At 46.3% G+C, this 232,790-nt stretch overlaps 1 protein-coding gene across 7 annotated transcripts; it reads left to right on the forward strand.

Annotated features, from left to right (window-relative positions):
* The first annotated feature begins 27,033 nt into the window (after positions 1-27,033).
* Positions 27,034-209,142, forward strand: rab27b (RAB27B, member RAS oncogene family). Of its 7 annotated transcripts, none has more exons than XM_078219808.1 (6): positions 27,034-27,338; positions 163,307-163,478; positions 173,186-173,265; positions 188,017-188,120; positions 201,918-202,041; positions 208,149-209,141. In XM_078219808.1, exons 1-6 carry the CDS (start codon positions 27,334-27,336, stop codon positions 208,336-208,338), a joined length of 675 nt encoding a protein of 224 aa, XP_078075934.1. In that variant the 5' UTR covers positions 27,034-27,333; the 3' UTR covers positions 208,339-209,141. The 7 variants fall into 7 exon arrangements, with proteins under 7 accessions (XP_078075934.1, XP_078075954.1, XP_078075925.1 ...); XM_078219828.1 differs by lacking the exon at positions 27,034-27,338 and adding an exon at positions 85,454-85,538 and having other exon boundaries at positions 208,149-209,142; XM_078219799.1 differs by lacking the exon at positions 27,034-27,338 and adding an exon at positions 89,101-89,118.
* Positions 209,143-232,790: the final 23,648 nt, after the last annotated feature.

The raw sequence follows: 232,790 nt of genomic DNA on the forward strand, positions 1-232,790 counted from the left end.
TTGAATGGCCACTTAGTTTATTGTGGAGAAAATCCGATTTTCTTCTGCGTTCCTGACCCTGACCCATTTTCCATTTGCCTTTTTTGTAGGTTGGGAATTGTCTAGTGTGCAAAACGCATACCCAGCCCCACTGAAGTAGGGATTTTAAAAATTCTTTAATGGGGATGTGGATATCCCTGGCAAAGTCAGGTTTGCCCATCACTAATTGCCCTTAATAAAATAGTGGTGAGTTTGAGCCGTTGCAGTCCTTGTGGTGCAGGCATACCCACAGCGCTACTAGGTTGGGAGTTCCAGGATGTTGACCAAGTGACAGTGAGGGTACAGCAATATAATTACAAGTCAGGATGGTGAATGGATTGGAAAGGGGCATACAGGCAGTGATGTCCCCATTAGTCTGCTGCCTTGTCCTAGGTCGCAAAGTTTACGGGTTTGGATGGTGATGTTGTAGGAACTTTGGTGAGCTGCTCTGGTGTATCTTGCAGAAGTTACACACCACAGCCTCTGTGCGCCAGCGATGGAGACTTGGAGCTTCTTGAGTATTGTTGGAGCTGCAGTTATCCAGGCAAATGGAGAATATTCCACCACACTCTTGACTTGTGCCTTGAAGATTATGGACAGGCTTTGGGGAGTCAGGAGGTGAGTTACTTATGCTCGGCCCTTCAACACGCAGAATCCTCTTCTACTCACTGAGGTGGTGTTTCTGGGTTGGTGATTGTGAACGAGACATGCAATGATGAGGCCGGTTAACAGGGTCTGGGTGATGTTGAAACAGGAACTTGTTTCCCGTTGTTGATCTTCTGGGCAGGGCCCAAGTGATGGGCAGAAAAGAGGGTAGAGCTCAGCTCTGCAGATAGAAAGATGGTCAAAGGAATACCCAGAGGAATTATTTAAGGATAACTCATTTGCTGTTCCCTCTGCTAACACTGAGAAATGACCTGATGTTTTAAAAAGGTGAGGGCGGCATGGTGGCATGGGGTGGCACAGTAGCACAGTGGTTAGCAATGCTGCTTCACAGCGCCAGGGATGTGGGTTCGATTCCTGGCTTGGGTCACTGTCTGTGTGGACTCATAAAGTCATAGAGGTTTACAGCATGGAAATAGGCCCTTCGGCCCAACTTGTCCATGCCACCCCTTTTTTTAACCCCGAAGCTAGTCCCAATTGCCCGCGTTTGGCCCATATCCCTCTATACCCATCTTACCCATGTAATTGTCTAAACGCTTTTTCAATGACAAAACTGAACCCGCCTCTACTACTACCTCTGGCAGTTTGTTCCAGACACTCACCACCCTCTGTGTGAAAAAATTGCCCCCTCTGGACCCTCTTGTATCTCTCCCCTCTCACCTTAAACCTATGCCCTCTAGTTTTAGACTTCCCTACCTTTGGGAAAAGATATTGACTATCTGGCTGATCTATGCCCCTCATTATTTTATAGACCTCTATAAGATCACCCCTAAGCCTCCTATGCTCCAGAGAAAAAAGTCCCAGTCTATCCAACCTCCTTATAACTCAAACCGTCAAGTGCCGGTAGCATCCTAGTAAATCTCTTCTGCACTCTTTCTAGTTTAATAATATCCTTTCTATAATAGGGTGACCAGAACTGTACACAATATTCCAAGTGTGGCCTTACCAATTTTTTGTATATCTTCAACAAGATGTCCCAACTCCTGTATTCAATGTTCTGACCAATGAAACCAAGCATGCTGAATGCCTTCTTCACCACTCTGTCCACTTGTGACTCCACTCCCAAGGAGCTAGGAACTATACCCTTAGATCTCTTTGTTCTATAACTCTCCTCAACGCCCTACCATTAAGATCCATTAAGTCCTGCCCTGGTTCAATCTACCAAAACGCATCACCTCGCATTTATCTAAATTAAACTCCATCTACCATTTGTCAGCCCAGTTGATCAAGATCTCATTGCAACCCTAGATAACCTTCTTCACTGTCCACTATGCCACTCTGCATTAGAAACAGAAGATGAGTCAGGTTATTCCATGTAATACCTGCTATGCTTGCAGGGAGCACAAGGCATTAATATGAAGTGAAGAGCAGTGTTCCCACATGAAGCAGCAGCTAAGATGCAATCATGGTCATTATAAATATTCAAGCAGTTCTATTCTCTGGCCACCAGGTAGCTCTGCAGCGGTGTTCATGCTCCCAATGAATATCTGAATGTACAATTGGAAAAGCAGAACAATTTCAAATGTAATGATGCGAAAGAACCTGTAAGTAGAACATTTTGAAACCAGAATGAATAGATTTTAAAACTGCTAGCAAAATCAATTCTGGAACACATCCTCACAACATTTCTCCTAAAGCACCTCACTCTCTGTGATTCAACATTCTTGATGTTTTAATTTGATTTGATATATTATTGTCACATATATTGGGAGGCAGTGAAAAGTATTGTTTCTTGTGCGCTGTACAGACAAAACATACCATTCATACTGTTAACATAGAAGGAAAGGAGAGGGTGCAGAATAAAATGTTGCAGTTATAGATAGGATGAAGAGAAAGATCAGCTTAATATAAGATAGGACCATTCAAAAGCCTGATGGCCACAGGGAAGAAGCTGTTCTTGTGTCAGTTGGTACATGTCCTCAGACTTTTGTATCTCCTTCCCGAAGGAAGAAGGTGGATGAAGGCATGTCCGGGGCGTGTGGGGTCCTCAATTATGTTGGCTGCTTTTCCGAGGCAGCGGGAAGTGTAGGTGGAGTCAATGAATGAGAGGCTGGCTTGCACAATGAACTAGGATATGTTCACATCGCTTTGTAATTTCTTGCAGTCTTGGTCAGAGCAGGAGCCATACCAAGCTGTGACACAGCCGGAAAGGATTCTTTCTATGGTGCATCTGTAAAGATTGGTGAGGGTTGTAGTTGGCATGCCGAATTTCCTTAGCTTTCTGAGAAAATAGAGACACTGGGTGAGCCTTCTTAACTATAGTGTTGGCATGGGGGGACCAGGATTGGTTGTTGGTGATCTAAACACCTAGAAACTTGAAACTCTCGACCATCTGCACTCCATTGCTATTGATGTGGACAGGGACATGCTCTCCACTGTGTTTCCTGAAGCCTTGACCATCCTACATTTCAACACCAAGATCTTTTCTGTACCCTGGACCTGGTTGGTTATCTTAAAAATCGGACCTGACTGGTCTCTTGAGCTGTTTTGTGTCTGATGGCCATGCCACAGGCCTCAAGTGGTTCCAAACCAATCTTTCCTGACCCAACAATAACCCTCGATAGTTCACTACCCTCCATTCCACACTCTTTGAAGCTTTAGCTTCCACCACCTCCCTCCAGGACAGTTACGTTCTTCTTCTCTTCAACATAAACATGTCAATCATAAACAAGGGTTGGTGAAACAATAATGTGGGTTATTTATTTACAGCTAAGGCTTTATACAGATAAATTTAACTGGGATATTATTGTATACATATCTTCCTCCTAGTCCTGCAGCTCATAAACATGCCTATAGTCATGGGACTAATACATTAAATCAGTCGAGGTGTGTAATTGAGAGTATTTTATGATATGATACCACAACAAGGTCCAGCTATTTTTTTATTTGTTCCTTGTTTTGTGTTGCATTGGGTAAGACCAGCACATACTCAGCTACAGACAATCGTTGTGGAACTAAATTTATTTACACATCCCTAACAGAGAGGGCAAGAGAGTGGGCAATACAACAAAGTGTTTAGATCTTGCAATATACTACACTCCCTCCCCATTTAAAAATCAACATATACATTAATATGTGAAATGGTACCTGTGCATTAATTCCCAGGATACAATATGATGAAACCAACATCAACGGTAACTGAAAATATACTCGGTTGGGTTGCATGTTGCTTTACCATAATTGCAACAACACGTACATGAGCAATACTGTCCGAGTAATTTACATGTAATTTTTTTTTCTTGAACAACATTATAAATTTAATGGAAATATCATGTGACAAACGACGAAACAAGCAATTTTTTCTTCTCCTTCCTATATACCTTCAAATAACATATCTGACTTCTTCCTCTTACTGTCTGGGTATCTCCTTCCAATTCCATTATCTTGACACTGCTTTCTCAACATTGTCAAATCTCAACTTTGACTTTTGCTACCAAGACCAAACATGTGCTGGTTAGGTTGACTGGCCATTGGTAAACTGCCTCTTAGTGTGTCCCAATATATATAGGTTAGGGTAAACACTTGGGGATACGTGGTAAGCCTGGGTAGGAGTCAGTGCATACTTGATGGGCCGAATGGCCTCCTTCTGCACTTTAGGGATTCTGTGAACTCTTTTTAATGGTTGAAGGTTGTGATGTGACAGTGATTGATTAGTCTTAATAGAAGACCCTGACTCACGTTGCTCTACTGGTGGCTTCTGTAATACCACCAAACTTGCAGTTTCTGTTTGACTTTCACTTTCTTTTTGGTTTCCACTCTGGGCTGCAAGAGAAATTGGGAAACAAATGATCACCATGACACTGATGAAGTCTCTTTCCAATCTTCATCAGATACTTGAATGCACCGAATGTGTTTACAACAATCCAATCGCATACTTCTGCTTTTCACCTCAGTGGTTTTCCCCATGATCCTCTGACCAGCAATAACCTTCTAGGTTTCATGTCTGGTATTGAATGACTCATCTTCACTTTGTCTTGCTTTTCTTTTACTTTGCTGTTGACATCAGACTTAAGTAAACTAAATCTCATCCTAGGCGTGTGTTTTAAACATTAATTCATAAGGTCAGCAACTTGTATTAGTCTGTGGGGCTATTCTGTAGGAGAACAGAAAATTGTCTAGCCTGTGTCAAAGAGAAACATGGAAAATACTGGCTGGCTTGTCATCTGGTGAATACCTGTGTAAAGAATCACAATCTACAGACCTCTTTCTGCAGCACCATTTGATATGGTTGTCGTCGACCTGGGTACAATCAACACTATGACACCAAGAGTACTCAAACTTCCAAGCTTTATTAGTTGTGCACAAGCATAACACATACAGTGGGATACACTGCTAGGTATTCTCCTGATTCATACAGATGATTTGCAGTTATAGTTCATTGCAGCAAATGAGAAACAATCAACATTCTAATCCTTGATTTACATACATAGTCCACCAATCATAGTATAGCTTATCATCCTTAGCATGGCCAATACATGTAATCAGCACGTCTTTTAGACTGTGAGAGGAAATCGGAGCACATGAGGGAAACCCACACAGACACAGGGAGAACGTGCAAACTCCACATAGACAGTGACCCAAGCCGGAAATTGAACTCGGGTCCCTGGTGTGTGAGGCAGCAGTGCTAACCACTGTGCCACCATGCCACCCTAATGGTTGGGCAGGGTTTAAACTAATAAGGCAGGGTGATGGTAACCTATGTAAAGATTCAGAGCAGAGGGAATTCCGAACATAAGAAAAAGACAACAAGGAGAATAAAAGTGATAGACAGAGATATCAAGGGACAGAATCAAATAAGGACACAATAAACAATAGTAGAATCAGAAAAAGGTCCATTTATGCCAACTCTTTGCTTCCTATCTGCTAATCAGCGTTCTATCCATCTTAAGATGTTGCCTGCAATCCCCATGTGAAAAAAATTACATAGTAGCCTGTTATGTGAAACCTTGTTGAACACCCTGAAAGTCTCAAGAAATCACATCCACTGGTTCTCCTTGGTCAACGCTACGTGTTACATCCTCAAAGAATTCCAATAGATTCATAAAGCATGGTTTCCCCTTTGTGAATCTCTGCTGACTGATAGAAAAATGGTTAGCAGACAAGAGCAATAATTTGGAATAAATGTGTCTTTTTCCAATTGGCAGGCAGTGACTCGTGGAGTACTGCAGAGATCTGTGCCAGGACCACAACTGTTCACATTATGTATTAATGATTTGGACAAGGGAACTAAATATGTTATCTCCACATTTGCAGATGATACAAAGTTGGGTGGGAGGGTGAGCTGTGAGGAGGATGCAGAGATGCTTCAATATGATTTAGACAGGCTGATTGGGCATATGCATGGCAGATGCAGTATAATGTGGATAAATGTGAGGTAATCCACTTTGGTAGCAATAATGGAAAGAACAAAGAACAAAAGAAAGGTAGATTATTATTTGAATGGGTGTAAATTGAGGGAAGTAGATATTCAACAAGGCCTTGGTTTCTTCGTGCATCACTCACTGAAAATAAATGTGCAGGTATAACAGGTAGTAAAGAAGGCAAATGGTATGTTGGCCTTCATAGTAGGAGGGTTTGAGTATAGGGATAGGGATGTTTTACTGCAATTGTACAGGGAATTGGTGAGGCCAAACCTGGAGTATTGTGTAGAGTTTACATGTTCTTATCTGAAGAAGGATGCTTTTGCTATAGAGGCAGTACAGCGAAGGTTTATCAGGTTGATTCCTGGGGTGGCAGATCTGTCATATGAGGAGAAACTAAGTCGGTTAGGATTATATTCACTGGAGTTTAGAAGAGTGAGAGGGGACCTCATAGAAACTTATAAAATTCTAACAGGATTAGATGGGGCAGATTCAGACAGAGTGTTCCCGATGGTGTGGGAGTCCAGAACTAGGGGTCATAGTTTGAGGATAAGGAGGTGACTGAGGTGAGGAGAAATTACTGCACCCAAAGGGTGGTGAATGTGTGGAATTCACTATCACAGAAAGTAGTTGAAGCTAAAAGGATTGTGTGATTTCAAGAAGGAATTAGATATAGCTCTAGGGGCCTGTAGGGATCAAGGGGATGGGAAGGGGGCATCAGGGTATTGAATTTGATGATCAGCCAAGATCATAATGAACGGCGGTGCAGGTTCAAAGGGCCGAATGGTCCACTCCTGCTTCTATTTTTTTATCTATGTTTCTATGTATGTCAATAGTGGTGTTATGGAGCCATTCTTGGTGATTGGAAATAGAGTACATTTTTGCCCTTGTTTCTTCTAAGTGGAGGAGTACTCATCAGCTGATGGACTTTAGTTGTGTGTGTGTGTGTGTGGGGGGGGGGGGGGGGGGAAGGAGGAGGAGGGGGGGGAAGATGGAGGGGGGGGTACTGGTGGGTGGGGTGGTGGCGGGAGGTAGTAGTCAGCAAGAGATTTCCTTCCTCCTGACTCTATGCCATTGTGGCTGCACATTGGTGGGTCTGTCCATCTGGTGGGTCAGAACATGTTCCAAGGATTGTTATGGGGCAGTCTGAATTGACTAAAAGGTATCATCTTATGAATGTGATTTATTTTCCAGAACTCCTGATTACTTGTGAATATGATGGAAGAATTTCTTTTAAAAATCTGGACCAGGAACCCAAGGAAAGAAGACCATTTTCTACTCGTGCCTGGCTTATTGAGTGTTGTTCCCAACTCCTTGCTAAGTCCCCAACTTCTGAATGCTTTTTTCTCCTGGATTATGTGGTGCGATCACAGCAGATATGGAGGAAGCCATGGATAGCTGCTTCTACTAATACATTTTGGAGTTACATAGAACATAGAAAGCCACAGCACAAACAGGCCCTTCGGCCCACAAGTTGCGCCGATCATATCCCTACCTCTAGGCCTATCTATAGCCCTCAATCCCATTAAATCCCATGTACTCATCCAGAAGTCTCTTAAAAGACCCCAACGAGTTTGCCTCCACCACCACCGACGTCAGCCGATTCCACTCACCCACCACCCTCTGAGTGAAAAACTTACCCCTGACATCTCCTCTGTACCTACCCCCCAGCACCTTAAACCTGTGTCCTCTCGTAGCAACCATTTCAGCCCTTGGAAATAGCCTCTGAGAGTCTACCCTATCCAGACCTCTCAACATCTTGTAAACCTCTATCAGGTCACCTCTCATCCTTCGTCTCTCCAGGGAGAAGAGACCAAGCTCCCTCAACCTATCCTCATAAGGCATGCCCCCCAATCCAGGCAACATCCTTGTAAATCTCCTCTGCACCCTTTCAATGGCTTCAACATCTTTCCTGTAATGAGGTGACCAGAACTGCGCGCAGTACTCCAAGTGGGGTCTAACCAGGGTCCTATAAAGCTGCAGCATTATCTCCCGACTCCTAAACTCAATCCCTCGATTAATGAAGACTAGTACGCCGTACGCCTTCTTGACCGCATCCTCCACCTGCGAGGCCGATTTAAGAGTCCTATGGACCCGGACCCCAAGGTCCTTCTGATCCTCTACACTGCTAAGAATGGTACCCTTCATATTATACTGCTGCTTCATCCCATTGGATCTGCCAAAATGGATCACTACACACTTATCCGGGTTGAAGTCCATCTGCCACTTCTCCGCCCAGTCTTGCATTCTATCTATGTCTCGCTGCAACTTCTGACATCCCTCCAAACTATCCACAACACCACCTACCTTGGCGTCGTCAGCAAACTTACCAACCCATCCCTCCACTTCCTCATCCAGGTCATTTATGAAAATGACAAACAGCAAGGGTCCCAGAACAGATCCCTGGGGCACTCCACTGGTCACTGACCTCCATGCAGAGAAAGACCCCTCCACAGCCACTCTCTGCCTTCTGCAGGCAAGCCAGTTCTGGATCCACAAGGCAACAGCCCCTTGGATCCCATGCCCTCTCACTTTCTCAAGAAGTCTTGCATGGGGGACTTTATTGAACGCCTTGCTGAAGTCCATATAGACCACATCCACCGCTCTTCCTTCGTCAATGTGTTTGGTCACATTTTCAAAGAACTCAACCAGGCTCGTAAGGCACGACCTGCCCTTGACAAAGCCGTGCTGACTACTTTTGATCATACTAAACTTCTCTAGATGATCATAAATCATCTAGAGAAGTTTAGAACCACAATCCCTGTGGTTGCAGGGATGGTGCAGGAGGGAGGGTTTCAGATACGTGGATAATTGGAACACATTCTGGGGAAGGTGGGACCTCTACAAACAGGACGGGGTGCACCTGAACCAGAGGGGCACCAATATCCTGGGAGGGAAATTTGCTACGGCTCTTCAGGGGGATTTAAACTAATTTGTCAGGGGAGTGGGAAAAGGAGTTGTAGTCCGGAAGTCAGTGTTGAGGGTGGTGAGGTATTGGGGAAGGTATCAAGGTCAAGGGTGGGTACCGGTAGACAGGAAGGTGGGTTGAAGTGTGTCTACTTCAATGCAAGGAGCATCCGGAACAAGGTGGATGAACTTGGGGCGTGGATTGCTACTTGGGACTACGATGTTGTGGCCATTACGGAGACGTGGGTAGAACAAGGACAGGAATGGTTGTTGGACGTTCCGGGGTATAGATGTTTCAGTAAGTGTAGGGAAGCTGGTAAAAGAGGTGGAGGAGTAGCATTGTTAATCAAGGATAGTTTAACGGCTGCGGAAAAGCACTTTGAGGGGGATATGCACACTGAGGTAATATGGGCTGCAGTTAGAAACAGGAAAGGAGCGGTCACGTTGCTAGGAGTTTACTATAGGCCCCCAAATAGTAATAGAGATGTGGAGGAAGAAATTGCTAAGCAGATTATGGATACGTGTGGGGGTCACAGGGTAGTTGTCATGGGGGACTTTAACTTTCCAAATATTGATTGGAACCTTTGTAGGTCAAATAGTTTGGATGGGGCAGTTTTTGTGCAGTGTGTGCAGGAGGGTTTCCTGACACAATATGTGGATAGGCCGACAAGGGGTGAGGCCACATTGGATTTGGTACTGGGAAATGAACCGGGCCAAGTGTTAGATTTGGTTGTGGGAGAGAACTTTGGAGATAGTGACCACAATTCGGTGTCTTTTGTTATTGCAATGGAGAGGGATAGGGCCGGACGGCAGGGCCAGGCTTACAATTGGGGGAGAGGTAATTATGATGCGATTAGGCAAGAATTAGGGGGCATAAGATGGGAACAGAAACTGTCAGGGAAAGGCACTGATGAAAAGTGGAACTTTTTCAAGGAACAAATACTGGGTGTCCTTGATAGGTATGTCCCTGTCAGGCAGGGAGGAAATGGCCGAGTGAGGGAACCGTGGTTCACAAAAGAGGTGGAATGTCTTGTGAAAAGGAAGAGGGAAGCTTATGTAGGGATGAGGAAACAAGGTTCAGATGGCTCGATTGAGGGTTACAAGTTAGCAAGGAACGAGCTGAAAAAGGGGCTGAGGAGAGCTAGGAGGGGACATGAGAAGTCCTTGGCGGGTCGGATCAAGGAAAACCCCAAGGCTTTTTACTCTTATGTGAGGAATAAAAGAATGACCAGGGTGAGGTTAGGGCCGGTCAAGGACAGTGGTGGGAACTTGTGTATGGAATCAGTAGAGATAGGCGAGGTGATGAATGAATACTTTTCTTCAATGTTCACCAAGGAGAGGGGCCATGTTTTTCAGGAAGAGAAGGTGTTACAGGCTAATAGGCTGGAGGAAATAGATGTTCGGAGGGAGGATGTATTGGCAGTTTTGAATAAACTGAAGGTCGATAAGTCCCCTGGGCCTGATGAAATGTATCCTAGGATTCTTTGGGAGGCGAGGGATGAGATTGCAGAGCCTTTGGCTTTGATCTTTGGGTCCTCGCTGTCCACGGGGATGGTGCCAGAGGACTGGAGAGTGGCAAATGTTGTTCCTCTGTTTAAGAAAGGGAATAGAAATGACCCTGGTAATTATAGACCGGTTAGTCTGACTTCGGTGGTTGGTAAATTGATGGAAAAGGTCCTTAGGGATGGGATTTACGACCATTTAGAAAGATGCGGATTAATCCGGGATAGTCAGCACGGATTTGTGAAGGGCAAATCGTGCCTCACAAATTTGATAGAATTTTTTGAGGAGGTAACTAGGTGTGTTGATGAAGGTAGGGCGGTTGATGTCATATACATGGATTTTAGTAAGGCGTTTGATAAGGTCCCCCATGGTCGGCTTATGATGAAAGTAAGGAGGTGTGGGATAGAGGGAAAGTTGGCCGATTGGATAGGTAACTGGCTGTCTGATCGAAGACAGAGGGTGGTGGTGGATGGAAAATTTTCGGACTGGAGGCAGGTTGCTAGCGGAGTGCCGCAGGGATCGGTGCTTGGTCCTCTGCTCTTTGTGATTTTTATTAATGACTTAGAGGAGGGGGCTGAAGGGTGGATCAGTAAATTTGCTGATGACACCAAGATTGGTGGAGTAGTGGATGAGGTGGAGGGCTGTTGTAGGCTGCAAAGAGACATAGATAGGATGCAAAGCTGGGCTGAAAAATGGCAAATGGAGTTTAACCCTGATAAATGTGAGGTGATTAATTTTGGTAGGACTAATTTAAATGTGGATTACAGGGTCAAAGGTAGGGTTCTGAAGACTGTGGAGGAACAGAGAGATCTTGGGGTCCATATCCACAGATCTCTAAAGGTTGCCACTCAAGTGGATAGAGCTGTGAAGAAGGCATATAGTGTGTTAGTTTTTATTAACAGGGGGTTGGAGTTTAAGAGCCGTGGGGTTATGCTGCAACTGTACAGGACCTTGGTGAGACCGCATTTGGAATATTGCGTGCAGTTCTGGTCACCTCACTATAAGAAGGATGTGGAAGCGCTGGAAAGAGTGCAGAGGAGATTTACCAGGATGCTGCCTGGTTTGGAGTGTCGGTCTTATGAGGAAAGTTTGAGGGAGTTGGGGCTGTTCTCTCTGGAGCGGAGGAGATTGAGGGGAGACTTAATAGAGGTTTATAAAATGATGAAGGGGATAGATCGAGTGAACGTTCAAAGACTATTTCCTCGGGTGGATGGAGCTATTACAAGGGGGCATAACTATAGGGTTCGTGGTGGGAGATATAGGAAGGATATCAGAGGTAGGTTCTTCACGCAGAGAGCGGTTGGGGTGTGGAATGGACTGCCTGCAGTGATAGTGGAGTCAGACACTTTAGGAACATTTAAGCGGTTATTGGATAGGCACATGGAGCACACCAGGATGGTAGGGAGTGGGATAGCTTGATCTTGGTTTCAGATGAAGGTCGGCACAACATCGTGGGCCGAAGGGCCTGTTCTGTGCTGTACTGTTCTATGTTCTATGTTCTAAATCCTGTCTCTCAGGATCCTCTCCATCAACTTACCAACCACTGAGGTTAGACTCACCGGTCGGTAATTTCCCGGGCTGTCCCTGTTCCCTTTCTTGAATATAGGGACCACATCTGCAATCCTCCAATCCTCCGGAACCTCTCCCGTCTCCATCGACGATGCAAAGATCATCGCCAAAGGCTCCGCAATCTCCTCCCTCGCCTCCCACAGTAACCTGGGGTACATCCCATCCGGTCCCGGCGACTTACCAACCTTGATGCCATTCAATAGTTCCAACACATCCTCTTTCTTTATGTCCACATGCTCGATCCTTTCTGTCCACCGCAAACCAGCAGTACAACCACCCAGATCCCTTTCCACCGTGAATACCGAGGTAAAGTATTCATTAAGCACCTCCGCCATTTCTAACGGTTCCGCACAAACTTTTCCCCCTTCACCTTTTAAGGGTCCTATGCCTTCACACCTCATCCTTTTACTCTTGACATATTTGTAGAAAGCCTTGGGATTCTCCTTAATCTTACCCGCCAAGGTCTTCTCATGACCCCTTCTCGCTCTCCTAATTTCCTTCTTAAGCTCCTTCCTACATCCCGTATACTCCTCTAAATCCTTAACACCTCCTAGCTCTCTGAACCTTCTGTACGCCTCTCTTTTCTTATTCACCAGGTTCATCACAACCTTCGTGCACCACGGTTCCCGTACCCTACCAACACCCCCCTGTCTCATCGGAACGTTGTCATGCAGAGCTCCAGACAAACATTCCTTGAAAATCCTCCACTTTCCTTCGGTACTTTTCCCCAAGAATGCCTCCTTCCAATTTACCCGTCTAATTTCCTCCCTGATGACACTGTATTTCCCTTTACTCCAGAGAAACACTTTCCTAGCCTGCCTGATCCTATCTCTTTCCAATGCTATCGTGAAGGAGATAGAATTATGATCGCTATCGCCAAGATGCTCACCCACCGAGAGATCCTCCACCTGTCCAGGTTCATTAGCCAGCACCAGATCAAGTACAGCCTCTCCTCTAGTAGGCTTATCCACATACTGTGTCAGGAAACTCTCCTGGACACACCTAACAAACTCCTCTCCATCCAAACCCCTAGCCTGAGGGATATTCCAATCTATGTTTGGGAAATTAAAATCTCCCATCACGACAACTCTGTTATTCCTACATCTCTCCAGGATCTGTTTCCCCATCTGCTCCTCAACATCTCTGTTACTATTGGGCGGCCTATAGAAAACACCCAGCAAAGTTACCGACCCCTTCCTGTTCCTAACCTCCACCCACAGAGACTCCGTAGTCAATCCCTCCACGGCGTCCACCTTCTCTACAGCCGTGACACTATCCCTGATCAACAGTGCCACTCCCCCCCCTCTCTTGCCTCCCTCCCTGTCCTTCCTGAAACATCTAAAACCCGGCACCTGAAGCACCCAGTCCTGTCCCTGAGACATCCAAGTCTCCGTAATGGCCACCACATCACAATTCGAAGCAGCAATCCACGCTCTAAGCTCATCCACTTTATTCACTACACTCCTGGCATTAAAATAGACACATCTCAGACCTTCAGCCTGAGCACTTCCCTTCTCCATCACTCGTCTAACCTCCCTCTTACCCTGTCTACATTCCTTATCTATTTGCGAGCTAACCTCCTCGCTCTCAGTCCCCTCATTTCGATTCCCTCCCCCCAACCTTTCTAGTTTAAAGTCTCTCCAGTAGCCTTAGCCAACCTTCCCGCCAGGATATTGGTCCCCCTGGGATTCAAGTGCCACCCGTCTTTTTTAAACAGTTTCCTCAAGATATGAAATATGGACGGAATGGGTAGTGTTAGCCTATCCCACAGTATCTTTGTGAGGACAGCCGTTCCTATAGCTATACATTTAGTGTCAGCTGTGGTTCAGTTGTGATGCGCTATTCAGACACGAGGCTTGAAGCTCAGTAAATGAAAGGCTTTTATTTACTGTTAACGAAGTTACCAGAACTTATATACACTATCCCAGACTGAAGGGGTCCCGGCCAGAGCAGGGACTCTTATACCTCTCCCAGGAGGCGGAGCCCGACTGGGATGTGCCACAACACTACAGTACAAAGGTGTAACAACCCCACCCTAACCCCAACAGCAACAATAGCACAACCCAACAGTAACATATGTACATTCTTGTAGTACTGGCCAGCCCCTGGCTCAGCACTATCCAGTGGGAACCAACGATGGCTCACCACAAGTTGGTAAACCCACACCTCAGAATTGGAAATTTGTGGGTTCAAGTTCCACTCCAAGGAGCATGCAAATCAGGGCTGATATGCTAGTGTGGTACTGAGAGACTGCTACACCATCAGAGATGCTGCATTTTGAATGAGACATTAAAGTTTATTTATTAGTGTCACAAGTAGGCTTACATTAACACTACAATGAAGTTACAGTGACATTCCCCTAGTCGCCACACTCCATCGCCTGTTCAAGTACACTGAGGGAGAATTTAGCATGGCCAATGCACCTAACCAGCACATCTTTCGCACGACTGTAGGAGGAAACCTGAGGACCTGAAGAAAGCCCATGCAGACACGGGGAGAATGTGCAGACTCCGCACAGACAGTGACCCAAACCAAGAATCGAACCCAGGTCTCTGGCACTGTGAGGCAGCAGTGCTAACCACCGTGCCACCATGCCATCCTTAACACAGGCCCGGTCTGTCCTCTCGGTGGATGTAAAAAACAATATTTTGACAAAGAGCAGGGAAGTTAACCCTGATAACCTGGTCAATATTTATCTCTCAACCAACATTGCTTAAAAAAACATACCGTAATACAGTTTGTGGGAGCTGGCATACATCCATAAATCCCTACGTTACAACAGTGACTACACTTCACAGGTACTTCATTGGTTGTAAAGCACCTTGAGAGTGCTGGCCATGAAAGACATCATATAATGCAAGTCTTATTTTTATTCTCTAAAAGAATCCAGGAATTTAACTTATCCCTTCGTGAGGCCCAAATGATGATCATTCATCTCTTCATGCAGTTTAAGGTGGCAATTCATACTCAGCTGCAAGCTGCAACCTGTTATCTCAATGCATTATGTATGAGTTTCAGCAACGAGTCCCAGCAAGCTATTCAACTTTGGAGACCATCGCAATCTCCAGCCTCACCCGGCCACATGCACTTCTAATATATGAATGAATGGGCCAGAAATAACTGTATTATAAGTGATGAAACAGTACTTTATGATAATAGAGGTATCATGTTGTATCATTAAATTGCCAAAGTCTATATATATGTCAGATGACATTATCACTGCCATTTATTTCACAAGTTTTATTCATAGGCTCAGTTTTCTGTTTTTGAAGAAGTTATTGCAACATTCTTTGGTCAAAATTTACTGATCTTACACAGTCTTCAGTGCACCAAGTATGATGTGCATAGTTGATTTAATTAGTGAATTAGCATTTCTAAATATCTGGGGAACCAATTATATCTACTTCCAGTGATGTTAAAATGCATCCCACTGCTTACTTGCTATGCCAGTGACTAGTAGGTTTGAACTGTGTCACCAAAGTATTGGTTGTTGTTCTGATTTGATAGGAACACCAGAGGATAGGAACAGGATGTGATTCTGTGATTCTGTGATTTTTCTGTGATTCTGTGATCTTTCTGTGATTCTGTGATTGGCAGAAGCTTGGAGGGAAGATGAGATGTTTATTCTCCCAAGGTGGGTTTCCTCCGGGTGCTCCGGTTTCCTCCCACAGTCCAAAGATGTGCGGGTTAGGTTGATTGGCCAGGTTAAAAATTGCCCCTTAGAGTGCTGAGATGCGTAGGTTAGAGGGATTAGCGGGTAACAATATGTGGGGGTAGGGCCTGGGTGGGATTGTGGTCGGCGCAGACTCGATGGGCCGAATGGCCTCCTTCTGCACTGTAGGGTTTCTGTTCTGTTTATGTGAGGAGTAGGCCATTCAGCCTATCAAGCCTGTTCCACCATTTAATGAGAGCATGGCTGATCTGTGACCTAAATCCATATACCTGCCTTTGGCCCATATCCCTTAATACAGGGGGAAGGTGGGATCTGTACAAGCGGGACGCCCTCCATCTGAACCAGTGCGGGACTAACATCTTTGCTGGTGGGTTTGCTAGTGCTGTTGGGAAGAGTTTAAATTAGTTTGGCGGGGAGGGGACCCAGACTGGTATCAGAATAGGGACACAGTATAACACAGAAAAGCAATCAGGTCAGATGGAATACAACGGTAGTAAGTTTCAAGGGAGTAAGACAAGTCTGGAGGGACTCTACTTTAATGCCAAGAGTATTAAAGGTAAAACAGATGAGTTAAGGGTGAGGATTGACACGTGTAATTATGATATAATAGCCATCACAGAGACGTGGTTGAGTGATGAGCAGGATTGGCAGCTCAACGTCCTGGGATATAGAATCTTCAGGCGAGACAGAGAAGGGGATAAAAGAGGAGGAGGCATTGCATTATTAGTTAAGGAGGCAGTTACTGCAGTGAGGAGAGATGATATCTTGGAGGGGGCATCAAATCTGTGGGTAGAGCTTAAGATTAAAAAAGGAACAGCCTCATTGCTAGGTGTTTATTATAGACCCTCAAATAGTTAGCGGGAAATTGAAAAGCAAATATGTGCGCAATTCGCAGAGGGTGTAAAAATAATAAGAGGGTAATTATGTTAGGTGATTTTAACTTTCCCATCATGTTAAGGGCTTAGACGGAGTAGAGTTCTTAAAATGTATACAGGAAAACTTCTTAGGTCAATATGTAAAGGATCCAACAAGGAAAGGAGCTGTGCTGGATCTAATTCTGGAGGATGAAGCTGGACAGGTGGGTGATGTGTTGGTGGGGGAGCATTTTGGTGATAGTGACCACAACATGGTTCAAATCAAGTTTGTTTTGGACAAAGAAATTGACAAGTTGCAGAAAAAAATTTTGGATTGGGGGAGAGTAGATTTTAACAAAATTAAGCAGGATCTGGCCAAGGTAGACTGGAACGAGTTACTTGAGGGGAAATCTACAGAACAGCAGTGTGAGGTGTTCAAGGATGAAATGGGGAGGGTACAGGCCCAACATGTTCCCTCTAGGGTAATAGGAAGGTGTAACATACCCAGAGAACCATGGATGACCAGAGACATTCAGGATACAATGAGAATGAAAAGAGAGGCTTTTAACAAGTATAAGGGGAGTAAGTCTGAAGAGGCATTAGTGGAGAACAGAAAGTGCAGGATGGAGCTTAAGAAATCAATTAGAAGAGCAAAGAGGGCTAGTAAAAGTAGGGAAAATCCTAAGATATTCTATAAGTATATCAATGGGTAGAAGATAACCAGGAAAAGAGCAAGGCCCATTAGGGACCAAGAGGGAAGTCTGTGGGTGGAGGCAGAGGACATTTGTAGGGTGTTAAATAAATATTTCACATCTGTCTTCACCCATGAGAATGAGGAGGTAGTTATGGAACTCGAAGAGAGAGACTGTGAGGCTCTAGAGAAAATTATCATAGGGAGTGACAAGGTATTGGAGGTATTGGCGTGTACTGTTCTATGTTCTATGTTCTAGGTCCGGATGAATTGTGTCCCAGGCTGTTGCAGGAGGCAAGGGAGGAAATTGCAGGGGCTCAGACCCAAATTTTTAATTCCTCCCTAGCCACCTGGGAGGTGCCAGAGGACTGGAGAACAGCTAATGTGGTCCCACTCTTTAAGAAAAGTTCCAGAGACAAGCTAGGGGACTACAGACCAGTGAGTCTCATGTCTATGGTTGGGAAACTACTGGAGAAGATTCTGAAGGAGAGAACCTTTTTCTTCTTATTCTTTAACTTTCTCAGTTTTGCCTTGTATTAAGATTCTTCACTTAGATAATAATTTGCCCTAATCAGCTTCATCACACCTCATTTGAAATCCACCCTAAAGTCTGAGAACAAAGCACCCAGTCTCCTTAATCTATTCTCTTAACTTAAATTCCTTTCATCAGAAAAAAAAAGATCCTGCTGCTCTAAAATATAAAAATCGTGTCACAATGTAATTTCCTAGACAAATTTCACATTTCCCTGCTGCTAGCTAATGTGGAGGCACAATGGGACAGATTACAGTGCCCTTCCTTCTCTGTTTATATTGCTGGCAAGATTTGTAAAGTCCCTAGTTGGAGCAGAACCATGTGTAGAAAGGTTCCATGCCATTCTGCCATTGCTTCTGAAGCAATCTGGCAGTGTTCACATGGGGACACTTATCCCTGTCTTGCTACAAGTTGAGATTCTGTACTTAGAGGAAAAGTCCTTATTCAATACGTCAATACTCAAAATGTCATTATGTCAAAAAAACCTTCAGGTTGTGCTCCAATGATCCCCATAGCTAATTCTGATTCTCCCTGCCTGACAAACTCACTTTCATCTTCCACTCCCTGCTACCCCAGCATTTAACAACAGGATGACTAATCTTACAATGTGGCATGAGCACATTATTGTGCAGAACTTATATTTCAAATGTAACTCCCTCAGCTGTTGCAAGCTTGGTTTCAAGTCAGATATTTATTTCTTTCAACAATTCTTAATTTTGTGTATAGGCCAAATTCATTCAAGGCCCTATCTAATACACCTGCTGTAACTGGCTGAATCATAGAATTCCTACAGTGCAAAAGGAGACCACTTGGCCCATTGAGTCTCACCAACTCACTGACAGAGTATCATACCCAGGCCTTCTTCCCTGCCCTAGCTCCGTAACCCCATATGCTTACCATTGCTAATCATAGAATCCTACAGTGCAGAAGGAGGCCATTTGGCCCATCGAGCCTGCACCGACCACAAACCCACCCAGATCCTATCCCCGTAACCCTATATATTTACCCTAGGTAGTCCCCCGATACTACAGGACAATTTAGCATGGCCAATCAACCTAACCCATACATCTTTGGATTGTGGCAGGAAACCAGAGCACCCGGAGGAAACCCACGCAGACATGGGGAGAACGTGCAAACTCCACACAGACAGCGACCCAAGCCGGGAATCGAATCCGGGTCCCTGGCGCTGTGAGGCAGCAGCGCTAACCACTGTGCTGCCCCCATCTATAATCCATCTAATGTGTACATCCTAGGACAATAAGGGGCAATTTTGCATGGCCAGTCCACCTAACTTGCACATCTTTGAACTGTGGGAAAAAACCGGGGCACCCTGAGGAAACTCACGCAGACACATGGGGAGAATGTGCAAACCCCATGCAAAAAGGTCACCCAAGGCCAAACACAGGATAGATATCTGACCCCACTTTCACGTCACATCTTTGTCCATTAAAACCTCTCCTTCTGTTATTTCTACTCTCAGTGAGCCCTCTCAGCTTGCCCTTGTCTTTTTTAAAATCTAAAGTGTGATTAGTGGATATTCCCTCTTCTCACACCCTCACTTTGATGAAATCAGATCACATCACACGGTGCTCAGCTCTCTGAGCGGTCATGAAAATTGTGCAACACTTCGCTCCAACCTGGCATCTTCCTGCTGCAGCAGCCTTCCACGCTTTGGGAATTGGCAAGATGTTCTTTTCAGACAGAGGTGGTTCATTAGGTGAGGCAAGTCAGGCACTGACACTCCGAGAACTGTCAGACGTGCTCTGACTGCAGAATGACACAAACATGTGAAATAAATTATTTCAGAATATTCCATGTGCAGATCCATAACTTGGAGTGGAAAACCCTTACGCACAAACTGCATTATTTTCAGGGTGCCAGCCCATTCCACCATGCCCCCCGCGCTCCCACCCCTCCAACCCCTTCTCAAGTCACTGGGTCTCAGTTCCTGCTTTGCAATGTGTGCATCCAAAGACGTTGCAAATGCTTGAAGGGCCTGGTCGCCATGGTGACAAGCTAGCTTGGTGATATAGCGTGTGCCTCACTTACCAAAAAGAACACCAGCCGCTACGGTTTTCTGAATTACTTTATCTCTTATTACTTTCAGTGCCCTGCAGCATGAGTCATGTCCCTTCCCTGCACAGCTTATAAGCTTGTTCGTTGGAGGCATTTTGTTGCATGACACGTCTGAAGAACGTCCTTTCTAACTGTACAGTTTGAAAGACCTGTCTGATTTATATTAAGGGGGTTAGCACTGAAGTAACGCTGAACAATAGGGGTGTGATTGAAATAATAACAGAATTATGTGTCGGAATCACATGCATCAGATGAGAGCAGTCTCTGACTGGAGGCTGATCAATTTGATACAATAAATGGATTCATCAGGGAAAGTGTTCAAACTTAAAAGAAGAGATTTAAAAGCTTAACAATAAAATTCTGCAATCCCTGGAAGTGGCCAAATTTCTTCCCAAGAATGCTATATGAGTGATGGCTTCCTTTCTTGACCTAATCCTTCTAAAGTTTAAGTTTTTAAGTTCATTTATTAATGTCACAAGTAGGCTTACATTCACACTGCAATGAAGTTACACGAAAATCCCCTAGTCGCCACATTCCAGCGCCTGTTTGGGTACACCAAGGGAGAATTTAGCATGGCCAATCCACCTAACCAGCACGTCTTTCGGATTCTGGGAGGAAACTGGAGCACAGGAGGAAGTCCACGCAAACCTGGGGAGAACACGCAGACTCTGCACAGTCACCCAAGCCGGGAATCGAACCCAGTCCCTGGCGCTGTGAAGCAGCCGTATTAATCACTGTGCCACCTTGTCACTGTAGCCACCGTGCCGCCCTAAAACTGTGCGACTCAAGAGTGTATGTAGGATGAATGTGAACAAGATCAAGAGATATCTTGGAAATAAACTGCAAAGAATCTGAAAACTGTCTCATGATGTTGAAAATTATTCCCTGGTGAGGCATCATGCATAGGATGCAAATAAATGTCATGCCCTTAACATTCTGCCAAGTCTTTTGTGAATCAATGAATCAAGAGTTGAGAACTTCAATAAACATTGGAAAAGAAAATCCTACCAGTGTTATTTCAATAAGACTATGGAAAGAAATCAAAACTGTGTATCATGACTTTGCTTTTTTTGCTATTTTTAAAATAGCGAAACCATAAAATGGCTATTAAAGGTCACATGACTCACAAGATTGGCTGTCTGTTCTGGAAGGTTCCAATAGATATTGCAAGAACAAAAGAGTTCCACTCTCATCCTTGTGGAATCTCACATCCCATTGTAAGGCCACATTCTACATCACGAAACTAGACAACTAACAGATGAACTGAAACCATCCCCCCACCACCTCCCCAAGCTGGGACAACAACAAAGACATTGAAACCTCAGCCACCATTTCTTTTAAGTTTATTTATTCGTGTCACAAGAAGGCTTACATTAACACTGCAACCTTGGTGAGACCACATTTGGAATATTGCGAGCAGTTCTGGTCACCTCACTATAAGAAGGACGTGGAAGCATTGGAGAGAGTGCAAAGGAGATTTACCAGGATGCTGCCTGGTTTGGAGGGTAGGTCTTATGAGGAAAGGTTGAGGGAACTAGGGCTTTTCTCTTTAGAGCAGAGGAGGATGAGAGGCGACTTAATAGAGGTTTATAAGATGATGAGGGGGGTAGATAGAGTGGACGTTCAGAGACTATTTCCTCGGGTGGATGTAGCTGTTACTAGGGGGCATAACTATAAGGTTCATGGTGGGAGATATAGGAGGGATGTCCGAGGTAGTTTCTTTGCTCAGAGAGTGGTTGGGGTGTGGAAAGGACTGCCTGCTGTGATAGTGGAGTCGGACACTTTAGGAACTTTCAAGTGGTTATTGGATAGGCACATGGAGCACACCAGAATGATAGGAAGTGGGATAGCTTGACCTTGGTTTTGGACAAAGCTCGGCTCAACATCTAGGGCCAAAGGGCCTGTACTGTGCTGTACTGTTCTATGTTCTATGTTCTAACACTGCAATGAAGTTACTGTGAAAATCCCCTAGTCACCACACTCCAGCACTTATTTGGGTCAATGCACCTTACTTATTTAGTAATAAATAAGTATTATATATTAGTCACAAGTAAGGCTTACATTAACACTGCAACGAATTCCCCTAGCTGTCACACTCCGGCGCCTGTTCCGGTAAATGCACCTAACCAGCACATCTTTCAAACTGTGGGAAGAAACCGGAGGAAACCCATGCAGACACGCGGAGAATGTGCAGACTCCACACAGCCAGTGACCCAAGCTGGGAATCGAACCCGGGTCCCTGGCGCTGTGAGGCAGCAGTGCTAACCAGTGTGCCACTGTGCCGCCCCCACACTCCCTCAGGTAAAGAATGGATTGTAGCCAGTAGTACAAAAACTGCTTGCAAGGCTGCAATTAACTTTTAAAGGGCCAAGTCACATGATTCCCTGCTTTTGGATCATTTTAATATTACGTTTCAACCCTCACAGCTCAGATTGCTGCTTTAACACCAGAAAGAACTCCAGCAGAACTCAGCTAACCAAGTAGCAGACTGCTATCTCTCCACTCCTCAAAACCTGTTTCATTTTTAAAGTCTCTGATCATGTACTGCCATGTGGTCTAAGACACTAAGAAGTCTCACAACACCAGGTTAAAGTCCAACAGGTTTATTTGATAGCACAAGCCACTAGCTTTCGGAGCACTGCCCCTTCATCAGGTGAGTGGGATTTCAGTTCACAAACAGGGCATATATAGATACAAACTCAATTTACAAAATAATGGGTGGAATGCGAGTCTTTACAGGTAATCAAGTCTTAAAAGTACAGACAATGTGAGTGGAGAGAGGGTTAAGCATAGGTTAAAGAGGTGTATATTGTCTCCAGCCAGGACAGTTAGTGAGATTTTGCAAGCCCAGGCAAGTCGTGGGGGTTACAGATAGTGTGACATGAACCCAAGATCCCGGTTGAGGCTATCCTCATGTGTGCGGAACTTGGCTATCAATCTCTGGTACGCCGCAGGTAAGGAAGTCCCGAGGCATGGTACATTGGGAAGACCACGACAACAGATGAATGAACACCGCTCGACAATCACCAGGCAAGAGTGTTCTTTTCCTGTTGGGGAACGCTTTAACGGTCACAGGTATTCAGCCTCTGATCTTCGGGTAAGCGTTCTCCAAGGCAGCCTTCACGACACACGACAATGCAGAGTCGCTGAGCAGAGACTGATAGCCAAGTTCCGCACACATGAGGACGGCCTCAACCGGGATCTTGGGTTCATGTCACACTATCTGTAACCCCCACGACTAGCCTGGGCTTGCAAAATCTCACTAACTGTCCTGGCTGGAGACAATACATATCTCTTTAACCTGTGCTTAACCCTCTCTCCACTCATGTTATCTGTCCCTTTAAGACTTGATTACCTGTAAAGACTCACATTCGAACCATTATTTTGTAAATTGAGTTTATGTCTTTATATGCCCTGTTTGTGAACTGAAATCCCACTCACCTGATGAAGGGGCAGCGCTCCGAAAGCTAGTGGCTTGTGCTACCAAATAAACCTGTTGGATTTTAACTTGGTGTTGTGAGACTTCTTACAGTGTTTACCCCAGTCCAACGCCGGCATCTCCACAACATGTGGCCTAAGCACAGAAAACCCATCGTGCTGCAGCGTCATGTGCTTCAAGGATATCAGTGCTGTTGTTTGCAATCCAGAAATTCCCTCAGACCAAATGCTGTCACAAATGAAACACCTTCTGAACTTTGACTTCTTCAACTCTGGAGATCACGCGAACTAATATTCATTTGTGTGGTTCTTTTACAGCTGTTGCCCATAGTTGTAAATCTTCCTCTGTTCTATCTCCTGCATAATGTATATGGCTGTGTGAGGTTGCAAACAGTTCTCCGCCCATGGGTTTGAATGTGAATAAACTAACCTTCTAGTTAAACATAATGTGAGTTTTCTACAAGTTATTATTAAATTGGAATCACACAAACAGAGAGTTTGGGAAAACGTGCTACAGCCTACTTTAAAAATAATTCAGAAGCACCTCTTAAGGACAGATGGAGAAAGCATAAAGAAGTTTAGTTTCCCCACCTCCTGTCTGTAACATTAGATATCTATGATTTTCACCCAATAAATGGAATACAGTTGTGCTGCAGTTTTCACTATATGAAGCAGACATTCAACTGAGACTTTGGAGACCATTTAAATGTGCCAGTCACCTCAGTTCAAAAATGGAATGGTCATGGGTCTGAAATAAGTTATTGTTGTCAGATGAATCAAACCAGAGCAATCAAACAACAGCAAAACTGAAATATAATTGCGACAAATCTAGCACCAACTGTTCGCTCTAATCTCTTCACTGGTATGTTTTGTGCACCATGATGAATCATCCTTGGTGATTTCTCTCAAACCCTTTCATTATTAAAGCGAAAAGTCCAGTGAGAGTTGTGAAAGAAGAATTGCATTTTTAGTTAAAACAAAGGCATTTGAAAAGAGACAAGAATTGCTGTGAGCTATTTTGATCAAGGTGACAAATAAAATTTAATGGTGTGTCTCTGCATAGATTACATTATAGTCTTGACTATTTTCAGGATTTGCAAGTACTTTCATTTTCATAGCCAATGAAACCATCTGCTTGCTTTTTTAATGTAACGCGAGATTCAAAGGCATAAAGATTATAAAAAAGGGATTCATTATTCCACTGGCATCAAATATTTACAGACTAATGGAAAAGCATAACTTAGAGGAACAAACTTTTTGCAATGGATGCTCATGGATCACACTCCAAATCCACCAGCAGTCAACCAAGAGTTCAACTCATTAACCTCAGCTAATGTTCTGGGGACCTGGGCTTGAATCCCGCCGCGGCAGATGGTGGAATTTGAATTCAATAAAAAATATCTGGAATTAAGAATCTACTGATGACCATGAAACCAATGTTGATTGTCGGAAAAACCCATCTGGTTCACTAATGTGGAAGGAAATCTGCTGTCCTTACCTGGTCTGGCCTACATCTGACACAGTAAGAAGTCTCACAACACCAGGTTAAAGTCCAACAGGTTTATTTGGTAACAAAAGCCACTGGCTTTCGGAGCACTGCTCCTTCGTCAGGTAATTTAATAATAAATAATAATAATAAATAATAATAATGGATAATAGACTTACCTGATGAAGGAGCAGCGCTCCGAAAGCTAGTGGCTTTTGCTACCAAATGAACCTGTTGGACTTTAACCTGGTGTTGTGAGATTTCTTATTGTGTTTACCCCAGTCCAACGCCGGCATCTCCACATCATGACTACATATGACTCCAGAGCCACAGCAATGTGGTTGACTCTCAACTGCCCTTGGGCAACTAGGGATGGGCAATAAATACTGGCCAGCCAGTGGCGCCAATGTCCCACAAATGGATAAGAAAAAAAGAATGAAACCAGGACTCTAGGGTTAAATTACGAGGAGAGTTTACCCAAACTAGGATTGCATTCCTTGGAATTGAAAAAACCTACGAGTGACTTGATCAAATTTTTCAAGCAATTACAATGAATAAATAGGGTAGAGAGGGAGAAACTATTTCCACTGGTCAGGAAGTCCTAAGACTACAACCAAAGTCTAAAAATAAAAGCCAGACTTTTCAGGATTGGAGTTGGGAAACACTCCTATATGGAAAGGGTGGTAGATGTTTGGAACTCGCTTCCATAAAAGGCAATTAATTCGAGATTAACTGTTAATATTAAAGCTGAGATTGATAGTTTTTAGTTATCCAGATATTAAGGAACATTTGGCTATGGTGGGCATTTGGAGTTAGGTAGTAAATCAGCCATGCTTCTATATGGTGGCCATGATGTGGAGATGCTGGCGTCGGACTGGGGTAAGCACAGCAAGAAGTATGGTGGACCAGGTTCATGGTATTAAAAGGCCTGTTCTTATGTTCCTATTCTAGAAAGCAGCTCGGAGTGAATGTGGTGTTGGTAGTTTGAGGACAGTGTGGCATTGGAATAGAATTGCAGAGTTGTATGCAAGAGTGAGTTATAGTGCATCACAGCACACAGGGAGGCCCTTCAGCCCATCATGTATGCATCAGCTACCAAAGCACCCATCTATTCTACTCACATTTTCCAGCAATTGATCCATAGACTTCTGGCGTTTCATGTGTTCATCTAAGTGCTTCTTAAATGTTGTGCGGGTTCCTGCCTCTACCACCCTTTCAGGTGCTGAGTTCCAGATCCCCACCACCCTCTGGATTTCAGGTGATGCAACAGTAAAACTGAAACCGTTTTGATTATGGTGTGAGAGCCATTTGATCACATTGGCTCTTGGTCAATTGATCATAGTATGAGGGCTACTGGCGAAGGGTGATAAGGGTAAATGGACGAGATTACACTGTTGACATAATCCAAAGGTCAAATTAGCACATGAATTAAACAGGGTTGCAAGCAAAGCAAAGACAATAGAATAAATAATTAGTGGTGAAATTGGTGAGCCTGGACACAGGGCAATCAAACAGAACAGCAGAAGCAGGGAGAAAGATAGAATCCATGATAGACAGTGAGAGGAACAACGCAGGGAAGGGGCCGAGGGGTTCTATCCAGAGAATTGGGCAATACCTTTTCCCTAATATCTCTGTGCCATTGCTAAGTGATTATAAAGATCTTATTTGCCTCATATCAATGAAACCATCAGTCAATAAAGAGTCTCCTTCCAATTGCTTACAAACTTAGTGCAAAAATTAGATTCTTCAAAGGAAATGTTATTTTCCTTTGGGATTGGCACGGTGGCACAGTGGTTAGCACTGCTGCCTCACAATACCAGGGACCCAGGTTCGATTCCTGGCTTGCGTCCCTGTCTGTGCAGAGTCTGCATGTTCTCCCCTTGTCTGCTTGGGGTTCCTCTGGTTTCTTCCCACAGTCTGAAAGACATGCAGGTTAGGTGCATTGGCTATGCTAAATTCTCCCTCAGTGTACGGGCACAGGTGTTGGAGTGTGGCCGCTCGAGGATTTTCACAGTAACTTCATTGCAGTGTTAGTGTAAGCCTACTTGTGACACCACTAAATAAACTTTAAAATCATTGCGTTTATTTCTTTTTTTGCTGATCTTCCATTTCCCAGTTTGAGGAGTTGCCACAGGGAGATATTTGGGAGGATGAGGTTTGTTCTGTTACAGCTGCTGCTGGAAGTGCAGCAGCGTTAGGACCTGAGGGTCCCGGAGTTTGCTCCATCTCCAGGATGGAGGAGCTCAGCGCCGCCGCTGCGATCAGTCCCCAGGACACTGGGAGGAGAAGGAGGGATTCTGGCAATTGCACAGCAGTCAGCTCTTCCTCTGCCTCTCCGGTTCCGTGTGGACATTTCCCGAGTGGACTGGACCCGGGCGAACAGATTGTGAAGCCTACCCCCCCACCCCCCCTCCCCTGTCTCTCTCCCTCTGTCGTAGCAAATCTTGCGAAAACTGGATGAAAATCTCAGTTGTGTGCGATCAGATCTGTGCTGAAGACCAGCAAAGGAATGGACTAGTTATTTGCATTTTTTGTTGTTGAAGAAGGCTAACCTACCAGCCGTATGAAGTAAGTACATATCTGTATACTGTATTTCGGTAGGTAATGCATTATTTTCCTGTATGGGCTTTGCTTTTGGGGCTTTTAAAAAAAAAATTCATTTTAGGTTTTTTTTCCCACTGAGACTTTTTTTTATTTCAGTGTACAGTAAATAGATTGCTGGACATGCCTTTGCCTCCCAGATTTATTGAGATTCTCCTTCATGTTTTATATCTGAACTCGTGTTTTTCTTGCACATTCTAGCCCGCTGTAAGAGAGGGAAGTGTTGTATTTGTCTGCCTAACTGCTGGGCTACAGTCCAATCCTGGGTGCACCCTCTATAAACTTGTGTTCCCTTGCCTTAGTCTTCGCAGTTCCAGGCTGCGGTGTGTCACTTTTTAATGAGCTGTCGCAGAGGGAATCAGTGTCATTATTGAGATGCCGAATGAAGTTAGTGAGGAAAAGTTCCACACACATGAGTAATGAACATCTATCTGTATGCTCACCCTAGTCCAGAAAGGTGAACGAGAAAGCTAACATTTATATAGCGCCTTTCTGGACCTCCTCTTGGCACTTTACAGATTTACGTTGAAGTATTTCTGAATTGTAGTCATTGTTGTAATGCAGGCAATAATGTTGACAACTGTTAATCATTAAGAATTTCGAGTGTATATATAAGGGTTGCTGAAATTCTTTTACTCCCAGGATGTCACTGGCTAAGTCATCATTCTTAATTACCCATCCCTAATTACCTCTGCCCTTCTTGAACCGCGGCAGTCCATATGGTGTAGGTGCACCCACTGTACTGTTAGGAAGGGAGTTCCAGAGGTTCGATTCAGTGACAGTGATGGAATGGTGATTTAGTTCCAAGTCACAATGATCGGTGGCCCAGCGGGCAGCTTGCAGGCATTGGTGTTCCCATGTTTCTGCTGTACTTGTCCTTCTAGACAGTAGAGTTTGGAGGTTCTGAAGATCCTGTTGAGGAAATCTTGGTGAGTTGCAGTGCACCTTGTCAAGGGTACACACTGCTGCCACTGTGTATTGATGGTAGAAGGTGTAAACGTTGAAGCAGGTGGTTGGCTGCCAATCAAGCGGGCTGCTTTGTCTTGGATGGTGTTGAGATTCTTGAGTGTTGTTGGAGCAGAACTCATCCAGACAATTGGAGACTATTCCATCACACTCCTGATTTGCGTCTTGTAGATGTTGTTCAGGCTTTGTGAATCAAGAGGTGAGTTACTCACCGCAGGATTCCTAGCCTTTGCCCTGCTCTGGCAGCCACAGTATTTATATAGCTTGCCCAGTTCAGTTTCTGGTCAATGGTAACCCCAGGGATTTTGATAGTGGGGGATTCAACAATGATAATGTCATTGTGTCAATGGGCGATGATGAGATTCACTCTTGTCGGAGATGGTCATTGCCTGGCACTTGTGTGGTGCAAATGTTACTTGCCACTTATCATCTCAAGCCTGTATATTGTCCAGATCTTGCTGCATATAAGCGTGGACTGCTTCAGCATCTGTGAGTTCTGAATAGCGCTGAACGTTGTGCAATCATCAGCGAACATCCCCACTTCTGACATTATGATGGAAGGAAGGTCATTGAGGAAGCAGCTGAAGATGGTCGCACCGAGGGCATTATTTTGAAATTCCTGTAGTGATGTCCTGGGATTGAGATGATTGATCCCCACCAACCACCACCACCTTCCTTGCACTTGGTATGACTCCAACCAGTGGAGAGCTTTATCCTCATTTAGATCGACTTCAATTTTTCTAGGGTTGCTTGATAAAAGAAAGGCCTCCAGTTATATAGTGTTTTTCATGATCACCGGATGTCTCAAACACATTTACTGCCAATGAACTACTTTATGCAGTGTAGTTACTGCTGTAAAGTAGGAAACATGGCTTTCAATCTGCATACCTCTACAAACAGCAATGTGGCAATGAACAGATAATCTGTTTTCTGATGTTGATTGATGGACAGGTATTGACCAGGACACCAGGGATAACTCCCCTACTTTTCTTCAAAATAGTGCCATTGGAATTTTTTATATCCACCCCAAGGGGGCAGTTGGAGCATCAGTTTAATATTTCACTTGGAACGTCGCATCTCCAGCAGTGCAGTGCTCCCTCAGTACTGCACTGGACTGGAATGTCAGCTTTGATTTTTACACTGAACCCCTGAGATTGAACTTGAAGTGGAGATGCCGGCGTTGGACTGGGGTAAGCACAGTAAGAAGTCTCACAACACCAGGTTAAAGTCCAACAGGTTTATTTGGTAGCAAATACCATAAGTTTTCGGAGCACAGCTCCTTTGTCAGATGGAGTGGATATCTGTTCTCCAACAGTGCACAGACACAGAAATCAAGTTACAGAATACTAATTAGAATGCAAATCTCTACAGCCAGCCAGGTCTTAAAGGTACAGACAATGTGGGTGGAGGGAGCATTCAACACAGGTTAAAGAGATGTGTATTGTCTCCAGACAGAAGATCAGGGGGAAAGCTGTGGGGGTTACTGATAATGTGACATAAATCCAACATCCCGGTTTAGGCCGTCCTCATGTGTGCGGAACTTGGCTATCAGTTTCTGCTCAGCGACTCTGCGCTGTCGTGTGTCGTGAAGGCCGCCTTGGAGAACGCTTACCTGAAGATCCAAGGCTGAATGCCCGTGACTGCTGAAGTGCTCCCCCACAGGAAGAGAACAGTCTTGCCTGGTGATTGTCGAGCGGTGTTCATTCATCCGTTGTCGTAGCGTCTGCATGGTTTCCCCAATGTACCATGCCTCGGGACATCCTTTCTTGCAGCGTATCAGGTAGACAACGTTGGTAGACAACTTGAATCCAGAGCCGTGCAAGTTAAAGGTGAGCCACAGCTGGTACTCACTACATCAGGTCAAACTCCGCCATGATACCCAGCCCAGTTACTCTCATCCCAACTCTGGAACTTCATTTCTATTCTATCAAACTCCCACACAGTTTTCTAGTCTCTGCACATAAGACCCTCATCCTTGGTATTTATGCTGCTAAATGGTTTTGCATTTCCTGCAAGGCTTTCAAATCATTCCTAAAGTATCATAAAGTTAAGAAAGCCCACTAACGCCACTACTTTCTCAGGAGGCTAAGGAAATTCAGCATGTCCGCTACAACTCTGTTGAATTTTTACATAGAAAGCATCCTTTCCGGATGTTTCACAGCTTGATATGGCTCCAGCTCCGACCAAGACTGCAAAAATCTACAAAGGGTTGTGAACGTAGCTCTGACCACCATGCAAACCAGCCTCCCATCCATTGGACGGAATTTTATGAGAATGATTCTAAGTGTCCAGCTCGTGTGAAAATGGGAATGTCCCTGATCCATTTTTTGGTCAAGTTTTCACACCCAATCTTACAGACTTAGACATTGAGAATATGGGTTAGACCATTTCTAGCAGCTGCAGGCAGTGGGCTGGGCTTAATTCACCAGCCAGACTGCAGAGAGAGCTATGGAGCATGTGCAGACCTCAGATTCTGCAGATCCCCCCTCTCCAAATCCAATCACAGGCAGAGCGCAGCGGCCCCACCTCTCCCTCCCCAGTTGGGCTGCCGCTTCAGGCCCTGCCCCCTATTGGCCCCGCCCCTGGCACTACCCATTGGGTATTGCCAAGGTGCCAAGCTGGCAGTTTGCTCAAGGGGCACCCCCTCCCCCTTGCCCTCGGTTCACCGGGGGGGGTCTCAATGGCCTCCGGCTCCACCAGCGAGGGCAACATGTCTGTTCCCCGTTCATGGGGAGCAGGTGTTTCCCTCGCTGAAGAGACCCAAACCCAGCGAGGCCGCAAAGGCAAGTGAGCCTGAACGATTGAGCGCCGGACTCAATAAACACAGGCAAATGAAGATTAGAATATATTTAAATAATTTATTCAGCCTCTCGCCCATTTCCGGTGAGAGACTGACCTTGCCGGAAATCCGGCTCTTGTAAGATCGCGAGAGCCGCGAAATCGGCCATGATCCTGATTTCTTGGCTCTCGCGCGATTTTACCGGCTTGCTCTGCTCATCGATGGGTGGGGCGAGCCGGTAAAATCCCAGCTATTGACTGTCTACACTTCCCGCTGCCTCAGAAAAGCAGTCAGCATAATCAAGGACCCCACGCACCCCGGACATTCTCTCTTCCACCTTCTTCCGTCAGGTAAAAGATACAAAAGTCTGAGGCGATGTACCAACTGACTCAAGAACAGCTTCTTCCCTGCAGCCCTCAGACTTCTGAATGGACCTACCTCGCATTGACTGTAACACTATATTCTGCGCCCTCTCCTTTCCTTCTCCCCTATGAACGGTATGCTTTGCCTGTATCGTGCTCAAGAAACAAAACTCTTCACTGTATCCCAGTAGGTGTGACAATAATAAATCAAATCAAATTGAACACATGATTCTAGCGAGGCCTAACCAACGATGTCTGGATATTAAGCTTAACTTTGCTTTTGTACTCTTCTGTTTATAAAGCCTGTGTCTTTTTGAACAGCCTTTTCAACTTGTTTTGTCACCTTGAAAGATGTCTCTGTAACCACTATAATCTCCTCCCCAGGGCCCCTCTTGTACCATTTAGTTTACAGTTTCATCATTTTTTTTTCCTTTCAGAATGTATCACTTCACATTTATGTGCATTACTTTTAGTCAGCCATGTATGTGCCCAGTTCACCAGTCTGTCTATGTGTCCATTTGTAGTCTGCTACTACCTTCCTCTATGTTGGGGTATGAGTTACTGCCCTTCTCCCAGCAAGGGTATCGTCAACACTGTATTCTCAAGGACTTACGACTGGGAAACCAGAGAGCCCACCTGAGTCAAGTGGTAGGCGCTGTTAAATAGGGCAAATAGGGACAATAGGGATGCTGTGACATATATAGGTGCCCATTTGCTGTTTTAGTATTTATGTAGATGGTTCTTACTGGTGACCAAGCCAGCAACAAGCCCAGAAAGTAAGATTTGATTTATTTGCCTGGGGCTTGGAAGCACTAGAGTTCTCATCAGTCAGTCTGCAGTTCAGCAGCTGACTGGTATCATGCGTGGAATCTTTTCCTCTAAACATATTTTGGTGTTAAGTCCATTTCTGGGTAAAGATCCCACACAGATCACAGGGATGAGGACATAGGCTATTATCCTGAAGTGGCCAATTGGGAATCTGTCTCTGCCTTCGCTGTCCAATTAAGGATGGTGGGTGAGTTTGTCGAGATGGGAGTGTGGATTATCACAGCCCACTCCAATGGAAAATTCCCACTATGGGAGTGCTGCCGGGCACCAGGCTGATGGAACAGCAGGGAGGCACCTCAACCACCATTTGGGTCTGTGGAGCAGCTGAAAAGTTACATACATTGGGTCATTGGACATCTTTTTTAATGTATGCACTAATCACCAAACCAGGCAATAGGTTCCGCAGTGGCTAAATAGAGCTCTCTGAGCCCTCTGCTGAATTGTGCCGAAGGGCATTCTTCAAGAATGTGAGTCACTGATTGGAGTGCAGCACAGCTGCAGTTCGGGTTTCCGGCAAGGCCCCATTTGCTCCGATTTGCTGCACAAAGGCCATGGCCAGTGCAGAAACAGTTGTGAAGTGCCCAATCTTGGCGTGGCAGGTTGAAGCCGGGTGGGTGGGCTGTGGCATCTGTGGTGAGGAAATGGTTTTTACTGGTGGCATGTTGGTTCCATTCCTGCTGCCACAGGGCCTTTGCTGTTAGGCTCACTGGTCTTAGCCGTTCAGGCTGGCATGAGGGGAGATGAGCAACGGGTGGATTAGTAAGGTCCTTGTGTAATGGCAGGCAGTAACCCTGGGAGAAATGAGAGAGTTTGCGGTAACCCTGGGAGAAGTGAGAGAGACAGGGAAAAGTTAAAAAGAAGACAGGGAGAAGTTAGAACAAAGTTCCCGGTAAGGAAAGAAGACAGAGAAAATAGGAGGTGTGCTTCAAAACCTTTTTATATAGAGGTGTGTCTAGGGATCTGAAGTCAGAACTGATTGCAACCTTCCCTCAAATTCAAGATGTTATTATTTATTTATTATATCACTTTGTAGTCTGCTTTTGAATGGCAAGGCTTTTCTGATCAACAAAGCATAAATGATGTGTGATCAACAGAGCATTCGCAGGTATGCACTGTCTTCCTGGTAGCTGCAGGGACTTTGTCTGGAGCTACAATTGAATGAAGACTTTCGTCATGATGAGGTAGATGTGCTGATGACATAGAGGGTGACAGAGAACAAAGAGATTCCATCATCTGCTTGTGGTCAAAGGTCTTCAGTCGGAGCTCATTGAAGAATGATTCTGTGAAACATTCTCTGCTCCCTTGAATTCATGACCATGTCTACCAGTTGTCCTAGTGCTTAGATCCTCCGTAAAATTCCATCCAGTCCAAGGCCAATATTAACATTCATGTTAGCTGACATTGCTATTACAGGAATAGCCTAAAATCTCAACACAGTTGATCATCTCATTGCATTACAAGAACTGTGCAAGAAAACTTATTGTGCCCTTTTGTCTACATTGGTGCTGCTGTGATGTACTTCCCCAATGGCTATAGCATTGGAGGTGGAAAGGATATGTGTCACAGTCCACTGCTGTCAGCTGAGAAGGTTGTCTTTCTGGCACCACGATGGCCATTGTTTGAAGGGGTGGAGAAGTGTCCAGATATTGTCATCCTGGGAGAGGGCACCATGGTCCACACCTTTGTCCACACAACTGCCTCAGCAAATTGTCAAAAGGACATAGATAAAGGGGAGGACAGACAAGGATAACACATACTGGCACTGGTAAACCTCGATAGATAGAAACATAGAACATAGAAACATAGAAAAACTACAGCACAAAACAGGCCCTTCGGCCCCACAAGTTGTGCCGAACATATCCCTCCCTACCTTTTAGGCCTACCTATAACCCTCCATCCTATTAAGTCCCATGTACTCATCCAGGAGTCTCTTAAAAGACCCTATAGAAACATAGAAAATTACATGAGTGGCAGTGCCATGCCGCATTGGTTATCTTGTGAGAGAAAGTTGAGTGGAAAGAGAAGCGAAAGGGAAAAGTGTATGGCTGTCGGCCTGGCTATTCATAATGCGTATGCTCTCTCTGCAATGGTGATTGGTGTCAGAGTTTGCATTGTACCAGGATTCTCCTGTCAGAACTATAAAATTGATAGAATCCCTACAATGCAGGAGGAGGCCATTTGGCTCATCATGTCTGCACCGACTCTCTGAAAAAGCATTCCACTCTTGCCCTCTCCTTCACCCTATCCCCGTAACTCCACGTATTTACCATGGCTAATCTACCTAACCTACACATCTTTGGACTGTGGGAGGAAACTAGTGCGCCCGAAAGAAAACCACGAAGGCACAGGAAAAATGCGCAGACTCTAAATAGGCAGTCACCCAAGGCTGGAATCGAACGCAGGTCTCTGTTGCTGGGCTAACCACTGTGCCACAGTGCTGTTCCTAAAGTCTTTCTTCAATGTTTGCCAGAAATCCCTGTAAAATGAGTTAAAGTGGATTAATGTGTGGCTGTTTGAAAGGCTTTGAAGACGTGTAAGACAGCTTAACGCAGTGTGCATGCTGAGAGGAAGAAGAAGAAGCACATGTAGGCAAGAGGAGGAGGTCATTTTGAGGGCAGGTATTGATATGTAGCAGAAGCTCTTTCCAGATCCTTCCAGGCTGCTGTAAATCAGTTCTTGCAAAATGAACTTGCCCCAAGGGATAAATTGTGTACCTATTTGCGTGTACCATAGCTCCAAGACTTGAGCACATAATCTAGACGGGTGAAGTGCAGCAGTGAGGGAATGCTGCTTTATCAGAGGTGTTTTCCTTCAATGTAATTTTAAACTGAGACCTTGACTGCTCCGGTGATTTACATAGACATTAAGAATCCGTCGGTAGGGAGTTCACTCAAGTATTCTGGCTAACTCTCAGACAACACCATGGAAAAATATCAAATAGTCATTCATCTCACCAGTGGTAGTAAGACTTTCAGAATGGCTGCTGTATTTATCATCGGGGGTACCTGCACTTCAGAGTGATTCATTATATGTAAATTGTGCTGCTGTATTTGGTAATCCCCAAAACCGGAGCTCAAATCTCTTGGAGATTTCAAAAAGTGAAATCAGTTTAATAACAGAAATCTGTAAAAATGACCATAAACTGCTGGATTGTCATAAAATACAACTGGTTGGCTAAGTTTCTTAAGCTGAGGAAACATGTTGGCTTTACCTCACCTGGCCTGTGTATTACTCCTGTCCTGCTTCAACATGATACATTTTTAACTAACTTCTGTAATGACATAGCATGCCACTCAGTGGTATCATGGTATCACTTAAATCCTAGAAGTCCCGAGACAACATTGTGAGTGGAACCTTATGAAGCCAGGCTTGGAGGTAGGGAGGGAAATTTGGAAATGCTACATTAATCTTTTGGGGCTAACGGGACCAAGGGATATGGGAGGAAGACGGGATCAGGATATTGAATTTGATGATCAGCCATGATCAAAATAAATGGTGGAAGAGGCTCAAAGGGCTGAATGGCCTGCTCCTGCTTCTATTTTCTATGTTTCGATATTAATACAGTAAGAAGTTTAACAACACCAGGTTAAAGTCCAACAGGTTTATTTGGTAGCAAAAGCCACACAAGCTTTTGGAGCCCCAAGCTCCTTCTTCAGGTGAGTGGGAATTCTGTTCACAAACAGGGCATATAAAGACACAAACTCAATTTACATGAATAATGGTTGGAATGCGAATACTTACAGCTAATCAAGTCTTTAAGATACAAACAATGTGAGTGGAGAGAGCATTAAGACAGGCTAAAGAGATGTGTATTGTCTCCAGACAGGACAGTCAGTGAAACTCTGCAGGTCCAGGCAGGCTGTGGGGATTACAAATAGTGTGACATGAACCCAATATCTTGGTTGAGGCCGTCCTCATGTGCGTGGAACTTGGCTATCAGTTTCTGCTCAGCGACTCTGCACCGTCGTGTGTCGTGAAGGCCGCCTTGGAGAACGTTTCCGCATTCCAACCTTGCCTTCCAGACTGTTGCATTCTCCCTCTCTACCTGTCCATTTCCCCTGGGGTTGTAGCTGGTAGTCCGACTCGAGGCTATGCCTTTAGAGAACAGGCACTGACGCAGCTCATCACTCATGAAGGAGGATCCCCGGTCGCTATGGAACCGAACAGGGTGAAGAGGCCGTGCAGGGCCCTGACGACCATGGCTGAAGTCATATCCGGACAGGGAATGGCGAAAGGGAATCGGAAGTACTCCTCTATAATGTTGAGGAAATAGATGCTGCGGTCAGAAGAAGGAAGGGGCCCTTTGAAATCAATGCTGAGGCGTTCAAAGGGGCAGGTGGCTTTGATGAGGTGTGCCCTGTCCGGCCGATAGAAGTGTGGCTTACACTCCGCGCAGACCGGGCAGTGTCTGGTTATAGACCGGATGTCCTCAACAGAATAGGGCAGGTTACGGGCCTTAATAAAATGGTAGAGTCTGGTGATTCCCGGGTGACAGAGGTCATTGTAGCTGGTTCACTTGCGCTGGCACATGTTCCGCGAGACAGAGCGTCCGGAGGCTCATTGAGCTTCCCGGGCCGGTATAAGATATCATAATTGTAGGTGGAGAGAAGTATTCGCATTCCAACCATTATTCATGTAAATTGAGTTTGTGTCTTTATATGCTCTGTTTGTGAACAGAATTCCCACTCACCTGAAGAAGAGGCTTGGGGCTCCGAATGATTGCGTGGCTTTTGCTACCAAATAAACCTGTTGGACTTTAACCTGGTGTTGTTAAACTTCTTACTGTGTTTATCCCAGTCCAACGCCGGCATCTCCACATCATCGATATTAATACACCACAGCACTAGGGAGAGGTGTTCCTGCATACATGCAGATACAGTCAGTGACATCATAGTGCCATCTGGCTGGTTGGTTCACAAAATCTTGAAAGAGTAAATGAAAATTAGAAGTGGCACCATTGAGAGAAACGCACTCCTGAGACAGACTGGAAGTCTTATAAACAGAAGTAAAAGCCGAAACACATGAAATCAGAGAAGACAAAAATGTGAGGAGGAAAAAAATGAAATAAGAGCAAGGAGCAGACCAAAAATTTCACTGCACATTTTATTCATTGGAAGGAAGCACATTGATAGATTTCAATCTTAAACATCATCAGCATTCATTGCAAGAAAATTCAAAATCAGGAAGATGGCAAACACCAGTCAGGCAAAGCACAGGTTCTCAAACTTTACATCTTTATCATGAAGGGAAGAAAGATGAGCACACGTTGATATTTGACAAATCAAGTTATTAATTAATCCTTTACAAAAATCCCACAGTTCAATCAAATGTGCAATTACACCAAAGAATGAATGTTAAAAGGAGAAGTTCCTGCACAGAAATCAAATACAAAAAGAAACCTAAACAGTAATTATACTAAATATTGCTATGGGCGGCACGGTGGCACAGTGGTTAGCACTGCTGCCTCACAGTGCCAGGGTCCCGGGTTCAATTCCAGCTTCGGCTGACTGTCTGTGTGGAGTTTGCACATTCTCCCCGTCTCTGTGTGGGTTTCCTCCGGTTTCCTCCCACAGTCCAAAGATGTACAGGTTAGGTTGATTGGCCATGGTAAATTGCCCCTTAGTGTCAGGGGGACTAACAGTGTAAATGTGTGGGATTATGGGGATAGTGGGATTGTGGTCGGTGCAGTCTTGATGAGCCGAATGGCCTCCTTCTGCACTGTAGGGCTTCTACCCCGACTCCATTTGTGTTGGATTAACAGTGATGACGAATTGGAAGAGTTTGAATGGTAATAGTGCTGATGTCTCTGCCCGTGTTGAACTGGAGTGAGTTTGGATTGAGTCTCTGCTGTCGGGATGGATTGCTTTGCTCACTCTGTGTAAGTGAGATAAAAAACACATCTAGACAAATTCTCTCACGTTGCTACTTCTGGTAAAATTATCAATGGATTTGAAAGAAGGTTTTGAACTTCTGACACCATTTTGATGATGTCATTGCCTTTGTTTGCACATCACATGCACAATTTTTTCTTTCAAGTAGTGGGTTACAGTGTTTTTTTTAGACAAATCTGTGTTGGGCAGGTCCCTAACATGTTGCCATCTTGTCAGAGGAGAGTGAGACAGGCATCAGCTACCCGCTCAGCGACCGGGTAATTGTGAACAATTGGGTGTCCACTTGGCTACAAAATGGTGATGCCATCAAGTCATGCCCAGTGGCAGACAGGCATCCCCATTGAGAGCAAATGCCTGGGAATGGCCTCCTGGCAGCAGGCGGGAGAGGGGAAAGCAGTGAAGCTTCCGTTGAATTGCTGCTCCACCTTTGGGGCCCCGGATGCCAGAGGGCCACAGCCGTGGATGCACGTCATTCAGGTCAATCTGCCCTGGCAGCTGTGATCATTTGAAGCTTTTTTGAAGTCCTCAGTAGGTGCCTCAATCTACTCACAGTCTCACAGTGGGCCTGCCCTGAACCTTGGGTGCTCCACTTGGCACTCCTATCTGCGCAGCGCACCAGCCATCGTTAATTAGACAGGGCTCCAATGGGCCGCTCCAGTCAAATCACCCAGGCGGGTGGACCTCATAAACCATCGGGACTGGGACGCAGAAATGAACTGTCTCTTGTTTCCAAACAAATTCCGCCCTCTGAGAGTACTTTCACCACAGTGTTTTCAGGCCCAGCACTGCTTGCTCAGGGCAACTCAAGATGAGCCTTGCCATTAACGCCTAGATCCTGAGAATGAATAAAGCAAACAAAAGTGAGTTTATCACTTGCTTCCATTATTTAATCATCACCTTAGTTCAATTTAGAAAATTAGCTAATAATTAGCCAATAATAACTAGCAAGAAAAATAACTACTACACATGATGTCAGACAGGAATCAGTGAAAACTTCTTGTAATTAAATTATAATATGAGGTTTACCAGATTGATACCTGGAATGAGCAGGTTGTCTTATGAGGAAAGGTTAGACCGACTGGGCTTGTTTCCGCTGGAGTTTAGAAGAGTGAGGAGTGACTTAATTGAAATATATAACACCCTGAATGGTCTTGGCAAAGTGGATGTTGAGAGGATGTTTCCTCTTGTGAGTGAGTCAAAACTAGGGGACACTGTTTTACAATTAATGTTTGCCCATTTAGGACAGTGATGAGGAGAAATATTTTTCCCTCAGAGAGTTGTGCGACTTTGGAACTCTCTGCCTCAGAAGGCAGTGGAGGCGGGGCCACTGAATATTTTTAAATTGGGGGTAGATAGATTCTTAGGCAAGGGAATAGAAGGTTATTGGGGGTAAATGGGAATGTAGAACTTGAAACACAAACAGATTAGCCGCAATCTTGTCAAATGGCGGAGCAGTACCGAGGGGCAGAATGGCCTCTTCTGCTCGTACATTGTATGTTCCTTTTTTGAGCTTGACCAATCACTGGATTTGACAGCAGAAGTTTTTCTTCAGTGGTTGTACCTTTACCTTTAGGGAGGAAAGTAAATCACACTCCAGAAATGTGATAACTTCAGTACAGTACTGAGGGAGTATTGCACTGTCTGGAGGTGACGGGGCTTTAATCCGAGGCTCTGCCTGCCCTCTCGGACAGTTGTAAATTATCCCTCGACACTAATAAATTAAGATGAGCAGGGAAGTCCTCTGGTGCCCTGACCTTAATTATTCTTTGATCGATAATGCTGGTACAGATTATGGGGCTTTGCTGTGTGTAAACTGGCAGCTGCTTATCCTGCATTAAAACATCAACTGCAGTTTCAAATTACTTATTTGGCTGTAAAGCTCTTTGAGACATCCTGAGGTAGTAAAAGATTATAAATGCAAGTTGTTTCCTGTCAGTTAGCTACATAACTTGGGATTGGCAGATGTCCGTACATCATGATGGATAGAGGTGGGAATCAATATTAAAATATTCTCGCAACGTGAAAATCTTTCTCGATTTTCCAAAGAAATAAAACAGCAGGCACTGGGATAAAGTACAGTGCTGCACATTTCTGTGAAAGCTTATGTAAATGTGGAAGACATGATCATTGTGACACAAAATGATGGCTATTTATATTAAACCTTCTAAGGACCGTTCACACCCCACTAGTGCTAAGTGAGGACCATCTCGAACAAGAAAGAGAGAGTCTGTTCACCATCCTTTGTCATTCAATAGTATTACAATCACTGAATCCTCCACATTCCTGGGGGTTGCCAGTGACCAGATACTGAACTGGACCAGTCATCATAGAAATCATAGAAATCCTACAGTGCAGAAGAAGGCCATTTGGTCCATCAAGTCTGCACTGACAACAATCCTACTCAGGCCCTACCCCAAAATCCCACATATTTACCCTGCTAATCCCTCTAATATACACACCCTGGGACACTAAAGGGTAATTTAGCACGGCCAATTAACCTAATCTGCACATCTTTGGACTGTGGGAGGAAACCGGAGCACCCGGACGAAACCCACACAGACACGTGGAGAACGTGCTTCACAGATTGCCTGAGCATGATTCCCTCTGAAAATCAGGATGTGGGGCCTATTCCCGCCCGGGAGGCTGGCAGCAGACTGCTGAGTGGGCCACTGCGCATGCATGATTTGTCAGAGTGGAGACCGGTGCATATGCAGTGGCCCCACCCAATGCCGGCCTCCCAATCGCTGACCTGCCCAATCGCGGGAACCCCCATCCTAACATATCACCCCACTCCCCAATAGGGCCCCCTCTGGCCCCACCTCCTTGGAACTGCCCGGTGCCTGCTGAGCAGTGCCAAGATGCCCCTTAAGCATTGCCAGTTTGTCCCTTGGGCAGTGCCAGGGGTCCAGGCTGGCGTTGGCCAAAGGGCACCCACCCAACCCCTGACCTCCTGGGGTGGGCCTCAATGGCCTCTCTTTACTCCAGCAGGGTCGGCCGCCGGCTCCCCATTAGTGGGGAGCAGTAGTAAACACCGTTGGAGTGAACCGCTCCTGGAGGTGGCGGGGGTGGGGAGATGCTAGCGGGCCTGGAGACTGCAGTCCCGGGCCCGCTAATGACATTGAAATCCAGATTTCCATTTGCTAATCAGCTCTGCGTTGATTTCCGGCATGGAGCTGATCACTCTGGAAATCCTCAGCTGGGAGACGTGTGGAGGTCCGGCCGCCCTGTGGGAAGCCTGCGAAACGGCCTCCGCTGATGTGTCCCGGCCCGTCGCATTGCTGGAGCTGCGCAGCAGGTTGGGAGAATCGTCCCCTTTGCATACTGCACTCCACATGCAATGGATTGGGTTTGTTCTTTCAATACAGTAGACCAGTTTTTATGGTGATCACTTTGTTAGTCCTTGAAAGTGGTGAACATGTTGCATGCAGCTCCTTATCATATTTTTGTTGAGTGAAGTTTCTTCCTCCACTTGTGTGAAAACAAGATAAGAACCAGAAATAGATACAAATCTGAAACACAAACAGCCACTCCCAAGGTCTAGCAATGTGACATGCTGAATAATAATGGATCTCTTGTGCTGCTACGTATGAACTAAAAATAAAAATCGCACTTATGTAACTGTGGGATAGATTTTCCAAACTGATGCTCCCGACATATAACTTGGAAGACAGAATCACAGATCAGAAGGCCAGATGCAGAGGTCACGTTCCTGCATAATTTTCCATCTAAGTGGATTAGAAATCTCCTGTTGTGTGGTCCTAATATTAAAGTAATGCACGTTGAGATGTATGTGCCCCGTGGCCATGCTCAATGTGCAGAGTACTGCTGGTGTGCTGCACTCATATGGCTTTGTTAAGTGGTGGAGAAGGATGGTGGATCTTAAGTGATTAATGCCCGTTATGATTTTATCTCCCTTGCTGTTTTGTTCCTTGTGAGGTAATTCCCCTCTAGATCTTGTGGCAATGTCTTACAGGCTCTGAATGTCCACAAGGCGTTTTCCATAATGTCCTGAGAAATCAGCGGAGCTCTCAGAGAAATAACACAAAAGGCTGAACCTTTGTACCATTTGTCTCAGTTATCCTCCCAGTGGTAGTAGATGTATCATGGGGGCGTGGGGGTGAAACATATTATAAATGCCCCTGCCACCCAGTGGTGTTCCCAGGGTGACATGAGAACTCCCCACAGAATTTCAAAACCCTAGGTTTGTATACCCTCTGTAACTACTTATATTTTTTACTGTGACAAAAAAAGAACTATGGTACTCAGGACCTTGGATGGGATTTTCCACAACCCCACGGAGGAGGAGGAGAACACAGATTCAATAATAAGATTCAAAAGGAAATTAGTCATAGAGGTTTACAGCATGGAAACAGGCCCTTTGGCCCAACTTGTCCATGCTGCCCTTTTTTTAAATCACTAAGCTAGCCCCAATTGCCCGCGTTTGGCCCATGTCCCTCTATACCCATCTTACCCAAATTAGATATACACTTAAGGAACAAAAGGTTTAGGGATGAGGGGAATGAGCAGGCGACTAATGAGATTACTCTTGGAGAGAACCAATGCAGATTTAATAGGTTGAATGGTGTTTTTCTGGGCGGTGCTTTGTATCTGTGACTCTAAGGGAAACAAAGTCCTCTGTAACTGTATGGCAGGGAAGTGGCAGTGACTTCAATAGTAGCTCAGGAACTTCAATAGGAGGTCCTCTACCTCCCAGAGTGACATGAGCTGTGTGCTAGAGATGCTGCTAAAGTAGTTTAATGAGCTGCCCTCACTGCGTAGGTCATAATTATAAACTAGTGAAAAGTACCTTGAGAAGGGGGTTGAAGAAATGGAGGTTCTAATGTCTCCAAATTAATTTTTAGAAAGCACCCGTGTAAACAAAAAATCCAAAGGACCTCACGATGGAGATATGGTTACAGATGCCAAGTCAGGGTGGGAGCATTCGGAGATGCAATCGAAAGCTTCATGGAAAAGTTGAATAAGTTGGATTTTCAGTAAGGTATTTAAGGTGGAGGGAGAAGATGACGACAAGAGGGATTTTGATAGTGAGTACTAAATAGGAGCTCTAAGACAGATAAAGGCTTCAGAAAATGTGCCAATACAAAGGGGGATGCACAAAGTTTAAGTTTATTTATTAGTGTCACAATAGGCTTGCATCAACACTGCAATGAAGTTACTGTGAAATTTCCCTAGTTGTCACACTGTGGCGCCTGTTCGATTACACTGAGGGAGAATTTAGCATGGCCAATCCACCTAACCAACACGTCTTTCGGCCTGATGGAGGAAACCGGAGCACCCGGAGGAAACCCACGCAGACACACGGAGAATGTGCAGACTCCGCACAGACAGTGATCCAAGCCAGGAATCGAACCCGGGTCCCTGGCGCAGTGAGGCAGCAGTGCTAACCACTGTGCCACCCTGGCACAGTATCAGAGAAACTAATAGTGCAGGATAAAATAAGTGAGCATGGCCTTTACATGTCCCTCCATCACAATGCTGGCAGGCAAGTATTAAGCCCTTCACCTAGACTTCACCCCATCTCTTCCAGCTAAAAGATATCATGGAGGGTCAGAATGCGTGTTTCTCCTATTCATACATGAATGTGTATGAAGACATAGATCTTTCTCCAGGGTGATGAAAGCCATGTGCAAGAAATCTCATGTGGACACTTTTCCACTTATCTCCATGACCCTCAAAATGCGAAAGAGAGACCATTGCCTTGACAGCATAGAAAAATTAACCATGTAAGTCCTTGTCAGCCATGACCATTCACCTAGGAAAATGGAGATTTGGAGTTGTGAATTGACTGCCCTGTTTGGACTGTGCCCATAGAGGGACCCGCCTCCTTCCCACCCTTCCTTCATGCCTGTCACTGAATGACAGAACGAAAGGCAGCTCCGCAGTTTGCTGGGATATTGATATTATGCTGGTCGGGAACAGACATGCTGCAATGTGGGCTTCACCATAAAGAGGACACAAGAATACAAGTAAGTATGTTTGACATCCAGTTGCCTCATAATTATTTGGGCGTCCCTTCAGTTAGGCTCTTGTGCTAATCTTCAACTCTACCCACCTAGAAAGATCCTCCTCACTGACTGATGAACTGTGTGGTCAAGGTCAACTTGGAAAAAAATGGTGCACATCATCTTTCAAACTTTCTTTGTCACCACCTACCCTCCCTCATCACCCACCAACTATCCCCCATCACCAGAAACTCACCCAATATCGCCATTCTTTTCCTATCTGTCGCCCTTGAACCAGCCCCCATTACCCTGGATCCTATCACGATACAACTCCACATTCCTCTCCCCGCACCCCTCAGAGCCTTTACCCATTACCATCACCATGCCCACCCTGACCCTGCCCTCTTCCGTTAACCAAGCCATCTGTCTGATTTTGTTTTTCTCAGCATGAAGCCAGAGTACTCGCTTGGAAAAATCCAGTCCCGATATGAGAAAAGTGTAGGCACATGCCCTTGTGCAAGTCTTTCACCCAGTCACCATGGCGTCCAGCCTGATATTCTTCAGGGCTCATTGAGGAATTCACTAAAGCTTTCAGCGTCATTTTGCCGTAGACTTTTCTTTCTTTTGCCTGTTTCACAGGATTGTTGCAGCTGTGTGAAAGGAGGAGAGGGTAATACCAAGCTGGAACAATCTCAATGGATCACCTGTCCATTCTCATATGTTCAAAGAGCCCAGTGCTACATGCCAAGCTCACTTGTCACCATCTGTTTAATTCAGATTCTTGTGCAGGTTTTGGCAAAGAGACAAAGCCTCTGTGAACCTGGCTTCTCTTCCAAGGCACTTCAGTGATACATGGCCGTGGAAGGAATGGACTTGATTCCTCTTAGAATCTCTGCAGTACAGAAGTTTAAGTTTCTTTGTTAGGGTCACAAATAGGCTTACATTAACACTGCAATGGAGCTACTGCGAAATTCCCCTAGTCGCCACACTCTGGCGTCTGTTCGAGTACACTGAGAGAGAATTTAGCATGGCCAATGCGCCTAACCAGCACATCTTTCCAACTATGGGAGGAAACTGGAGCACCCGGAGGAAACCCATGCAGATATAGGGAGGACGTGCAGACTCCGCACAGACAGTGACCCAAGCCGGGAATCGAACCCGGGTCCCTGGCGCTGTGAGGCAGCAGTGCTAACCACTGTGCCACTGTGCCGCCCACATTGTCAGGGGGATTAACAGGGTAAATACATGGGGTCATGGGGATAGGGCCTGGGTGGTGCAGGCTCTATGGGTCGATTGGCTTCCTTCAGGGCAGCACATTATCCCCGTGTCAGCATGGGTTTCCTCTGGTGCTCCGGTTTCCCCTCACAGTCTGAAAGACGTGCTGGTTAGGTGCATTGGCCATGCTAAATTTTCCCTCAGTGTACCCGAACAGGCGCTGGAGTGTGGCGACTCGGGGATTTTCAGGGTAACTTCATTGCAGTGTTAATGTAAGCCTACTTGTGATACTAATAAAGAAACTTAAACTTCTGTATTGTAGAGATTCTAAGAGGAGGAAGAGAGATTTAGGGTGGACACACAAGAGCCAGGGTAACCAACAGCACTCAGGAAGCTGCACACCAGGCAGGATGAAGCAGGCTGCTTGATTTGACATCCCATCCAGCACCCTCAATGTTCAGTCCACTGAGCCATAAGTGGCAGCTGTGTGTGTGCTATGGGCACAGGGGGATATAGGCCAAACGCGGGCAATTGGGACTAGCTTAGTGGTTTAAAAAAAAGGGCGGCATGAACAAGTTGGGCCGAAGGTCCTGTTTCCATATTGTAAACCACTACGACTCTATGACTCTATATGAAAGATACACTGCTACTAATCCCCAAGCCTATTTTTGCAGCCCTTTCCAGACCCGCAAGCTCCAGTAGCTAGAAGGCCAAAGGCAGCAGAGACCTGGGATCACCAGCATCTGCAAGTTACACTCTACTCCCACCCACTCACCCCCACTGCTCCCACAATGGCTGTGCCTTCAGTGTAGCTGGGTCAATAATCCTGCACTGTGGCAATGACAGTAAGAAGTCTCACAACACCAGGTTAAAGTCCAACAGCTTTATTTGGTAGCAAAAACCATAAGCTTTCAGAGCGTTGCCCCTTCGTCAGATGGAGTGGAAATCTGTTCTCCAACAGTGCACAGAGACACAGAAATCAAGTTACAGAATACTAATTAGAATGCAAATCTCTACAGCCAGCCAGGTCTTAAAGGTACAGACAATGTGGGTGGAGGGAACATTAAACACAGGTTAAAGAGATGTGTATTGTCTCCAGACAGAACAGCTAGTAAGATTCTGCAAGATCAGGGGGAAAGCTGTGGGGGTTACTGATAATGTGACATAAATCCAACATCCCGGTTTAGGCCGTCCTCATGTGTGCGGAACTTGGCTATCAGTTTCTGCTCAGCGACTCTGCGCTGTCGTGTGTCGTGAAGGCTGCCTTGGAGAACGCTTACCTGAAGATCCAAGGCTGAATGCCCGTGACTGCTGAAGTGCTCCCCAACAGGAAGAGAACAGTCTTGCCTGGTGATTGTCGAGCGGTGTTCATTCATCCAATGTGGCAATGAGGCAGCACCCCAGCACCTTCTCAAGGGCTTTTAAGGATGGGTGCCGCAGATGCTGGCCTTGCCATTGATGCCTCCGTACATCCCAGAACAAATTCAGAAAATGGTGACATGAGTTTAGCAAATAGAAGGTGCACTTACTCTGGTGACACTCACCCCTTTCCTGCACTGCGGGGCAAGTCCTTCTCTGCACCCCTGTGGCACTGACCACCCAGGCTACTGCTCTGTGTCCAATGAGCCTCCTGCTCCCATCCGTGAGAATGTGTGCTCAGGTCTCCGGCAAGGCATTGCTGAAGTGTGAGGCCAGTGCTGTTGTTTTCTCCAGGCAATCTGGGTGCCCTGGCGTGGTGAATCACTGGCTGACCCAATGCCTGGGCGTGACAGCATGGCACGCAGCTTCCTGGCTACTCTGCTGCGAGATGCATCATGAACCATGTACATGCATAATTAATGAGATGGGGAGCACGTGATTGCGTCTAACGGCCCACTCTGCTCATCACGGGAGTGGGGAAGGGGGGGGGGGGCAGCGCCTTTGTGGGGGGGGGGGGACACTTCGGGTTCCCACTCACCTCACGGAAATTACAGCGGGATTGGAATATCCCAGCCCATATCATTTTTCTCCTGGGCTTTGAAACCATATGGACCAAGGAATGACATGAGAACGATCTACTTCATCCTCTCTGATCTTCACATGGTATTCTGGTTCATGAAATTCTGCTTTGAACAGAGTATGTGGAAGTATAAATGCAGAACAAACTATCGTTTCTGCTGAACCATGGTTGCTGGGGTGCACATGAGGATGATGGAAATGTATTACAGTGTTGGTAATCCAGTTCCATTGCTTCAATTATTCCTGTGGTCTCAAATCCATTAGAGTCAAAGCTACACAGCTTCCAGCTCTGCCAGTCATTTCCAACTGCATCTATATTGTTACAGCATGCATTATAAAATACTTTGCCTTGCGTTTTCTAACAATACATTACATCTTTCACAGTCCCAGCTGTGAGAGGAAAATGGCCCACCTTCGTCACTATGTGGACAGCTGCATAAAATGGTCAATAATGCATCGGCCTGCCGTTCTACGCATCACCTGATTTTCATTCCCATTAAAGCTCGAGATATAGCTTTGAGATTGATGTGCATAATGCACCTGAAAAGAGACAGAATGGAAACAGACATGTACATAATCCAAAACTCCAATTCTCCCTGCCCAGTCCCCTTCTCTTGAGGGTGGCACAGTGGCACAGTGGTTAGCACTGCTGTCCGACAGTGTCAGGGACCTGGGTTTGATACCCGGCTTGGTCACTGTCTGTATGGAGTTTGCACATTCTCCCCGTGTCTGTGTGGGTTTCCTCCGGGTGCTCCGGTTTTCTCCCACAATCCAAAGATGTGCGAGTTAGGTGGATTGGCCAAGATCAGTTGTCCATTAGTGTCAGAGGATAAGTACATGGGGTTACAGGGATAGGGCCTGGGTGGGTTCGTTTTCAGTGCAGACTTGATGGGCCGAGTGGCCTCCTTCTGCGTTATAGGGATTCTATGAGCTAATCCCTCTTTTGATTGAAAAAGTTGGTGAAAACTTGGGCTCCCCCTTTGACTGCTGTCATACACTATCAATTCAAATAAGCCACCAAGCTCAGTAATATTTGACGGAGAGAGACATATTTCAGGTTAGCCCAGGATAACTGCACTAATTTAACATAAAATGGATCACCAAACATTCTAACGTTAATTGAAAAATTCTGAGAATTGGAATTCTCAAAAAGACATTTCAGTGGGTAATCGGTGAAAAATGTTGCTTTATTTCCTGTGCTGCAAACTCTTTATGCTGCACCACCAACAATTCCACACAGGCCCGATCCCTGTAACCCCACGTATTGACCCTGCTAGTCCCCCTGACTAAGGAGTAATTTACCATGGCCAATCAACCTAACCCGCACAACTTTGGAGTGTGGGAGGAAACGGGAGCACCCGGAGGAAACCCACTCAGACATGAGGAGAATGGGCAAACTCCACACAGTCACCCGAGGCCAGAATTGAACCCAGGTCCCTGGCGCTGTGAGGCAGCAATGCTAACCACTGTGTCATCCTGCCGCCCACACGGCCTGGATGAACGAACCAGAGGGACACATGTTCAAATCCCACAGCAGTTTAGGAATATTAATTAATTCAGTAATTCTCGAAAATTCTAACATCAGCTATGGGACCATGAAACTAGTGGGTTGTTGTAAAAATTCATCTGCTTAACTACTGGTCTTCAGGGAAGAGAATCAGTCGTCCTTATCCAGTCTGACCTACGGCAATGTGGTTAACTCTTAACTGTCCTCTGCAGCATCCTAACAAGATAGTTGTAGCATACTGCTATAAAGAAGTCTGATAAGATTAAAATTAAAATTGAACAACCCAGCTGCAACCTAAGCACTGGAAACGAGAAAAGCGCACCCAGCCCAACCAAATGTAAAATGCTCACTTACATCTGTGGGCTTGTGCCAAAACTGGAAGTGGTGTGCCACAGACTAGTCAAGCAAGAATGTGACATTGTCATTATTGAATGAATTATTCAAACAATGTCCCCCATCACTGTCCCTGCGTGTATTGTGACCCATTGGCAGGACAGACCAGAGGAGGCAGCACAGCAGTATATAGTCAGGAGGGATAAAAGCAAATTACTGCAGATACTTGAATCTGAAACAAAAACAGAAAATGCTGGAAAATCTCCGCTAGTCTAACAGCAAATATGGAGAGAGACCAGAGCTGATGTTTTGAATCTGGATGACTCTTTGTCAGTGAGTCAGGAGGGAGTTTGCTGGGAGTCATCAACTTTGACTCAAGTCTCAAGTCCCGTGCAAGGAAACTTCCTGTTGATTACAATCTTCCCCCCTTCCTCTGCTGATGAATAAAGACCACTCAGAAGAAGGAGAATGTACTTTAGGTGGAGGACTTCAGTGCCCATCACCATGGATGACTTGGCGGCACCATTACTGAGTGAACTGGCCGAGTCCCGAAGGACATACGTGCCAGACTGGGTGTGCAGCAGGTGTTGAGAGAGCCAACATGAGATGAAAAGCTACTTGTCTTCATCTTCACCAACCTGCCTGCCGCAGATGCGTTATTCATGATCGTCCTTTTGGAGAGACACAGACTAATGTCTTCCGTCAATTCGATTCACTCCACATGGTATGAAGAAATGGTTGAGTGCATTGAATGTAATGAAGGCTATGGGTCAAGAAACATCCAGACTATAGGACTGAACACCTATGCTCCAGAACTCGTCAGCCCCCTTGCCAAGCTGTTCCAGTACAGCTACAAGACTGGCATCTACTTGACAATGTGGAAAATTGTGCAGCTGCTTCCAGTTCTGCCCGCCGTGTGTGCCTGAAGTGGGTAAAATTCAGGCTAACATTTCAAATCCGTATGATTCCTCAGAAAAAGTCATACAGAATCAAAATGTTAATTCTGTTTCTTTCCACAGATGCCGCCAGACTGGTTGAGTTTATCCAGCATTTTCTGTATTTCCTTTCAGATTTCCAGCATCTACTGTATTTTGTTTTTACTCAGATTATGTAACTGTGTAACTCACTAATTTCGCCTCGGCACCTCCACCCCTGCCAGCTCCAAATAATTTGGAGTTAAGTTTGAACCTGAGAGCCAGGTACATTCAAAATGGTTGCATTTTTAGGTGTGACGAGATGTTTGCTAACTGTCTAAATGATCAAAGGGAAATCAAAGGCTGAACTCTGAAACTTTTAATCAGGAAAATTAATTATGTTGCTCTTGTTTGTGAATCCTATGGTGGCGAGGAGGCTATTCAGCCCATTGCACCTCTGCTGAATCCATAAAAGAGCAATCTAATTAGTTCCATTCCCCAAAACCCTGTAAACTTTCCCTTTGAGAAGGGACAGTATCTGTGATGTGTTGCAATGATTTGGAAAGCAACTAGAAGGCAGATGTGAGAGGAGATACTTTGGGAATTTGTTTGTACATCAGTGACAGTGAAGGAATGGCAATATATTTGCAAGTCAGGATGGTGAGTGACTCAGTGGGGAACCTCCATATGGTGGTGTTCCCATGTAGCTGCTGCCTTGTCCTTCTAAATGGTAATGGTAGCTGGTTCAGAAAGTGCTGCCTAAGGAACCTTGGTGAGTTCCTGTAATTCATCTTGTAGATTGTACAGACAGCTGCCACATTGTCGGTGTTGAAAGGATTGAATATTTGTGGAAGGAGTAGCAATCAAGTGGCTGTTTGGTCAAGGATGGGGTTGAGCTTCTTGAGTGTTGTTGGAGCTGCACTTATCCAGGCAAATGAAGAGTATTCCATCACACTCCTACAAGAGAGGGGGTGATACTTGACCTAACTTTAGGGAATGAAGCTGGGCAGGTGGTAGAGGTGTCAGTGGGGAAGCATTTTGGTGACAATGACTATAACTCGTTAAGATTTAAGGTAGTTATGGAAAAGGACAAAGATGAATCAGACACAAGGGCCAGAACCTTCCCATCCTGTCCGTCACGGGAATTATAGTGGGCAGGATATGGACTAAGCAAAGGTCCATTGACCTTGGATGGAATTTTCCGGCATTGGGGTGAGCGCGGCCGGAAAGTCCCGCCCAAGGTTTCTGAAATGAGGGCAAGCTGATTTTAATAAGATAGGTCAGGATTTGGTCAAAGTTGACTGGGAGCAGCTACCGTAGGTAGGTTGATGCACATCAGAGCAGTGGAAGTTGTTCAAAAAGGAAATCAAAAAATACAATGCCGACATGTTCCCGTTAAGGTAAAGTGTGGGAAAACAATTCCAGAAAACGCTTGTTAGACCACAACTGGAGTACTTTGTGTGCAGTTCTAGCTGCCACACTATCGGAAGGTTGTGACTGCACTAGAAAGGGTGCAGAGGAGATTTACCAGGATGTTGCCTGGGTTGGGGTGTGTCAGCTATGAAGAGAGGCTGGATAGGTTGGGGTTGTTCTCCTGAGAGTAAAGAATGCTGAGGGGGGACCTCATTGAGCTGCACAAAATTATGAGGGATATAGATAGTGTAGATAGGAAGAAACATTTGCCCTTAGTAGAGGGGTTAATAACCTGGGGGCAGAGATTGATGGTAAGGAGCAGGAGATTTAGAGGAAATTTGAGGAAAAGCATTTTCACCCAGAGAGTGGTAGGAATCTGGAACTCGCTGCCTCAAAGGGAGGTAGAGGCAGAACCCTCACAACATTTAAGAAGCATTTAGATGAGCACAGGTGGATGGTGCACGTGATGTCTGTGTTGACTGTTGGGTGCTGTCCTCGGAAATGTGGTCGGAGCCTTCCCCCAAGGGCGCCAACTCCTGTTCCACATGGGTAAGTTCAAGGGAAGGGCAAGTATTTGGGCAGATTGCAACTTACTTGAGAAAGGTCATATTAATGAAGGTTTTGTGGCTCCTCACTTCTGTGGCGACCTGGCTGTCGGTCACAGCCGTATCTTCAGCCTCCCCCAACATCTCCATGGCTCGCTCCTCAAACGCAGTGAGGATATGCGGCTCAGGGAGCCCACCTTTGCTCTTCGCCCTGTCTCGGTGATTATGGGCCATCTTCCCTTGCGGTGACAGAAGGGTGGGATTGAAAGCTTGATGGCTCAAAGGGCGTGGGGTGTCAGGAGTGAGGGCAATTGGGTGGCGTCTGTCAGGACTGTGCCTCGGCAGGCAAACGGTTGTGACATGGGGAGGGGTGCAGAGGGGTTGGAAGAAGGTGCTAGGTAGTCGGGTGTTGGAAGGCTGCAGGGTGTCAGGGAGTGGATCAACGTGGACATGCTTGACAAATCTGTTGGAATTCTTTGAAGATGTAACAAGTAGAGTTGACAAGGGGGGAACCAATCGATGTGGTATATTTGGACTTTCAGAAAGTGTTTGACAAAATCCCGCACAAGAGATTATTGTACAAGATTAAAGCGCATGGGATTGGGGGAAGTGTATTGAGATGGATAGAAAACTGGTTGGCAGAGAGGAAACAAAGAGTAGGAATTAATGGGTGCTTTTCAAATTGGCAGGCAGTAACTAGTGGGGTGCCACAGGGATCGGTGCTGGGACCCCAGCTATTCACAATATATATTAATGATTTGGATGAGGAAACAAAATGGAACATCTCAAAGTTTGCAGATGACACCAAATTGGGTGGGAGCGTGAACTGTGATGAGGATTTAGAGATCCTTCAGGATGATCTGGACAGGTTGGGTGAGTGGGCAAATCAATGGCAGATGTAGTATAATTTGGATAAATGTGAGGTTATTCACTTTGGAAGCAAAAACAAGAAGGCAGATTACTACCTGAATGACTGTAAATTGGGAGAGGAGAGTGTGCAGCGGGACCTGGGTGTCCTTGTGCACCAGTCGCTGAAGGTAAGCAGGCAGGTACAGCAGGCAGTAAAGAAGGCAAATGACATGTTGGCCTTCATTGCGAGAGATTTCGCGTACAGGAGCAGGGATGTGTTGTTGCAATTATACAGGGTCTTGGTGAGGCCACTCCTAGAGTATTGTGTGCAGTTTTGGTCTCCTTTTCTGAGGAAGGATGTTCTTGCTCTCAAGGGAGTGCAGCGAAGGTTTACCAGGCTGATTCCAGGGATGGCGGGACTGATGTATGAGGAGAGATTGACTAGGTTAGGATTGTTTTTGTTAGAGTTCAGACAAATGAGGGGGGATCTCATAAAGACTTATAAAATTCTAACAGGACTAGACAGGGTAGATGCAGTGAGGATATTCCAAATGGTGGCGGAGTTGAGAACCAGGGGTCACAGTCTGAGGATTCGGGATAGACCATTTAGGATGGAGGTGAGGAGACATTTCTTCACCCAAACAGTGGTGAGCCTGTGGAATTCATTACCACAGGAAGTAGATGATGCCAAACATTGAATGTATTCAAGAAGTGGCTGGATATAGCACTTGGGGCGAATGAGATCAAAGGTAATGGGGAAAAAGCAGGATTAGGCTATTAAGTTAGATGATCAGCCACGATCATAATGAATAGCAGTGCAGGCTCGAGGGGTCAGACGGCCTCCTCCTATCTTCTATGTTTCTGTTTCTATTCCAGGCATGGCAGACAGGACTTATGCCAGGACGGGAATGACACTCACCCTTGCTGCCCAAATGAGGTCATTCATTTTCTTTCAGCACTGGCCCCAAGTCCTCTGTGCCAGTGCATGGGCACACACTGCCGCTGCCACCACTTTCATTGCACATTGCACAAGTTTTGAAGGATTGCAATGTGGAATGCATCAAAAAGATTGGCTGAAAGTGTCAAGAATGGAAGCAAAAAAACCTTTTTTCTCATGAGACCCAGCTTTGCTTGTGGACTTCAAGATTGCCAACCTCTGTTGCAAACTCCATCCAGGCCACCTTTGTCAGACAGGAGGGCCCCGTGTTAGCATCAATGGGAAATAGGACCCCTCCCCATTTCTGGATGGCCTCTGGGAAACCTGTAGGGAGGTGTCACTAAACCATGGGGCCATTATTGTCAACTCTGAAACATCACTCTAAAATAGCGGATGATAGCAGCAATTGTAGATAGCTGGGGAAGAGGAAGATGTAGTTATCTTGGAAGACTCAGCAGACTCAACGTCCAACATATCCTCCCAGTGCAGATTAGCAATCAGCTAAATCAATATAATGATCATTCATTCAAGTCATGTGGCCTTCAGTGGCTAGGCCAGCAATTTTTGCCCATTCCTAATAATCAAATGCACAGCTACAAGAACAGAATGCAAGTCAAAGTGAGTTGTGAAGTGCCCTGAACAATTGGATTGAGTGGTCCTCCGCCATCACCAAATTGGTGCCCTGGTGCTGAAATTGAATTTCACCCCCCATGTAATTTTATCCATATTTAGCAACGAAGAGTATTATAAAATGTTTGAATTTTGTTTAAAGCCTAGTCCGCCATTTGTATGCAACAGGAAGCAGTGATACAGCTGTATTCTTTCCGGAGAGCTTCACACAAATTAATAACTGGATCTCTGTCAACCAAAAGCGATTCTGAATCAAGTCCAAGACTGCGATTGAATTATGCAAGCTATGCTTCTGGGAAAGCAAATCAATGGCGCTCTATTAAATTCTTAATCAACTGTTCATCAAATAGGGGAAGGCAAGGGCACTGTGTAAACATTATTACAACATGGATTCCTCAACAGTTGCTTCTATTTGTATCATGATAGGGAGTCATTGAGTGGACTCAGTCACTTCCCCACAGACAGCAAGAAACACTGGATCATGCTGATGTACGCTTGCCCATATCTTTGTTGCCACTCGTTCAGCACCAAATGGGCAAATGGACTAAGCTTTTTTTTGCTTCAAAACATTGAATTCTGCAATAATTTGTATTCGGTATGTTGTGGGCACAATGCAAATGGCTTTGCTATAGATTCACAGAAGACAGGCATTGGTTGGCATTCTCTGCTGTTACCAACTATGCATTTAAAAGTTTATTTATTTGTCACAAGTAAGGCTGACATTGACATTGCAATGAAGTTACTGTGAAATTCCCCTGGTCGCCACAGTCCGGCGCCTGTTTGGATCAGTGAATCTAACCAGCACATCTTTCAGACTATGGGAGGAAGCCCATACAGACACAGGGAGAATGTACAAACTCCACACAGACAGTGACCCAAGCAGGGTATCGAACCCAGGTCCCTGGCGCTGTGAAGCAACAGTGCTAACCACTGTGTCGCATTTAGTTTAGCTTCAGAGGAAATGATTGTCACAGTCACAGGATAACATCCAGGATCAGTGTTAAATCGCCTGTATCAGAATACTCAATTGAAAATGAGGAAACAGCGCTGCAAATAACTGGAAGAGTCATAGAGTCATGGAGTCATAGAGGTTTACAGCAGGGAAACAGGCCCTTCGGCCCAACTTGTCCATGCCGCCCCTTTTTTTAAAACCCCTAAGCTAATCCCAATTGCCTGAATTTGGCCCGTATCTCTCGATACCCATCGTACCCATGTAACTATCTAAATGCTTTTTAAAAGACAAAATTGTACCCACCTCTACTACTACCTCTGGCAGCTTGTTCTAGACACCACCCTCTGTGTGAAAAAATTGCTCCTCTGGACACTTTTGTATCTCTCCCCTCTCACCTTAAACCTATGCCCTCTAGTTTTAGACTCCCCTACCTTTGGGAAAAGATATTGACTGTCTAGCTGATCTGTGCCCCTCATTATTTTATAGACCTCTATAAGATCACCCCTCAGCCTCCTATGCTCCAGAGAAAAAAGTCCCAGTCTATCCAGCCTCTCCTTATAACTCAAGCCATCAAGTCCCGGTACATCCTAGTACATCTTTTCTGCACTCTTTCTAGTTTAATAATATCCTTCCTATAATAGGGTGACCAGAATTGCACACAGTATTCCAAGTGTGGCCTTACCAATATCTTGTATAACTTCAACAAGACGTTCCAACTCCTGTATTCAATGTTCTGACCGATGAAACCAAGCATGCCGAATGCTTTCTTCACCACCCTGTCCACCCGTGACTCCACTTTCAAGGAGCTATGAACATGTACCCCTAGATCTCTTTGTTCTGTAACTCCCCCCAATGCCCTACCATTAGCTGAGTAAGTCTTGCCCTGGTTCAATCTACCAAAATGCATCACCTCACATTTGTCTAAATTAAACTCCATCTGCCATTCGTCAGCCCACTGACGCAATTGATCAAGATCCCGTTGCAATCAGAGATAACTTTTTTCACTCTCCACTATGCCACCAATCTTGGTGTCATCTGCAAACTTACTAACCATGCCTCCTATATTCTCATCCAAATCATTAATATAAATGACAAATAACAGTGGGCCCAGCACTGATCCCTGAGGCACACCGCTGGTCACAGGCCTCCAGTTTGAAAAACAATTCTCTACAACCACCCTTTCCACAAAGAGGAAATCTTTGTGGTTTTATATCGGCTCCATGAGGCTTTGTTACACAATCTCTTTGCTCATTCTTCAAAGTCATTCGTTCATTGGAATTTTGCACATTTTACAGAACGCTCATAAAACGCTTCCAGGGAGGCACCCAAATAAACTGGGATGAGCCCTTCTGCATCTCAATGAAATGAAGTAACTGAGTCTGACCCCTACACCTATCCATGGAAGGGCTCAGTGGATAGTTCTCCTGTCCCTGAGCTGGAAGGCCCTGCATCCAAGCCTCACTCCAGGACACTCAACTCCGAGCTCAACAACTTCAGAGCATGAACTCTCCCCTCCACCTTCACCCCATTTCCATTCGTTTATTGCATTTCTTCTTTTTATCTAATTCATCCGTTTTTATCACTTATTTTTATTTTTCCACGTCTGAAATCTCACTCTCCATCTTGTCTCCAAACCTCACCAGGACCAATTGCCGCATTCCTCAGGCAGTTCCCGAGCAATCTGTACCTTTATTCTGCCATTCACACATTCTGATCACTTAATGGACGCTTTTAGCACTTTCCCAGCCTTTATCATCACCATTTACATTCCCTTTGTCCAATGACAGCATCCCCCACCCTCATAATATAAATCTTGTCTGATTTTCTTTGCTTTCAGCTTTGACGAAGGGTTATCCAGACTTGAAACATTGGCTCTATCCTCTCTCTTCAAATGCTGTCAGACTTGCTGAGTTTCTCCAGTATTTTCTGTTTTTGTTTCAGATTCCAACATCCGTAGGATGCGGATCCAAATTGGATCCAAAAGAACCCAGCCATTGGTGCTGGTCCACAGCCTACATATACAGGGAGGGTTAGCAACAGGAAGCACATCTGGCTGCAAAAGCACCTGCCAAACTGATACAAAGGTGATCAGCCAGCAATGTGGTGACTCTGTGTAACATGGGAAAACCTGAATGAGGAGCCAACTAACACATAACTTCAACTTCGCCTTTACTTCAAACTAATTAAATCACGGTCATTATTACCGTGTCATCTAATTGTCCTGCTTCATTACCTGGAAGTAAATCTAGCACAACATCATTCTTTGTTAAATGTGTGACATGTCACCATCTGTGGCTCAGGACGGTATCAAGTTGAAGCAAAAGACATACACGGTGGCACAGTATGGCAGCACGTTGGCACAGTGGTGAGAAATGCTGCCTCATAATGCCAAGAACCCGGGTTCGATTCCTGGCTTGGGTGACTGTGCGGAGTCTGCATGTTCTCCCCATGTCTGCGTGGGTTTCCTCCGAGTGCTCTGGTTTCCTCCCACAGTCTGATAGACGTGCTGGTTAGGTGCATTGGTCATGCTAAATTCTCCCTCAGTGTACCTAAACAGGCGCCGGAGTGTGGTGACACAGTAACTTCATTGCAGTGTTAATGTAAGCTTACTTGTGATACTGATGAATAAACTTTTAACTTACAATGCTGCAAAGTTTCGTTGCAGAACAGGAGGTTGCGAATATTTGTAGAAACAAAGGATTACTAAAAAAGGAGGGGGAAAGTGGAATATCAGAATACACTCGTAGGAAATATAAAAACAGACATTAGGAGCTTCTGAAGGATTATGAAAAGGTAGAGAGTAGTTAAAGTCAATGTTGGTCGCTGAGAGGATGCGACTGGGGAACTAATAATGGGAAATTAGGAAATGGCAGAGACTTTGAACAAATATTTTGCTTCTGTCTTCACAGTAACATCCCAAGAATCGTAGGAAATTATGGGATAAAAGAGAGAAAGTTAAAATAATCACTATCACAAGAGTAAAGGTCCTAGGAAAGCTATTAGCACTAAAAGCTAATAGGTCTCCTGCACCCGATGGCTGGCATTTGAGGGTCATAGAAGTAATTGCTCCAGAGATAGTGAATGCACTAGCTGTCATCTTCCAAAATTCCCTGAATTCTGGAAAGATCCCAGTGGAATGAAAAACCACAGATGCAGCTGGATTTGACAGGGCACAGTGGGCCCTGCCACTCCTTCTAAAAGGTTGGGGGTGAAATCTGCCCAACAGATGCCCATTAGTAGCTTAATGCCAGGAGCAGGGGTAAATTGCCTTAAGGTGAGCCTTCTGCCCCTCACTCAGGAGGGATTTCCGCCTCAGAGAGATGCCAGTCAATCAGATGGCTAGAAGCTCTGTATTTCCAATTGTGCCACAGGGGGGCAGTGGCCACAGCTGGGGCTACAAACCATCCCCATTGCTGAGGAATCCAGGTAGGTCCAGAGTTGTGGATCTTGACGAGGGGCATGAAGGGGTGGGGGTCTGGTTTGTATTGGCCGGGGGAGAGTTAAAGGGGATATGGCCTTTTAGAGGTGTGTTTCTGACAAGTCCAGAGAACACTCAAAGGAGGTCTGTTCGCCCTTACAAAGACAGATAGAAAAGCAAGTTGTGAGGAGGAATTCTTCCATTTCGCCCGACGTGGGAATCGTAGCAGGCGGGGGGCAGACAATGGAAAGGTCGGTTGACCTCGGGCACGATTTTCCGGTTTTGGGGCGAGTGCAGCCGTGAAATCCCACCCAAAGAGTCTGAGGGGGATATAGATAGGTGAAGTGAATAGGCAAAACATTGGCAGATGGAGTATAATATGGGGGAATGTGAGGCTGTCCACGTTGGTGGGAAGAATTGAAAACCAGAATATTTTTTATGTAAAGAAAATTTGCAGAATGCTGCAGTACAGAGGCAGCTGGGTGCCCTTGTACATGAATCACAAAAAGTTAGTATGCAGGCACAGCAAGTAATTACGAAGGCTAATGGAATGTTGGCCCTTATTGCAAGGAGGATGGGATGTACAAGTAGTGAAGTCTTGCTCCAATTGGATTGGGCTTTACTGTGTACAGTTTTGTTTATCTGTTTTAAGCAGGGCTATGCTGGCTTCGGAGGTAATTCATAGAAAGTTTATTAGGTTGACTGCTGGAGTGAAGGGTATGTTTGACAAGGAAAGGTTGAGCAGGCTGGACTATACACTCATTGGAATTTAGACAAATGAGAGGTGATCTGATTGGAACATAGATTCTGATGGGACTTGATAGGGTAGATGCTGAGAGGATGTTTCACCTTGTGTGGGAACCTAGAATTGGGAGTACAACTTCAAACTAAGGGGTCTCCCATGTGAGAAGGAGATGAGAAGGAATTTCATCTCACAGAGAGTAATTAATCTTTGGAATCCTCTATCCCAAAGAGCAGTGCAGCTGGGTCATTGCATGTATTTAAGGCTGTTAGACTTTTGTTCTACAAGGTAGTTTAAGGGGACAGACAGGAAAGTGGAGTTAATGCCACAATCAAGTTACCTATGATCTAATTCAATGACAGAGCAGGCTCAAGGACCTGCTCCAATTTCTTATGTTCTTAGTCAAGGAAGCAATCCTCAGCACAAATCACTTTGTGTCCTGACACAAACATTTGCAAATGAATTGTTTGCCTCAGGGTAGTGTTGTCCAGGGTATTTCTAATAGCCTGCGGACTCACCCAACCAAAGAACAAACAAAGAACAAAGAACAGTACAGCACAGGAAACAGGCCCTTCGGCCCTCCAAGCCTGTGCCGCTCCTTGGTCCAACTAGACCAATCGTTTGTATCCCTCCAGCACTATGTATTTTTATAATTCATCCGTGGGACATGGGCGTCGCTGGCTGGCCAGCATTTATTGGGCAGTTTTGAGAGTCAACCATATTGCTGTGGCTCTGGAGTCACATGTAGGCCAGACCAGGTAAGGACGGCAGATTTCCTTCCCTAAAGGACATTAGTGAACCAGATGGGTTTTTCCGACAATTGACAATGGTTTCATGATCATCAATAGACTCTTAATTCCAGCTATTTTTTGAATTCAAATTCCACCACTTGCTGTGATGGGATTCGAACCCAGGTCCCCAGAACATTAGCTGAGTTTCTGGATTAATAGTTTAGCGATAATGCCACTAGGCCACCACCTCCCCCGAATGGGATTTTACTCATACACCTCTGCATATATCAGGCAAAAGGACTATGCGCACAAACCAATAGTTAGTAACCAACTTGCAACTTCATTCCAAACAATTCTTTCTCTCTCTAGCTAAGTGATCATTTAGAAATTCATATATTACCCCGGATCTTCGTAATTCTGTCAGTACATTGATCTCTCAGGTCTGTCTCTCTCTCTCTCTCTGGTCTAGAGGCGATCTGTTGTTGTTGCTGCCGTGTCCTGACACGCTTCTGCGGGAAGCTGGAGAGGTGGGTTCTCTCGAACACTGCTAGCATAGGTTTCTTGAGATTTGCCCCATCAGTGCTTAGTTCTGATAAGTCTCACATCATTATTGATGGGTTTCAAAGGGTGTTATGAGTTTCAATGGTGGACCCTTTGTGTTTGTGTGCTAGGTATCTAGTTTCAGCTTCTAATATGTATCGAATCTTTTGTTTCACTGATGTATGTCTGTCCTATGTATTTAGTGGTGATTTGTTTCTCAGGAAATGTATAACTGTCCTTTTCCACATGCTGATGTGTCCTGGTGCACCTTTGGTTTTCAATTGTTTGAGCTTGAATCTTGCAAAGGGCCTATCCCCAGGCAAACTGTTTTGTATTTAGGTAATCCCAGCATATCTTGCTTTTAGGCCAATTTCTATGCAGTTTTGATGTCATTTTGCTGTGTTTGCATTTCTGGCCAGAAAGCAAAGAGTGGGGGTAAATAGGTGTTTTTCTGGTTGGCGATCAGTGACTAGTGGTGTGCCAGAGGGATCAGTGTTGGGACCGCAATTGCTTATAATTTACATGGATGATTTGGAGTTGGGGACCAAGTGTAGTGTGTCAAAATTCGCAGATGACACTAAGATGAGTGGCAGAGCAAAGTGTGCAGAGAACATTGAAAGTCTGCAAAGGGATATAGATAGTCTAAGTGAGTGGGTGAGGGTCTGGCAGATGGAGTATAATGTTGGTAAATACCAGATCATCCATTTTGATAGGAATGACAGCAAAATGGACTGTTATTTAAATGGTAAAATACTGCAGCATGCAGCTGTGCAGAGGGACCTGGGTGTCCATGTGCATGAATTGCAAAATGTTGGTTTGCAGGTGCAGCAGGTAATTAAGAAGGCAAATGGAATTTTGTCCTTCATTGGTAGAGAGATGGATTAAAAACAGGGAGGTTATGCTGCAGCTGTATAAGGTGCTGGTGAGGCCACACCTGGAGTACTGTGTACAGTTTTGGTCTCCTTACTTGAGAAAGGATATACTGACACTGGAGGGGGTGCAGAGGAGCTTCACTAGGTTAGCTAATGAGGAGGGACTAAGTAGACTGGGACTATACTTCTTTTTTGGGCAAAGTTTTGGAAAGGATTATAAGAGGTCGGATTTATAATCATCTAGAAAGGAATAATTTGATTAGGGATAGTCAGCACGGTTTTGTGAAGGGTAGGTCGTGCCTCACAAACCTTATTGAGTTCTTTGAGAAGGTGACCAAAGAGGTGGATGAGGGTAAAGCAGTTGATGTGGTGCATATGGATTTCAGTAAAGCGTTTGATAAGGTTCCCCACGGTAAGCTATTGCAGAAAATACGAACGCATCGGATTGAGGGTGATTTAGCGGTTTGGATCAGGAATTGGCTAGCTGTAAGAAGACAGAGGGTAGTGGTTGATGGGAAATGTTCATCCTGGAGTTCAGTTACTAGTGGTGTACTGCAAGGATCTGTTTTGGGGCCACTGCTGTTTGTCATTTTTATAAATGACCTGGATGAGGGCGTAGAAGGATGGGTTAGTAAATTTGCGGATGACACTAAAGTCGGTGGAGTTGTGGACAGTGTGGAAGGTTGTTGCAGGTTACAGAGGGATATAGATAAGCTGCAGAGCTGGGCTGAGAGGTGGCAAATGGAGTTTAATGCGGAAAAGTGTGAGGTGATTCATTTTGGGAGGAGTAACAGGATTACAGAGTACTGGGCTAATGGTAAGATACTTGGTAGTGTGGATGAGAAGAGAGGTCTCGGTGTCCATGTGCATAGATCCCTGAAAGTTGGCACCCAGGTTGATAGGGTTGTTAAGAAGGCGTACGGTGTGTTAGCTTTTATTGGTAGAGGGATTGAGTTTCGGAGCCAGGAGGTCATGCTGCAGCTGTACAAAACTCTGGTGCGGCTGCACTTGGAGTATTGCCTACAGTTCTGGTCACCGCATTATAGGAAGGATGTGGAAGCATTGGAAAGGGTGCAGAGGAGATTTACCAGGATGTTGCCTGGTATGGTGGGAAGGTCTTATGAGGAAAGGCTGAGGGACTTGAGGTTGTTTTCGTTAGAGAGAAGAAGGTTAAGAGGTGACTTAATAGCGGCATACAAGATGATCAGAGGATTAGATAGGGTGGATAGTGAGAGCCTTTTTCCTCGGATGGTGATAGCTAGCACGAGGGGACATAGCTTTAAATTGAGGGGTGATAGATATAGAACAGATGTCAGAGGTAGGTTCTTTACTCAGAAAGTAGTAAGGGCATGGAATGCCCCGCCTGCAGCAGTAGTGGACTCGTCAATATTAAGGGCATTTAAATGGTCATTGGATAAACATATGGATGATATTGGAATAGTGTAGGTTAGATGGGCTTTAGATTGGTTTCACTGGTCGGCGCAACATCGAGGGCCGAAGGGCCTGTACTGCACTGTAATGTTCTATGTTCTGTGTTCTATGTTCTATACTCATTGGAATCCAAAAGAATGAGGGGAGATCTTATAGAAACATATAAGATTATGAAGGGAATAGATAAAATAGAAGCAGGGAGGTTGTTTCCACTGACAGGTGAAACTAGAACTAGGGGGCATGGCCTCAAAATAAGGGAGAGCAGATTTGGGACTGAGTTGAGGAGGAAGTTCTTCACCCAAAGGGTTGTGAGTCTGTGGAACTTTGCTTGAAACCCGCCCCCTCCCCCTCCCACTTTCCCTCCCCTGCCTCACTCCTCTATAATTGTGGGCTAACCACCTTCTGAAAATTATGTTCCAGAAACCCTTGCAGTTTGCTTTAAATGGTAAAAAAATTGCAGCATACTGCTGTGCAGAGGGACCTGAGTGACCCTGTGCAGGAATCACAAAAAGTTGGTTTGCGGGTACAGCAGGTAGTTAAGAAGGCAAATGGAATTTTGCCACTGGAAACAACCTCCCTGCTTCTATCTTATCTATTCCCATCATAACTTCTTATGCTTCTATAAGATTCCCCCCTCATTCATCTAAATTCCAATGAATTTAATTTAAATAACTTTAATTTAATGTAACTTTACCAGATAACCAACGGAATATTTACAACTTAATTTGTCCTAATGGATGAGATTCACACAATCTTTTAAATTCAGGTAAGTGGTCTGTCAATTCCATTCCTTCCTATCGCAAATATGCCAATAAAAATCCAAGTTACCCATGTGAAAATAAATCAGGAGGTTAATAGCAAATGTGCTATGGCCATGGGGATTCTAGCACTACGGGATCTGCATTATGACTAGGAATCCTAAATGCTGTGCTGTTTCTCAGAAACAATGGGCTGAATTTTAAATGTTTTGACTGGCTCAGAGTGGGAGCGCATCAAAAAACCCTGAAGTCTGAGCAGTAGGGTTCTCAGGGTATTTAACGAAGCTACAACATTAACATGTTATCCAACATTAACATCCTCCTGGGCGCGGCATAGTGGCACAGTGCTGCCTCACAGCGCCAGGGACCGGGGTTAAATACCGGCCTCGGGTCACTGTCTGTGTGGAGCTTGCATGTTCTCCTGTGTCTGCGTGGGTTTCCTCCGGGTGCTCTGGTTTCCTCCCACACTCCAAATATGTGTGGGTTAGTTTGGTTGGCCGTGGAAAATTGCCCCTTAGCATCAGGAAGACTAGCAGGGTAGATATGTGGGGTTACGGGGATAAGGCCTGGGAGGGATTGTTGTTGGTGCAGAATTAATGGGCCAATTGGCCTCCTTCTGCACTGTAGGGATTCTATGATTCTATGCTTCCCAACCAAGTATATAAGCTGGAAATGATGACCCACACATAATTATTAAAGTTTAATATTTAAAAGGATCCTGTGAGGATATTCTTTTAATTCGTTCATGGAATGTAGGCCAGCATTTATTGCACAACCCTGAGGGCAGTTAAAAGTCAACCACATTCCTGTGAGTCTAGGATCACATGGAGACCAGACCAGGTAAGGACAACAGATTTTCTTCCCTGAAGGACATTAATGAACCAGATGGGTCAAAGTAGGAGCATTTTATTAATGTTAAGGGAGAGGCAGCTACTTGAAGATGGGGTGTCATTGAGGAAAGGCAGTCCCAAGCTTCTTAGCTGCATCCTGGGGGGCATCATTCTATGAGCTGTAAGGGCCCACAGAGAACATTCCAGTGGACAGGAGGATGAAGCCTGTTTTGAGAGCAAGCAAGCATGCATGCAAATGACAGAGGAGGGGAACAGCAGGCGTGTGGTGCGCCATTTTTAGATAAAGAATCTTATCAAGGCAAGAGCAACAGGATTAACCAATAATGTTACAGTGAAGGAGCCCCTCGACCAGTGGTTCCCAATCTTTTCCGTAACACAGCAAACTTGGATGAGACAAGCAATTCCACAGCACACCCACTTTCTTCAGCTGAATTGATTGCTCATAAATGTCACATTTACTTACATTTACTATGGTTACGCTCAGTAGCTGCACAAGGGTGGCAGAGGGTGGGCAAGCGAGGACTGGGAGGAGAGGGTCCGCCAGGCCTAGTCTGGGAGCCCAGTCACAGACACCCTGCGGGATTGACTGGCAAATGCATTGAATAAAAGCAGCAGAATAACCCAGACTCTCCCTCAACTTCCAAATTGATTCAAGTGTGTGCAAGTGACATAACTCAGGGCGGGATTTTCTGCCCCCCCCCCCCCCCCCCCCCCCCCCCCCCGGCCCCCCGGCTATGATTCGTGTGATGAGCAGGACGGGAAAATTCCCCCCTTAGAGTCAAACACACACCGAGACTGGAACATTACCACTATTCATGCCGACGGGATTTTCCCACCCCGCCGCAGTGAACGGAGATTTGGCTGGCCACCAAATTCCCTGACCTCGCTGCAGCAGGAGCATGGCACAAACGGCCGATAAGATTGTGCCTAGAGAAAAGTTTGTCTTTACTGGTTTACCGGGTGCTTCTTCACTGATGATTAGTGGCCAATGTCTCCCACCCTGGTGCTGCTAGAAACATAGCAACATAGAAGATAGGAGCAGGAGCAGGCCAATTTGGCCCTTCGAGCCTGCTCTGCCATTCATTACTATCATGGCTGATCATCCAACTCAATAGCTTAATTCTTTTCCCAATAACCTTTGATCCCATTCGCCCCAAGTGCTATATCCAGCCGCCTCTTGAATGCATTCAATGTTTTGGCATCAACTACTTCCTGTGGTACTGAATTCCACAGGCTCACCACTCTTTGGGTGAAGAAATGGCTCCTCACCTCCGTCCTAAATGGTCTACCCTGAATCCTCAAACTGTGACCCCTGGTCCTGGACTCCCTCACCATTGGGAACATACTCCTTGCATCTACCCTGTCTAGTCCTGTTAGAATTTTATAAGTCTCTGTGAGATTCCCCCCTCATTCGTCTGAACTCCAGCGAAAACAATCCTTACCGAGTCAATCTCTCCTCATACATCAGTCCCGCCATCCCCGGAATCAGCCTGGTAAACCCTCACTGCGTTCCCTCGGGAGCAAGAACATCCTTCCTCTGAAAAGGAGACCAAAACTGCACACAATACTCTAGGTGTGGCCTCACCAAGGCCCTGTTTAATTGCAACAACACATCCCTGCTCCTTACTCAAAACCTCTCGCAAGGACATCCACGTATGACTCTAAAGAAAAAAATTAAAATAAGTAACGATTCAAATATTGCACTGCCAAAGAAGCTTCAGCCCATGTCTCAGGCTGGCTCCGTTATTCTCACTTCCCAAGTTTGCTGGCCTAATGATTATCGTTCAGCCCCACACTGGCCTTTAGCAACAGGGGCCTGGTCATTTTCCCAGTTGGAGTTTTCTCAGGTTAACAGGATCTCCAAGGAGGGTCCCTTCCCACTCCTTCTATTTTAAACCAAACTCCCAGAAAGAAATCTATCATGCCAGAATCGGATTTTTAACATCTGGCCCTATTTTCCCTGCTCAGCACGTTGACCGACAGGCACGGCAAAGCAGCAGGATCACGCCCCTTAAAATAAATACAACTGGAATAACATTGAAAAGTAAAAGTTTATTTATTAGTCACAAGTAGGCTTACATTCACACTAATGAAGTTACTGTGAAAATCCCCTAGTCGCTACACTCCAGCGCCTATTTGGGTACACTGAGGGAGAATTTAACATGGCCAATGCACCTAACCAGCACGTCTTTGGACAGTGGGAGGAAACTGGAGCACCCAGAGGAAACCCACGCAGACATGGGGAGAATGTGCAAACTCCGCGCTGGGAATTGAACCCAGGTCCCTGGCACTGTGAGGCAGCAGTGCTAACCACTGTACCACCATGCCACCCAATTAAATCGTTGTAACTTAACAGTAAAATTGTGCAAAGTGCATCTCAAGCTAATTGCACCAAATTGCCCGCAAATTGTTTCGAAACAAATGGATCAAGCTCAGATCAAGTGTCCACATTTCCCCACAAGGAAGAAACACACGTGGGAATTGTAGATTTCAAGGTATCTGATACACTTCACCAGTTGCAATGTATCACTTGGTTGAAATCATGGCCAAGTCTGTAAATCATTTTGATGGTTCTTGTTGTTCTTGAAAAGGAAGTTAATACCCATGAAATAAAATGGGCCAGATTTTGCTGTCAAGATAACAGTGAGGCTAATGATTTTTGTGGTTATTTACGTGTAAACGGTATAACCATTTCAAATCAGGGTCGATGTGTGGTCAAATGCGAATTTCCAAAAGTTGCATTCCAAGTCGCGCCATTCTGCCATCAGCTTTGTGGAAATGGTATGTTGCAGCTGCCTCACTGTTGACACCCGTTGAGTATCATAAGGTTGCTACAGTTGTGCACAGATTTGAACCAAGGCTGAAATCTTGTTGCAGTGTCGAGTGTCCCGATGTTGGGACTGGACGGGACATCCATCCGTATCTAGGATGGTTATGCACACGCAATCACGCAGAAGCTGGCAACTTGGATGAAATGCCCAATAACGTGCAGAGAGCCGGCTACAAGCTGGCAGTCCCACTGTCACCTCACGGGGTCAAAGGTCCATTTGCCATATTTAAATTAATTCCCTGCAATCCAACAGCGTCAGTCCAGCTGTGTGAGCGGATACCTTGAGGCTACAGCTGCCGCTAGAACCCTCTGATCTTCCACCCCCACCCCCCAACCCACCCATGGACAACCTCAACTACCGCTACCATCTATTCATCGCCCCTCTTCTGCAGCTAACTACAACTGTGGCTATTGCCTCCTACTTTAAAGTGATGTCTCAGAGCCGACAACAATGGCTCCATGGTTTGGTGGCGCCTCCCTGCAGGTTTTCCATAGATCAACCAGGAATGGGGAGAGGTCCTGTTTCCCATTGATGGCAGCACGGGGCCCTCCTGCCTGACAGAGGCAACCTGGGCGGAGGTTGCAGCAGAGGTTAGCAGCCTTGGAATCCAAAAGAGATGCTGGGTCTAGTGGAAGAAAAGGATCAATGGCCTCTTGCAAGGGTAATTGGCCTGGTGTAGTTACTGCAAAGTGGCACGCAAAAGGGCATTGAAACAATGTAAATGTGCAACTGGCGAGGGATACCAGGCAGGAGGTTGGGTTCCTCGCACAGTCCCAGATGGAACATGTGGCTTAATGTTGTCAAATTTGTCTGTGTGTGGAACACTTACTGGAGAGGTGACTGTAGCTGCTATAGGCCTACATGCTCAGTAAGGAGAAAGGGGTCCATTGAACTAACACTCAATCCTTCTTTCTGCCTGGAGGATTAAGGAATGCATAACATCAGGAAGGGGTCAAAAATACGGGATATTGTCCAAGAAATTAGAATCCTGATCTCTGTAGAAGTGAAGACTGCGAGACTGGTAGGGAGGACAGTGGCTGATTCTATTCTAATGGAGAGGCCAGTGTTTCAGAGCATCAGAGTGAGAATATATCCAACCTGGTATTCAGAACTGGTCCTACAGGATATAGAGGGAATATATTGCTGGGAAAATGGAACATGCGTAACCATCAGCTAATTCGTTGAGCCTGAACCTCTGCGATAGTCCTTGGTTTCCTACCTCAAAAGTCAGACAATCCTTTCTCGCTTGATCTCGCTTGATCTTCCGACTCAGGCCAGACGAGGACGGTGCAAGGTAATGTGTTTCTGAGGCCTTTGGGGGGGGGGGTTGCACTGTCGGAGGTCAGGAGGCCATGCCCCCTTTCGACAGCACTTGGAGAGGGTTGGAACAGTGTCGGATGGTGGGGGTGGAGATCAGTCGGTACGTGTCGGGCTGTCAGTGTGCTAGTGGTCAGTCTGGGAGGAAGGGGTCGGTTGGAGGGTGGGCAGGCGGTAAGTAGGGAGTGTTAGACAGGGACAATTGTTCGGGGGTGGGCTGGGTGATCAGTGGGGGTGGGTGCGTCAAGTGGTGAGGGTGGCTGAATCGAGTGGTGGGGGTGGGGATCAGTCAGTGGGTGTCTGGTTGTCAGTGTGCTGGTGGTCAGTCTGGGAGGGAGGGGTTCGGTTGGGTAGTGGGCGACTGGTAAGTGGAAGGTGTCAGGGCAGGCTGGGTGGTCAGTGGGAGTGGATGTGCCGGATAGTGGTGGGGTCAGTTGGCAGGGTGTCTGTCGGGTGGCCAGTGGGGGTGTTGGTCAGGAGGGCTCTCATTGTCAGTGGGGATGGGGTTCAGATAATTGGAGGGGGGATTGGTCAGGAGTCTTGTCGTCGGGGTTATAGCCAGATGTTCTGCAGTCAGGAGAGGTGCAATTGTGGAAGTGTAGTCAGGAGGTCCCATGTGGGTTCATAGAATCCCTACAGTGCAGAAAAGGCCATTCAGCCCATCAAATCTGCACTGAGATCTAACCTAGATATCTTGGGGCACTAAAGGGCAATTTAGCCTGGCCAATCCACCTAACCTGCACATCTTTGGACTGTGGGAGGGAACCAGAGGAAACCCACGCAGACACGGGGAGAATATGCAGACTCCACACAGACAGTCACCCAAGGCCACAATTAAACCTGGGTCCCTGGAGCTGTGAGGCAGTAGTGCTAATCACTGTGCCACCGAGCTGCCCGTTTGTCACCCGGTGCCACCCGGTTGGTGGGGACTTGCGGGGTAGTGGGTTAGGGTAGGGGGTTGCCATTGCTTATGGGTGTCCCATATGGTATTGGTGGGTGTGGGAGGGGTCCTGTTGGTAGTCTGGCAGGGTGTGGAGGTCCTGTGGTGGCATAAGGAGAGTGGTGTCAGTACAATAGTTACCAGGTGTTGGAATCGGTTTTGATTCTTCTAACTTTTTCTGGGTAATTGTTGCTGTTGGAACCGTCTGAAGTTTGTGATTTGAATTGAATTTTTGAATGGTTCCCCGAGCAGGATAATTGCCCATTGGAAGTACATCTGGAATAATTGGCATGCAAACCTTACCTGGGAATTTACAGAGAGGGATTCCTGAGTGCATTTTTGGAGCACCTCCAGATACGCTGCCCAAGAGCTCAGAGGTGATGGGCCTTTGTTTTCTCTACTGCAGGTACTCACTGTCATCACAGACAATGAAAACAGTCCGCAGCAGCCCCAATGTCCACCTCTGAGGAAGATGAAAGGAACCAGTTAGAGGACGCACTGTTACATTATTCCCTGCACTCCCAACCAGCGGTTACGGGGTTGCAATGTGGCTCAGAATCTGGTGAGCAGACATATCCTCACAGCTGACAGAGGGTGTGAGAGTCAAGGTCTGATGCAGATGCAGAGGCAGACCAGGAAACAACAGGCAGAGATGCCAGAGACCATGCACAGACTTGAGTGAAAGGTGGAAGGGTCTGTCCAAGCTCCGAGTTGTGCCATAGCTCCAGCGTGTGGCATCTTAGAACATAGAACATAGAAAGCCACAGCACAAACAGGCCCTTCGGCCCACAAGTTGCGCCGATCACATCCCCACCTCTAGGCCTATCTATAGCCCTCAATCCCATTAAATCCCATGTACTCATCCAGAAGTCTCTTAAAAGACCCCAACGAGTTTGCCTCCACCACCACCGACGTCAGCCGATTCCACTCACCCACCACCCTCTGAGTGAAAAACTTACCCCTGACATCTCCTCTGTACCTACCCCCCAGCACCTTAAACCTGTGTCCTCTCGTAGCAACCATTTCAGCCCTTGGAAATAGCCTCTGAGAGTCTACCCTATCCAGACCTCTCAACATCTTGTAAACCTCTATCAGGTCACCTCTCATCCTTCGTCTCTCCAGGGAGAAGAGACCAAGCTCCCTCAACCTATCCTCATAAGGCATGCCCCCCAATCCAGGCAACATCCTTGTAAATCTCCTCTGCACCCTTTCAATGGCTTCAACATCTTTCCTGTAATGAGGTGACCAGAACTGCGCGCAGTACTCCAAGTGGGGTCTAACCAGGGTCCTATAAAGCTGCAGCATTATCTCCCGACTCCTAAACTCAATCCCTCGATTAATGAAGGCCAGTACGCCGTACGCCTTCTTGACCGCATCCTCCACCTGCGAGGCCGATTTAAGAGTCCTATGGACCCGGACCCCAAGGTCCTTCTGATCCTCTACACTGCTAAGAATGGTACCCTTCATATTATACTGCTGCTTCATCCCATTGGATCTGCCAAAATGGATCACCACACACTTATCTGGGTTGAAGTCCATCTGCCACTTCTCCGCCCAGTCTTGCATTCTATCTATGTCTCGCTGCAACTTCTGACATCCCTCCAAACTATCCACAACACCACCTACCTTGGTGTCGTCAGCAAACTTACCAACCCATCCCTCCACTTCCTCATCCAGGTCATTTATGAAAATGACAAACAGCAAGGGTCCCAGAACAGATCCCTGGGGCACTCCACTGGTCACTGACCTCCATGCAGAGAAAGACCCCTCCACAGCCGCTCTCTGCCTTCTGCAGGCAAGCCAGTTCTGGATCCACAAGGCAACAGCCCCTTGGATCCCATGCCCTCTCACTTTCTCAAGAAGTCTTGCATGGGGGACCTTATCGAACGCCTTGCTGAAGTCCATATAGACCACATCCACCGCTCTTCCTTCGTCAATGTGTTTGGTCACATTTTCAAAGAACTCAACCAGGCTCGTAAGGCACGACCTGCCCTTGACAAAGCCGTGCTGACTACTTTTGATCATACTAAACTTCTCTAGATGATCATAAATCCTGTCTCTCAGGATCCTCTCCATCAACTTACCAACCACTGAGGTTAGACTCACCGGTCGGTAATTTCCCGGGCTGTCCCTGTTCCCTTTCTTGAATATAGGGACCACATCTGCAATCCTCCAATCCTCCGGAACCTCTCCCGTCTCCATCGACGATGCAAAGATCATCGCCAAAGGCTCCGCAATCTCCTCCCTCGCCTCCCACAGTAACCTGGGGTACATCCCATCCGGTCCCGGCGACTTACCAACCTTGATGCCATTCAATAGTTCCAACACATCCTCTTTCTTTATGTCCACATGCTCGATCCTTTCTGTCCACCGCAAACCAGCAGTACAACCACCCAGATCCCTTACATGAAAAGGTTGGCTACCACCATGAGAGCCAGGCCCAACATAACACTCATTGGTTGACAGATAAAGTCTTGGATCTGCATTTCATCAAGCCATCCCGGAACATCATCTCAGAGGGGTCCAAGTGTGAAGTGCTGCTCCTCCTTCATTCTGCCGGTTAATCACTTCCAGCATCTGAGGCTGAAGAGGATGTAACTGAACCTGTGCGGAAGACCCTCAGCAAGCCTGTGTCCTCAAGCCTTGGACCTCCAGAGGACAGCTACTGAGGTCATCTCAAGCAGGCAACAGGCTGTCTCCACCTCAGCTACAGATGGTGCTCTTCCTCACTGTCAGCCAATAATGTCAGTGATGTGTCTGTCTAAGGCGGACTCATGGATTGTCCTGGGGTTGAGGCCATGTAGTCAGGGGTTGATAGAACAGATTATCCTGGGCCTGTATGGGCCATGTTAGAGGGATCTGCATGGCATGCATGTCTTAGTCTCCATCGTTGTTGTGGGATCGCCTCTCTGGGTAGTAACGGTTGTGTACAGAGTGATGTGTGGGGCACAGCATGTGATCCTGGGGGTTGGAGCCATGATGTTGTGGAGCAGAGAGCCCAGTTACATTGATGGGAGGCATCTGGATTCGGTAGGTTGGTAAATTCAGAGTCATGAGGGGGGGTATTGTATGGTCTCAGGGGGTGGTTCCCTGAACGTGAGGGTGCCAGTGACCTTGCGAAAGGGAGGGGTGAGATTAACAAATGCCATGGGGACATCAACATTGAAGGGAACAGCGGAGGAGAACAAGGGTGCCTTAATAGAATCCCTACTGTGCAGAAAGAGGCCATTCAGCCCATCGAGTCTGCACCGACAACAATCCCATCCAAGCCCTATCCCCGTAACCCCACATATTTACTCCGCTGATCCCTCTAACCTATGCATCCCAGGATACTGAGATGCATTTTAGCATGGCCAATGTACCTAACCCGCACATCTTTGGACTGGGAGGAAACCAGAGCACCTGGAGGAAACCCACATAGACATGGGCAGAATGTGCAAACTCCACACAGTTTGTGTTGACATACACAACAATGGACAAATCCCCGCCCACCCCGCCATAAGATTAGATTAGCTCCTCGCTGATGCATAATTGATAACCTGAAAAGCAGATCAGGTATGAAAACCCAGTGCCAGCCAGGGACCCTGTGGGAAATGCAAAATTGAAAATTCTAACCCACAAGTTGCTCACTTTTAACAAATATTCTGGAGGTACATGTTTTTCCTTTGCTGCAGAGTTAATTGCGAAGGTCTAGTTTAATGTGGTGAAATGGTGGTTTAATGAGAGTGCCTGACATGCGAATGCATTAAAACTAGGTTCCAGCTGCTTGCTGTCGGGAAGCTTGAACCATCTTCAATTGACCGCAACATTAATATTCTTCTTTTATCCTGCTGTCGGCGTGCTGACATTTCTTCTACAATTAAGTGCCCGTCTCATTTCCTGCTGCCAATGGCAGAACAGGATTCTGGCCTAAACTTCTGCCCATTATTTAGGGCGAGTAAGCACAAATGTACAAACTCTTTAAATGAGCAATTGCTTAATGACTGACAATCAAAGCCTTTGGCACTGAAAATGGACAATGTGAATTTGGAGTCTCGTTTCTTCAGTTGCAACTTGTATTCTGAGATTTTTATAATGTCAAATTTATTAAGAAATGTCTTACCTTTCCTTCCTGGTTTTTTTCTATTCAACCAATCTTTCATTATTTCTCTTTCTCTAACTTTTTATGGAATGTGGACATCACTGGAAAAGTTCAGCATTTATTGCTCATAACCCCCAAGGCTTATGGTAAGCCTTAAAGTGCTGTCACAGTACCATTATGGGGAGGCGGCACTGTGGCACAGTGGTCAGCACTGCTGCCTCACAATGCCAGAGACCTGGGTTCGATTCCCGGTTTATGTCACTGTCTATGCGGAGTCTGCACATTCTGCCCGTGTCCGCGTGGGTTTCCTCTGGTTGCTCTAGTTTCCTCCCACAGTCTGAAAGATGTGCTGGTTAGGTGCAATGCCCGTGCTGAATTTTCCCTCAGTGTACCTGAACAGGTGCCGGAATGTGGTGACTAGGGGATTTTCACAGTAACTTCATTGCAGTGTTAATGTAAGCCTACTGTGGCACTAATAATTAAGCTTATGTAGGAAATTTCAGAGTTTTGGCCCAGTGTTGAACCAAGAGCAACACATTTCCAATGCAGACTGGTGCATGACATGAGGGGAACTGGTCCCATGTGCCTTCCTATTTAGTGGAGGTCAAAGGCTTGGAAAATGTTGTTGAGAAGCTTTGGTGAGTTTCTGAAGTGCATTTTTGTCCGGCTGGAGGGAATACATTTTTAAGATGGCGGATGTGGTGTTGACCAAGCAGGCTGCTTTGTCCTAGATGGTTGTTAAGTTTCTTTGGAATTTTTGGAGCTGTGCTCATCCAGGAAAAGTTGAGATTATTCCATCACACTCCTGACTTGCGTCTTGTGGATGGTGGCAAAGGTGTGGGGAGTCAAGAGGTGAGTCACTCGCTGCTGGTAATCCAGCCTCTAATCTGCCTGATGAGCTACTGACTGTGAAATGCCAGACAGGTCTGCAGCTGACCCCGCAACAGCTGGATTCATACAAATTCAGCACTCCGGTGAACTTGATGGCTGCATGGAGTGAAAGATTACCGGGGATGGGCGGAATGTGGGGTTGAGGCCAAAATCAGACCAGCCTTGATCTTATTAAATGGTGGAGCAGGCTCAAGTGGAAAATGGCCAATTCCTGTTCTTAATTTGTATGTTCGACTGCCAGACGGATTGCAAGGCTTAAGGTCACTGTGCACCATAATGCAAATCTCCCAGACCATCTGCATGGATAGTTGCAGTCATCTCTGGCACTGGCAATGTGGCACCTTGGGTGCAACACCGAATGGTGTGGGTAACGCAGCCTATTGCAGCCCCTCTTGGTGCTCTTCCAGCCCCCTCCTAACCAGGAGGATGTCCCTGCTGAGACTTAATGAGCCTGGCTAGATGCTAAAGTGCTCTTTGGGAGAGTTGGTGCAGACACAGTAGGCTGAATGGCCTCCTTCTGCACTGTAGGGACTCTCTGGTTCTATTCCAATAATGTATATACCCATTCAAATCTTTCTAAAAACCCAAGCAACACCCGTTAATACCATCTCTTTGTTTCCATAGAACCAAAGAATCCCTACAGTGCAGAAAGAGGCCATTCAGCCCATTGAGTCTGCACCAACTCTCCGACAGAGCATCTTACCCAGGTCCTCCCCCCCACCCCCCAACTTACCTCCCCGTAATCCTGCGCATTTACCCAGCGAATCCACCTAATCTACACATCTTTGGACACATGGCCATTCCACCTAACTTGCACATTTTTGAATTGTGGGAGGAAACCAGAGCACCCAGAGGAAACCCATGCAGACATGGGGAGAATGTGCAAACGCCACACCGAGAGTCACCCGAGGTTGGAATCAAAAGCGGGCCCCTGGTGTTGTGAGGTAGCACCGTGCCGTTTCCTGTCTGTTAAAGGACTTTTCAACCTCACTACCATATTTCCCCATTACATAATCTGAAATTTTGGAACGACTTCTGTGAAGCACCTCATCAGACATCCTCTGAAAGTCCAAATCTCAAATCTGCTGTGTTCCCTTTATCTATCCAATTGAACACTTCTTCACCTATTCAAGCTGTCAGCTGTGACTTTGCTTTCGGAAATCTAACCCACGAATTTTTAAACATCAGTAAACATCTTCATGAATTACATATTCGAATGGTTAACTTGCAACTGATGTGAGATTACTGATCTCTAAATAACCAATTTATCAATTCCGACTTTCTTGAAAAATGTGATGTCAGTGTAGTGACCATGTCTTTGTTTACTATCCAATTACAGATGGGGGTTGGTTAGCTCAGTTGGCTGGATGGCTGGTTTGTGATGCTGAGCAATGCCAACAGCGCGGGTTCAATTCCCATATCAGCTGAGGTTATTCATGCCTTCTCAACCTTGCCCCTCGCCTGAGGTGTTAAATCACCCTCAGGTTAAATCGCCACCAGCCAGCTCTCCTTCTCAAAAGGGGGAGAGTAGCCTATGATCCTCTGGGACTTTGGCAACTTTCACATAATATGGAGCTAAAGTCCGAAGCATGGTGGCTAAATTTGCAAATGATGCAAATGATGACTGTAAAACTGAACAGGAGTGTTTGAATAGATTGGGGCAGCATGGTAGCACAGTGGTTAGCACCGCTGCTTCACAGCTCTAGGGACCTGGGTTCCAATCCCGGCTCGGGTCGCTGTCTGTGTGGAGTTTGCACATTCTCCGTGTCTGCGTGGGTTTCCTCCGGGTGCTCTGGTTTCCTCCCACAGTCCAAAGATGTGCGGGCTAGGTTGAGTGGCCATTCTAAATTGCCCCTTAGTGTCCCGGGATGCATAGGTTAGAGGGATTAGTGGGTGGATATGTAGGGATATGGAGATAGGGCATGGGTGGGGTTGTGGTTGGTGCAGACTAGATGGGCTGAATGGCCTCTTTCTGCACTGTAGGATTCTATGATTCTATGAATTCCCTAATACAATTTACATATCTATGGAGGATTGATTTTTTGACCAGAGCCTTTCCTATCCGATGCCTTCAGCAGCCTTGCGTGGATAGCTCCAAGACCAGAGTGACGACTCAGGGCGGCATGGTGGCACAGTGGTTAGCACTGCTGCCTCAGTACCAGGGACCTGGGTTCGATTCCTGGCTTGGGTCTTTGTGTGGAGTTTGCACGTTCTCCCTGTGTCTGCGTGGATTTCCTCCGGGTGTTCTGGTTTCCTCCCACAGTCCAAAGATGTGCTGGTTAGATGAATTGGCTATTCTAAATTCTCCCTCAGTGTATCTGAACAGGCGCCGGAGTGTGGTGACTAGGGGATTTTCACAGTAACTTCGTTCAGTGTGAATGTAAGCTTACTTATATCTAATAAATAAATAAGACTGCTCCATCTCAGGGTCTATTTTCTTTTTAAGAACAAATTCTTTTGGTGCAGTTATCTCTGAGGTTGCCACACACCCTCATTTCATACTCCTCTGTGCTAATCTCTTTCATCATTTGTTAAACCTGATACAAAATATTGAATAAATGTATTGATTCCTCACAACTGGAGTCCCTGCTTCATGCCTGAGCATTCTGCTGGGCAAACATCGTGCCATGCGATCTATTCAGATACTTTCTCTCTTTTTGTAATCTTTCCACTTTCTTCTTTCTTTAAGAGGTTATGTTTAGGTTGGAATATGATTCTGTAAACGCAGGTAATCAGATAGTACGTTGGCCCAAATGGCCAGTGTTCTTGTCTGATCAAGAATGATCTAAAATATATTCAAATGATTAGACTGCTGTTGTACCTTTAAAAAAAAGTGTCATATCCACCATTGGCATCTAGAAGAACTTGCAATAGAACTTCCATGATCTGTTCATTTGCATGGTGCTATGGCCATGGGAATTGGAGTGGCGAGGGGCAGACAATGGGAAGGTGCTTTGAGCTTGGGCAGGATTTTACAGTCTTGGGACAAGCAAGGACATAAAATCCCAATACATCACACTGCATACCTCTCGCTTTTATTTCTTGCCCATCCTGGTACCAGTGCATTCTCTTAAAGTAACACTTATTCAGTTAACCCTTCATTATGCTCCTTGGTTTACAGGGGCACTAACTTGGCATCAGCACTATGGATTCACAGCTCCCCACACAGCAATTACATGTATAATCCAAACACCTCTTCATCTCGTTTCAGAATCCATTACTCCATATCTTCTACTTGTCTCACATTATATGGCACACACTCCTGAACTGCTAGACTTACTGTCATTCACCGTGTTTTCATGTAAAACATAGTGGCGCGCGCACTGCCAGACACAGCCAGGTCCCAGGAAATATATTTAAATCCTTTATTGCGCTTTGAGGAGAAGACCACTTGTCTCATGAAAAGGCCCTCCGCTCTTGCTGTAGAATAAGGTGTGGTTGATGGTATTTTCCCTGCACAAAGTACTGACTCAGCAGCGACACTGTTGCACTGGCGTTCCAGAGAAGCACAATGGCCAGAACTCTACCACCTCGCCCGCCACAGAATCGGTGCGGGCGAGGGTCCAACAACAGAAATCTCCATTGACCTCGGACGGGGATTTTCGGTCTCGCCTGAGCGAGGCTGTAAAATCCCGCCCGAACTTCCACCTCCTCCCAAGGATTGATGTTCACCCGTTCTTACCTTCCACCCTCCCGTCCTGTAGGTCCAGCAAAGCGAGAGGCCGCAGGGAGATAGTGAAGAAGATGTCAAAAGAGTGGCAGTTCCTTGATAATGCCATCCCTCAGTACAGCAGCATATGACAGGCCTCCCCTGCACCAGTATAATGTGGAAGGCCAAGCAGCAAGCTGACATTAGAGGAGGGTCGCCTCAGCCTCCAGAGACTTTTGCAGAACATAAGAAGCCAATAACCTCCTGTGAGTCCGGTCCTCGAGTCGCAGCTATGTGACGATGCTGTACCTTTAAGAAATGTATTTTAATCATGCTTACATAGAACAGTACAGCACAGAACAGGCCCTTCGGTCCACGATGTTGTGCCGAGCTTTATCTGAAACCTGCTTCTGCAGGTTTTTCAAACAGGTCCTGGTATTTAAGGGTGGCGTAGTTGTACAGAGGCGACATGGTGGCACAGTGGTTAGCACCATTGCCTCACAGCACCAGGGACCCGGGTTCGATTCCCGGCTCGGGTCACTGTGTGGAGTTTGCATGTTCTCCCCGTGTCTGCGTGGGTTTTCTCTGGGTGCTCCGCTTTCCTCCCACAATCCAAAAGACGTGCTGGTTAGGTGCATTGACTGTGCCAGACCTTCCCTCAGTGTACCCGAACAGGCGCCAGAGTGTGGCGACTAGGGGATTTTCACAGTAACTTCATTGCAGTGTTAATATAAGCCTGCTTGACACTAATAAATAAACTTTATAAATTGTGGAAATGAGAAGAAATTACAGCTTTTGGAACAGATGAAGTAGAAAAGTTTGAAGTTTATTTATTAGTGTCACAAGTCTTTATCAGAAGCAATGGGGATTTTGTTTTGCAACCTTTACAGATGGACAACCACAGAGATGTAGTAGCAAGCAGCTGTTTTGTATGTCAGCAGCAAAGTGGCACCCCACATGGACAGGGGTGATTAAGAAGCACCACTCCAAAACAGTATGCCTTGTAAAGGTCAACTGCTGGAAGTTATGTCAATGCAGCCAAAATCTGGAATTCACTGTGGTCAGGTCAAAATGAAATGAAATTTTTATGCCAGTGTTAGGTTATCATTGCACACTCAGGCTAACTGGTTTCCTGTGACTACAGTTAGAATAATAATAGCAGGTTCACTGTCCTATAACCATGTTGTTGTTGTTTCCCTAGTGGAGCACAAGGCAGATTTTCATCAATTCCCACAGTGAACAAAGAGTTGTACTGGAACAGCCTGTCATCAGGGGGCTTATAGCTTAAGGGGCACCACTTCACATCAAGCATGGCTGCCCCGGAGTCTCACCCTGCTCCCACCAGCTGCCATTGGTGTGTGATTTAGCAGGTTGATATTCAACCTGGTTGGCTGTGTTATGAATGCACCTTCCTTGGTCATCAAATCCTGGGGTGGGTCGAACCCAGAACTTCTGGCTCAGAGGCAGGGACACTACCCACTGCACCACAAAACCTCCACTCTATAACCATGACTTTCATCATTGAATCATAAGATCCCTGCAGTGCAGAAGGAGACCATTCGACCCATCAAGTCTGTAATGACAACAATCCTCCTCAGGCCCTATCCCCGTAACCCCACATGCTTACCCCATCACTCCCTCTAACCTACGCATCCCAGGGCACTAAGGGGCAATTTAGCATGACCAATCCACCTCACCCACACATCTTTGTGTTTGACTTTCTATTTGCTATTTATTTGAAGGCTGCAAATTGAGGGAGACAAACTGCATGGGTTAAATAATTCAGGGAAGGTGATGGCCGAATGGTATTATTTCTGGACTATTGATCCAGAAACTCAACTAATGTTCTGGGGACCAAGGTTCGAATCCTGCCACGGCAGCTGATGGATTTTGAATTCAGTGAAAAAAAATATCTGGAATTAAGAATCTACTGATGACCATGAAACCATTGCCAATTGTTGGAAAAACCCATCTGGCTCACTAATGTCAAAGAACAAAGAAAAGTACAGCACAGGAACAGGCCCTTCGGCCCTCCTAGCCCGTGCCGATCATGGTGTCTTAACTAAACTAATAAAAACCTTCTGCCCTTACTCGGTCCGTATCCTTCTATTCCATTCCTATTCACAGTTAGAAGTCTCACAACACCAGGTTAAAGCCCAACAGGTTTATTTGGTAGCATGAGCTTTCGGAGCGCTGCCCCTTCATCAGGTGAGAAGTCTGATGAAGGGGCAGCACCTGATGAAGGAGCAGTGCTCCAAAAGCTCGTACTACCAAATAAACCTGTTGGACTTTAACCTGGTGTTGTAAGACTACTTCCTGTGCCTACCCAAGTCCAACACTAGCATCTCCACATCATGGCTTCCTACTCATATACCCATCCAGGTGCCTGTTTAATGTTGCTAATGTTCCTGCTTCCACCACCTCGTCTGACAGCGCGTTCCAGGCACCCACCACTGTCTGCGTGAAAACATTCCCTCGCATATCTCCCTTAAACTTTCCCCCTCTCACCTTGAACTTGTGCCTCCTTGTAATTGCCACACTTCCACCCTAGGAAAAAGCCTCTGACTATCCACCCTGTCTATGCCTCTCATAATTTTGTAGACCTCTACCAGATCTCCCCTCAGCCTCCATCTTTCCATTGAAAATGATCCTAGTTTATTCAACCTCTCCTCATAGCCAACACCATCAGGACCAGGCAACATCCTGGTAAATCTTCTTTGCACTCTCTCCGAAGCTTTGATCGATCTTGAAGGGATCTTGCAGTGACGTATTATGGGTGGAGCTCAGGAATAGGAAGGGTAAAATCACAACGTTGGGAGTGTACTATAGACCCCCCCAACAGCCTGCAGGAGACAGAGGGGCAGTTGTGTAGTCAGATACTGGAAAGGTGTGAAAAAAGCAGAGTAGTTGTGGTGGGCGACTTTAACTTCCCTCATATTGACTGGGAATCCCTTACAGGGATACCACTGGAATAATACCACTGGGCTTGGATGGAGAGAAATTTGTTAGATGTATCCAGGAGGGCTTTTTGATACAGTAAGTTGACAATTCAACCAGGGAGGCGGCCATACTGGACTTGTTATTGGGGAATGAACCGGGCCAGGTGATCGGTGTTTCACTGGGGGAGCATTTTGGGCTTCGTGACCATAATTCCATAAGATTTCAGGCAGTCATGGATAAGGACAAAAGTGACCCTTGGATGAGGATGCTTAATTGGACGTGGGCCAAATACATCCAAATTAGACAGGAACTAGGGAATGTGGATTGAGAGTGGCTATTTGAGGGCAAATCCAAGTCTGCATGTTTTTTTTATTCATTCACGGGACATGGACATCGCTGGCTGGCCAGCATTTGTTACCTATCCCTAGGTGCCCAAGGGCAGTTGAGAGTCAACCACATTGCTGTGGCTATAGAGTCACATGTAGGCCAGACCAAGTAAAGACGGCAGATTTCCTTCCCTAAAGGACATTAGTGACCAGATGGATTTTTCTGACAATCGACAATTGGTTTTATGGTCACCAGTAGATTCTAGATATTTTTTATTAAATTCAGATTCCACCATCTGTGGCGGGATTTGAACCTGGGTCCCCAGAAAATGAGCTGAGTTTCTGGATTAATAGTCTAGCAATAATACCACTAGGCCATCGCCTCCCCTGCTGAAGGCTTTGATATCCTTTAGGGAAGGAAATAATGTCCCACGAATGAATAAATAATATTTCAGAGTGACATGAATCCAACAAATGTGACAGAATACCCAAGTCAGATATTGACAGAACCTGGGAGATTCGAGAACTGATTCCTGCCTGGCCATAGCGCCATAAGGAAGAAGAGAGAGAGAGTAACCATAGCACTGATGTTCAAAAAGAATTTCACTTTAACTGACACTCCATTGACACTAGGGGTGGCACGGTGGCTTAGTGGTTAGCACTGCTGCCTCACGGCGCCAGGGACCCAGGTTCGATTCCCAGCTTAGGTTGTGTGTGGAGTTTGCACGTTCTCCCCGTGTCTGTGTGGGTTTTCTCCGGATGCTCCGGTTCCCCCCCACAGTCCAAAGATGTGCAGGTTAGGTGAATTGGCCATGATAAATTCTCCCTCAGTGTACCCAAACAGGGGCTGGAGTGTGGCGACTAGGGGATTGTCACAGTAACTTCATTGCAGTGTGAATGTAAGCCTATTTGTGACTAATAAATAAACTTCAACACTTCCAGTTAGGAGCTCAGATGCTAATGCTGCACATACCTTGGAGGATAGTAGGGAGTTGAAATCAGCATGTGCTGAGACACCTTGGCATGTGCAAGCTGCAGCCAGATCAAAGGTACGGGATTGTTTATTTGCCAGTTCACCAGAAGTTGAGGTTGTAGAGGTTTCAGATGAGGACCTCAATGGGGTGGAGTACAGGAGAGGGCACCCATGGGCATGCACTCTGATATACTGGCCTGCCAACCAACCTCCTGTTACTGTCAAAGCTACAAGTCAGTGGAGGACATCATTCTTGTACTGTTCACAGCCTCTGCTTCACCTCCCTGTCTTATTAACATCGACTAGCCAAATGCCTGCAGTTCGGGAAATGTTTTAAATCTGGTATATGATAATTATGTGCTGTGGCTGCAATGTGTCCTATCGGCAGCATGCACCCCTTCAAGACTTCTTTGACTGCACTTCCCAAATCCACAAATTCCACCACCTAAAAAGACATGGGCAGGAAGTGTATGGGAATACCACTTCCTTCAAGTTCTCATTCAAGTCAATGTCATCCAATTTGGAATAGGCCTTTCTGCATTCTCACTGTGTCAAAATCCTGGAACTCCTTCCCTAACAGCACTTTGTGTGCACCGACACCACATGGACTGCAGTGGAAGAAAAGGAAGGCAGGTCACCACCACATTCTCAAGGACAACTAAGATGGGCAATAAGAGATGGTCAGATCCCGCAGTTCACTAAAATTATCATTATGAAGGATATTATTTGATTCTAACTTACAGATTGGTAGAAGTGATACTTAAGATGGAAACAATTCTTGTTTGGGTGTTTTCACCTCAAATGAGAAACTGTTAGTTATTTGATGATATATATCTGCATCTTCAGTTGTGGCAAAACATTCCAATGTCTTGGAATCAGGACATCTCATTGAAGTTCAAATGTAAATGCAGTAAATTGCCTTATTTAGTGTTGTTCCGCTTTAACGTTGCAGGTATCATGGGGCCAGTATGCGTATTTATTGCCAGGACATCTGCTTTAGGGGCATCTCACACCAGGGCCTATGCAGCAGCAACTGAGCCAATTGGTGCTATTTTGGATTGAGTGCGAGGAGAGATGTTCGATTGCATTCAAAACAACAGTGTTATGTGAAGAATAGTTATGTCAACAGTATTCACAATGAGGCCCGCGCTTCTCTTTCCTATGGCCTGCTCGCTGACACTCTCCGGCCAAGAATTTCCCATCCCGCCCACCATGGGAGTTGTAGCGAGTGAAACAGAATATTCGGTACACCATTTAAAGGTCTGTTGATCTCGGGCGGGAAAATCCGGACTTTGGGTGCATGCGGCTGGAAAATCCTGCCAACCATCTCTCCACCTCTCCCTCTAGCTGCTTCGCCCTTAACCCTCCCGATCACAGTCTCTCTCATTTGTTGGTCCTTGCATTTGCGATCCCCCAACCATTGATCCTGCCAATTGTGAACCCCCAGCCATTGATCCTGCCACTTGGCAACCCTCCTATTTGTCAACCCCCACTCATCGACCCTCCCGCTCGTATGCCCGGCCACACATTGCTCCTGTCACTTGGTGACCTGGCCGCTCTTTGACTCTCCTACTCAACATCTCTCCCTCTTGCTGCCTCTCTTCTGCTCAGTGATCTTCCCGCTTCTGTCTCTCCCACTCACCACTCCCCTCCCTGAGCCTCCCGCTCCAGTTCCTCTTGCTCTCTTGGTCACTTCCTCTCTCTGGCCAGCCCATCCCGAACCCTCACTCACAACAAGTGATCGGGAGAGGGAAACAATGAGATAGAGGGAGGTTTGAGGAGGGAAGTGATAAGTGGGCAAGGCAGTGAGCGGGCGGGTCAGGGAGTTGGAGGGTTGGGAAAAGGGAGGGTTGGGGATTTGGAGGGTCCAGGAATTGGAGGGGCAGTGAATGGGAGGGTCAGTGAGTGGAGGATCAGTGAGCAGGAGGTTTGGAGAACGGGAGGGTCCAGCAGTGGGAGGATATGGGAGCGGGAGGGTCAGTGAGAATGAGGGTTGGGGAGCGGGAAGGTTGGGAAGAGGGAGGGTCGGGGAATGGGAGGCTGAGTGAGTAGGAGGGTACGGGAGCAGGAGGGTCAGTGGAAGGGAGGGTCGGGGAGTGGGAGGGGCGATGAGTAGGTAGATTGGTGAGGGGAGCGGGCGTCAGGGATTCACAGTATACAGTTATAAATAGCACTTTGTTTTAATGTCTTGTTTCCTGACGAGAACGGTCCTACAGAACCTAGTTACAGCTTTTACTTTGGTCACAATGGGAAAATCACATCCGCTTGATGTTGTTTCCTTTAAAGTTGATCTTCTCAGGAATGTAATGACAGTGTTTGGCAAGGAATAACTGCATTGACAACCAGAGCTTACCAGAGGAATTGGGGATGAGAGAAGGAGAGAAATCAGAAATGATGGAATGGCGGAAAAAAGGTCTATTCTCAGTTCTCTAATAGCGAACCTTATTTTGTCTACTTTAGCACCACTAAGCCCAAACAAATGATGCATTCTTGATAAAATGTTGCAGTTCGTAATTTCGTAAGATCTTGAGGCCCAGAAACAGAACCAAACAAAGTTTCTGATAAGATCTCTTGCTACAAACTGGAGTTTCCTGCATGAGTGCTGATCTGATGAAGTGGTTGCAATGTAGCGAGATGGAAATCTAAAACGATATGTGTGAGGGAAGGAAGTGTGGCATTTATTTCTTCCAGAATGATCAATATTGCATTCATTTCAGTCGAGTAATCAACATCACTCTTGTTTGAGTCAGTAAAGAGCAGTTGGTCGGTGACAGTCCATCGTGTATCTCAGACTGTAAGTAACATTAAGACTTGAAGTGTTTTTTTTTGTATGAGGGTTATTTGCAGATACCAAGTGATGAAACAACTTCTGTGCTGCAGTCACACATTTCTGCAACTGTTTTTTTCAGTTGCAGACAACTGCAAAAGTCTTTGGCTGTAAAATGTGGCTTTGTAATCATTCATTTTGTACATTACTTTTCAAGTGGGCATTGCTGGCTAGGCCAGCAATTGTTGTCCATTCCTAACTGGCCTTGAGAGAGGGAATCTTGAACCGCGGCAGTCCATGTGGTGTATGTATATTCACAGTGCTGTTAGGAAGGGAGTCCCTAGGATTTTGACACAACAACAGTGAAGGAACGGCGATAGAATTGCAAGTCAGGATGGTGAGTGACTTGGTGTGGAACTAGGTGGTGTTCCCTTTTATCTGCTGCACTTGTCCTTATAGGTGGAAGAGCTTGCAGGTTTGGATGGCGCTGTCAAAGGAAGCTTGACCAATTGCTGCAATGTATCTTATTGATGGTACACACTGCTGCTACAGTTATTTGGTGGTTGAGGGAGTGAATGTTTGTGAAAGGGTTGCCAATCAAGTTGGCTGCTTTGTCCTGGATGGCGCCGAGCTTCTTGAATGTTGTTGGAGCTGCACTCATCCAGGCAAGTGGAAAATATTCCTTCACACTCTTGACTTGTGCCTTGTAGATGGTGGGCAGGCTTTGCGGAGTCTTTGGTGTTAGCTTTGCTGATGCAGCTGCTGTTTTAATTGAAAATTCGTGTTGTGCCACTCCCAACTAATACTGTGCTGAATGTTGCTGGGAGTGTCAGCACAGGCATTACATGTGCACACAGAAAGAGTGCAAGTTGGCCCACTATGCCCATCTTACCATTTTTGACTACATTGTTCTCATTAATGCCCTCCTTTAACCAGGCACAAGGACATGCCCACTATCCTGGCAGCAGTCATGATTGGCTTATCCTGTGCCAGTGTCAAACGAGATGGCTGTTCGGTGACAGGGACAATGGCTTTGCATCTGAGTACACCAGTCACATTGAATTGTGGAGCAGACTCAATGGGCCGAATGGCCTATTCCTATGGTTTATGGTCTTATGGACTGATAACGCTGCTTCTCCATCTGACCATACTTGGCCAGTTCTTATGGAACAGAACATCAAAGTGCTGAAGCTATGGTCCTGCTGCCTTGGCCAGCAGCTTTGGACTCTAGCTCTGGGAATTAGAGGCGGTGTTTTGATTCATGGTGGTTCACCCCACAACCTGCCCATCAACATTTGCCACCAAGTGTTTAGCCACCAACTTGGGGTAGGAGGAAGTCAACACTAGGGACGGCACGGTGACACAGTGGTTAGCACTGTTGCCTTACAGCACCAGGGACACAGGTTCAATTCCGGCCTTGGGTGAGTGCCTGTGTGCAGTTTGCTCCGGGTGCTCCGGTTTCCTACCACAGTCCAAAGATGTCCATGTTAGGTGGATTGGCTGTGCTAAATTGCCCTTTAGGGGGAGAGGGCCTGGGTAAGATACTCTGTCAGGCAGTCGGTGCAGATCTGGGAGGCTGAATGGCCTCCTTCTGTGCTGTAGGGATTCTATGACTCTACATCCACTTTTCAGTATCAGCACAATACCAAACTCCAGTTAACCTGACTGAAATCCCAGAATCCTATTATTCAGCATTCCATTTCTTACCATTCCTCTGTGATGTGTTAGGGTATAGGATCCCATAGAATGTCTACAGTGCAGAAGGAGGTCATTCGGCACATCGAGTCTGCACTGACAACAATCCCACCCAGGCCCCACCCCCATACCCCTCATATTTACCCCGCCAATCCCTCCAACCTACGCATCCCGGGATACTAAGGGGCAATTTAGCATGGCTAATCAACCTAACCTGCACATCTGGGAGGAAACGGAGCACCTGGAGGAAAACCACGCAGACAAGGGGAGAACGTGCAAACTCTGCACGGACAGTAACCCAAGCCGGGAATCTAACCCAGGTCCCTGGGGCTGTGAGGCAGCAGTGCTAACCACTGTGCCACCATGGTACTAGGGTACTAGAGCCGAAATCCCAAAGTATAGGATGAAGCCCAAATAGACCACAACAGTTTGTCTATTTGGCATTAGTGTGAGGATAAGATGTTTCACTCCAGGTGTGATTCTATTGGCACACTAGGAAGCTTTTATCAAAACAAACTTTAGTTAACAATACAGTTTAACCATAACAAATGAATTAGCTTAACTTTTACCAATTAAAATTCTTAAACACGATAAGGTACGATGTCTTAACTGCTAATTCATCACTATTAGTTCCAATTCAAGCAATATTTCTCCTATAGACTTAAACTGATTTTGAAGAGGAGTTTACTACTTCTAAATAAACTCCTCTTCAAAATCAGTTAACAATACTCAAGCTTACATGCTGCCACGTAGGCTGCCAGTCCTTGAGCCCCAGAACACCTTTGGACAGTGTGAGACAGAGAGAGAGAGACCTATTTCTCTTAGCAAGTCCCAAATAGCAGCCTCCAGAGAAAGAGACAGAGAGAGAGAGAGAGATTTGTTTCTTTCAAAACAAGACAGAAACTGCTCTTGATTTTTCCCTGTTAGCTTAGCTCCACCCATTAAGACATGACTGTCTCTGTCAATTAGCCTAATCAAAACCCTACTCTGAAACTCAGGGGAAAAACCAAAAATAAACAAACTAAGTTAACTCAGATGAAAACAAACACCCCATTATTTAAAGCCAATTATTCTCCTGCATTCTCAGCATAGAGCTGCCTGGTTCAGATAAATCAGCACCGTGTAAACCAGAGCTGCATTTTAAACATCCCCTCACAAGAAACGTGATATAAATACATTTCTTAAAGGCACAGTATCATCACAGATGGATCATCATTGTGTCCACTTGGCCACAATCCTAAAACAAAAAACACCATGAAACGACCATTCCATTAAAACTTTATTTAGCATACAATACTCCAGGCAATCCATATTTTACGCAACTCATCACCCTTGTGCATTCGCTTGGTGCCTGTCTTATGGTGCCTTAGCCTCTCCTACTGCTCCTATGCTGTGCCACCCCAGAAACAGTGGAATGACCACTGCTACATTTCAAGAAGAAATTAGATACCGCTCTTGGGGCTAAAGGGATCAAGGGATATGGGGGGAAGGTGGGATCAGGATATTGAATTTGATGATCAGCCATGATCATAATGAATGGTGGAACAGGCTCAAAGGGCCGAATGGCCTACTCCTGCTTCTCGTTTCTAAGTTTCAATGTTTCTATGGCTAGTAGGAAGGTGCTGAATTTCAATGGAGAGACTGCAAGATGACCCCTTGCAGCTCCAACCTGAGCAAACCCGGCTGTGGACTGCACTATCCAGGCAAAAGTTTGGGTTGCCAGCTGATGGGCAACAGCTGGGAAATAAACAGTGACTGTGAAATAGTTTCAGGAAGTATGAATCTGGCTTTCAACCAATATACTTGAACCACAAACACAAGCTAGTCATTCTCGAATGGGTCCCTTTGTGAGGAAGTGAAGGCTAATTGAATGAGATCTCCTTTCAAACTGTGTCACCTTCATGAGAAACAGGTACAGACAGCAGTAACTGGTAAAGAGTTTTCAATGAAGTCTCACCCCGTGTTCCAAACTTATCTGATATAAGAAGCTTTGTTGTAACCTTCATTTTCTCTCCTAAAATAACTGAATTCCTGATCGGAATGCTTGCACATGAAGAATCGCTGAGATCACTGATCAGATTCTCAATAATGATGTGTTGTGTTCATTTGAGCATTTTCCCAATGCACTTATGGCACGTTGATTGGAAGATAATATTGAGGACAACATGACCTCGGAGCCAGGATGTAATGAGGCTGAAGTGTGCTCTTTAATACGAACCAAACCTCACATTTAAGACTCCATAGTGTAATTGCTGTATCGAGGTCACAAGGGCTGGACAGTTCTAAAAGGTTTACCCTGTCTCAGCTGGCCTGTGCAATCATGCTTTCCCAGCGGTTCCTGTAGATGATGCATCTGCTGAAGGAAGGGTCAACATCAGTGAATTCAATCATCATTGTCACTATACATGCTAATGGCCCACTGAGACATGGAAACTAGAAGCAGGAGTAGGCCATTCGACCTCTTGAACCTGCTCCACCATTCTTTTGATCATGGCTAATCATCGAATGCAATATCCTGATCCAGCCTTCCTCCCATATCCCTTGATCCCTTGAGCCCCAAGAGCTATATCTAATTTCTTTTTGAAATCACTCAACGTTTGGCCTCAACTACTTTCTGTGGTAGTGAATTCTACACATTCACCACCCTCTGGGTGAAGAAATTTCTCTTCACCTCAGTTCTAAAAGGTTTACCCTGATCCTCAAACTATGATCCCTAGTTCAGGACTCACCCACCATTGGGAATATTCTTTCTGAATCTACCATGTCTAACTCTGTTAGAATTTTATAAGTTTCTATGAGAGCTATGTCTCTAAGGAGAGTTGCTGCATGGTGGATACCTGTTTTGGAGCTGCAGTGGCTGGGACAGCTCACTTTCTAATGTGAGGAGCCCGTGAACTCTCTTGTACCCCAGATACACATCCCAGATCCCCGTCTGACCAGGACCGGAGGAATGAGTCAGCCACTGGCCCTCCAACTCGAGAGGACCACTTTCATTCTTTGTGAGGACCTGCTCATTTTTTGGATTCCCCAATGGTTTGGTGACACTCCCATTATTGTGACTTGTCTCCTCCTGACAGAGAACACTAGAAAGCCTCATTAGCATTCCATTTTGCTTAAAGTCTAATTCAGATGCCCCCCACCCCTACACATGCATTTAGTGGGATGTTTCACTGTGGTTCACCTCCCCCTCCAGTACACTGCAGCCTATTGTGCTGATAGTCCAGCCTTGGCAGTGCAGGCTTCAGTGCCAGTTAACGCACTCAGATCCCTGAACTCACAGGGAAATGGAGACCCAGCTACACTTCAACGCACAGGTCCATGCCATCTCTGCACCTACCCTTGCTGATCGCAAAAGATCGTTGAATCTTTTAAGGCACTGAAGCCAGGTGCAACGCACAATGTTGTGTCTACTGACCTGAGTGGCGACCTCTGACCTGGCCTGCTTTGTCAGGAGGGCAGCCTTCTCTTGCCATTGCTGGGCATGAGGATGTGCCACCTAGCACTGACCTCCTGCATCAGAACACCCAGGCACTCGCTGATGAAACAGGGGGGTATTTAGCCCACCTGATGTGCCCATCCACCTCCCATGACCTTCTGGTGCTGTGATGCCATTACTATTCACGGAAGTCTTGGCAATTGTTGAATTAAGCTCCCTCAGCCTCCTGCACAACTCCTGGCAGCCTTCAGGGAACTGCCTCCTTCAGTTTTAAACCTTCCCGCTGGGGCCTCAATGGCCCCAGCACCCGACGTATTCCCTCCCCCACTCAGTGTGAGCCCAACATGTTGCCAGGCCTTATTTGGCCCCCCAGGGTGCTACTACGTTAACTGTGTGATTTTGGGCAGGAGTGGGTGTCACATCTGCGTCCGCCCATGCTAATCTCGGGCCCACCCCAAAGGTACAATTCAGGCTCTGCTGAATTTTGTAACTCTCACAAGTTCACCAAGTCTTTTGGATGATAAATTGTGCTTAAAAAATGAGAGAGGTGCCTGTGTGTCTCAGCATACTCACGGTTTAGAATATAAAGCAAGCTCATCAACTAATGTGTTGGCTGACAATTGAAACCTGACACATTAAAGGGCCAATTTATTTCCCTGAAATATATTTCTGTTAAACATTCCAGAATGAGGAGGGAGATGCTATGATACTTCACAATGACTTGAGCCCAAGTAATGTTGCCTGACTTGTTAGTCGACAACATGAAACCAAACAATACTTTCTTTTAATAACAAAAGCTGTAGGTAACTTGAGCTTAATTCTCAACGGACTTGTTTAAACCTATTCAAACATTTAAATTAAAATGTGATATTAGTAAATTGCACTGCGCTTTTGAGGGGAAACGGTGGTGCAGTGGCAATGTCACTGGACTAGTAATCCAGGACTGATGCCCTGGGTACATGGGCAGCTGGTGAAACTAATGAAGTTGGAATATAAAGCCATTCTTAGTAACAGTGACCATGACAACTTTCATCAATTGTCATAAAAACCCATCTGATTCACTGATTTATGTTTAAATTTATTTGTTAGCGTCACAAGTAGGCTTACATTAACACTGCAATGAAGTTACTGTGAAAATCCCCTGGTGGCCACACTCCGGCGCCTGTTTGGGTACACTGAGGGAGAATTTAGCATGGCCAATATGTCTAACCAACACGTGGACTGTGGGAGGAAACCCATGCAGATACGGGGAGAACGTGAGACTCCACACAGACAGTTACCCAAGCTAGGAATTGAACTAGGATCCCTGGCGCTGTGAGGCAGCAGTGCTAACCACTGTGCCACTATACCGCTTAGGGAAGGAAATCTGCCATCCTTACACAGTCTGGCCTGCACGTGATTAGGGTGGCACAGTGGTTGGCACTGTTGCATCACAGCGCCAGGGACCCAGGTTTGATTCCTGGCTGGGGTTGCTGTCTGTGTGGCGTCTGCACCTTCTCCCCGTGTCTGCGTGGGTTTCCTCCGGTGAACAAAGAACAAAGAACAATACAGCACAGGAACAGGCCCTTCGGCCCTCCAAGCCCGCGCCGCTCCCCGGTCCAGGATTGAATCCTGAATCCAGGATCCCCACCCAATTTTCCAGCCTATCTACATACCAATATCCTATCCACCGAGCTGTCCCTCACAGCTACGATGCTTTGTTCATTACAACCTATTAACTCACCCCCACCCCCCCATTCCAGACCATGTGATCTCCAGGGAGAGGCGAAAACCCAGAGTGAAAAACCCCAGGGCCAATATGGGGAAAAAAAATCTGGGAAATTCCTCTCCGACCCCCTGAGGCGATCGAAACGAGTCCAGGAGATCACAATGGCCCCGATCGGAAAATGCTTCCCAACCCTAGTCATTTCCACTTCCACGAACACCATATGAATCCCCTGCCCCCGAGACAGGTTCCCAACTATCCGCAGTCTCACTCTGTACTGGCACCAGCAAGATGATCGTAGAATGAAGCCTTGAAACGAGAAACCAGGAACAATTAGCCCGCGCCGCTCCCTGGTCCAAACTAGATCACTCTTTTGTATCCCTCCATTCCCACTCCGTTCATATAGCTGTCTAGATAAGTCTTAAACGTTCCCAGTGTGTCCGCCTCCACCACCTTGCCCGGCAACACATTCCAGGCCCCCACGACCCTCTGTGTGAAATATGTCCTTCTGATATCTGTGTTAAACCTCCCCCCCTTCACCTTGAACCTATGACCCCTCGTGAACGTCACCACCGACCCGGGGAAAAGCTTCCCACCGTTCACCCTATCTATGCCTTTCATAATTTTATACACCTCTATTAAGTCTCCCCTCATCCTCCGTCTTTCCAAGGAGAACAACCCCAGTTTCCCCAATCTCTCCTCATAACCAAGCCCCTCCATACCAGGCAACATCCTGGTAAACCTCCTCTGTACTCTCTCCAAAGCCTCCACGTCCTTCTGGTAGTGTGGCGACCAGAACTGGACGCAGTATTCCAAATGCGGCCGAACCAACGTTCTATACATCTGCAACATCAGACCCCAACTTTTATACTCTATGCCCCGTCCTATAAAGGCAAGCATGCCATATGCCTTCTTCACCACCTTCTCCACCTGTGACGTCACCTTCAAAGATCTGTGGACTTGCACACCCAGGTCCCTCTGCGTCTCTACACCCTTTATGGTTCTTCCATTTATCGTGTAGCTCCTCCCTACATTATTCCCACCAAAATGCATCACTTCGCATTTATCAGGATTGAACTCCATCTGCCATTTCCTTGCCCAAATTTCCAGCCTATCTATATCCTTCTGTAGCCTCTGACAATGTTCCTCACTATCTGCAAGTCCTGCCAGTTTTGTGTCGTCCGCAAACTTACTGATCACCCCAGTTACTCCTTCTTCCAGATCATTTATATAAATCACAAACAGCAGAGGTCCCAATACAGAGCCCTGCGGTACACCACTAGTCACAGGCCTCCAGCCGGAAAAAGACCCTTCCACTACCACCCTCTGTCTTCTGTGACCAAGCCAGTTCTCCACCCATCTAGCCACCTCCCCCTTTATCCCATGGGATCCAACCTTTTTCACTAGCCTACCATGAGGGACTTTGTCAAACGCTTTACTAAAGTCCATATAGACAACATCCACGGCCCTTCCTTCGTCAACCATTTTGGTCACTTCTTCAAAAAACACCACCAGGTTCGTGAGGCATGACCTCCCTCTCACAAAACCATGTTGACTATCGTTAATGAGTTTATTCCTTTCTAAATGCGCATACATCCTATCTTTAAGAATCTTCTCCAACAACTTCCCCACCACGGACGTCAAGCTCACCGGCCTATAATTACCCGGGTTATCCTTCCTACCCTTCTTAAATAACGGGACCACATTGGCTATCCTCCAATCCTCTGGGACCTCACCTGTGTCCAGTGACGAGACAAAGATTTGCGTCAGAGGCCCAACTATTTCACCTCTCGTCTCCCTGAGCAGCCTTGGATAGATTCCATCAGGCCCTGGGGATTTGTCAGTCTTTATATTCTCTAACAAACCTAACACTTCCTCCTTTGTAATGGAGATTTTCTCCAACGGTTCAACACTCCCCTCCGAGACACTCCCAGTCAACACATCCCTCTCCTTAGTGAATACCGACGCAAAGTATTCATTTAGGATCTCCCCTACCTCTTTGGGCTCCAAGCATAAGTCCCCACTTTTGTCCCTGAGAGGTCCGATTTTTTCCCTTACAACCCTTTTGTTCCTAACGTATGAATAAAATGCCTTGGGATTCTCCTTAATCCTGTCTGCCAAGAACATTTCGTGACCCCTTTTTGCTCTTCTAATTCCCCGTTTGAGTATTTTCCTACTTTCATTATACTCTTCCAGAGCTCCCTCCGTTTTTAGCTGCTTGGACCTAACATACGCCTCTCTTTTCCTTTTGACCAGTCCCTCAATTTCCCTGGTTATCCACGGTTCTCTAATCCTACCCTTCCTATCCTTCTTTTTTACAGGCACATGCTTGTCCTGTAGCCCTAACAACCATTCCTTAAAAGACTGCCACATACCAGATGTGGATTTACCCTCAAACAGCCTCTCCCAATCAAGAGCTGCCAATTTCTGCCTGATCCCAATAAAGTTAGCCTTCCCCCAATCCAACACCTTACCCTTGGGACACCACTCATCCTTTTCCATCACTATCCAAAAGCTAACAGAATTGTGGTCACTATTTGCCACATGTTCCCCGACCAAAACTTTGAAGACCTGACCGGGTTCATTCCCCAGCACCAGGTCCAGTATAGCCCCCTCTCTAGTCGGGCTGTCCACATATTGTTCCAACGAACCCTCCTGTACACATTTTACAAATGCCTCACCATCCAGAGTCCCTGCCCTCAGCGATTTCCAGTCTATACCAGGGAAATTGAAGTCTCCCACTACAACAACCCTATATTTCCTGCACCTATCCAGTATCTCCTGACATATCCATTCTTCCACTTCCCTTGGGCTGTTGGGGGGCCTGTAGTACACCCCCAACATAGTGACTGCGCCTTTCCTGTTTCTAAGCTCCACCCAGAGTGACTCGCTACACGACTCCTCCGAATTGTGCTTTGGTTTCCTCCCACAGTCTGAAAGACGTGCTGCTAGGTGAATTGGCCATGCTGAATTCTCACTCAGTGTACCTGAACAGGCACCAGAGTGTGATGACTGGAGGATTTTCACAGTAACTTCATTGCCTACTTGAGAAACTAATAAATGAACTTAGACTCATAACAACATGCTTGACTCTTCAAATGCCCTTTGAGGAGGCCCAGCAAACCGTTCAGTTCAAGAGCAATCAGGGATGGGCAACGAATGCTGATGGCCAGTCATGTCCATGTTCCATGAGAGAATAAAAAAAAAGTGAGGACAAACATCAGCCCTGGTGTTCACCTCTGGAAAGCACCTGCTGAGGAAAACTGTGTCTCCAGTTTTCAGTTCCTTTTATTTTGTTGCTTTTAAACACTGTACTTCACGCAGGATAAAAAGTTTATTTTAATCCAGTATGTTTATATTTCGGGGGTGTGTTTTTGTTCTGAAATTACTTGCCTTATGAATCAGAATCATCCAGTGGTGCAGATTACAAAATGCTATTGTGTAAGTGTAGAATGATCTAAACTTGCACAAAAGCCATTTGACACTTGTCCTTACTTAAGGGAACTGTCAAGCTGTTGGCAATCATATCTTGAGATCAGAAGTTGCATATTCAGATTCTTTTTGAGATTTAAGTTTAAATCCAATATTGCCACTATTCTAAAACTATTTCTGTACCAGTTTGAACCTAAGGTGTGAACTTTCATTATGGGCACAATCTTGTGCCACCTCCTGTGGCAAGTTTGGTGCCAGAGTTGTTTATTAAGGTGAGGGGTGGAGACCCCACACCTTCCCACTCCCATTCCAATTAAGTCCATGGCTGGGTGAGACCCCACCCTATTATCCATTGAGGCCCGTAAGTGGGCAGTCAGTGTCCAATTAAGGGACTCACCCCATTGTCGCTGATATCAACCCAGTGGTGGGCATTTGGCTCACCATGTGGCTTGCCTGATAGGGAAACCCTGCCACTTCTGCTTACTGGCTCTTGGAGAAGGCACATACATGTTCAAAGACTTGCAGTGCCTGATTGAGGGACCCAGCATCAGGAAGGTGGTGTGTGCCACTGAGAGTCATGCCCTTGCCCTTGCTGCCAACTCCCCTACATGCACCTCTCCCAGGACCCCCATCCTATAAACCCCTCTCGCCATCACTTGCATGAGCCTGGATTCTGGGCCTTGGGAGGGTGTCGCTCTGGCAGCAACCACCATCTTCCAGGTGGCGCTGCTACTCAAAATAGCTGCTGGCCTCTGATTGGCCAGCACCTCTCAGTGGGCAGGGATTCCCACCCTTGCATCCCTGATCATGGGAGAAAGGCCTACTGATGACCAGTCAAGTGTCTGATTGGCAGGTAATGTCGGCAGGCCTTCACAGAAAGAGACGAGACTCCAGCTGCAAGCACGAGGCTCCGGTTCATGTTAGGATGTCTGAAACCACTCACAATGTGTGCACTTTCATTGACCCAAGTCAGGAATCGAACCCGGGTCCCTGGCGCTGTGAGGCAGCAACGTTAACCACTGTGCCACCGTGCCGCCCCTAGAAGAGCTAACTTTGAAGAGAGACTTGAGGGATTGTCATCAACAGCATATTTACTGGGAAACAGCTGGTTGCTATTCAGAGATGATAATAGTTAAAGTGCTAGCCATCACCATGCAGCCTCTTTCATGAGTTATAATTGACATCTTAAGTCGAAATCAACTGTTAACTACCCTTTTGTTGGCCATTTCGAGCCCTGGCTTCAACCCCTTTAGCAAGCTGATGTTTTGTGACAACCCCTAATTTGACCGACTCTTCATCTCCTTAGCGCGGAAAGTATTGAGTGAAAATTACATCACCCCAGCAGCCTTTTTCAGCTAAATCTGAAATGGTTAAAGTGGCATCTGATTGACAACTTCATGTTTTTCAAGATATATGATACCATTAATCATACAAATTGCAATAGATGATTTCTGCTATTCAGCAAGACAGCAATAAATAAATAGCCACACTGTTATAATAACCACAGTTGGCGGGGTTAGGTGAAATGTCTTTACACAAGTGAATCGAATATGGAATTCGGATTTTCCGGCCGTGCTCGCCCCAAGACTGGAAAATCCCACCCGAGGTTAACGGATTTTTGCACGGTCCTGTCCCGCCCGCTATGATTCCTGTGGCAAGCGTGACGGGAAAATACCGCCCACTCTCACAGAGTTTTGTTGATGCAAATTCCATAAATACTGTTACAATAGAATTAAATTGTTCATTTTTAAAAAAAAGGTGGAATAAGGAGTCAATGGAATAAGCCGAAGATGGGATGGAGAATAATTGGTTCATACAGAGAGAAAACAGAACAGATTAGGCTAGGCAGTCTATTTCTGTGCTGGAACATTCCATGATTCCAATCTGAAGACCGAAAATCCTGCCAGTTTGGAAAAAGAACACATTATCCATCTAAATATGTTTGTTATTTCCCCTCATATCTCTTGCTCTCCCAAGTGAGAGAGAGGCAATGGCCTAGTGGTATTATCGCCAGACTATTGATCCAGAAACTCAGCTAATGTTCTGGGGACCTGGGTTCGAATCCCACCAGGGCAGCTGGTGGAATTTGAATTCAATAAAAAATATCTGGAATTAAGAATCTACTGCTGACCATGAAACCATTGTTGATTGTCAGGAAAAACCCATCTGGTTCACTAATGTCCTTTAGGGAAGGAAATCTGCCATCCTTATCTGGCTGGCTTACATGTGACTCCTGATCCACAGCAATGTGGTTGACTCTCAACTGCCCTCCAAGAGCAACTAGGGTTGGGCAATAAATGCTAGACAGCCAGCGACGCCCATGTCCCACAAATGAATTTTAAAAAGCAGAAGCTCCAGTTGCAAGCTGATTATACCGTGCAGATAAAATATCTCCAGATGCAGAAAATGATGCTATTCGTGAGCAGGGGATATGCAAAGATCGTCACTCAAGGCTGGCTTTTGTGACTTGGCTGGAATTGCGGATAGCGAAGAGCATTGTCGGGCAATACAGCAGGATATAGATAGGCTGGAAAATTGGGCGGAGAGGTGGCAGATGGAATTTAATCCGGAGAAATGCGAAGTGATGCATTTTGGAAGAAATAATGTAGGGAGGAGTTATGCAATAAATGGCAGAGTCATCAGGAGTATAGAAACACAGAGGGACCTAGGTGTGCAAGTCCACAAATCCTTGAAGGTGGCAACACAGGTGGAGAAGGTGGTGAAGAAGGCATATGGTATGCTTGCCTTTATAGGACGGGGTATAGAGTATAAAAGCTGGAGTCTGATGATGCAGCTGTATAGAACGCTGGTTAGGCCGCATTTGGAGTACTGCGTCCAGTTCTGGTCGCCGCACTACCAGAAGGACATGGAGGCATTGGAGAGAGTGCAGAGAAGGTTTACCAGGATGTTGCCTGGTATGGAGGGTCTTAGCTATGAGGAGAGATTGGGTAGACTGGGGTTGTTCTCCTTGGAAAGACGGAGAATGAGGGGAGATCTGATAGAGGTATACAAGATTATGAAGGGGATAGATAGGGTGAACAGTGGGAAGCTTTTTCCCAGGTCGGAGGTGACGATCACGAGGGGTCACGGGCTCAAGGTGAGAGGGGCGAAGTATAACTCAGACATCAGAGGGACGTTTTTTACACAGAGGGTGGTGGGGGCCTGGAATGCGCTGCCAAGTAGGGTGGTGGAGGCAGGCACGCTGACATCGTTTAAGACTTACCTGGATAGTCACATGAGCAGCCTGGGAATGGAGGGATACAAACGATTGGTCTAGTTGGACCAAGGAGCGGCACAGGCTTGGAGGGCCGAAGGGCCTGTTTCCTGTGCTGTACTGTTCTTTGTTCTTTGTTCTTTGTTCCATTGAGGCAGTGTTTCCATTTTCTGAACTCTGAAGCTGATACATTTTATGCAAATTCAGTGTCGCTTGACAGGAGCAATTTTTTCAAAGACAACATTCCATCAATCAATCTGACAACGTGGAACCTCATACAGTCAAACAGTGTAGAAGGAGGCCATTCGGCCCAGCGAGTCTGCACTGACCACAATCCCACCCAGGCCCTATCCCCATAACCCCATGCATTTACCCCGCTAATCACCCTGACGGTAAGGATCAATTTAGCATGACCAATGCACCTAACCCGCACATCTTTGGACTGCGGGAGGAAACCGGAGCACCCGGAGGAAACCCACGCAGACACGGGGAGAATGTGCAAACTCCACACACACAGTGACCCAAGCCGGGAATCGAACCCATGTCCCTGGCACTGTGAGGCAGCAGTGCTAACCGCTGTGCCACCATGCTGTCCTATCGAAGAAACTTACAAAACATGCATTGGTAAAATTTACATGGGTGCAGAGAAAAGGTGAAATAACGATTATTTGTAACATCTGAGAAGTTGAGAATTTCACCTCAAATTCAATTGTTTTATTGCTGAATACCTAAACTTGAAATCAGCACAGTGATTTAAAACATGCAGTCACTCCCTAGTTAGTCAGACTAGCTCGAGTGCAGGCCAAAGAGGGATTGCTTCATTGAAATAGTTCTCACTGCTGAGAATCAGGAAAAGTGAACATGAGGATTGGCAAAAATTGCAGACTTCATATGGTGCAGGGTGGCATTAACACATGCTTGGGTGAACCTTGTGTCAACTCTGCCCTGAACCAGAGGGAAAGAGAATTCAACATGTAGCTGGTGTGTGAGACAGTGATCTTGCAGATCAGTGCTCTGTATCCTGGCAGAAGCCACATTTCCTTTATTCTGCGGCTGTCTGTGTGGACTTTTAGGGATGGGCAATAAATACTGGTCTAGCCAGTGACGCCCAAATCCTATGAATGCATGAATAAAGAAAAGTCAAACGTGATCTAAGGCAAGTTGATAGAATAGTTGAATTTTTAAAAAAAGCAAAACACTGCAGACGCTGGAAATCTGAAATAAAAACAAGGGACTGGATTCTCCGGCCTCGCCCGCAGCTGGGATTCTCCAGTTCCTCTGCAGTGAATGGAGATTTCGCTGGGTGGCAAATTCCCCTTTCTCGCTGGCAGTGGTGGTGGGGGCATGAGCGGCCGGAGAATTCTGACCAGAAAATGCTGGGTAAACTCAGCAGTCTGGCAGCGTCTGTGGAGAGAAACGGAGTTAATGGCCTGAATTCTCCAATCTCATACACCATGCCACCATTGCCAGTGAGAACGGAGAATTTGGCACTCAGCCAAATCTCCATTCACCGCAGCGGGACTGGAGAATCCCCGCCGCAGGTGAGGTCAGAGGATTCCGGCCAATGGCGACACAGTGGTTAGCACTGCTGCCTCACAGTGCCACTGACCCGGGTTCGATTCCCGATTTGGGTCGCTGTCTGTGTGGAGTTTGCACATCCTCCCTGTGTCTGCGTGGGTTTCCTCCGGGTGCTCCGGTTTCCTCCCACAGTCCAAAGATGTGCGGGTTAGGTGAATTGGCCGTGCCAAATTCTCCCTCAGTCCCGAATAGGCACCGGAGCGTGGCGACTAGGGGATTTTCACAGTAACTTCATTGCTGTGTTAATGTAAGACTAATTGTGACTAATAAATAAATACATTAATTAACTTTAAGGGTCATCCAGCATTTTCTGTTAGATGGGTTGAAGTGAGCAATGTTACAGAGGTTCACTGGGTGGAATTTTACGATATTTTTTCTGAGTGTCCAGCTAGCATGAAAACGGGAGAGTTCCTGATCCATTTGTCGGGTGAGTTTTCATGCCCAATCATATGCACTCAGTATTTGAACATATGGGCTCGACTGTTTCTAGTTGCCAGAGGCAGATGGGGCCTAATTCGTCAGCAGCTCAGATCGGAGCCACAAACTGTGCATGCGCAGGAAAAGCCCGCAAAAAAGCAGTTCTGCTGACAGAACACCCCCGGGCCGGATACAGCCTTCCCCTTCCCCCGCCATGGACATCGGAGACCTCCTCCAACATTACTGACCCCCTTACACGCCTGCTCCCCCGAGCCTCCCTCATCACCTGCCCCCCCAGCCCTGAGGGTTGACTGACATGGCCGCCTCTCTCCTCTGCCCCCTGATCATTACAGAGACACAAATCCCCCCCCGCCCCCCCTCCTAGAGCACACCTGCAAGTGCTGACTTGGTTTCATCTCCGTGGTAACAAGGCAAACTACATTAAACTCACTGGAATGCTCGGGCACGTCACTCGCCCAAACTGCCTGCAACTGATCTGCCCTAAGAAGGGAAAGCTCCATAAAAACCCCAAGGATGGACAGACAGGCAGGCAATGCAGGAAGAAATGGCCTTCAGGAAGACAGCTCCCAGTTTGATTCCTGGTTTGGGTCACTGTCTGTGTGGAGTTTGCACGTTCTCCCCGTGTCTGCGTGGGTTTCCTCCGGGTGCTCCGCTTTCCTCCCACAGTCCGAAAGGATGTGCTAGTTAGGTGCATTGACCATGCTAAATTCTCCCTCAGTGTACCCGAACAGGCACCAGAGTGTGGCGACTGGGGGATTTTTCACAGTAACTTCATTGCAGTGTGAATGTAAGTCTACTTGTGACAATAATAAATAAACAAAATAAATAAATTAGATGAGGAGGTGTGGGAGGAAGTTCATATTGAGCATAAATGTTGACATAGATGAATTGAGTTGAATGGCCAGTTTCAATGCTGTAAGTCACTCTGTAACATTCCACTCAGTCAGCATGGTAAGAGTTTGAATTGTATGGAAGTTTTTTTTCCCTTTCGAAACTTTTGAGAAATGCCTTAAGCTTGCTTTCTTGTTTGAATCAAATTGTTATAAATAATCTCCCTGCAAACAAAAAAATATTCTAAATAACCTTTTTGCATTCCTTTGACACTGAGTCATGAGAACCATCCTTTACATGGTCATGCCTTGCTTGCTGATTTTGTGCCAGATTTACTCTTTATTTAAATCCACTGCTGGGAGAAGAAGTTATTTTCTGTCAGTCTTTCCAATTTTTAATCGTTCTCATGCTTTTAGCTTATACGTTGCAATTATATAAAGATTGGTCTATATATCAGATTATAGATAGATAGGTCATACATTGCAATTGTGTAAGGATTATATAAAGATCACAGTAAAACTCCATTTCGATAGAGCATCAGATTCAGTTCTGGTAAATGCCTCTCACATAAACCCAGCCATGGGATTCGGAGTGGGCTGGGTAGATGGAAACAGAACTGGCTTGGTTATAGAAGAGAGAGACTAGCGTTGGAAGGGTGTTTTTCAGAATGGAGATCTGTAGCTAGTGCTGTTCCGCAGGGATCAGTGCTGGGACCTCTGTTGTTTGTAATGTATATAAGTGACCTGGAGGAAAATGTGGGTGGTCTGATTAGTAAGTTTGTGGATGACAGGAAGATTGGCGGAGTTGCTGATAGTGCCGGGGACTATCAGAAGCTACAACAGGATATAGAGAGATTGGAGACTTGGGCACAGAGATGGCAGATGGTGTTTAATCCAGACAAATGTGAGGTGATGCATTTTGGAGGATCAAATTTAGGTATGAATTATACTGTAAATGGCAGAACCCTGAGGAACATTTACATACAGAGGGATCTGGTGTGCAGGTCCACAGTTCCCTAAAAGTGGCAACACAGGTGGTCAGGGTGACTAAGAAGGCATATGGTATGCTTGCCTTCATCAGCTGGGACATTGAGTACAAGTCATGTTGCAGCTATATAAAACCTTGGTTAAGCCGCATTTGGAGTATTGCGTGCAGCTCTGGTCATCACATTCTCAGAGGGACGTGGAAGCTTTGCAGAAAGAAGGTTCACCAAGATGTCACCTGGTCTCGAGGATGATGGCTATGAGGAAAGGTTGAATAAACTAGGATTGTTTTCACTGGAAAGACAGAGGCTGAGAGGAGACCTGATAGAGGTTTACAAAATTATGAGAGGCATAGACAGGGTGGATAGACAGAGGCTTTTTCCAATGGTGGAAGTGTCAATTACAAGGGGGCACAGGTCAAGGTGAGAAGGGGAAGTTTAAGGGAGATGTGCAGGGGAAGCTTTTCACACAGAGAGTGATGGGTGCCTGGAATGCGCTGCCAGAGGAGGTGGTGGAAGCAGGCACATTAGCAACATTTAAGAGGCATCTGGACGGGTGCATGAATAGGGAGGGGATAGAGGGATACGGACAGAGTAAGGGCAGAAGGTTTTTTTTAGTTAGGGCGTCATGATCGGCACAGGCTTGGAGGGCCGAAGGGCCTGTTCCTGTGCAGTACCTTTCTTTGTTCTTTGTTCTCTGTACTGTGTGTGAGAAAGGATCATCCTCAACAAAAGGGGTGCTGGTGATGGTCACCTTTGCTCTTCTCCTTTACATGCTGCTGCTTAGCAGTGTCATTCATAGGGAGGAGGTCGGTTTTATTGGTAACACGCTGGTTCTACTTCACTACCTTCACCATGGTTAGCACTGCTGCCTTACAGCGCCAGGGACTCGGGTTCAATTCCCAGCTTGGGTCACTGTCTGTGCGGAGTCTGCACATTATTCCCATGTCTGCGTGGGTTTCCTCTGGGTGCTCAGTGTACCCGAACAGGCGCCGGAGTGTGGCAACTAGGGGATTTTCACAGTAACTTCATTGCGGTGTTAATGTAAGCCTACTTGTGACACTAATAAATAAATTTTAAATCTTTTAAACTTTAGAATCCATGATCACTACTGTCCTTTTCAACTTTGTACTTATCTAACATCAAGTCATGGATGAGAGTGATTAACACTGGCAAGATTGATTTCTCGTCTGCCTCCTGTCAAAAACCCCTGCACAGAATTCTATCGCCTTGCCTGGAGGCCTACTTGGAAATAAGCTTCTGCTTATTCAATGTTCTTTTTGATCCTGAGTTGAGCTTGAAACCCGAGAACTGATCTACTGCCAAGGAGGCCTCTTTCTCTGTGTAACCTGACCTGCTTTCACCACTATCTTACCTGACTGTTGCAGCAACCTTCATCTACACACTTGCCATCTTCAACCGTGTCTACTCCAACATGCCTCACCAGCCTGATAACTCCATCTTGCAGAAACTGCAACTCATTGAAAAAAAACAGATGGCATTATACTGAAGCTTCAGCTTTGGTTGTGCCAACATCATAGGCCAACATCCATATTCTGCCAACATTTATTAACCTGGCCAGCGCCAACTGAGCTGGGCAAGACCTGCTGATATAGCATTCATGGTCGTGAAAAACTCATAAATGCAGATAATTTATTGTTTCGATCTTCCACAAACTCAATTAGAACGCCATCAAGGTACAAAAGTGTGAGGTCATGTACCAACCAACTCAAGAACAGCTTCTTCCCTGCTGCCGTCAGACTTTTGAATGGATTTACCTTGCATTAAGTTGGTCTTTCTCTACACCCTAGCTATGACTGTAACTCTACATTCTGCACTCTCTCGTTTCCTTCTCTATGAACGCTATGCTCTGTCTGTATAGCGTGCAAGAAACAATACTTTTCACTGTATGCTAATACGTAACAATAATAAATGAAATCAAATCAAATCAAAAAATTCCAAGAGTTGCAGTTTTCTCAGCAAATAAACCTATAGAGTCATAATCCTTGTTGACGTCTGTATGTCTCTCCAAGACTGTTTTCCTCTTACCTCCTCCAGCTCTATGTGCTTGCATGAGTTATTTGTTATTCTAAATCTGTTCTCCTTCCTCTGTTCCACCTTCAATCTTGAAGTCTTCAACCATCTTAACCCCTCTCTGAAATTCCCACTTGCTTCATTCCTTCTTTTGTTGCACATCTATTGAAATGTATCTGCTTTGAGCACCCCTTCGGTCCCTTTTCCTAAACATTCCCTCTTCACCCCTCGATGACTCGTATTGCTTCCGGGAAATGTTTGGCAAAGTTCAAATGCATCAGAGTACTATGGGCAACATTTAATTGCATTAGTCATACAATGGCGGTGCTATAGTTGCGGTCTTCATGAACTGACAAAGGCTACTCATTAATCTCAAAAACTGTTCAGATATCCGCAGCTGCCTTATCTTGTTTGACAAGATTGACATGGAGTCAGTAATGAAGAGAAAGGTCAGCATGATTAGTCACTGCTCATCTCGCAACATGATAAGCTGCCAAACGAAGACAAAAAACATTCCCAGCAAGAGAATTACTTCTGACATACTTAACCTGAGTCATCGCTGGTATCCAGAGTTCAGACCTCATGTTATCCTGTGTTTAAAATGATTCATAAAACTAGAGGGAAAAAAAGAGTTGCAGTTTTCTCAGCAAATAAAGCTGTAGAGACTTGAATCACATTAGTCTAATGGACGATTGTCCACTTAACGGGCAGTGATGGGCTCAGCACCCGATCACAGGGATGTCATAGCGTTGAGGGGTTAACAGGGTCACAAAATTGAAGGTCCCCTGCTCTCTCAATCTTTCTTTATTTGTTATGGCAGACTCTAGAAAGTTAAAAACATGAGTTAGAATACGGACACACATTTCCACTTAAAAGTTTTTAAAGTTAAGGTTTATTTGTTAGTCACAAGTAAGTCTTGCATTAACACTGCAATGAGGTTACGGTGAAATTCCTCTAGTCGCCACACTCTGGCACCTGTTCAGGTCAATGCACCTAACCAGCACATCCTTCATACTGTGGGAGGAAACTGGAGCACCCGGAGGAAATCCACGCAGACACGGGGAGAACATGCAAACTTCACACAGACAGTGACCCAAGCTGCGAATCGAACCCGGGTCCCTGGAGCTGTGAGGCAGCAGTGCTAACCACTGTGCCGCCATGCCGCACCATGCCGCACTTTTCAGCAACAGAATCTGAGTAGTTGCGACTTCTGAGACACTGAAGTAGTTTGTGCTTGTATCCAACAAGACCTCGCCAATGTTCAGCTTTGGGCTGATAAGTAACATAGAAACATAGAAAAACATAGAAACATAGAAACCCTACAGTGCAGAAGGAGGCCATTCGGCCCATCAAGTCTGCACCGACCACAATCCCACCCAGGCCCTACCCCCACATATTTTACCCGCTAATCCCTCCAACCTACGCATCTCAGGACTCTAAGGGACAATTTTTAACCTGGCCAATCAACCTAACCCGCACATCTTTGGACTGTGGGAGGAAACCGGAGCACCCGGAGGAAACCCACGCAGACACGAGGAGAATGTGCAAACTCCACACAGACAGTGACCCGAGCCTGGAATCGAACCCGGGACCCTGGAGCTGTGAAGCAGCAGTGCTAACCACTGTGCTACCGTGCGCGCAAGTAGCATTTGCGCCAGGAATGAGCATCTCCAACAGTGTCTCCTTTGATTGCATCTTCCAAACCCCCAATAATAAATTAAATCAAATCAAATCAAAAAATTCCAAGAGTTGCAGTTTTCTCAGCAAATAAACCTATAGAGTTATAATCCTTGTTGACATCTGTATGTCTCTCCAAGACTGTTTTCCTCTTACCTCCTCCAGCTCTATGTGCTTGCATGAGTTATTTGCTATTCTAAATCTGTTCTCCTTCCTCTGTTCCACCTTCAATCTTGAAGTCTTCAACCATCTTAACCCCTATAATTTCTACCACCTAGACTGGCAAATACATGGGAACATCGCCACCCGGAAGATCTCCTCCACGTGGTATGTTTTCTTGACTTGAATTATACTGCCACTCCTTTGCTGCTGCTGGGTTCAAATTCTGGAACTCCCTACACACAAGGACTACAGAGGCTAAAGAAAGTGGCTCACCACCACCTTCTCAATGGCAATTAGGGATGGACAATACTGGCCTAACTCGCAATGCCCACATCTCAAGGGTGAAGAATTTTTAAAAACTCCTAACTTTTACCAGTTCTGCTGAAAGATCATTGAGTTGAAAAATTTGTCCCGATATTTATTCGACTGGAATTTCTGGAAGCGGTGTATAGTGGTGGAGTTTCAGTTGTGTCCGGGTTTCCCTGAATGCTGTGGAAGGTTGACCATTGATTATGCAGCAGGCAAGCTGTCCAAACATGGGTGCTCTGTCTGATCACAGGGTGGAAAGGTGCCGATCAAGGGGAGGAAAGCAGGGCAGCTCACAGTTCAGGGGGAAGCACTCCTACTTCACTTTGCCAATGTTTCCGATCGATGACCTTTCATCAGAATTTAACTCATTAAAAAGAGCAATTTTACATTTATTCCCTCAGTGAAAAATTTAGGGATGGAGCATTCCATTAATCAGACCTATTGATCAACATGAATGCTGAAAGAAGCAGGGGTCTTTGGATCGATATCTGTATTAAAATTAAAGGTCAACACAGCTAAATGACATGAGATCAGCGATACACATGTTAGATGAAGTTTGGGAATCCAATTCATTTAACAGGAAACCTTTCAGTCAGCTAGTGTGTCTGAAAGTCAATGAATTTTGCATGAATTAAGTAAAGCAGCAAAATTCAGTAACAAAACATTTGGTGTTATACAAGTATGCAAACCAGCTATTTTGCGAAGTTGCTATTTTGATTCATGCTATTTTTAATAAGACATGATAAAACATTGTTTAACTGCAGTTCTTTTTCGTGTTTAGCAAAAATAGATCACTAACTGTGAAATTCCCCAAGTCGCCACACTCCGGCACCTGTTCGGGTCAATGCCCCTAACCAGCACGTGGGGGGAAACCGGAGCACCCGGAGGAAACCCACGCAGACATGGGGAGAACGTGCAAACTCCACACAGACAGTGACCCAAGCCGGGAATCGAACCTGGGTCCCTGGTGCTGTGAGGCAGCAGTACTAACCACTGTGTCACTGAGCTGCCCCTAATTTAATCAATGCGGAAGTGTTTTGCCATGGTTATCGCTATTGCTTTTACAGTGTCTGTTGTACATAGCTGGAAAGCCATCAAGTCTAGAATACAAGAGCAAGGGTGTACTTCTGAGGCTGTATAAGGCTCTGGTCAGACCCCATTTGGAGTATTGTGAGCAGTTTTGGGCCCCATATCTAAGGAAGGATGTGCTGGCCTTGGAAAGGGTCCAGAGGAGGTTCACAAGAATGATCCCTAGAATGACGAGCTTGCCGTATGAGGAACGGTTGAGGACTCTGGGTCTGTACTTGTTGGAGTTTAGAAGGATGAGGGAGGATTTTATTGAAACTTACAGGATACTGCGAGGCCTGGATAGAGTGGACGTGGAGAGGATGTTTCCACGAGTAGGAAAAACTAGAACCAGAGGGCACAACCTCAGGCTGAAGGGACGATCCTTTAAAACAGAGATGAGGAGGAATTTCTTCAGCCAGAGAGTGGTGAATCTGTGGAACTTCTTGCCGCAGAAGGCTGTGGAGGCCGGGTCATTGAGACAGAGATAGATAGGTTCTTGATTAATAAGGGGATCAGGGATGATGAGGAAAAGGCAGGAGAATAGTGATGAGAAAAATATCAGCCATGATTGAATGGCGGAGTAGTCTTAATGGGCCAAGTGGCTGAATTCTGCTCCTAGGTCTTGTGGTCTTATGGTCTGTTATTAAAATACCATTGGTTCAACAATATCATGATCATAAATATAAACATAAATATTGGAAGTACTCAGCAAGTCGGGCAGCATCTGGGGAGAGAGAAAGTGAGTCGGCATTTCAAGTCTGTGAAATTTCATCAGAACAGGGGAAAACGGGAAAAATAGAAAAGGAATGGGTTTTGAGCAAGTGAAGGTGGGGTGGGGGGTAAGAGTGGTGGGAAGAAGAACAAAAGGGAGGTTAATTGATAGGGTGGAGAGCAGGAGAGAATAAATGACAAGGGCAAGCCTAGAGGGACAAGAACATATTCAAATGTTACAATTAGTAAAGGTATGAATGCGGGATAGCACCAATGCAAAGAGAAGAAATTTTAAAAAATCTTTCGCAGCATGTGAACATTGCTAGCTAGGCCAGCATTTTTACTGCCCTCCCTAATAGCGCTAGAGAAGGTGGCAGAGTTTGTTTAATTCATTTGTATGAGACACGGGTGTTGCTGGCTGGACAGCATTTATTGCCCATCCCTAGTTGCCCTTGAGAAAGTGCTGGTGAGTTGCATTTCTGAACCACTGTAGTCCTGAGGTTTACTCACAGTGCTGTTAGAGGGGGGGGAATTCCAGGATTTTGACCCAGAAACAGTGAAGGAACAGTGATGTATTTCCATATCAGGATGGTGAGTGACTTGGAAGGGAACCTGCAGGTGGTGGTGTTCCCAGATATCTGCTGCTCTTGTCCTAGATTGTGGATTTGGAAAGTGCTGCCGAAGGAACCTTGGTGACTTCTTGCACTGCATCTTGTAGATAGTACACACTGCTGCCGTTGCCTCGTGGAGGAATTGAATGTTTGTGGAAGGGATTGCAATCAAGTGGGCTGCTTTGTGGATTGTATCAAGCTTCTTGAGTGTTGTTGGAGCTGCACTCATCCAAGTAAGTAGAGAGTATTTCATTACACACCTTACTTGTGCCTTGTAAATGGTGGACAGGCTTTGGGAAGTCAGGAGGTGGGTTACTCACTGCAGGGTTCCTAGCCCTTGACCTGCTCTGGTAGCCACAGTGTTTATATTGCGAGTCTAGTTCGGTTTCTGGTCAGTGATAACCCTCAGGATGTTAATAGTGGGGGATTCAGAAATGGAATGCCATAGAATGTCAGAAGGGTGATGGTTAGATTCTCTCTTGTTGAACATAAGAAGTAGGCAATTCAGTCCTTTGAGCCTGCTCTGCCATTCAATATGATGGCGGCACGGTAGCACAGTGGTTAGCACTGCTGCTTCACAGCTCCAGGGACCTGGGTTCGATTCCCGGCTTGGGTCACTGTCTGTGTGGAGTTTGCACATTCTCCTCGTGTCTGCGTGGGTTTCCTCCGGGTGCTCCGGTTTCCTCCCACAATCCAAAGATGTGCGGATTAGGTTGATTGGCCATGCTAAAATTGCCCCTTTGTGTCCTGAGATAGGTAGGAAATTAGGGATTAGCGGGTAAATGTGTAGGGATATGGGGGTAGGGCCTGGGTGGGATTGTGGTCGGTGCAGACTCGATGGGCCAAATGGCCTCTTTCTGCACTGTAGGGTTTCTATGATTCTATGATTCTATGATCATGGCTGATCTCATCTCAGCCGCAATTCCACTTTCCTGTTCATTCTCCATAACCCTTAACCCATTACTAATTAAAAATCTGCCTATCTCCTCCTTAAATTTACTCAATATCCCGGCATCCACCAGAAAGAACAAAGAAGAAAGAAAATTACATAACAGGAACAGGCCCTTTGGCCCTCCAAGCCTGCACCAACCATGCTACCCGACATAACTAAAACCCCCTACCCTTCCGGGGACCATATCCTTTTATTCCCATCCTATTCATGTATTTGTCAAGACGCCCCTAAAAGTCACTACTGTATCCGCTTCCACTACCTCCCCCAGCAACGAGTTCCAGGCACCCACTACTCTCTGTGTAAAAGATCTGCCTCGTATATCTCCTTTAAAACTTGCCCCCCGCACCTTAAACCTGTGCCCCCTAGTAATTGACTCTTCCACCCTGGGAAAAAGCTTCTGACTATCCACTCTGTCCATGCCTCTCATAATTCTGTAGACTTCTATCAGGTCGCCCCTCAACCTCGGTCGTTCCAGTGAGAACAAACCAAGTTTCTCCACCCTCTCCTCATAGCTAATGCCCTCCATACCAGGCAACATCCTAGTAAATTTTTTCTGTACCTTCTCCAAAGCCTCCACATCCTTCTGGTAGTGTGGCGACCAGAATTGAACACTATATTCCAAGTGCAGCCTAACTAAGTTTCTATAAAGCTGCAGGATGACTTGCCAAATTTTAAACTCAATGCCCCAGCCAATGAAAGCAAGCATGCCGTATGCCTTCTTGACTACCTTCTCCACCTGCATTGCCACTTTCAGTGACCTGTATACCTGTACACCCAGATCCCTTTGCCGATCAATACTCTTAAGGGTTCTGCCATTTACTGTATATTTCCCATCCGTATTAGACCTTCCAAAACGCATTACCTCACATTTGTCCGGATTAAACTCCATCTGCCATCTCTCTGTTCAAGTCTCCAACCGATCTATATCCTGCTGTATCCTCTGATGGTCCTCATCGCTATCCGCAAATCCACCAACCTTTGTGTCGTCCACAAACTTACTAATCAAACCAGTTACATTTTCCTCCAAATCATTTATATCTATTTCAAATAGCAAAGGTCCCAGCACTGATCCCTGAGGAACACCACTTGTTACAGCCCTCCATTCAGAAACACACCCTTCCACTGCTACCCTCTGTCTTCTTTGACCGAGCCAGTTTTGTATCCACCTTGCCAGCTCACCTCTGATTCCATGCAACTTCACCTTCTGCACCAGTCTGCCATGAGGAACCTTGTCAAAGGCCTTACTGAAATCCATGTAGACAACATCCACTGCCCTACCCTCATCAATCATCTTCGTCACTTCCTCGAAAAACTCAATCAAGTTCGTGAGACACGACCTCTCCTTCACAAAACCATGTTGCCTAAAACGTCCACTTATTTTCAAGTGGGAATAAATCCTGTCTTGAAGAATCCTCTCCAATAATTTCCCTACCACTGATGTAAGGCTCACCGGCCTGTAATTACCTGGATTATTCTTGCTACCCTTCTTAAACAAAGGAGCAACATTGGCTATTCTCCAATCCTTTGGGACCTCCCTGTAGCCAGTGAGGATACAAAGATTTCTCTCAAGGCCCCAGCAATTTCCTCTCTTGCCTCTCATGACCACTCTGGGGTCATGAATTCCACAGACTTACGACCCTTTGAGAGAAGTAATTTCCCCTCATCTCTGTTTTAAATCTGCCACCCCTTATCCTAAAACTATGACCTCTTGTTCTAGATTGCCCCACAAGAGAAAACATCCTCTCTACATCTACTTTTTCAATCCCCCTTATATCTGCTATACCTTAATTAGATACCTTCAAGTATTAAAATTAATACCTTTAAATCTCAGGAGTATAGGCCTAAACTGCCCAATCTCTCTTCATAAGACAAACTCCTCATCTCTGAAATCAATTTAGTGAACCTCCTCTGAACCACCTCCAATGCAACTACATCCCTCCTCAAGTAAGGAGACCAAAACTATTAGAGATGCTCATTGGTTGGATTTTATGGTTCTCTCATTGGGCATGTTCTCGCTCGGCAGAGCATGGGAAATACATTGGATGGCTAGCCTCTTGCCTTCCCTCCCATCGCTAAACAAGTCGCCATAATACAGGGCTGGGTAATATGGCCTAGCCAACACAACCTTATGCTTATTGAGGACATTACGTATTTCACACTTAAGGCACTGAAACCATCTCCAATGCTGTAATACATGTAGGAGTGACAGGCAAGAGAAGGCTGGTTTTTTAAACAACTTTTGTGGAAAGGAGGGAAAGAAGTGGGGTATGTCATTTGGGGGCTGCCCTATGCTCATTGGGGGCACTCCCCCCAGCTGTTCCCATTAGTTGAAGGGTCAGTCACAAATGGACACAAGTTCAAGAGGCAGAAGGTTTAGGGAACATGTGAGGAAGAATTTTTTTACTCAGAGGGTGCTGACCTTATAGTTAAGAGAGCCCACCAATGCCTATATTTTCTCAGAAGACGAAGGAAATTTGGCATGTCAGCTACGATTCAGCTTAGACTCTCACCAACTTTTACAGATGTACCATAGAAAACATTCTTTCTGGTTGTATCACGGCTTGGTGTGGCTCCTGCTCTGCCCAAGACCGTAAGCAACTACAAAGGATCACGAATGAAGCCCAGACCTGTCCATCACGTAAACCAACTTCCCATCCATTGACTCTGTCTGCACTTCCGGCTGCCTTGGAAAAGCAGCCAGCATAATTAAGGACCCCATGCACCCCAGACATACTCTCTTCCACCTTCTTCCGTTGCGAAAGAGATACAAAAGTCTGATGTCATGTACCCAACCGACTCACGAACAGCTTCTTCCCTGCTGCCATCAGACTTTTGAATGGACCTACTTCGCACTAAGTTGACCTTTCTCTACACCCTAGCTATGACTGTAACACTGCATTCTGCACTCTCTCGGTTCCTTCTCCATGAACAGTATGCTCTGTTTAGCGCGCAGGAAACAATACTTTTCACTGTATGCTAATACACGTGACAATAATAAATCAAATCAAATCAAAAAGACAGTCTGGAATGTGCTACCTGGGAGGATGGTAGAGGTGAGTTGCCTCACATCCTTTGAAAAGTATCTGGATGAGCACTTGGCACGTCATAACATTCAAGGCTGTGGGCCAAGTGCTGATAAATGGGATTAAGTGGGAGGTTAGGTGTTTCTCAAGTGTCGGTGCAGATTTGATGGGCTGAAGGGCCTCTTCTGCTCTGTATGATTCCCCTCACTGAGTGACAGAAGTCTGACCCTCAGCTCGTTCGGCCCACCTGGAACGTGTAGTCGTGTGAGGCAGCCTTTTTTAAAAGTCAGTCGGTTTGGAATTGACTTTCCTTCTGGGAGGGAGGAGGTGGGCACTCTGCCCCCATGACCCCCAGCCCCATCCCTTAGTGTATAGCCCACGGACAGGGGAAGGATGGGGGAAAAGCAGATACGAAGGAAGCTAAAAAACTGACAAAATGGAGCTTGTACCAGCACCTCAGGTGTCTGCGTTAAAGAAAATGAGATTTTTGTTTCTTGACTGCAATGGTTTTGCCATCATTCGCTGGGCTGTGCGGAAATTTCAACTGCTAAGTGTTGCCAATCTGTTATTAAGCATTCAATACCGTGCCAGGGCATGGGAGATCATGACCGGGGAGGTGATGGCCGAGTGGTATTATCGCTCGACTATTATTCCAGAAACTCAGCTAATGTTCTGGGGACCTGGGTTCGAATCCCGCCACGGCAGATGATGGAATTTGAGTTCAATAAAAAGTATCTGGAATGAAGAATCTACTGATGACCATGAAACCATTGTCGATTGTCAGAACAACCCATCTGGTTCACTAATATCCTTGAGGGAAGGAAATCTGCCGCCCTGACCTGGTCTGGCCTACATGTGACTCTAGAGCCACAGCAATGTGGTTGACTCTCAGCTACCCTCCAGGGGTAACTAGGGATGGGCAATAAATTCTGGCCAGTCAGCGACGCCCATGTCCCATGAACAAAAATGAAAAAGGTAATCTTTGAATTCTATCTCTCCGCCCGCCACAGAAACGGAACGGGCGAGGGGCGGACAGTGGAAATGTTGTCGGGCGGGAATGTCTGGACTAGCTCAAGTGAGTCCCTATATTCCTGCCCAATCTCACTTGTTCATCCCCTTAAAGCTCCAATCCATGAAATCTGCACCGACAACAGTCCCACCCAAACCCTATCCCTGTAACCCCACATATTTACCCCGTAAATCCCTCTAACCTACACAGGAGACTAAGGGGCAATTCGGCATGGCCAATGCACCTAAACCACACATCTTTGAACTGCGGGAAGAAACCAGAGCACCCAGAGGAAACCCATGTCGACACGGGAAGAACATGTAAACTCCATACAGACAGTGACCCAAGCTGGGAATCAAACCCGGGTCCTTGGAGCTGTGAGGCACCACCGATTATCATCAGATGAAGCATTCTTTCCCATGCAGATCTTGTGAAAACATTCTTGAGCAGATTAGGAAAATAGCCCATCCTTGAAAACATTTTTTTTAAGTGCAGTGAGTGATTAACGAACAGGATGGTCTAGGATGTTCAATGAAAGAATAAACTGTATCTGACGGGTAAATAGATTCAAAAATATTTCCAATCATTTTGTGACTGATTGCAGAACTTAAGTCCTGGAAGTAATTTCAGTTTTGCTATTTTATCTTGGTAATTCTTTTAGTTGGTAGCTACAAGCTGAAATTTCTTTTTTGAGGATATGAGTAGACTTTCTCCTGGCAAGCCTCGAGCTGCTACTTAAATGCTGATTTTAAATAACAGACAGGAAAATGAGTTAAGCATCTGCTCACTTACAAAATTATTTTTAGGCTACAGTCTCAGAAGAAGGATGATACAAATTTAAGGCTGCAATTTTGTTCTGGAGCTTGTCGACTTAGCTTACCACTAGCCTCATGAAAGAATTGCGTTAGGTCTTGCTTTCCATAATTTCATGAATTCTTTTCATTATCTTGCATTTCAGAAATTGTCTTTATGTCAGTTTCACTTCAGAAAGTTACTAAACCACAGAGAAATTGGAGGCTGGGATTTAAATAGAAAACAACGACCAGATTTGTTAGCTGAGGTTTCTAACATCTATTGCAGATGTTGTACATGACTGATCACTACTGTTTTAGTTTGAATTTTAGGGACCTTTTATCTCTGGCTCCTTATTTGGAACTTGTCTGTTGTCTCTCTTTCCTGCATTAAATATTTTGCCCCCAATTTAATGCAGTGATAAAATATGCAACCATTTTAATCAAAGGCACCTGTACTGCTGTATGGCAGACATGACTCAGATAGCAGCAATCTTGCCTCTGAGCTGTCAGGATTCAGGGACAGCACAGTGGCACAGTGGTTAGCACTGCTGCCTCACAGTGCCAGGGACCTCGCTTCAATTCCCGGCTTGAGTTACTGTCTGTGCGGAGTCTTCACGTTCTCCCCGTGTCTGCGTGGGTTTCCTCCGGGTGCTCCGGTTTCCTCCCACAGTCCAAACGATGTGCTGGTTAGGTGCATTGGCCATGCTAAATTCTCCGTCAGTGTACCCGAACAGGCACCGGAGTGTAGCGACAAGGGGTTTTTCACAGTAACTTCATTGCAGTGTGAATGTAAGCTTACTTGTGACACTAATAAATAAAAATTTCTACTGCAATGCTTGACTGTGAAAATCCACACTTGCCTCTCTGGTGCCATAGTGTTGGAGGTGTCGACTTTTGGGTGAGACATTAAACTCAGGGTCCCAACTGCCTGCTTATGTCAATGTGAAAGATTCTGTGGAGAAGTGTGGGAGAGCTATCCTTGGTGCCCTGGCTAATATTTATCCCTTAGTTAACATCGTCAACCTGTGAGGATCACTTCCTACTCAGGTACCTCCTTAAGTAGTTCTCCAATGCTGTGGTGATTGGAGTTATTGTTCTTTGTGGGAATTTGCTATGCACAATTTACCTCCCATGTTTCATACATTGCGACAACATTCAAAAAATACTGAATTGGCTGTAAAGTGGTTTGAGACATCTGGTATTTATGAAAAGGTCTATATAAATGCAAGTCTTTCTTGTATGAAAAAACCTTTTGGTTACTAAATGGAATAATAGAAAATGCAGTGGATGACATTTGATTTGATTTGATTTGATTTATTGTTGTCACATGTATTGGGATACAGTGAAAAGTATTGTTTCTTGCGTGATTTACAGACAAAGCATACCGTACATAGAGAAGGAAATGAGAGAGTGCAGAATGTAGTGTTATAGTCATAGCTAGAGTGTAGAGAAAGATCAACTTAGTGCAAGATAGACCCATTCAAAAGTCTGACAGCAGCCGGGAAGAAGCTATTCTTGAGTCGGTTGGTACGTGACCTCAGACTTTTGTATATTTTTCGCAACAGAAGAGGGTGGAAGAGAGAATGTCCGGTGTGTGTGGGGGCCTTAATTATGCTGGTTGCTTTTCCAAAGCAGCGGGATGTGTAGACAGAGTCAAAGAACAAAGAACAATACAGCACAGGAACAGGCCCTTCGGCCCTCCAAGCCTGTGCCGCTCATGTGCCCACTAGACCATTCTTTTGTATCTCTCTATTCCCAGTCAGTTCATGTGGCTATCTAGATAAGTCTTAAACGATCCCAGCATGTCCGCCTCAATCACCTTGCTTGGCAGTGCATTCCAGGCCCCCACCACCTTCTGTGTAAAATACGTCCCCCTGACATCTGTGTTGAACCTTGCCCCCCTCACCTTGAACCCGTGACCCCTTGTGTTCGTCACCTCCGACCTGGGAAAAAGCTTCCCACTGTTCACCCTATCTATGCCCTTCATAATTTTATACACGTCTATTAGGTCGCCCCTCATCCTCCGTCTTTCCAGGGAGAATAACCCCAGTTTATCCAATTTCTCCTCATAGCTAAGATCCTCTATACCAAGCAACATCCTGGTAAACCTTCTCTGTACTCTCTCCAAAGCCTCCACGTCCTTCTGGTAGTGTGGCGACCAGAACTGGACGCAGTATTCCAAATGTGGCCTAACCATCGTTCTATACAGCTGCAACCTCATATGCCAACTTTTATATTCTATGCCCCGTCCAATAAAGGCAAGCATGCCATATGCCTTCTTCACCACCCTCTCTACCTGTGCTGCCACCTTTAAGGATCTGTGGACTTGTACACCCAGGTCCCTCTGTGTGTCTATACTCCTGATGGTTCTGCCATTTATTGTATAGCTCCCCCTTACATTAGATCTACCGAGTCAGTGGATGGAAGGCTGGTTTGAGTGATGGACAGGGCTTCGTTCATGGCCCTTTGTAGTTTTTGCAGTCTTGGACAGGTAGAAGCCATACCAAGCTTTGATACAACCAGAAAGAAGGTCTTCTATGGTCCATCTGTAAAAGCTGGTGAGAATCGTAGCAGACATACCAAATTTCCGAATGAGAGTAAATTACAAAAATCTTTGAAAATGAATCCTTTTATAGTTCACAACTGTTTTCTTACAATTAGAAAGCATTTCACTTCAAAGGTGTTGCAACGCAGGGCATTGTTGTGTATTTATAATGATATAAAAGCACCAATCACTCATTTGGGATTGGCACTGCCACTGCCAATGGCCTTTCCTGTCACTTGCCTTGCAGGATTGATGGAAAGCTGGGCATTTCCTTGGTGTAAGTTTATTTATTAGTGTCACATATAGGCTTACATTAACACTGCAATGAAGTTACTGTGAAAATCCCCTAGCCGCTACACTCTGGCACTTATTCGGGTAGACTGAGGGAGAATTTAGCATGACCAATTCACCTAGCCAGCACTTCTTTCGGATTGTGGGAGGAAACTGAGCATCCGGATGAAACCCATGCAGATACAGGGAGAATGTGCAGACCCCACACAGACAGCGACCTAAACCGGGAATCGAACCTGGTTCCCTGCGCTGTGTGGCAGCAGTGCTAACCACTGTCTTACTGTGCTGCCCATGGTGGACGCAGAAGGTCAGATCTTTCACATGTCTTGTTGGGTTTGGCTGTTCCAGCGAGTGTATCAACAATTGGGGTTGTGCTTGGGGTTGACAGTCAGTGGCTAGTGAGGTTCTGGAGGGATCTGTGCTGGGACCCCAACCGTTCACATTATATATGAATGATTTGGAAGAGGGAACTGAATGTATTATCTCCAAATTTGCAAGCGATCCAAAGTTGGGTGGGAGGGTGAGCTGTGAGGAGGATGCAGAGATACTACAGCGTGATTTGGACAGGCTGAGTGTGTGGTGATTTGCATGGCAGATGCAGTATAATGTGGATAAATGTGAGGTTATCCACTTTTGTAGCAATAATAAGAAGATAGATTATTACTTGAATGAGTGTAAATTATGAGAGGTGGATACTCAATAAGACCTTGGAGTCCTTGTGCATCAGTCGCTGAAAGCAAGCGCGCAGATACAGCAGGCAGTAAAGAAGGCAAATGTTATGTTGGTTTTCATAGGGATAGGGGTATTTTGCTGCGATTGTACAGGGCGTTGGTGAGACCACATCTGGAATATTGTGTGCAGTTTTGGTGTGCTTATCTGAGGAAGGATGTCCTTGCTATAGAGAGAGTACAACGAAGGTTTACCAGGCTAATTCCTGGGATGGCAGGTCTGTTATATGAGGTCAGTTAGGATTACATTCACTGGAATTTAGAAGAGTGAGAGGGGATCTCATAGAAAACGGTAAAATTCTAACAGGGTTAGCCAACATTCAGAAAGAATGTTCCCAATGGTGGGGGAGTCCAGAAATAGGGGTCATAGTTTGAGGATAAGGGGTAAACCTTTTAGAACTGAGGTGAGGAAAAGTTTCTTTACCCAGAGGGTGGTGAAGGTGTGGAATTTACTACCACAGAATGTAGTTGAGGCCAAAACATTGTCTGATTTCAAGAAGGGGCTAAAGAGATCAAGGGGTATGGTAGGAATCAAGGGAAGGGAGGATCAAGGGAAGGGGGAATCAGGATATTGAATTCGATGATCAACCATGATCAAAATGGTATCACTCACCTGATGAAGGGGCAGCGCTCTGAAAGCTGGTGCTACCAAATAAACTTGCTGGACTTTAACCTGGTGTTGTGAGACTTCTTACTGTGCCCACCCCAGTCCAACGCTGGCATCTCACATCATGATCAAAATGAATGGCCTGGCAGGCTCAAAGGGCCAAATGACCTACTCCTGCTTCTAGTTTCTATGTTACTATGTTACTTAGGACCTGTAAGCTTCATCAACCTGCAAGGATCACTTCCTACTTACATGTCACCTTAAATAGTTCTTCGATGCTATCGTGATTATCACTTTAAAGGCCAGCCTCACTGATTAAGAGTCACATAGTCTGAACAACAATATACACCTCATGCGGGGAATCTCTCTAAGGGCAGGTTGTTTCTGAGTTAGAAAGGATGTATAATAGGCTAACTCGAAGGAGCTGATGAAGCAACCTTGTCAACAAAGCTTGTTTGTTCAACTTAAGATGCCTCTAGGAGTAAACCTTCACAGATGGTAAAGGTTTTGGGTTTGTCCAGCAGATCTTGCTGGGATGCTTCCAGTAGAGTGGATGCAATCACCAACTCAACAATTCTGTCCATAGCTCTGCAACTCTGCAGGTGCTGATGAAGTGATCTTTAGACTGTTGTTAAAACGACATGATCTCTAATCAATAGATGCAGAAGCTAAGCTGATTCTGAATCATTCATCCAACCAAGTCCATATCCTTTGGGGATGCTTTAGTTCTTCTGCTGTTAATCCTGATGTGGTCAGCCTGTGTAGAGCTTCATTCCCAATTGCTAGGTGAATTTTTATGGCTTGCTTGCCTGGTTCAGACACACCTGAATCAAGAAACTATGGCTCTGTACGACCTTGTCGTGCCCGACGTTCTGCGAAGTGAGGGAGTAAGATTGGAAAAGTCCAGTTCGCGCCTGGTTTATCACCTCCACCGACCATACCGGCACTGTGCTGATTTAAATATTAATGACATGCTTTGCATCCTAGTTCAAACTTTGAAATTTGTGGCCATTCTGATAATATTCCTTTGACTTTCCTTCTCCTGTCATGCCTGTGATGAGTGTCACTGCAGCCATTTTTGTGTGCTTTTCTGAAGACTCACCCATTATAATCACAACCATCCGGGACCTGATTTTTAAAATCTTCTCTGCACTGTTTTTGCTTGCCTCTCCCTCACTCGCTATTAGTCTGTCCCATGCCCTGGATACTCAGTGTTTCCGACTGAGCTAACCCAGTTCTGGAACTCTCAACATACTGCCCCACTCACTGGATTAACTGGTCTTTCGATCCCAGTTGATGTTATAACTGGATGGGAAGATCCCAGAATGGAACCCTGGCTTAAAACACCGTAACTTTTTAATAAATCAAACCCGGAGGAAGAGTCAGAGTACCACTAATTCATTTCAACAATGAGAAACAAAATAAAAACTTTATTAAACATGAAAAAATAGATTATAATACAATACCACTTTATTTCCTCCTTAGATTAACAAATACACAGAGGTACATTTGAAGTTACAATGATTGAATTAACACTGAAAGTCGCTTTGACACGCACACAGTGACTGTGGTTAAATATACACCCCTCTTTGAACACAAGTTAGCACGTCTGGATTTTTCCTCAGAATCCTCCCAGATGAATGTCACATGGGAATTTCCAAATTCCAATCCCAAAACATGCTTTAAACCGTTCCCTTATAGGAATATGTTCCCTTGAACTTTAGTGGTTTGCATTCCAAAACTGACTCCATGTTTTCCAAACAACACTTTTGAACTGAGCTTCTGCTCCACTTCTATCTGTTAATCCACTCCTGGTTTTACACCAACACCTTTTAGGATTTCTTTGTTTTGTCTGTTTTTACACACAGAAATTCCAATATCCAGGCACTGATTGCTCCACGATTATTTCAATGAATATCTCCCAAACTGTAAGAAGATATCACGAGCCTTAGAACCACTTCAGATATCTTTCTGACTTGGAAACATAGAAACTAGAAGCAGGAGTAGGCAGTTCGACCTTTCGAGCCTGCACCGCCATTCATTATGATCGTGGCTGATTGTCAAATTCAATATCCTGATCCTGTCTTATCCCCCTAGCCCTTGATACCTTTAGCGAAAAGAGCTATATCTAATTTCTTCTTGAAATCACACAATATTTTGGCCTCAAATACTTTCCGTGGTATTGAATTCCACACATTCACCACTCTGGGTGAAGAAATTTCTCCTCACCTCAGTCCTAAAAGGTTTATCTCTTACCCTCAAACTATGACCCCTCGTTCTGGACTCCCCCTCCATAGGGAACATTCTTTCTGAATCTACCCTGTCTAATCTTGTTAGAATCTTCTAAGTTTCCATGAGTTTCTCACACTTCTAAACTCCAGTGAATATAATTCTAACTGACTTAATCTCTCCTCATATGACAGACAAAGCAGGAATCAGCCGGGTAAACCTTCGCTGTACTCCCTCTATAGCAAGGACATCCTTCCTCAGAAAAGGACACCAAAACTGCACACAATACTTCAGGTGTGGCCTAGTGGTATTATCATTCAGCTAGTAAACCAGAAACCCAGATAATGTTCTGGGGACCTGGGTTCAAATCCCGCCATGGCAGCTGGTGGAATTTGAATTCAATAAAAAATATCTGGAATTAGGAGTCTTACTGATGACCATGAAACCATTGTCGATTGTTGGAAAAACTCATCTGGTTCACTAATGTCCTTTAGGAAAGCAAACCTGCCGTCCATACTTGGTCTGGCCTACATGTGATTCCAGAGCCAGAGCAATGTGGTTGACTTTCCACTGCCCTCTGAAATAGCCTAGCAAGCCACTCAGTTATAACAATCGCAACAAAGAAATGAAACTGGACGGACCACCTGGCATCGACCTAGGCACCGGAAAAGACAATGGTGAAACAAACAGCCCTGTCAACCCTGCAAAGTCCTCCTTACTAACATCGGGGGGCTAGTGCCAAAATTGGAAGAGCTGTCTCATCGACTAGTCAAGCGACAGCCTGACATAGTAATTCTCAGGGAATCAAATCCTACAGAGAACATCCCAGACACCACCATTACCATCCCTGGATATGTCCTGTCCCACTGGCAGGACAGACACGGCAGAGGTGGTGACACAGTGGTATACAATTGGGAGAGAGTTGCCCTGTGAGTCCTTAACATCAACTCCGGACCCTATGAAGTCTCATGGCTTCAGGTTAAACATGGGCAAGGAAACCTCTGGATAAAAGCAAATTACTGTGGATGCTGGAATCTGAAACCAAAAGAGAAAATGCTGGAAAATCTCAGCAGGTCTGGCAGCATCTGTAAGGAGAGTAAAGAGCTGATGTTTCGAGTCCAGATTTTTGTCAAAGCTAAAAGGCATAGCAAGTGGGGGATATTTATACTGCAGGGTGAGGGAATGAAAGATGAGTCATAGCCACAGAAACCAGGGGAAAAGACTGCTAATGGCAGTCAATAGAGAGAATAAAGGATGTGAATGGACAAACGGCAGAGAAGCTGAAATCAGAGGGTAAACTGTGACAGATGAAGATGTGAAGGGGGTGGGGGGGGGGTGGTGGAAGGGGTAGAAGAGAGGTAAAATTTAGATAAAGGGGGAGAGGGGAAGCAATGGGGGAGAAAAAGTAAGGAAAGGGGGATAAAGTAGGGGGAAGAGTGAGGGGGGGGGAAGAAAAATGAAGAACGACAATAAAGAAATAAAAGGTAGAGAACAGTAAAAAAAAATTAAATAAAATGAAAACAACGGGGTCGAGGTGGGGTAGAGCTAATCATCTAAAGTTGTTGAATTCTATGTTGAGACCGGAAGGTTGTAAAGTGCCTAGCTGGAAGATGAGATACTGTTCCTCCAGTTTACGTTGAGCTTCACTGGAACATTGCAGCAACCAAGGACAGATATGTGTTAAAATGGCAAGCAACTGGAAGGTCAGGGTCCTGATTGCGCACAGACTGAAGGTGCTTAGCAAAGCAATCACCCAGTCTACGCTTGGTTTCTCCGATATAGAGGAGACCACATTGGGAGCAGCGAATGCAATAGACCAAATTGAAAGAGGTACAAGTGAAACACTGCTTAACCTGGAATGAGTGTTTTGGACCTTGGATGAAAAGCATGGAAGAGGTAAAGGTGTTACACCTTCTGTGATTGCATGGGGAGGTGCCATGAGTGACGGGAGAGGTGTTGGGTACACAGTGGAGGAGTGGACTAGGTTATCCCGGAGGGAACGGTCTCTGTGGAAAGCTGACAGAGGGAGTGAAGGGGAAATGTGTTTGGTGGTGGCATCGCACTGGAGTTGGCGAAAATGACGGAGGATTATGCTTTGCATGCGGAGGCTGGAGGGGTGAAATGTGAGAACAAGGGGGACTCCATCCTTGTTCTGGGAGTGAGATGGACCGCATGCTGTTGAGGGCCCTGTTGACAATGTAGGTGGGAATCCATGGTTAAGGAAAAAGGAGCACATATTAGAAGCACCACTTTGGAAAGTGGCATCATCAGAACAAATGCGACGGAGGCGAAGGAGCTGAGAGAAAGGGATGGAGTCCTTACAGGATGTGGGGTGTGAAGAGCTGTAGTCCAGATAGCTGTGGGAGTCAGTGGGCTTGTAATGGATATTGGTAGATAGTCTATTGCCAGAAATGAACTATTGCCGGAAATGAAACCTCTTACTGGTTACTACATACCATCCCCCTTCGGCTGATGAATCAGTATTCCTCCATGTTGAACACACTTGGAGGAAGCATTGAGGGTGGCAAGGGCGCAAAATGTACTCTGGATGGGGGATTTCAATGTCCACCACCAAGAATGGCTCGGTAGCAGCACCACTGATCGAGTTGGTCGGGTCCTAAAGGATATAACTGCTAGACTGAGTCTGCAGTCTGGTGAAGGAACCAACAAGAGGAAATAGCACACTTGACCTCATCCTTACCAATCTGCCGGCTGCAGATGCATCTATCCATGACAGTATCGGTAAGAGTGACCACCGCACAGTCCTTATGGGGACGAAGTCCTACCTTCACATTGAGAATAACCTCCATCTGGTTGTGTGGCACTATCTCCGTGCTAAATGGGACAGACTTCGAGCTGATCTAGCAACTCAAGACTGGGCATCCATGAGGTGCTGTGGGCCATCAACAGCAGCGGAATTGTACTCCAGCGCAATCTGCAACCTCATGGCCCGGCATATCCCCCACTCAACCATTACCATCAAGCCAGGGGATCAACCCTAGTTCGATGGAGAGTGTAGGAGGGCATGCCAGGAGCAGCACCAGGTGTACCTAAAAATGAGGTGTCAACCTGGTGAAGCTACCAAACAGGACTACTTGCATGCCAAATGGCAAAAACAGCGAAGTGATAGACAGAGCTAAGCGATCCCACAACCAACAGATAGATCTTAGCCCTGCAGTCCTTCCACATCCAATCGTGAATGGTGGTGGACAATTAAACAACTCTCTGGAGGAGGAGGCTCCACAAATATCCCCATCCTCGATGATGGAGGAGCCCAGCACATCAATGCAAAAGGTAAGGCTGAAGTATTCACAGCAATCTTCAGCCAGAAGTGCTGAATGGATGATCCATCTCGGCCTCCCCCAGTGTCCCCAGCATCTCACATGCCAGTCTCCAGCCAATTCGAGTCACTCCATGTGATATAACGAAACAGTTGGAGGCATTGCATACTGCAAAGGCAATGGGCCCTGATATCATTCCGGCAATAGTACTGAAAACTTGGGCTCCAGAACTTGCCGCTCCCCGAGCCAGGCTCTTCCAGTACAGATACAACACTGGCATCTACCCATAAGACCATAAGACATAGGAGCGGAAGTAAGGCCATTCGGCCCATCGAGTCCACTCCACCATTCAATCATGGTTGATTTCAACTCCATTTACCCGCTCTCTCCCCATAGCCCTTAATTCCTCGAGAAATCAAGAATTTATCAATTTCTGTCTTGAAGACGCTCAACGTCTCGGCCTCCACAGCCCTCTGTGGCAATGAATTCCACAGACCCACCACTCTCTGGCTGAAGAAATTTCTCCTCATCTCTGTTCTAAAGTGACTCCCTTTTATTCTAAGGCTGTGCCCCCGCGTCCTAGTCTCCCCTGTTAATGGAAACAACTTCCCTACGTCCATCCTATCTAAGCCGTTCATTATCTTGTAAGTTTCTATCAGATCTCCCCTCAACCTCCTAAACTCCAACGAATACAATCCCACGATCCTCAGACGTTCATCGTATGTCAGGCCTACCATTCCTGGGATCATCTGTGTGAATCTCCACTGGACCCGCTCCAGTGCCAGTATGTCCTTCCTGAGGTGTGGGGCCCAAAATTGCTCACAGTACTCCAAATGGGGCCTAACCAGTGCTTTATAAAGCCTCAGAAGTACATCCCTGCTTTTGTACTCCAAGCCTCTTGAGATAAATGACAACATTACATTTGCCTTCTTAATTACGGACTCAACCTGCAAGTTTACCTTTAGAGAATCCTGGACTAGGACTCCCAAGTCCCTTTGCACTTTAGCATTATGAATTTTGTCACCGTTTAGAAAATAGTCCATGCCTCTATTCTTTTTTCCAAAGTGTACGACCTCGCACTTGCCCACGTTGAATTTCATCAGCCACTTCTTGGACCACTCTCCTAAACTGTCTAAATCTTTCTGCAGCCTCCCCACCTCCTCAATACTCCCTGCCCCTCCACCTATCCTTGTATCATCGGCAAACTTGGCCAGAATGCTCCCAGTCCCGTCATCTAGATCGTTAATATATAAAGAGAACAGCTGTGGCCCCAACACTGAACCCTGCGGGACACCACTTGTCACCGGTTGCCATTCTGAGAAAGAACCTTTTATCCCAACTCTCTGCCTTCTGTCTGACAGCCAATCGTCAATCCATGTTAGTACCTTGCCTCGAATACCATGGGCCCTTATTTTACTCAGCAGTCTCCCGTGAGGCACCTTGTCAAAGGCCTTTTGGAAGTCAAGATAGATAACATCCATTGACTCTCCTTGGTCTAACCTATTTGTTATCTCTTCAAAGAACAACAATGTGGAAAATTGCCCAGGTATGTCCTGTACACAAAAAGCAGGACAACTCCAACCCGGCCAATTACTACCCAATCAGTCTACTCTTGATCATTAGTAAAGTGATGGAAGGGGTTATCGACAGTGCTATCAAGCAGCACCTACTCAGCAATAACCTGTTCAGTGACGCCCAGTTTGGGTTTTGCCAGGGTCACTCAACTCCTGACCTCATTACAGCCTTGGTTCAAACATGATTGTAAGAGCTGAATTCCAGAGGTCAGGTGAGAGTGACAGCCCCTTACATCAAGGCCACACCTGACCGAGCGTGGCATCAAGGAGCCCGAGCAAAACTGGAATCAATGGGTATCGGGGGCAAACTCTCCGCTGGTTGGAGTCATACCTGGCACAGAGGAAGATGGTTGTGGTTGTGGAGAGTCAGTCACCTCAGCTCCAGGACATCTCTGCAGGAGGCCCAACAATCTTCAGCTGCTTCATCAATGACCTTCCCTCCATCATGAAGTTGGAAGTGGAGATGTTTGCTGATGATTGCACAATCGTCAGCACCATTCGCGACTCCTCAGACACTGAAGCGGTCCTTGTTCAAATGCAACAAGATCTGGACAATATCCAAGCTTGGGCTGACAAATGGCAAGTAACATTTACGCCACACAAATGCCAGGCAATAAGGGACACTCTAACCACCATTGTTTGGCATTCAATGGTGTAACCATCACTGAATCCCCCACTGTCAACATCCTTGGGGTTACCATTGACCAGAAACTCAACTGGATTCATCACATTAACACAGTGGCTACAAGAACAGGTCAGAGGCTAGGAATACTGCGGCAAGTAACTCACCGCCTGACTCTTCGAAGCCTATCCACCATTTACAAGGCACAAGTCAGGAGTGTATGGAATACTCCCCAATTGCCTGGATGGGTACAGCTCCAACAACACTTGAGAAGCTTGACACCATCCAGGACAAAGCAGCCAGCTTGATTGGCACCACGTCCACAGACATCCACTCCCTCCATCACCAACGCTCAGTAGCAGCAGTGTGTACTATCTACAAGATGCATTGCAGCAATTCACCATGGATCCTTAGACAGCACCTTCCAAACCCACGACTACTTCCATCTTGAAGGACAAGGGCAGCAGATAACTGGGAACACCACCACCTGCAAGTTCCCCTCCAAGCCACTCACCATCCTGACTTGGAAATGTATCACCGTTCATTCACAGTCGCTGGGTCAAAATCCTGGAATTCCCTCCCTAATAGCATTGTGGGTCATCCCACAGAACATGGACTGCAGCGATTCGAGAAGGCAGCTCACCACCACCTTCTCAAGGGCAACTAGGAATGGGTAATAAATGCTGGCCAGTCAGTGACACCCATGAATGAACTTAAAAAAAACCAACACCCTGTACAATTGTGGCAAAACATCGCTATTCCTATATTCAAATCCTCTTGCTGTGAAGGCCAACATATCATTTGCCTTCTTTACTGCCTGCTGTACCTATGTACTTTCAGCAACTGATGCATGAGGACACCAAGGTCTTGCTATGTATCAAACTTTCTCAATTTAAACCAATTAAATAATAATCTGCCTTCCTATTATTGCAACTGAAATGGATAACCTCACAATTATCCACATTATACTGCATCTGCTATGCATATCCTCACTCATTCAGCCTGTCCAAATCATGCTGAAGCATCTCTTGCATCCTCCTCACAGTTTACACTCCCAACCAACTTTGTACCATCTGCCTGCCAATTGGTAAAAGTCCCATTCATGCCAACTCTTTGCATCCTATTTGCTAACCAACTCTCAGTCCAACTCAAGACACTATCCACAATTCCATGTGCTTTAACTTTACAAAAGTCTACTGTGTGAGAGCTTGTCAAAATCCCTCTGAAAGTCTAAATTAATCACATCCACCAGTTCTCCTTAGTTAACTCTACTGGTTGCATCATCAAAGAATTCCAATTGATTTGTCAAGCATGATTTTCCCATTGTAAATCCATGCTGACTTTGTCTGATTATACCACTGCCTTCCAAATGCTGTGCTATGAAATTCTTGATAATAGACTCTAGCAACTCCCCCTGTACTGACGTTAGGCTCACTGGTCTATAGTTCCTTTTTCTCTCTCCCTTTTTGAATAGCGGGTTTACATTAGCCATCCTCCAATCTGTAAGAACCATTCCAGAGTCCAAAGAATTTTGGAAAATGACCACCAATGGATCTATTATTTCCAGGGGCACTCCATTAAGAATTCTGGGATGCAGATTATCAGGCCCTGGAGATTTATCCACCTTCAATCCCATCAATTTGCGCAAAACCATTTCTCTACTAATACTGATTTCCTTCAGCTCCTCACTAAAACTCGTTTGCACCAGAATTTCTGGTGCATTATTTATGTCTTCCTTTGTGAAGACAGAAGCAAAGTACAAATTTAGCTCCTCAGCCATTTCTTTGTTCTCCGTTATGAATTCTCCTGTTTCTGATAATAAAGGGCCGACATACGTTTTTGTCAATCTTTTTCTCTTTATATACCTATAGAAACTTTTAGTCAGTTTTTATGCTCCCTGCTACCTTAATGTCATACTGTATTTTCCCCTTCTTAATCAATCCCTTGGTCTTTCTTTGCTGAATTTTAAAGTGCTTCCAATCCTCAAATCTATTTCTTTTTCTTGCCAATTTGTATGCTTCTTTGAATCTAATACTATCTCTGATTTCCCTTGTAAACTGCGGTTTGGCCACAGTTCCCTTTCCACTCTTGCTCCAAACAAAAATAAACAACTTCTGGAGTTCAACTATTCGTTCCTTAAATGCCTGCCATTGCCTGTCCACTGTCTTTCCTTTCAGTAATGTTTCCCAGTCCATCATAAGCAACCCATGTCTCATACCATCATAGTTACCTTTATTGAGATTCAGAACTCTGGTCTCAGAATCAACTATGTCGCTATTCACCTTGACAAAGGATTCTACCCTATTATGTTCACTCACCTCCAAGGGTTGTCTCACAACTAGATTGCCAACTAATCCTTTCTCATTGCATAACACCCAGTCCAAGCTTCTCACCAGCCAACTCATTTTCAATTCTGTGACTTGAAATAAACAGCACCCTGTTTTCTTTCCAGTTCCTCTTTGTTCCTTTAACTTCAGGCTCCCTCTTCATTTTTCGAGGTTCCTTAAGTAGCTGACCTTAAGATTCCTGGCTTTCTTAACAATTACACCATTGTATGTTTTTCCTTCCAGTAAAGCTGAGATGCTCCCTCACTAGCTACCCTGTCGCCAACTGCTCTAGCTTTCAGCTAAAACTAAAGAACAATTTTAAGTTTGCTGACAACACCACCGTAGTGGGTCGGATCTCAAACAATGACGAGGCAGAGTACAGGAACGAGATTGAGAATCTGGTGAACTGGTGCAGCAACAATAATCTCTCCCTCAATGTCAACAAAACGAAGGAGATTGTCACCGACTTCAGGAAGCGTAAAGGAGAACATGCCCCTCTCTACATCAATGGGGATGAAGTAGAAAGGGTCGAGAGCTTCAAGTTTTTAGGTGTCCAGATCACCAACAACCTGTCCTGGTCCCCCCATGCTGACAGTTAAGAAAGCCCACCAACGCCTCTACTTTCTCAGAAGACTAAGGAAATTTGGCATGTCAGCTACGATTCTCACTAACTTTTACAGATGTACCATAGAAAGCATTCTTTCTGGTTGTATCACAGCTTGGTACGGCTCCTGCTCTGCCCAAGACCGCAAGGAATTACAAAAGGTCGTGAATGTAGCCCAACCCATCATGCAAACCAGCCTCCCATCCATTGACTCTGTTTACACTTCCCACTGCCTCGGCAAATCAGCCAGCATAATTAAGGACCTCACGCACCCCGGTCATTCTCTCTTCCACCTTCTTCCTTCGGGAAAAAGATACAAAAGTCTGAGGTCACTCAATCGACTCAAGAACAGTTTCTTCCCTGCTGCTGTCAGACTTTTGAATGGATTTACCTTGCATTAAGTTGTTCTTTCTCTACATCCTAGCTTTGACTGTAACACTACATTCTGCACTGTCTCGTTTCCTTCTCTATGAACAGTATGTTTTGTATAGCATGCAAGAAACAATACTTTTCACTGTATGTTAATACATGTGACAATAATAAATCAAATCAAATCAAAGAACAGAGGAATTTTTTTTTCCCTTGTAAGGGCCCTAGTTGCTAAGTAACTACATTTATTCTTCATACCATCACTCCCTCTATCACAGTTGGAACTTAACACATACAAACATTGTTGGTTGAGCATGAATTTAACTATAGGTTTTCCCTTTCCAGGCAGAGGAACATTAAATTAAACCCACTGAAAACAATATCTTGTTTCCAATGTTTACCAATACAAATATAAATTCCTTAAAACTACCTTTAGTTTCCTCACACAGGTTATGTGCTGTAAGCTCACCAAGAGGAACCCCCCTGCTTATCAGCTCTTTATTTGATCACTGTCGTGGCATTGTGTCTTCAAAGTTGTTCTACTCAGTCAGCAGATCGTGGTTTAGCTCTCTCTGGCGCTGCGGCTTTGTTGTGTTTTTACCAAAACGTCAAGGATATCACATGCCATGTAGCAACATCTAAGACTGTTCACTATGTCTGTTTGCAGAAGAATAGGATCCCAAGAGTGCAGAATGAGGCTAATCAGCCCATCCAGTCTGCACCAACAATAATCCCATCCAGGCCCTGTCCCCATAACCCCACATATTAACCCCGCTAAGGCTGACACTAAGGGGCAATTTAGCAGGGTCAATCAACCTAACCTGCAGATCTTTGTGGGAGAAAACCGGACCAGCCGGAGGAAACCCACGCAGACATGGGGAGAACGTGCAAACTCCACACAATCACCCAAGGCCGCAATTGAACCCAGGTCCCTGGCACTGTGAGACAGCAGTGCTAACCACTGTGCCACCGTGCCACTCATCATACCTGTACTTAATCTTGTTGCCAGACTGAGCAGCAGCACGTCATTTAGAAGGAAGCACTGCCTCACACCATGTTGTGTTTTTATAAAGATACAAATCACCAATCACTCATACAGGATTGGGTAAACACATTGCAGGTTCATTTATAAAAGTAAAGTAAAGTTTATTTATTAGTCACAGGGAAGGCTTACATTAACACTGCAATGAAGTTACTGTGAAATTCCCCTAGTCGCCACAGTCCGGCGCCTGTTCGGCTCAATGCACCTAACCAGCATGCCTTTCAGAGTGTGGGAGGAAACTGGAGCACCCGGAGGAAACCCACACAGACACGGGGAGAACATGCAAACTCCACATAGACAGTGACCCAAGCCAAGAATCGAACCTGGGTCCCTGGCACTGTGAGGCAGCATGCTAACCACTGTGCCATCGTGCCAGTGGCATATTAAACTAATTTTTCTGGGAGAAATATACATGGTGATGCACCATCAATCGAGCAAAGACTAGTTTGTATGCAAGAACAAATAGGCTTTTATTAGCAAAAGACTTGGAGCACACCCATGCCGATGAACTGGTCCAGACTGAGGCAGGGGGGTGGGGAGCAGTCGCCTTTATACCTGGACCGGGGGGGTGGGGGGGGGGTCTCGTGTAGGGCCGGCAGGGATGTGTCCAGGCAAGTCACACACACAGGCAATAAGCTAACAGTGGTTTACCACATTCACCCCTGTTTAAAAAAGAGTCCAGCGGGGGTGAGGTGGGTGGAACGATATTTACAGAATTACAAATTTAGTCTCTCTGGGGGCTTGATCTGCCGCTGCGACCGCCATAGTGTCGGTTGTGGTGTTGGTTCAGGTGGCCGCGTTGTCGGTTTAGGCGCCAGGTCGTAGTCGCTCGAGTCGTCTGTAGTCCCTTCAGATTGTCGGGTGTTTGGTGGCGGCTCCTGGGGCTCAGGTGTGCTGTAAATGGGGGGTAGGGGAGCGTGCTGTGGCCCTGGTGCTGTATGGACAACGTTGGGGGTGTGGGGTTGTGGGTCGTAGTGGTCCCTGGGGCACCTGCGGGTGCCAGGTCTCGAATAGAGACCGTGTCCTCCCGCCCGTCGAGTACGCCACATAGGCGTATTGGGGGTTGGCGTGGAGGAGTTGAACCCTTTCGACCAGGGGGTCCGACTTATGGGTCCTCACGTGCTTCCGGAGCAGGACAGGGCCTGGGGACATCAGTCATGATGGTAGTGAGGTCCCCGAGGAGGACTTTCTAGGAAAACAAACATCCTTTTGTGAGGGGTAGCATTGGTAGCTGTGCAGAGGAGTGATCTAATCGAGTGTAGTGCATCAGGGAGGACCTCTTGCCAGTGGGTGACTGGAAGACCTTTAGATCTCAGAGCTAGTAAAACGGCCTTCCAGACTGTCACGTTCTCCCCCTCTACCTGTCCGTTCCCCCTGGGGTTGTAGCTGGTGGTCCTACTCGAGGCTATGCCTTTGGAGAGCAGGTACTGTCGCAGCTCATCACCCATAAAGGAGGATCCCCGGTCACTATGGATATAGCTAGGGAAACCGAACATGGTGAAGAGGCTGTGCAGGGCCCTGACGACCATGGCCGAGGTCATATCTGGGCAGGGAATAGCGAAGGGGAAACGTGAATATTCATCAATGACGTTGAGGAAGTATATGTTGCGGTCAGAAGAGGGGAGGGGGCCCTTGAAGTCGACGCCTAGGCGTTCGAAAGGGCGGGTGGCTTTTATGAGGTGTGCTCTGTCTGGCCGAAAGAAGTGCGGCTTGCACTCTGCGCAGACCTGGCAGTGTTTAGTTATGGACCTGACTTCTTCAATGGAGTAGGGCAGGTTATGGGCTTTAATGAAGTGAAAAAACCTGGTGATCCCCGGGTGGCAGAGGTCGTTGTGGAGAGTCTGCAATTGGTCTATTTGTGCGCTGGCACGTATTCCCCGGGACAGGGCGTCTGGGGGCTCATTGAGCTTCCCGGGTCGGTATAAGATTTCGTAATTGTAGGTGGAGAGCTCGATTCTCCACCTCAATATTTTATCGTTTTTGATCTTGCCCCGCTGCGTGTTATTAAACATGAATGCAACTGACTGTTGGTCCGTGAGTAAGGTGAATCGTTTACCAGCTAAGTAGTGGCGCCAGTGCTGTACAGCTTCCACTATGGCTTGGGCCTCCTTTTTGACAGAGGAGTGTCGAATTTCAGGGCCTTGGAGGGTTCGTGAGAAGGCCACAGGTCTGCCAGCCTGGTTAAGGGTGGCGGCTAAGGCGAAGTCAGACGCATCGCTCTCCACCTGGAACGGGATGGATTCGTCTACAAAGTGCATCATGGCCTTCGCGATGTCTGCTTTGATGCGGTCGAAGGCCAGACGGGCCTCTGCCGTCAGGGGAAAAGAGGTGGATTTGATGAGCGGATGGGCTTTATCCGCATAATTGGGGACCCACTAGGCGTAATACGTGAAGAGGCCCAGGCATCTCCTCAGTGCTTTGAGGCTGGTGAGGAGGGGGAGTTCCAGGGGCGGACGCATGCGGTCGGGATCGGGACCGGTGACCCCGTTTTCCACAACACAACCAAGGATGGCGAGGCGGTGTGTGCGGAATACGCACTTCTCATTATAGTTCAGATTTAGGAGTGTGGCGGTGAGGAGGAATTTGTGGAGGTTGGTGTCGTGGTCCTGCTGATCATGGCCGCAGATGGTGACGTTATCCAGGTACGGGAAGGTGGCCCGCAGCCCATTCTGGTCTACCATTCAAACAAAGAACAAAGAACAGTACAGCACAGGAAACAGGCCCTTCGGCCCTCCAAGCCTGTGCCGCTCCTTGGTCCAACTAGACCAATCGTTTGTATCCCTCCATTCCCAGGCTGCTCATGTGACTATCCAGGTAAGTCTTAAACGATGTCAGCGTGCCTGCCTCCACCACCCTACTTGGCAGCGCATTCCAGGCCCCCACCACCCTCTGTGTAAAAAACGTCCCTCTGATGTCTGAGTTATACTTCGCCCCTCTCACCTTGAGCCCGTGACCCCTCGTGATCGTCACCTCCGACCTGGGAAAAAGCTTCCCACTGTTCACCCTATCTATACCCTTCATAATCTTGTATACCTCTATTAGATCTCCCCTCATTCTCCGTCTTTCCAAGGAGAACAACCCCAGTCTACCCAATCCCTCCTCATAGCTAAGACCCTCCATACCAGGCAACATCCTGGTAAACCTTCTCTGCACTCTCTCCAATGCCTCCACGTCCTTCTGGTAGTGCGGCGACCAGAACTGGGCGCAGTACTCCAAATGCGGCCTAACCAGCGTTCTATACAGCTGCATCATCAGACTCCAGCTTTTATACTCTATACCCCGTCCTATAAAGGCAAGCATATCATATGCCTTCTTCACCACCTTCTCCACCTGTGTTGCCACCTTCAAGGATTTGTGGACTTGCACACCTAGGTCCCTCTGTGTTTCTATACTCCTGATGACTCTGCCATTTATTGCATAACTCCTCCCTACATTATTTCTTCCAAAATGCATCACTTCGCATTTATCCGGATTAAATTCCATCTGCCACCTCTCCGCCCAATTTTCCAGCCTATCTATATCCTGCTGTATTGCCCGACAATGCTCTTCGCTATCCGCAATTCCAGCCATCTTTGTGTCATCCGCAAACTTGCTGATTACACCAGTTACACCTTCGGTCCATCTCACGCTGGAAAACCGAGACCCCGTTGGTGATGCCGAAGGGGACCCTAAGAAAGTGATAGAGGCGGCCATCCGCCTCGAAGGCAGTATATTGGCGGTCCTCCGGGCGGATAGGGAGCTGGTGGTATGCAGATTTTAAGTCGATGGTGGAGAACACCCGATATTGCGCAATCTGATTAACCATGTCAGATATGCTGGGAAGGGGGTACGCGTCCAGCTGCGTGTATCGGTTAATGGTCTGACTGTAGTCAATGACCATGCGATGTTTCTCCCCAGTTTTAACAACTACTACTTGGGCTCTCCAGGGGCTGGTACTGGCCTCAATGATCCCCTCCCCTAGGAGCCGTTGTACTTCTGACCTGATAAAAGCCCTGTCTCCAGCACTGTACCGTCTGCTCTTGGTGGCGATGGGCTTGCAGTCGGGGGTGAGATTTTCAAACAGTGAGGGAGGGGCGACTTTAAGGGTCGAGAGGCTGCAGGTGGTGCGCGGTGGGCGATCTAAGAACTGCTGATTGCAAACGGAGAGCGGGGGAAAAGGTCCATTATACTCCATGGTGACGCTCTTAAGGTGACTCAGGAAATCTAGCCCCAGGAGTACGGCAGCGCAGAGTTGTGGCAGCATGAGGAGCCTGAAATTTTTGTACACTGTGCCCCGTACAGTCAGGGTCGCCACGCAGTACCCGAGGACATCCACCGAGTGGGACTTTGAAGCCTTGGAGATCGTTTGCTTCACTGGCAGTAAAGAAAGGACGTAGCAACGCAATGTGTTAGGGTGAATAAAGCTCTCCGTACTCCCACAGTCAAACAAACAGTTTGTAATGTGACCGTTTACCTCAATGTCCATCATGGACCTGGCGAGTTGGTGAGGCCTGGATTGGTCCAGCGTAATCGAAGCCACCGTTGGATTTTGCGAGTAGTCGCACGCGGCTGACGACGTCCAAGATGGCGGCCCGCATGGCCCACACGCGGCTGATGGTGTCCAAGATGGCGGCCCGCACGGCCCACACGCGGCTGATGACGTCCAAGATGGCGGCCCCCACGGCTCACACGCTGCTACCGGTGCCCAAGATGGCGGCCCCCGCGGGTCGCATGCGGTGCTACTGGGCTTGGAGGTGGATTTCGCTCTGTATGCCTTCACGTAATGGCCCTCCTTTCCACACCCGGAGCAGATCGCATCCTTCGCCGGGCAGCGTTGTCGGGGGTGCTTCCCCAGGCCGCAGAAGTAGCACTTCGGGCCTCCGGAGACTGCCGCAGTGGTCGGGTCATTGGTGGGACGTGGCGTAGGCCTGCGGCCCTCCTGAGTACGGAGGTGGCGGCAGCCGTGGTGTCCACGATGCGCCCCCGTGGTCGGGGGTGTAGGCCTCGAGATTACGGAAGGCCACCTCTAACGAGTCGGCAAGCGCCACAGTCTTTTGTAGGTCCAGCCCACCCTGTTCCAGTAGTCGTTGTCGGATATAGTTTCACCTGATACCCGTGACATTGGCATCTCTGATTAAGTCCTCAGTGTTTTGGGCGGTTGTTACGGTCTTGCAGTTGCAGGCCCTGCCAAGTGCTCGCAACGCACGCAGGAATTGATCACCCGATTCTCCTGGCTGTTGTCTGCGAGTAGCCAGAAGATGTCTGGTATAGATTTCATTGGACTGTTTGTTGTACTGGCCTTTTAAAAGTTCGATTGCATCCACGCAAGTTTCAGCGTCTCTAATCATCGAGAATACTTGATCGCTTACCCGGGCGTGGAGCACGTGTAGCTTGTCGGTTTCGGTCCGGACGACGGAGGAGGAGGTGAGGAAAGTTTCGAAACAGCGCAGCCAGTGATCGAAGCTGTTTGAGGCACCTACAGCTTGAGGGTCCAGTTCGAGTTTGTCAGGTTTTGGTATCTGCTCCATCCCAAAACTTTTGCTAATAAAATTGATGCACCATCAATCGAGCAAAGACTAGTTTGTATGCAAGAACAAATAGGCTTTTATTAGCAAAAGACTTGGAGCACACCCATGCTGATGAACTGGTCCAGACTGAGGCAGGGGGGTGGGGAGCAGTCGCCTTTATACCTGGACGGGGGGGGGGGGGGGCGGGGGGGGGGGCGGGGGGGGGGGGTGGAGGAGTCTCGGGTAGGGCCAGCAGGGATGTGTCCAGGCATGTCACATATACAGGTAATAAGCTAACAGTGGTTTACCACACATGGATAGAAAGCTTGAAAACGTCAGAACTGTCTGTGTGTGCTCTATTTCATAGCAAAAGTGAAACTAAAACAGATTGCAAGACACACTTCCTTTCCAGTGATGTCTTGCCGCTATCCCTTCATGGCATATTGGAGCAGCAGTTGTACAGGTCCCTTATGCCTTGCATTAATCCTCACCTTAACTGCACATGCGATTCGCTGTGATTATACGATTGAAGCAACAGCCTCAAAATGGTGGAGGCCTCGACCCAGGAGCTTCGGCTGGGTGGCACATGCTCTTCTCTCATTGTTATAACGCTCATAGTCCTGTAAAACTTGGAAAAGAGATGAGAGTAATAAATAAAAGGTATTTGCCTCTCCCAAGCAATGCCATGTGAAATCCCCAGGTTTGTATCAAAAGTTCCAATTTGTTTCTTAAAGGTACAGTAAGAAGTCTCACAACACCAGGTTAAAGTCCAACAGGTTTATTTGGCAGCACTAGCTTTCGGAGCCCCAAGCCCCTTCTTCAGGTGAGTGAGGACTCGTGTTCACAAACAGGGCATATAAAGACACAAACTCAATTTACAAGATAATGGGTGGAATGCGAGACTTTACAGGTAATCAAGTCTTAAAGGTACAGACAATGTGAGTGGAGAGAGGGTTAAGCACAGTAAGAAGTCTCACAACACCAGGTTAAAGTCCAACAGGTTTATTTGGTAGCAAATACCATAAGCTTACGGAGCGCTGCCCCTTCGTCAGATGGAGTGAAAATCTCCACATCGAGGGGGTTAAGCACAGGTTAAAGAGATGTGTATTGTCTCCAGCCAGGACAGTCAGTGAGATTTTGCAAGCTCAGGCAAGTCGTGGGGGTTACAGATAGTGTGACATGAATGAATTAAAGAATTGTCAGAATTTAAAGTCCTTTGACTGGCATTCAGATTTTACCCAACCTTTTAAAAATAATCTCAATTGATTTCTCTTACTCCAGGAAGAACATCACTTTCTGCTTTCTTTTGGGTGCAAAATGGTTCGTGAAATTTCTTAAAGGTCCTGTTGATAAAACTTGTCAGCACATTTTCCAAGCACCTAGTCGGGCTCTCAGTTTATTTTTCGGGGGCTGAAGGGGCAGGATTGGCCACGTTACTTAAATACCTTAGAAATGTTAATTTGGGACCTGACTTCCTCCATGCAGGTAAACCTGTCATGTGTGTCCATGTACACATTATAGAAACAATTGGCCTGAGGTGTGTTTCTCAAATTGCTGCTGAAAGCCACACCTCCCTGCTCTGTGCAAAGGCGGATATTGTTCACTGCACAGTCAGAGGTGGAGCCTTCACTGACACCTCTCTTACCTGCAGAGCCTACAGGAGAAAAGCTAGAGTGTTCCTGGGCACAGTAAGTCTTTTGTCTTAAATATCCTTAAAAACGTTGATACCTCTGGTCGGCTGCCTGGTATCGTTTCGCACTGGTTCCCGGTTGGACAGTTAAAGTGAACTTGTCTCATTAACTAATGTTTCTAATAACCTAACATTTACACATTAGTGGTTTAGTGAGCATTAGGTCTACATCTGCTAATTCAGGAATGCATGCATTCCTCTTTTTATATGACTGACTGTCGTGTAATTAGTTTGGTGCCTTCACTGACCATTTTGCACCCAAAAGAAAGCAGATGTTTTTCCTGGAGTAAGAGAAATCAATTGAGATTATTTTTAAAAGGTTGGGTAAAATCTGAATGCCAGTCAAAGGACTTTAAATTCTGACAAGCCCTAACTTGTATTTAGCTTGCTCAATGAAAAAAGTACAGGATTCGTTCAGGAGTAGGCTATCCTGTGCTGGAGCAGTCACACATGTACAGACTGTTCCTGGAGCTTTCTACAGTGTAGTCATTTTTCCCCTTCCCAATTCTGTTTATTTTTATCTGTCTGTTATCTGATTTTCCAGTAGACGCTGTGCTGTGTAAGTGCTTCCTGATCCGGAATACTTGGTTGAAATTTGGGGAGCCCGCCCTCTACAGGAAGGTGGATCCTGTAGGATCCCAGGAAGAGTGCTGATACTCTAACATGCAAATTGTCCTATTTTCATCTGAATTTTATATTTGCATGTAAAATGAAAAGGAAAAGAACCGTATGTGCCAGAAATCTGAAATAAAAGCTGAAAATCATGAAATACATAGGAGACCAGTCAGCATAACAGGTTATTGGCATGTTAGCTGCATATTTTAATTCATTGATGAGATGTGAGCATTTTTTATTGCCCATTCCCAGTTGCGCTGTGCAGGTGATTGTGAGTCTCGTCCTTCAACCGCTGATATCCAGTGTTATTGCTTGATGTAGCTAAGTGACCTAACTAGACCATTTCAGAGACAGGAGTCAACTACATTGACTGGGGCTGGAGTTACATATTGGCTGAATCAGGTGAGGACAGTAGGTTTCCTTTCCTAGAGAACATTAGTGAATCAGTTAATGTCAATCTTGACAGGCTCATGGTCACTTTTGCTAATCCCAGCCTTGTTTTCGAAATGCAATTCAAATGCAGTAAAATTATAACTCATTTCGCAGGTTCTCCCAAATACTTTCCCCAGTAACCACCACAACCAGGGAAAGTGGCTGAGGCAGGTACAATAGCAGCATTTAAAAAGCATTTGGATAAGTACATGGATGGGAAAGAACTGGAGCGATATGGGTCAAGCACGGGCAATTGGGGTTAGCTGGGAAGGCACCATGATTGGCTGGACTGTTTGGGCCGAAGGGCCTGTTTCCATGCTGTATTGCTCCATGATTCTATGGGCAGGATTTTGCGGCCGTAATGCCCCAAAACCGGAAAATCCCGCCCGGGGTCAGCGGACCTTTGCATGCTTCCCCCCGCCTGTTACAATTCCTGTGGGGGGCAGGATGGGAAGATTCCTCCCTATGACTCTATAACACCACTGTGACCCATAGAAAATAAATATGCAATAACATTTGCTGACCTGTGTATTTTCATATTTTAGAAATCGATACTTTTATGAACATAACCACAATTTATAAAGTTGTAGTGGCTACATTTTAAAATTAAATTAAATTTGAAATTAGCTTTCCCCTAAGCCTAAATCTCTATCTCAGATTTTGGGTCTTACAGAACTGATTGATTTGTGCAATGAAGCGCGGCTCTAGAGAAGCTGCCTAGTACTTACCAGCGAAGTGTTAACCCTAGTTACTGATGAATCTAGCTGGTTCGGATGACTGCCAGGGTCATGCAGGTTATTTGAGCAGTTGATCTGGGAACATGCCGTATTACGATCTGCTGCCATGTCGGCGCAGCGTCACAATGGCTGAATTTGAAGTGTGGGAAATGTGCGTATTGTTGGTACAGGCCATATGGGAGAGTGAGGTGTGAAATGCAGAGGTTATTTTTGTATGCTAAGTAATGTGGGGAACGCTTGTGTTGAAAAAGATGGTACATGCTTTGCGTTTCGTGGCACCAAGCCAGATCTCACACACTTTGTTACTCCCTTTATTCTATAGATCAACAATGCACTGTTAACCTTATTTTCAGAAGAGTTCCCACTACAGCACAGTGGCACAGTGGTTAGCATTGCTGCCAGTGCCAGAGACCTGGGTTCAATTCTGGTCTTGGGTGACTGTCTACGTGGAGTTTGCACATCCTTCCTGTGTCTGTGTGGGTTTCCTCCGAGCGCTCCAGTTTCCTCCCACAGTTCAAAGATGCATGGGTTAGGTGCATTGGCCATGTTCATTTGCTCCTTAATGTCAAGGGGATTAACAGGGTAAATACGTGAGTTTACGGTGATAGGGCCTGGGTGGGATTGTTGTTGGTGCTGGCATGATGGGCCAAATGACCTTTATCACTTTATCCGGCAACCCATTCCACACTCCCACCACTCTCTGCGTGAAGAAGCCCCCCCTAATATTCCCTTTAAACTTTTAAAAGTGATATTTCAGCAAGGCCTTTGACAAGGTCCCTCATGGGAGGTGAGTTAGGAAGGTTCAGTCGCTAGGTATACATGGGGAGGTAGTAAATTGGATAAGACACTGACTCAATGGAAGAAGCCAGAGAGTGGTTGTGGAGGATTGCTTCTCTGAGTGGAGGCCTGTGACTAGTGGTGTGCCGCAGGGATCGGTGTTGGGGCCATTGTTGTTTGTCATCTATATCAATGATCTGGATGATAATGTGGTCAATTGGATCAGCAAGTTTGCTGATGATACAAAGATTGGAGGTGTAGTGGACAGTGAGGAAGGTTTTCAAAGCTTGCAGAGGGATTTGGACCAACTAGAAAAATGGGCTGAAAAATGGCAAATGGAATTTAACGCAGACAAGTGTGAGATATTGCACTTTGGAAGGACAAACCAAAGTAGAACGTACAGGGTAAATGGTAGGACTCTGAAGAGTGCAGTTGAACAGAGGGATCTGGGAATACAGGTACAGAATTCCCTAAAAGTGACGTCACAGGTGGATAGAGTCATAAAGAGTGCCTTTGGTACATTGGCCTTTATAAATCGGAGTATCGAGTATAAAAGTTGGAGTGTTATGGTAAGGTTATTTAAGGCATTGGTGAGGCCGAATTTGGAGTATTGTGTACAGTTTTGGTCACCTAGTTACAGGAAGGATGTAAATAAGATTGAAAGAGTGCAGAGAAGGTTCACAAGGATGTTGCCGGGACTTGAGAAGCTGAGTTACAGGGAGAGATTGAATAGGTTGGGACTTTATTGCCTGGAGCGTAGAAGATTGAGGGGAGATTTGATAGAGGTGTATAAGATTTTGATGGGTATAGATAGAGTGAATGCAAGCAGGCTTTTTCCGCTGAGGCTAGGGGAGAAAAAGACCAGAGGGCATGGGTTAAGGGTGAAAGGAGAAAAGTTTAAAGGGAATATTAGGGGGGGCTTCTTCACACAGAGAGTGGTGGGAGTGTGGAATGGGCTGCCGGATAAAGTGATAAATGCGGGGTCACTTTTAACATTTAAGAAAAACTTGGACGGGTTCATGGATGAGAGGGGTGTGGAGGGATATGGTCCAAGTGCAGGTCAGTGGGACTAGGCATAAAATGGTTCGGCACAGACAAGAAGGGCCAAAAGGCCTGTTTCTGAGCTGTAATTTTCTATGGTTCTATTTTCTATGACCTCCTTCTTCAGTGTAGGGATTCTTTGACACTACAACTTTAATGTGCTGTAGGCTTTTCTTTCCTCTTTAACAAATGGTAAGAAAATATTAGGTAATACAATTTATGTTATGACAAGCCCATTGACAACTATTTGAGCTGCATATACTTTTTTTTCCTGATCTTTTATCTTTGTGAAGTCCCATGGTCCACTGAATGAGGGTGGCACGGTGGCACGTGGGTGGCATGGTGGCACAGTGGTAAGCACTACTGCCTCACAGCACCAGGAACCTAGGTTCGATTTACGGGCTTGGGCATTGTCTGTGTGGAGTTAGCACGTTCTCCCCATGTCTGCATGGGTTTCCTCCGGGTGCTCCGGTTTCCTCCCACAGGCTGAAAGACGTGCTGGTTAGGTGCATTGACCCCAACAGGCGCCGGAGTGTGGCGACTTGGGTAATTTCACAGTAACTTCATTGCAGTGTTAATGTAAGGCTTACTTGTGACTAATAAATAAATAAACTTTAAAAAAATGTTCAGCATGCCTCCTCGTTTTCATGTAAGGCTTATGTTACACTGCTTTTGAAGTCCACATTTTTGAAGCCCAAAAAAAACCCATCTGCTTCATTCCTCAGCCTTTTCTGTATAAAATAGGAACACATATTGGAACTGAGCCAGACCTACAAAAATGATCAGCCATGGTCATAATGAAGGGCGGAGCAGGCTCCATAGAATCCCTACAGTGCAGAAGGAGGCCGTTCAGCCCATCGAGTCTGCACCGACCACAATCCCACCCAGGCCCTATTCCCGTAACTCCATGTATTTACCCTAGCTGTTCCCCCTGACACTAAGGGGCAATTTAGCATGGCCAATCAACCTAACCCGCACATCTTTGGACTGTGGGAGGAAACCGGAGCACCCAGAGGAAACCCACGCAGACACAGGGAGAACGTGCAAACTCCACACAGACAGTGACCCAAGCCAGGAATCGAACCCGGGTCCCTGGCGCTGTGAGGCAGCAGTGCTAACCATTGTGCTGCCGGGCTTGACGGGCTGAATGGCCTACTCCTGCTCCTATTTTCTATGTTTCTATGACAATACGCTGGGAGAGGATCCAGCCTTATTTTAAAATATTGGATAGATGGTTCCGGGGGGAAACCATACCAATACTTCTTGGGTAACACAAGGGAGAACCAAATCCCAGAATTGAACAGGAGTGTGTGCATCAGGAGTGTGTGCATGGTCCAATATTTTAAAACATCCTGGGAAAATGCTTGATTCTCAAACAGAAGAGTTTAATAGTTCAGATAGTTAGGGCAGAACATTTCTACATGGGGTGATCTGATAATGGAATTGCTCATTAGTCATGTTGCAGTATTACATTGTTAAATATCCATAACATCATTATAATAATTCAAGCCCGATATTAAAGATCAACAGCCATGATTTTGTCAGTTACACTACATCAAGAAAAGTGGTTATGGTCAGCCTGAAGATGCTTTTGTTTGTAAACAATAAAACTCTAATGCAATTTGTGTCAGTAATGTTATCTTCTGGTAATGATCCATGAAATATAATTCACTCACAAGAAAGCCAGCAGCCTTCAGCATATTTCTTACACTTTAACTCATCAAAAGTCATGGATCAGCAGAGACAGCAGGCAGTAAGGCAGGCAAACGGTATGTTGGCCTTCATAGTGGGAGAATTTGAGTGTAGAAATAGAGATGTTTTGATGCAATTGTATAGGGTGTTGGTGAAGCCACAGCTGGAGTATTGTGTGCAGTTTTGGTGTCCTTATCTGAGGAAGGATGTCCTTGCTATAGAGGAAGTGCAGCAGAACTCAGGCTGATTCCTGGGATGGCAGGACTCTCTGGAGTTTAGAATCTAGAGTGAGAAGGGATGTCATAGAAACTTATAAATTTCTAACACGATTACGCAGGGTAGGTTCAGAAAGAATGTTCCTGATGGTGGTTGGGTCCAGAACTAGGGGTCATAGTTTGAGGGGAAGGAGTCAACCTTTTAGGACTGAGGTGAGGAGAAATTCCTTCAGCTAGAGAGTGGAATCCACTACCACAGAAAGTAGTTGAGGCCAAAACGTGGTGTGATTTCAAGAAGAAATTAGATATATTTCTTGGGGCTAAAGGAATCAAGGGATTTGGAGGGAAGACGGGATCAGGATATTGAATTTGATAATCAGCCATGATCATCAAGGATGGCGGAGCAGGATTGAAGGGCCAAATAGCCTACTCCTGTTTCTATTTGCTATGTATGTTTCTATGTATGAATCATCGTGTGCCCTTTTGCAACATTAAGCCTTCTGGCCCATGCGCCACTCTAGCAAAGCAACTGCTGCCTAGTTATTTAAGTAGTCTTTGCAGTTTTGAATTTATGCAAGATTTTTGACTTGCTTTTTTCACTTTGCTTTTGGAATGCGGGCCTCGCTGGCAAGGCCAGCATTTCATGCCCATCCTTAATTGCCCTTGAGATGTTGGTGGTGAGCTGCGTCCTTGAACCGTTGCAGCCTATGCAGTGTAGGTACACCCAAAGTGCTGTTAGGAAGGAAGTTTCAGGATTTTAATCAGGTGGCAGTGAAGAAACAGTGAAAAACTTCTAAGCCAGGAAAGTGTATGACTTGGAGGAAAACTTGCAGGAAGCCAAAAATAACACTTTTCTTAATCTCAATTATCACCATTTTGGATAGATATTGAGTATAAAAAGGTTGTGTATGAGAGCAAATTGTTAGCCTTTATGATTCTGAGAATTAAAGTAAAAATGTATTTATTAGTCACAAGTAAGGCTTACATTAACCCTGCAATGAAGTTACTGTGAAATTCTCCTAGTCGCCACACTCCGGCGCCTGTTCGGGTAATGCAACTAACCAGCACGTCTTTCAGACTGTGGGAGGAAACCGGAGCAGCCGGAGGAAACCCACACAGACATGGGGAGAACGTGCAAACTCCACATAGACAGTGACCCAAGGACGGAATTGAACCCGGGTCCCTGGAGCTGCGAGGCAGCAGTGCTAACTATTATGCCACTGTGTCACCCTTAGACCAAGGGTCTAAACCCTTAGAATGGAACTAGACCCTTAGAATTAGACCAAGTTGTAGACACACAGCCTGGGGAAATAAAATGTTTTGCATGAGGTGTGAAAGGAGGATTTTGGAGAATTAGCTGGGAGAGACAATGCCCAAAATTTTACCGCCTCATCTGCTCTGGAATCAGGGTGGGCGAGGCTCGCTGAACAGAATTCTCCATTGGCCTCGAGTGGGATTTTATGAGCGTCGCCTGAGCAAGGTTATAAAATAGTGGTAAATGTGACTAATACTGAAATAATGGATGGAATTTTCAACTTTTGCACAGAGTGCTGCCTGAAGCAAGGAAACTGACGTGCAGCTCTCCAGCTACACAGCTGAGTTTTCTCTCCAAGTATTCCAGCACTATAAATCTGAAGGCGTGGTTTTCACCGTCACGGTAGTGGGGTGGGGCTTGCTGAAACTGGCAACACCAGCTCCACAGAGATCGTGGCACCATTTTTAAAGAGCTCTCTGACCTGTGCAAAACAAACTTACCATGCCCTCCCCTCCCCCCAGGATATGGGGAACCCCCACTCCCCCACACCATGGATAAGCGGACCACCCTCCCCCCGGCCACAAGCAATGGGGCAACCTCTCCCCATACATAAAGGGAACACCCCTGAATGGAGCTCCTCCCTGGCCTGGCAGTGCCAGTGTGGCAGAGCCAGTGTGGCATAGCCAGTGCACTGCCCAGGTATGTCCCTCTTTTGTCCCTGTGGTCTATACTTACCCATGTACCCGACGGGTTCCACTCGAACAGCTTCACGTTTTTAATAAGCAGCGAGGGGGGTGGGGGGGAATCTAAATGTGGGAGAGCATTTGGCAGGGAAGCTCACTATATTAAAATTTATTAAAGTAAAGTTAAAGTAAAGCTTATTTATTAGTCACAAGTAAGGCTTACATTAACACTGCAATGAAATTATTGTGAAATTCCCGTAGTTGTCACACTCTGGCACCTGTTCGGGTCAATGCACCTAAACAGCACGTCTTTCAGACTGTGGGAGGAAACCGGAGCACCTGGAGGAAACCCACACAGACACAGGGAATTAAAATGTATTAGGGGAAAATCAGAATCTTGTTTTCTGATTCTCGTGAGATTTTGAGCCCACATAACTGCGCTCATGGTTAACAAAGGCGCAGAATGGTCCCCAGTGTGTACAATAATAAAGGTGTTCAGTGACAAGATTGTGATGGCCATTACATCTGTTATACAGCTGAAGAGAATAACAGCTTGCATCTATATGGCATATTTAACATAGTTAAATATCCCAAGGCATTTCACAGGAACAAAGTCAGACTAAACAGTTTGCCATTTCATGAAACAACTGAATGAGTCTCAGCGGAAAACGAGAACTTGGAGGGTTGAAACCTCTGTGAGGAAATTCTTGAATGAAGTAGTGAAAGCAGGGAGCTAGATGCAGAGGCTGGTATGAAGGCAATGGAGCAGACTTGTGGTGGTTTTCATGACAAGTCTGGTTACAATGCTTGACAACCACATATTCATAGCATTCAAGCAGAGAAAGTCAATTCCCTTATATACAGCTCTATATACAAGTGTTTCAGTTCACATTACAGGCAATAAAAAGGGCCTTTACCAGCTATCCCACACATCAACCAGAAATTTTAAAAATGTTTATTATTGCAAGCTGAATGTTTGATATTCTAGCTCATCCATAATCTCTCTGCACCCAAATAGCTACTTCAAATGAATACTTAGTAAAATGGATAATTTATAACATAAGCCTCAATATTAACCCACCTCACATCAGGTAAGAGGAGGTTAGGGTATAGGTTAAAGACGAAAACATGCAAAGCTCAATTTAATGTATATGTGAGTGTCAAAATACTTACAGTGGCAGGTAGCACAGTCTTCGACTGCCCTACCTTGGTGAACATAGTAAGAAGTCTCACAACACCAGGTGAGGCTTCTTACTGAGTTTACCCCAGTCCAACGCCGGCATCTCCACATCATGACTATCTTGGTGAGACAAGAGCACAGTGAAATATTTAAGTTAGGTTTCCATGCTGCAATTAGAAATATGTTTTAAATTTAATGGTTGGAATTTTCCAACTGTTCTCGCCAGTAGGATCATCTGGTTGTGCTGAAGGCGAACTCCAGCCACAGCTTTCCCAACGGCAGGGAGTGCATTGACCGGGAAACCCCATTGACAATAGCGGGATCAGAAGGCTGCCACTGCAGAACACACTGTGGGGGGTGTGGAAATCTTGCCCAATAGTTGCCACTCTTGTTTCCCAGGTTCGGGAAGTTGGGCAGTGAAAGGAAGCCAAGAGCCAACTGCTCCAAAAGACCTAATGCAGCACTCCTTGTGGGTCAGGAGGAGCAAGAATACTTTGCCCGGTCACTCAAGGACACCTTCGAGGTCGATACTTTTCAAATCTTCTAGCCCCTGTCAAAATCACGGACCAATTCCCCACCCCCGCAAAATTAGCTCTGACCTGCAACCTGACCCCTTCCCCTGACCAAAACCGATGTCTATCTTCCCCCAGCAAGTCCCAATCCGTTGTCCACCCACCTCCCAATTGCTGGAGATCTCCTTGTCTTATGCAGGAATGTGAAATTCATAAACGCTATTGAAAGGGATCTTCATTTCCATTTATGGATGTAGCTAGAGGAAAATCAAGCAACAAGAACTTATATTTATATAGTTCCTTTAACATAATCAAACATCCCAAAGCACTTCACAGGAGCATTATATATCAAAACATGACACCGGCCAGAATTTTCTAGCCGTTCACGCCGGCAGGGTTCTCTGGTCCTGCTGCAGTGATGATGTGGAGATGCCGGCGTTGGACTGGGGTAAACACAGTAAGAAGCCTAACAACCTGCTGCATTGAACAGAGATTTGGCTGAGTGCCAAATTCTCCGTCCTTGCTTACAGCAGCGGCAGCAGGGTGTGAATCCGAGTCACATCAGAGGTTTCAGTCAGCTGACCAAAAGTGTGATCAATTATGTAGAATTTAACGCGTGCCTTAAAGGAGCAAAGGAAGATAGTGAGATGGAAAGGTGGAGGAAGGGTATTCCCAAGACTGGGGCTTTGGCAGCAGAAGGCATGGCCACCAATGGTAGAGCAATTAAAATCTGGATGCTAAAGAGACCTGAAATATATAAGCACAGATACCACAGAGAATTGCAGGACAGGAGATAGAGGGACAACAGATAGAGAGAATAAAGCCAATGAGAGCTTGGAAAACAAGATTGACAATCTTAAAATCAAGATATTGTGAGAGCAAATGTAAGCCACAGGGTGATAGATGAACAGAACTCGGTGCAGGTTAGATAAGCAGCGTTTTGGATTACCTCAGGTTTACATAGAGTAGAATATGAGAGACCAAAGTTTAAAGTTTATTTATTAGTGTTACAATTAGGCTTACGTTAACACTGCAATGAAGTCACTGTGAAAATCCACACTCCGGCGCTTGTTCGGGTCAATCCACCTAACCAGCACGTCTTTCAGACTGAGGGAGGAAACTGGAGCTCCCGGAGGAAACCCAGGTTGACACTGACACCCGGAGGAAACCCAGACAGACACGGGGAGAACGTGCGGACACCGCACAAACAATGACCCAAGGCAGGAATGGAACCCAGGTCCCTGGTGCTGTGAGGCAGCACCGCTACCTACTGTGCCACCATGCTGCCCCACTGTGCCACCAGCAGGAGGGCATTGAAATAATCATGTTTGGAGATAACAACGGCATAAATGAGAGTTTCCGCAGCAGATGAGTAATAGGTGGAGCAAAGTCACAGGTGGAAATAGATGGCCTTGGTGCAATCCCTTGCCTTAAACTTTATATCTGTTCAGTTGCCTGAACCACGAGGCTTAACTAATATAAGTTACAACTCGTGTTATATGTTATTCAGGAGAGTATTCGATAAGTTATATGATCTGTAACTTAATGTTATTAAAGTAACACGATTAAGACCTTGGTTCTATGTTCTGTCTGTTTTGTTGATAGTGATCATAATGATTGCAGAAGAGTTTTGAGTTCCTGGTTTCAATTTCAAAAGACCAGATTGTATTTTTGATCAAAAAGCAGACCATTTGCTTGATTTAATTAACAGCATAGTTGCTTTGACCACTTAGAACTGGTTTGTCCTGTTGTGAAGATGTATTTGTTGCAGATAGGACAATATTTCTTGGCAATCTGGTCAGTCACAAGTTTTTTAATGTGAAATATCTGCTGTCCTAGAGTCATACAGTACAGAAGAGGCCCTTCAGCCCATCGAGTCTGCACTGACAAAACAACACTAAATCTACACTCATCCCACTTTCCAGCATTTGGCCCATGACTTTGAATATGATGGCATTTCAAGTACTCATGCACGTACTTTTGTAAAGGGTGTAAAGTTTCCCGCCTCTACTGTCCTCCCAGGCAATGCATTCCAGACTCCCATCATCTTTAATGGATGCCCCAACAAATCCGCACTAAAAATAAACTTTGCCCCAACCCCCATGCAAACAATGGACCTCCCCACAAGCATCGATGCATTCTCCCCCCACCAAGCAAGTACTGGGGCATTCCCCTCACAGGCATCACCTTCCCCTTGCTCCCAAGCATTGCCCCCCTGCCTCACAGGCATAGGGGCATGCCCCTCTGCTCAATGCATTAGGGGAATCCTCCCCCTGTCCATTGGGGCTGCCAGGGGCCTGCCCTTGTCAGTGTCAACCTGGCAATGCTGTCACATTGGCATTGCTGCCAGGGTGGCACTGCCCGGCCATGTCCCTCACCACCTGGCGGCTATACGTACCCAGCATGTTTGTCATAACTCATTTTCTTATTTGAAAGCCAGTAGTGATTTGCGTCTGTGTGACATCACACCAACTGGGTGCGATGATACGATGAGGCCGTAAGTGGTTAAGCTTTGTAAGTTAATTTAAATTTATTCCAGAATATGCTAATCAGACTCACACCCTTCCTGGGCATGAACCTTATTGCATTATTGGAGGGGGCGGGGAAGATATTGCATTATTGGAGGGGGCGGGGAAGATTCCAAACCAAAATCCCACTGCCGCAAATCCCATTTTTGGCCTCTCGCAAGGTTTAGTGGCCATTATGGATTTATGTGCACAGCTAGCGTGGCCACTAGATTGGTTGAGAAGTCAGCTCTGATTGATCAAGATGTTGCCATGTAAAATGCACTATTTTTTCGCCCAGCTTTTCTTTCATTCAAAAAGATGCAATGCCTTGTCATGAACCTTTTAGCTGCACAGGTGAAGGCCATGCATCTGAATAAATGTAGCTTCTCGCAAGTATAAGTGAGCCACACTGCAAGTCCGGCTAATAATATTAAATGTGTTGATAATGTCATTCTTAGCACACTCAGGATTATTTAGCAAGTGCAGTTCAATCATGGAATCTCATCAAATGTTAGTCATTATATTCTGAGTTTTGTAACTATACTGTAATAACTGCAGTTCCAGTGACTGCTAAAGGCTTATCTAAACTAATATTCTAATATACCCTTACTTCTTAATAGGCTGGAATTTGTTAAGAAAAACTAAATAAATCCAGACTCTTATTGTATTTCAGTAGTTGCAATATTGTAGTAGTAACAAAATGTAATAGTCGGATTGTTTACAACCACAATCTGTAACCTCATGACCCAGTGAATCCCTCATTCTACCATTGTCATCAAGGCAGGAGATCAACTCTGCTTCAATAAAGAGTGCAGGGGAGTATGCCAGGAGCAGCATAAGGCATAAATGAGACGCCAACCTGGTGAAGCTACAAAACAGGACTACTTGCATGTCAACAGCAAAAGTAGCTAATAACAGACAGAGCTAAGCAATCCTACAACCAGAAAATCTGACTTAAACTCTGCAGTCCAGCAGCATCCAGCAGTAAATGGTGGTTGACAATTAAACAACTCACTGGAGTAAGAGGCCCAACCACTATCCCCATCCTTAATGATGGAGGAACCCAGCACATTGGTGTAAAAGATAAGGCTGAAGCATTTGCAATCATCTTCAGCTCAGAATGTTGAGTCGATGATCCATTTCAGTCTCTCCTGCAAATCACCAGCATCACAGATGTCTTCAACCAATTCAATTCACTTCACATAATATCAAGAAATGGCTGAAGGCACTGGATACTGCAAAGTCTATGGGCCCTGACAGTATTCTAGACTTGTGCCCCACAACTAACTGAAACTTAACCAAGCTCTTCCAGTACAGCTACAACACTGGCATCTACCCGGCAATGTGGAAAATTGCCCAGGTATGTCCTGTAGACAAAAAGCAGGACAAACCCAACCCAGTCAATTACCGCCCCATGAGTCTACTCTCGACCATCAGTAAAGTGATGGAAGGGGTCATCAAACAGCATTTACTCAGCAATAAACTGCTCACAAATGCTCAATTTGGGTTTTGCCAGAGTCACTCAGCTCCCGGCCTCATTACAGCCTTGGATCAAACATGGATAAAAGGGCTGAATTCCAAAAGTGGGGTGAGAGTGACTGCTCTTAACATCAAGGCCACAGTTGACCGAGTGTGGCATCAAGAAGTCCTAGTAAAACTTGAAACAATGGGAAAAAGGAGGAAAACCAAAGGAAAATGCTTGTGATGGTTGGAGGTCAATCATCTCAGTCACAGGACATTGCTGCAAGAATTCCTCAGGGTAGTGTCCTAGGCCCAACCATCTTCAGTTGCTTCATCAATGACCTTCGCCCCATCTTAAGGTCAGAAGTGGAGATGTTCACTGCTGATTGCACAATGTTTAGCACCATTCACAATTATCAGATATTGAAGCAGTCTGTGCCCATATGCAGAAAGACCTGTACAACATTCAGGCTTCGGCTGCCAAGTGGCAAGTAACATTAACTCTACACAAGTGCCAGGCAATGACCATCACAACAAGATGGCCAAGAGAGAATTCAACCATCTTCCTTGGATATTCAATGGCATTATCATTGTTGACTCCTCCATCCTAGGGATTACCATTGACCAGAAACAAAACTGAACCAGCCTTATAAATACTGTGTTTACAAGAACAGGCTGGGGATTCTGAGATGAATAACTTACCTCCTGACTGCCCAAAGCATGCCCGCCACCCACAAGGCACATGTCAGGAGTGTGATGGACCAATCTCCACTTACCTCGATGAGCGTAGCTCCAAAAACACTCGAGTAGCTTGACACCATCAGGTCTAAGCAGTCCTCTTGTTTGGCACCCCATCCACCATCTGCAACATTCATTCCCTCAACCACAAACAGGCAGTGGCAGCATTGCAGCAACTCAGCAAGGCTCTCTCAACAACATTTCTCAAACTTGTAGCCTCTGCCTCTGAGAAGGAAAAAGGCAGGAGATGCATGGGCACGTCACCAGCTGCAAATTGCTCTCCAAGATACACGGTTTTTAAAGGGCCCTATTTTACCATTTTGATTCTAAGTGCTGGGCGGACTTGAAACTGGGATTGTTTCAGATCCGACTTTTAGACCCGTTCTCAGGCGCCCCCATACGCACTCTGCCTGAAAAAATATCAGCGATTCTGAATCGCACTGCACAAGCCTGTGGGCGGGGCTTAACGCGCCTGAAACCCTGCAGCTCCAATCGGTGCCTCCAACTGCACATGCGCAGAAAAATAAATGGTAGAATGGTCTCCTGCCACATCCTTCCTGGGCCGGCTAATGCCTCCCCCTGGCCCCCACAGACATTGCCCCACCCCCTTATCCCCCTCACTCCCCAGACCAATTGCGGGCCTCTCTCCCCTTACCCACTAACGATCTTAGGCAGAGTGGCAGCGGACCCCCTCCCCCCTTCCCCTCCACTGATCTCAGGCAAAGTGCAAGCGGACCCCCACCCACCCCCACCGATCTCAAGCAGAGAGACATCGGACGCTAGGCATCTACCTCCTCACTAACTGGAGCGCCTGAATCGGACCTCTGTGGAGCATGTCTGTTCCGCGCCGATTCTGGATGGACAAACACCATGGTAAAGGGGGAAGTGCCGGTAAAGGGTGGGGATCCACTTGCACGTTGCTTGAGATCAGTGGAGGGGAAGGGGGGGGGGGGGGGGGTTCCGCTGCCACTCTGCCTAAGATCGTTGGGGGGTAAGGGGAGAGGGGCCCGCAATTGGTCTGAGAGGTGGGGGGATTAGGGGGTCAGTAAAGGGCATGCAGCCCATTAAGTCAATTTAAATGCATGCAAATGGTAAAGGGGGAACTGGCGCGGAGGTGGGCGTGGATCGCGCTACTCGCCTCACGCCTGACATTACCAAGTTTCGCGCCTGAAAATGGGCGCAATGCGATGATAAAATTGGGCCCAAAGTTTAAAGTTTATTTATTAGTGTCACAAGTTGGCTTACATTAACACTGCAATGAAGTTACTGTGAAAATCCCCGAGTCGCCACACTCCGGCACCTGTTCGGGTACACTGAGGGAGAATTTAGCATGGCCAATTCACTTAACTTGCATATCTTTGGTATGTGGGAGGAAACCGGAGCACCCGGAGGAAACCCACGCAGACATATGGAGAATTTGCAAACTCCACACAGACAATGACCAGGCTGGGCATCACAGCATCCTGCCTTTTAGATATATTGTCATTCCTTCACTGTCGGTGGGTCAAAATCCTGGAACTCCCTTTTTAACAGCACAGTGGGTGTACCTATAGCACGTGGACTGCAGTGGTTCAAGAAGGCAGCTCATCACCACCTTCTCAAGGGCAATTAAGGATGGGCTATAAATGCTAGCTGAGCTGGCGAAGCCCATATCTTGTGAGTGAATAATAATTTAAAAAGTTGCACTAATTTGTTGTTCAAACTATGAAGGGCTTTGATAGGCAAGATAGAGAGAAAATAGTTCCACCTGTGACGGAATCCATAGGATATGGGCCATAAAATATAAAAAGTACTGAAAATGCTGTTAAAGAATTGAGGAGAATCTTCTTTGCTCAGATTATAGTTTGAATGTGAAAGTTGCTGCCACAGGGAGTGGTTAATGCAAATAGCATAGATATAATTAAAGTGAACATGAGAGAGACAGGAATAGATGGATATGTCAATACGGTGCAAAAACCAAATCGAGGCTTGTGCAGAGCATAAACGTGATGTGGAGATGCCGGCGTTGGACTGGGGTAAACACAGTAAGAAGTTTAACAACACCAGGTTAAAGTCCAACAGGTTTATTTGGTAGCAAAAGCCACACAAGCTTTCGAGGCTCTGAGCCCCTTCTTCAGGTGAGTGGGAATTCTGTTCACAAACAGAACTTATAAGACACAGACTCAATTTACATGAATAATGGTTGGAATGCGAATACTTACAACTAATCCAGTCTTTAAGAAACAAAACAATGGGAGTGGAGAGAGCATCAAGACAGGCTAAAAAGATGTGTATTGTCTCCAGACAAGACAGCCAGTGAAACTCTGCAGGTCCACGCAACTGTGGGAGTTACAAATAGTGTGACATAAATTCTGATTCTAGGATCGCATGATAAAGACTCAGGAGGAAAAAAGCAGAAATATTTATGTGAAATAGTGTGACATAAACCCAATATCCCGGTTGAGGCCGTCCTTGTGTGTGCGGAACCTGGCTATCAGTTTCTGCTCCGCGACTCTGCGCTGTCGTGTGTCGCGAAGGCCGCCTTGGAGAACGCTTACCCGAATATCAGAGGCCGAATGCCCGTGACCGCTGAAGTGCTCCCCAACAGGAAGAGAACAGTCTTGCCTGGTGATTGTCGAGCGGTGTTCATTCATCCGTTGTCGCAGCGTCTGCATAGTTTCCCCAATGTACCATGCCTCGGGACATCCTTTCTTGCAGCGTATCAGGTAGACAACGTTGGCCGAGTTGCAAGAGTATGTACCGTGTACCTGGTGGATGGTGTTCTCACGTGAGATGATGGCATCTGTGTCGATGATCCGGCACGTCTTGCAGAGGTTGCTGTGGCAGGGTTGTGTGGTGTCTTGGTCACTGTTCTCCTGAAGGCTGGGTAGTTTGCTGCGGACAATGGTCTGTTTGAGGTTGTGCGGTTGTTTGAAGGCAAGAAGTGGGGGTGTGGGGATGGCCTTGGCGAGATGTTCGTCTTCATCAATGACATGTTGAAGGCTCCGGAGGAGATGCCGTAGCTTCTCCGCTCCGGGGAAGTACTGGACAACGAAGGGTACTCTGTCCACTGTGTCCCGTGTTTGTCTTCTGAGGAGGTCAGTGCGGTTTTTCGCTGTGGCGCGTTGGAACTGTTGATCAATGAGTCTAGCGCCATATCCTGTTCTTATGAGGGCATCTTTCAGCGTCTGGAGGTGTCTGTTGCGATCCTCCTCATCCGAGCAGATCCTGTGTATACGGAGGGCTTGTCCGTAGGGGATGGCTTCTTTAACGTGTTTAGGGTGGAAGCTGGAGAAGTGGAGCATCGTGAGGTTATCCGTGGGCTTGCGGTACAGTGAGGTGCTGAGGTGACCGTCCTTAATGGAGATGCGCGTGTCCAAGAATGCAACCGATTCCGGAGAGTAGTCTATGGTGAGCCTGATGGTGGGATGGAACTTGTTGATGTCATCATAGAGTTGTTTCAGTGATTGTTCACCATGAGTCCAAAGGAAGAAAATGTCATCGATGTATCTAGTGTATAGCACCGGTTGAAGGTCCCGTGCGGTGAAGAAGTCTTGTTCGAACCTGTGCATGAAGATGTTGGCATATTGAGGTGCAAATTTGGTCCCCATGGCTGTTCCGTGTGTCTGGATGAAGAACTGGTTGTTGAAGGTGAAGATATTGTGGTCCAGGATGAAGCGGATGAGATGTAAAATTGCATCTGGAAACTGGCAGTTGTTGGCGCTGAGCACTGAGGCCGTTGCAGCAATGCCATCGTCATGGGGGATGCTGGTGTAGAGTGCTGAGACATCCATTGTGACGAGGAGCGCTCCTGGTTCAACTGCTCCATGTGTGCCGAGTTTCTGTAGGAAGTCCGTCGTGTCGCGACAAAAGCTGGGGGTTCTTTGTACAATGGGTTTCAGGATGCCCTCGACATAGCCGGAGAGGTTCTCGCACAGGGTCCCATTGCCCGATACGATGGGACGGCCGGGTGTGTTTGCCTTGTGTATCTTCGGGAGGCAGTAGAGATCTCCAACGCGGGGAGTACGTGGGATGAGAGCACGGAGGGTGTTCTGAAGGTCCGGATCAAAGGTCTTGATCAGAGTGTTGAGTTGACGGGTGTGTTCTTTGGTCGGATCTGCAGGTAACTGTCTGTAGTGTTCCTCGTTGTTGAGTTGTCGGTACACTTCTTTGCAGTAATCCGTTCTGTTCAGTATGACGATGGCCCCTCCTTTGTCTGCTGGTTTGATGACAATGTATAAACACCAGTACAGACTGCATAGGCTGAATGGCCTCTTCCTGTTTAATAAATCTCCTAACCTTTAATATGTTAATGTATGTGTATATTGATATAGGTATGTATGTGTCATTGCACTGAGAGAAGTAAGATCATCTTTGTATTGAAAAGGTTGGTTTCTTACACCTTTTGATATTGGGACCTCCCTTGGTTAAAGTGCACTCGCTCTCTAATAACAGATCCTTACTTACATGTTCAGCACACCACGTCTTCAAGGATTATCTTTCGACACAAGCAACAATAATAAATGCCTATGTGTGACCACATTTGCTTTCCATGGGTTTCTAGTGACAGGAATTTCATCTCCAAATTTGCATTGACCACTCCCTGCGGTGGCAACCTTCACATTCAAACCATTATCGCAGCAAAGACATTTCTCCTAAATTCCTTAGTAGCATTTTCAGTGACTTGTTATATTTTACGGTGCCTAATTTTTGGACTCCTCCACAGCTGGAACTATTTTCTCTATGTCTTGTCTATCAAAGCCTTCATAGTTTGAACGACAAATTAGTGCAATTTTTTTGTATTGACAGCTCTGTTGTGCTGCTGCCATTGGAACAGGAGTGCTTACTCATGGTCCAGCAAGATTTTCTAGTAAACTCTTCCCCCATGTAATCCTCTGCAATATAATAAGTAACCTGCATCAGACCCCCTTGACCATCAGCCCCCATCCTTCATGATCACCAGCCCCCTCCAACCCCCAAGAGAAGGATCTGTTTAGCTGTGGCCTTGTGTGACAGGCTTTCTGCATGAAAAGGCAGCCAGACCCTGATGGGACATCTACCAACAAAAATTCAAGGCGTCTTCCTGGGAAACCCATAAATTCGGGTTTTCCATTCCTAATGTCACAACCCAAACCCCTCCAACACTTCAACATGCAACACACTCAAAGAAGTAAGATCATCTTTGAATGAAGTTTATTTATTTATTTATTGTCACAAGTAGGCTTACATTAACACTGCAATGAAGTTACTGTGAAAATCTCCTAATTGCCACACTCTGGCGCCTGCTCGGGTACACTGAGGGAGGATTTAGCATGGCCGATGCACCTAACCAGCACATCTTTCAGACTGTGGGAGGAAACCAGAGTACCCAGAGGAACCCATGCAGACATGAGGAGAACAAGCAGACTGTGCACAGACAGTGACCCAAGCCTGGAGTCGAACCCAGGTTCCTGGCACTGTGAGGCAGCAGTGCTAACCACTGTGCCACCGTGCAAGGATTAGGTTGATAGGCCTTTTGATATTAAGATTTCCCTTGGTTAAAATGCATTTTCTGATGACAGATTCCTTACTTAACATATTCAGCATGCCACTTTTTCAAGGATTAATTTTCCACACACCTTAGCAACAATGATAAATGTCGGTTTGCCACCACATTCCTTTTCATGGATTTCCAGTGACAGAAATTATTCACCAGTTGCCTGTGTTTAATTTTTAAACCACATTACTGTCTTACAATATTAATGATCTGCTCCAGATCAAGGGATCTAGCACTCTAGCGTGTTTCCCAACTGGAAACCATGGATGAACAGGGATATCCGCTGCTTGTTGAAGTCTCGATCTGAGGCATTCAAGTCAGGCGACCCTGATCTGCACAAGAAAGCCAGATATGACCTACTGAGATCCATCAAAGATGTCAAAAGACAGTACCGGACCAAGCTAGAGTCCCAGGCTAGCCACACCGACCACTGCCAACTATGGCAAGGTCTGCAAGACATAACAGGCTACAAGATGAAGGCACGTAAAATCGCCGGCTCCAACGCACCCCTCCCTGGTGAGCTCAATGCATTTTATGCCCGTTTTGAGCAAGAAGTCAGCAAGAGCATGTCCTCCACTCTGGAAGCCCTGGATGAACCTGTATTTGAGCTCACCATGGCAGATGTCAGAGCAGCTTTCTCAAAGGTCAACCCATGGAAAGCAACTCTGTGGGTCTGGAGCCACATGTAGGCCAGACTAGGTAAGGATGGCAGATTTCCTTTCCTTAAGGACATTAGTGAACCAGATGGGTTTTTATGACAATCAGTGATAGTTTATTGGTAACCATTACTGAGACTTGCTTTGTATTCCAGATTTTAGTAATTAAATTTAAATTCCACCAGCTGCCATGGTGCGATTTGAATCCTGGCCATTAGCCTGGGTTCATGGGTTACCAGTCTAGCGACATTACCACTATACCAACATCTCCCACTATATGGATGGTCATGCTATCTTCCTCCATTTCCCTTCCTTTGTTCAGCTCCATTGCCACATCGTTTCACTCCCATCTGTCTGAAAGTCGTAAGCATTTCTATTGCAGTGGTTTCTTTTCACATCCCCTGCACCATTCCCTCAACCACGGGACAGCTTCTGTACGTATGTTACTGACATCCAACCAAGTCTGCACCACTGCGTTCAAGCCTCCGAATGCCTTTTCTTTAAATTGATCTTCAGATGTGGGCAATGCTGACAAGGACACACTTATTGCCCAGCAGTAATTGCCCCTGTAAAGGTTGTAGTGGGTCTGATGTCAGTAGTGCTCCTGTGGTTGGGTTTGGTGGGAAATTCCAGGATATTGTCCCATTGATGTGGAAGGTAAGATAATGGGGGGGATTCTCCGGCTGCGCTCGCCTGAAAACTGGACATTCCCACCCGATTTCAATGGACATGGTCCATCCCCCGCCCACTAGAAAACCAGTGGCAGACGGGATGGGAGAATTCCGACCAATATATATCCAAGTAGGCAGGGTGTGTGACTTGGAGAGACGCTTGGAAGTGCTGTTGTTTCCACAACATTGTTGTTCTTGTCTTTTTAAGTGGTAGAGGTTGCAGGGGAGGAAGATGTTTTGAAGTAACCTTGGCAACATAGTGCAATGCATGCTCTGAATTATACATACTGCAATCACAGTGATGTGGCGATGGAAATAGGGGATGCAGAGTCCAATTCTAATCAGGCAAGCTGCTCTGCCTTGGATGTTGTTGTGTTTTTTTAGTGTTGCCATGGCTGCATCTATTCAGGGAAGTGGATAGTATTCCATCACATTCCTGACCTGATCCTTGTCGACGGAGGAGAGGCTTTGCGATGTCACAGAGTGAGATACCTGCCACATAATATGCAGTCCCCTATTTGCTTCTAAAGCTGCAGTGTTGATATAACTGGTACCAATTCAGTTGTGGCCTAGCATTGACCCTGAGGACATTCATAAGGAAGGGGTTAATGATGGGCAGGCTGCTAAAGGTCAGGCACAGGTGGTTGGATCATCTCTTGTTCAAGATTGTGACCACCTGGCACTTAAGTGAAGGAAATGTTAAATGTTACTGATGAATCCTTGAATAGAACATTGGAAACACAGAAACCACCACTAATGCTATTACTGTGTAAGAAGGATATGGAGGCATTGGAGATGATGAAGATTAGCCGGAATGATACCAGAACTGAGGGGTTATACCAATCAGGAAAGATTAAACAGGCTGTTTGCTCAAGAAAAGAGATGACAAAGGGCTATCGGTGGAGAGAGAATAAAACCAAAGTTTCGAGTTTGACCCTTTGTCAAAGGGACTCGAAATGTTAGCTCTATTCTCTCTCTCCACAGACAGCTGAGGTTTTTCAGCATTTTCTGTTTTTGTTTCAGATTCCAGCATCTGCAGTATTTTGCCTTTATGACAAAGGGGTGACTGACAGAGGGTCTTCAAGATAAATATTTTTTATAGAGTAAACAGATTTCCACATGCAAGCAAGAACAGAGCTAGGGGCATGAATACACCAGAAATGAATCCATTAGAACATTCAGGAGAAATATCATTATGCAGAGAGAAGTTGGACTATGAGGCTTGTTAAAGCAAGGGAGAAAGGGCTGGTAAAATATGTTGCTGGGGCTAAATGAAGTGGCGTTAGAGAAGGCTTATGTGGAGTATTAGCACAGCTTGAACCTGTTTGGCCAAACTACCCGCTTCTGTGGTGATTCCAGCTTTTTCATTCATACTTTGCGTATAATTACAAAGGGTGCCACTGCCGTTGTACCTTTCTACCATTGGGATAAGATTGCACACCCTCTTCTTTCAAAGGAACTCACCATCCCATGTATGGTATCATCTAATCACCTTCACTGCTGCATGTGTGATCTTTATTGTTTTAAGAGTAAGTTAAGGTCTGTGCATTTTATTGGAATTTATGAAATGAAATGCCCCTTTTCACTGTTTGTTGCACAATCTGTCGGCAAAGGAACACAGCTTTTTTAGTTCAACAGCAGTACCTCTTTGGACAATGGAACATCAATTAATGTTTAGAATCATAGAAGGCATAATGGACAGTTAAGAAGGTTATCTAGGATTGCAACGAGATCTTGATCAATTGGGCCAGTGGGTTGATGAATGGCGGTTGAAGTTTAATTTAGTTAAATTCAAGGTGATGCATTTTGGTAGATCAAACCAGAGCAGGACTTACTCAGTTAATGGTAGGGCGTTGGGGGAGTTACAGAACAAAGAGATCTAGGGGTACATGTTCATAGCTCCTTGAATGTGGAGTTACAGGTGTATAGGGTGGTGAAGAAGGCATTCGGCATGTTTGGTTTCATTGTTCAGAACACTGAATACAGGAGTTGGAACATCTTTTGAGGTTGTACAAGACATTGGTAAGGCCACACTTGGAATACTATGTACTGTTCTGGTCACCCTATTATAGAAAGGATATTATTAAACTAGAAGAGTGCAGAAAAGATTTACTAGGATGCTACCGGGACTTCATGGTTTGAATTAGTTTAATTTATTTATTAGTGTCACAAGTAGGCTTGCATTAACACTGCAATGAAGTCACTGTGAAAATCCCCTAACCGCCACACTCCGGCACCTGTTCAGGTACACTGAGGGAGAATTTAGTGTGACCAGTGCACCTAACCAACATGACTTTTGGACTGTGGGAGGAAACTGGAGCACTCAAAGGAAATCCACGCAGACATGGAGAGAACGTGCAGACCACACAGACAGTGACAGGGAATCGAACCAGGTTCCTGGCACTGTGAGGCAGCAGGGCTAACCATGTGCCACTGTACCGTTATAAGGAGAGGCTGGATAGACTGGGACTGTTTTCTCTGGAGTGTAGGAGGCTTAGGGGTGATCTTATAGAGGTCTAGAAAATAGTGAGGAGCATTGATATGGTAGGTAGTCAACATCTTTTCCCAACGGTAGGAGAGCCTAAAACTAGAGGGCATAAGTTTAAGGTGAGAGGAGAGAGACAACAAAAGGGTCTAGAGGGGCAATTTGTTCACACAGAGGGTGGTGTGTGTCTAGAATGAGCTGCCAGGGGTAGTAGTAGAGGCAGGTACAATTTTGTCTTTTTAAAAGCAATTAGGCAGTTACATGGGTCGGATTGGTATAGAGGGATATGGGCCAAATGTGGGCAATTGGGACTAATTTAGTCATTAAAAAAAGGGCAGCATGGACAAGTTGAGCCGAAGGGCCTGTTTCCATGCTGTAAACCTCTATGACTCGATGACTCCATAATTCTTTGAATGTGAAGATAAGAATTTATCGTGGAAAGTTGAAGTTTATTTATTAGTCACAAATAGGCTTACATTCACACTTGGGCGGCACGGTAGCACAGTGGTTAGCACTGCTGCTTCACAGCTCCAGGGACCCGGGTTCGATTCCCGGCTTAGGTCACTGTCTGTGTGGAGTTTGCACATTCTCCCTGTGTCTGTGTGGGTTTTCTCCGGGTGCTCCGGTTTCCTCCCACATTCCAAAGATGTGTGGGTTAGGTTGATTGGCCATGCTTAAATTGCCCCTTAGTGTCCTGAGATGTGTAGGTTAGAGGGATTAGTGGGTAAAATATGTAGGGATATGGGGGTAGGGCCAGGGTGGGATCGTGGTCGGTGCAGACTCGATGGGCTGTAATGTTCTATGTTCTATGTTCTATGAATGGCCTCGATGCGCTGTAATGTTCTATGTTCTATGTTCTATGAATGGCCTCTTTCTGTACTGTAGGGTTTCTATGATTCCTATGATTTCTATGTAATGGAGTTACTGTGAAAATCCCCCAGTCGCCGCCCTCCGGTGTCTGTTCGGGTACACTGAGGGAGAATTTAGCATGGCCAGTGTGCCTAACTAGCACATCTTTGGACTGTGGGAGGAAACCAGAGCACCCGGAGGAAAGCCACGGAGACTCAAGGAGAATGTTCAAACTCCACACAGACAGTGACCCAAGCCAGGAATTGAACCTGGGTCCTTGGCGCTGTGAGGCAGCAGTGCTAACCACTGTGCACCATGCTGCCCCGGAAAAGGTAAAGAGGAAGTATTTCAGCCTTAATATTTGAAATATGTTACACAGTAGTTAAAAGTACAGCCTTGTGCTTAAATTGCACTCCTAATTTAAAATGAGTGCAGGAGAATGGCACTAATTTAAAAGCATTAAGAATGCTAAGGGATCACAAGGCACTTTTGATTGATACCTACTGTGCAATATGCATGTATGCAAATATATTTTTTGATTAAAACTCTTTCACTACTCAGGTGAGGAGCATTTTGTGATCCTGCAGCTTTGGGGCCATTTGAAACTTGAGTGTTTTTTTTATCAACAGCTATACAGATAGGACATAAAGAGTGAAGGTGGTCCCTTTCACTGTGGGACTTTGGTTCTCATGGATTGTTCTTTCTGACTTTTTTACAGCACCAGTGTGGATAGCACTATGACTGATGGGGACTATGATTATCTGATCAAGCTCCTGGCTCTTGGAGACTCAGGGGTTGGAAAGACCACGTTTCTGTACAGATATACAGAGAATAAATTCAACCCCAAGTTTGTCACCACAGTGGGAATTGACTTTCGAGAAAAGAGACTGGTGAGTGCCAATTGTTTGAACCATTCTAGCTGTAGTCTAACACCATTAATGATTTCCAAACAGGGATTATAGAAAGAAAATACTACAAAATAATTTAAACCAGCCTTAAAAATGTTATTTAATTTTTACTTGCAAGAATCACTGTTTGTCAATTATTTGAATGTGGTGTGGGGAAAAGTCTGGGTATTCAAGCAGTGGATATTCATCTTCAGATACCATTGGTTTCTTCTGCCTGCAATGTCCATTCTGGGTTAGTGGGTTCTCTGTAGTGAGGTGAATCATAAATCATGGAATCATAGATCCTACAGTGCAAAGGAGGCCATTCGGTCCATCGAGTCTGCACTGACTCTCCGACAGAACATCTTACACAGGCTCTATCCTCGTAACTCAGCACTGCTGCCTCACAGAGCCAGGGACCCAGGCTCAATTACGACCTCGGGTCACTTGGTGGAGCTTGCACGTTCTAACTGTGTCTGTGTGGCTTTCCTCTGGGTGCTCCGGTTTCCTCCCACATTCCAAAGTATTTGTTCAATCTCATTCAACCAATACATAGACTGCGAAAGACAGTATATAGTTAAAGAACAAAAAGGAATTTATTTGCTAATGCATGCACCAGGAGAGAGACTCAGTCAATGAGGGTTGACTGTCCTTTCTCAGCTAATATTGCAAGGTAAAATTATTATATTATTCTGAACATTTCAATACCCCACCCAGTCTTATCAATCAGACTGGAGGGCCCAATCACAACATTCATTATTACCTCAGCCAATAACATTCCACCTGAGATTATTAGCATATTGCCCATGTAGGTTCCTTCCCCTTTACTTAGGAAACCTAACCCACGTCATTACCAGTAACCAAGGTCATAGTTAACATCTGTGATTTTTAATTGGTGAAAGGAGTCACTCTTTCGCTGGAACCAGGGCCTCCTTTATCAGCTTGAGAGACTGCTCCAGCCTTGCTACCCATGAACGAGTTTACTCCCTTAAATAGCAGGCCTATTAAACTTGCCTTTCGCATCTCCAAAAACAGGTAACAGAAACTGCCTTTCTATGCTCTATTATATTATAAGAATTCGGCCCGTCTACCACTGTTTCCCATCATGCTGCACTCAGAACAAAGTTGGCCAAGGCGCACAATACACATATATTGAAAATATAGTTTAAGCTTATAATACTTGGTTAATTTGTGGTTATACAGTTTTTAATACCTTTGCAGTTTATAATACCGTATATATTTTGTTCCAAGGCGCATTGTGAATTCTCACTATATATATAAGGCATTTTATAATTACCTTAACCTAGTCTATTTATTATAGTAAAACTAAAATGAAGGGCCTCATACTAAGAATTCTATACCACCCCCATCACCAGGGTTGAGGGCAAACACATTCCTTTTAGAGTGATGGGCCAGGCCAGTAGAAGTAGGGAACCCTGGATGACTCAGGATATTGAGTCCCTGGTCAAGTGGATGGAGGAGGCAAATGACATGCATAGGCATCTGGAATCAAGTGAATCTTAATGGTACCTAGCTTAATGGTAAAAACTGGGTGGCATGGACAAGTTGGGCCAAAAGGCCTGTTTCCATGCTGTAAACCTCTGACTCTATAACTTAGAAGCATGGTGAACTGTGAGGAGGATAATGTAGAACTCCAAAGGACATAGACAAGTTGGTGAAATGGGCAGACAAGTGACAAAATGAAGTTCAATGGGGAAATTATGAGTGACATGGACAAAGTAGATAAGGAGCAGCTGTTCCCCTTCATTGAAGGGTCAGTCACTAGGGGACATATGTTCAAGGTGAGGGGCAAAAGGTTTAGGGGGCATGTGAGGATATACTTTTTTACCCAGAGGGTGGTGACAGTCTGGAATGCACTGCTTGGGAGTGTTTTAGAAGTGGGTTATCTCGAACCTTTAAAATGTATCTGGATGATCACTTGGCACGCCATGGCATTCAGGCTATGGGCCAAGTGGCAGAGGGGATTAGGTGGGAGTTCAGGGGTATGATTCTCGCTGAGGAAGTCGCATTAGAATTTGGGAGGTCCCTCATTCAAATCCCTGACAAGCCCAGGACATTTTTGGGGCGGCACAGTGACACAGTGGTTAGCACTGTTGCCTCACAGCGGCAGGGACCCGGGTTCGATTCCCAGATTGGGTTACCGTCTGTGTGGAGTTTGCATGTTCTCCCCGTTTCGGCGTGGGTTTCCTCCGGGTGCTCCGGTTTTCTCCCACAGTCTGAAAAATGTGCCGGTTAGGTGCAATGATCCGAACAGGCGCCGGAATGTGGCGACTAGGGGAGTTTCACAATGACTTCATTGCAGTGTTAATATAAGCCTTACTTGTGACTAATAAGTAATAAATAAACTTTTTTTTAAAAGGTGTTTCTAATGTGTCGGTGCGAACTCAATGGGACGAAGGGCCTCTTCTGTGCTGTATGATTCTGTGATTCTATGAAGTGAGAAGTGATTCACTTTGGTAGGAAGAACATGGAGAGACAGCATAAAAATAACTCTAAATTGGGCGTAGGAGCAGAGGCACCTGGGTGTTTTTGTGCATAAATCAGTGAAGGAGACAGGATAAGTTGAGAGCGCAGTTAATAAAGTACACAATATCCCATGCTTTATTAACAATGGCATTGAGTACAAAAGCAAGGAGGTTATGTTGAGCTTTTATAAGTCACTAGTTTGGCCTCATTTGAGATATTGCATCCAGTTGTGGGCGTCACACTTTAGAAATGATGTGAAGGAATTAGAGAGGGCGCAGAAAAGATTCAGGAGAATAATTCCAGAGATGGAGGATTTTAGCTATGACGATAGGTTGGAGGAGAAAACTAAGAGGAGGTCTGACAGAAGTTTTCAAAATCAAGAGGAACTGGAAGAGAGTACATAGGGAGAAATTGTTCCCATTCATAAAAGGAGTAAGAATGAGAGGGCACAGATTTAAAATAATCGATAAAAGAAGCAAAAGCGAGATGAGGAAATTTTTTTTCACACAGCGAGGGTTGAGGTCCAGAATGCACTCTCTGATAGTGAAGTGGACACAGGTTCGATGAAGGCATTCAAAGGGGAATTAGACTATTATCTAAAAAGGAAGAATGTGCACAGGTACTGGGTGAAAGGGGAATAATGGTTCTAAGTGAATTTCTTGTTGAGTGAGCTCGTGCAGACACGATGGGCTGAATGGCTTCCTTCTGCACTGTAACAATTCAGTGATTTATTTAGAGGAGACCGTGAGCTACTGAACTGAAATCTCGCACTACTTAAGCACCTAGAATCGTAGATTCATACAGCACAGAAAGAGACCACGAAGCCCATTGTGTCTGTGCTGACTGTTTGACCAGGCTGTCTCATCAGTATCACAACTCTGCTCTTTTCCCAAGGACTAACTTCATTTCCTTTTCAAGCATTTACCCAATTCCCTTTAGAAAGTGTCGAATTAATCTGATTTTCCATCCTACCAGATCACAAAACGTTGCTGCCTAAAAATAATTCTCCTCACCTCCCCTCTGCTTCCTTTGTCAATAATTTTAAATCGGTTTACTCTGGTTATTGGTCCTCCTTCAAAGGAAACACTTTGTCCTGATCTATTTTGTTAACATATTGACGAAGATTATTATGTCTTTGAGGAGACTGACAACCTGAGTTGCTCTTGCAGAGAACAAGTATGGACACAATGGACTGATTGGCCACCTTCTGTGCTGAACCATTCTATGATTCTATTGACAGAGTAGCCGAGAATTTTCATTCCTGTTATTTTAAAATATTGGCCTGCTTCCAACATGGACACAAGAGTTGAACTCAAGAGGGGAGGTGAGAGTGGTTGTCTTTGACATCGATGTAGCATTCGGCCAATTAAAATTAAATAATTGGAATCAGAGGGAAATCTATCCACTTGTTGGAATCATCCTGAGCCCAAGGGCCTTGCCTGCGACGCCCACATCCCATGAAAGGTTTTTAAAAATTGATGCAAAGTGGGAAACTTTTCAATCTCAGAACCCCGTAAAGAGGGATAACATGATGGCGGGGATTTTCCGGCCTTTCACACTCCGCCGCTGCCAGTGAGGATGGAGAATTTGGCACTCAGCCAAATCGCCGTTCACTGCAGTGGGACCAGCTGGAAGATTCCACCTGATGTATTTAATTCTATCCTAAAGTTCATTTATTAGTCACAAGTAGGCTTACATGAGCACTGCAATGAAGTTACTGTGAAAATCCCTTAGTCGCCACACTCTGGCGCCTGTTCGGGTACACTGAGGGAGAATTTAGCATGGCCAATGCACCTAACCAGCACTTCGTTTGGACTGTGGGAGGAAACCAGAACACCCGGAGGAAACTCATGCAGACACGGGGGGGGGGAACGTGCAGACTCTGCACAGACAGTGACCCAAGCTGGGAACCGAACCCAGGTCCCTGGCAGCAGTGCTAACCATGGTGCCACCGTGCTGCTGTGGGCGATGAGTAACCTCTTGATACTGCCCATGACAAACCTCCCAATGGTGCAGATGGTGCCTTAGTACGCCAGCACTGAACTTGATTAAAGCATTTATTTTTCACAAAGGAAATTAAGGAAGGGTGTCTTGCCCAGAAGGAAAATGCGGTTCGGACCAGCATTCTTATTTCCCCAATTTATTGGTATTCCATCATAAAGTGTATAAGACCAATTCACAGTCGTATTCTTACTTCCCTGCTTCACTGTTTTGTTTCCTTCTGGTTGGGCAGTATTTCCAGGAGCAAGTGCCTCTTCTCTCTGTCCAAGCAATATAAAATTCAGAGTTTAAACACAAACATCCAACACCTGGTTGGAGATGGTTTCATTTTGGACATTTTTGAAGATTTTCCAGCCTTGAGTTTCTTTTGTACTGGAGAGTTGATAAACTGAGGTGATTTCTGGGATTGCAAAGGAGCAACTCCCTGGGGAATCCCGTGCAGCAGCAGCAACTGGAACTGGGTCTCGTGAATATTAGAATTTCTAAACTGGCAGACCTCCAACTGCCATTGACTTTCTGTGTGATTCCTCATCAGCATTCCTGTCAGTGCAGACTGTCATTGTATAATATTTTGCATGTGACAGTTCACCAATTCACCAGTGGATGGACAACAATAACAGGTCTCCATGATATCATAAAGAAACCTGAGAATATCCCTGATAAAATATTACATTTTAAACATTTAACACCAAATAAAAGCGGCGGGGCGGGGGGGAGGGGGGGGGGGTGGGGGGGAGGGTTGGTGGGCGGGGGAGAGAGAAGAATATTTTGTAATGAAAGTACTTTCTTCTCTTGTCTCACAATATTGGAGATAGAACATAGAAAGCCACAGCACAAACAGGCCCTTCGGCCCACAAGTTGCGCCGATCACATCCCCACCTCTAGGCCTATCTATAGCCCTCAATCCCATTAAATCCTATGTACTCATCCAGAAGTCTCTTAAAAGACCCCAACGAGTTTGCCTCCACCACCACCGACGTCAGCCGATTCCACTCACCCACCACCCTCTGAGTGAAAAACTTACCCCTGACATCTCCTCTGTACCTACCCCCCAGCACCTTAAACCTGTGTCCTCTCGTAGCAACCATTTCAGCCCTTGGAAATAGCCTCTGAGAGTCTACCCTATCCAGACCTCTCAACATCTTGTAAACCTCTATCAGGTCACCTCTCATCCTTCGTCTCTCCAGGGAGAAGAGACCAAGCTCCCTCAACCTATCCTCATAAGGCATGCCCCCCAATCCAGGCAACATCCTTGTAATGGGGCAGAATTTTAATACTTTTTGACTCAGCATCCTTTCAGGTGGGTAAAGGTGTGTGCAGCCCTTCAGCTCCACTGCTGGCTTTTCCAGCCATATTTTTGACACTTAGTCAAAAAATGTCAGAGCTCGACCCGCCACCAACCTCAGCTTTGAAGAGATCGGCCCTGATGAGGCTGATGCCCCTGATTTATTAAAAATTTAAATTTAAAAAAGATCCCTCGGCAATCCCCTCCCCACAGACACGAGATTCCCCACCCCCACACGTGGACATAGGATTCCATCCAGCCTAAGGACCTCCCCGAAGGATACCACACCCCTGCCCCCACCCCAGGGAATACCCTCCATGGACACGGGTCTCCCCCCCTGCCTATGGACCTCCCAACAGACACAAACCCCCGCCCCAAGGTACTCCTTCCCCGCCCCCCTCCCTCCCCACGCATACAGTCATAGGAAACCCTCCTGCATGGGCATGGGAACCCCCACTCCCCATAAGGCTCCTCAGCGGAAGCTCCCCCCGCCCTCCCAACAGTGACCCCTGGCAGTGACCCCTGGCTGTGCCAAGGCATTGTCCCGAGCATTGCCCACTGCCAGGGAATTCCCAGGCTTGAGTCTCTCCCCCCCTCAGGACTTTACCTACCTGAGCATCTCTAGTGGGGACCATTCAGCAGGTTCCTGTTGATCAAATGCCATTGTAAACCGTCGGGGGGAGAATCCTAATGTGGGGAGACAATGCAGCAGGGAAGTCCACAAATGATATATAAATGTATGGTAATGGGGCTCCCGAATTTTCATGGCCGGAACCCTGTTACGTCATTGGCGGGGTGTGGGGCAATGGGAATGGGAAATCCCCATTGGATTGTCCGCCCCCACCGGCTTCCCAGCCTGCCGAAAATAGGCAGGGAGAATTCTAGCCTTAGTTCAAGGTTGCCATGATTTTCCCATCGATAAATCTGCTTTCTTGAAATTCTTTGTCTTATTAATTCATGGGCTGTTGGTGTTGCTGGCTAGGCCATAATGTATTGCCCATCTCTAATTGCTCTTGAGAAGATGATGCTGAGTTGCCTTCTTGAATCGCTGCAGTCCATGTGGTGTTTGGTAGGGGTTCTATGATTTTAACCCAGTGCCAGTGAAGGAACGGCATATTGTTCCAAGTCACCATTGTAGCTGGGAGAGAACTTGCAGGTGGTGGTGTTCCCCATGCTGCTGCTGCCATTGTCCTTCGAGGTCGGGGAGGTTGAGGGTTTGGAAGGTGCTGTTGAAGGGGCTTAAGTGAGTTGCTGTCGTATACCTTGTAGATGGTACACACTGTGGGCCCGATTTTACCAAAATTTCCCGCCTGTTTTCGAGCGCGAAATCGTGGTAAAGTTGGGCGTCGGGCCTAAAACGCGGTCCAGACCCGACCCAGGGCCAATCGCACCTTTACCAACAGCCGATCCGGGTGACGATCCGACGCGCGCCGGAATTGGCCAGCGGGCTGAATTAAATGTATTTGCATGCATTTAAATTGGCATAATGAAGCCCACACCCAACTTACCCAAGGATTCCTACTTTATGAGGCTCCGATGCGATCGGCGCCCGCGCATTTACCGTGTTGCTGAATTCAAGTCCAATAGGGCTTCAACTCAGCAACTGAACCGCTGAATCGCCCCCGGCCACCCTTCGCGGACCACCCCCGTGAACCACCCCGGCAGCCCCCACTGCCCCCCCCCCCCCCCCCCCCCACCTCCCCCCAACCATCCGATCAGACCACCCTGGGACGCAGGCCCCGCCAGCAGCATCTGCGCCCCCCCCCCCGGGCCCCCGACCTACCTTGATCGCTGGTGTCCGTCGAAAGCATCTTGCGATCCTGGATCCTGGCCTTGCTCCGGGGGTCCTGATGGGTAAGATGACGTCTCTTCACTGCGGGGTGTAGGGGGGATGTGACATCTCTTCTCTGAGGGAGGGGGGGGGTGGGGGGGAAATGTGGCATCTCTACATCTCTTCCTTGGGGTGGGGGGGGGGGGGAGGGGGGGTGTGACGTCTCTTCCCTGAGGAGGGGGGGGGGGGGGAGAGAGGGGGGATGTGACGTCTCTTCCCTGAGGAGGGGGAGGGGGGGGAGAGGGGGGATGTGACGTCTCTTCCCTGAGGAGGGGGGGGGGGGAGAGAGGGGGGATGTGACGTCTCTTCCCTGAGGAGGGGGGGGGGGGAGAGAGGGGGGATGTGACGTCTCTTCCCTGAGGAGGGGGAGGGGGGGGAGAGGGGGGATGTGACGTCTCTTCCCTGAGGAGGGCAGGGGGTAGGGGGGGGATGTGATGTCTCTTCCCTGAGGGGGGGAGAGGGGGGATGTGACGTCTCTTCCCTGAGGGGGGGGGGGGGGTGGGGGGAGAGGGGGGATGTGACGTCTCTTCCCCGAGGGGGGGGGGGGGGGGGAGAGGGGGGATGTGACGTCTCTTCCCCGAAGGGGGGGGAGAGGGGGGATGTGACGTCTCTTCCCCGAGGGGGGGGGGAGAGGGGGGATGTGACGTCTCTTCTCTGAGGGGGGGGGGCGGTAGGGGGGGATGTGACATCTCTTCCCGGGGGGGGGACGGAGACGTCACATCACCCCGCCCCCCCCTCAGGGAAGAGATGTCAGATTCCCCCCTTCAGGGAAAAGATGTCAGATCCCCCTCTACCACCCTCCCCCCCTCAGGGAAGAGACGTTACATCCCCCCCTACCCCCCTCAGGGACGAGACGTCAGATCCCCCCCCCCCCGACCCAACCAGAGAAAGTCAAAGGCAGCGCAGACATCAGTGCTGTCAGCGCTGCCTTTGACTTTCGCGCTCGGGCGCGCTGTCTTCGAACTGCACATGCGCAGTTTGGTGCTCCGCCAGATGCAAATGCGCTAGGCTCCACCCACTGATCTGCGCCAAAAAAAGGCGTATGGGGGTGCTGGAGCGCGGTTACCAGGCGTGGGTCTGATTTACGACCGCACCCGGCACATAGAGCCGATTTGGTAAAATCGGCCCCTGTGTGTTGAATGAATGTTTAAGTTGGTGGATGGGGTGCCAATCAAACAGTCTGCTTTCTCCTGGATGGTGTTGAGCCATTAAAAACCATATAGAAATTTATAATTTTCTGATTTAATTCCTGATTTGCAGCCTGTCAGATTTTATATGAATCATAGAATAGAATTTTGAAATCATAGAATCCCGACAGTGCAGAAGCAGGCCATCGAGCCAGCACCGACAATAGTCCCACCCAGGCCCTGTAACCCCTATAGTGACCCTGCTCATCCCCCTGACACTAAGGAGCAATTTAGCATGGCCTATCCACCTAACCTGCACATCTTTGGAGTGTGGGAGAAAACCGGGGCATCCAAAGGAAACCCACACAGACATGGGGAGAACGTGCAAACTCTAATATGATTGCAAGGTCTAAATCTGGAACAATACATAATTTATAATATCTGGAAGAGAGGTAGAGGTCCTCCAAATCTCTAAATAAAATGTCTCATGGATTAGAAACTAATGGGCTGATTCTGATTTGTTGCTGTAATCTGATGGAGTGCGTTATGACCCTGTCATGAATCCCATCACTGCAGCCACATTTTATTAGGCTGTACGCCGCATGTGCCAATGGGCCACCCCGAACAACTTGCTGTTCGGGTAGGGTAGAAAATGAGCCAAGTTGGCCAGTCTGGTGTAGGGGTAGGGTCATTCTCAAAGGTGTGGGCTGTGTTGGTGCGTTACAGAGCCTGCAGTGGCACAAAATATTTCTCTGGATCCATGGTGTTGATGACTCTGTTTATCCTGTTGGAGCAAGCAGCCAGAAGACACCTGCCCATGGTGTCACTGCCTTGTTACGGCAAAATCCGAGATCTACTGTGTGTAATTAATGCATTTAATTAAGTTATTAATAAAGCCCAAAGGCTTTAATATTTACTGTCCAGCAGCGAGCTGTCTTTGACAGGCAAGTTTGCTAATGTGATTTTATTCATGTTTTAGATGCATCATGCTGCAGGCGCAAATGGTAAAAACCCTTTTAAAATTCATCTCCAACTATGGGATACAGCTGGCCAGGAAAGGTAATGTTATTTGTGTACTATTAATGAGCATATTCTTAGATATGAACTGTTAATGAGCATAATGTTAAATATGTACTATTAATGAGCATAACGTTATATATGAACTGTTAATGAATATAATGTTATATATGTACTGTTAATGAACAGTTAATGTGAGTTAATGCAGTTTTCTTTGTATACTACAGAATAGTTTACTTAATTTTCTCCTGCTGGCCTCATTATATTCTACTTCAAGAGGCACTGGCTTTTTGAAAGTGATTTTTTTATTCAAAGAGAGGAGAAATTATGAGGAGAATTTTGACTGCCAGCAGGCTTCCGACGGAATTCTTGATTTTAATTCTCTGCCTATCTGCCCAGGGCAATGTATGGCCACAGTGAATTAAACTCCCACATTTAGTATCAGAACAAAGATCAAAGAAAAATACAGCACAGGAACAGGCCCTTCGGCCCTCCAAGCCTGCGCCAATCATGATGCTCGAACTAAACTAAAAAGAACTTTCTTCCCTTAGTCAGTCCATATCCTTCTATTTCCTCCCTATTCATGTACCCATCTAGATGCCTCTTAAAAGTTGCTAATGTGCCTGCTCCCACCGCCTTCTCTGGCACCGCATTCCAGGCACCCACCACTCCCTGCGTGAACAACTTCCCCTGCACATCTGCCTTAAAGTTTCCCCCTCTCACCTTGAACCTGTGCCCCCTTGTAATTGACACTTCCACCCTGGGAAAAAGCCTCTGACTATCCACCCTGTCCATGTCTCTCATAATTTTCTAGACCTCTATCAGGTCTCCCCTCAGTCTCTGTCTTTCCAGTGAAAACAATCCCAGTTTATTCAACCTCTCCTCAGCCAACACCCTCGAGACCAGGCAACATCCTGGTGAACCTTCTTTGCTCTCTCTCCAAAGCTTCCATGTCCTTCTGGTAGTGTGATTGTTGGCAGATTTTATATGAATCATAGAATAGAATTATGAAATCATAGAATCCCGACAGTGCAGAAGCAGGCCATCGAGCCTGCACCGACAATAGTCCCACCCAGGCCCTGTAACCCCTATAGTGACCCTGCTCATCCCCCTGACACTAAAGAGCAATTTAACATGGCCTATCCACCTAACCTGCACATCTTTGGAGTGTGGGAGAAAACCGGGGCATCCAAAGGAAACCCACATGGACATGGGGAGAATGTGCAAACTCTAATATGATTGCAAGGTCTAGATCTGGAACAATACATAATTTATAAAGACACTTTGTTAGTCTGGAAATACTGAGCAGGTCTAATGAAAGCTCATTGACCTGAAATGTTGGGCAGCGTTTTCTGGCCACATTGCTCCACGCAGATCGTGTTGGTTCCGCATTGGATCGGGGAACCGCAGGAGAAGGGACTAGCAAGGTTAACAATGGCAAGAACCCACTTTGGGATTCTCCCAGCTCCCGGGCCCAGTGGCAGGGGACAGTGCCCAGGAGATAGGACCTGACTGAGGTGGAACCTGAGGGAGGGATGGGTGCATGAAGGGGCAGAGCATGAAGGCGGGACATGAAGGGGATGCATGAAAGGGGGACATGAAAGGGGACCAATTGGGAGAGACACAATTCAGGCGATCTATGTTCGGGATGGTGGAAGATCAGGTTGGCGATTCATGTTGGGGCGAAGGGGGAAGCATGCCTACAATCGGGGGGTGGGGGGGGGGTCCAGTTGTCTGTGGAGGGGGGTAGGGAAGGGGTCTTCAATTTCACTTAGAGATCCGGGCACTGTTTAAAAATGGTGTCCGATCTCTGTGAAGCTGGGCTTGCCCACATGTTTAGACTCCACCCCTATCAGAACTGGTGCAAAACTCGCTCCTTTCCCAAAAAATGACGAAGGGCGGAAAGATCACGATCAGATTCATGTCGGACGTGCCGGCACAAACTGCACCAGGTTCCTTGCCTGAAATGGCACTCAGGCTGACATTCTCCAACCTCGTCCACGGCTGGGATTCGCCGGTCCAGCTGCTGTGAATGAGTCATAGAGTCATAGAGGTTTACAGCATGGAAACAGGCCCTTCAGCCCAACTTGTTCATGCTGCTCCTTTTTTTAACTCCTACGCTAGTCCCAATTGCCCACATTTGGCCCATATCCCTCTATACCCATCTTACCCATGTAACTGTCTAAACGCTTTTTAAAAGACAAAATTGTACCCGCCTCTACTACTACCTCTGGCAGTTTGTTCCAGACACTCACCACCCTCTGTGTGAAACAATTGCTCTTCTGGACTCTTTTGTATCTCTCGTCTCTCACTGTACATCTATGCCCTCTAGTTTTAGACTCCCCTACCTTTGGGAAGAGATATTGACAATCTAGCTGATCTATGTGCCTCATTATTTTATAGACCTTTAGAAGATCACCCCTCAGCCACCTACGCTCCAGAGAAAAAAGTCCCAGTCTATCCAGCCTCTCCTTATAACTCAAACCATCAATTCCCGGTAGCATCCTAGTAAATCTTTTCTGCACTCTTTCTAGTTTAATAACATCCTTTCTATAATGGGGTAACCAGAACTGCACACAATACTCCAAGTGTGGCCTTACCAATGTCTTGTACAACTTCAACAAGATGTCCTAACTCCTGTATTCAATGTTCTGATCAATGAAACCAAGCATGCCGAATGCCTTCTTCACCACTCTGTCCACCTGTGACTCCACTTTCAAGGAGCTATGAACCTGTACACCTCTCTTTGTTCTATAACTCTCCCCATTGCCCTACCATGAACAAAGTCCTGCCCTGGTTCGATCGACCAAAATGCATCACCTCGCATTTATCTAAATTAAACTCCATTTGCCATTCGTCAGCCCACTGGCCCAATTGATCAAGATCCTGTTGCAATCCAAGATAACCTTCTTCACTGTCCACTATGCCACCAATCTTGGTGTCATCTGCAAACTTACTAACCGTGCCTCCTAAATTCTCATCTAAATCATTAATATAAACGACAAATAACATTGGACCCAGCACCGATCCCTGAGACACACCGTTGGTCACAGGCCTCCAATTTGAAAAACAACTCTCGACAACCACTCTCTGGCTTCTGTCATCAAGCCAATTTTGTATCCATTTGGCTACCTCACCCTGGATCCCATGAGATTTAACCGTATGCAACAACCTATCATGCGGTACCTTGTTAAAGGCCTTGCTAAAGTCCATGTAGACAACATCAACTGCACTGCCCGCATCTACCTTCTTGGTTACCCCTTCAAAAAATCAATCAAATTTGTGAGATATGATTTTCCACTCACAAAGCCATGCTGACTGTCCCTAATCAGTCTCTAAATGCATGTAGATCCTGTCGCTCAAAATACCTTCTGACAACTTACCCAATACAGATGTGAGGCTCACTGGCCTGTAGTTCCCAGGCTTTTCCCGTGCAGCCTTTCTTAAACAAAGGCACAACATTTGCCGCCCTCCAATCTTCAGGCACCTCATCTGTGACTATCAATGATTCAAATATCTCAGCTAGGGGACCTGCAATTTCCTCCCTAGCCTCCCACAATGTCCTGGGATACACTTCATCAGGTCCCGGGGATTTATCTACCTTGATGCGCTTTAAGACTTGCAGCACCTCCTTGTCTGTAATATGTACACTCCTCAAGTCATCACTATTTATTACTCCCAAGTTCCCTAACATCCATGCTTTTCTCAGCGGTGAATACTGATGAGAAATATTCATTCAGAATCTCACCCATCTCTTGTGGATGCCCACATAGATGACCTTGTTGATCCTTAAGAGGCCCTACTCTCTCCCTTGTTACTCTTTTGCCCTTTATGTATTGTAGAAGCTCTTTGGATTCTCCTTTGCCTTATCTGCCAAAACAATTTTGTGTCCTCTTTTTGTCCTCCTGGTTTCTGTCTTAACTCAACTCCTACACCCTCTATACTCTTCAAGGGATCCACTTGATCCCAGCTGCCTATGCCTGTCGTGTTCCTCCTTCTTCTTCTTGACCAGGACGTCAATATCTCGAGTCATCCAGGGTTCTCTATTTCTACCAACCTTGCCCTTCACTCTAATAGGAACCCTGAACCCTGGTTAACACACTTTTGAAAGCCTCCCACTTACCAGACATCCTTTTGCCTTCCCACAGACTCCCCCAATTAACTGTTGGAACTTCCTGCCTGATACCGTCAAAAATGGCCTTGCCCCAATTTAGAATTTTAACTTTTGGGCCAGACCTATCATTCTCCATAGTATCTTAAAACTAATGGAATTATGGTCACTGGTCCCAAAGTGATCCCTCACTAACACTTCTGTCACCTGCCCTTCCTTATTTCCCAAGAGGAGGTCATGTTTTGCCCCCTCTCTAGTCGGGCCATCCACATACTGAATGAGAAATTCCTCCTGAATACACTCAACAAATTTCTCTCCATCCAACCCTCTAATACTATGGCTGTCCCAGTCAATGTTGGAAAAGTTAAAATCCCCTACTATCACCATCCTATTTTTCTTGGAGCTATCTGTAATCTCCTTACATATTACATATTTGGGGGCCTATAGTACAACCCTATCAAAGTAATTTCCCCCTTCTTATTTCTCAGTTCTACCCATACAGACTCAGTGGGTGAACCCTCAGATAGATCCCCTCTTAGTACTGCGATGGTGTTTTCCTTCATCAAAAATACAACTCCCCCTCCTCTCTTACCTCCTGTTCTATCTTTCCTATAGCATCTGATTATGATGCGATTAGGCAAGAATTGGGGGGCATAAGATGGGAACAGAAACAGTCAGGGAAAGGCACTAATGAAAAGTGGAACTTTTTCAAGGAACAAATACTGTGTGTCCTTGATAGGTATGTCCCTGTCAGGCAGGGAGGAAATGGCCGAGTGAGGGAACCATGGTTCACAAAAGAGGTGGAATGTCTTGTAAAAAGGAAGAGGGAAGCTTAAGTAGGGATGAGGAAACAAGGTTCAGATGGCTCGATTGAGGGTTACAAGTTAGCAAGGAATGAGCTGCAAAAGGGGCTTAGGAGAGCTCGGAGGGGGCATGAGAAGTCCTTGGCGGGTCGGATCAAGGAAAACCTCAAGGCTTTTTACTCTTATGTGAGGAATAAAAGAATGACCAGGGTGAGGTTACGGCTGGTCAAGGACAATAGTGGGAACTTGTGTATGGAGTCAGTAGAGATAGGAGAGGTGATGAATGAATACTTTTCTTCAGTGTTCACCAAGGAGAGAGGCCATGTTTTTGAGGAAGAGAAGTTGTTACAGGCTAATAGGCTGGAGGAAGTAGATGTTCGGAGGGAGGATGTACTAGCAGTTTTGAATAAACTGAAGGTTGATAAGTCCCCTGGGCTTGATGAAATATATCCTAGGATTCTTTGGGAGGCAAGGGATGCGATTGCAGAGCCTTTGGCTTTGATCTTTGGGTCCTCACTGTCCACGGGGATGGTGCCAGAGGACTGGAGAGTGGCGAATGTTGTTCCTCTGTTTAAGAAAGGGAATAGAAATGACCCTGGTAATTATAGGCCGGTTAGTCTTACTTCGGTGGTTGGTAAGTTGATGGAAAAGGTCCTTAGGGATGGGATTTACGACCATTTAGAAAGATGCGGATTAATCCGGGATAGTCAGCACAGATTCATGAAGGGCAAGTCGTGCCTCACAAATTTGATAGAATTTTTTGAGGAGGTAACTAAGTGTGTTGATGAAGGTAGGGCAGTTGATGTCATATACATGGATTTTAGTAAGGCGTTTGATAAGGTCCCCCATGGTCAGCTTATGATGAAAGTAAGGAGGTGTGGGATAGAGGGAAAGTTGGCCGATTGTATAGGTAACTGGCTATCTGATCGAAGACAGAGGGTGGTGGTGGATGGAAAATTCTCGGACTGGAGGCAGGTTGCTAGCGGAGTGCCACAGGGATCAGTGCTTGGTCCTCTGCTATTTGTGATTTTTATTAATGACTTAGAGGAGGGGCTGAAGGGTGGATCAGTAAATTTGCTGATGACACCAAGATTGGTGGAGTAGTGGATGAGGTGGAGGGCTGTTGTAGACTGCAAAGAGACATAGATAGGATGCAAAGCTGGGCTGAAAAATGCCAGATGGAGTTTAACCCTGATAAATGTGAGGTGATTCATTTTGGTAGGACAAATTTAAATGTGGATTACAGGGTCAAAGGTAGGGTTCTGAAGACTGTGGAGGAACAGAGAGATCTTGGGGTCCATATCCACAGATCTCTGAAGGTTGCCACTCAAGTGGATAGAGCTGTGAAGAAGGCCTATAGTGTGTTAGCTTTTATTAACAGGGGGTTGGAGTTTAAGAGCCGTGGGGTTATGCTGCAACTGTACAGGACCTTGATGAGACCACATTTGGAATATTGTGTGCAGTTCTGGTCACCTCACTATAAGAAGGATGTGGAAGCGCTGGACAGAGTGCAGAGGAGATTTACCAGGATGCTGCCTGATTTGGAGGGTAGGTCTTATGATGAAAGGTTGAGGGAGCAAGGGCTGTTCTCTCTGGAGCGGAGGAGGTTGAGATGAGACTTAATAGAGGTTTATAAAATGATGAAGGGGATAGATAGAGTGAACGTTGAAAGATTATTTCCTCGGGTGGATGGAGCTATTACAAGGGGGCATAACTATAGGGTTCGTGGTGGGAGATACAGGAAGGATGTCCGAGGTAGGTTCTTTACTCAGAGAGTGATTGGGGTGTGGAATGGACTGCCTGCAGTGTTAGTGGAGTCAGACACTTTAGGAACATTTAAGCGGTTATTGGATAGGCACATGGAGCACACCAGGATGATAGGGAGTGGGATAGCTTGATCTTGGCCTCAGATAAAGCTCGGCACAACATCATGGGCCGAAGGGCCTGTTCTGTGCTGTACTGTTCTAAGCCTAAGCATCTGTACCCTGGAACATTGAGCTGCCAGTCCTGTCCTTTCCTTAGCCATGTTTCAGTAATTGCTACAATATCCAAGTCCCACGTACCTATGCATGCCCTGAGTTCATCTTCCTTGCCCGTCAGGCCTCTTGCATTGAAATAAATGCAGTTTAATCTGGACATCCCTTGCTCTCTGCCTTGCTTTTGCCTGATCTGTCTAGTACTAGGATTACTGACACTGCCTTTACTATTTAATGTGTTCTCTTTAACGTCTGTGTTGTCCTCAACCTTCTCTTCTGTCTCCCGACTGTTTTGGGTCCCATCCCCCTGCCAAACTAGTTTAAACCCTCCCGAATGGAGATTTGGCTGGGCAGCAAATTCTTCACCTTTTCTGGCAGTGGTGGTAGGGTGAACGAGATCGGAAAATTCGGCCTCAGTCATTTTTTTGGGAAAATTCTGCCTTTTACCCGTTTCTCTCCATAGACACTGTCTCTATTTCTAGCATTTAGTGTTTCCATTTCAGATTTTTAGCATCCACTGTATTTTGCTTTTGTACATGTTTAATGTGTTCATTAAGTGAGCATGGATAGTTTTCAAATGTGTTTCATTGGTTTGTAATTATGTATTAACATTCAGCATCACATTCCCATCCCCTCTTCTACCGAGTGTTTTGAAATTATCTGTGTGGAAATGTGCTATACAGGTCAACAGTAATGCTTGAGCCAATTCTTTCAGTGCTGCCAAAGAGATCATGTGAAGCCTTTGCCCTCAGCACAAGAACATTTTCAAAATATTCATCAGTCTTAAATTATTCATTTATTTGAAGCAAGATTTAAACATATATTTAGGTAGTTTCTTTTTGATTGGCAAGATAAATTTATTTTGGTGATATTCATCACCATTTACATTCCCTTTGTCTTTTTGCCTATGCCATTCCGGTTACTTACAACCCCTCCAACCCCCTCCCCAACCCGCCCTCAGTATAAATCTTGTCCAGTTTTCCTTGTCTTCAGCTCTGACGAAGAGTCATCCTGACTCGAAAGGTTAGCTCTGTTCTTTCTCCACAGATGCTGTTAGACCTGCTGAGTTTTTCCAGCACTTTCTGTTTTTGTTTCAGATGTCAGCATCCGCAATATTTTGTTTTTAAGGTAAATTAATGTTGTATAGCCGTTTCATCATTCAAAATTTCACTTTAATGTGCAAAATTCTGTTCTTTCTCTTTCATGTCTTTTTATTTGTGTCTGAGACAAGGGGCGGGATTTTCTGCTATGCTCACTCCAAGACCGGAAAATCCTACCTCAAGGTCAACGGACCTTTACATGGTCCGTGTCCTGCCTGCTACGATTCCCGTGGCGGGTGGGACGGGAAAATTGCACCCAAGGTCTCTGCCCAAATATTGACATCGTCCTCCTACTGGAAGGCGGTCAGCACCCGAAGGAAAATGGGGCTTTAAGTGCAAAGACATTGGCCTGAATTTTCAACGCAGATGGAGAGGCTCTCCGTCTGGCCCGAAGAGGTCCCGATCTGGAAGTCCTGCCCCTAAACCTAGACTCCACCATCTACATTATGGGCAGGGAGTGAGGGGGGTGACGGTGAGGAATGGGGGCAGATTCTAAATTGCACATCCGTGGTTTCCAGAGGCAGCTGCCCATGTTGAATCACTCCTGTGTGATTTTGGTGAATGTGCAGATTAGGCAAGTAAGAGCAGGGCTGAAGCTTGTGGGTTTGTTTGGATATCTGGGGTTCACTTTTGGGAGGGAAGATGCACCCTTTGTGAGAGTAAAGCAACGAGCCACCCCTGAGGAGAGGTAGGTACCTTTCGGTTCAGGTCAAGTGCTCTTTGGGATTGTTAATTGTAGACATAATCATACATTAACCTTGCATAAGCTCATTGGAATTGTTCAAGATGTCACAGAATCATAGAATTGTTACAGCACCAAAGGAGGCCATTCAGCCCGTCATGTCTGTACTATGAAAGAACTTTCAAGCTGTCAAGGAATGATCAAAGCTGTGAAATAATTATCGTGCTGCGCAAAAACTGTCAGGCTGTCAAAGAACTGTCTAAACTATCAAAGAATTGTTGTAGCTGTCAAAGAACTGTCAAAACTCATTAGCATTTCCAAAGCTCTTTGGAGCTGTCAAAGCCACCAAAGAATGGTCAAGACACATTGGAACTGGTAAAGCTGTCAAGGGATTTAAGTCTGCTGGCTTTTAAATTTGAAAAAAATGTGTGCAGTTAAAAGAAAATCAGTGCTTGATATTTATTTCTGTTAACAAAGCCTATGGGATATCATGATGGGATTTGTGCTACATGCCTGATTTAAAACCTAACATTATCACAGTGGGATGCCTATTAAGTGAATGGTTTGCCAGCACCAGGTAGTGATGGAATAAAAATTCTTATTTTCTCCCTGTTTTCCTGCTGGGGACAACTCTTAAGGGGAGATGCACCAACCTCGTCAGGCGATCAGCAGGAAACCTAATGCCCCACTGAATGGGACGTTGGCCAAAAATCAGGATTCCCGCTGGGCATGATGGCTATTGGTATTCACCTGCCCCACTCCACTGGCCCCACTGAGTTCCTGCTCAAGAGGTACTTAGAATCATAGAATTCTACAGTGCAGAAGGAGGCCATTTGGCCCATCGAATCTGCACCAACCACAATCTCACCCAGGCCCTATCCCCATAGCCTTGAATGCAGGATATGCAAAAGAGGAAGTGAAACCACTTGTTCCCTTGAACGGGATGGCGGAACCTAGCTGAACCAGCTGGGGTGGCACGGTGGCACAGTGGTTAGCACTGCTGCCTCATAGCGCCAGGGACCCGGGTTTGATTCCCACTTGGGTCACTGTCTGTGTGGAGTTTGCACCTTCTCCCTGTGTCTGGTTTTCCTCCGGATGCTCCAGTTTTCTCCCACAGTCTGAAAGATGTGCTGGTTAGGTGCCTTGACCCGAACAGGCGCCGGAGTGTGGTGACTCGGGGAATTTCACAGTAACTTCATTGCAATGTTAATGTAAGCCTTACTTGTGACTAATAATAAATAAACTTTAAGCTGCACTGAGATAGGGGTACCCCAATCAGAACAGCAGTACACCTCCCTCCCCAGCCTACATGGAGGTTTTAGGGGCTCCCGTCCCCACATTCCCTCCCCATCGGAGCAACTCTGACCCCGCCAATCATCGGCCCCTATGTCCCTCCCCCTGTGATCATTAGCCCGATCCCAGCCCTCCACAATCATCAGCCCCTTCCCACTCCCAAGCAACCAATGGCCCTTTCCCCCAATCCCAATTATCAGCCCCTTCCCCCAGCCCCCGCCCACAGTTGAAGCCGGCACCCACCTCCACTCTCCCCTTCCCCCTGCAGCCGCAAACAGCCATTGCCAAGATCCCCATCTCCCCTGTATGCTCCAGCATATAAATAAATTTCACCCCCCAACCCCTCTTGCCTATGAGATTCCTACTCGGGTCCACATCTTGGCACAGATTGGCAGTCCCATGGATAGCAGGTGTGGGATGAAGATCACCCCAAAGTTTTGGCCTGAACTTCATTCTGTAGTAATGAATTCCACAGGCTCACCACTCTCCAGTGAAGAAATTTCTCCTCAGCTCTGTCCCAAAAGGTCTACCCTGTATCCTCAGACTGTGGCCCCTGGTTCTAGGCACTCCCACCATCGGGAACATCCTCTTGTTTAATCCTGTTAGAATTTTATAGGTTTCTGTGAGATCCCTTCTCATTCTTATAAACTCCAGTGAATACAATCCTAACCGACTCAATCTCTCCTCATATGTCAATCCTTCCATCCTAGGAATCAGTCTGGTTAATCTTCACTGCACTCCCTCTATAGCCAGAACATCCTTCCTCAGATAAGGAGACCAAAACTGCACACAATAGTCCAGGTGTTGCCTCATCAAGGCCCTATATAATTTCAGCAAGACATCTCTGTTCGTGTATTCGAATCCTGTCGCTATGAAGGCCAACATACCATTTGCCTTTTTTACCGCCTGCTGCACCTGCATGCTTACCTTCAGTGACTGGTGTACGAGGACACCCAGGTCTTGTTGCACATTCCCTTCTCTTAATTTATCGCCATTCAGATAATAACCTCTCTTCTTAGTTTTTGCTACCAAAGTAGATAACTTCACATTCATCCACATTATACTGCATCTCCCACGCACTTGCCCACTCACTCATCTTCTCCAAATCTCACTGAAGTATCTCTGCATCCTCCTCACAGTTTGCCCTCCCACCCAGCTTTCTGTCAGCTGCAAATTTGGAGATATTATATCTAGTTCCCTCATCTAAATCATTAATATATATTGTGAATAGCAGGGATCCTTTCACCAATCCCTGTGGTACCCCACCATTCACTGCCTGCCATTCAGAAAATAATTTGTTTATTCTTTGTTTCCTCTCTGCCACCCAGTTTTCTATCCGTATCAATACACAACCCCCATCCTATCCATTTTAATTTTAAGCGCTAATTTCCATGTGAGACTTTGTCAAAAGCCTTCTGAAAGTCCAAATAAATCACATTGAAGCCAAATAATATTCATAGAATCCCTACAGTGCAGAAGGAGGCCATTGGGCCCATTGAGTCTGCACTGACCACAATCCCAACCAGACCCTATCCCTGTAATCCCACATATTTACTCTACTAACCCCTGACACTAGGGTCAATTTAGCGTGGCCAATCAACCTAACCCGCACATCTTTGGATTGTGGGAGGAAACCAGAGCACCTGGAGGAAAGCCATGCAGACACAGGGAGGACATGCAAACTCCACACAGCCAGTGACCCAAGGTCGGAATTGAACTCAGGATCTTGGCATTGTGAGGCAACAGTGCTAACTACTGTGCCACTGGGCCACCCCATATTGAAAGAGATCAAAGTTTTTTAATGGAATAGAGAGGATTTCAAAAATTTCAGCTGTCTAGGAAGGCTCAGAGACTTCAAATAAAAGCTGTGTGAAATCATTGGGTCTGAACAGCCATGGAGAAGGGAACCCCGTCCCGATGAAATTGATATTTCTTCTGTCAGAGGATTTCAAAGAGGTCTGCACGCACCTGCAGCTTCTGAAAGAGAGAAAGGGAAATCACAGCTGCAGAATGGAGTGCTGCAATGATTTAAAATCCTGCCAGGTGACTAGGGGGCATAGAAATTAAAGTTACCTGGCCACTTCAAATTTTCACGACTGACAAGCAGGAACAACAATGCTAATCATAGAGCTGCCTGAAATCACCATGCCAAGGGTGATTTTCAGGTCTCCCAGGGCTAGAAGGGGCAGTCCAGCCATGAGCCCCCCCTTCTGGGGTAGAGTGATGAGGTCGACCCCTTGCCCCCAGCCTGAGCCCACCTAACCTCCCGGATCCATAGGGGACCCTTCCTCTGAAGCCTGACAGTGGCAGAGGGCACATGGCACTGGACTTACCTCCATGGACCCCTCGGGGCCTGAGGCGCAAGTTCAGGGTGTCAGTGCCAGGGGGGCAGTCCACCATTGGCACTACCTAGGCACGTGGCCTGAAGTTGGGCTTATGGGGGTCTAAGGGGTAGAGTGGGGTTCTGTGGGGGGGAGGGGTGCATCCGTGATACACTTGTGCTAGTTTTTGTAAAAGAATGACCCACTTAGTCCTATTCCCTAGCCGTTTCCATGGACCCTTCCAAGTTCTTAGCTTGTGTGGCCAGGCACTTGCCCACAATGAAAAAGGAGTAATCCAGTCACATGCACTCATGCTCCTTCTGAGCACCTCGATCCGAATAGGCTTGGAAACGTGCTGCTAGTCCCTTTCACCCACAGACGGTGGGGGGAATCTTCCATTTTTTTCCTAAGAGCTGAACCAAATGAGAAAGCTGGTTTGCAGCTTGCCAGTTGCACAGCTGGCTTTTCGTTCCATGTTTTCCAGCGCTTACTAAAGGCAAAAGCTGGAGGCGTGTCTCACTCTGTCCCGCTGGTGGGGCATGGCCTAATAGAGCCAGCAGCGTCAGAACAAGAACAAAGAACAATACAGCACAGGAACAGGCCCTTCGGCCCTCCAAGCCCGCGCCGCTCCCTGGTCCAAACTAGACCATTCTTTTGTATCCCTTCATTCCCACTCCGTTCATATGGCTCTCTAGATAAGTCTTAAACGTTCCCAGTGTGTCCGCCTCCACCACCTTGCCTGGCAGCGCATTCCAGGCCCCCACCACCCTCTGTGTAAAATATGTCCTTCTGATATCTGTGTTAAACCTCCCCCCCTTCACCTTGAACCTATGACCCCTCGTGAATGTCACCACTGACCTGGGGAAAAGCTTCCCACCGTTCACCCTATCTATGCCTTTCATAATTTTATACACCTCTATTAAGTCTCCCCTCATCCTCCGTCTTTCCAGGGAGAACAACCCCAGTTTACCCAATCTCTCCTCATAACTAAGCCCCTCCATACCAGGTAACATCCTGGTAAACCTCCTCTGTACTCTCTCCAAAGCCTCCACGTCCTTCTGGTAGTGTGGCGACCAGAACTGGACGCAGTATTCCAGATGCGGCCGAACCAACGTTCTATACATCTGCAACATCAGACCCCAACTTTTATACTCTATGCCCCGTCCTATAAAGGCAAGCATGCCATATGCCTTCTTCACCACCTTCTCCACCTGTGACGTCACTTTCAAGGATCTGTGGACTTGCACACCCAGGTCCCTCTGCGTATCTACACCCTTTATGGTTCTGCCATTTATCATATAGCTCCTCCCTACATTATTTCTACCAAAATGCATCACTTCGCATTTATCAGGATTGAACTCCATCTGCCATTTCTTTGCCCAAATTTCCAGCCTATCTATATCCTTCTGTAGCTTCTGACAATGCTCCTCACTATCTGCAAGTCCTGCCAATTTTGTGTCGTCCGCAAACTTACTGATCACCCCAGTTACACCTTCTTCCAGATCATTTATATAAATCACAAACAGCAGAGGTCCCAATACAGAACCCTGCGGAACACCACTAGTCACAGGCCTCCAGCCGGAAAAAGACCCTTCCACTATCACCCTCTGTCTTCTGTGACCAAGCCAGTTCTCCACCCATCTAGCCACCTCCCCCTTTATCCCATGAGATCCAACCTTTTTCACCAGCCTACCATGAGGGACTTTGTCAAACGCTCCAGAGATCTCGCAGGGCGCCCTGATCATAATTAAATAAAAAATAGATACCCCGGAGGGACAGAGACCGACCCAACATACAAACCCCCTCCCTCCACCCCCACCTAGGAACGCCTCCCCCCCCCCCCCCCCCCGTCCCTCCCCCCCCCACCACCCCCATCCCTCCTGCACCTCCAGGGACCATCCCATCACATGGCCCCCTAGGACACAAGGATCCTCCCCTCCATCACCGCCACATGGAGAACCCCACATCCAGACCTCCCCAGCTGAAGACCCCCTTCCCAGGACTGGCCCCCTGGCACTTACCTGGGCAGGGACCTCATTGTGTCACTGGCGGGGGGGAGGGGGGGGAGGTGGAGAACAATCAGAAAATGGGATCTTGCCGGCAAGATTCCCACTTTCCAGATCTCGTGGAATTTTGTGCCCGCATTGCCATTTGCGCCCACCATGAATGAGGGCAAAATTCCTTCCCGGTGTTTTGAACTAGGGAGCCTCCAGAAAATATAAAGGAAATAAAAAGCTTTGAGTGTCACCCTTAAAAGGAAGAGACAATTTACCTCACAAGCAGCAAAAAAAATCTTCATTGTTGAAGAAAGTTATTTCATGCACTGAATGTCAAGGTGATACCCAAAATATTGTATTATGCAAAATTAAATTATTGACTTGCAAAACAGAAATTCCTCTTGAGACATTCCACTGTGGCAGGATATAATGATAATTGGTAGGAGACTGACTACTTGATTTATGCTTTTTAAATTGGATCATAGCATCGCTTTCATTTTATCCCTGTAGGTTTCGGAGCCTCACCACAGCCTTTTTCAGAGATGCTATGGGATTTTTATTGATCTTTGATCTAACAAGTCAACAGAGTTTCCTGAATGTGAGAAACTGGATAAGTAAGTTATAATAATAATTCAGCTCTAATTGAAGCATTCTTCTGAGAGGTGGAGCTTTGACTGAGAACTTAACATGAACAAACCTGTTTTCCTGCATTGGAGAGTTCCTAAAAAATTGTATGCGGACTCAGCAACGTTGCGTTTACAGAAGGCCTTCAGGTAATCAGAAATTTGTGACACTTTATTGGTTGGAAAGCCTATAAGTTCACTTGTCCGAACTTGGCATCAATCAATCTATGTTCACAGTCTGAAGTGCTGTTGGAAAGTAGACATGATTTTAAAGTTTGAAGTTTATTTATGAGTGTCACAAGTAGGCTTATGTTAACAGTACAATGAAGTTACTGTGAAAATCCCCTTGTCATCACACTCCGGGCACACTGAGGAAGAATTTAGCATGGCTAATGCACCTAACCAGCATGTCTTTCGGACTGTGGGAGGAAACTGGAGCACCCGGAGGAAACCCACACTCACGGGGAGAACGTGCAGACCCCCCCACAGTTAATGACTCAAGTCGAGAATCGAACCTGGGTCCCTGACACTGTGAGGCAGTCGTGCTAACCACTGTGCCACCGTGCTGCCCCTAATACTAATACTGTTCTAATACTTGTACTACCTTGGTTCACTGATTCGTAATGTTTGGCCCCTGAACAATGATTTTCTTTTGTAGGAAAATGGACATGTCTCTTATCAGTCATAGAATTATAGAATCATGCCGTGCAGAAGAGGCCCTTCGACCTATCGAGTCTGCATGGACACATTAGAAACACCTGAACTCCCACCTAATCCCACCTGCCAGCACTTCACCCATAGTCCTGAATGTTATGCTGTGCCAAGTGTTCATCCAGATACTTTTTAAATGATGTGAGGCAACCGCCTCTACCACCCTCCCAGGCAGCACATTCCAGACCGTCACCCAAAAAAAAGTAAAGTTAAAGTTTATTTATTAGTCACAAGTAAGGCTTACATTAACACTGCAATGAAGTTACTGTGAAATTCCCCGAGTCGCCACAGTCCGGCGCCTGTTTGGGTCAATGCACCTAACCAGCATGTCTTTCAGAATGTGGGAGGAAACTGGAGCACCCGGAGGAAACCCACGGAGACACGGGGAGAACGTGCAAACTCCACACAGACAGTGACCCAAACCGGAAATCGAATCCGGGTCCCTAGCGCTGTGAAGCAGCAGTGCTGACCACTGTACTACCGTGTCACCCTCTGGGTAAAAAGTTTTCCTCACATCTTCCCTAAACCTCCTGCCGCTAACCTGAACTTTTGGCCCCTGATGACTAATCCTTCAACTAAGGGCAAAAGCTGCTCCTTATCCATTCTCATCTGAATAAGGCTGCCAATGTTTTCAAATTAACAAAATGACATGCACGGACAAGTTGGCTAGTCACAAGGTTAGGTTCTGCCCTTGGATTGAAACTCATGCCATATTTGTCACATATTGCCAGCATTTCTTACTTTCAACCAAAGACTTCCACTGTTGCTGTGAATGGTGTGGCAGTCTTTCATCCAGAGAAAGACAGAAACAATTAAAATGGCTGTTTCTGTTTAGAATGTAGTAACACTGAAAAAAGGCAATAGTTATTGCCCATCCCTAGTCTCCCTGAGGGTGCGAGTCAAACAACATTAAACAGGAGTCATATCTAAGCCAGACCAGGTAACTGGGACAGCTCCCTCCCCTGAAGGAGATTAAAAACCTGTTGTGCTTGTCCAAACTTTTAAAATAAATTCCTTCCTGGTTATGGATGCCACCAGCAAGGCTTTTTCGTTATTTATTGGTATTTATTGGCCATTCCTAGTCAATTTTGTGAAAGAGGTGGTTGGTTTTCTTTGAACATCACAGCCATGTGGTGAAGGACAGTGCTGTTCAACAGGGAGTTCCAGGATTTTGGCCGAGTGATGATTTCGGAATGGCCATATATGTTTGTGCCTTAATGGTCCATGATTTGGTGGGGATGACAAAGCACAGGAATGAAATAGAGAATCTGGTGAACTGGTGCGGCAACAATAATCTCTCCCTCAATGTCAACAAAATGAAGGAGATTATAGGAAGGACGTGGAAGCATTGGAAAGGGTGCAGAGGAGATTTACCAGGATGTTGCCTGGTATGGTGGGACGGTCTTATGAGGAAAGGCTGAGGGACTTGAGGTTGTTTTCGTTAGAGAGAAGGTTAAGAGGTGACTTAATAGAGGCATACAAGATGATCAGAGGATTAGATAGGGTGGATAGTGAGAGCCTTTTTCCTCGGATGGTGATGGCTAGCACGAGGGGACATAGCTTTAAATTGAGGGGTGATAGATATAGGACAGATGTCAGAGGTAGGTTCTTCACTCAGAGAGTAGTAAGGGCGTGGAATGCCCTGCCTGCAGCAGTAGTGGACTCGCCAACATTAAGGGCATTTAAATGGTCATTGGATAAACATATGGATGATATTGGAATAGTGTAGGTTAGATGGGCTTTAGATTGGTTTCACTGGTCGGCGCAACATCGAGGGCCGAAGGGCCTGTACTGCGCTGTAATGTTCTGTGTTCTATGTTCTATTGTCATCGACTTCAGGAAGTGTAGAGGAGAACATCAATGGGGATGAAGTAGAAAGGGTCGAGAGCTTCAGGTTTTTAGGTGTCCAGATCACCAACAATCTGTCCTGGTCCCCCCAAGCCGACACTATAGTTAAGAAAGCCCACCAATGCCTCTACTTTTTCAGAAGACTAAGGAAACTTGGCATGTCAGCTACGACTCTCACCAACCTTTACAGATGCACGATAGAAAGCATTCTTTCTGGTTGTATCACAGCTTGGTATGGCTCCTGCTCTGCAAGGAACTACAAAAGGTCGTGAATGTAGCCCAATCCATCATGCAAACCAGCCTTCCATCCATTGACTCTGTCTGCACTTCCCGCTGCCTCGGCAAAGCCATCAGCATAATTAAGGACTCAATGCACCCCGGACATTCTCTCTTCCACCTTCTTCCGTCCGGAAAAAGATACAAAAATCTGAGGTCACGTACCAACCGACTCAAGAACAGCTTCTCCCCTGCTGCTGTCAGACTTTTGAATGGACCTACCTTGCATTAAGTTGATTTTTCTCTTCACCCTAGCTATGACTGTGACACTACATTCTGCACTCTCTCGTTTCCTTCTCTATGAACGGTGTACTCTGTTTGTATAGCGCACAAGAAGCAATACCTTTCATTGTATGCTAATACATGCGACAATAATAAATCAAATCAAACCAAATGATGCTCTTGTCCTTCTGGATGGTGGAAGTTGCAGGTTTTGAGGGTGCTGTCGAAGAGGCCTGAGTGAGTTGCTGCAGTGCATCCTGTACATAGTACGCGCATTGCTGCCACTGAGCTAGTGATGTAAAGAGATCAATCTCTGAAATGATGGCTAGGATACTAATCAAGTGAACAGGTTGCCCTGGATTTTACCAAACCTGTTGAGTATTTTCTTTGTTAATTCATTTTGGGATGTGGGTGTTGCTGGCTGGGCCAGCATTTATTATACATCCTCAATTGCCCTTGAGAAGCTGGTGGTGAGCTGCCTTTTTGAACTGCTGCAGTCCCTGTGGTGTGGGTATTATAATGGCTGCACCCAGGCCAGCAAGTGGAGATGTACTCTATCACACTCCAGTTGAAGTTAAAATCAAAGGTGACTCGAGGATGTTGATGGTGGGAGATTCAGTGATGGCAATACCATTGAACATCAAGGAAAAGTGCTGAGGCTTCCTCTTTGATTTGATTTATTATTGTCACATGTATTGGGATACAGTGAAAAGTGTTGTTTCTTGCGTGCTATCCAGACAAAGCATATCATTCGTAGAGTACATAGGGGAGAAGGAAAGGAGAGGGTGCAGAATGTAGGGGTGATTCTCCCAAAAAGGTTCCAAGTGCTGAATTCGCAGGAAAAATGGTGTACATCGCGATCACTTTTTCAGTGGGAGTTCAGACTCGAATCTCCTACACTCTGTGCAATGCAGAGGTCACAATTGTGAATATCATTGAAAGCTCGGGGGGGGCGGGGCCTATTTAAACCAGACCCTGACAATTCCGGAACCCTGCGCATGCGCAGTGGCCCCGAGCTGTCAGCCTGCATATTTCAGGCCAGCTCGATCGCTGGCCAGTCCTGGACCCCTGCAATGCTGCCCCCTCAACCCCCACCACTCAGGCCTGATCGCAGCCCCCAAGACCATTCCCAGGCCAGCCCCAGCTCTCCCCTGCCACAGAAGCCCCGATCTCCAGCCCCTTCAGCAGTGACGATACCCCCACCCCCAACAGGAGGAAGACCCCCCCATCCCGGCAGAATCCCCCCCCATCCTGGCAGACCCCCCTCACGGGAGGCAGACCCCCCCAGCATTCCACCCACTCCACCAGTCCACATCGATCCCTTGTCTCCCTCCTGCCCCAGTGGGACCTCCAACCCCCCCACCGATTGCCCCTTAGGTCCCACCCCCAGCTGGCCAGGCCCCCTTGGCCCCACCCCTAGGCCACACACACGTGGCCCCGCCACCTTGGCCCCACCCCCTTGCCCTTAAGCCCCGTCCCCTTGGTCCACCCCACCACTGCCCGATGCCCAGTGGGCCATGCCAAGGTGCCCCCTGGGCATGGGCACTTTTCCCTTGGGCAGTGCCAAGGGGCACAGGCTGGCACTGCCAGGGTGTCAATGCCCATGGGGCACCATCTCCAGGCTGCCCGACCCCTTGGGGGGCCCTGATTGACCCCCCTTCACTCCAGCAGGGTTTCCCGCTCATTTCTCGAAAGTGGGGAGCTAGTCTGAACCCCACCGGAGTCAATTTGTACTGCTGGGGTGGGAGGTGCTATCAGGCCCAGAGAATTCAGTCCTGGGCCAGATAATCACATTTAAATCACATTAAAAATAGATTAAAATTACTTACCTGGTGTTCCCGCCGGTTTCTTGCATGGTCCCGACCGCGCTGAATATCAGGCAGTGGGAGACGCGCGTGCGTCGGAACACATGCATGAATCCTGCAAATCAGCACATGCACGCATCTTCTGACCCAGCCACCAAAAAATTAGCGGGTCGGAATGGGAATATCACCCCCGTCGTGTTTCAGTCACAGATAAGGTGAAGAGAATGATCAGCTGAATATATGGGAGGCCCATTCAAAAAACTGACAGCAGCAGGGGAGAAGCTGTTCTTGAATTGGTTGGTATGTGACCTCAGACTTTTGTATCTTTTTCCCAATGGAAGAAGGTGGAAGAGAGTAGATTGTCATTGCCTGACATTTGTTTTTAACACGAATGTTTGTTGCCACTTAACCACCAAGCCAAGATGTTGTCCAAGTCTTGTTGCATGCAACATTAACTGCTTTATTATCTGAGGAATTGACATTGGAGGTGAACACTGCAATCATCAGCGAACGTCTCCACATTTGACCTTTGATGGAGGAAAATTCATTGGTGAAGCAATTGACAAAAGTTGAGCCTGGGTTACTATCCTAAAGAACGTCTGCAGTGATACCATTGGGCTGGAATGATTGCTTTGAACTAGGTACGACTCGAACCAGTGGAAATTTTCTCAATGATGCCCACTGACTTCACTTCCAGTGGAAGTCTTTGTTGCCTTGGTGGCAAGGGCGCTGGTCAGAGAGGCCCACTGGAATTTTCCAGTCAATCTGCAGACACCCTGTGGCATTGGGAGCTCAGCAGATGCTTGGAGGTGACCACCAAGCAGCAGGCCTGTGGGGCTCCACCGTCCAGGTTCATTTTGAGATCCCACTGCAGCCTCCATGCTTAGCCCGCCACAGCTATAGCTGCAGGGTGACCTGTGGTGAGGGAACCCCTCCAGAATGGTGATCTGACAGCAGTGACATAGAACCATCGCATCTCTATGGTGCAGAAGGAGGCCATTTGGCCCATCAGGTGTGCACCGACTCTGAGAGAGCATCTCACCCAGGCGCTATCCCCTTAACCCCATGTATTGTTCCCACTAATCCCCCAACCTAAATATCTTGGGACACTAAGGGGCAATTGAGCATGGCCAATCCACCTAACCTGCACATCTTTGGAATGGGGGGGAAAGCGGAGCACCCGGAGGAAACCCACAGAGACACGGGGAGAATGTGTAAACTCCACTCAGTCACCGAAGGCCGGAATCGAACCTGGGTCCCTGGCGGTATGAGGCAGCAGTGCTAACCACTGTGCCACCATGGCCAGGATTTTTCCATCCCGCGACCCCACCTTTTACTGGTCCGTCAAATTCTCCGTCCCGCCCACCACAATTCCCACGGAATCAGAAAACCCTGGCCCGTGTACTTGTAAACGGTGCTGAGTGGGTGCCTCCCTTCTCCATCTGACCTTCAGGCTGCAGCTCCTTCAAGGCTTTAGGACCTCCTATTCATCCTCCAGCTTCGAGAGACCAACACTGTGCCTTAATTAGCTCTGGCTATTATTTAGCCAATCCTTACAAAGTCGTGTCAGGGCTGGATTTTTGTCCTGAGGTGGGAGTTCTAATCCCCAATGTAAATTTCTGTCCTTTGCGCAGAGTATTTTCTTAATTGGTTCTTTGAATCACAGCTCTGTGATATGAACAAGGTGTGGAGATGCCGGCGTTGGACTGGGGTAAGCACAGTAAGAAGTCTCACAACACCAGGTTAAAGTCCAACAGGTTTATTTGGTAGCAAATACCATAAGCTTTTGGAGCAATGCTCCTTCGTCAGATGGAGTGGTCTCTGTTCTCCTGAATGAACAAGGTACAGCACTGTCGGACCCAACACCTAGTGATGTGAGATCGGTATAATTATATCTTTGGAAAACTTACAGCTCAACCTATCTTCAAATAGCTGAGTGAGGAGGAACTTGTACTTTGCACCCAGGCTGCATTCCTGTTGTCTGGTATGAATTGTTCTCCGATTGACTGGTTCTTCAACTGTTGACATATCTGTGAGCTTATACCTGACCGTGTACTGAATAGCGATGCGTTTGTTCTGCCAGCAATTTATTTCTGTCTGTGTGGGTTTATATTTGTGTGAGTCAATCTGTGTGGGGGCTTTTTATTTTAATCAAAATCATTGACAGGAAATAGATCAGATTGGATTGACTGTCAGTTTTATATGCAACTGATTTTACTTTCTAATGAAATTAGAGGAAAGAAAATCAGCTGAAACGTAAACCAAGCGGTTAATCCCATCACACCAGTTTCCAGCCACATGGGTTACATTAAAACTGCCCCCATCTCTCACCCGCCCCGTCTTTATTTGCACCCTATTTGCCTTTGACTCAGAAGGTTGTAAGTTCAAGTCTAATTTTAGAAATCCAGTACAGAACATTAAACTGTTATCTACTGCTGGTGGAATATGCATAGCTACAGGTGCCAAGCTTCTAATAGCCGGTCAAACCACAGCCCCTAGCAATTCTGGTGACTGTTAATGATCCCATTGAACTAGTCAAAGGAGAGTAGAATGTCCCTTGATGGCCCCGCTAACATCTATCCCTCAATCAACACCATGGTATCCCCATTGTCTCATCATTCTCATCTCGGCACAGTGGCGCAGTGGTTAGCACTGCTGCCTCACAGCACCAGGGACCTGGGTTGAATACTGGCCTTGGGTCGCTGTCTATGTGGAGTTTTCACATTCCCCCGTGTCTGTGTGGTTTTCTCTGGATGCCCCGGTTTCCTCCCACATCCCAAAGGTGTGCAAGTTAGGTAGATTGACAATACTAAATTGCTCCTTCGTGTCACAAGATATATAGTTAGGGGGGTTAGTGGGGTAAATACATGGGATAATGGGGTAAGCCTGGGTAAGAGTCAGTGCAGACACGATGGGCGAATGGCCTCCTTCTGCAGAGTAGGGATTCTATGATGCTCTAGAATCATACAGTCCACGGCACAGAGACAGGCCCTTTGGCCCATGCCGACCAAAATGGCCATCTAAGCTAACCCCATTTGCCTACATTTGACCCATATCCCTCCAAACCGTTCCTATCCATGTATCTGTCCAAATGCCTTTTAAATGTTGTCAATTTCCTGCCTCAACCACTTCCTCTGGCATATCATTCCACATATGTACCACCCTCTGTGTAAAACTGTTGCTCCTCAGATTCTCATTAATTTTTTTCCCCTCTTAACTTAAACCTATGCCCTCTAGTTCTCAATTCCTCAACCCTGGGAAAAAGCTAAGCACATTCACCCAATCCATGCCTCTCATGATCTCATACACCTCTCTAAGATCACCCCTCACTCTCCTACGCTTCAAAGAGAAAAGTCCTAGCCTATCCAACCTCTCCCTGTAACTCAGTCCCTTGAGCCCTGGCAACATCCTTGTAAATCTCTTCTGTATTCTCTCCAGTTTAATAACATCTTTCCGATGGCAAGGCGACCAAAACTGAACACAATATCCCAGGTGCAGCCTCACCAACGTCCTGTATAACTGCAACATAACTTCCCAACTTCTATACTCAATGCCCTGACTGATGAAGGCTAGCATGCCAAAAGCCACCTTCACTGCCCCATCTAGCTGTGATCCACCTTAAGAGAACCATGCACCTGAAGTCCAAGGTCCCTCTGTTTCACGATACTCCCTAAGGTCCTACCATTCACCGCGAAAGTCCTACCTTGATTTGAGTTTCCAAAATGCAACACCTCACACTTATCTGTATTGAACTCCATTTGCCACTTCTCAGCCCACTTATGTTAACATTTGTGAGATCTTTTTGTGTTCTAACGTACAGTTACATTTATCCAAGAAACAACACAACTGAAAATGATAATTTATTGCATGTGAGGACATTCCTGAGAGATATATTAAGGCAGCATTGAAATGCAGAAACATCTCTTAGTTGACTATCCAACTCATATTAAATATTCTAAGGAACACCACTGGAGTGGCCATTTGGAAACAGCTTCATCTATTGATTATTTGATCTGGCATTTGTTCTGATCTAGCATCTGCTTCCACCTTGACCTATCTCCCCTCGGTCCCAAGGACTTCTGAAGACTCAGAACTCTTGTTATAGGAACTCCATGTCCTCTTTCTCTTTGCCAATGGTCCTGATTGGAACAAGCAATGGCTTAACTCCCAGCTCCCAATCCAGAATCTCTGACATAAGATTGGCAACCAATCTACCTCCTAAAGTTACAATGGGACTGAATTGGAAGGATCATGGGATCCCAACTAGAATGCTCTTTCCTTTGTGCTGATTTTTTATCTTGATTTGATTCATTATTGTCACATGTACTGGGATGCAGTGAAAAGAATTGTTTCTTGGGTGCTATGCAGACAAAACATACCATTCATAGAGTACATGGGGTGAAGGAAAGGAGACAGTGCAGAACATAGTTGCAGATAGGATGAAGAGAAAGATCAGTTTAATATATGGTAGGTCCTTTCAAAAGCCTGATGGCTGCAGGGAAGAAGCTGTCCTTGAGTCGGTTGTAATATGTTCTCAGACCTTTGCATAGGGTCCTTGATTATGCTGGCTGCTTTGCCGAGGCAGCAGGAAGTGTAGACGGACTCAATGGGTGGGAAGCTGGTTTACGTGCTGGATTGGGCTTTGTTCATGACCTTTTGTAGTTTCTAGTGGTCTTGATCAGAGCAGGAGCCAAACCAAGCTGTGATAGATCCGGAAAGGATGCTTTCTATGGTGCATCAAAAATTGATGTGAAGTTGGTGTGGAACTTTAGTGGAATGAGGGAATCTCATGTCAGGAAATATCAGCTAATTATTGGCTTAGGGACTGCTTTTCCACATGGTTTTGAATGAGTATGCCTAATGTACATGAATGTTTACCTTGGAGGTATTTGATAGAAACATCTGCTGGAACGTTCCTTACTGAAAAGATCTTGCATGCTGGGACCATTGCCAAGCCGTGTTAAAGGTGTGACAAGCAATGGCCATGTCACTGATGCAGCATCCGGTGTGACTATATGGAAGCAGCCAGTTAGCAGGCTATCTCCACATTTACTGTCCAATAGGGAGAGCAGGTGGATATTACATGCAAGAGAGCCAATCAGAGCAATCAAAGAAAAGGTGAAATAGCAACCCCAGTAAGAATGGCAAAGCTGAAGTGAATGGAGATGCCATAAGGTGGAGGCATGCGGCTAACCCTGGAACCGGCAGACATATCCTCACAGCCAAATCTATCAGGTGGATCCACCTGCAAGGAAACACTCCCACTTGAAAGCTGTTGACTGCAGATGTGCTGAATGAAACCTAAATGCTGACTTAAAGAGAACGCTGCATATTCATCTCATGCCGTTCTGACCTCCTGCTGTGCTCTTGTCTCATAGAAACATAGCAACTAGAAGCAGGAGTAGGCCATTTGGTCCTTTAGCCTGCACCGCCATTCATTTTGATCATGGCCGATCATCGAATTCAATATCCTACTTCCCCCCCTTCCTCCCATATCCCTTGATCTCTTTAGCCCCAAAAGCTATATCTAATTTCTTCTTGAAATCTGACAATGTTTTGGCCTCAACTACATTCTGTGGTAGTGAATTCCACACATTCACCACCCTCTGGGTGAAGAAATTTCTCCTCACCTCACCTCGGCTTCTAGCCACTGAGTGCATTGCTATTCGGGCATGCAGCACTGCCGTGGGAAAAGTGTTTGAATGTGGGGAGACATCGGGAAGCCAGCCTGATGTATTCTTCCTCCCCCCTCCCCCACAGCTTCGCATTCTCCAAATCCATGTCCAAGGGAAAATTTCCCTCACTAATTTCAAGGCCTATGCCGCGTGACTGGTAGAGAATTGTTAGGAAAAGTGACAGTGGGAACACCTATTCAATAGCCACATCTGGATCCATAATTAAAAACGAGGATACTTGAGGCTGGAAAGCACAGCCAGCTGTGACTTGTGATCTTTCACTGAGCATTCTTATTGTGTCGTTTCCCTGTAATGGACAATTTGGTTCTTAAAAAAGTCCTTTGGAGATGTATTTTGGAGGAAGCAATTGTATCATTTCACCAAAATAACTTCAATCAGTAAATAAGGTAATGGTGCACTTCAACAATGATGTAACTGTCTAAATATGAGAGGATTTTCAGCAATTGCTTTTCTTCCACCCTTTAGGGGTTGGGAATTTTCTCTTACCACTCTGCCGAAATACCATTCACTGCAGTGGGAGCGGGGAATCCCAGCTGCAGATGAGGCCAGAGAATTCCGGCCCATATTTTCTAAATTGAATCCGAGGACACGTTAGCACAGCAAAGTTGCCAATTTGGAAACTATAAGTTGCTCTACGTAGCGAGGCTAAATTTGAACAATTATGTTTTAACAGTTGCACATAAACATAGCAAATGCAAAACAAGTGTTCATACGATTGCCACAGATTGAAGCAAATTCAGAGACCATGGGGGCGATCTTATAAAAAGAATTCTAAGTCCAAAAGAAACGTGAAAACAGGAGAATTTTGGATCCGTTTTCTCGGCGAATCCAAATCTCGAATTTTATGCACTTACTGCATAAAAGATCCAAAAATCTGTTTCCCGCCTGTCGGGGAAGTGGGCGGGGCTTAAATTGCAAGAAAGCTGACTGATAACAGCAGCGGGTGCAATTGTGCATGTGCATGTCTCTGCTGTGAGAGCAGCAGAACCTGTCTCAGAGCCTCTGCGACTTTCAGCTGGCCTCCGCTGCCCAGCACACCCACTGTCCCCGTACTACCACGGGGCCCCACAGCTGATCACGAGCCTCTCAGGCCAGGCCAATAGACCCCCCCCCCCGCACACCCTACCCCAGCCAGACTGTTCAATCTCCCATCCCCACCCCAACAGACGCTATGCAGAGTGGCAGCAGTGCCCCCCCCCACCCCACCCCCCCCACCCCCCAACACAGGTAGCAACTGCAGAGTGCGCAGTGGTTCCCCCCTCCCCACTGTCGATTGGCCTGCCCCAAGCCTGGCCCCACTTCGCCCTCTTGGTACTGCCCAGTGCATTACAATAAATCAGCACTACAATGAATATAAATAATTTGTTCAGCCTTCCGCCAGAAATGGGCACGAAGCTGATCGCGCCGAATATCCAGTGCCGGTAACATTGTGAGAGGCAGGAAATCGGGCATGAGTTCTTGGCTCTCTTGCGATCTTACCCGCTTGCCCCGCCCATCAGCCAGCGAGGCACAATGGTAAGATCGCCCCCTCCATGGGCAGGATTCTCCAATCTTGTTCCCACTGCTGCTGCCAGTGAGAACCGAAAATTTGCGCCTCAGCCAAAACTCTATTCACTGCTGGAGACTGGGGAATCCAGCTGTGGACGAGGTTGGAGAATTCCAGCCCATTTATACACAACAATACAGGAGCATTCTTCAGGAAGGTCAGATTTTTGTACTCACTATCTATATGACCTACTAGTCCGGGTTAACTCAACTCTGCAATAATTGTAACAGATCTTTCACTACAATGTGCTGGAGGAGTAGCTTGATCTTGATGCCTTGTAGATGCCCTGCTTTTACTCCATATAGAAAATACTGACTGATTGTTTTTCATTCTTGGGATGAGGGTCGCCTATCCATAATTGCCTTTGGAAAGATAGTGGTGAGCTGCCTTCTTGAAGCGCTGCATTCCACGTGGTGTAGGTACATCCACAGTGCTGCTGGGAAGGGAATTCCAGGATTTTGACCCTGCAACAGTAAAGGGATGGCGATATAGTTCCAATTGAGGATGGCGCGTGGCATGGAAGGGAATGTGTAGTTAGTGATATTCCCTTGCATCTGCTGCACTTATGCTTGTAGGTGGTAGAGGTCACTGGTTTGGAAGGAGCTATCGAAGGGGCTGTGGTGAGTTGCTGCAGTGCATCTTGTGGATGCTACCACTGTGCATCGGTGCTGAAGAATGTGAATGTTTAAGTTGATGGATGGGGCACCAATCAAGGGAGCTGCGTTGTCCTAGATGGTGTCAAGCTTTTTCAGTGTTGTTGGAGCTTCACTCATCCACATAAGTGGAAAAGGCTCTATCACATTCCTGATTTGAGTCAATGGTGGAGAGGATTGTGAGTGGGTGGGTGGCGGGGGCGGGGAGGTGGGGGGGGGGATGCAGGGGAGCTCGTTGTTCAGGAGATGAGTTACTCGCTGCAGAATTCCCAGTCTCTGACCTGCTCTTGTAGCCACGTTATTTATATAAGTGGTCCAGTTCAGTTTCTGGTAAATGATTTTGAAATTCTTTTAGAAATCAGTTTTAAGGCAGCAGTCACGGTTTTTGATAACTCAATTCTCACCAAGTCTTAAATCTTACATGTGTTCTACATCATGTGCCCTTCAATCCATGTTGTAGCAACAGCAACTGCAGCAGTGCTATACTACTATGTTATGGTTAATAATAACAATAATAGAAATGTTCTGGCTATTTCTCTCTAATCCATTAATTATTATTTAGACGTTTAGCAAACACCATTATTCCAACCAGCTTTCCACGATGTAATGCTGTACCTCATTTATTCATGAGACATATTCCAACAGGAGAGGTTAAAAATTGGGCTATTTGTGGATGAACTGGGACGAAGAATCTTCTGGGAACATTGTTATCCTGGGGACACAGTACCAACCCTGGGGACTGACTCCAAAAGGATGTGCGGTCAATGTATAATTTGGTATATTTATAAGTGGAGGTACAAATAATGTGGAAGAATGCTTGATGCTTCACATTCTGGTCCAGTGATTATTCATTCTCTGAATTTAGCTCAACCCCCACATACAAGGCTCCACTTGCTGACCCTTGGCTTCTCTGTGTCCAGGTTTGATTTGTAGATTTGATTTCCTTGTTCGCTTGAATTTTCTGAACTGTTTGCTACCGCCTCCAGTCTGTTTGGCTTTCTATACATTTTTCAACTATTTGTTTCCTTCAGGCCAGCTTCAAGCAAACGCATATTGTGAAAATCCTGACGTGGTTTTAATTGGAAACAAAGCGGATTTGACTGACCAGAGAGAGGTACAGGAGTATCAAGCCAAAGAACTGGCAGACAAATATGGGTAAATGTTTACTCACATATCTTATACCACTTCTATCAATAAAATGTTTACTCACAAAAGAGTTTTAAATATCTATCTTCTATAACTGCCCAGCCAGAGTGGTTTTTTGTGAATCGGTAATTTAAGACTTTAACTCTGGGTGGGTTTTTAGGCTAACAAAGTGAGTTAAAAACACTACAACTGTTGCAGAAAGAAGTCTTGAGCTATTTTCACTCCCGGGCCATATTTAAATCCTGTTGGAGGACTTCCCGCTTTTAAAGTTTATTTATTAGTCACAAGTAAGGCTTAACACTGCAATGAAGGTAATGCGAAATTCCCCGAGTCGCCACAGTCCAGCACCTGTTTGGGTCAATGCACCTAACCAGCACGTCTTTCAGAATGTGGGAGGAAACTGGAGCACACAGAGGAAACCCATGCAGACACGGGGAGAACATGCAAACTCCACTTGGACAGTGACCCAAGCCGGGAATCGAACTTGGATCCCTGGCACTGTGAAGCAGCAGTGCTAACCAGTGCGCTACTGTGCTGCCCCACTTATTCCAGGGGTGATGGAAAGCAGCCGAAAATTGCATGCAGTGTAACTGTCGACACAATATGCTAGGTGGCTGGATTGGCTCCCGGAACTTGTGTTCTGGGTCTTGTGTTCTGGAAAGTGGCGGTGGAAGATGGAATCAGTGTGGAGAAGACCTAAACTTTCATTGTGGAGCACTTCTGTTCCTCTTGGCCCTGTAAGGAGGGCATGAAAAATATAGCTGTTTTGATTCTCTTTTGGCTCTGACCCTCTGAACCCCTGTCTTAAGCCAGCAGGTTTCTCCAGCAGATTCCAATGGGGAAGTATTCTGTGACTGGTTTTTGGAGGCTTAAAAGCAGAACACCTGGCTTCAAAATTAGAAAAGGTGCATGGAGCTGGTGCAGAGGGAGAGGGGATAGGGCAAGGGGACATGTTAGATGGATAAACAAGGGGCTAAACTATATTTTAAAAGAATGAAAATCTTAATGTGGTGCATATAATGTTCCCTGTAAAATGTAGATTTTCTGCTCAGTCTAATGCAGTATGTGCAACTGCACAAATGCATTATTTATCACAGCAATGTTTGCATGCTCCCATATAGGCTGCTGCACATTCACATACCTGCACCGCTTTGTGGGTGCATTGGATGTATGTGATTTCTAACAATGGGGATTATAGAAACATAGAAGATAGGAGCAAGAGGAGGCCATTTTTCCCTTGGAGCCTGTTCCGCCATTCATTACGATCATGGCTGATCATCCAACTCAAGAGTCTAATCCTGCTTTTTCCCCATAACCTTTGATCCCGTTCGCCCCGAGTGCTATATCCAGCCACGTCTTGAATAAATTCAATGTTTTGGCATCAACTACTTGCTTTGATAATGAATTTCACAGGCTCACCATTCTTTGGGTGAAGAAATGTCTCCTCACCTCCGTCCTAAATGGTCTGCCCTGAATCCTCATAATATGACCCCTGGTCCTGGACTCCCTCACCATTGGGAATATCCTCCCTGCATCTACCCTGTCTAGTCCTGTTAGAATTTTACAAGTCTCTATGAGATACACTCTCATTCGTCTGGACTCCTGCAAAAACAATCCTAACCTAGTCAATCTCTCGTCATACATCAGTCCCGCCATCCCTGGAATCAACCTGGTAAACTTTTGCTGCACTGCCTCAAGAGCAAGAATGTCCTTCCTCAGAAAAGGAGACCAAAACTGAACACAATACTCTAGGTGTGCCCTCACCAAGGCCCTGTATAATTGCAACAACACATCCCTGCTCCTGTACTCGAAACCTCTCGCAATGAAGGCCAACATGCCATTTGCTTTCTTTTCTGCTGCACCTGCATGCTTACCTTCAGTGACTGGTGCACAAGGACACCCAGGTCCTGCTGCACACTCCCCTCTCCCAATTTGCAGCCGTTCAGGTAGTAATCTGCCTTCTTTTTTTGCTTCCAAAGTGAATAACCTCACACTTATCCAAATTATACTGCATCTGCCATTGATTAGCCCACTCACCCAACCTGTCCAGATCATTCTGAAGGACCTCTGCATCCTCGTCACAGTTCACCCTCCCACCCAACTTGGTACATCTGCAAACTTTGAGATGTTACATTTTGTTCCCTCATCCAAATCATTAATATATATTGTGAATAGCTGGAGTCCCAGCACTGATCCCTGTGGCACCCCCCTAGTTACTGTTTGCCAATTTGAAAAGCACCCATTAATTCATACTCTTTGTTTCCTCTCTGCCTTCTAGTTTTCTATCCATCTCAATCCCATGCGCTTTAATCTTGCACGATAATCTCTTGTGCAGGACTTTGTCAAACGCTTTCTGCAAGTCCAACTATACCACATCGACTGGCTCCCCCTTGTCAACCCTACTGGTTACATCTTCAAAGAATTCCAACAGATTTGTCAAGCATGATTTTCCCTTCATAAATCCATGCTGACTGTCTGATCCAGCCACTGCTTTCTAAATGCTCTGCTATAAAGTCCTTGATAATGGATTTGAGAATTTTCCCCACTACCGATGTTAAGCTTACTGGACTATAATTCCCTGTTTTCTCTCTACCTCCCTTTTTGAATGTTGGAGTGATATTCGCTACCCTCCAATCTGCAGGGACTGTTCCAGAGTCTATAGAATCCTGGAAGATGACCACTTATGCATCCACTGTTTCTAGAGCCACTTCCTTAAGTATTCTGGGATGTAGATGATCAGGCCCTGGGGATTTATCCGCCTTCAATCCCATCAATTTTCCCAGCACCATTTCTCTATTAATATTGATCTCCCTCAGTTCTTCCCTCTCGCTAAATCTTGCATTCTCTAACATTTCTGGCATTTGATTTGTGTCCTCTTTTGTGAACACAGAACCAAAGTATGTATTCAGTTGCTCGGCCATTTCTTTGTCCCCTATTATACATGCCCCCTCTTCTGACTGGAGTGGACCTACATTTGTCTTCACCATCCTCTTTCTCTTCACGTATCTATAGAAACTCTAAGTGTCAGTCTTTATATTCCCTGCAAGCTTACTTTCAAACTGTATTTTCCCCTTCTTAAACAATCCCTTGGCCCTTCTTTGCTGAATACTAAACTGCTCCCAATCCTCAGAACTATTATTTTTCTTGGCCAATCTGTGTGCTCCTTCCTTAGATCGGATACTCTCTCTAATTTCCTTTGTAAGCCATGGATTGGCCTTCTTTCCCATTTTGCTTTTGTGCCAGTCAGGAATAAACAGTTGCTGCAGTTCCCCCATGCGTTCCTTGAATGTTTGTCATTGCCTATCCACTGTCATCCCTTTAAGTAACTCTTCCCAATCTATCAAGGCCAACTCACGCCTCATATCCTCATAGTTTCCTTTATTAAGATTCAGCACCCGAGTCTCCGAATCAATCACTTCACTCTCCATCTTGATAAAAATTTCTATCATGTTATGGTCACTCAACCCCAAGGGGTCTCACCCAGCAGATTAGCAATGATTCCCATCTCATTACCCAGTCTAAGATGGCCTCCTCTCTAGTTGATTCCTCCACATATTGGTCAAGAAAACCATCCCGTATACACTCCAGGAATTCCTCCTCTACGGCATTATGGCTAATTTGATTTGCCCAATCTATGTGCAGATTAAAATCACCCATGATCACCGATATTCCCTTATCACATGCATCTCTAATTTCATATTTAATGAAGTTAGAGAGAGTATCCGATCTAAGGAAGAAGCACACTGCAGTTTGGGGGTCTATATATGACATCCACTAATGCTTTTGCCCCTTGGTTTTCTCAACTCTACCCATACAGACTCCACGTTGTCAGAGCTGATATCCTTTTTCACTATTGTGTTAATTTTCTCTTTAACCAGCAGTGTCACTCCACCACCTTTTCCTTTATGCCTCTCCTTTCTAAATATTGAATACCCTGTGACATTCAATTCCCACCCCTGGTCACTCTGCAGCCATGTCTCCGTAATCTCAATTATGTCGTACCTGTTTACATCTATCTGCGCAATTAGTTCATCCACTTTATTGTAAATGCTCCGTGCATTAAGGCACAGAGCCTTTAAACTTGTCCTTTTAACATTGTTTGCCTTGCTCCCAATATCTTTCTCCATAGCCCTGTTTGAACTTTTGTCCTTGGTTTCTCTGCCTATCACTTTTCTTCTTCCCTTTTCTACCTTTTGTTTTTGTCCTTGCTCACTCCTTCTCTGACTCCTTACATAGGTTCCCATCCCCCTGACATATTAGCTTAAACCCTCCCTAACTGCTCTAGCAAACAGTCCCCCGAGGACATCAGTCCCAGTCCTGCCCAGGTGTAACCTGTCCAATTTGTGTAGGTCCCACCTTCCCCAGAACCAATCCCAATGCCCCAGGAATCTGAAACCCTCCCCCTGACACTATCTCTTCAGCCACGTATTTATCCGATATACCCTGTCATTTCTACTCTGACTAGTACGTGGCACTGGTAGTAATCCTGAGATCACTGCCTTTGAGGTCCGATTTCTTAACTTTCTTCCTGGCTCCCTGTATTTTGCTTTTAGGACCTCATCCTTCTTTTTACCTATGTCGTTTGTACCGATGTGTACCACGACCACTGGCTGTTCACCCTCCTCCTCCAGAATGTTCTGTACCGCTCCAAAACATCCTTGACCCCAGCACCAGGGAGGCAATTTACCATCCTGGAGTCTCGTTTGCGGCCACAGAGACACCTTACAATTAAATGCCCTATAACTATTGCACTGGCACATTTTGCACCCCTCCCATCTGCAACAGAACGGACCGTGGTGCAACGAGTTTGGCTGCTGCTGCTTTCCCCAGAGAGGTCATTCCCCTCAACAGTATCCAAAGCCGTATATCTGTTTTGCAGGGGAATAGCCACAGGAGATTCCTGCATTACCTGCCTATCTCTCTTGCTCTGTCTGGTGGTCACTGATTCCCTTCCTGCCTGTGGAGTCTGAGCCTGCGGTGTGACCACCTCTCTATACGTGCTATCCACAATACTCTCTGGCTTGCGGATGCTCCACAGTGTCTCCAGTTGCCGCTCCAGCTCTGAAACTCGAGCTTCCAGGAGCTGTAGCTGGAGTCACTTCCTGCACAGACCCAGGGGACTGGAACTGTCCCCAGCCTGCCACATGGAGCAAGAGGAACAAACCACGGCTTGGAGCTCTCCTGTCCTGTCTTACCCCTTTAAATTAAACTCCTGAAAGATGTTTTGTTTGAGATTCTATCCAATTCTCTCAGGCTCTTCTTTCCTGCTGCTCGTTACTGCCGAATATAACCCTTACAAACTCTAAACCACAGAAATTACACGGAACACTATTGTGGTGTACAACAACAACAACAGCCACAATGCCAAGAGAAAAAAACAAAAGAAAAAACACTTACCAGTCACCAGCCAATCACTTACCTGCTGGCTGTGATGGCACGGCTCGATTTCCTTCTCGTTCTCACTTGCCCTCGAGTCTCCCTCGCAGGTCCGCCTCTCCCGAAGATGAGCACCTCTTTCCACTCGGCTCTGAATCCCCACTCAGCTCCAAATTCCCGATACCCGCACTCTGGCTGAAACTTGCTCCGGCTGCAGCCTACCTGAGTGCGCAGGCTCACTGATTATAACAAACATCATTGATGATCTGCCCCATAGAATCCCTACAGTATAGAAGGAGGCCATTCAGCCCATTGAATCTGTACCAACAACTATCCCAAACAGGCCCTATCTCCGTAACCCCACGTTTTTGCCCTGCTAATCTCCTTGAAACTAAGGAGCAATTTAGCATGGCCAATCCATCTAACCCACACATCTTTGGACTGTGTGTGGGAGGAAACCGGAGCACTCGGAGGAAACCTACACAGACACGGGGAGAACGTGCAAACTCCACATAGACAGTCACCCAAGACTGGAATTGAACCCGGACCCCGGCCCTGTGAGGCAGCAGAGCTAACCACTGTGCCACCATGCCACCCTTCCAGAGCTCCCCCGTTCCATCTTTAGGTGATAGATACTGCTGGAGGGAGGAATAACAAGAACCATTCACATTGGACTGTGTGCATTTAGTTTCCTTTCATAGAAAATGAAAAACCCATCTCCTGTTCTTTCCTTCTCGTAGGATTCCATACTTCGAAACAAGTGCGGCCACTGGTGACAGCATTGATGAAGCTATACTTGCATTGCTGGACTTAATAATGAAACGCATGGAGCAGTCTGTCGACAAGAGTCAAATACCTGATTCAGTCAACGGAGGATCGGCCCAAAAACTCGAAGCTGCTGACCCAAAGGAGAAAAAGTGTGCCTGCTAGAAAATTCATTCACCACAGATAAAGAGTTTTTTTTGCATGTGTAAATGCTTTCTCCAGAAAGTTTATTTTCCTATCTCATTGGGTTTTTTTGTCGTTATTTTTTTCTTGGCCACCTTTAGTTGTAACTGCAGGATATTATTGTGGATGGGACTGTTTGAGTGTTGCAGAAAGTGCCTCCAAGATGAAAGGTTCCACTTGGAAAGTTTGACTTGTGGAAGTATACCTCAGTACAGCGGCTTATTTGCACCAGCCAAATTAACAGCATTAAGCTGCTTCCAGCCAAATATTGATGCTGCCTCATGGCTACACGACAAGTGAAAGAAATTTGATTTCTCTCAAGAGAAGAGTAGGTCATCCACTATAAAGGTAAAAGTAACATTTACACTTAGATGAAGTGTTTGAGAAAGTATCCGCAAAAAGCAGTGGCAATCTTAATTGAATTAATAAACAATCCTAATTGCCTCTCTTTCAAGAGATATATTTTAATATAATACTTTATTTTGAAGTATAATCTTAGTTGTTTTTTAACCCCCCAAAAAAACTTTTGCTGATCTTAGGCTTCAATTTCCCCCAGAGCTTAGAAGATGGTAAAAATGATTTTAGTCTAGTTTATAATCTTACACCTCATTGTCTATATGTTACTAATACAACAAAAAATATATTTCAAACTTTCCATTCAATGTGGTGTTAGTTTGTGAATCTGCATCTGTGAGACATCCTGTCTAAAGAGCAAGGCATGACAACCATTGTACACACAGTATAGTAAATAGCCAGTTTCACCCTGTGATCGGTTTTCAACATTCAACTGCATGTGTTGGCTGCTTGTCTTAGAGAATTTACAGCACGTCATTAATTGAAAGCAGCCATGTTTCTAAAAGTAAAACGTCATTTCAAACTTCTGAATGTAAACTGCACAACGCACTGACACCCAAACTGGGTGGAACTCATTAGAAGCATTGGGTGGATTTCTGAAGCCAGTGAAGGCAGAGGAAGGGGGAGGTAGGGGGTGGTGTGGGGGGTGGTGTGTTGGGTTGGGAGGGGGTGGGGGAGTGTGTTGGGTTGGGGGGTGGGGGGTGTAGGGGTGGTATGGAGGGGTGTGTTGGGTTGGGGGGTGGGATGTGTAGGGGTGGTGTGGAGGGATGTGTTGGGTTGGGGGGGGTGAGGGGGTGTTGGGTGGAGGGGGTGGGGGTGTGTTGGGTCTGGGGTGTGTAGGGGGGTGTGGGTGGTGTGTTGGGTTGAGGGAGTGGGGGGGTGGAGGGGGTGTGTTGGGTGGGGGGTGGAGGGGGTAGGGGGTGTGTTGGATTGGGGGTGGAGAGGTGGAGGGGGTAGGGGGTGTGTTGGATTGGGAGTGGAGAGGGGTGGGGGGATGGGGCGGTGGAGGGGGGTGGGGGGGTGTGCTGGGTTGGAGCGATGGAGGGGGATGGGATGGTGTTGGGTTGGGGAGTGGGGGGGTATTGGGTTGGGGGAATGTTGGGTTGCGGGTGGGGGGGTGTAGGGGAGGTGGGAGGTGAGTTGGGTTGGGGGAGTGTGGGAGGCTGTAGGGGGTTGTGTTGGGTTGCGGGGGAGGAGTGAAATTGCTGAAAATGGTGTCAGGCCAGGATGCTGATATGATTCCTCCCCCTCCAGGCTTTCCAAAGGTTAGGGACGCAGTGGGGAATCCATGTGGCTGAGGCAGGAAACCAATTAAATCATAGAATCTCTACAGTGCTGAAGGAGGCCATTCAGCCCATCAAGCCTGCACCGCTCACAATCCCACCCAGACCCTATCCCCATGACCCCATGCATTTACCCTAGCGAGTACCCCTGACACTAAGGGGCAATTTAGCATGGCCAATCCACCTAACTCGCACATCTTTGGACTTTGGAGGAAACCGGAGCACCTGGAGGAAACCCATGCAGACACGGGGAGAACGTACAAACTCCACATAGACAGTGACCAAGCTGGGAATCGAACATGGGCCCCTGGCGCTGTGAGGCAGCAGTGCTAACCACTGTGCCACCACGTCGTCCCCACAATGCCACCGTGCTTAAGAACTTATGAAGGACAATGAGATCCGTTTGGCATATGGATTCGCTCTTTCCCAGAAGCTGAGCAATACCATGTGTCTCCAATCGGACAAGTTGGACAAAGCGGGAGCACAATGGGAAGTTCACAAGGCCTTGATCAGTTACACTGGAGCTGCAGATATGGGCAAGTGAGATTGCTATTCAAAGCACTCCTTCTCTCAGAGTGCACCCATCATTCTTGACGGATGAGTGCCAACTTCTTGGAAGGCATGTTAGCGGTCTAGCACGTCAGCAGCACTGCTCCCAGCTTTCACCATGGCATGGGAGCAGCGCCTGTCGCTGTATCATCCATCTCTGCTGAGCGGCAGGCATAGAAACCATACTGCCTTCAACTGTAGCAGCACCGGCAGCACCAATGCCAGCATTGGGAGGCAGTGGCACAGTGGAATTATCACTGGACTAGCAATCCACCGTCCCAGGGTAAGACTCTAGGGACCTGGGTTCGAATCCCACCACGGCAGATTGTGAAATTTGAATTCAATAAAAAATCTGGTATTAAACATCTAGTGTTGACCATGAAACCATCGCCGATTGTTGGAAAAACCCTTCTGGTTCACCAATGTTTTTTAGTGAAGCAAATATGCCATGTGGCCTAGATGTGACACCAGAAATGGAGGACAGCTGGGGATGGGCAATAAATGCTGAATAAAAAAAAAAGCACCAGCTGACTTCCCCTCAGTAACATCCACCTTCACAGGGTAGAGGGGGTGGACATAGAGATCCAGCAGGAAGGAGGTGAGACCTCCCCCCCACTCCCCAACACAGGGTCTGTAGGTGTACGGATCAGCTCTCTCACCAGCCACTCAGGCTCTCATGGCAGTCATAGCTGACATTAACATCTTTGGGGAACAAACCCTTCCTCCCAGCGGACCAGCTGTGCATGCATTGCCATTGGCTGACAAGGTGTCTGTCACTGGAGACCCCTGCTCCCCCGCCCACCCTGTCACTCTGACTCTCACCAAGTTGTGTTCACTCTTCTGCAAAGAGAGAAATCAGAGACGGGTGTGTTTCAGAATGGGTTTGTGAGGAGGGGAGGGCACCATGTGTCGAAGGTCACTGTGAAGCATGGGCGTAAGAGGGAAAAAAGCTGAACACAAGTGTGAATGTTGGTTGTTCGGATGGGTATGTGAGGAGGTGCCTGCAGGAGGAGAAAAGATTGGATCTTTAAGATGTGTGGATCTGAGGCACGCTGTGCAGGACATTGCTGGGCAGGTCAGAGTGTGGGGCTTGGCATCTGGAAATGTTTCTGCCACTAACCTGCCATTTCACCTGAGACCCTGGATCCTCTTGGTGTGCTGCCTCGATGCTGGAGGCTGGATTTTTTATTCATTTGTGGGACATGGGCGTCGCTGGCTGGCCAGCATTTATTGCCCATCCCTCATTGCCTTTGAGAAAGTGGTGGTGAGCTGCCTTCTTGAATCGCTGCAGTCCACATGCTGTGGATTGACCCACAATGCCGTTAGAGAGAAAATTCCAGGATTTTGACCACGCGAAAGTGAAGGAAAGGCGATATATTTCCAAGTCAGGGTGGTGAGTGACTTGGAGGGGAACTTGTAGGTGGTGGTGTTCCCATTTATCTGCTCCCCTTGTCCTTCTAGATGGAAGTGGTCGTGGGTTTGGAAGGTGCTGTCTAAGGATCTTTGGTAAATTGCTGCAGTGTATATTGTAGATAGTACACACTGCTGCTACTGAGTGTCGGTGGTGGAGGGAGTGGATGTTGTGTGGATGCAGTGCCAATCAAGCGGGCTGCTATGTCCTGGATTGCTGCTGATTTCCATAGCCACTTGCATCTACGTCAGCTTGGCCAGAGAGGTTGCCCTCTGCCTTCTGTCCTTGTGAGAGCTCACCTCACTGTAGCCCTCAGACCCCACAGCAGGACCTGCCAGTCAGAACAAAGCCTGGTGGTGGGGGGATAGGTGAAGCAGCCTTCCCAGGATTCCTCTCCATTCCTCTGGCTGTTGCTGTCTGAAAACCCAGGTGTTGCTGAGCTTTTCTGAAACGTGGCATTTCCCTGTCAAGCAGGGAAAACTGGATATGTCAGGTTTTTTTCCAATAGCAGCATTCCTTTCATAATTCTGACAGCTCCTAATACTCCCATGTACTTCTGTGTACAGTTGAATGAAAAGCCAGGACAGGTGAATGAATCACATAAATAGGCTGTAGGGCAGATGACAAGAGGCGATATGGAAAGCACATATTTTGTTAGTTCTGTCCCTCACTTGTCTTTCGAAAGAGAAAATCTCAAGTTAGTTTAAAATTTTGCCATTTTGATTTTTGTCTTCCCTTTTGACCTTTATGCACTTGGGGAAGTAACTTGTGGGAGTGGCTGAGAGCAACAATGTGAGAAGGTTGAACAGATCAATATACACCCATCGCAATGAGAGCCCTTTGACCCAGGATACTTCAGATATGCAAAATTCAACTTATTATGCTGCAGGGCTTAATACCTCCTCCAACCCAATTCTCTTCATAATATTTATTTTTTGTATTCATTATTGGATCTAATATTCAGAAGGATGATTAGAACTAAACTGAATTTAATCATCTTTTTCACTGCTTAAGTTCCCTTTTAAAAGTTCCAATGAATTAGAATCATAGAATCCCTACAGTGCAAAAGGAGGCATTTTGGCCCATCGAATCTGTACTGACCACAATTCCACCTAGACCCTATTCCCGTAACCCCACACATCCACCCTGCTAATCCTCCTGACACTAGGGTCGATTTAGCATGGCCAATCAACCTAACCCGGACTGTGGGAAGAAACCAGAGCACCCGGAGGAAACACAGGCAGACACGGGGAGAATGTGCAAACTCCACACAGACAGTGACCCGAGGGCGGAATTGAACCTGGGTCCCTGACGCTGTGAGGCAGCAGTGCTAACCACTGTGCTACTGAATTGCCCTCTGTAACCCAGCAGACTGTTGTCAGTTGTGCTTCTCTTGTTAATATTGAATTAGGTGATGTCTTCAAAGTGTTGATTCCAATCAAAACTATTAGAATGTCTTGGTGGGTCCAGTGTGAGCTTTCTAAGAAAAAGGGCAAATGCTTTTGAAAGAACTCCACTATGTCTCGAGTGGTTGAGTGCGACTTTTTCAATTTAACATTTGAGGTTAAATTTAGAACTCCAAAATGGGATCTGCATTCAAAGAGCTTGGTTCAACAATGGGTTTCAATGCTCTGTAGCACCAACTTTCCTTATCAGTATCAGTGGCTGTTAGTAATGCATGAGAGTTGAATTTACCCTGTAATTTAATCTTGTGCCCTAGCACTATGGTGCAGAGATCAGTTTAGTAAGTGCCATGTACGTGAAATCATATTGGAACATACTGTGCACAAATTATGAATCATACCTTCATAGCAGTCATCTTCTATTATATGATATGCACAAACTGCTGATACACTCTCACCAGTGAAACATAACTGCAGTTAAGGTTTTTTCTCTATCTAATCTGTTGCTGGGTCTTAACTTGTGACAGTTTGATTTCTTCAGCTCAAGCACATTGCTTCACATTCAGTGGTGTTTACAGATCTGTGTCTATGACATTATTCCTGTAATCACACAGTACGAACCCACAGATTTACCATTGCCCAAACACATCGATTTTGCCATGTGATGTAATGTGGGTGCCCTGTATTAAAGGGGCATTACAGTAAACATACTGGCCTCTCATTTAATCTGAGCCACAGTATCGAGGCTAAGCCCCATTTTGCTGGAGCACACTGCACTGCCAAACACCTCTGGCATAGCCTGTGTGATGCGGCTTCTCGGAGAAGGATACCCATGGCCATCGCCAGTGTGTATCAAGTGCCTGTGAAAGAGTTATCTTGGTGTCACACTGCCCAACCAGTTGATACTACACCAGGATATTTCATTTGGGCCATGCAGATCCAGTCCACTAACTTATGCATCGCTCCGCAAACAACAAGCTCTGATGTGCAACAGGGGCCCAGAACGAGTGTCATTTAAAGGACCCAACTTTCAAAACATTGCAAGGTGCGTGGAAGTACTGTGGCCTGTGTTTGGAGGTGTTGTGATGAGTTTCTAAATCTGCCAGAAAGCGTTGCAGCATTTTCACAGGGAGAGAACACTTCCCCAGACAAAGGCTACAACAGCTTTGGGAATGCAGTTCTGGTACCTCTGGGTCTGCAGCGGAACAGGAAGAAGGGGCAGAGGCTGCAGAGAGGGCAACTTTTGCACGATGCCCTCTGACAGCTTGGAGCCTGACTTCTTCATGCCCCTCGACAGTGTCAGGAGTCTGTATGGCAGGCCGGCCAATGGGCCCACCATGGTCACAACACCAACAGTTTGCTCATCATGCCAGATCGCGGAGTGAGTGTATGCTTGGAGTTACAAAAGTGCACAAGGTAGAAACACATCTCAATGTTTTGGGGATGCTGAATGACATGCACTCAATGGCAATCTCCACGAAGCTGAGAGCCACCTCCTCTAGAAGGTGCCCAGTTCTGCTTTAACATGTGCTACTTTGTCCTGCAAGAGAAAGGGCGGAATGTTAATGCTTGTGTTGCTCTTGGTTCGAGTAATGTGCAAGCGATAGGAGGCACGTGGAAGGAGTGAGGGGGGGATATGAAGCTGGCAGCATTGGCGGATGTGTGAGGGTGAGGTGGAGTTTCTGGATGGTACACGTGAGTTCTAAATGCCAGGGCTGCTGAGGAGTATAGTGGGGGAGAGGATAGTGCACTGAGCAGCGCAAGAGGTTGGTGATTTGAGGGATTGGAGATGTCATGTGACAATGCACCTTATCCGCCTACAGGAATTACAGAAAAAAGCCATTCGGCCCAACATAACCATGCTGACAGCCTGCAAGAACAACTCAGCTTGTATCACTCCGCTGTCTTATCCGCGCAGACCTGCAAACCTTTGCAGGTAATTGTCCAATAGGATTATCCTGTGACACTGCGCAAGGTCCTAGGTGCCAGACTCTGGCCACCTGTTCCTTCTGCAGAAAGCCCTTGTGGGCCAACTGGCCCCCCACAGAATCACAGGCACCTGCCTTCCTACCCGCCTCCAGCACTGCTGCTTCCAAGTGCCTGTGATCCTCCCAGCAACGTTATTCAGTACAACTTCCCTTTAAGAGGGGCCAGCAGTCTTTAGGAAAACCAGCCTGGTTGTATCACACACTCCCAGCTGGGTGCACAGGCAGCCGGTGACACCAAGATGAAACTATTGGCGAGGAACCTACTTGGTCCTACACTGCAATCATGAAACTGAGGAGGGAGTGTCACGTTCAGGAATCATCACTGCCCACACCCAAAGATTTGGACTTTCTGAATTTTTAGCTCAGTTTCTTTTGACAGCGTGTTATCTAATAATGTTTATAATGTTTAATCGTGCTATCTAAAATTTCTGCACGACTTAGCCCACTGACGCAGACTGAGCCGATTCACTTCGCAGATGCAGTTTGTTCATAATTTGATTTCTGCATGGCAGCTTCTGTTAGTGAGTTGTTCCCTGCTTCTCCTGACAGCTGGAAACCTCTTTCTTCAACAAGTATTAAAGCAGGCCTTACTGATGGCCTCAGAATGTGGTGGGACATGGCGTAGCTGTTCAAATGAAAGAATCAAAGGGAACGTTTGAGAGGAAATGTTTCCAATTAACTTTTCTGTGGTTAAAAAAGAAATTCAATAATGAGTGAAATGATTTGTATATTCTACATTGCAGATGTGACCTACAAATCTCAAGTTTGCTTTGTCTGACAGGGCCATGCGTGTATATTAACATTATTTAAAATAACATTCCCCCCACCTCCGACTTCCCCAAAATGATGATATCCTGTCAGCTGAGTTACATTAGATAGGTGGAGTGAAGGACATTTTAACCTACCATTCAGCATTCCTATTATCCGATAAGGTACTTCTGTATCATCAATGACAGATATATACCCACAGACATTTATTGGTCCAAATTTTCATTGAGTTGGAATGACTTGGGAGTGCTATAAAAGATGCATTCCGGTACACCTGCCCCCCCCCCCCCCCCCCCCATTGCCATGGTGTCTGATTTTTATGACTGCCTTTAAAGGGTGAGGGCTGGTTCCGATCAAAACCTCCCACCCGACACTCCTGTCCAGTCCCCCCGCTCCCCATGCTGGCGAGAATCACATCCTGGCACTTTTTTTGCACGGAGTGCCTTAAGATTGTGACTCGCGATTCTCTCCTGTTTTCTTGCTTGTTTGGCATTTAGAATTCTTTTTGTAAGATCGCAGCCGATGAATTTGGCGCGGAGAAACGAGGCCAAGAACTGTCAATCAAATAATGTTTTTGCTGGGGTGCAGCTGTTTCCATAAGAGTAATAGATGTCTGGCTTTCAGCCAAGTATACATAATGAGACTTTTCTGAGAGCCCCAATGGCCATCGAAATGCTAAAGCTTGACATGGGGACATGAGGGGACAAGGAGAGATTGGTGGAATGCATAGCTAGGCATGGGGGGCATGCAGTTACCTGGATGGAGTGTGCGATTGATGGGGTTTGAGGGTAAGGGCTGGAAGGCCTTTGTGTCTTTATTTTGACTGGAGTGAAGTCCCACAGCATTGAGGCAGGTCTTTGGAGCTCAGTCACCATGTGCAAAGAAGATTGCACGGTGGCACAGTGGTAAGGGTGGCATGGTAGCACAATGGTTAGCACTGCTGCTTCACAGCACCAGGGACCTGGGTTCGATTCCCGGCTTGGGTCACTGTCTGTGTGGAGTTTGCACATTCTCCTTGTGTCTGCGTGGGTTTCCTCCGGGTGCTCTGGTTTCCTCCCACAGTCCAAAGATGTGCAGGTTAGGTTGATTGGCCATGGTAAAAATTGCCCCTTAGAGTCCTGAGATGCGTAGGTTAGAGGGATTAGCGGGTAAATATGTAGGGATATAGGGGTAGGGCCTGGGTGGGATTGTGGTCGGTGCAGACACGATGGGCCAAATGGCCTCTTTCTGCACTGTAGGTGTTTCTGTGATTCTATGATTCTGGCAGGTTGTCTGTCACCCAGGTTCAGGTGAGCCGGAGAGGCAGATAAATCTCCTGGACAATTCTAACTGCTTCCTCACCAAGTTTTGGCCAGGCAATAAAGTTACAATCATCCCTACAGAGCCAGTGTTGCCATCTGATGCTAAATAATTGTCAGGTTGAAGATTTTTTATTAAGTAGCTAATTTTTAAAAATAAACTTGTTGGAAGGTGCAGAACCTTCTTGGATCAGTAAAAATGTCACACGCATTGAAGAAAAGCCTTTGGACTGGAATGTACAGGACTAGATGCAATATAACTGTCAAGTGTATAAGTTATAAATGCCTGAGCTGTGCTTCAGAGAGTCAGTTTAAATGGGAGATTCTAGTTTGGCAGTGCAATTGCCTTCTGACTATTGAAATTGTACCCAGAGCTGATTTTAAGATGTCCATCAAGAGCAATGTCTTTGTTATATTATTTTCAAGGTGATGCCTTTGAGAGCCACCCGACTTAAATATATATATATTATGCAGATGAGAAAATATAATTTATTTTATTGCGATCTGGAATTAGAAGGTTTTCTTATGAGGAGATATTAGACGTGATTTTCCGATTGTTCCCGACCATAGCAACTCCCCACCACAGATTCTCCAGCGGCAGAGGGTGTGAGCACCTGGAAACTCCAATGATAGCGGTGGGACTGAAAGATCCTGCCAGCAGCCAATGGCGGAGCTGCCTTTGCCAATGCAACACATGCTGTGGGTGGGGAGGGGGAAGGGGAAGAAATGCAGCCCAATTAGAACGTGTTTATATTCCCTGAAGTTTAAAAGAATGAAAGGCAATCTTATTGGAATACATAAAATTCTTTGAGAGTTTGACAGGGTCGATGATTTTATATTTTTATCCATTCATCCAGTATTTGTAATTTTCATATATCTTATTTCTCTTGAGAAGGTGGTGGTGAGACACTTTGTTAAACTGCTGCAGCCGATATGGCACCGGCTCAATCACACTGCTATGAGAAAGGGAGTTCCTGGATTTTGACCCAGTCAGAGTGAGGGACTGATGATAGAGGCCAAAATTCTCCCGTCTCGCCTGTCGTGGGAATTGTATTGGGCGAGACAGAAAATCCAGCGAACCACTGAAGGTCCGTTGAACTGAGGTGGGAACTTCCAGTTCAGGTACGGGCGCGGCCAGAGAATCCCGCCCATTGTTCTGAGTCAGAATGGTGTGTGACTTGCATTGTAGCGTGTGTGACACGCGGAGAAATGCCGTTAGGGTGAGTGAACAAAGGGTGCCTGCTATCTGTAAAACCACTTTGCAGATGATACAAAGTTGAATGGAAGGATGAGTTGCGAGGAGAATGCAGAGATGCTTCAGTGTGATTTGCACAGGCTGAGTATTTGGGCATATGTGTGGCAGATGCAGTATAATGAGGAGCAATGTGAGATTATCCACTTCGGTAGCAATAATAGGAAGACAGATTATTACTTGAATGGGTGTAAATTGTAAGAGCTGGACACTCAGTGAGACCTTGGTGTCCGCGTGCATCATTTGCTGAAAGTAAATGCGCAGGTACAGCAGGCAGTATAGAAGGCAAATGGTATGTTGGCCTTCATAGCAGGAGGATTTGAGTATAGGGATAGGGTTGTTTTACTGCAATTGTACAAGGCATTGGTGAGGCCACATCTGGAGTACTGTTTGCAGCTTTGATGTCCCTATCTGAGGAAGGATGTCCTTGCTATAGGGGGAGTGCAGTGAAGGTTTACCAGGCTGATTCCTGGGATGGCAGGCCTGCCAAATGAGGAAAGACTAAGTCAGTTAGGAGGAGATCGTCTCAAAACTTACAAAAATTCTAACAGGATTAGACAGGGCAGATTCAGAAAGAATGTTCCAAATGGTGGGGGAGTACAGAACTAGGGGTCATAGTTTGGGGATAAGGGGTAAACCTTTTAGAACTAAGGTGAGGAGAAATTTCTTTACCCAGAGAGTGATGAATCTATGGAATTCACTACCACAGAAAGTAGTTGAGGCCAAAACATTGTGTGATTTCAAGAAGAAATTAGATGTAGCTCTGGGGGTTAAAGGGATCAAAGGGTACGAGGGAAAGGTGGGATCAGGATATTGAATTTGATGATCAGCCATGATCAAAATAAATGGCGGAGCAGGCTTGGATGGGCGAATGGCCTACTCCTGCTTCTAGTTTCAATGTTTCCCAAGCCAGAAATCAATACCTTCGAAAGAAGAATGGAGAACATTGGAACGAAAAGGAATGTCTCTGGAAGAGTTGTTTATACTCATTTACAGATGAGATTTGAAGAAATTAATTGTTGTTGATCGAGAATGGAGAACTTGCGAACCAACAAAGGTCTTTAAACATATGCCAGAGAAACTAGATGTGATTTCATTGGCTAGAATTCTCCAGCTGTTAACGCCGGCAGAATTGTCTGGTGCCAGCGGTGGCACAACCCTGTCGCGATTTTCCCGGTGGCACGGGGAGGCTTCAAGATAAATTCCCATTGACATCGGCAGGACCAGAGGATCCCACCTCCAGCAAATGGTGCATCACCTCCCGCTGCTGAAGATAACATTGAGGGAAGGCCGGAGAATCTCACCCATTCCCTCTTCCCTCCCACAACCGACAGTTCATACTACAAAACAATCCTGTTCTTTTATACGTATTGTAGAATTTACCCTCTGATATATCTATCCAAATAAAATATACCGTAAACAGCAAAACACTGCAATGCTGGAGGTCTGATATAAAAACAGAAAGTGCTGGAAAAACTCAGTAGATCTGGCAGCATCTATGGGGAGAGGAACCCGAGACAATGGCTGGAATTTTACAGTCTTCTGGGGCGGGCGAGGCTCATAGAACGGAATACACCATTGGCCTCAGGCGCCATCTTACAAGCCTCGCCCAAGCGAGGTCGCAAAATCCCAGCAAATGTTTTGAGTCCAAAAGAACTACTTCAGAACTGAAGAACCAAGACATTTAAAGTTTATGTATTAGTTCCACAAGTAGGCTTACATTAACATTGCAATTAAGTTACTGTGAAAATCCCCTAGTCGCCACACTCTGCCACCTGTTTAGGTACACTGAGGGAGAATTTAGCATGGCCAATGTGCCTAACCAGCATGTCTTTCAGACTGTGGGAGGAAACCAGAGCACCAGGAGGATATACACGTAGACACGGGGAGAAAATGCAGACTCCACACAGTCAGTTACCCAAGCTGGGAATCGAGCCCGGGTCCCTGACGCTGTGAGGCAGCAGTGCTAATCACTGTGCCACCCAGGTTTAGCCACCTTCAAACAGAAGTGTTAGATGGATTCCAATGCTGATGCTTGTTGCCATTCCTTCTGAAAAAAAGGTGGAAATTAAGACTAACCTTGTTTTGTGACAATGTATTTGGTCGTCCAGTAATTACCAACACATTTTTACAGAGTTCAGATCCAGCATTATTGAATTAACCTCAGGTAATTCAAAAGGATGGGATGAGGAAGACAATGGGGCTACTCTGTTGTGGGGGGCACTGAAGTGGAATTGTCTGTTGCCACCTCATGGACACTCAGGTCAAAATCAGGTAGCTGCTCTTACAGGTACACTGTCATAAGAGTCACACATGTTTATTGCTTTGAAGATAGAAAAATAGGAAGAAGGTGTGTGGTAAATATAATTACACAAGTGATACACTCAAGTTTATTGAGAAGATCAAACCAAAGTTTAATAAGCCGGTGCCCTGTTGAAGGCTATTGCTAAACTGGAAAATTATAAGGGATTTAGGCTGTGCTTGATGAGGAAGTCATGATGTGGAGATGCCGGCGTTGGACTGGGGTAAACATAGTAAGAAATCTCACAACACCAGGTTAAAGTCCAACAGGTTTATTTGGTAGCACTAGCTTTCGGAGCGCTGCCCCTTCGTCAGATGGGTGGGAGTTCTGTTCACAAACAGGGCATATAAAGACACAAACTCAATTTACAAAATAATGATTGGAATGCGAGTCTTTACAGGTAATCAAGTCTTAAAGGTACAGACAATGTGAGTGGAGAGAGCGTTAAGCACAGGTTAAAGAGATGTGTATTGTCTCCAGACAGGACAGTTCATGAGATTTTGCAAGTCCAGGCAAGTCGTGTGTCATGAAGGCCGCCTTGAAGAACGCTTACCCGAAGATCAGAGGCCGAATGCCCGTGACCGCTGAAGTGTTCCCCAACAGGAAGAGAACACTCTTGCCTGGTGATTGTCGAGCAGTGGTCAACGCAGAGTCACTGAGCAGAGACTGATAGCCAAGTTCCGCACACATGAGGACGGCCTCAACCGGACCTTGGGTTCATGTCACACTATCTGTAACCCCCACGACTTGCCTGGGCTTGCAAAATCTCACTAACTGTCCTGGCTGGAGACAATACACATCTCTTTAACCTGTGCTTAACGCTCTCTCCACTCACATTGTCTGTACCTTTAAGACTTGATTATCTGTAAAGACTCGCATTCCAATCATTATTTTGTAAATTGAGTTTGTGTCTTTATATGCCCTGTTTGTGAACAGAACTCCCACTCACCTGACGAAGGAGCAGCGCTCCGAAAGCTAGTGGCTTTTGCTACCAAATAAACCTGCTGGACTTTAACCTGGTGTTGTGAGACTTCTTGATGAGGAAGGGCAGCACAATGGACTGGTAGTACTGCCACAGGATAGTGTCAATACCCTCAGCCAGACCTGATGCTTCACATTATAAATGTCAACACAAAATGCTGGATAAACTCACTCGGTGGCACAATGGTTAGCACTGCTGCCTCACAGCACCAGGGACCTGGGTTCGATTCCCGGCTTGGGTCACTGTCTGTGTGGAATTTGCACATTCTTCCTGTGCCTGCGTGGGTTTCCTCTGGTGCTCCAGTTTCTTCCCACAGTCTGATTAGGTGCATTGACCTGAACGTGTGCCATAATGTGGCGACTAGGGGAATTTCATTGCAGTGTTAATGTAAGCCTTACTTGTGACTAATAAATAAACTTTTAAACTCAGCAGGTCTGGCAGTATCTGTGGAGAGAGAAACAGAGTTAATGTTTTACAAAGAACAAAGAAAATTACAGCACAGGAACAGGCCCTTTGGCCCTCCAAGCCTGCACCGACCATGCTGCCCGACTGAACTAAAACCCCCTACCCTTCCGGGGACCATATCCCTCTATTCCCATCTCATTCATGTACTTGTCAAGACGCTCCTTAAAAGTCACTACCGTATCCGCTTCCACTACTTCCCCCGGCAACGAGTTCCAGGCACCCACCATTCTCGGTGTAAAAAATCTGCCTCGTACATCTCTTTTAAAACTTGCCCCTCGCACCTTAAACCTATGCCCCCTAGTAATTGACTCTTCCACCCTGGGAAAATGCTTCTGACTATCCACTCTGTGCCTCTCATAATCTTGTAGACTTCTATCAGGTCTCCCTTCAACCTCCGTCGCTCCAGTGAGAACAAACCAAGTTTCTCCAACCTCTCCTCATAGCTAATGCCCTCCATACCAGGCAACATCCTGGTAAAACTATTCTGTACCCTCTCCAAAGCCTCCACATCCTTCTGGTAGCGTGGCGACCAGAATTGAACACTATATTCCAAGTGAACTAAGGTTCTATAAAGCGGCAACATGACTTGCCAATTTTTAAACTCAATACCCCGGCCAATGAAGGCAAGCATGCGTATGCCTTCTTGACTACCTTCTCCACCTGCATTGCCACTTTCAGTGACCTGTGTACCTGTACACCCAGATCCCTTTGCCTATCAATACTCCTAAGGGTTCTGCCTTTTACTGTATATTTCCTATCTGTATTAGACCTTCCAAAATGCATTACCTCACATTTGTCCGGATTAAACTCCATCTGCCATCTCTCCGCCCAAGTCTCCAACTGATCTATATCCTGCTGTATCCTCTGATGGTCCTCATTGCTATCCGCAAATCCACCAACCTTTGTGTCGTCCGCAAACTTACTAATCAAACCAGTTACATTTTGGACCTAAATGATCCTTCTACAGGACTTGGACCATTTAGATCCAAAACGTTGGGTGGGATTCTCCCTAAAAAAATTCTAAGTATCGAATTCGCGTAAAAACTGGAGTAAATCCCATTGGTATTTTCAGCAGGAGTTTAAAAATGTATCTCCTGTACTCTGTGCACTGCTGAGTGCACTAGTGTAAATCATGTTAAAATTCAGTGGACGGCACTTATTCCCACTGGAGAGGCCAGCAGCATAGCGCTGAATGGGCCATTGCACATGTCAGTGCCGAGATCGACGCAGGTACAGTGGCCCCTATCTGCCGGCCCCCTGGTCAGCTTGATCGCTGGCCAGCCCTGCGACCCCTGCATTGCTGGCCGTGTGCCACCCCTATGGCCAATCGCTGCCCCCCCCCGGACGAGTCCGAGCCAGCCTCAACCCGCACCCCCACCCCCCAGCCCGTCCCACCTCGATCTCCTGCTACTCCACCCCCGGCAGCCCAGACCCCCATCCCCGCAGTCCTGATGCGCCCCCCCTCCAGCCCCGACCCCTCAGCCGGCTCCCTCCTCCCTACCCCAGTCACTGGCTTCCCTCCCTCCCCTACCGATCCCGACTGCAGGGTGGCAGCGCAACCCCTCCCCCACCCCATTAGGCAGAATCAGTGCGGAGCTGATGGCGCCACAATTCCGGCGTTGGGAGACACCCCAGGTTCGAACGCCCAGCACGGATCCCGCAAATTAGCCGCCGCTGGAGTCTTCCGGCCCGCTGCGCTAAAAAAAAGCATGGCAGGATGGGAGATATATCCCCGTTCTGTTACTCTGCTGCCAAACTTTCCGAGTGTATCCAGCATTTATCGTTTTCATTTCAGATTCCAGTGACCACAACATTTTGCTTTTATTTGAATGAATGTCTACATGACCCTGTGAGAAATATTTTTCAAATTTTAATTTAAGAACCTCCTGAGTTGGTAAGTAGTCTACCTGGCAGTTACAGACAGCAGGGTTCCTGCTTTTGGTGAAGAGATAGTGGCTGCCTAGGAAATGTGCCTGTACATACATGCTTGTTGAGTGAGAACAGGAACAAGCTAAGCTTTGATGCTCTTTGCAATCTCCTGTTGCCTAGGCTCACACAGAAAGGATGAGGCCTTGGGTAAAACACTCAAATGATGTCATTTGTCAGAACAAGCCAATATTTTAAAATTAAAGGGAAGAACACTGGGGGTGGGGCGGGGGGGGGGGGGGGGGGCGGGGGGGCGGGTGGTTGGCCAGAGGAGGGTGATACTTAATGGAGGATGTAGTCTTGCCCTCCAGATGGAGAGCCGGTGAGAGACTTGCGTCACCTCCTTTGGGAAAGGATCGTCAATGAGACACTGGACAGTGTTGGGCCTCCCCCGAGATTAAGGACTCTGGGGGTGGAAATCTTGCTTCTGAGAGCTGCCAGCCAATCAGAAGCTGACGGCTGCGCAACGCAACCAGGGAGGCAATGACTGCAACTAGTAATGCACTCACCCGAGGCCCAGGGTTGCTGAGGAACCCAGGCTGCAGATGAGTGGTGGCGGGGAGGGGGACGAGGTGGGGGGATGCCGGGGGGGTGTTAACAGCAAGGGCAGGAGCCCACAATGGGACCTCTCCTTGATGCCAGATCCCTTGATTAGGCACTGAATGCCTTTGAATGAGAGACCCCCTTAGAGCCTGCAAGCAACTCCAATGGGGTTTGCATTTCAGACCTCCATCATGGCAAATGCCCTGCCCACTGCTGGGTGAACAGCCGCAATGTTGGCATGAGGCCCTGAAGTGAGCAACAATTATCCATTGTAAGGAATTCAATTGTCGGGGGAGTGGGAGGGCCATCTACAAGCCTTCCTGCCCCAGACTTAATCAGGGCAAAAGCGGGAAGGTGATGGGATCCCTATCTGTCACCCTCTCATCCAATTAAATGCCCAAACTCACCTGGGTGAGGGCATTAAATTCCACCCAGGATTATTTAAAATCTGTGTTGATTATCTTACCTCAAGACATTTCACTAAAATGCGACATTTAGGCAGAAAGGTTTTATAATGTTTGAGGTCCATATATGTTGGTTAACAAAATATATGGACCTCAAACATTATAAAATCTTTCTGCCTAAATGCTGCATCTTAGTGAAATGTCTTGAGGTATGCAAAGGAACATAAACATTACATCAACATGCAGAATTTGGTAGGAGCATGGATTCATTTGCAGAGCTCCGATATTAGAGGGAAAACTTGAGAAAACTTGAGTAAATTTCATCTTGGAAACGCTTCCAGCATTTTGTTTAATAATTGTAAATACAGCCTAATTTCCAAGTGCCATGTAGCCTGTAACTGTTCCTGTTCTTAAACACTCAGATCATAACCTGAACAAAACTCCAGATCCATAAAGTCTCTGTCACCTTGTTCCAATCTATAGCCACCTGATATTGAACAATAATCATGGTAAACTTTCTTCAAAGATTAAATGGCTTGTTTGTCATAAACTTGTTCGATCTCTCTTAAGTATTATCTTGTGCGAGAACAATGCCGTGAAATGAATGAAGTTTGCACTTTGTTTCATCCCACAAATAACCATTTGTCTTAACTGTTTGGGGTTTATAATGTATGGGGAATGCCACAGGGAAAATGTAATTTTGTGCTTTTAAATGTGCGCATTTTTCAAATTAAAAATTCATTTAACAAAGATTGGTGTGGAATTCTGATTTCTATGATTTTTTTCAAAAAGTAGGGGTGGAATTGACCCTTTCTTGCGCAGAGAGTGGGAGAAGTGGCATTAAAGCCACCGGCCCAAATGGTGGCTTTCTTTGCCCTATTGTTAGGGAGATTGACAAAAATGTCAAGGGGTGGGTTGCAGATCATAACACACAGACCATAATCAGTAAGGATAGGTAAAGACACATCCTCTAAGATTATCCTCAACACCGGTACCCACAAGGCTGTGTCCTCAGCCCCTCACTATACTCCTTATACACCTTTGACTGTATGGCCAAATTCCTGTCTAACTTGATTTTCAAGTTTGCTGATGATACCACCGTGATGGGTCGGGTCTCAAACAGTGATGAGACAGAGTACAGGAAGGAGATAGAGAATCTGGTGGGGGAGGAGTCGAGGCTGCCATGGGAGCTGGAGCTGTCAGGGGCATGGGGGGAGGGGGGGGTGGGGTCTGTTGTTGGGACTGCCGGGGGTGGATCGAGAGATCAGGGTTGACCACGGAGTCAGGAGAGACATCGAGGCTTGCCCGCAGAGGTTCAGGAGGCCAGCAATGGGGGCAGGGGGGCATTGTAAGGCCAGCAATGGGGTGTTGTGGGGCTGGCCAGCAATTGGGTGGTGGGGGGAATTGGAAGGCCAACGATGGGGGTGGTTGGAGGGCTGGCGAGTGATCGGGTGTGGAGGGGATCAGAAGGCCAGTGATGGAGGGGGTCGCAGGGCTGGCGAGTGATTGGGTGTGGAGGGGATCGGAAGGCCAGTGATGGGGGGGTGTTGCGGGGCTGGCCGGTAATCGGGTGTGGAGGGGATCGGAAGGCCAGTGATGGTGGGGGGTTGTGGAGCTGGCCAGTGATCAGATGGTGGGGGGGATTGGAAAGCCAGCGATGGGTGGGTTGTGGGGCTGGCCAGTGATTGGGCTGACAGATCAGCGCATGTGCAGTGGCCCACACAGCGCTGTGCTGCTGGCTCTCAGGCAGGAATAGGTCCTGCCCACTGACTTTCAGAGGGAATCATGCTGGAGCACACTGCTCAGAGTGCCAGAGATTCAATCTGAAAATCATGCAAAAAAAACCCAGCAGGAGTTACTCCAGTTTCCATGTGAATTCGACTGAGAATATTTTTGGGAGAATCTCGGGGGGGGGGGGAGAAGCAATTCTCCAAGAAAATTTCTAAGTGTCAAATTTGCATGAAAACCGGAGTAACTCCCGCCGATGTTTTTAGTGGGATTTTCAGAATGAATGCCTGACACTCTTAGCACTAGCGGGATTTACTTTGAAAATCTGTGGGTGGAGTCTATTCCCACTGGAGGCCGGCAGCATAGCGCTGAGCAGGCCACTGCCAAGCGCCAGTCTGTCAGAGCAGAGATCGGCATTGCGCAGTAGCCCTGTATTGCTGGCCTCCTGAACGCTGGCTAGCCCCGTGACCCTTTATCACTGCCCCTTTGATCCCCCCCGCCCCCGACTCCCCCTGATCACTTTCTGTACACCCGCCATAGCTACGGTGTAGAGAACTTAATGCAAGGTAGGTCAATTCAAAAGTCTGACAGCAGCAGGGATGAAGCTGTTCTTGAGTCAGTTGGTACGTGACCTCAGACTTTTATATCTTTTCCCCGACGGAAGAAGGTGGAGGGTGCGTGGTGTCCTTAATTATGTCCGGGGTGTGTGTGGTCCTTAATTATGCTGGCTGCTTTGCCGGGGCAGTGGGAAGTGTAGACAGAGTCATTGGATGGGAGGCTGGTTTGCGTGTTGGATTGGGCTACATTCACGCCCTTTTGTAGCTTCTTGCGGTCTTGGGCAGAGCAGGAGCCATACCAAGCTGTGATACAACCAGAAAGAATGCTTTCTATGGTGCATCTGTAAAGTTGGTGAGAGTCGTTGTGGACATGCCAAATTTGCTTAGTCTTCTGAGAAAATAGAGGCGTTGGTGGGCTTTCTTAACGATAGTGTCGGCGTGGGGGGACCAGGACGGGTTGTTGGTGATCTGGACACCTAAAAACTTGAAGCTCTCGACCCTTTCTACTTCGTCCCCATTGATGTAGACAGGGGCATGTTCTCCTTTACACTTCCTAAAGTCAATGACAATCTCCTTCATTTTGTTGACATTGGGGGAGAGATTATTGTCGCCAGTTCATCAAATTCTCCATCTCATTTCTGTACTCTGTCTCATCATTGTTTGAGGTCTGACCCACGATGGTGGTGTCATCAGCAAACTTGAAAATCGAGTTGGAGGGGAATTTGGCCACACAGTCATAGGTGAATATGGAGTATGGTAGGGGACTGAGAACGCAGCCTTGTGGGGCACCGGTGTTGAGGATGATCGCGGAGGAGGTCTTGTTGCCTATCCTTACCGATTGTGGTCTGTGAGTTAGGAAGTTCAGGATCCAGTCACAGAGGGAGGAGCCGAGGCCCAGGCCACAGAGTTTGGAGATTAGTTTTGTGGGAATAATAGTGTTGAAGGCTGTGATGTAGTCAATAAATAGGAGTCTGACAAAGATGCTCTTGTTATCTAGGTGTTCCAGGGTTGAGTGCAGGGCCAGGAAGATCAATGCAGGATGTGAGTTCTCGTCTGGGTACCCCATCCGGGCTAGTCACTTTTCGTGGGTTGACCTTCGAGAAAGCTGCTCTGACATCTGCAATGGTGACCCCAGATACAGGTTCATCCAGGGCTTCCAGCGTGGAGGGAACGCTCTCGCTTGCTCAAAACGGGCGTAGAATGCATTGAACTCATCAGGGAGGGCTGCACTGGAGCCGACGATTTTACACGCCTTCAGCTTATAGCCTGTTATGTCTTGCAGACCTTGCCATAACCGGTGGGGGTTGGCATGGCTAGCCTGGGACTCTAGCTTGGTCCAGTACTGTCTGACAGGCTTAATTTGAAGTGTGCTTTTTGCTTCTAATTTTTAAGGTCAATTCACTATTCAGCTTCAGCTGCAGACTGGCAGAGAGTTCAAGGGAATCACAGAATTGTTACAGCACAAAAGAAGGCTATTCCACCCATTGTGTCTGCCCCAGCTCTCAGTAGGAGCAACTTACCTCATGTCATTCCTCTGCTTTCTCCCCGTAGCCTTGCACATTCATCCTTTTCCAATAACCATCCTATTCCCTTTTTGAATGCCTTGACTGAACCCTGCCTTCACCACACTCCCAGGCAAGTGCATTGCAGATCTGACCCACTCGCTGTATGAAAAAGGTTTTGCTCATGTTGGCTTTGCGCCTTTTGAAAAGACATGAAGGGCCCGATTTTACCAAATCGCGGTAAAGTTGGGTGTCGGACCTAAAACACGGTCCAGACTCAACCCAAGGCCAATCGCGCCTTTACCAATGGCCGATCTGGGCGCCGATCCGGCGCGTGCCCGAATCGGCCAGCAGGCCGAATTAAATGCATTTGCATGCATTTCAATCGGCATAATGAAGCGCGCGCCCAACTTACCCAAGGGTTCCCACTTTACCAGGCTCCGATCCGATCGGCGCCCGCGCATTTACCGTGTTGCTGAATTCAAGTCTGATAGGGCTTCAACTCAGCAACTGAACCGCCGAATCGCCCCCGACCACCCTTCACGGACCGTCCCCGTGAACCACCCCGGCAGCCCACCCCCCCCTCCAATTGGACCACCCTGGGACGCAGGCCCCGCCAGCAGCCCCTCCCCCACCGCCCCCTCGAGATCGGACCACCCGGGCCCCTGACCTACCTTGATCGCTGGTGTCCGTCGAAAGCATCTTGCGATTCTGGATCCTGGCCTTGCTCCGGGGGTCCTGATGGGTAGGATGATGTCTCTTCACTGGGGGGGGGGGGGATGTGACATCTCTTCCCTGAGGGAGGGTGGGGCTAGGGGGGATGTGACGTCTCTTCCCTGGGGGGGGGCGGTGGAGACGTCACATCCCCCCCCCAACCCCTCCCTCAGGGAAGAGGCTCAGATCCCCCCCTACCCCCCCCCCCCCCCTCAGGGAAGAGATGTCAGATCCCTCCCCCACCACCCCCCCTCAGGGAAGAGACGTCACATCCCCTCCCCCCACCCCCCGTCAGGGAAGAGACGTCACATCCCCCCCCATCCCCCCCCCCAGGGAAGAGACGTCACATCCCATCCCCCCACCCCCCCCCCCCCTCAGGGAAGAGATGTCAGATCTCTCCCCCACCCCCTCCCCCAGGGAAGGGACATCACATCCCAGCCCCTCCCCCCCCCAACCACAGCCCCCCCCCCTCCCCACCAGAGAAAGCAGTGCTGTCAGCGCTGCCTTTGACTTTCGCGCTCGGGCGTGCTGAGTGCTGTCGGCTTCGAACTGCACATGCGCAGTTCGGTGCTCCGACAGATGCAAATACGCTAGGCCCCGCCTGACCCGTGCCGAAAAAAGGCGTATGGGGGCGCTGGAGCACGGCTGCCGGGCGCGGGTCTGATTTACGACCGCACCCGGCACTTAGAGCCGATTTGGTAAAATCGGCCCCGGAGAGTGGAAATAAAAAACAGCATGGAAGCAAAGCTTCAAAGAATTGGAACAAATCAATAATAAATCAAATCAAACCAAATCAAATCAATTCCTGTAGTGTTCGAATAAGGTGACAATTCTAACAATCTTTGGAAACAGTCAAAAGACACCTGAAGCCATAAGTAACCAAACCTGAAGGGAGAGAAGACTAAGGAACGCCAGACAAAATAAATTAAGTGAAAGGAAATCCAAAGTCCAGGAACAGGTCTGCAGTTAAATATCAGAGGAGTATCATAGAATCCCTACAGTGGAGAAGGGGACCATTTAGTCCATCTGGTCTGCACCAACTCTCCGACAGAGCATCTTACCCGGATTCACCCCCCACTCTATCCCCATAACCCTACACATTTACCCCACTAATGCCCTAACCTACACATCTTTGGAGTGTAGGAAAAAACACCCAGAGGAAACCCACACAGACATGGGAAGAACATATAGATTCCACACAGACAGTGATCCAAGCCGGGAATCGAATCTGGGTCGCTGGCACTGTGAGGCAGCAGTGCTAACCACGCACTGTGCCACCGTGCTACATGAGGAGCTCATGCTCAATACTGTGTTGATAGCCACAGTGAAGAGCAGGTGTTGCTGCAAGATGTGGTTGTGAGGGTTGCATTCCTTTTGTATGACCCCATTACACCGTCGCCATCCACTGTGTATGAGTGGATGAGACAGGTCTGCACCTGGCTATTTACTGACTCAGACCTCATGGAGACATTCCCCCAAACATCCAGACATAGTTGGTAGCATCATAGTTGCTTCAATCAACCAGGTTGGGCTATCTGCCTATTTTTTATGCAATATCACCAAAATCATGGTTAGCTATAGTAAGTGTGCTTCCAAGAAGGTATCCCAAATGTTTGCTTGTTTTGCTGGTTCCGCTGGGTCTGTGTCACAGCTTCTGTTGGGAACAGGAATTATGCTCATCCATTAATGTTTTGCAACACAAGGTTTGTTCACTTCTGTCTACAGATGCAATTCTGTTAATAACATTCTGGACCCTATTTTACCATTTTGCTTCTAAGTGCTGGGTGGACCTGAAACTGGGAGCGTTTAAGACCCGTTCTCAGGTGCCCCCATACGCACTCTGCCTGCAAAAATATCAGCCATTCTGAATGGTGCTGCACAAGCCTGTGGATGGGGCTAAATGTACCCAAAATCCTGCAGCTCCGATCGGCGCCTCCAACTGCGCATGCGCAGAAAAAAAAGATAGAAAGTGGCTCCCCTGCCACCAGTGCCGGATTTAGGCATAAGCTAAACAAGCTACAGCTTCGGGCCTCACAATCCGCAGGGGCCTCACAAAATTTCAGACGGTTTACAATGAAGAGAACATTTAAGAGCGGATACCAGAAAAGAAAAAGAAAGCACCAGCTTGAAGAGCAATTCAAAAAATGACCAAAATTACCAAAATCTATGAGAGATCAAGCCAGCCAAATGATAAATATGTAATCAGTAAATGCATTCATCTGAAAATAATTTGTATTTTTCATTTTAAATACCTTGCTATTAAATAATTAAAAAGCATAATTATGTTTTCAATTTTTTTGTAGCGACCCAAGGTCCTGTTTTGGTACGCACCTTTGTGAGACCTTTTGGTGTAACTTTTTAACAAGGGGCCTCCAAGCTTTATATAGCTTAGGGCCTCACCAAGTCTAAATCCGGCACTGCCTGCCACATCCCTCCCGGGCCAGATAATGCCTCCCCTTGGCCCCATCCTCCCAGCATGACTGACCCCTTTATCCCCCAACCCCTTCCCCACCCAACCAATCGTGGGCCACTCCCTCCCTTCCCCCTCACTGATCTCAGGTAGAGTGGCAGCAGACCCCCCCTTCCCCCAGCCTATGGGTGAAGAAATTTCTCCTCAACTCAGTTCTAAAAGGTTTATCCCTTATCCTCAAACTATGACACCTAGTTCTGGAGTCCCCTCCTTCAGTGAAGGAGCCCTGTAATCATCAAGAACCCTGCTCTCAACCTCAGACAACCCATGAGTAAAATTATGGGAAATGTACCACCCCATTTGAAGAATAACACATTTGAGTGGGTGTTTTGTAGGAAGACTTGATATTAAATAATAAATGTTGGTAAGGAATATTTCAGATTTTTCCTGCTAATTCTTTTTCTTTATTCTTTCATGGGATGTGGGCATCGCTAGCAAGGCCAGCATTTGTTGCCCATCCTTAATTGCCCTTGAATGGAGTGGTGTTCTATACCATTTCAGAAGAGCATTTAAGAGTTAACCACACTGCTGTGGG

The sequence above is a fragment of the Mustelus asterias genome, chromosome 1 (assembly GCF_964213995.1).
Source record: "Mustelus asterias chromosome 1, sMusAst1.hap1.1, whole genome shotgun sequence".
Lineage (NCBI taxonomy): Eukaryota > Metazoa > Chordata > Chondrichthyes > Carcharhiniformes > Triakidae > Mustelus > Mustelus asterias.

Coding starts and splice junctions, on each gene's coding strand:
- rab27b (XM_078219799.1), top strand. Junction 163,479..173,185: donor ACTTTCGAGAAAAGAGACTG/GTGAGTGCCAAT, acceptor TTCATGTTTTAG/ATGCATCATGCTGCAGGCGC. Junction 173,266..188,016: donor GATACAGCTGGCCAGGAAAG/GTAATGTTATTT, acceptor TTATCCCTGTAG/GTTTCGGAGCCTCACCACAG.